Source organism: Phoenix dactylifera, chromosome 15 (assembly GCF_051530095.1).
Source record: "Phoenix dactylifera cultivar Ajwa chromosome 15, Ajwa_hap1_PhDact_Kaust_v1.1, whole genome shotgun sequence".
Lineage (NCBI taxonomy): Eukaryota > Viridiplantae > Streptophyta > Magnoliopsida > Arecales > Arecaceae > Phoenix > Phoenix dactylifera.
Genome location: NC_143204.1, coordinates 23,661,283 through 23,944,683, shown reverse-complemented (window position 1 = coordinate 23,944,683; position 283,401 = coordinate 23,661,283). Strand labels below are relative to the sequence as shown.

Below are 283,401 nucleotides of genomic sequence, written 5' to 3'. Positions count from 1 at the left end.
GTCGTTATCAGAGCCGGCCTAATCCTTAGGTGACCAAGATGGTCGCCTAAAGCTCCGGCCCAAAGAAGGCCCACCGCAGTGAAGGCCTCTTACCGAAAAAAAAATACCTTTCTAGAGAGTTCGTCTTAGTCCGGCCCACTGTAGAGAAGACTTTAAAGACAAAAGAAAAAAGAAAAAGATTTTTTTTTTAGTGAATTCGCCTTAGCCCCAAATGCTGTCAATATATAAAACTATCAAATGATTGTTTATTTATATTAGTATAAATTTTCAACGGAAGCTAGTTCTTCCGCCAAGTACATGCGTATACGCGCATGTAAGTAGGTAGGAGGAAGATTAAGTTAAAAGCTACGGGAGGAACACCGTAACATGGAATTTCGGGGTCTTAAAATAATCGGTAGTCAAATTTAGACTGCCTGAATTCAACTCTTTCTCCTCTCGCTGCCTCAGCATAGAAATTGACCAACGTCACCCTGTCTTCCCACTGGCCTCTCTCTCTCTCTCTTACGCGCGCGAGTCTGAGGGTTTTGGCACTGTGAGAAACCCCCGTCTCTTTTTCTTTCTCGATTTCTAGGGTTTCCGAGGAGAGGATTCGTGCGCCGAGAGCAAAAAGGTGCGGCTTTTGCCCTCCCCCGTCTAGCTAACTCTCCTCTGTCTCCGCCTAGCTCTAGCTCCTCCTCCCATCATTTTTGATCACAGGGTTTCTGGGATCGATCAAGATTTGTGCTGCCCCTTTTCGCTATTGGAGAGTCTTGTCCTATATCATCCCTTTCGCAGGGTTTCCCGAGGGTGTCTTCTTGAAATTTTTTGGGTTGTCTCTGTTCCTTTCTTTGGCGTTTCGGGGAAAGAAAATGCTGGTTTTTGGAAGCTCTGGATGGGGAAAATAACGGAAGTATTTTGTTGCTCTGGGTTGCTTTTGGTTAGAAGCAAATCTGTGCCTAGTAGAGCTAGAGTTGCTGACGTGGATACTAGTTGGTCTTGGATTGTTTAATTTGGTTCATATTTTTCCAAAGCTTGAATCTTTTTCTGTTTCTCTTGCTTTCCTGCAGACTTTTAGTTCCATGGTTTGATTTGAAAACGGTGGGGGGAGGGGGCATGGAAGGGGACGAGCATCTTCAGGTCGTTCTAGCATGCAGTTTCTGCGGAGCTCTTTTCTCCATCCTAAGTCCTCTCAGTGTTTGGATTCTGTGGGCTGTAAATTGGCGGCCTTGGAGGATATATAGGTATTGTCTGTATACGCCAATTGTACCTTTTGGTGCTATTTTTGTTCTACTGCTGGTGTTGTTGCGGATAGTGGTTATGGATCGGCTTCAGCTTTAGTCAAGCATTAAATGAATAACTTAACTTATAATTATGAGTAAATACCATCATGCTTGGTTACCCGAATTTATAACCCAATAGACAAACAAGACATTTCGATATTTACTTGTATAAATATTTTCATGCTGTCTCATGACTTTAGAACTGGCCGAACTTATAACCATATCCCACATTTTAGAAGTCAGCTCCATGACTTCCTCCTATTCATTACTCATATCAAGGGCCATGTCCTTATTCAATTCCAGACTCTGCAAAGATCTCCTTATATATTTTTTTTTGATTAGTTCTTGTTCTGCTTGTTCTCACAGTGTCCGTGCACACATCAACATGATGGTAGCATTGGTCCTAATTAATGATTCTCTATGCCCTCAATCTAGCCAGACGTTTTTTTCCTAGATGCTGCATATCCATTGCAGATCACTTTAGAAAGGATTCTGGCCATTGTTTTGGCATCATTATGACAATTATTTCTGGCATGTGATCAATTTAATAATGAATCATGATTGGGCGGTCAAGTTAATTGGATAATCTAGCAGAATTATTCTGTCTATTAGAGGATGACCTTTCACAGATATTATTATCCACTTTGTGACAGAATTTCAAAATCTGCAACCTTCACTTATTTATTGCATGCACGGAGATAGCGGCAAGCATTCATAATTAGAAATGCACATTATCAAACTTACCATAAAGTCAATGAAACAGCCATCTCATGGCATGTTCTGGCAGGCTTGACAATCTTATCTCGCCATTCCTCGAGAAAAGACTATATATTCTGATATAAAAAGTATGTCATTTAGTTCTCTTCATATTTAAATTCCTTTTGTATCACCCAAACACGAGAACTGAATTCAACAAAACCATCATGTATTCATGGAACCCTTGAGATATGGCCCTCTGATTTGGATGGATGAATTGATGGTCGAGGGGACTGTCTATGACCATGGGTTAATTTTTCCTGCCTAATTTACAGAATATATTTCTTTCTTCTCCCCATGTAGAATTCTTTAAGCTTTCTCTAAGGGTAAGTATGTTCTTCACATTCAGCTAGGACAATCATTTTGCTTTTCTATAACAGTCATTGACAGTGATCTCCCATCTTGAATGGAGTGTCACATTAAATCGAATGTGCTGAAGCAGCCAAACTTTAAGCTTGCATATTTTCTTTGGAAGCTAGTTTTGTTTCAAATCGCACACGATCCTGTTCAGCCGATGTCTACTCTTACAATGTCTATTCTTCTAATTCCCCTTTATGTGTTCCCTTTTGACAAGATATATTTGTTCCTGCATGTCATTGCATGAATGCTTCCTATTTCGTTTTATTATTTTCTTCCGGTTTTTCTGAGAATAAGTTTGTAGGCTTAATGGTATATAAATATAAAATAATGGATAAGATAATTGGCTAAGTTCATAGGCTTAGTAATGGATAAGATAATAATTGGCTATGGTTTAGAGTCAAAGCATGAAGTAACAAGTTTGGTGACTAAATGAGAAGTGCACATCCTCTTTAACTTTATCAGTAGAAACTTCAAAATCATTAGAATAATAAGCCTCAAAGTATGTTCTGGAAGTTGAGGAGGTGCTTGCTTCTTTTCTGGTGATATGTCGCTTGGATGAAAGCCCTTACTTGGTTTACGGATAAAATACTAAAAAACGTCAACAGTAAATGGTGCAGAAACCTAGTTGACTTGCCAATGGATAGTTTGCTCTTAATTGGAATTTCTCTTTATATAAAAAAAGAAGGTCAGTGCAAGCTCTCTTACAAGGTGCTGAGGTACATACTGTACTATGGTCCCGAATCTGTCTGATTGTTTGGAGGAGTTATTCGCCTTGTTAAGGAAGAAATGCCCTAACTACAAAGAAGATGCTCTGCCCATGCACAATGTATACAAAGTTGAAATTAGCACTTTTTTTCGAAATAAATTAGGGTGGGGCATGAAAGAAATTCTAGAGAGGGATAGAGTGAGAATTGGTTGTCCAGTTTGGGTGTGAAAAATAGCAATAGAAAACAGAGGATGAAATTTGGGAACAAAGGATTTTTGGAGTCACCTATAGGGAAATTTTGATTGCCACTCCTATCATGATAATGCACATCTTATGTGCCTGTCGCTCTATAAACAAGGGAAGACTTCATCTGAAGTTCTGAACAATGATAAAAGCAAGTATTTTACTTAAAAATATTGAGGGGCGTATGTACAAAATTTCTTTTCCCCTAAATTTCAATCTTGAAATTAATCTATGTTTCTTCTTGACAATGGGAAAACCCATATTCCATTGTTTCTTAATGCACGAAAGGGACTCCTTGTCCAATTCAAGTAAAATGGGTGTATTTTTAACCCATATGCTAGAAAACATGCTCATGTCTTTTGGACTAACTTATTTTGAAGTAGGTTTCTAGTTTTGAATCATAATTTTATGATGGTGGTGGCGGTAGTGGTGGATGGTGATGCTTTTTTTCAAAAATCTTTGGGTTGACATTAGGATGCAAAGGCTTTCAATTTGGAGTCCAATATCTTCTATTTAGGGTCCTTGTTTTTCTATCTAGATTAATTACTTTTGTGGGTAGTTGAATTATTTTTATTATTTCAATATTCTTGATCTGGAAATTGATGACTAAAGCCTATATAATTTGTTTGAATTAGTAATAAAATATCAAATAGTCAAGTTTTATTGGTTATTTTATGTGTATAATTTTACTGTCAAATATCTTTTTTATGCTCCGAAACATAATTTTATGTTTAAGACTTTAAGTTAAAATGAGATCCTCGCATTATATCAATTTTCTGGAAGTGGCTGTATTAATTGATATGACCCATCAATGTTCCTAGACTCCTTCTGTCCAAAGAGTCTCAGATGGTTGCTTCCTATCTGCAGTAGCCAAATTAGAGTAAAACCAGTCAGGTAGATTCCCTACTTGCTGACTGGTTATCCAAGTTTTTTTGAAGGCACTACTCTTGCTTATAAATACCCTGATTTAGTCACTTTTGATGAATTTGCATTGTGTTGATGCCAGGTTTAGGGGTGATTGTACAATGTACTGAAAACTTGTTGGGACATAAATAGATTCATAAAACGAATTCCAAGTTGATGCTTTAGGCTAAGTCAAATGTGCATTGTTATTGTTATCATTCTCTGTTTCTCTATGTCATGCCTGGATAGTTATATCTATTTTAAATTATTGATGTAATGTGCAAACTGATAGTTATGTTGAAGGTTATTTATCTGCATGCCTGTGAAATCTGTGGCTTTGCATTTAATTTTCGGCTCTTGCTTTTAGGCAAAATCAACTAAGATTTTAGGGTGGTTCTTATCAGTTTTCAGCCCTTGTGACATGTATTTATCTATATGATGATTTCACAGTAGACTGCCTGCAACTGTTGCTTGTCAAATTTGATTTCTGTCCACTTATATATTTTACATTCTTCAATCCTCAGTTGGATATATGCAAGAAAATGGCCAGAAATTATCCAAGGGCCCCAATTAAGTGCAGTCTGCAGTTCTCTATCTATGTTTGCATGGATGATTGTTCTTTCTCCCATTGCAGTTGTAATAGTATGGGGAAGTATACTTATTGCACTTTTGAGTCGGAATATAATTGGATTGGCTGTAATAATGGCTGGCACAGCTCTTTTGTTGGCCTTCTATTCTATAATGCTTTGGTGGAGAACACAATGGCAAAGCTCAAGTATGTAAATTTCCACTCTTTCTTTAGATTCTGCATTTTTACGTCAATAGTATTGACTATGTAGTAATTTGGATTGTTTTCATTCTCTTGCACCTGTGAAAGGTCTTAGAATTTGACATGCTATTTCAGTTCAAGCATTGTAAAATTTTCTTTTGAACAATTCGCTTCCAATTTAACTAAAAAATTATTGACGGTAAATATTCTTGCCATCTGCTTCTTTCGTCATGTGATTTCTTTTCACCCATTTGGAGTTGCATTTTTTTTTTTTTGTTTTAATTTACTGGTGCATATGCTGTTTAGCTGATTCTTTCCTATTCTCCACACTTATTTTATCCTCTCTCCCATAATGCTTCCTGTGGTTTGAAGGGAGCACTAGATTTAACCTTCTTTGGATGCCATCATAATAACTACTGGGCAAATTGAATGACTGTGAGATGGGGGTTTGTTGTTTATATAAGACAATGGCAAGACATGAATGACATGCTTAATTCGAGAGCACACACAGGTGATTGCCTTGATAACATCTACAATGTCTATAGTGCTTCATGAAATTTGAATAAGAAAAGTATAAATAGATGAAAATTCACAATATGTGGATGATATGGATTTTTAATCATAAAATCAAGACAATAATGCTTGTATGAAGTAATGCCTACAGAGTGGCATCTCTGCTGGTAATGTTCGGATTATGCCCATGGTTGTATGATCAGTTATATTTTGTGTACTACTTGTTCACTGCATATGTCCCTAAGATATACTAATGTGCAACATTAAATGCAAAATTTAATGTTCACTAGCAATCCACTGCTTTAATTCTTCTCAAATCTAATAACAGAACCTATAAGATGAATTTTTTTAAGCTTAATAGCTTGATGAATGTCCTCCACAAGGTCTTGTCTGCCATGTTCATATCTAAGATATGAGGTCTTGGATATGACCTATTTTAGAGACATTTAATAATGTATTTTTTTATAAATATATTAATTATGGCGTCAATGTTGAGCTTCTTGTTGAGTCTTGAGATCTCTTTTAGTAATGAAGATTTTCCTTTTCCTTTTCTATTAGGAACAACCTTTTGAGCTATTAGTTGATTGGCCTTATGCTGTGCATGCACATAACACTAAATTAGTTAACTTTCCACAAGTAAGTGATCATGCTATTGTTGCATTTGTTCTATCAAAAGGAATGCATTCTCATCTTTCTTTTGGTCATCATAATGCTATTACTATAACTTAAGAGATAGATATGCCATTTAATAATCAGTAAAAACAACTACACAGCATCACTAGTTATTAGTTTTCTCATTGCAGGAGCAGTTGCGTATCTTCTTCTCCTGGCTGTAGCTCTACTTTGTGCATACGAACTTTGCGCTGTTTATGTCACAGCTGGTGCAAGTGCCTCCGAGCGATATTCACCATCTGGATTCTTCTTTGGCGTGTCTGCTATAGCACTAGCAATCAACATGTTATTCATTTGCAGAATGGTTTTCAATGGTAATTACAGTTTTTCCTTATGTTTTTCTTTGAGATCCTTAAACTTTCTCTCTTTTTTTATATAGAAATACATGAGGTCTTGTGCCTAATGTTTTTATAAATACTTATGTATCAGGAGCTGGATTTGATGTGGATGATTATGTGCGAAGGTCTTACAAATTTGCATATTCTGATTGTATTGAAGTGGGTCCTGTTGCTTGCTTGCCTGACCCACCAGATCCAAATGAGTTGTACATGCGGAAATCCCGTAGGCAAGTCCAAGCTATAAGTTCTTCTACTCATTCATGATGTTTTATTTATGAAGAGATGAATATAGTATAAACCAGTGTGGAACCCTAGTTTTATCATAGAACTTTTCAATGTATTCTGCTATGTTGGCTGTTTCATAATACATGGTGGCTTACCATCTTATTCTTTTGTGTTCTAGTATATTTTTGTCCATTCTAATCTTGTTTTTTTACCATAGGGCTTTACATCTAGGACTCCTCTATGTTGGTTCACTGCTCGTACTTCTTGTGTACTCCATCTTATATGGTTTGACAGCTAAGGAAGCACATTGGTTGGGGGCCATAACTTCAGTCGCTGTTATTGTTCTGGGTAGTTTTTTTGGTCACCTGTATATGCATACATACATACATACATATACACACATAGTATTGATACCCATGAATATCTTTTTGAAGCTGCATATCTGTTTCACTTGTAACAGACTGGAATATGGGAGCATGCTTGTTTGGGTTTGAGATACTCAAAAGTCGAGTGCTGGCATTGTTTGTTGCTGGAATGTCGAGGATTTTTCTTATCTGCTTTGGAGTGCATTACTGGTAGACATTTATCTTCATGCACAGTTTTATTTAATATGTATGGTTGTAGATGACTATTTTTGGATGCTACTGTTAAATTAAATTATTTCTATCTTTAGGTACTTGGGACATTGCATAAGTTATGCTTTTGTAGCGTCGGTGTTATTGGCTGCTGCTGTTTCTCGTCGCCTATCTGTCTCAGACCCCTTGGTTGCAAGAAGAGATGCTTTAAGAAGCACTGTAATACGCCTACGAGAAGGATTCCTACGAAAAGGACAAAGTAGTTCTTCAGGTTCTTCTGAAGGTTGTGGATCCAGTGTGAAACGTAGTAGCAGTAGTGTTGAAGCAGGTCAGCATGGTAGTGCTATCAAGGCTATCTGCAGAAGTAACTCACACTTTGTTAGTGTTGGCAGCAATTGGAACAATTGGCTTCTTGGTCGCTCCCGTAGCTGCCAAGAAGGTGTCAATTGTGACAAGAACATAGACAGCGGCAGGGCAAGTTTAGCATTACGTAGCAATTCATGCCGTTGTATTGTTCAGGATTCTGAAATGGTCACAGCATCTGCTGATAGACATTTTGATCACAAGAGCTCGCTGCTTGTTTGCTCTAGCTGTGGATTGGAGAGCCAAGGCTGTGAATCAAGGAGATCAGTTGCTACTTCAACAAATCAGCAAGCATTGGATTTGAATTTAGCTCTAGTTTTCCATGACAGGCTACATGATCCAAGGATCACATCTATGTTGAAGAGAAAAGCAGGAGGAGATCATGAGTTGATGAGTCTGCTAAAAGATAAAGGTCTGGATCCAAATTTTGCTTTCATGCTGAAGGAGAAGGGTTTGGATCCTAGGATTTTAGCGTTATTGCAGAGAAGTAGTTTAGATGCAGATAGAGATCATCAAGAGGCCACAGATGTTGCTGTCACTGATTCAGATAGAGCGGATATTGTTGTCCTGAATCAAATATCTTTATCAGAAGAACTTAGGCGCCAGGGCTTGGAAAAATGGCTTTACCTTTCCAGGCTTATATTTCACCAAAGTGTTGGCACCCCAGAGCGTGCTTGGTTCCTTTTTACTTTTCTCTTCATCGTAGAAACAGTAATTGTGGCAGTTTTTCGCCCAAAGCCTGTTAAAGTTATAAATGCTACACATGAGCAGGTAAAAAGATCCTTTGATCCTTAAAACAAAAATCATGAGTTTTTATTTCAAGCTTTTGAGATTATCGCAGACTTGAATAGTTGTTAAATATTGATCATTTACTTTGATCTGCACTTCTGCAGTTTGAATTTGGTTTCTCTATTCTGCTTCTCTCCCCTGTTGTCTGTTCCATCATGGCATTTCTCTGCTCTCTTCATGCAGAAGAAATGGCCATGACTTCCAGACTCCGCAAGGTGAACTGAATAGCTTGTTATATTTTTATTTCAGATGCTATTTCATGTGGGAATTAGGCTATTTAGCTATCGGAAATGTTATTTTTCTTCTTCCCTGATAAGATGATATTTTGGAGTTAGCAGACAGATTAATCTTTTCATTCTGGCATTTGGTGTGTTTTGGTTTGTATTTTGAGCTGTATTCCTGCTGGAGTAATAATTTGTTTCTAACTGGTATTCTGCATTAGGATATAAGAAGCTAACTTTGCTGGTTGGATTGTGAATCCATATGGTCATGGAACTGAATTTCCTAATTGTTATGAGAAAAAGGAAAACAAGTATAATATAGAAAGGCTGAAGTAAGGTGCTGGACTTCCATTTGTTTAAATGATTGTGGTGCAAACATCTTGTACATCTTGATGTCTAGCATATTTATATTTTTGTAAACTAATATTTGCGATAAGGTTTCAGATTGTAATTATATTTCAATGTTTTATGGGAAATGTGATCATCCTCATTTTGTCATTGACAGTGAAGTTTATGACATTATATATGATGTAATCTCATCATTTTTTTACTTGCTTCTGTCTATATGTTTTAGTTTATATTCACTAGCCTTCTTAAGTTATGTATATTCTAAATTGACAAGCATTCATTTCCTTAATCATAAGTATTATATAAACATTCCCATTGCTTAGTATTTCTGAATGCAGCCATGGTCATTTGATAATTCTGTTTTTCTGATTAACTTCAACATGCAATTTATATCCTCATTATTTTATTTTCATAAATGTAAAGAAGTGTGTGGTTCATTTGGCTTCTAACTTCTATTTTTCAGCTATAATTTGTTTAAAAGTGTCCTGTATGTCAATATCTTTTTGCTAAATGTTATAATGACTAATGACAAAAAAGAAAAAAGCCAAAGAATTATCTTGAAATTACATATAGACTTCAGTTGCATGCTTCATTATTCTTTGAGACTGCATGTTCCTTTGCTAGAGCATAATAATTTAAAATATATGCCGGTTTTAGGTCTTAGGACTCTAATTATCAATAAAAAGGGTCTTAGGACTAACATTGGTGAGGTTGTCATTTCTTATAAAGTCGGTAATTAGTATGCATGTCGGTCGTATTGATTAATGCAAATAAGAAAATTTTATCTGTGAGAATGTATTGAATACCAAGTAAAACACCTTCTACAGGGGACTGACATTGTGATATAAATGGATTTAGAGGAAAGTCTTTCCAAGCTTGTACTGTCATCCTCCCTCCTGCCTAAGCATGGGAGTTCGCTATCTTGTTGGCCTCTTAAGCAAAATGGAGTACCTTAATTGGTGATATTCCTCACTTTGTTATAATTTATAAGAGAATAGAAGTTTTGGCAGTACACCTTCTTGCGGACCAAATATTAGCTTAACCAAAGAGTCAAAGTCAAACATATTATAAAATTTTATAGTTATGTTGGTACTGGCTAAAATATTACAGCTTGTAGATTGAAGTCAACAAGCAGCAAACTATTTGATAAGAGTATCAACTGCAATGGTCATCCTAGCTTCATTTATAGAATTCGCACTTTCTAGATTGCGTAAGAGATGATAAGGACAAATGCTGAACTAGACTTCTTAGTTGTCACAGATAGTTCAAGTGTATTATACCAAAATTACTACCAATGAACTGAATGAAATATCATACTTCCTACTTTTTCTACCAACCACATGGAATACCAACTACATATGTCCAATTTACCACCAATAATTGTGTACTCTGCCAATCCATTTATCACGGCACACATTATCATAAACAGATATGCAACTGTCTGCCACTGCTTCAAAGAGACATGGAAGCTTAATTATCTTATTTTTCCTAATATAAACCATTTTGGATAGCCCTATATTGATGAATAAATGTATTTTGCACTTCAATATATAAAAAGACATTGTGCACTCAGTATCCTCTTAATGATGCATTATTTTATTTTCTTGATGACATGCCCCACATGGAACATTTAGCTGAATCTTGCTGACGCTGTAGTTTGTTGACATAGGTAGCTGTACAGCAAGTTCATTTCATTTGTTGACATAGTCGACTTTGGAGTGTCGAGTCAACTTGCTGAACATCATGATAGCTGTTATAAGTAAAACCAGAATAATCATTAAAGTACCATAATATTGCAAGAACAACCAAATTAATTATTTTCACGGAACCGAAATAATGATTTTCTGCATGACTCTCAGTACTGATAAATCCTTTTCCAATGTTTGATGTCCTTCTTCCCTATTGAATATTTTTTTCTTCTATTCCTGCTTTGACTATGTGAATTAAATAAATGCATATTTCTACAGCTGTCTACTTCTTTATTTCATCTTGTCTACTATTTTGTCATTGTTATTTCTGACTTGGTTTTATATCTTCAGTGTGGTTTTATCGCTTGGCTTCTGAGTACTTGTGTTGGTCTTCTTCTCTCTTTCTTAAGGTATGTATATTTTCTTTCTTCTCATGGCAGACATCTATTTGTCTGCCCCCCAACCCCAAGCGTTATACTTAACCTCATTATGCATTAAATGCCCTGTTCATAAGTAAAGCGAATACATGTTCGCCATATATGGTTTGCACTGGGATCTTTCAATACTATCACATGATTGCATTACTTTTGAATAGATTCAGCATTGTTTCGATTATGCTTTTATGAGCTATGGCCTACTTTTGCTTTCAAATGATTATGATAGTCCACTTTAAAAACGAGTTTGTAAGATATGATTTTGCAAAAAAGAGGAAGAACAAAAAACCAAAATGATAAAACACAAGGAAAGATAGCCCAATTGAGTCACCCTTACAACCAAACTTAGGAACTTGTGATGTATTCCCTATCTGGAACACCACACTATTTCTTTCCCTCCAAATTTTTCACCATGTGTACTCAGCAGCTCAACTTGGGTTGTTCCAAGGTAAAAAACGAGCCTCCATATGTATAGCAAGCAGCGTTAGAATTGCTGATGCCAAAATCTCTAAATAAAATTGGTGAACTCAATTAGGAAAAGATACAAATGTCTTGGTCTCCTTTCAGAGGCAAGTCTGATTGACTTTAGTTCCCTTTTTATACGAAATGTTGGAATTACCTGGAAAGCCATTCACTTTATTGTTTGTTTCTACTGGCTCAGGAAGAGGTGAATAACAGCATAAATATGCCTACTCTAGTAAGTGGATAAATTAAGGTTGTTTATATATTTATGAATGAGAAAATGGTCCTATAATCTGAGACAAGGCTATGGTTTGAAAGGTAGGATGGAGCCTGAACTTTTAACCTGTTATTTGCCAAAACCCAAATTATTGATATAAAACTTCATCACAATATAAGATTCATTAAACTGAATTATATACCGGACTTCTGTTTTTATGCAGCTCCACCATTGTAGTGAATTGATGAAGTAAAACTTCTTTTGATCCTCAAGGGAATTGCTGGGGTATCTATAGATGTTCCATTTAACTTCTCTATGTTTACAAAAATGACCCACAAATAGTTACAGATATGCCATTATGGGAGTGATTTTAGGTTTTCTTAGTCAAATTCTTAATCCTTAGTACAAGCTTCTCAGGATAACTTCCCTCTTTTGGTCTGATAAATTCATCTGTCTTATTTGGAAAATAAAATGGTGGTCCTTAACACTACTGGACTAAGTACATAATGTAATCTTTATAATCATTGATGAGTTTGTGGTTTGCCTTGTGCTGTTGACATGACGTGTTTCTAGTCTGTTCCTGACATATCATAAGGTTGCCAAGTTTATATCCTTAGGCTGCTATGAGTGGATTGAGTAATTGTTCAGAGTGTTACCTGGACACTGCTGTCCTCCTCCTTTCTGTGATTTGGGTGAACCCCCCTCTCTCTCATGGTTGTCGATGCATGAATGAGCAAAAAGAAAGAACAAAAGAAAAAAGGAGAGGGGGGAAGGGGTGAGAGGGGATCCCTGCTTCTCTGCTCTGCATCCTCCTCAAGCTATGGCAGATGGCATGGTTTCCAAGGCTGTAAACCCTGATCGCTGCTTGAAGGCAGAGGGGATTCACTACCGATCCTTCTCTGCAATGCCCTTATACCCAAGGTTTTGGGTGAATAGGGACTCATGATAGAAAGAAAGAAAGCAAGAAAGAGGCAGTGACATTTCCCTGAGTGTATGGGCGAGGCCTAATAAAAGTAAGGTCAAAATATTCCATGTGTATTGGACCTCCTACCAGGCTTGTGGTAACATGGGATTAATGCATTACCACCCAAAATTGTTGCTGCATACAGTCTAGCTGTCGAAGCATTTTGAAGCCCATAGAAATGATTCAACAATCAAAATAATTTTAATCAAAGCTCTCTCTATGTATATATGAATCAAGTATTGCCATACCAGTTGATACCGTACCATACCGAGCGCACTGTACCAGTACCGAACGGTATGCGGTACTGTACCGTACCAACTTTCGGTGTGCCGAGCTGTATCATACTTAACCGTGTACTGACATTATATTAGGGTGGTACCGGTATGGGGTTTAGTACTGAGACGACGCACCTTGTATGAATGTATGCATATGTATATGTATATGCCTGTAAATTGTGCAGTTGTGTCCACACTATGTCAGATTCTTTGAGACACTTGGGCACTTGATAGTTGATACCCATGTCCCGTGTCTAGGGAACACTGGTTGTTCAACTCCTGAATGCTTGCTTGCATTTGATTGTGTTCATGAAGCTCATAAGTCTGACATTCTAAACCTTGTGCTGCTGTTTTACATGAAACAAAAGCCATTAATGAAATATTCTCTTATAGTTTTTCTGTTTGATGATTTCAGTTGTGCAAATTTGGCTGTCCACCATTCAGTTTGAACTGTATTTATTAGCATCATCATCTCCTTTCAGTTTGCATCATCATCAAGTAAAGAATGTGCAGAGTAGATGAATGAAGAAAAATAGGAAATTATGTACAAAAATAAAGAGCTACTTTAAAAAATAAGGAGCTACTTTACACTGTTATAAGACTGTGTATAGCATGTAATGTGAAACAAACATCATCTCTATTCATTATGATATTCATATACTACCACTTCTAATATATCCATTCCGTGTTCTATGCCAATTCATGTGGCATCGAAGTGCTGACCAACATAGACTTTAAAACTGCTGATGCAAGGTTGTGTCAATAGTTGTCTAACCTGATTATAGTTGATTCTCATGCCGATGCTATGAATACGTCTGCAGTTGGAGCTACAGTTTATTTTGGTTAATTATTTATTTATTTTTTGAGTGGGAGTGGGGGTACAATACTATATCCATTCTTTCATGTTTTATTGGGTATTTGTGCTCTTTTTCCCCCAATTCCTTTTAACTCCAGGGGTTCGTTCCATGTTTGGTAAATCATTTTGTCTTGAATGTTTACATACAAATTAGTGTTTTGAAAAAGTTACGATGATTTACTTGAGTTGGATTTATTGGCATCTCATTAATTTAGTAATAATCTGTTTGGTGTTCAATATAAAGCTTGTTTTTGTACTGAATGTTTGTTTGCATTTGATTGTGTTCATTAAGCTCATATGCCAGATTTTCTAAATCTTGTGCTGCTGTTTTACATGAAGCAAAAGCAATTACTGAAATATTCTCTTCTGTTTTTCTGTTTGGCAATTTCATTTGTGCAAATTTGTCTTTCCACCAGTCAGTTTGAATGTATGTTATTTGCGTTGGTTTTTCCATCAATTATTTTTGTTTACCTTTTAATTTCATACTAACTTCTCTTATTTCTCACTTTTGTTATGTTATTTACTTCTGCATATGACTATGCAGCAAATCATCTGTTATACTGGGCTTGGCTTTGACTGTCCCAATAATGGTGATATGCCTTTCTGTTGCGATTCCAATATGGATTCGGAATGGCTATCGTTTCTGGATTTCACGAGGGTTTGAGAGTCTCAGAAACGCTCAACAAACTCCAGGAAGGAAGGAGGTCAGAATTGTAACTTTTTCCAACTTGATATCCTACATACTACTTTTCGTTCCTCATTATTCAGTAATGGTATGCGAGCATAATTGCATTAGCCATTCATTTTTTCATTGTCACATAAAGCAGCCATCTTTCTCAAACAAAGACATGCACATGCACAAGTAAACAACGGAGTCTGGCATCAAACTGACCTACAGAATCACATGCCTGACACTACCATGGACTTATCACTCCTACTTCTGCTGTCATTTGTGGCCAAGACCTCTGTGCTATATTTGAATTGCTTTTGAGATTATTTAATTGGACCATCACATTCCTGGCGATGTAATGATAGTTGTTATTCTAACAATAATTGCATATTTTCATGCTTCAGCTGCTATCACACAGTTTGTGCATTCATTCACTTTATAGCTTTGTTTCTCATTACAAGTAAATGTTCTTTCTCTTTTCTTGGTTGTAGCTGAATCTCAGTTTTACAAAGCAAGTTAACCTGTCTGATGAATGTATTTCCTTTATGACCGTGCATGCCTTGATATTTATGTAAAATGACATTTTCAACTTAGAGTTTTTAATGTGGAATTATGGATATAAGTGAGTTTCATTCATCTTCTATCCTGTCTGTCACTAACTCTTTTTCCTTTAATTGTTAACAGTTTCTTGTGTACATAATAGTGTGCTACTTGATTCTTGGTACCATTAATTTTCTTTTGACTGCAGTTTTCATTCTCTTAAATGAAGATATTATTGAATCTTCTGTGTGTCATTCTAGATGGAAAGAAAGGGTCAGTGCCCCTTGCTGCACCTTTGTTTAAAATTACACGATACTGTGCTATTGTACGCTGCACCTTTGTTAAAAATTACACAATGCTGTGCCATGTACATAACTTATTCTCTGGCTGATATAATGTGGATAAAATAGGTCTTCAGGTGGACGTTGGTGTATTGTTTGTTATAAATCCAACCAGCAGGTCAAGTGCTTGGTGTGGTTGTAGTGTATGTAATATAAGTTGATTAGGTTCAAGAGTCCATTACAGGCTACTAGATCTTGACACATTTAATGCATATGTACAGCTGCTTTTGGAGATTTTTTGGTTTATTCTGACGTAAGAGCAGATTTTTTAAGAGGTGAAGAGAGAAATAGAGAAGCAGGATATTTGGAAGAGTTATGCAGCAACCATTTCTAGGAATATATGTTAGACTTCCGCATTGTGACTCTAAGTAAGCAAGACATTGCATATTGTCGAAATAAGAAAGAGATTATGTTAGAAGCGATCATGCTTTCTTTCTCTTGTGATTATCATGTGAGAAAACTATGGAATGTCCAACCAACTTATGGTCAACCTGTATCTTTTGCTTCCTGAAGACACATTAGGTGCTGAGTACGCAGAGCAACATAATATATGCACATAAACAATGAAAATGGATCATGAAACAAAAGTTTAATCAAGTCAATTTGAGGAGTAGAAAGTGGAGCATGAAGTTTGAGGAATGAGAAGTGGTGTTGAACCAATGTAACATCCATGCGAGACATCATGTAATTTTTGGCCTTTGTGTTGGTGCGAAAGGTTGCTTGGTTTCTTTCTCATCAAGCAATTAACAATTAAGGAACAATGGCCATCAACAGTGTTGGCTTCTCCGATGAAGGGTGCTTTTTAATAGTAGACGTCCTTGACCTATGTAGCTGTCTATCTGTGTCCCTCTTGGATAGTCCAACCCAGAATACTCAATGGAGCTACATCTGATACTTTATGCAGTGGAGATACACCGGATATTTTGTCCCACTGTTGTGAAGCATCTATTCCCCTAAATAAGGCTAGAATCTACCCTATCTCATTAAGTGGATGTTGATCTACTTGACCACCTCTGTGCTGGATATCAGTATGTTCTTCATATTGGGAGCTTATTTTGTTGGCGCCTTGCATTCCATTATGCAAATAATCTATGATTTCTTTGGTCCTTGTAAGCCCCATGACTTGTCTTTTCATCTTTTCTATTGGACTTAGTGCTTATTCAATGACAATGTAATGTTCCAATTTTGAGGTTGGATAATGATGACTTTGGCCTAACAATAGTAAATTGTTCAGCAATTTCAGAAGTGTCATCAGTAGCTTGTTCATGGTCATCTTTACCCACCTGTCCCATAGCCCAGGTCTCGACAATACCTTTGCAATATGTGGTTGGTCAGATTGTCATTAAAATTTATCACTCATTATCTAGAAGTTCTTTTGGACCCTCTGCAATGGTTCGTTGATACAACATAGGGTGCAGCCAACAGGAACTATGACCAGCTAGATCATGCCAAGCATCCGAGATTTTCGATAGATTTTCTTATAAATCTTTCATTACAAACAATATCAAATTTTAGCCAGGTTTCCATATTTGTAGTGGAATAACTCTAGCATGCTTCCTCATTGTCGAGTCTAATTTCGAGTATGATTCTGTATCGGGTTTAATGCTTGAATTAGGGTTAGGGATCATGTCCTATAAATATACATATAATATATTGTAAGGGGTAGCCTTTTGACATATTAATAAAATTTTTCAAGAGAATTTCCTCCACCAAGCAAAGGGTTCTTCAATCCAGTTTACATCTATTTGCAAGTTAATCTTCGAAGTGCAACCTCATCAATCAAATCGCCTCTTCTTTTTCTTGCTGCATCATTAGGGCACTCCTGAACATGCCATCTTGCTTCTTTCCTCATCCTTGCTTCAACTTCAAATGTTGCTTTAGTGCTAATGGGGCTGTTGTCATCATAGATCATGGTTCTTTCTCAACTTACTTTGTCTTGTTGATTTCCTCATCTTTTGGGGAGCAAGTATGTTGAGGAAACAAGGTGTTGCAAACTGTCTCATGGTCAAAAATAAGATACCATGAGAGCTTCCTGCCATTGATGAATGTTTGAGACTTTGAGTTGCCCGCCTTCGTTGCCTTCTAGGCGAAATATGACTCTTCAGCCTTCATCCTTCCATCCACCTCATTCTTCTGTGATTGCCAGAGTTCTGTTTAATGTTTCACTAGCGGACCAAGTACATTGAGATTAATCACCACTTTTCCATTATTGTTCCACTACTTGCATGTTTTACCGGCCATATCTAGGCTATGCCTTAAAGAGTGTGGCTTGAGGGAGGACTGAAAAGGAGAAGGGGGGGGGGGATACTTGTACGTGAACATGCAATTTATTTCATTTATAGTTGTTACACTGTACACATTTTTTCCATATGCGGTATTATGATCATAGACTTTGTATTCATCTGTAGGATCAGGCTACTGCTTTACCAACAGACGTGATCTTAATGTGTTGAGTAATTTTTCACAGGGGTAGCAATAGGTTGCATCATGTCTGGTTGAGACATAGGTACTAGAGAAAATGTGTCATTTTGAATCTGGCCCATTTATAAAATATGTCAGAAATCTAAAACTGAACCTGACCTGTTTATTAAACAAGTAACCTGACCTGACACAAATTGTTTACAAAGCAGGTCAGATCAGGTCAGGCCCATGATGACAGGTTAAACGGTCCTAAATGGTCTAAATAGGCCTTAAATCGATAAACATGTCTTTCTTGGTTAAACGACTACGAGATAGGTTTGATTGTAACTATGTCAATTGGTCCCAATTATTAAACAGGCTGAAACAGGTTGGATAGGTTGGGATTCCAAACCTGAACATACCCATTTAATAACCGAATCAAATCAGGGCAACCTGTTAACGACCCAAACCTCCTTATGCCAAACCCAAACCTGTTTATTTTGGGTCAATTGTAGGTCGAGTCGGTAGGTTTGGATCATAAATAGCCAACCCTAAGTTCTTTCAGTAATGATCACATGTAAGAGGAATTATGTTGTTGAAGAAAATAGTTTAGCGCTGTCTATGATTTTGAATGGTATGTAATATAGTGGGTTTATAAGCATATGATGAGTAGGGGGGAGATGAATTGATGAAGTGGGTTGCATTGTATGAAAATGGACAGAAAAGACAGGGCTGTAGGAGGTTTTAGTTGAACAGGATAAGGATCATGTGATAAACTTTGATTGAGATGGTGTGCTTATGCAACAAAGATTAGAGGTTGCAATAGATGACGGAAAACTTGATGCAGAACTAGTTGGACTGTTGGGGTTTGTGAGTCTGTAGATTCATACTTTTTTAAAAAGAAATAGAGGATCATTGAATTCCAGAAAGATGGATGATGCTTGTTGACTATGGTTATGCTATAGACTATCTCTAGCACTTCTAGGCCTAAAGTAACATCTATCATTGGTAATTTGTTGTTAAATATGTATAGATGCCATAATTATGATTTGCATTTCATATTATGAGGGGCACTTGTGTCTTTCTTCTTTTAATATTTTAAGTAGATGAGCATTTCTGGCCCATTAGTTGGTTCTGCAGATGAGTTAAATTTAAACTTTTTTCTTTTAAGTGATTTACGAAATTACTGCATTTCACCTACACATGATATCTATGTGTTGATATGTCATTGTTCATATATTTTTTTCTTTTTTCAGCGAATTCTCCTTGCTGGTAGCATGTTGATATTTGTTGGGTCGGTTTTGGCTCTTGGTGCAATAGTATCTGCAAAGCCTTTAGATGATTTAGGCTACAAGGGATGGGATGGAGATCAGAAAAGCTCCTATTCTCCTTATGCAACATCTATGTATCTTGGCTGGGCACTAGCTTCAGCAATTGCTTTACTATTTACTGCCGTGTTGCCTATTGTGGCATGGTTCGCAACATACCGATTCTCATTATCATCTGCCATGTCTGTTGGCCTTTTTGCTAGTAAGTTGCACTGGCACTAACATGGTGTTGCTGTAATGTTTATTTGTTGATGTTGGTCTTGCCCAGTTTGCATGAGGTACCTAATTTCTTCATGAAACATCATAATAACAGAACTCCCCCCCCCCCCCCCCCCCCCCACCATGCTTCTCTCTTTTGCTGCAGTTGTTCTTGTTACATTCTGTGGTGCATCATATTGGGGGGTGGTGAATTCTCGAGAGGACAGAATCCCAATGGAGGCTGATTTTCTAGCTGCTTTTCTTCCCTTGGTTTGCATTCCTGCACTTTTTTCACTCTTTACTGGTTTATATAAATGGTAAGCATAACGACAAAGTCTAGCTTGGATTAGCCTAAACTACATTTGATTTGTCTGTGGGGTATGACTGTTATCTTAATGTTATCATGAAAAAATATTTGCAGGAAAGATGATGATTGGAAACTTTCTCGTGGAGTCTATCTCTTTGTTGGCATTGGGATGTTGCTATTGCTTGGTGCAATATCGGCCATCATAGTTATGATTAGGCCTTGGACAGTGAGTGCTTGAAATTTATGCTTTAGTATAAGAATGATCTCTCTCTCTCTCTCTCTCTCTCTCTCTCTCTCTCCCTCTCCCTCTCTCTATCTATCTATCTCTCTCTCTTTACAAACATTTGCATCCAGCTCCAAAAATCCATGTCGGATATGTATTGGAGTCATTATATGTATCAAGCACCTGGATACTTATGAAGATTTTTGGTAGCCACTTTTAGAGATTGGAAGAGAGTTGAACTCTTCTAACAATGAGTTTGATCCTCTTAGGAGTGAGTATTTCTTCTCTTTAAGATTGGTCAAACATGTTGATATTGAAACAACTTTGCAAAATATTATTTTTCTTATATTTTAAAGTTAATTAGAATGTTTGAGGAACATGTATATTGAAAGATCTTAAGAAACAATACCTTTTTAATACTTTCTTTTTAATGTTTAAAGCAACAAGGGTTAATTATAATCATATTTTATCCTGCATATCCTCCTATCTCCCTTTTTCTCTCTTGCCGAGTCACACACTTGGATATGCATCCGATTTCGATTCTTGTATCCATGTCCATGCAACATTGAATTCGAGTTTTCTCAGGCTAATTCATGTGCTTATTTGTTGGAACTTGACAGGTTGGAGCTGCATTCTTGTTGGTGGTCCATCTTGTTGTACTTGCAATCGGTGCTACTCACTACTGGGCTTCAAACAATTTCTATTTGACAAGAACTCAAATGTTCTTAGTTTGCTTTCTTGCTTTTCTTCTGGCTGTGGCTGCATTTCTAGTTGGATTGTTTGAAGGTGGGTGAAAAGCTTATATCCCATGCTTATTTGTCCAACTTTTGAAATATACTTGTCTAACTTCTAATAAAAATTTAAATATTTTTTGATTGCAGAAAAACCTTTTGTTGGTGCATCAGTTGGATACTTTGCATTTCTATTTCTTCTAGCAGGAAGGGCATTGACTGTAAGCTACTCTAATTTTTAAGAAGCAATAATAAATGTCTTATGTTTTCTTTAGTACTATACTACTTACGAAATGCTTCAAGTTAGATTGTTCGGTTTGAAAATATGTTCCAAGTTATATGTTTTCAATTGCTTAGAGCTCTCCAGTTTTTTTTTCCATGACACAAAAAGTCTGCTCTTTTTCTCAGGTGCTTCTTTCACCCCCTATTGTTGTATATTCTCCAAGGGTTTTACCGGTGTACGTTTATGATGCTCATGCAGATTGTGCGAAAAATGTCAGGTAGGTCTGAAGCCTTAATTCTGTGCAGTTATTTCTGCCAGGTTTTCTTTTACATCTTCTGTTCCTTCATTATCTCTGATGCTCATCTAAATCATTCTTTGACAGTCACGCCTTTCTTGTTCTGTACGGGATTGCTTTGGCAATTGAGGGATGGGGCGTCATTGCTAGTTTGAAAATATACCCACCTTTTGCTGGTGCTGCTGTATCAGCAATTACGCTTGTTGTTGCTTTTGGTTTTGCTGTTTCTCGCCCATGTCTGACACTTAAGGTTGGTGTATACTTGTCACTAATGATATGATATGAATGAATTCGCTTAAATTTTTGTTAGTTGGCTTTTTATATATTTTGTTGTTTACTTTGTCTAAACCGGCTAATATACATATGTTTTTGCCAGATGATGGAAGATGCTGTGCATTTTCTTAGCAAGGATACAGTTGTTCAGGCAATTGCCCGATCTGCCACCAAGGTGAGTTTGTAGTCTGGAATATATTGTAGCCCAAGTCCCTGTATTTCTTTATTTTCCCATTTTTTCCAAAATAATATCTTTGGTTGGTTACACTTCTTCTTGTCCCCCAAATATTTCTTGCCAATTTAATGCTTTATTGTTATGAAATAACCGGAACATTTCACATGCTATTTTATGCATAAATTGATAGGTTGCTTTTGTTTTTTGTTTGCAATAAATCCAGCATGTGTTTTCTTGAATGATCTCATTTTCTTGACCTTTGGTTACGTGAGAGCATGATTTTGATAACTAAACAAATAAGTATATTTCACTCACCATATTACTTATCATTCTTTTGTTTCTGTCATTTTTTCTCTCGGGTTGCATATGCAGCTTAATTATCTTGTCCTTTAGTTCATAAATTAGTGTTTTTTCAACTTCTGATTGTAGAAAGATTGTTATGGATGGGTTTTGTATATAATTTTGTAAGTTTGTGATGTTAATGGTCAACCATGGTTGATAAATTCTTTCCTGTTTAATCGCGACACATCAAAATCAGATGATATTGTGATATTGGTATTTTGTATTTTATTTTATCTCTCAGTTTCTAACCTACAAGCAGTCCCTTCAAGTGTTTAAAATGTATATTTAGCATCAAGAAATTAAGACAAGAATGACGTGAAGGGGTTTGAAGAAACCCAACTCAACAAAAGGGTACCAACAATCACTGGTTCCTTCAAGAATGAGAAAGTGATCCTGCTCTGTAGCAATTTTCCACACCTTATGTAAATTATTGAAGCAAGATTTTACGATAGCCTTTCACATTTGGCCCAAGAGATTATATTATTGTACTCCTGTCAGCAATAAGTGGTCTAGATAGTCGGCACAGGCTCTCTTCAAAGTTCCCACAAGGGTTTCAGCCTCAACATAATTAGAAGTCTTGCCACCAATTGGTCCATGGATAGCCAATATAGTCACCATTTGTGGTCCCAAATGATGCTACCCCAGTCAAAGGGCTTCCCCAGGTTATAGAAAATCGACCTTAAAAAACACCGCAACTGATCCCAGAGGAGCTTGTGTGAGTCAACGGGCGAGGAAGTATTATTACCAATCTTATTCATTTCTGATATCATTTATAATAGCACACAAATGGACAAAATTGACAATCTAAAATAGAATTAGCCCAACTCACAGACACATGGGTTTGAACTACAGAAATGCGGGTTTATAAAAGGTACGAAATTGTTCTGTTTACTCAACATATTTGCATGGCTCCACTAATTCGCCAAGCCTCCCAGTGTCAATGAAAGAAAAACTATTTATGAGAAGATGTTCCCGGCATATATGCTATGTCGACCCTACAATTTAGCCTAGTACATGCACTTGATATTTAAACATGGACATTGGTGTCACACTTGGACATAGCTCTGGAAGAAGAAATGCTTAGATATTAAAAGGATCCAGAGCTTATATGCATATATGCACTTGACACATGAACAGAAGTCCATGTAATGTGGCCAGCACATGGCTCTAGTTTGATATGCATATCTAAAACGGAGATTAGAGTATGGACTATATATTAGATCCAAAATTTGATATGCCTCCCGTATATGGCTTAGCTTCTGAAATTTTTCTGTTAATGATAATGCCACTTCATTTTCTAGTATTGTACAGATTTACTTGGCTTGTATCAGTCATCTTTCATATGGATTTAATTTTATGATGGTACACTTGGACCTAGAAACGGTTACTGAATTCATTTCTTAAAGGAAATAAACAATACATAAGTGTGCCAGACCTACTTTACTGGTTAGTATAGGTCCATGTCCTAAATTACCTGCTGGAGATGCTTAAAACATGATCGAGACCATAGGCCATTTGCTGGTTTTGGTGGTAAGCCCTCTTTTTTGAGTCCCAAGCCTGTCTCAGCAGTCTGTCTCAAACTAGAAACCTTATGGATGTTCTGTTAATTAGCATTGAGTGCTACGATGTTTCCTCAACAACATCCATGGAATTGGTGTAAACCTGTGTTTTGGTGCAATATGCAGGGGTTTGGTAATCAGTCAGGCCAAAATGCTAACTTTGCCCTTGCTGGTTAACTGTGGGTTGCAGCAGTTTCGGAATGCTTTGAGGGGGGACAGCATTTCCGGTTACCATGTTTTGTCGAATCACATGTTTGTTCTAAGCACCATTCATTTCCTGCTTTATTCTTGGCTTGAGCGTGGCTTCCTGATTTTCTTTTCAGAATGCAAAGAACTATATACTTGGAGTTGTTTGCTGTTTTATTTCAAAGGCACTCTAATGTTAGGTCTCATTGTTTTTTAATTTAATGCAATGGAATAATGGGGTGAACTTGTGAGTTATCATTCCCATGTCTTAATATTGCTAGTAAGTATTTGTAAATTGTAATAGTTCTTATACATGCTTTTCACTTGTTGGACAATTCAGACTAGAAATGCCTTATCTGGAACCTACTCAGCCCCTCAAAGGTCTGCCAGTTCGGCTGCTTTGTTAATTGGAGACCCTACTATTACACGGGACAGGGCTGGAAATTTTGTACTTCCTAGAGCTGATGTCATGAAACTGAGAGATCGTTTGAGAAATGAAGAAATCGCTGCTGGTTTATTCTTTTTTAGAATAAAGACTGGCCTGACATTTCGTCATGAGTCTTCCACTGATTACAGGAGACAAATGTGTGCTCACGCACGTATTCTGGCTTTAGAAGAAGCAATTGATACTGAGTGGGTATATATGTGGGATAGATTTGGTGGTTATTTGCTTCTTTTGCTTGGTTTGACTGCTAAGGCTGAGCAAGTGCAAGTGAGTAAAAACTGTCAATCATGGATTCTTCATTCATATTTCATAATTTTCTTTATATTTCATTGCTGCATTCTAGACTATGGTTTGTGTTATGACAGGATGAAGTCCGCCTTAGACTTTTCCTTGATAATATTGGGCTGTCTGATTTAAGTGCCAAAGAAATCAAGAAATGGATGCCTGAAGACCGCAGACAATTCGAAATAATTCAAGAAAGGTGGGGTATTTATGCCATTTGGCTTTTTAGTGGGTTCATCCCAAACATTTGTTGTTCATATTGAAGGATTAAGTTTAATAATCTTATTTTATAATTGTTATGAATCTTTGTAGTTATATAAGGGAAAAAGAGATGGAAGAGGAACTCTTGATGCAAAGACGGGAAGAGGAGGGGAAGGGAAAAGAAAGAAGGAAGGCACTTCTGGAGAAAGAAGAACGTAAATGGAAGGAGATAGAAACATCTCTAATATCCTCTGTTCCAAATGCCGGGAACAGGGAGGCTGTAGCTATGGCAGCTGCTGTGCGTGCTGTTGGGGGGGATTCTGTTTTAGATGACTCGTTTGCAAGGGAACGAGTTTCTAGCATAGCTCGCCGCATTCGTGCAACACAGTTGGCTCGCCGAGCAGAGCAGGTACATTCTGTTTTTTGTATGTACATATTAAGGTTAGCTGCTTGATTATCCATAAGTACGAATCAGATATTTCTTGGTAGATAGGGAACGAACATGTGGAATGATGGGGTGGGAACCATGAAGAAAGCTATGGTAGCTATGGAGGTAGTGGTGATGGCTCCCATGCAGGGGGTTAAGATCTTTATTATTAAGAGGAAAACTGTTTCTGTTAAAAAAGCTAGTACTAATGACATGGGCATATAAAGCTATTTCTATGTATGCATATATGCATGTATGGAATTACATATGTTTGTGTCCGTGTATGTTATATATGAAGCAACAAGCTATATTTGTCTGTGCCAAAATAGTGAGTGGCATAAATAATAGACCTTTTTAACATACTGCAACCTTATGCACTGGTGTTGTAATACTCTGTATATTAATGGCACTGGTGGTGCATTGTTCCTTTTTAATGGAACTGTGTTTAAGTTTTGCTACTTTAACGTGCCTTTCATGTACAATCTTTTTAAGGTGTTAGCATGAACTCTTTCACAGACTGGCATTCCAGGCACTGTGTGCATACTTGATGATGAACCTAGGAGTGTAGGCATACATTGTGGACAGATTGATCAAAGTCTTTGTCAACTTCAGAAAGTTAGTTTCTCCATTGCAGTGATGATTCAACCAGAGTCTGGTCCAGTTTGTCTTTTAGGAACTGAATTTCAGAAGAGGGTCTGCTGGGAGATCCTTGTGGCTGGTTCAGAACAAGGCATTGAGGCTGGACAAGTTGGTCTTAGATTGGTTACAAAAGGTGACAGGTTGACAGCTGTTGCTAAAGAATGGTGTATAGGAGCTGCAAGCATTGCAGATGGAAGGTATGGCCTGTCATCAAGACTATTTTCATTACTTTTTTGCTTTGTTTCATATATTCTAGTTTATTCATCAAAGAATATGTTAAAATTAATTGATATTAATCTTAGTTCTGTTGTAGAAACATGGTTATTTTGCCCTCTTAGCTTTTCCTGCCAATTTTATAACGTGTGTTTGCTCTGATCTGCAGGTGGCATATCGTCACGGTGACCATCGATGCTGACTTAGGTGAGGCAACTTCCTACATAGATGGAGGATTTGATGGATATCAAAGTGGATTACCACTGCATGGGAGTGGTGGTGTTTGGGAACAGGAAACGGATGTTTGGGTTGGTGCTCGACCACTAACAGACTTGGATGCATTTGGAAGGTCAGATAGTGAAGGTTCTGACTCCAAGATGCAAATCATGGATGCTTTTCTGTGGGGAAGGTGCCTGACTGAAGATGAGATTGCTGTATTTCATGCTTCCATGAGTCCTGCTGATTATGACCTGATTGATCTTCCTGAAGATGGCTGGCGCTTGGGTGATTCACCTTCAAGGGTATGCCAACTCATGTCTTACATGAGCTCTCCTTATCTTACTTCTCTTCCATGTTTTCCTAATTGCTAGTGTTAAGAAGAGATAAATGCTGATTGCTAAACATTAATTGTTGTTTGTGGTGCCTAAGCCATATTCAAGCAATAGCCTCTTAGTTCACCTAAAAAAAAAAAGAAAAAAAAAGGTATAGGTTTTAGTTGTTCTTTTAAAACCAAAGTGCTGATAAATCAATCTTTATTCTTTTTCAAGCAACTAGCATGCTTTTGGGGGGTACATACCTATTGGTTTAGTGTTGGTTGGATATTATGTACTGCAAGGAGGACCTGGATATTATAGCTTGTAAGAATGTCTTTATGCCATGCATCTTCCCTCTTGAGCTTCACCCTTGTATGGCACTTGATCTCTCTTAACCCATACTGATCCAGGGTGAGGCACAAGAAATGCAATCTTAAGTAAGTTTTGCAATCAGAGCATCAGGAAATTTAGAGAAAATATTGCATCTGTCATCAGTTCCTAGATTATTATTTTTTTTAATGGATATGCCCTTGTATAATTAGGTAGATGATTGGGAAAGTGAAGAAGCAGATGTTGAGTTGTATGATAGAGAGGATGTGGACTGGGATGGGCAATACTCAAATGGGAGAAAACGAAGGTCTGGACGGGAAGGAGTAGCAATTGATATTGATTCCTTTACCGGAAGATTAAGGAGGCCTAGGTTTGAAACTCAAGAGGAAATTAATCAACGCATGTTATCAGTTGAAATGGCTGTCAAGGAAGCTCTTTTGGCAAGAGGAGAAACAAATTTTACTGATCAGGAGTTCCCTCCCAACGATCGATCCTTGTATATGGATCCAAACAATCCTCCTCCAAAATTGCAGGTGAGCCTTCTACTCATTGTTGATGCTTGTTTACCACCATAGATTTATAAGCAATTTGCAGCAAACTGCTACATTGTTTTTCGAGTCATGGTTAACATTTCTTCATAACCTCAGGTTGTTTCTGAGTGGATGAGACCAACTGATGTAGTGAAAAAGAGCTGTATAGGTTCTCGACCATGTTTATTTTCTGGTTCTGTAAATTCTTCAGATGTTTGTCAGGTACCACTTATCCTTATTATTATAATCTTGAATTTCTGATTATCATTTATTATGTATTTTTCATTTGTTTGATAAAAGATTTATCAAGTTGATATGTGGTGTCCTTATGATTATTATTACAGAGTTGCACAGTGTTTCTTATTTACAGGGTAGGTTAGGTGACTGCTGGTTTCTAAGTGCTGTTGCTGTTCTTACTGAGATGTCTCGCATATCAGAAGTTATAATCACGACCGAGTATAATGAGGAAGGGATCTATACTGTTCGTTTTTGTGTTCAGGTGTGGAATTTGTATTCTGAAACTCCAATGTGTACTTTTTTAGGATATAGGGTTGCTTTCTCTTAACCATAGGCATTTTTACATGCTTTATTCAAGATTTCTCTGTATTTTTTTAGATATCGGTATCTTTCTAATCCAGGAGATCTGGATATCTAGTGATTAGTGGGTGATAAGTGGGGAGTTAGGGCAATGAGAGTTCCATAAGTGACCTACATTTCTATGTCCTGATTATCAAGAGTACAGGCTAATAAGGTGAAGAGTGATTTTTCAGATTCATGATTATCAATTTATGCTATTAACAATATGTAATGAGTTTGATATATCATCACATGTAGAATGAAGTGATTTGAAAGAAATATTAGTTATTCATTGCTAAAGTACAAAATATCAAAAAAAAAAAAACAATATTTTCATCTGACATTTCACTTAATAGATAATAATCCATAAGATATCATGCTAAAACTCCCTGATTTTATATAGAAACTTTATTGATGTCAGACAATCAATAAAAACTATTTCTTGTTTATTTAGGTAATCAATAATTGATTTTGTCAAACAGTAGCATTTTATGCTGTATACATGCAACAATGCACGTTTGTACTGTACAATAAATATTGTAATATTTCAATAACTTGGAAAAGTGATGTGCAACAATCTAGACAATAAGTCTTCTAGTGTGGTCCACATGTATCCTTCTCTACTTTTTTCATCTGCACCCTCTTACGTTATTTGGTCCCCACCTTCCCTCTTATCTTTGCATCCCCTTCCATATAAACTCTAAAAGGAGAAAGGGAGAAGCACATTGTATTAAAAAGGACTGTACTTATCAAATTGCTCCTAACAAATTGATCATTGACATGGTGGCTGTCCCTCAAGTGCTCCTTTCACTTGGATGAAAGACATGTATTTCATTCCAATTGAAAAAAAAGACATGTATTGCATATGACAAGTACTATTGTAATATTATGTGAGTGCCTGAAAAAGTATGCTGGGTTGTTTGCTATTCTCCACCATCCTCACCACGCTGCCTAGTGAACCTAGTCCTTAAAACTCCTGGACAACTGAACTCCTAAAAAAAGTACCATTTTAATATTTAATGTCAACAGTTTAAAACAGATTTTGTTTATAACCTGCTAAACTGTTTAACTATTATGGTGTTGTAACTTGTAACAGACTATTATTTGGCAAGAACTGTTTTGAAACCTACTTTTTGAATTATTTGTTACATTTTAGCAATGCTAATAGTCAAGGTTTTAAATCTCGTAGGATAGGGGTGTCCTAGTTTCCCCATGGAATGGGATGCCCCGTTGTGCCGCCTTTCTGGCGGCGGTCCCAGTCATGCACCCTAGTAGATATCCTTCACCTCTCTCTCCTTCTTTCCTTCCTTTCTTTTTCTTCTTTCTTTCCTTCTTTTTTCTTTTTCTTCTACCTTCCTTTCCTTCCTTTTATGTTTCTTTCTTTTTCTTAGCCTTTCCTTTCTTTCTTTTTTTCCTTTTTCTTCTCTCTTTCGTTTTTTCCTTCTTTCCTTCCTTCCTTTCTTTTTCTTCTCCCATCCTTTCTTTCTTTCGTTTAACTTATTCTTCTTTCCTTCACTCTTTCCTTTTCTTCATCTTTTTTTTCTGTCTTTCCTCTTCTTCTCTCCTCACATGGATGGGTCTTGGAGTCTTGACGCCATCCCAGTCCCATTTTCTCACAAGAATGAGATAGGATGGGGGATGGCCAAGATGCCCCCCCCATCGCGCTTGGACATAAAACTTTGCTAATAATAATGCGATGGCATGTTTGTGTGGTAGGTACATGCAATATTGGTTTTAGATAAATAATGCCATATATGTCTTGATTCATTAATATAATGGATTATGGATCATAATATGTTTACAAATTAGGACGATGTCAGAATTCCCTTAATGACTAAAATTTAAGCTTCTTCAGTGTTTAGCAGGTATATATAATGGCCTTCTTTTTGTAGGCCTGTATGCTTGTTTATAATATGGCAATAGTGCATTGGTAGTGCTTGTTACTTAAAACCATGAACCATAATATGTATTGTTCAAATTATGTATTAATAAACTAAGGGTTCTATAAAATTTATATGATGTTTAGAGACTATTTTAGTTACCAATATAGTGAACTATCCAGCACTTGATACCATGGTTTACTGTACTACTTGACGTGGGGCATATCGTACTGTACCGGGAGGAAACCAATATAAAATTTTAAGTCGGTACAAATCTCAAGGCATACCGCCCTGTACCAAGGCATACCACCCCGTACTGAGGCTGTACCAGTGCGTACCGAGGCGTGTATCGAGGCATATCAATCTATATCAAAGGGTACCGAGATAAAAATTGAGAAAAATGGTTAGAGAGCTATTTTTGGTACAGGAGTATACCGTACCGAACCGATAAGATACCGGTACGGTATCTGGTACCGAGATTATAGATTTTGCTCGATACATAGTGGGCATGCTTGAACACTAGTCCAACTATTCAAACATGCTTTGAAGATTCAAGCTATCAATATGTATTTCTTCTGGCAATTTGTGCCCTCGAAACATGCGTGCGCACACGCACACACACACACACACACACGCAAACTGGAGATCCCATGGCCTCCAATCCATGATTTATGATTTTCTGAATTCTCTAGACCTACACCTATTTAATTTGTCTTTGTCCTATCCAGCCCTTTAAGTTGCCATTATATTATTTACTTACCATTTTCTGGCCTTCTTTCCTGGTGTTTGGAGCAAATTTATTTGCCTTTTGCTGTTATGGCCTTTTAGATTGGCTGAACTTGACAATTGGTTTCCTTAAATACTTTATATTTTAAACCATGGTAAACTATAATTGGATACCTCTTGTTTTTGCTTACTTATAGGTGTGTATACATTTTTTTATTGCACTAAGAGCTAGGCAGTTAATCTGCTAGCCCACATGTTCTGCCATGTAGGATTTTGGTGCTTGATGTCTTTTGACTACAAACACCTTTGTTGTGGCACTTGTGTGCACAAGTGTTTCTATGCAGTAATATGAATGGCTTCAAATCAAGTGGACCAATCGAGTAATTTGCTTTTTTCGTAAGCCTTGATAGTTAAGGTACGCGGTACCGATTGTACCGACGTACCGGTGGGCATCGGTACCGGTACGGTACCGAACCAAATCGAGCCGAACCGGTACGGTACCGATGGGGCTAAAAGAAAAAAAAAAATTTGGAGCTGGTACGGACTGGTCGGTTCGGGCCGGTACCGGTCAGTATGCGTCGGTACCGGATCGGTACGGGCCGATACGCATCGGTACGGGCCGATACGCGTCGGTACGGTTCGGTACCGAAATATGTAGCTGTACCATACCGGTAGGGTCCGGTACCGGTATGTACCAGCCGGTACCGACCCGTACCGACCGGTACGGCAGACCATGCTTGATACCTATATTTGCAAAATGCTTGCCCCTGTTTTTTCTGTGCCCTTTTCGGTATTGCAATAACCGGTGGGGAATAGGATGTCGTTATTGACGAATGTTTCTGCATTATTCTTCCTGAGCTTTAACCTCTTCCACTGCTTCATTTATGTATGCATTAATCTTACGCAATGCTTCTAATCCGAATGTTACTTGCGAAAAATCTGCATATTTCTAAAACCTGCATGATTTCATCCAAGCTGAATTGGTCATACTTATCTGGGATAAGTGTCAGTTTCTAAACCTGAGATTGCTATCCTTTTGAATGATGCATCCATGTGCTCCTCTGGTCGGAAGTCTCACTTAGTTCTTGTAGGGTGAATGGGTCCCTGTGGTGGTTGATGATTGGATTCCCTGTGAGTCACCTGGAAAACCAGCATTCGCTACTAGTAGGAAATATAATGAACTCTGGGTCTCTATCTTGGAGAAGGCTTATGCCAAGCTTCATGGTTCATATGAGGCATTAGAAGGTGGGCTTGTCCAAGATGCACTTGTGGACCTCACAGGAGGTGCAGGGGAAGAGATTGACATGAGGAGTGCTCAAGCACAAATCGATCTGGCAAGTGGAAGATTATGGTCCCAGTTGTTACATTTTAAGCGAGAAGGCTTTCTGCTTGGTGCTGGGAGTCCATCAGGCTCAGATGTACGCATTTCATCTAGTGGAATTGTTCAAGGCCATGCTTACTCAATATTGCAGGTACATTTTGATGTTGTTTGTTATATAAGATCCCCTCCAGTTATTTTCAGAAAAATAAATTATTCATGCTAAAATTTTCCCTTCTTGTTCAATTGATGATTTAGGTAAGAGAAGTATATGGCCACAAGCTTGTTCAGATTCGAAATCCGTGGGCCAATGAAGTTGAGTGGAATGGCCCTTGGTCTGACTCATCGCTTGAATGGACAGACAGAATGAAACATAAGCTCAAGCATGTTCCTCAGGTTCTTTCAACTAGTTTTTGCTTTGCAGAGATGGAATTTTATTATTGATATATTGTATTTTATCTGTAGCTTATAGTTCCATTCTTGTATTGTAAAACGTTCACTTAATGTATGCTTTAAAAGTAATGGGATTGCATTTTTTTTTTTTTTTGGCTCAAAATATTATGAATCTATGCCAACCAGTTCCTATTGCATGTTTTCTGAAAATTTTGTTGTTCATCAGTCAAAGGATGGGATATTCTGGATGTCATGGCAAGACTTTCAGATCCACTTTCGCTCTATTTATGTTTGCCGGGTCTACCCACCAGAGATGCATTATTCCGTCCATGGACAGTGGCGTGGCTATAGTGCTGGGGGCTGCCAAGATTATGACTCATGGCATCAAAATCCACAGTTTAGGCTTAGAGCAACAGGTCCTGAGGCATCATCATTCCCAATTCATGTATTTATCACCCTGACCCAGGTATGCACTGGCTTGACACATCATGCATCCATACTTTTCTGGATACCTAATCTCACTATTCTTCACATTTGTCTATTAGGGTGTGAGTTTTTCCAGAAAGACCAATGGTTTCAGGAACTATCAATCTAGTCATGATTCTTCCATGTTTTATATTGGAATGAGAATACTAAAGACATGTGGCCGTCGCGCAGCATACAATATTTACCTGCATGAGTCAGTTGGTGGGACAGATTATGTCAACTCAAGAGAAATATCTTGTGAATTGGTCTTGGAACCTTATCCAAGGGGATACACAATAGTTCCTACAACTATCCAACCTGGAGAGGAGGCACCATTTGTGTTGTCAGTTTTTACCAAAGCATCAATAACTCTAGAGGCCATATGATACAGTCCAGAATTTTGAAGTGGTTATAATTTTGTAGCTATGGGCCAAGGCTGCTTCAAGGCTCCTCTTCTTGGGGTCCCTCGTACCTGCAAGCCTCCAAGCAGGTCAAATTGTTCCAAGGAGTGGTAGAACACATGGATTTATGGTAATTTCTTCTCTCTCATTTCTTCTACTTAATAGTAATGGGGCACCCTTTTTAGGAGAATAATTTTAATCAACCGATTTGTTGTATATGTTTCTGTTTGCTGTTCATTAAATATGAGTAAAATGCTGATAGCCTTTGAAACATGGCATAACTGCCAACTAGGAATTGCTGCTTGAGATCTTTTTCAGATGCTCATTTGGACAACTGGACGATATTCTGGCATTTTCTGAAGCAAATGTGCATCTGAGCCTTATTGATAGGTCTAATTATATCTGATAATTCATCTCTTTTCTAAGTCTAAAGTAATGAAGTACCAATTACCTTTCTTGCTTCCACTGCAGCTCAATTGTTCTAGTATTTACTTGTTAGGAGGTTAACTGAGTCCTTCATGGTTCAGACTGCAGCAGCATGGAGCCATTGAATCAAGTAATGCAGCAGCTTTGCTCTTCTTCCACCATAACATCCATATCCGTGCTTGAGGGCTATACAGCAGAAACAATAAATGGCTGGATGATCTCAATGTTTCAAAGGTGCTGCATATACACCAGTACATGCAAGGGGATGTGGAGAGAAGTCAGTTGTCACAACGGCTCCATAGGCGCTTCTTGACCTGTCTTCAGGCGACGCAATTGGCCGAGCTTGTAAATAGCAGCAGGTTGAAAAAAAGGGCCGCATTCAAGTATATGTGCTGTCATTTGTCATGTATAGCCAATTGAAAAGGAATGAAAATAGGAAAATAGCAAACTAGAGATAATGTAGTGTTCCATCTCTCACTGAGCACAATAAAAGGGGCGTCGTAGCTGGAGTGTAAATGGTGTCAAGTTCCAGCTGCAGTTTTGTATCTCGCAGGCTGTCAATTAATTGTTCAAGTTTTTGTGTCTCTCTTCTTTTTGAATGCAATCTCTCTTATAATGGGTTCCAGTGGGGTTGATTTGCAGCTCATCTTTTTTTTGTTTTTGGTCCATGCTCTGTATAAATTGCCATGGATTGAGAGGGACCCTCTTCACCCTTGATTGATCATTTAAAATGCCTGATACGTGTTCCAGATATGAAGCTGGAACTCTCCAAATCTCATGGTAGCTTCTCTACTTGCAGCCCAAGACCAGTTATGTTGTTCCTTCCAGGCAGATAGTTTTATCACTTGTATTCATCAGATAGCCAACTCATTGATTCCTCTTTGAATGCCTATCGAGATGCCTTTGCAGTAAGAATTTCCATTCCATGCTTATCCTTCTGGGTTTACATCTGATAGGAGTGCGAGCAGTTTTAGTTGCCGCCAGTGGATAGAGGCAATATTGGCGTTTGGTGACTTCACCCATTATGTTGAAAATCAGTAGTTGATCATGAAACAATTGGTTTAGTCTCGTCTGAGGTTCAGGTTTGGGATACATGGCTGCTGGGATGATGCACCAGGGGCAAAGAATATGGGTAAAAACTGTGAGAAATGAGTCCCAGAGGGAAGTGATCCGCCCCCTGTTCGGGTGGAAGGCAGGAAATCCATCTCTCATCCGATAGCCTCAGCCTGTTCTTCTATGGACCGTAGTTGTACTTTGATATTGACTGTTATCAGCTCCCTCCAAGCATTTTGATCTTCCAATAGCCATAAGCTTAACCAAAAGCGTTGTTCCAATTACTGGAGGTTGGCTTTGTTGATGTTTATTTGAAAACCATTCCAAATCCAGAACAGCCCCGGTTCTTGCTGCAGTGCAGTGGTTAATAAGTGATCCAACACTAGAAGTAAAGATGCAGCAAGATTCACATACCGACCTTAGTGATCCATTAGTTAGTTTCATATCGGTAATAAAAAGACCTGACCTAACATAAAAATATTCTGTTTATTTTGCCCTTCCTTTGATGCATATTAATATCCACCTCCCTTATTTTTCAGACATAGATGTGGTTACATCCCTTAAAAGCAGCCTAAGATTATCCGACTGCTTAAAGTGTGTAGGTTGAAACCTAGAAGGAACACCAACTCTCTTGACTTGAACTCTCCAATGATTCTAATGGCAATTTTAATTGAGAATAAACAATATTTTCTTGGCCGTTAATTCCAATCCCTGGCTTTCGGATAAAAACTCCCGGGACAATTCCAATTTATGACGAACATTGTTTTCTTAGCCATTACTTACAATAGAAATTTTGGATGAGCTACAAAATTGCATCAAGAGCCGTTGACGATGTTAGCGTGGCGATGATCAAGGACACCTGAAAGATGGGCCCTACAAAGAGACCCAGCTCAGCACCGCACAAATGGGGGAACCGACAGCACGCGTGTGACGTTTACGTAATGAAGAAGGTCTCTTACGTTGGTCTCCGAAAGGATTTCCATGAGAAGGCCAGGTGTCCCAAGGCCAGTTTCGTAATTACGATGCAGATCCCCTTCGCTCTCCTCTCGTTTCCTTTCTCCCCCCTCGATTTTTGAGGGATTTTCTGCATCTAAATTCGCCTCGGATCGTTGGAATTCGCCGTCGTTTCATCGATCGGATTCTTAGATCTTGTTCTTTATCGTTTCCTTCTTCTCCCTTTCTGTTTTCCCCCAATTTGTTCGCCCCGACGGTTCTTGAATTGACCGGAGATTGTTGAGAGGCGAAGAGTTACGGGATTTTGCTCTTCTTTTGGCTTTAATTGGGACATGGAGCCGATGGACATCGTCGGGAAATCAAAGGAGGACGTCTCCCTTCCAAAAGGTGCGGTTTGTCTTCGATATGTAGATCCTATGATCTCGATTTTGTGATCTCTTTTTTGGGAATTTGACATGTACTTTTACGGTTGATTGGAATCTTTCTTACTTTTACGGTTGATTGGAATCTTTCTAATTTGGGCTCTGGATTCTGCTTTCTGTGATGATTAAAACACGGAAGACGTGCACGAATGGTTTGGTAATGTCTATAATCTCAAACATATCGTGTAAATTTTAATTTGATTTATTAAAATTTGAATCTGATGGGTTTTCTGGCCGATGCGTGTTATTATTCCACGATTGGTTTCTTACTATATTGTTTCTGGGAAACATTCAAAATATGTCACATGATGAATTGAGTTATGTTGATAGGATACTGTTACAAATTATATGAATTGGTAATTTGAATTGGATAGTTCTTGAAAATTTTTGAATATCGAAACTGGTTGAATTAGTTTACTGAAGAAAAAAAAGAGGGTTATAATTCTGAGTGAGTAGAGAGAGAGAGAGTAGGATGGGTCCTGCGAGTGGGTGCCGCCCTGCAAAGCAGCATATGAGTGTCGCCCTTGTCTATCTGCGTTTTTTCTCATTATTATTAAAGATATAAAGAAATGCAGTGTCAAGGTTGATTTGAATCCCTCATCTTGATCCGTTGATCATCTAAGCAACAAACTTTTGTAGTATCTTTTCTTGTAATTCCGGACTGTAGCAGTGAAAGGATGTTTTTAGGTGGTGGTATAAGCAATTTTGAGGTCTACAAACATGGTACAGTTATGCCATTTACACTATTTGGTTCAACATGATATGCTTATCTTTTTATCAATTTAATGTAGGAACAATCTCTTTATACATCTGTGCAATGATGTACTGCATTAAGTCAGTTTCTTCTTTTTCCTCTCATTTTTTTTTTCCCAATAACTGCTTTTTGCTAGTGAATGTTATTCAGAATTCTTATTATGTTTCAGCAACTATGTTCAAGATTATTAAGGAAATGTTGCCGCCTGATGTCCGTGTTGCTAGAGATGCTCAAGATCTTCTTGTTGAATGCTGTGTTGGTAAGAGCAAATTTAGTTCACCTATAGACTTATTGTACACTAGTAGTATGCCAAATATATAATGTTTATCTCAATGCCCTTCTTTTGGAAAATCTGATATAGCTTTTGACTTTTAGGTCTCAGAAACAAAAAGGTGAACATTTGTTTTATTTTTAAGTGATGCAGCTACTTAAAGAAGCAACTGATTAAGATTGTATTCTTTGATATTCCAAACGAACTTTGATGAGATTAGTTTATATCTGGAGATGTATCAGATCCAGAAAACCTTTTTTTTCTACTTTATAGAGAAATAATCTGTTGTTTTGTTTCAAGAGGCCTTTTCAGCCACGAAACCTTTTCTTGATAACTTGCTTTAAGTCACTCCAGGGAACACCTGAAAGGTGCACAGTTATATCTTGAGGATTATAAGCTCTAATGCTGCTAGCAAATTGCTTTCTGGAGTCATTATCATGGGTAATTGTCCTTATTTATGTTCAGGAAAATATTTTGTTCTCTTGATTATACTTTGAGTTCATGGCATGACCCAAAATTTTTGGATAATACTACGATCTACTGGACGTTATCCCTCTTGATACTGAAAGTGTTAACAATGACAGAAGAGTTTCTTGTGCCCCAGGTCCTTAGTTATGATATGTTATATTAGTTATAGGTGTAGGGACTAATTTTTCTTTGCATGCCGATGTGCTTTATCATAAGAAGCTCTAAACCTTTTCAAATACTCTTCATCTCAATTTATAGTTCATAGGACGCATATAGCAATAGGCTCAAATATTTATTAGCTTTATACCTAATGCCTTGCATTCTCTAGTAAATGGGATTTCTGAGTGATCATAGGTTAGGTTACCTTGTGATAGAATGGCACTCCACATTCATGCTGGTTGTGTGCCATATTAATGGGATCCACAGTGCTGCACTGGCTGCACGAGAAGCCAGTGTCAGAAGCCTGTTTGCTGGTGCAGATTGTGTACTGGAGTGAAGCATGATCAACCAAAGGGCAATGCTATGCCATTCTACTGTGGGGCAAGCTAATCTCATTACCTTTCTAATCATGGAAGTACGTATATTCCCAAGATTTCCACATCATGACATTAGATAATCTTCTTTATCTCCTGACAAACTAACCCTGTAGGAATTGATGATCACATGTTATATCAGTAGTCTAAATCAAAGAACGCTTAGAGTAGAGCAACCACCCAATTTACAGTACCAAGGATTAAGGACTTAGTCCGTCTTGCAGTACCATGTGGGACCTAAGAGAGAGAAATCCTAGGATGCATTCAGGACCCCGCGTCTCTCTAGATTGGGTCATCATGGTCTTCCTGGCTAGGACAGACTGGGATTGTTGTATCCCAACACTTGGGATGTCTTGGCATCCCGGTACACCAATTCTTTTGTTTATTTTTATTTTTTTATTTCTTTCTCTTCATTCTTGTTTTTAATGGTTGCTGGTACTGTACCAACCTGGCCTTATTTCGAGGCTGACCTTGGTTCTAGGATTTAAACCCTTGGTTTGCAGCTAAGTTTTTGGCTAAAAAAGGCATATATGTTGATCCCACTGCTTTGAATATGAACAAATTAACATCCTACGTATTTATAACACTAGTATAACGAAGCATTCTTCTATTTTAAGATATGCCAGCAGTCTTAGAATTTGCAAGGCAACGAACCTACTGGCCCTCATTTTTTGTATGACACATGAAAAAGGTAAAGTTTCAAGAATTCTTTCTAGTTATATGTTTACCCTTCATTTCTGCACATCTGATGCATCCAGTTGTTTTTCCACATTGATCTTGGTTGTCAATCAATTCTTTTGGATAGGGATTATCTTATGTGCTTTTGATGATGTGCTTTTAATGATGGCAGTTAGTATGACCTGTTGTTTTTCACTTCTGCCTTGATATTTTTTCTGCTAAGTTTGTTTCTTTTCTTCTCTTATTATTTGCAGAGTTCATCAACCTTGTTTCTTCAGAGTCGAATGAAGTATGTAGTCGGGAGGAAAAGAGAACAATTGCACCTGAGCATGTTCTTAAGGCTTTGGAGGTTGTTGAACTGTACACTTTTTTATGTATAATACATATTTATTTTTTCTTTCTTTGTTTTTTTTCGACGTCCATAATTAGTATCAGGCACATTTTTTGGTGGCTGATATATTAGGATATAAGGTATTTTTTTCATCAATTATCAAGGATGCTTTCAGGACAGTAGCTGCTTGGTGCAATTTTAAGAACCCATGACATGGCAGATATAACTAGAGAAATCATTTATAATTTAGATTTAGTTGAGAAAAATTAATTTATGTTAGCTAGGAAGGGGCTATAGCTTGTTATCCTTGTCATATATTGATATTTATAAAGTCATTTTGTTGCTTTTTTGTTGTCCATGGACATTGTTAAGTAGGTTTTAGACTGCTATACCATCATGTTAGATTGGACATGCACTCTTTTGTACACAAGAAATGATTACTTCAACTAAACCAGACCTGAGAAGCCATGCATTGTGTAGCTATATACGACCAATGTTTCAGCATTGGCACTGACATTGCTTATGTGCGAGGCACTAATTTGCAGAAAAGACTGTTTCCTGTTTGAAGAGAGCAGAAACGCTGTTCTTTTATTTCATTGGGAGTTTTTTGATGTACTAATAATTGGAACAGGTTCTCGGTTTTGGGGAGTACGTAGAAGAGGTTTATGCTGCGTATAAACAACATAAGCTCGATACTCTGGTGTGTGAGCATTAAAACTTCGATTAATTTATTATGTGATTGATTTTCCTTTACACGTTTTTTTCACACAACTGGAAACTTTCTTCGGTGTTTATGCTACAATAGGACTCGCCAAAAGGTGGTAAGAGCAGTTTGGAGATGACGGAGGAGGAAGCACTGGCAGAGCAGCAGAGGATGTTTGCTGAGGCCCGAGCAAGAATGAACAATGGAATGGCTCTACAGAAGCAATCAGACTCTGATCACGGTTTAAATAGCTAATGTGGAAGCCTGAGATTATATGATTGTGCAGACATTCTTGGATAGACCTTGCACTATCTTCAGGCCACGGAGTCTTGCAGAATTGTTCTGTGTATCTAGTTCGAATTATGTCAATGGTATCAATTTGTATCAGTACCTTTGGTTACAACCAAAATATAGCTAATTTCTTTTTGTTGCCAAATCATCACTCGTGCACCTTTTTTTTGTTGGGCTTGCTGACTTTGGATTCTCCCGTGTCCTTGCCGCTTGCAAAAGATTAACATTGAAGTCTTTAATAAAAAAACATGTAACGTTGAAGTCTGGAGATCGCTAAATGGTCCCAAATGAATTCACACCAGTTATCAACTTTTGTATTGAACTAACATCTACTGTTTCCATGCGGTAAACTCTGAACCCAGAAATATCCCGGTCTGTAAATGCGTCATTTTTAGGATAATAATTTTCTTAGTTAACTCAGGTTACTGAAGCTTTATATCAGGATCGTGCTCCTATTACTTGTCGATCATTGCTGGAGCTTCTGATTCCTTCAAGTTTCCATTTCATATAGGATGTGGTTTGGGGATCGTTGAATTGATTGATATGCCCTCTGTTTGAGACTCGGGTGAGAGAATAGTATTTTGATATTTTCAACCAAGGTCCCTATTTGAGCATATCCTTCAAAACACATACTCAATGCCCTTTTCCAACTTTTAGTCATACTGCTACTGACAGCAGAAAATGTGTCATGAATAACTACGGCATTGTAATTCACTTGTCTATATGGGCAATGGGAGTGGCCATGCACCCAAATAACACTATTTCTTAACAACGGAGAGGTGCTGGTCGGTGTGGAGGAACTATTCTATCCATATGATTGATAGAAAAAGTGCTCTTAATCTTAGAAATAGCATTCAGAAAAATCTCAATTGGAAATCTTTTGCTAAAAAATGCAACCATTTCACTGTTTCAAGACTAATCACACTTTTAAGTTTTTTGGCATCCACTGATAGATTGAATAGGAATCACTGGTTATGTTGCTCATGCATGATACTCCATAATGTCCTGATCCTATACACCATCTACAGAAGTAAATCTATCAGCATCAATTTATGGAAGGCTCCATAAGTACAATTCCGGATGCAATATCCAATGTTTTAACATGCTCAACATATACTGCAACAAGTATCTGAAATGCAGCAAATCTAGTAGAATTCAGCTTGACATAAAATCAGAGAGGTAGAATACCAGGCAATAGAATAAGGGTCTAGCGGCCCTTCATCCGTTCAGGAAATCCCGGATAAAGAAGGGCAATTTTTTCTGACGCCTGTACACATTTAGGTGGGAAGATTTCATGTTCAAACCAAACCTTATCAGTGGGCTGGTCAATAACTGGAAAACTATGATACTACCCCAGTTCACATTATGACATATGGGGCAATTGCCTCATACCTTGAAACTGAAGAGCTTCCATGCAACTGAATAAATCAATCAATTCATATACATCAGATATACTGCCTCTTGATTGCATTATCATCATATTTTGGTGAATGGAATCCATCATAACATCAATCCGACCTTTGGATCATTTCATAAAATATATAATTTTTGCATTGAAGTTCCTAAAGAAATTTTAGTAATTCATAGATGTATGGAGAATCCCAAATAGAAAAAGAACGGGAACAGAAAACCTCGCACTACTGTATCTTTTAACAAATCTCTGCAAGAAAATAGTCTGTGCAATACTTCGAGTGATCAATCATGTCAACCAGTGTTTCTCATCCCTGCTGCAATGCCATTGATCGTGATGAGCAACGCGTCTCTAAGTTTATTGTTATCATCATCACATCTCAATCTCCTCAAAATCTCCACCTGTAGCATGTTGATTGGATTGAGAAAAGGGAGCCTGCTCTCGATCAATCTCCTCAAACTTCGATTGTTCTCTGAAAGTTTCTCGTGACCACTGACAATCAACACGTACTTTTCTGTCTTCAGTAACTCCGTCCTCAGTTCTGCACCAAGGGCCCTTCTGCTCTCTTGTACAAGCACTTCGTCATAGTGCTTTGTTATGGGAATGTCAGCCTTTGCAAGCACCATTTCAATAAGATCTATAGTAGACTGAAAGAAAGGCCACTCCTTGTACATGGCTTGCAAGTCCTCTTGGTACCCTTTATCGCATGCATCCTTGAGGCCAGCTCCCACCCCAAGCCATGCAGGAAGCACAAAACGGGTTTGAGTCCATGCGAAGACCCATGGGATCGCACGTAAGTGCCCAATACCAGTTGAGGTCTTCCTTCTGGTAGGCCTGCTTCCAATGTTGAGGAAGCCAAGCTCAGCCTGAGGGGTGGCCTCATGGAAGTAGCCCAGAAAATCAGGATTGTCATATACAGTGCTCCGGTAGTGGTGGCAACTGGTCTTGGAGATCTCCTCCATGACACGGCGCCACTTCTCTTCTCTAGGGGGAAGTGGTGGGCGCATTGTTGCCAGAAGAACTGCCGTTGTGCAGATCTCGAGCTGCCTTACCGCTGTCTGGGGAAGACCAAACTTGGCTTGGACCATCTCGCCTTGCTCAGTTGAACGAAGAGTTCCCTGCCCGCAGAAAAAATGCATTAAACCAGAAGAAATAGATGGTTGTCCATTATTATACAAGTTACATCTAGTGCTAGCAAGGGTATGGATCATGCTGCCTAGTTTAACTGTCAACACAATGAGATGAGAGCTTATGAATTGAGTGAAAAAAGCATGCATTGAAAGCAGGAGAATGTAAAAGAAAAATCAAGATAATACCACTTAGTGATCTTCAACTAGAAGAATAGAAATTCAATGGCTATACATGTGATGAAATGTAATGCTAATCCGCAATATATGAATAAGTTAGCAATTAGATGAAGTGGCTAAACATGTGTTCATTAGCTTCTTCAACAGGCTAACACTTTTAATGAAGATTATTCCATTCGTTGGCGGGCAGTGAATCTCACTAATATATCAAATTTAGAAGAGAAGTATGCAATTAGCAAGGAAAATCATAAAATGCACGCAAGTTGCTGTGGTAAGTATAATCAGGGCTACAACAAGATTTAATTGACTTCAGCTTTAAACATAGAAAGAACAAACATTTCAAGAAATAGACCTGAAGTTGAAAATTATAGATTACCATTACAGAACCAGGAGGCTGCGATTGTATGGCGAGATATGTGGGACCACCACCACGACCAATACTACCTCCACGCCCATGGAAAAGTGTGACTTTGATACCATACTCATTGCAGGCAGAAATAACATCCTCTTGGGCTTTGTACAGTTCCCATGCTGCTGTAAAGCGCCCAGCATCTTTACCAGAATCAGAGTAACCAACCATAACCTGACCATTTTTTCTTTTAGCTTCAGAGAACAGAGAGATACAAAGAGGGTTGGACATTACAATCACTAGTACCTCTTGGTGCCCATTATGGTTCTTTATGATATGCTCCCGATACCAGTCAATTGATAACAACTTCCTTATCACTGAACCAGCTCCTCTCAGATCTTTCACGGTTTCAAACAAAGGGACGACTCTTAACCTGTTTGAAGAGAAGGCCATAGTTACTAGTGCACTCACGTAATCATGTAAATAAGTGTAGTCCTCATTTTCATCCTATCAAGTTTAAAGACTAATTTATTGAAATATATCCAAAACAGCCAAGAACCATAGCGGGCTTGAATACCTTTCAACACCCAGTAACAAGCCTCTAAGCAAACCTAGGGCTGGAGGGGCTTGATTCAAAAAAAGAAAATCCATTTGATTATCAATATGCAGCAAATTGCACAAATACATCTATGTGCATATAGACAGAACACTGCCATTGACAAGAAGCTTATAACTTTGTTATTCTCAAGTTACTTTATTGATCACATCTTAAGTCACTTATTGGTAGTCAGCTTTACTATATCTTTTCAATCACTGTTATGTTTTCACATATATCTCTGATATTATCTCATGCAATCCAAACATGCAGTTAGAATAGTTTATCTTACGTTCCACCGGGACACGGTCTTCCTAGTTCCCCGCTCACAGAAAGTCTAGCATCCTTCTGCAGCAGCTCTACAGCAAGAACATCACTTGCCTGCCATACATATAGTAGAAGATGATGATGCCATCAATGTCATATCTAAACCTTATTACAAACCAAATAGAATCAAAACTTCAAAGGCAACACAAACTTTTGCTCTGGAATATGCATGTATTTTCACTTTACATCCATAGATTTTACCAAGGTAAGACGTACATTAGAGGCCATTGAAATCACGTATGCGCCAAGCGAATCACTTCCTAGTTCAGCAGCTACCCGGAATGTGTCGAGGACCTCTTTCACATCCGCAGCTACCTGAGAAGCTCCAAGTAATATAAAACTGGTTTTAGCTGAAGAATAGTGACAGAACTATTAGCATTAACTTTTCATAGCACAAGGAATCAGGCTCAATCAGCAGTATCAATTGTGAGGACCAATTGCTTAAACAAGTAAACGAAGAATAAAAGGTTAAATTGATTATTTAGCAATTTCATTAGATTCAGCCAGTGCCAGCCTAATATTGACGTAGCTATCCTATTGATCATTGATGCCTATTAATTCCTATTTCTTAAGAAAACCTAGGAGACATCGACTGAAAATGCTACCTCAATCACTAGCAATTCCTTTTTATTTTAGTTGTATCAAGAAAGTTGCCAGAAAATTTCTTGGAGGTAAACGACACACAAGTAGTGGAGTGGCACCATACAAGACATGATCAGGGAAAAAGAGGACATGCTTCAAGTCATGCAAGAAAAAAAAATGACACTGGAATAAAAGAGGCTGAGCATGTAGCTTATGACTGTCTATTTAATAGGTTGGTTTAAGAGGACCAGACTAGCTAGCGTAGGGACAAGAAACTAGTACCGGATCAACTTAAATACATATATCATTAAGAGTAAGATGAGATTTTCTTGAAAGATGGAAACGTTAGGGAATGACAAATTTTAGTTCCATAAACTGTTGACTGAGGATGGTGATTACAGAAACAATTTAATTAGAAGACGCACGATTAAAGACTTGCCAAGTTTCCCCCTTTTTTCAATTCAAAAACAAGAACTGAGAATGTGTTAAAAAGGACGTAGAAGACAGTTAAAGTAAAGATTAACATTCATGGGAGACACTGAGTTAATTTGGTTGACTAGCTATCAATGAGATATATGAAATAAAAAAATGCCATTGATTGGATAAATATCAGGGCACCCATCTATGCAAAGAAAGTCATGTACAAAAATTGCACAACTTACATGGCTAAACTTATGAGAAAGGGTGATAAAACAGGGACTAAGAAAAATGAAGTTTATTAGAAGAACCTATATGGTTTTGCATTGAGAAAGCCAAAATAAACTGCTTTCTTGCTGAAGCAATCAATGGGACAAAGAAAAAAAATCCACATTGTTGTCTTGGAACAAGAATATCAGGAATTATTTGGAGAGGTGATAAAATGAGCATCAAGAAGCTCCATATTAACTTCAAAATGAAATTATTGAAGACTCAAATGACAGCACAGTGACAAGTGTTTGTAGTTGTGAAGTGTGTTCCTAATCATTGTGAGCTTACACCAAGGGTCAGCACCAAGCCCATATCCTGTTGCACTAGTCACTGATAACTTACTGCTAATGTTAAGGAAGATGTAACATCACAGAACTTTGAGGTTCATATTTTCTTCTTTGGTATTTGATTTCTCAGGGCCCTAAAAAGGAAAGACAGCTATGAATCTTAGTCTGAACACCCTCCAACTAGAGTTGAAATAAATAACTTGCATTGGGAAAATATATTATGGAAGAAAATAAATGACCTCTATTGTTGGGGGAACCAGAGGTCTCTTTCCTTTCAGCTCCCTAGTTAGAAATTCTAATTTTCTTTCTTCATCCCACTCACTGTATACACCCATATCTAAATATCTTGTAATGGCATCCAATGCTTCAGAATGTCGACCAGACTCCTACAAAGAGATATAAAAGAAACAGATTAATTGGTCTATCATCTCTCATATTAAAACTAACAAAGATGATGATAATGATGATGATGATACCTGACGCAGATCAAGCTTCATCAATATCATACCAAAAGTGGCAACCCTCCGTATCAGATCTGCCAACCGACCATCCGCAAGTATACCAGACCCACATGATTGCTTCAAAGTGTTCATCAAAGGTCAGCATCCGAATTATATAAAAAGATAAAGATTTTAAAATAAATATTTTAAAATAGAGAGTGATCACCTTGTATAGCACATCCATTTTATTGTTTCACAAGAAGTCCATGCAAATATATATAGAGAAGGCAAAAAATGGAGAATAAATGTGTTACCAAGGATTCATAACATAAGAGAAGTGGTTCAAGAAGTTGATCTGAAGTTTCATAATACTCCATAGGGTCATGTTCACAAGGAAGGTCCTCGAGGAGAAGCTCCAGCCGCCTCCGTGTCTTCATAAGCTGATTGAAATGTATTTCAAAAAGAGTAAAACTTGATGGCATATTTGAATTGAGACAAAGCTTAGAGTGTGCATCAGCCGCTGGTAGAGTCATTCATCCAAAAGATAAAAATTTTGAATCTATTTAAATCTGATATATTGCTTCTGTCGCTAATAAATGCTTCTGTTATAAAAATCAGAGCCAATATAAAAGAAAATGAACCTTATCCATGACATTCCCAAGAACAACCCTGTACGGAGCAATTCCAGGACGTTGATGCAAGCTGGGCTCAAGAAGCTTCCGGAAGCTTGACCTGCCTACTTGAGATTCTGCAAATAGTTTCCTCTGAGCAAGAAGTTGGGTAGAATTTGTCCTAGGTATCTTTGATGACCCTGTAATGGATGACTGACGACTGAGGCCAGGACTAGAATTGCTGTCTGAAGAGGTTTGTCTCAAAATATTTTGACCAGAATCTAGAGAACTCTGAGCATTCTGCAATCAGAAAACATGTTCGACAAAAGCACTACTTACAACGATCTAAAATCAAGTAATAAAGTGACAGTAGATGAAAAAGTCAGAAAAAAATGCTCGTTTCCAAGAAAATATAACTAAATTATTGAAGTGGACAAAATTATATAGCCATTCTTAAAAATTGTCTTACCTGACGATTTAGGTTGCATGGAAATTCTAATCTGGGGTATTGGGAATCCCCATCTTTGCATTCTACATCAGCAAAAGCTATAGTGAATGATAATCACCATGGAGTTGCTTTTATACAATTGTTTGATGTGTAATCAGGTAGTTTTCATAAAGAAAAAGATATAACAAGCAAGGTGATGACTAATTTAGAGATTGATAATTTGGCGACAACATTTAAAAAAAAAAATCTTGAAGAGATCATAAGAGAAGTTCTAATTACCTCTACACTCATTGATCGACATTGCTACCAGATTCCTATTGGTAAGCAGCAACATCGTTGTCACAGTTGCTTATGTGAGATGTTACAACTGCTACTTTATTACATTTCCACAACTTCACATTATTGAATGTTTCAGAAACCAGTGATAGGCCACAGATCTGTATAAGGTGATTTAACTGCCATCCTGTTATATATATCCTTCTGCTTCTGAGATATTTTGGCATTGAATTACGAACAAATAATAGTTAACAGAGGAAAATTAACCAATTAATAATGATAAGAATTCCTATTTAAATTGAATTGGTGAAATACTGCACGAATGAAATCAATCAGCCTTGTCTTTTTAATACATGTAGTTATGTATATCAGCATTAATGTTGTAATTGTAGAACAATTTCGAGCATTATGTGTCACACATCTATTTGTTCCATCTTAAACTCTGTCCTTTTGTTGAAAAATAAGCCTCCCTCCTAATCACCTTTCCCTATTGGCTGACTTCAAAAAGCGAAGTTGGAAGTGATCATATTCTAATTCATGTTCCCTCCTAACCTCCATCCAAAAGGCTGGGGCCATGGCATAGGTCCTGAAGGTGAAACATGGTGGACGATAGGCATTCGGGTGTAGGCTTAAGTTAAAGCTTATGGAGGGTGGTGAAAGTGATGCAATTTCTGTTCCTTCTCTTTTTCTCTTTAACATGCAAGTGCATCTCCTCATGGTGGAGCAAAGGGGTGTATATAGGTGCGAGTGGTGTGTTGTGATGTATAGGGTGAGATATCTAGTGTTTTTTCAGATTGCCTATCCATAAGATGTCTTGTCGATGAAGTATGTCAGCCATTGACCAGGAGCTCTCAGTGTAGATGATGAAGTTTGGGTGCTGAAAAGAAGCCTAAGTTGTGAAAGGAGTCTAGCTTTCTGGCTATGTGGGTGATAAGAGTAGAAAAGACAAGGGCAATGAGAGAAAATGCTAAAGCTAAATAAAAAGAACAGAAATGCTGCCTTGATTAGATACTTTCAGAGCACCCAACGTGAAACAACAATTCAGTGATGAAATGCGTAGACCTTTATTTACCTGTACAAGAAGGGAAATAAGCACCAGCAGGGAGCTGCGCGGGCAATGCTGAGGTTTGCTGACTGTTATGCTTAGAATGGTTTATGGGCTGATTCCAGCTTTGAGAGTGTCGATCCTCAGCTGCTGATTCTACAATATATATGTAAAATAAATCTATGACCCCCAAAGAATTAATTGTGCTGTTTTTCAAATGGAAAGCATAACTAAAAAATTGCTGCCAAAGTATCATTTCAGTTGGTTTGAAAGAATTTCAGATAGTAAAGCAAACAAAAGTTTTAAGAGGGGCACAACAAGAATCTAGATGTAGATATTGATAGAAGGATTATTCTACCTTGCCAATTCTTCAAAATGAACTTAAATTCCTTGAGCATTCACATATTTAAGCTCAATGACTCATCGCTTGCCATATCTTCAAAAGAGCATATTACATGCAATCCTTGGTTCCATAAACAAACTTAGGGAATATTATACTGTTCATATCTTGTTCAAACATTGACCATTGTATTTAGTAAATTCTCCCACTTCATAAGAACATCAATCATGACTGGCAGATGTTACAGTTAAACTGCCAACCTCTTGATTTGGGTTCCATAACAAAAATAATGTACATTACATGAAGTTGTAAATTTGACAACAAATAAGAAGACCACATATGTCAGCATAAAAGAAGCAGCTGACAATTTGTAATGAAAAAGAGAAGTATCAATGAACCTTCTTGTGGCAGTAGACAGATTATGCATCTTTTCTGATGTAGCTAGGATAATGTTGTAACTTTATATGTTTCTTTCATTACTTTAGAAATTTTGCAAAGGGAAAATATAAGATATCCTAAAAGGCTAAAACATTGTTCCATGACATTTATTAGTAATGGGGAAAAAAACACTACCCATGCATCCGATCTCATATGGAATGAGCATAATCATTTTAAAAAACAAGAAGAAAAAGAAAGAATGGGGATGAGAGATAAAAAAAAATTAAAAAAAGAAGAGCAAAGAAGGAAAACTAGAAGAAAAGGTGAAGAAAATGAAAGAATTGAAAAGATACATCCTTGAAAAATGAAAGAGAAGGAGAAGGTTTGGACCTTGGAATTTAGAAGTACAGAATGAGTATCAAGAAAAACACAAAAAGAAAGGGCCAAAGGGCAGCTTCTTTTTATTGAGAAAGAAAAATAGGGGAAAATAAGTGAAAGAATCCAAGATATGAGAGAGAGAGAGAGAGAGAGAGAAAGAGAGAGAACAAAGACAAATGAAGGGGAAAAAGAAAGGACAGTACTAATAAAAGGAAAAAGGAAATGAAAATAATGCAACTGAAAATTTTAAAAGAAAAGTGACTGAAGAAGAGGACCCTATGATGTATTTATGTGTGTGGGCACGTGTATATCCAAGTCAAGTGCATAATAATGATTTCATGATGTAGCAATATATAACCTAAAACATGAGATATAGCTTAATTAGTACTCAAGTTTGTCATTAGAGTACTACATCACTCAACACTAACCCATATTAGGAGGCACTTAATGCAACCTAGGATTCAGATGTCAGTGCCTAAGCAACCCATCCCACCTAAGCACAAAGGTCATCGGTGGACCAACTAGGGATCCACTCATGACAAGAGTGCCTTACCCTATAACATATGCATAATGATTTACTCCCTGCTGTCCAAATTAATATACTATATTTCCTATTCTTTTCTCATTTTGTCTCATCAACAGAATTGAAGGCGACTATAGGCATCTAACAAAGTTGCAAGAAACCTTTTTTCTTACTTCTCTTGTATAATACTTCGGTTTTCTCCCTTGTGAGCAGCTTTTTAACTCTTGGGTCTCACTAGTTTATAATTTAAGCATGTGAAGACTATCTGCAGAAAACTTGATGTGATAATGAAAAGAGTTAAAATGTGCCTTCAGTAGGAAGACTACATGTGCAAGCAGCGTTCTCGGTTACAAGGAGCATTATAGTTGCATGTTGTAAAATAAACATACAGCAGCAAGCGTCGGTAGATAATGCAATAGTCACTCAAAAATCTTAGAATGAAATCATTTTTAAACATAGGACAGGATTTTGCCTAAAGGGAGAACTTGGATGCTTAAAAATCATAAAATGTAGGATTTTGATTCTATTTAGCTTTTCTGTATTTTTAAACTAATGGCAAGATGTTATCATAGAAAATATTCTTATAGAGACATAGTTGTTTTGCATGTTTCTAATTTAGGGGCTTTAGTTTTATTCATAGAAAAGCCATTTCTGAAATATATCAGATTGCATTGAAAACCAACTCTATCATGCTTTGGATAAGCCTCAAATTCAGCAAATTTCTTGGGGGTTTAGATTCATCACTATGGTTTTTATTTCACATGCTCATACCAACTCAGCTGATTTTCCATTACCTCATTCTCCATTAAGTGCAATTGCTAGCTCCTAGTTTACCGCATCTACATACAACCACGCTTTAATGAATTAAAATATGAGCTAGCAAACCTTTGAGTAAGATCTCATGTGCTAGGCTTGCCAACTTATCACTACATCTGTTCATAGATAGTTCAAATCTGAGATTGTCAACTTCTCGAATGTAGAGCTCAGTTGCCATCCATCGTGACAACAGAGAAACATCTCTCGTGACCTGCAACAAAAACATTACAAACATGTTAATCTTCATTTTTCTATGGAAAGATTTGCATAAAATAAAAAATAAATTATAAAAGAACAAATGGACAAACTGGATACAATTCATGAAAATTCTCTCATATTTGAAGCATTGAAAAGAAAGGGCTGAACAAGGAATAATTTTCCCGAATAATTTTCCCAAATAATGTTTGTAAGTTATTCAAATCTTTTCTTTCATGATGTAAATTTATTTTTTGTGATATCTTTATGCTTCATATCTCCTTTCCTTTGTGCCTTTTACGAGATATTGCAATATCTTTATATACAAGGATGTAATTGTAGCAGCCAAAAACTATGATTTATTGGCATTTTAGTAATGTCCTCGTAGACTTTGTTCTTCCTTCCAAGCTTGTTCTTAGAAATTCCCTTATAAAGGGATGGTGGCTTCATCTGATTTTTGCAGAGAAAGGACAAATTGTCGAAAACCTGTTTCATTTAAAAGGTGCACAATAATGACATTAGCATACTGGTGCATATTACTTTAGTATTCTTCATTTTATCATATGTAACCCAACATTCTAAACTCACCTTAGAGCAATAAAACCTGTCAAATGGCTGGAAAATTTATAACAGGTGCAGTTTACACATTTGCTTGGCCGTGAGGTGATAAATAAAATGGCTTCAACTCTTCCATTCAACAATCTCTTAAGATAATAGAGATCCTGTACTAAATAAGTTATTCGCCTAGCTGTATAATTGTCTGGGAGTAATTTCCATAATATATGTTTCCACTAATGTTTGTAAATAAAAGCCAGTTTGTATCTATAATATACAATAACAAACATCCACAAACAATCAACAGTTTGACGGTAAAATTGACTGGAATCTGGACGAGTGATTTGGTATATCTTCATCATGCTTTCCAGCTCAAATACATAACATACATGGGTTAAGCTGTCGTCATTTTGTGTTCTAATTCTAAGTGTGGGTATATCTAAGTTAGTTACCCCGAGGGAAATAACAAATGTTCTTGGTAATTCAACTCTAGCATCTTTATGGAGTACCCAGACAAATGGAAACAATGTGGGGCAGCTCTTCTGTTCTTGGAAACACAAATATCTTAGCAAGCAACTTAAGATCATCAAACAGGAACAGACTTCTTTAGAGAACTCCACTGTGAAAATTGGAGATCTAATGCCAAGTTAGTGGCACAATCGGCATCAGTCTCTATAGTCCATACAAGCAACAATAGCATAATGGAAACAAAGCTTGCCTCATCACACATCACAAAAGTAGAGCTTACTTTTGCTGTAACATTTGGATTTCCATCTCGATCACCACCCATCCATGAGCCAAATTTAATCGGTGTGGAAGTTAGAGGAAGCGGCTTACCAGTGTGCTGCAATAACAGAACAATAAAATATAGAATAAGAACTTGTGTTAAAAATTTTCATAATCATTTGAAGAAAAAAAGAAGAAACGGAACCTTTTTCAGAGCAGTGCTGACACGACGTAAATAATGAGGTACAGCTTTCCAAAGTGATTGCTCCACAATGTGTAGGCCTATGGAAAGGAAACAGCAAATATTACAAAGATAACCTTCAAGGGGGGCAAATAGTATGGCGTTGCTCAAGTGGTCCTCCACCTAACAAGAAGAGGTCCCGGTTTCAAGTCTTGGGTGGTACATCCCCAACCATCAGTGGACCCTAGTAATTACACAACCAGGTCTCTCTCTCTCTCTCTCTCTCTCTCTCTCTCTCTATATATATATATATATATATATATATATATATATATATATATATATGGCTGGGGTGGGGGGTGGCTTTTGAACAAAACATAAAATTTTTACCAGCCCTAGCTTCATCAACTGGAGTAGGTTTGTGACGCCTCAGTTCATCAGTCTGCCATAATGAAGTCATCTCTCGAACCTACAAAGCAAAAAATTCATGTGACAATATGGACAAAATAAAGTCTTGATATTTAATAAACTCTGATTAAAGAGTACCAGATCCTCTATGAGCATTTCTTTATCTTCATGGCTAAGATCAGGTCGGTCATTAAACTCCAAAAGATGCTGTGATTTTGAGGTCAGTTTGTCACAAAAGAATTCTCAAAAAAAAAAAAAAAAAAAAAAAACAGAGAGTAGGAGCTAGAATTGGAATTAATAAAGCAAAATATATAGAAAATTCGACAAGAAATGACAAAGTATATATCAAACGAAGAGTGATGTCCAACCGAAGAATGAAATTTGTAAGGATATTCCTAAGATGAATAATCTTTCATGAACAAGGTGCCTTCATTGCTATATAATGCTAGACATGCATGCGCAGGTCCAAACAGCCTGCTGCATCTAGGACCAAAGCCAACTGTGATTGCGTACATGGCTATTAGTCCCTTTTTTGGATTTCACTGCATTCTTGCAATAAAATTTCTTTTTTTGGTAAAACCGGATTTATTATACCAATCTAGTAAAAATGCATCCATGTGAATCAGAAAATAAAATATGCAAAAAATAGAAGGAATATCCGATGCAGCAGTCCATAAAGTAGTTTTTCCTAATTATTGCATTCTTGCAATAACTTTGCTTATCATAATTTCAGGGTATTCGAGCTTCAGGTTGACTTTCCCAAACTGCAATGAAAACTTCAAAAATTTATTGTGTGTGATTGAAATGTCTACTGCCAACAATCTCCATGAATAAAGGTGACCATGACTTCAAGCTCTATGCACCATGACTTCTTGGCTCTTTTCTTTTGAACCCAGGCATGTGGATAGCACATGCCTAGTGCTAGTTCTTTCTAATGAAAAGTGCTACCTAGTCTTTGACTACCCTCAAGAATAACTTTTAGGGCTTCAATTCATGTTGTCAAGGACATCTTAAGGCGGCCATTTGCAGCTCGTTAACATCTCCCAAAATGCATCCAGCCAATGGATAGTGCTTGATGAACTCTGTTCCTTTTAGTCCTTCACCATGGAGGATTTGGAGGTTAATCCACTTCCAAATTATTAAGCATGGCCTCTACAACCAAAGTTTTGAATCCCATAGGACGGAGATGTGCCGGTTTTTCTATGGAATAGGATGCGCTACCGTCCCACCACATCCTGACACTTGAGACTGGGGATGTCCTAAGACGTGCCGACCGAGACGTTGGGATGATGGTGGAATGGTCTAGTCTCGACACATGGGATGGTACCCTGTCCTAGTGTCTTGCAGGACATCTCAAGACTTGAATCCTTGTCTACAACTTGGCATTATGCTTCTCCATCCTTCAAACTATAACCCGAAAAAAAAAAATCTTCCATTAAGATTCCCTATCCCTTTCAACCATCTACTCAATTTTATACTTCAGTTTCTTTTTTTCGTTGATTGCATGATATTTTGGTCTAGCGACTTTTTCCTACACCATCTCCTAGGGCTAGAAAAAGGATGTAGGTCAGGCCAGCTTCGAGTCAAGCTTTAGGCCTGAATTGAGAAGAATCAAGTTGGGTTTGGGCCTCGAATCTGGGCCAAAAAAAATTCAAATGGGCTTAGAGCCCTTCGCCTTGCTCGAAGTCTGAACCCAACAATAGGCCCAGTTCGAACCTGAAGTTGAGCACCCCGCCCCTTCTCCTCTTTCTATCTTTCTCTCAGCTCTCTCCCCTCTTCACTCTCCCTCTCAGCAGCCCCCTTTCTCTCTTCCTACTCTCCCTCCTCAAAATTTTCTTCTCACAATCTCTCGTTCACTCCTTTCTCTCGGTCTCCTCTCTCTCCCTCCCAACTTCTCTCTCTCGATCTTCTCTCCCTCCCTATCTCTTTACTCTCTCTCTCTCAATCCCAATCTCTTGATCACCTCTCCTCCTAATCTCTCTATCCTCTCTCCCTCCCGATCTGTCTATCTCTTTCCTCTTTCTTCTCCCCCTGCCCCATGCTCTCTCTCTTTCTCTCACTCTCTCTCTTGTTTTACACAAGAGAGAGAGGCTCAAGCCTAGATTCAGTTGGCCTAGTTGGGCTTCAAGCTAGGCTTGGGTTTGGGCCTCAACCTGGCTAGAAGCCTGAAATTTTTCTTGGTCGGGCTTGGGTTGCATGGAAACGACCAAGCTCAGCCCCATTGCAGCTCTACTCTCTCTCCAAATCCCCACCCCCAACTGCATGCGATTTAACTAACTAACCCAAGCCTTTCTTTTGCTCCCTATCATTTCTATCCATCCTTTTTAGTTCAGTCATCCTAGTTAGGCTGCTCATTCTCCTGTACATGGACATATGTCTAATATATCCTCATCTTTCATATTTAAGCACGTGGATGTGTGTCGATGGCCTTTTATTAGCCTTACTTTGGTGGTTTTGGCCCATCAAGTAATGCTTTTTCTGGCTCCATTTGCTTCCCCTAGGCTCTATGGCCTTCTAAATATTCCAAATCTATCATAAACTCAGTCACCCTCCAATATGTTGACTCCTTCCCACCATTATGGAACATGCAATTAAGTACTTGTGATAAATATTTTTGGCTGATTAGAGTGCAAACTATGCTTCAATAGTTCAATGTAAACCTCATCTTGCCATAGGGTTAGCCATTGCTGTAGGTATATTGAAATTCTTCATTAAGCATGTAGAGAACAATGATAAGCACTGGTAGTTACAGTAAGATGAGTAATATTCTTGATGCAACGATAAGCTCATTTCTTTGCATTTTCTCATAAATGTAATTACTTGTTTTGCAATGAAGGTGCACTGGCACATGACATTTGTGGATGCAGAGATAAAAGTAGAAAATGGAACTAAAGAATATAAGTTCTGAGGTTAATGATTTGAGAGACAATAAAAATGAAACACACGTAAAATGCAATTTAGAGAACTATAATGGAAAGGAGCCCTGGTCAATTGATAGCAAGTGATATCTATGCGTGATCATTTTTTTCTATAAGATTTAGGGGGAAAAAAGGCTGGGAGAGAGAGAAACATATCTAATTGAAACTAAACGATGGTTAAGTAGTTTGTTTGTAGCATGCCATTATGAATTAGATTCTTCTTTAAAGATAAAGAATAAGGCCCACAATTTTGTACATGCTGAAGAAGGCTGCACTAACTTGGTCAGCAGTAGAACCCATTTGGTGAAAAGTCATGGATAAAAAACTTAAATGGTGAAAATCAGAGAGATTTTTATATGGAGATTGACCAGGATTTGTGTTGTAAAGTTATGTGTGAAGGAGAAGGTTCAGAGACACAAAAACGCATATGATATTATATATATACACAAAAACGAACATATAAGAAAGAATATGGAAAAGCTAGCAGAGACTATGATGCCGCATACTTGGTAGGAAAAAATGGCAGAGGATTCATAAAGCCATATACAGTAGTAAGACTAGAAAGGAAATATCTAGTTGCTAATTATGTAACAGAATGCATCATAATGTGGAGAGGGCTTACCGCTATCCTAATGTGTTTATATTGCAAGGTACGCCTGTTTATTTGAGTAGGATGTGCTGTTAGAACAATTTCAACCTCCTGCAGATATAACCAAGTAATGCACATTAACATCTCATGCAGTTCCTTAATAAGCATGCATGCCAAACATAGAGAAGACAACAGACCTGCTTGCAAACAGTCTCATAGAGCTCTTCTGGAGGAACTCCACTATGTCTCAACTTATTGAAAATATCATCACAAGATTTTGATAAATGATCAACATTGCGCGCCTTACGAACCCTGCATGAAGAGATTAGAACAGTTTGACAAGAGAGCATAAGTATCATGATTGGATAATGATACTTACAATGCAACACTCCTTTTTTACGTTAATACCAACATGTTAGCATGGATTGCAGCGCATGTTTCTTATGTGGTGCCCTCGCAGCTAAAAATAGCATATTATTTATTATGACGAGCCAGGGTAACCACTCTTTATTGCCAAACACTATCCAAATATATCATAGAAATATCATTGATTCCCAAAAAAACTGTTGCATAATTATGACATCAACATAGTGATGTCGCACAGGAATAAATATCCCATTAGTTTGTTTATTCTAAAAAACCAAATAATTTTCTTTTCCTATCAGAGAACATATATGCCTTTGTCGTGTGCAAATAAATTAATGATCATGAATTTAACATTTAGGTGCTGGTCGACACGGCACAACACATGTATGAGGTGCCAATGTATTACAGCACAAGACAATGGTAGAGTATTGGCTCTGTGCAAGTAAAACGTGTTAGTGGGTACCGAGCATGTCAGGCACCAGCATGGCACCATTTTTTATCATGCTAGTGCCGGGTTGGCATGCCACTGACATGGGATACTTTAATCCTATTGGCGGTGTGGCACCTGAAAAGTGCTATGTTACAATCTTATAATTTCAAAAAGAATGTTATAAAAGAAAAAGTTTACAAAAGAAAAATCAAAGGATTGAAAAAGCTTTGCCTAAATTGAGGTGTGTGAATAACACTACCCTAAGAACGTGATTCGTCTCCTCATGCGGGTCTATGGCGATTACGTCTCCAAGGTGCAACAACCCGGCTCAGCTCAATCTTCCTTCAACGAGCACGATCACTTGGAAGGCTAGACTCAATCTACTCCTTCAGTTGCCCATAATAAAACATTGTGATATAAAAAGAAAAAACAAAGTGAGTGGAAGATAGTGGGAGTCTCTATCTCGAACTTATCAACACAAAGCACAGAGACGAAAGTGAATGTGATAATCTGTTGTTCTTCGAGCCCTGAACCCAAAGCCTATTTATAGACTCTGTCCTGGGAACCGAAACGACATAATGGTTCTGAAGCTTTGTAATATTTCGGAAATACCATATCTCTTCAAAAACCAATGTACACTTCCGTAGCAATGTAACACTTTGAAAGGTGGCATCTGGCGAAAAGCATACGTGTTACGCAAGGTCCGCCGTACCGGTACCGGTCGGCGTACCGGTGGCCGGCCGGACCGGTACGGTACCGGTCCGGTACGTACCGGCTGGTACCGGTCCCGTACCGGCCGGTACGCGGTGGTTTCAAAAACCACAGCGCGAGGCGCTGTGGTTCTAAAAAAAAAAAAATCGTACCGGTGCGAACCGGTACCGGCCGGTACGGGCCCGAACCGGCCGGTACGCACCCGTACCGGCCGGTTCGGATAAAAAACCCGGGAAATACCGGTTTTTTATCCGTTCCGGTACCGGTCCACGGCCGGACCGGTACGTACCGGCCGGTACGGGCCGGTACGGCATTCCATGGTGCTACGTGTTGCACCCCGCCACGCTAAATGTTAAAAGATTCAAGATTGGAAATAATTGAAGGATCTTTATTAGAATTTTTAGAAAATAAATTTAATTTGAATAAGCTTTTTTTGTGGTAAGCCGGATACATTATATACCGTTCTAGCATGACCACATCGAAGAAAATTAGAAAAAAAAAAAAAGATGATGAACAGGGGGTGGAGCGAACTCGTAGCTTCATAAAGCCAACCACCAGAGTATTGTGCAACATACGAGGCGACCTAATCAGCTGTACTGTTCACCTCTCGGTAAGCAAGGATGACCTAAGAGGCCAACCAATCCCTCAAAAGATTGCGGATGTCCTGCAACAGCGGGCGCTCATCACCAACCCTGACGTAGCCCTAGATCCACCCTATCACAGTCGTCGTCCCCTTCCAAATGGATACATTCCACCCCCAAGTTGACCCGCAGGTGGGTGATTGCTTTCCAAGCTGCTCTAAGCTTGGCTCCAGGAACAAAAATGTCATAGAAACGACTGTCCCCTGCTACAATCAGTCTGGAATTAGCATTTATGATCACAAATCCAACACCTCATCCTCCATCCTCATGCACACTACCATCGAAGTTCACATTGAGAAAGCTCGAAGATGGTGGCTCCTAGGAGAGGAAAATCGTCCGAGTCACTCCTAGAGCTGAGTGGGGGCCCCAAGATATCCCTAGCCATTCGAGATCCTCCGACAGACTGAGCCTGAGTGAACTCATCTGTATGAAGAAGCGCCCTATCAGCCACAACCCTCAGACTTTGCCTCTGTCTCTCAAAAATTCTGGTATTCCTGTCCAGCCAAATATGATAAGCAAGATAGGAAGCGCTAACTACCATAGAACTAGTGACTGGTCTGCTGATGGACCCCATCAGGTGAGCAAGAAAAGTTGCAAAATAAGCTTTTAGATACAAAGCCTTTTCTAGCAAACTCGTTATTACAAGCGATTATATGCTTTTTTTATCATAATACTATTGTATAGAAATTATATCCTAAAAATTGTTATGTTGCAATTTTATATTTTCAAAAGACATTATAAAAGAAAAAAATTACAAAAAAAATCAAAAGATTGAAAAAGCCTTGTTTGGATCAAGATGTGTGAATAACATTGCCCTAAGAACGTGATTCACCTCTTTATATAGGTTTTGGTAATTACGTTCCCAAAATGCTAGACCCAATCGACTCCTTCGGTTACCTAGAATAAAAGATTGAGATAGAAAAAGGAAAAACGGAGTAAGTGAGTGGAAAAGAGTGGAAGCCTCCGTCTTGGACTTATCAGCACAGAGCACAGAGTTATGAGTAGATGTGATGATGAAGTGATGTAGCCACCAACCCACTCGTCAAGGATAGGATTTCTATGAAAGCAAGAGAACTTGCTTTTACACGGGATTTAAAAAAAAAAGAGTTTTAAAGCTTTTGAAACAACTAAAAAGAAGGGGATAAGGTTACTTTTAAAAATTTAAATCTCTTCAAAATTTAAAAAATTCCAACAAATCCTTGGTAATGATATTGCAGCAGCAGCAATAACAACAAGAATAATAATAATAATAATAATAATCTCCGTATACCCTATACCCTATAGAAAAGGCCAGCTTTAATAGCAAAAAAAAAAAAAATCAATTCTGTTCACTATGTTCTTGAATCAAACAATGAAAAATGTATATCATGGATACTCGTTTTCGTGATCAAACATTACGAGACTAATGTTTTTGCAAAAAGAATCACTGAAGTGGGCAAAGGGAATTCATGCCATCGTAAAGAAGAAACCAAATCACGAGCAAAGATCATTGAAAAGAAAGAATCAAATGCACAAACAATTTATAGGAAAGCAAAACAGGGCAGAGAGAGAGATGGAGAGAAGGCAACAAAAAAAAAAAAGAAAAAGGAACACCTGTGATGGGTTTCTGCAATGCCCATGAGGTTGAGATAATGACTGAAAGCCCGGGCCAGCGACAAGGCTTCCTCGAGAGTCATCTTCGATATCTCTGTCACCAGCTGTTTCTCGAGAAACTCCGCCGTCTCCTCCATCCCCGCCGCTCTCATATTAACAGCACTCTACAAGTTTCAAAACGACGAACAAAACACGGAAAAATCTCAGAACTCAACAGCAAAAGACTAATTAAAATATTTAAAGGCAAAACGAAAACAAGAACCGAAGTAACAGCCAAGCATCCCACCCCCGCCAAAAAAAAAAAAAAAAAAAACTGCAATACAAAAAAAGAAGATTTATCACCGAAAAAAGAAGGAGAAAAATAAAAGAAAATGATACAAAAGATGGCAAGAAATCCAGAGAACCATAACAGGGCAAGACTTCACTCACATGAACCGGGGGAAAATACATAAAAAAACAAAAACTTAAAAAAAAAATAGATGGATAATACACAAGATGAAAAATATATATATACGTGAATAATTCAAAAAAGCAGTAGATGAAACATGTAAAAGGAGAATAAAAGTCGAGAATGGAGAAGTGTGCACCTGAGCGAGGATCCTCTTTCTTTCGACGTTCTCCATGAACTGGGAGCCTAGCTCTCGGTGGAGCACGTCGTTGAGAAGGCTTCCTAGAAGCCGGCAATCGTCCTCGAAGGACTGGAAGGAGATCTCCTCCGCAATGTCGTCCGTAGTATCCGTCATTTTCCACCACCAGATGAGAACACGCCCGATCGGCGAAGAAATCCGATGGAACAAGCAAGAAAGAAGAAAAGAAACAGAGTCGTACTCGAGAGAGAGAGAGAGAGAGAGAGAGAGAGAGAGAGGGGGGGGAGAAGAACAGAATCGGCGAGGCCAGAATCAGGGGATAAGAGAGAGAACGGAGAAATCGGGGAAAGAGGGAGGGGGGCATTAGAGGAAACTTTTTACCGTGTCATCGCCCCATCCGGGTCCGCCACGTGGCCGAGAAACCGAGGTTTCGCCTCCGAATCGGAGGACCACCGTAACGGGCGAAGGATGCGCAGTCGCCGTCCGATCGCGTGACTACTCTCGACCATCAAAACGGCCAGGGGACGAAATAACCGTGGGGCCAACGGTTTCCCCTTGATGTACGGCAATATCTCCTTCTGATATCATGGTTCAGGAGGCCGTTATTCCCACGCCACGTGGCGGAACCTGGGCTAGCCCCTGAAATACGCCTGCGATTTAGTTTCTTTCTGGCGTATAAAAGATTTGTTAATTTAGATCCGCCGCAGTCAACGGAACCTTGCTTCCCATCAACTTTCTTCTCGCATGGATGGTGACAAAAAGCTGGGTTTGCTTTTACGGACTTTATCCATATACATTCAACTTTATGGGTTTCTTTTAGAATGAAGGACCCTCTGTATCCACACCAAACCAACAAGGTCTCTGTCACATTATTGAAGGTATTTCCTTCACAGGGGCAGCTGCCTTGGACTCTCTTGGATACTGCAATCACATGCACACATGGATTCCTGTAACATTATTGATGTTGTCTTGAAACGGAACTTACGACCATCCTAAAAGTGTTGTTTTATGTAAAACATCAATGTGATGTTGTATTGGCATATTCAGTGCCATTATCTTATAGTATTAGATATGTGCATGTTGAAATTATTATCGAATTCTGTAAATGATGAGGATATTCAAAGTTAATATAGTTGTTATACTCGCCACAGAGAGTTATAGCAACATTTATTTATAGGTTGCTCTATCTTCTTATGAACAAATAAATCATAGTACCATTATCTTGTAGGCTATGTAGTTTCAAATTGATAATGGAGGGGTGTGACTATGGAGATTGTCCATTACAATTATAGGTACCATATGCATTTTTATTATTTTTGCTTAAATTCGCATATAGAAGTGCCTATTCTACTATATAACTGTTGAAAACTTTCAAAATTATATAATTATATATATATATATATATATATATATATATATATATATGTATGTATATATGTATGTATGTATGTTTTGGGTGTTGTTTTTTCTGAAGAAAAGAAGGTGAAAAGAAGTGACTCTAGAAAGGTAGTTGAAGGTGAAAAAATGTGACCCTAAAAAGATAGTTGATGATGAAAAAATGACTCTTTAAACAGATACAAATGACGGCTGTCTGAAAAGTGGTGACTATTCAAACAAGTATTGTGACTGTTTGAAGAGACACCAAGAATACTATAAAAAGGCCTCACTACTGCAGAAAAATTACTACAACACATTCATTCTTTCCCTCTCTAATTTTTTCTCTTTTTAGTTTTGCCATTATAGCCAAACTCTTAAAATTTTCTGGTTTGATATCGGTAGTGCAAAATGCTATCAACATTCTAAAATTAAAAATATACATGCTTCATGCACGCCACATTCTAATACAATAAGAAGCAAAGGTAGAAAGCTCAGATATGAACTCACCCACGATCAATTTAATAGCAAGCACATATGCATACATGTCTTTATAATGTCCTTTTATGCTCTTATAATGTGAAGTAGTGCACATTGGCATCATACACTAGTTCATGGGGCAAGCAACGAGGGTAATCATGGGTTCCCATGCAGTCGTTAGGAGTGGCTTAACTAACTCCTCTCCAATAGGGTGCAACTTTGAAGCTACATTTGGCTTGCTACCATTGGGTAGAGGAACCATGTTGTGATTATCATCCATTTACATCAACCTGGCTGGTTTTGATAGACAAAAGTTTGAGAAAATTTAAGAATAAGGGAGTCGACAAAAGTAGATAATCGTGAGAAATGGTAATGTGGATTGGTGGGGAGAGGAATAAGAATAAATTGGGGCGAATTTTTTAACTGTCATTTAAAATATTTTTTTCCTAATTTTATTCATGTATATAAACTAGATAATATAAAATGTTACAAAAAGTATTGTTCTTTTCTTTTTTTTGTGTAGGAATAGACCTAAATATTTGACAAATCCATCCAAATTCCCCAATTAAAATCTTTGTAATATAAGATAAATACGCGAACCATCTAAGTCGAGCCTATGGTCCTAATTGACAATGGCTTGGCATGCTTGCTTTTAAAGCTGAATCATATTTATCTATTTAATTATTATATATCGTTCTTGTTAAATCAATTTCAATTTACCAGTGATAGTTTATACAGCCATATCTTCAATAGTTGATGCCCGTACACAGTAAACACACACACACACACACACACACACACACATATATATATATTGAGGCTCTTTCGCATGGTTATGGAAATCCACCGGAAGCTCAGCGGGAGCTCCGACAAGGATACCAGCTTCGAATCATGGTGAATGAGGCTTGAAAGTTACAGCCTTTTGGATTTTGCCCAAGAACTGTTCAAGATCATGGTGGGTATCATTATCTTTAATCATAGATGGATATATCTTTTTATTCTTGAATTGTGTAATGGAAACGAGTTTGCAATTCTTGGATTCTCTTTCCAATTCCTTTTCTAATTGATGAGAGATAGATAAATTTAGGTTTATATTTTGCATACCATTAGGTATAAATATAATTTATATCTAATCTTAGAAGTATTTTTGTAATTTATCTTTTTTTTAAAATTCTCTTATGAGGGGTGAGGGTGTGGTTGGGGACAGGAAAAGAAAGGTCTTTTTTTTATTTGATTTTTTCTTAAAAAACAAAAGGAGAAGAGAATAAAAGAAAAGAAAGATTTTTTATTTTTAATTTATTTTATAAATTTGATTAATATAATTTTATTAGTTTTAGGTGCTTTGGTGTTAAAGAGATATGAGCAAGGTTTTAAAAACAAAATAAATCAGGCCAACTATCCGATTCTTATTGAATCAATCGATCCAAATCTGCTCAATTCGGAGATCAAAAACCACAAGCGAACTGAATGAGCTGCTTCGAAATTGTCCGAATCATCCCATACAACACCCGAATCAGGGCTAAATGTTATGGTTGATGCTGGAGTCCAATGAACCCATCTACTAGTGTGTCTCATGTGGTGGTTGTAGTGCTCTGCCAGTATCTAGTTAATTTATTTTTATTATTGTTATCAGGATAAGCTACACTTCAACAGTGTTCCATGGCATGGAAGGCAGATTCTCTATGGTAGAAGAGAACTAAATATAATTGTAGTAAGTCAAAATTTTAGAGCTAATACATGCACTGGCTGCAATTGAGATGACCCAGAGGCAGCATACCAATCATGTATGCATGGTAAAGAGTTGAGCTGACCCATTGCTGCTCACACGTCTAACCTCAGTGGTAAAATTTATGTTCTTGTAGAGATTTACAGTGCTGTAAGGACCATGAGCTGCTTTAAAATTATTACAATAAAAATTTAATTTGAATATTGTTATATAGTTTAAATTTATCTAAGATTTTTTAGTAGCAATCCTTTTTTTTCCCTAACTGATACAACTTTATGAAGCAAGCCGTTATGAGCACAAGACAAAGCATAAAGCTGTTATAAATTGTTTAATCTTCTGGACCAGCAACGTTCTCTGATAATTTAACATAACAAAAATTACTTTTCAGAAAAAAAGAGAAAAAAAATAAAAAAAGGACACTGCCAAGTAGACTTGCAAAAATTTAATGCTTCCAGGATAGATAATACGTCTAGATAATACAAAAAAAAAAAAAAAAATCTTACTTTAATACAAAATTATACTTATTTAAGTTATGAGGATGCTGGATCCCCTCTGTTCACGGCTCCTAAAGCTCCTCCCAGCGCCCCTGATTCCACGAATCCTAAAGCCGACCTCTATAAATATAACGCCGGCGCTTCCCGGGGCGTCCTACGCGAGAAGACCGGTTCGTTAAACCCTAAACCCCCACCCCTTCTCCTCCTCTAATCTCCGCGAAACTCTAATTCCGGTGTTGGGGAGAGGAATCTCGTTCTTAATTCGGTTCATGCCTACTCTTCTAAGGTATTTTGAAGATTAGCGTTCGTGGAATCATTTTTTTTTTAAATTCTTATCTGTTAAATTTCATGCTTTTGATTCTGATATTGTGCCTTGTTCGAATTCGTTATGGTTGCGGGATTTCACATTCGATTTCGCTCCAAAAACCGAACGATTCTGTTTACTTATTCAGCTGGTATGTTGTGCTTCCTATTCGTATAATCCTTAGTGGGCACTTCTGCTGAATTTTTCTGGATCTTGTAATGTGATAAAGTTTTGATTTTCTTTTTAATTTTTTACTTGTTTTCTAATTTGAACGGTTGAGATGCATATGGTAAGAGTTCTGAGTTTGGTATGATCTTGAATTTATCAAACTTGGAATGGTGGAAGAATGGGAGAGACTAAGTATCATGATATGTACCATTGGATTCTATCTGAACTTGAATCTGGAGAGTGTTGGAATAACGGGAGAGTCAAACTATAGAAAGCGTAGTTTTATTTGTTATTTTGATTATGTAAATGTATTTAGCGCTGGTTGCTAAGAAAATGGCTCAAGCCGGTTGATAACCCTAGAATCATGGTTCTACAGCCATGCATCATGATATAAGCTGTTCGATTGCTCCTGAATTTGAAATCAGAAAGCGCTGGAAAAATGGACCAATTGGAAAGTGCAGCAGTTTCACTGTTTGCATAGACACGAAATGAATACATCCTGTTTGGTTACTTTCAAGCGGAGAACCTCATTAGAGTAACTCTAGAATTTTGGATCTGATGGCAGTGTTTTGATGCCATAGTCCATTGAACACTGACTGAACTTCAGATGGGAGAGTGTTGTAAAAATAATACTGGGCGCTGTTCAAAAATTGAGAATAATGAAACCAACATGTGAATTGTCGCTTTTATAATTGTATATCATGGTGTTAGCTATTGGACTCAAATCTTCTAACCATAAAGTGTTGGAATAATGGGAGGGTCAAAATTTAATTTACTAATTGTTTTGATTTGCGATAAACATGCCACATAGATTGTTAGTAAAATAGTTAAACACAATTGGAATGACCCAAGAATTATGACTCCTATAGTCGCATCATAATGTAAGCCACTGAACGAAGCTTCAAACTGGAGAGTGTTGGAATGATGGAATAATTGAAAATTAGGTTTGCTAATATTTTCTGGTTTATAATTAATGTATCCACAATCTGTTGCATTTGAATAGTGAAGCTCAATTGGAATAACCCATTGATGATGGATTCTGTGGTGATGAGGGTAATTATTTGTAATTTGTATGAACAGTGGTTTGTTAAGTGCTCATCATCTTATAACATATTTTTGAAGAGAGAATGTGCCTCTTTATTAACAATTCCATGTGGACTGTTGATCATCACCATATCTGGTAGCGCTGCAGAAGTGTACTGCTCTGCAAGTAGGTTGATGTAACTTGTCATTATCATCAAGGATTTCCATCCCTGTCTGCTCTGGCAGTATTGTACCGGATAGAAGAGAAACCAGGTCCTAGGACACATCTGGGACCCTAGATCTATCTAGAATGGGTCAGTCCTGTACTGTGCAGGGATGGCTCCAGACAGTTGCATCCTAGAATTAGAAATGGCCTGGCTCCCAAGATTTCAATTTTTATTTTTTTATTTTTTTTGAACCGATTTGGGACTGCCCTGTTACCATTACTGGTCCAGCCTCAGACCAGGATAGACTCTGCTTATGGGACCTAAACCCTTGATTATAACATTGACTTTAGGAGTATGACCATCTTTACTAGTTTCATTAATTAAAAGAATGATCCAGATATGATACCATGAACTATGCATCTTAGGTGACAAGGCAGTTGTGATGGCTGAGATCTCGCATGGAAGGGCCTTGACACATTTTTCAGATCATCACAGTCAGAGCACGCCAGGTCCTGTCTTTCATCATAATGGCACCACGTTGCAACCTCTTCAGGTTGGAGGAGATATTCTGCATTTGCAGGATAGGAATCCTGATATGTCCACAGTACGTGCCATTATACGTGAGAAAATGTAAGTAGCCAAAACAGAATTGTCTAGTCAAGCATGAAAATGAAAAGAATTTTTTGTTTCTAAATTGTGGATAGCGGAATACTTTTTTAGTTGAAAGTTTGTACATTATGAATCTCACTACCATGCTTCAATCATTTGTTAATTGTATTTTGCAGCTTAAAATATTTAAGCCAGAAAGCAAACAGTTTTGCATGGGTGGAAAACAGAGAAAAACTTGCTCAAATTTTGGAGGAAAAACTTCTTGCAGAGGCTGATTCACAGGTTTGTCACAATTTAATCAGAATTTATACACCATGTCACACCTTTGTTTCTTTTCTTTGACTATGTCTTCATAAAATCTGCTAAACTTGACTAGCCACCCATCTGGAATCATGACACGCCCCTGTAGTATTGTTTCTGGGGTGATGGAATACTGCAACAGGGCGGGGGGAGGAGAGGCAGATCTTTGTTTCTGCATAACAGATTTTTCTTGTTTCAGGGTTTTATATGATTTTGAATATGATTAAACTGGCTAGCATCCTGAAAATGAAGCCAGAAGAAAACAGTTTTGACACACTGTAGACATAAGATGCAACTCACACAAAGCTAATTTTAGCTGATTGGAGTAAGATTTCATGGTCATGGTTATGCTTACAGCAGCGAGCAATAATCTTTGATTGCGTATTTTAGTTCATTCATTTAAAGTTTTGTAGTAATTAAGTCACTTGTTGCATCTTCTGGAATATGACAAATCAATGTTTGTTTCTATACATCCAGTTGCACCATATGAATCCGAGTATACTGGAAAATAGGCTGGATGATTTGCTCAGTGATGAAAGAAAAGATGCAGCTGGCCTTGTCTCTTCGTCATCAATAGGCTTAATGACTTGGAATACAGAAGTGCCACACAATATGGAAGCATCTTCTCCATCTCCTTTCTATAATAATTTTTTAAATACTGATTCTGGTAAAGGGGCATCTAACACAGTTCATAGTTCCTTACTGAACACCAATCTGTTTACCAGCTCAGTGCTTGACAATCGCTTATCTGCGTCTCACAGTGAGTTGAACAGAATAACAATTATTTTATTAAATTCTCAGTATTATTCTAACTTTGCAATCACAAAATTGATTTCTGCAGGATATCTACCTAATGAACACCATCGCATAGTTGCCAATGTTTCACTTGGTTGTGGCGGGAATGCTATATCGTGGCCAGAACGTATACCAGGATCTCACATTCCCCAACCAGTGTCCGTATCATCTAGACATGGTATTGGGGGTAGGCATTCCAATAATGATGCTGTGATGTCACCAGAGCAGTATACTGGAGGCCACAACAACCATCTATTAAATAGTAATGGTGATAAAACATGGTCCAGCATGTGTCAGATTCCTTCATATGGAATTGCTAATGAACTTCTCAATGCTGGACTTGCTCTTCCCATAAATGCTGTTGAAGCAAATGATGGAGCAGCAATATCTGAAGGATGCATGGAGTCCCATTTCTATGGTATGTTTCCAAGCAATCCATAGCTGGATTTCAATCAGATATGCAACAGTTAAAACCAATGAATTCTATCTGGAGTCTTCATATCTCTAATTTAATTTCTTGACTTGAGTTGCCAGGTGATATGCATGTGATGCCTGATAGGAAATCATCTTCTTCTGGAATGTCCTATATGCTTCCATCATCATTTGGTTTGAGTGGGAATTCTGAAATAATGAACCCGGCATGTATGCAATCTCAGTTGGCAGCAAACTCTGCAGGTGCGTATTCTCATTCAGATCTGCAGACTTTGCATCAGGTGCTACCAGTATCCCAAAGCCTTGTTCAATCATTTCATAGGGGTACTCAATCACATCCTTCACAACAGGGGCATCTACTTCAAAATAAGCAAGTAAATAAGGGCACCCAACAGTCCTGTCAATGGTCTCATCTGCCGCAAAAGCAATTTGATCAGCTTCAGCTTTTTCAAAAGGATCAGTATTTTCAGTCAGAAAGCTCTCTCAATGGACCAGTTCAGATGAACGGTTACATTTTACCAGGACAGTTGCCACTTCAACCTCTGATAGAACAGGATGTAACTGGGCAACAACTTCCCCAATCTTCTATCGAGAAACCTACAAGATTTCAGCTTTCTGCTTCTAATGGGGTTGCGGCTGACTGTCAATCTAAATTTGCACAAGGGGATGGGAAGTATCATAAGGTTCACAAAATTCTCCTTCTATACGAACATGTGATGACTTGTTCGGGTCAAGAAAAACAATGCAAAATTCATTCGTGCATGTTAATGAAACGGAACCTTAGCCACATTTTAAAGTGCAACGACATTCACTGTGCAATGCAATGCGTTAAATATAACAGATTGTTTGATCACTACAGAGAGTGCCGTGAAAATTCATGCCGCACTTGCAGTCCTGTTAGAATAAGATTGAAAACATTTTCACCGGATACAGTTAATGGTGCTATCACGGTGTTAAAGACTGCTTTTCCCACTGTTGGTACAATAGAGTATAAGCAACCTTCATTGAAACGGGCCAAGACAGAGGAGCCTTCTCTCTCTTATTCTAGGCAAAGTGAAACTTCTCAGTTGGTATCACCAGTCATGGGTTGCACCCAACAATCTCCCCAAGGGGTGCTTCAAGCATTCCATGATGCGAACATGTCTGTTAATAGTATCACTACAGGTACTGAGAGTGCAAGGCTGGTATCACAGACGTCGGCAACATCCTCACTGGAAAAACAGGCAAAATTTTGTGAGACCAATGTTGATGACCCTGAGGTGGCTGCTAAGGTACATTCTGGTGTTGAGCCTGTTAGTGCAGCACAGATTGTTTCTTGTTGTGAACAAGATGACATGGAGGTTCAGGTTGAGGCTGGTAAGGTTGAGCAGGAGGTGAAGAGTAAGGTTGCTACATCATCAGTTGTTGATGTGATTGGAACAAAGCTGATAAAGCCAAAGACAGAAGGTGTTTCACTACTTGATACATTCACTCCTGAACAAATTAGGGAGCATATCAGGAGTCTTGAGCAATGCATTGGTCGGGTAAGTTCTAAAATTCTGAAGCTAGATTAGTGTTCTACATGCTTGTGAGCTGGGGACTTTTTTTTTTCATTTCTAATTGTAGGTATTTTACTTAATTAGAACATCTCATGTTATAAATTTTATTTATAAGAACATCTCATGCTATAAATTTTATTTATTTGCTGCATCAGAAAGATGCATGGAAAGATTATAATCTACATTTACTTGTGATCATCAAATGACGGACAGAATTGGCTGTCAGAAGGATTTAAACAAGAGTTGACTGTTTAGGTCGAGCACGAAGGTGCATTAGTCTGTATCCAGTCAAAGACTTCTTAGATACTTGAACTTTGATTGGGATGATTTTAGTCTTATCCACAATGAGGTTGGCCTGATTAAACATTGATGGAAAATGCGTTCTTACTTTCTAACTCATTAAATCTCCATGGCAGATATAAATTATAACTCAAAAGTCTCTTGGTTTCCTTCTAGATTCCCTAGTGGTAGTAACCAAAGCGTCTTCTACCAAACAATAACAATTGCTCTTGCCAATCCACCACCATTATTTTTCTCTCATACAATAGCTAGCATTCTATGGCATCATTTTGAGCTAATTTTTTTTTGTCATTCTTGAAACCTACTTCGCATGATACATCAGGCATATTTTCAATGAGCTTAAAGACTCCAACAATTATCTGCAAGGACTTTCCATGATTGCAACTCTTAAATTTTAAGGTTTGTTTGCAATATTACATGCTAATAAAACAAAGATTTGAATATAAATAGTCTAAAATGTATGTTACACAATAGATATTTCCATAATATGTTATGGCTATAGCCTATAATGCATGTGCTCACCATGGTGCTTTTATGATTGCCATGAGTCCAGCTTGCCATCAAGAATATAAACTATAACCAAAACTAGAATATAGAGTTCCTCTCTATTGCTCAACTCCCTTCAACTTTTTCATGTTATCTAATTAATGGCTCTTGTTTTTGTTGATTTGTTGAGTGAAATACTTTCTTCATTTTTCCTGCATTTGTGCATGTAGAGTTTCCATGATGCTGTAGGCATTACTTCCATTTTGCTGGCTTTATGCTACTGTTTGTGCAATTCCTTGCATTTTTCACTATCCAGTTCATTTTCTTTCAGAGCAAAGCAAATGCAGAAAAAGTCGAAGGAGTGGAACGCCTAGCGGATCAGAACTTATGCAGCTTGTGTGGGATGGACAAGCTTCTTTTTGAACTGCCTTTTAGATATTGTGCATCATGTTCTAAGAAAATTAATCCTAAAAGAGTGTATTATTCTTTGAGAAATATCAATAACATGACATTTGGAAGTGATGTGAGGATCTCTTTTTGTAGCAAATGCTACAACAGTTCTGTTGAGAATGTTAAGGTTGGTGGAGAAGATATTCCAAAGTTTAAGCTGGAGAAGAAGTGGAATTATGCTGAAACTGAATGGGTAAGGGCCTCTCATTTTGTTATGCTAGAATTATTTGTTATTTGTATAAAATGCATCCCTAATGTTTTCTCTGTTAATGCATTCTTCAGTGGGTCCAATGTGATAAGTGCCAAGCTTGGCAACATCAAATATGTGTTCTTTTCAATGGCCAAAGGAAGGAAGCACGGCAAGCTGAGTACACTTGCCCAAATTGCTCCTTACGGGAAATAGAAAGCGGTGAACGAGAGCCCTTGCCACCAAGTGTGGTTCCTGGGGCAAAGGACTTGCCAACAACGATGCTGAGCGACCATATAGAGCAATGGCTTTGTAGGCGCCTTAAAGAAGAACGACAAGAAAGGGCAAATAATTTGGGGAAGAATTTTGATGAGGTAAGCGTTTACATCATATTGCTCCTTTATCATTTGCTATGGATCCACATTTTGCAGATACCTCCTCACATCCACTTGTTGCGACCCTTTGATGTGTTTATGGGTGAAATATGTATATGTAGGATATCAGGATGAATGTAAACAAAACTTCTAAAATTATCACAGTGGTTACTATTTGTTGCCTTTGCTACTGCAGGCTACCTTTGGATGCATATATTGATCATAACTTAGCTGCAGTTATTTTTTTTTAATTTTTTTTCGGTACTACGGCAGCTCACGTCAACCTGCCATGAGTTCTACCATCAGAGTCAAAAGGAATAAGAGTGCATAAAGGTGGGGGAGCGGAATCAGTCCCCGTAGCTGCAATTATTTAGTTCTGTATTTTTTTTGTGAAAAAAAGAGATTTGCTATTGGACATGTTTGATTGGTAGAAAATAAGGCCTTCCAATATTTGCTTTTGGTCTGGATCTTTTTGGTTGACGCCTAGAATGTTTCTACTACTTAGTCTCTCTCCCCTCTGCATGGTCATGCTAAGGATTAGGCTTAAAGAAGGTCCACCATGATATATTTGTCTAGTTGCAATGCCAGCTTGAATATTATATGGGTGACAAACAATACTGAATTACATTATAAATAAATTGCACTGTTAAAAATAATAAAATTATTGACTTACAATTAGAAGTTTTGAGATTTTAGTCAATTGAACATTCAACTGCTGCCTCATGTAGAACAGTGAACCTCACTGAAAGTGCGCAAAGAAGAACGCCCAGTAAGTAAAAACTATGCTGAGGTTTTCTATAGTCTAAGTTTCTCATCAAGATGAGCATTTCCAGGAATTTTTTCTTCCCTTTTCCTTTATGCAGTATAAACTTATGTTTTTAGGTTCTGAATGCAGTTGCAAAATAAATTGATGATCACTAATTCAGCTCTGTTTCTCAGGCTTATTGAAGTTTGTTGGGACCTCTGCTTAATATTAGTACTCTCATCTGCTCAAACTCTCAATGTTTAGTAAACTGTTATCACATAACATTCTCAAGATACGATGAAATATTATAAATAGAGCAATGGTTTCTGTTTAATAATTCAGCATTATGACTGCCATTGTCAGCTTCTGCAACCCACTGGATTTCTCACATTCTTAGATTGCATGACATGATGTGGGAACATATTTCTGAATTTGATATTATAATGCATGGACTGCACATATAAAATATCAACATGGTTCTGAAACCAAGAAATAGCGATAGTTGATTGGGGTTGATTGTAATTTATCTTATCATATCAGGTACCAGGAGCTGAGGGTCTTACTGTTAGAGTGGTGTCATCAGTTGACAAGAGATTAGAAGTGAAACGACATTTTCATGAGCTTTTTAAAGAAGAAAAGTACCCTGCAGAATTTCCTTACAAGTCGAAGGTGTAGATCCTAAAGCAGTTATCCTTGCATATGTTTTCCTTTTTGTGCAAGTTGCTATTGTTATCATGTAATTAGGATAGATTGATAGTGCTTATATAAGCCATGTGAAGCTTATTCTTTTTTTGTGTTCCTTTTCAGGCCATTCTATTGTTTCAGAAGATTGAAGGTGCAGATGTTTGTCTCTTTGGCATGTATGTTCAAGAATATGGATCTGAATGTGCATGCCCAAACCAAAGGCGTGTGTGCATTTCGTACATAGATTCTGTCAAATATTTTAGGCCTAAAATAACAGCTGTGACTGGAGAGGCACTACGAACCTTTGTTTATCATGAAATTTTGGTATGGATAGATTATACTGTGCAGCCTTGCAAATCTAGACTGTAACTCTTCTTTTATCCTTTCTATTAAAAGAGAAGCTTTTATGTGAGAAAGAAGGCTGATATGATCATATATTTCTCTTTTGTCAGATAGGGTATCTCGATTACTGCAAGAAACGAGGGTTTACTAGCTGCCATATTTGGGTTTGTCCATCTCTGAAGCGGGATGATTATATTCTTTACTGCCATCCTATGATACAGAAGATGCCTAAATCTGATAAACTTCGAGAATGGTGAGCCTTGGACATGTAAATCCTCATGCTTAGTTTTGTACTGTTCTGTTTGGCTTAATCTATTTCTGATCATCTTCAGGTACCAGACAATGATAAGGAAGGCTACAAAGCAGAATGTTGTTATGGAGCACAGCAATCTATATGACCAATTTTTTGTACCTGCCAGTGAATGTAAGGCCAAAGTTAGTGCAGTTCGTTTGCCATATTTTGATAGTGATTACTGGCCAGGAGAAGCAGACGTACTCCTCCAGAGAGAAGATGAGAGTGTTTCACAAAAGAAAGGGACTAAGGCAGCAATTGAAAGGGCGCTAAGGGCTGCCAGACGTGATTCTCCAATTGGAAATTCTAAGGATACTCTTCTAATGCACCAAGTAGTTTTTTTCCTTTAATCTTTGAGTTTCTTTTGTTATTACTTCAATTTACAGGTTCATGTCAAGTATGTTGTCTTAAATTTTGTTGGTTGTGGCTGTTGCTGAAGTCTTGTTTTTAGAGGTTTTCAACGTCAAATTTAGCTTATTCCCTCAAGGGTTGATATTGGTCTTAAATTATATAATGATTAATTTGTCTGCAAACACAAACAACGAGGCTTATCCACTTTCATTACACTAGCTTAGCAAGGGTTACATCATCTATCAGTCAAGCCTTTTCAAATCCTAACTTCTATTTAGGTCTTTCTCTGGTCTTCTCTTTCCATTTTGTGTGCACAAATCTGAGTCCACCTTTGTTGCCGTGGCTTCCTTTAGCTTCATGTTAGATTCTCATACCATTTCAGTTTGTACTCCATCACAGTATCTTTTTTCAGTGTCATTTCTTGCTAAATGTGCTTATTATTCATGACATCTGATTTTCTTTTTCTGAACTTGGAGGATATATTGCAATGGATTTCTGTTTCATATCTGTCCATATGATTTTGAGATTCTAACCAACTTCATATCTTCCTATTATTACTAATTACATACTATTACTACCTCATGTATTCATCAGCTTGGAGAAATCATCCGCCCCATGAAGGAAGACTTCATAATGGTCTATTTGCAGCATACTTGCAAGCATTGCTGTCAGCCTGTTGTGTCTGGGAAACAATGGGTTTGCACTGTTTGCAAGAACTTTCAACTTTGTGAACAGTAAGTATATTTTGTGTCCTTATGCTTTGCTCAAAAACAGAAGTTCCATGCTCTTGATTTCTTTTTAGCTATAGTGGATTTTTTTAAGGGAACTTTCACAAATGTAGGTTGTGATATTATCCATGGCTAGATATGTTTGTACAGTCTCTTGAGCCCAATCCTTTTAATTTTTGATATGATAAATGCCATTAATTTCTCTTTTGTTGCATTGGCCCACAAATGCAAGGTTTTGTTTGGATGTTTTAACGGAATTTTTGTGATCTTAAATAGTTTATTGCATGATTTAATAAAAATTCAAATTTTTGGGATGTAGTGTTCAACATTGACAATTGCATCAGCTTTCATACTTAACCCTGTGATTTGAAGGTAGACAAAAAAGATGAGAAATGGGGAGCCATGGGAAGCTGTTGGGAGTGAAAGCTAGGTCTGTGTGGAGTGGGGAGATTGTGATGGTAATTAGGTGCTTATGTGATAATCCTGCCTAGGAGTGGCTTTACTGTTAATCCTGAGCCTAGGTGTAGGGCTGGTTAATAGAGCTTAGATCATCAAGTGTAGTCATCAAACACTTGGCAATTCATCTTCTTTTTTAAGGATAAACCAAAGTCATCTACCGATTGTTTAAGAAGATGGTGTGGATCGGGATTCTTCAAGAGGGGTGTTTGAAGAGAATAGGTACACTTCGAAGCGGAAGGAGCAAACACAAGCCACAGTTAGTGCATATGCTGATACTTCTTCATTAAGATCAAGCAGAATAATGTTTTTTTAATGAACTAGAATAGGAGAAAACCTGGCCAAAATTGGGGTGAGGTTGGGGCTCAAATCTTGGTCATTGGAACCAACCTCCAGTGACTTTACCAACTGCACTAGTTGGCACCCTCATCAAGTAGAATAATGTTATGCACTACAATCAGGCCTGCCTCAAGAGTGCCTATAGTATCCTCAAGTTCAGAGACCTGTTCTATGCTTTTGTCAACATGGGATTTATTGACCTGGCTTCTTTTCATGATTATATTAATCCTTGTAGCTTTTTAATTCTGACTGGTGATCAATTTTTAAATATCTTTACTATATGCATTTTTTTTTCCTTTTCGATTTAGCTAGTGGCTGGCATGTGCTACGCACTTGGGATAAAGATGAGTAGCGATGATCCCATAGGTGAGAGAGATTTTTTCCTTTTTATATTATGTTATGACAGGGATTCTTTGGGAGATTAGGCACATTTTTGGGATTCAGAACTCTTTAAATTATTGAGTTCATTTGGACTAAGCTCCTTGCCAAGGTAGAAGCAAGAGCAAGAGAACATCTTTAGGGAGAAAAACATGGAAAAACAAAAATGGAATACCTATTGGTGGGAGGGACTTAGTTAATGGATATTGGGAGACTAGTAAAGATACGATATCATCCTTGCAAAAAGGAAAAAAAAGAATCAGCTACAAAAGGCCAGTCAAACAAAAGAAAAATCAAGTATTGAAAAGGTTCTCCCATTAAGCGGAGATGTGCCATCATAGTATAGTTTCTAATAAATTTTAGACTGGGAATAAACCACTAAAGGCAAAAAATGATTAACTTGGCAACATATCAGAGATTGACATTGAAGACTCAAAGATCAATAATAGGTTCAAAATCGTTCTTGGCATTTTGATGGAAATATTTATATAAAACAAGGGATTAATTGCAATATTTTGAGAACTCAATAGATTTTATGGATTAGCATAAAATCGTGAAACCACTTGCAAATAATTTGAGCACAACTTCTTCAATAAATCAAAGAATGTTGTTACTAGGCAATATAGTATGTTTTATTTTTGTATTTCTGTATATTGTGCGTGTCAAGTTAGGAATATCAATATTCATCTGGATGAACAAACGCGTGGCTGTGCTTGAGATGCTCAGAAACATTTCTATTGTTCATTATGAAAGTAACCCAACATTGTCTATATAAGAGAAGGATCATATTGCTAGGCATATTTCCTTATCTCTGACAAGGTTCATATCTTCTGTGCGGTTGCATGTTGGTACTTGGAAAAGTGAGGTACAGCATAGTACTTCCATTATGTAACTGATTAATTTCAAGATACATGATTAGACTTTATGTTTGGATGAGAAATTTAGAACTGTCACTGCTGAAATGCAGTTAAATTATACTGCACTAAGTTTTTATAACCTAGGGTAGAGATTGCACTCTTTCCATCTCTTTCGTCTGTATTTCAGGCTAATGTTTAACAGCTCTCATCACTGATTTTCATTTCATGCAGGTGCCACTGCATAGAGCAGAATCTTGAAAAGAAGGATAGGCACCCTGTTACTGCAAGGGAAAAGCACTCCTTTGAATTAGTGAGCACCTAAATGCTGTTGCATCTTGTAATTGCACCAGTTCTAGTTTTTCTTATTCTGTATGATTATTTCAGGTTGAGGTGGAAAAGGCTCGTCCAGATACAGATGATAAAGATGTAATAATACCGAGCGAATTTTTTGACACTAGAACTGTGTTTCTGAGTCTTTGTCAAGGCAACCAATACCAATTTGATACCCTCCGCCGGGCAAAGCATTCAACAATGATGATCCTCTATCACCTGCATACTCCTGCTGCACCTGCTCTTGCATCCTCATGCACTGTCTGTCATGGTGACATAGATACAGCTCGGAGCTGGCATTGCATGACCTGCCCTGATTATGATTTATGTGATTCTTGCTATCAGCGGGAAGGAGCTGCCTGCCATGTTCATAAATTGATAAGTCATGCCACCATGGCTGACAGTGGCAAGCTCCAGAAGAAAGGGGCTCAGAAGAAACTGGCTTTGCAGGTATTATCTTTATCTTATTATGTTGAAAACTTGAAATAAATCTGGTTTCCAAGATATAATCATAAGGCAGCCACCTGATTTGGTTTCCATGAGCAATGAACAAATTGGTTCTAAATAGGACTTTTTAATGGGCCTCTTGATCTGTTATTCTGCAACTTTCTTTTTTTAATAATTTTGATGCTTTAAACCCTTAAAGTGTTTCTTGTAGTTTTCAGATTTCAATGGTTCATCATTTGTGGAAACTAGCCCAAGTTATGCATTTTACCTAGATAAATTAGCTGATAATTGATATGCGCTTAGACCAAAATATAAGTATCCTCAATCCAAGTAAGACTGTGAGTTGAGCAAATATCGAAATACCTATATAATTCAAGCAGAGTCATTCGGATGTTTTTTTGGTATTTCCTGTTTGGAACATTTTGAAATTGGAATTCGTGAAGATTGAGTTTAGCAATAGTTTAACCAAAGGAAAATGTTTAGCTGTTGTATATTTGCATATGATGCATCTTAATACATTGTTTCTGATATACTCATGCATTTGTATGTCTTTGGTCAAACCTAAGTGTATATTGAGATATTGCTTTTGCGGATAAATAAGTGCATCCATTTCTTCTCATTCTCACCGAAGTTTTATGGAATTAAAGCCTCTGAGCTGCTGCTTTGAAACTTTGTAGATCTATTTAAAGAAACTTTGTCCAAAAAACTATTAAAGAAAATTAAAATAAAAATTGAATAATAACATAAATCTTAAAACCAATGTCTTCTAGTTTTCTAGTTTAGATGTTAAATATGTGCCCATGATATGATGTTATTGGCATGAACAGGGGGGTAGAAGCCCAATAGCGAATCAAAAGATATGCGTAACAAAAATGTACATGGACGTATTGTCACTGCTCATCCCTTCTGCTTAAAATCTACAGCCTGGGGGCCTTAGCCCCTGTTTCAAACCTTGCCTTATGCATACCTGACATGTAAAACTAATTTTCATTTAAAATCATTTTTATTTAACTAAAGAACAATTTCCCACGATCTGGGGAATGTGGTCAAGGAGAAAATCCAAAGGTGAAACTCTATTGCCCTTTCATATGCATAGAAGTGTTTGTGGTCTTGAATTTGTTGTTCAATCTCTTCAACAACCTGCTATTCCACTCTTTTTGAATGAGGTGTTAAACTTGTACTTTAGATAGATACTGGAAATTATTCTTGGAATGTCATCATATTAATACATTTGGTGTCATGGGAATTCCTCTTGTCTACTAAGACAGCTTTGTGTGGTCTCCTGACAATATACCTGTTTCTGAGCAGAATGTGCTTAATGTTTTGGTGCATGCCTCTGAATGCCCTGATCCTCATTGCTCATATCCATCTTGTTGCAAAATCAAACAACTCTTCCACCATAGTAGGGAATGCAAAACACATGCCAGTGGAGGTTGCATACCCTGCAACAAGGTTTGGTATCTTCTGCAAAAACATGCAAGTGTTTGCAAGAAGTTAGAATGCCGTGTGCCACGTTGCAAGTATGTGTGTTTTTCAGTTCCTGATTTGCTGCTTTCTCTTGAACTGTTTTCTGATGAACTGGGTGATGTTTTCCTGTAATTTTAGGCATCTGAAGGACTACATGAGGAAGAAACAACAGCAATCTGATTTTTGTCGGAGAGCCGCAAAGCAGAGAATTGGGCAGCAAGATGGTGAGACTTTTGAGAGCAGTGGTTGACCGGGTTCGCTGCTTAAAAGTTTTTGTAGCAACAAAGCTTTAAGGATCAAGGGCAGATTCCTGTAATTTTTTATTTGGCTTGAAATAGCCTAGTTTGTGTTTTCTAGATGGCTGAGGCAGGAGGGAAAGACATGCAGTAGTGACAGTCTCACCAGTCTCACCTGATGGCTGGAGTTACGGAGAGTGAGATAGCTTAAATTGAGGCTAAATTTCTGGGAGAGTGTTTAACCAGTTTTGCAGCTATCTTAATACAGCAATGAAACTTTTTCCATGGACTCAGAATCATAAGCCCCAAAGCGTGGGAATGAATGTAGAGGAAGAGACAAAAAGAAGTAGGTTTATACAGCAAATTGTACAAATTAGTTCTTATAGCACAGGTCATTGCATTATAGCATTCTTTTTGTATGACCAATAAATTGAAGGATTATTTATAGTAGTTAAATAAAAGGGGAAAAATATCATTTGCCACAGTTGGATCTTTCTCTGCCCTTTTTTGATTGTGGCCAGTCATTGTTGGACTTGGAAGTGATATTAAGAGGTAAAATTTTTCCTTTTCTGGTCGTTAAGAGTAAAGTGGATCTTTAAATTGTCAGGTTTTTTCCAGGGAAAGTTTCCGTCTTTGCAGTAGCTAGGACTCAGCCCTATTATATATATGCCTGATGAAGTTACGGTCTTGTCCTCTTGATGATTTCCATCTTCAGATGGATAAAAGGAATCTCAGATGGTATGAAGCTGACTCTTTCACCAGGGAAAAGATGATATATATATATATATATATATATATATATATTCATGTGAGAACAATGATGTGACGAGATCCCATTATGTGGTGTACACTTCGCATTTGTGGACATCATTCTTTTGGATGAAAATGTAAATTCACTGATGATGATGTTGTTCTTTATATTAAATTTTAATTGTTAATGTGGTGCATTTGCTGGCCTTAACCTAGGGTCTGGAATTTATTGTAATCAGTACTGTTTCAAGTAGTTATACATTGAACATGGTAAAAGAGAATTTGTACAAAGTAGAAATAGTGCATCTATTATTCTAAAGGCTTTCTTTCTATGAAGTTCTTTACTTGGTTCTATCTATGGAATTGATTATGTATTATAAATATATATCAATTATTCGAGGACTGACATATTTGCATTGTGTTCAGTCAATCTGGGATTATAAAGAATTATGGATTGAATCTGAATGCACTAATTATTGTGAACTATCTAACAGGAGAACTTGCTGGCCAGCAGGTTTAGAAAGTCCGCTCGAAGAAATATGCGGCATTCATTGTCATTTTGAAGATTTTAAGTTGACATCTGCAGCCTGCAGGGAAGCAAATGCTGCAGATTAACTTGCTAATTCAGGTAGAAAGTATAAGCAGAGTATGGTACCAAATGAGTTGCAGTACTTTGTAATTAGATTTGTATGGTCCATGGCGTGATGGTTATCCCAGATTTAAATAATTTTTTTATCCTTTTTGCAGCTTTCTGCCTGAATATTAAAAGAAAACTGAATAGTATATTTCTCCTTTTTTTTAACTTCCCTCTTTGTTTAATCATGCACCAGGGAATGTGGATTACGGAAGTCATGAAGTTTTTGATTAATAGGTTTTATAGAATTGTAATTAATATCTCTAATGTATTGTGTGTAACCAAACTTTCTTAATATATTAGCCAGTACAGATGTCATTGAAATATTTACTAATAAATTAAATCATTACTTGCTCCCATCCAAATAAATCAAGATCTTGATTTTTCTCATTGCGAGTCAGTGTGTGGGGATAGCTGAGATTTCATGGGAAAGTAAATAAATATAAAATAAATTCAAACCATGATCGATTAACCTGGCTTAATCTTTATAATGCGTTCCTGCTGAGGTCCAGGATCAAGAGCTCTGTGAGATCGCTTGCCCGAGAAGCTGGAATTTGACCACAGAATTTATTTCCAGCGAGCACAAGCCTCTTGAGGTGGACTAGCTTGCCGAGCTCTGGAGGCAGCTTTCCCGTTAATGAGTTCTCCACTGGAACCAGGGAGGGAGATTGGTAAGCTGGTCGAGGCTGCCTGGGATTTCTCCAATGAGGCCATGATTCGAGCAGAACTCCATGGTTTCCAAGCTCCGGGCAAGCTTCTCCCAGTTGCTGGATGGAATGATGGTGGGTTGATATGGGGAGAGAAGCATTTGAAGGAGGAGAGGCTGGCTCTTAGATGCTTGAGCTTGAAAAGTAGCGGACTGGCACTTGTGTGTTCGAGGAGCTGAGATTTGACGCCTTTTTCAACATTTCTCCTAACGTGTTTCACTGTCCTCTGAATCCAGCTCCCCTGCTGTCATCCCAGGAGTGTGAGCAAGACCTCTCCTCTGTCCCGAACTTTTTGCCACCATGTCAGCATGAGCTGAATCTCCTTGGATTTCCTCTTGGATATTTGAAGAATCCTTTGCTACACCATTTGGTGGTCATCATTCTTCTTCCTTAGCTCTCTCAAATCCTCTCTTCCCTTATGAAGCGACCATTTTGTAATCCTGCAATCCTCAAATCTCTTGCTTCGCACTTAACCAGCTTTTCCACTCTTCTTTTCTAAGTTTAAGATTCTCCTCCTCCTTGATCATCTGCTGCTTCTGCTGTAGCCTTCAAAATTCTCTAAGTTCAGTTCTAGACTTAACCAGCTCCGGCATCTCTCAGCCTAGCCGCTGCTTTTCCTCCTCCGACATCTTCTCATACATATTAGTAGATTCCCCCCACTTCTTCAAAGCCTTTGATTTTGTGTCGAGGTCTTTCTCCTTCTGCTTCAAGCTCGGCATTTTATTCTCCATAACCTGTTCTCTTTTAATAAGTTGTTCCTCTTTACAGTCAATTCCAATTTCTTCTTGCCCGCTGCTTCCAGTTTGCCTTTCATCTCTTCATCAAAAAACCTTCTCTTTTGCTCCAAGTCCAACTCGAACTCCTGTCTCTTGGAATTTAGAGTCGCATCCTGATCATCAAGGAGCTTTTGGAGTTCCACCTTCAGTGGCATAAATGAGAATGTCGAGCGGGCTTATCAAGTATAATAAATAAAGAGGAAGCTCACAACAACATACAATCTTCGCACAGTTCAGGATCAGAGACCCAAACCTGAACATCAAGGTTACGAGTAAGAAATAGATCTCATAGAATTAGACCTGACCAGATTGGATCCAAATGGACTCGATCTGACCTGAAAAAAATTAGTTCAAAGGACTAAGTGTAGCTACTTGAACTCAAACTGAATTTCTACTAGAAGGCACCGAACCCCACCAATTGCCACCAAGTAACTTGGTTAGGTTTGGATCTAAATCTCAGACTGAAGCCAATTCAGGTTGGAACTGGGTTAAGCAACTTCTTCTGTGCAAAAAAAGATATAGTGGCCACATAAGTATTCGCACATTCATTATGATCATCTATACACACATAACCACCGTTTTTTTATATTGCCGCCGACTGGAAGGCAAGCACTACATGGCTTTCATGCATGCTCCCTCCTTTAATTGTTATTTTAGTGCATTGCGTGTGATAGCTTTGGCTTGTGGAGGACAGTCAAGCTCCAACCATCATAATATGTCAAAGCTATGGCATGGTTGGGGAATCATAAATAATATCTACCAAATATAAAATAATCTGCATATTGTTTATCAAAAAAACTAAGAATAATCTTCATCTTATACCATAGAAATAGTAGAAAGTACATAAGCCGAGTATATATAACGCATGCTTGTATGCCATATTGCCCTTGAATAATCGAGAATTGTTCGATTATCCAAAAAAAAAAAAATTGTGATCTGCTCACAGATTGCTCATGATTAATTATAAAACATTTATGAACTATATAAATTAATCGCATTTGCATTACTGCTAATGGTGTTGTTTTTAATATTGTTTTGGCACTCTTGCCGCCCCCATGCTTCCATTGCAGTTCTGAAGATTGGTTGTCTATGATCTCTTTGTGTGTTCTTTTATTTATTTCAGCTGCAAATTTTTAGATGCAGGCAAGACTACTTTCTGTCTATCAAGCCATGCAAGGAGTGGCATTCGTTTAATAATTTTATGCATTCTAACTTTATGTTCTTCATGCACTTGTTTCCAGCTCCTACGATGATAAATGTAGGTCAATAAGTATGAAAGAATGATCGATCTTCTTTCACGATGCCAACCATGGGATCATACTTTACACAAATTTCAAAGTTGGCCACACTAGCTTGGCTTAACCATCCAACGACCTGGCACTCTCATCCATCTGCTGAGCCTTATAGGTTTGAAGAACCATTGCCACCACACTGTAGAATTTTCCTTTCTATTAGAATTAAACTAATCTTGACGTAGAGCAACAAGATCTGACCAGTATATGCATGCACTTAACTATTCCGACAGGATATCAATCATTGGCCATAAACAAATGTTATGGGCTAAAATCTTTCAATGCCTTTGCCTCTTTTGAGCCCCACAGAAGCGCAGCACGTCAATCCTAGCGTGATTAGAAAATTGACACCCTAGAATTCCACATTGCCCCCTGCATGCAGATGCAATAAAATAGACCAAGATGGCATAATTCAAGAGTCAAGTGATGATCATATAATGATAGCAATTTAGAGTTCCCCGATCATCATCATCTCGATTGACACTATGGAGAGACGAGCATCGATCGGGATGCTATGAGCCATTTGACCAGTTGATCGGATGGTTGGGAGCGATGGGCGAGGAGAAATGGCACCCCCTCATCAATGGCATGCTTTTGTGTTTGTGACTGCCTGACTGGGGACTAGGTTGCTGTTGGACTCTGGGTTGGGGGAGGAGAATTGACTCCCCGGGAGATGAGGGTTTAGCATGTGAGTCTCATGCAAAGCTCGACATACATATGCATGGTAGGTGTGAGTGATTCAAAGGCTTTGGCAAGACAACCTGGGCGAAGGTTCCACCAACTTTCTTCTCCTCGTAGCTTTTGATCATAGTCTTTGGGTGCTTGGCGTCCCAATTTCTCATTACCATTTCTCTGCAAGTATATTAATTCTGCAAATTTTGTCCTACGTGCGTTGGTTGACGAATTATGAAGCTCCACTATATGGACTACATGCAGTTATAGACTAATGTGATCAAACTAGTCATATATATTTGCAGTAGCATTCCACCAACCTTCCTTCTGGGGATGCTGATAAAAGTCATCGGGTGCTTGCTTCAATTTCTCATCATTTAATTTTGATGTCATACGGTGTTCATTTCGTATATTTTTATCATTATCGCTATCATTGCACGTAGTTATAGCTCTCCAGCTAAAAAAATGACTAGAAGATCTAATAACATGAATTCATATTTAAGTGGGTATTGATTGATCTATCCATCGCAATGCATGTCCCTAACTCATGAAATCTACTTTAAGCAAGTTTCTAGTTAACAGTTCAGAGTAAAGTCGAGAACTCAGATCATATAACTGAGTTGGACACCCTTGAGCGCGCACCTGGCTAATCAGTCTGTTGCTTGATTTCCTTCTCGGAAAAATATTTTTTCTCATTTTCAGAATCACCTGAGTTGGAAATGGTGAGTCAAAGTTAACATTTTATCCTGCTTACGGACAAGGATGGCAAAGAATTTGCCGTGTAGAGCATTGCCATCTGAAAAAAATCAAGCTATATGTAATTGATTGGTAGTGTAAATAAGAAACAAGACTGCAGACATGATCATTAGTCTAAATAAAAATTTCGAAAGACTGTTCTTTTTTGTTTTAACCCTTATATATACAGTTTCACTCAGCTTTCCTTGCATTTAACCCTAATCATTGGAAGTTGAGCCTCTGGTTTCCTAGTTGTTAATAGAATTCTTATACTGACACTATAAAGACCTCCGACTAGAACTAAATTCTAGGAAACAATACAAGGAATAGTAGCGTGTATCTTCATTTTTGTTTGCGTTTTATTAATTGATGGTTTTAAGTAACAGCTGCTAGCCGCATCATATAACAGTCGTAGTGGATATAGTTCGATAATCTTATAATACGAAGAACTCAATTATATCAAATCTTCATGCTAAAATTCTCAGCTGTTAGCTATTATAAGTTTGTTATACGCTGTTATAAAGGCTAATAAAGTGATCAATTGCAAATATGAATAATGTGTGAAGAATTTGAGATGCTTGAGACTTTCAGTTTATTCCCAGTGGATTTCTGGGGGCGATTGAGTTGGGAATGTTTTGGTATTGAGGCACATTGAGCTAATACGGATTAGCTCTACTACGAAGAGATTGTAAGGCTAATTAATGTACCCAATTTTCAATAGCTTCTTGTCATGGCCCTGCATCCATGTTTGTATCTATTTTAAATGGTGGTTGTATATTTTAAAACAAGCTGTCTGTCTTGCTCAACTTTCTCTCGTAACCTGCCATTGTGTTGAATACTAATCACTAGATTGGCTGTCAAATGATCTATGAAATAGGTTTATATTTAAGTACATGCAAGTGCTCTGGCATTTTTGCGAACCAAGGTTTCCTAAACAAAGCTCTATGTGATTATCAGTACACTGGATTAGCTGTAATCTCGAAAGATGGGAGTAAATGGAGTGAGTTGCTGTCTCGTGTACCATATCATTGATGCTTCAAAATATAAAACTCACCATTCAAATAATTTGAATCCGTATACCTTTAATTTCCCAAGAGATATTTATCTTCAAGAAAATTCTCAGGAGATATATATTAGATCTCAAAATATATAGAAAGTACTGCATATATTGAACAAGGGGAAAAAAATTAGGACTTTTTTTTTTTTGGTATTCCTCAGTCGCACATAACTCAAAACTAGCTCCTCTCTGAAATCGTTGAGGTTCAGTTCAAAGCAGTTCCATTACATCAAAAAAATATTACATAAACTTAAGAAAGAGGGCGCCTCAACAATGAAAGGACGTAAAAACCCTATTCTTTTTTTGTCGTCAGCACTAAGCTCCAAAGCATGCATTTATATTTTCTTGGCATGTGGAGGTTCCCTTTTTTTTTATTTCTTCTGGTGAGGTCCTCTTCTCTTGCGTCTTCTTGACTTCTTCCTGTGAACGGTCTATTACTCGGAGCTAGAGTTCCTATTTCTGTGAGAAGACAAGATGGCATCGATGGCATCCTTCACTTGAGACACATCTGGTGCTTTCCCACCTTGTGCTGGCCAGAACTCATCAGTTGCCAGCACCTATATTAAAAATCAAAGTACTTAGTCTAATGATTTCAAAAATCATACCATTCTCAACTCAGTTTTGTCGATTACCTTCACTTGCAATTGGAGGAACTTAACATAGGTAATGGCTTTCTCTAGCATAGTAACCAAATCAACCTACGGTGAAGAGGTGCTGAAATTTTATTAGTGATGAGATAGGTCATGAAGCCGATGAAATGATTGCGCAAATTGAAATTGTCAAGGAAGATGAGGAGCAAGGTGCACCTTCGAGCCATTGGGCACTAGATCTTGTAGAATCTTGAGCCGTTCGCTGATCCGCTCCCGCCGGTTCTGCACCATGAAATCATCTCTTAATGGAATTTTTCCTACAGTTTGGATGAGGTGCTACTAATTTGATTCTATCCGTATCTATAGTGGAGACATTATAACAACTCATGTATGTAGAAGCTACGGCCCAAAGACTGCATGCCATCCATTTCTGAGGTATTGCATGGTAAGATAACACACCTTCGCTGCAATACTCTGGGGATCCTTGGATGGACCAGGCTTGGCCTTTGTTTTCCTCGTGTTGCCACAGTGCTTCTTGGAGGCTTGCGAATCACCACCCTGAAACAATAACCACGACTGACTTAGAATCTAAACAATGTTTTCTCGTTCATTTGCGAAGCATTAACATGAATTGCTCTAAAATGACCATGAATTCAGTTCATGTCATCTTGCTTCACTCTTCGAATTCTCTGAAAACACTATCGAGCACGATGCAACTCTCAAAAAAAAAAAAGGATCAAAGTACCGTGTAAGGGCGCTTTTGGATGCCATTCTCTTGCTCAGCATTCTCTTGAAGACCATCGTCAGCAGCCAAACCCCGGTATAGCAGCCCGAACTGCTCCTTGCCGGGTCCTTCTTGATCAATGTTTTGGTAGTCACTGCAGAGTGCCGTATCCCCTTGCTCAAAGCTAAGCACCGAAGAGCCCGAGCATGCCCAATGGTCGGCCGCTGCCTTGAAGTTGACGACGGAACGGGCCTCTAGAAGCGAAGCGTCCACTGGCCCGAACACGAAGCTACCGCTCGAGGAGTTGCTGGGATCGGACGACATAGGAACAAGATCCCCAGAGTAGCTCCCAGGGGACTCCGAGCCTTCTCCATCTTCAAGCACCGCGCTGTTGTGGCCCTTGTAGCTGAACACCTGAAGCGAAGAAGGATCCAACCCTTGAAGGGAGGGCCCTCCTCCATGCGCTTTCCCGTAGAGTGAACGGGTTTGCGAGCCTTCTAGTGTTCGCTCCTTGGCGAGGGCCATGGAGAGAGAAAGAGGAAGAACCAACAAGCTAATAAGGATAGACCAGACGAAAGGTGGAAGAAACTAGGGGAGCAACTCCTTAGTCTTTGGGAGATGTCATGTGATTCTTAATTATGCATGGAATAGGACTCTCGCCTCATATATTGCTACTTGTGAGCTTAGATCCATATAAAGACCTTAAAGTATTTATAATACTAGCATGGCGTGAGGCACTTGGCATTTATTTTTTGTGAGGAGTTGTTAGCTGGCATGAATGAATGAAACGAAAAGAGAGGAGAGGACTGCGGAGAGAAGGAAATTAAGATGGGAAGAGAGCGGTGCAGCAGAAGGGTCGCCGGATCTCTCGCATTCCCACGTCTGAGATTCCCATATAAGCGTTCCCTCTCACTTCCTTATCCACGAGCACGTGGCCTTGGAATTCCATTTCGATTTCTTTTTTCCGGGCATCTACTAATTACCTTATGACCCGTTAGATCCTAGACAAGATATTGAAGAGCTTTGAATAAAGGAAATTTATATTTGTTTGTCGCACTAGTATAGAATAGAAATGGGAAATCAGGATGCATGCTTACTGGTCGATCCCATTTTCATTATGTCAGGCCTATGAGCTTCCAATTCATAGGTCATATCTTCCATCTAAGCTATGGCTTAAATACTTTACAGCTAAATGTAATTTCTTTACCACTGTGGTCATTCTGGAAGTTGAATTGTGATTCAGCTCATAACTTGAGCTGCTTCTTTTTTGTGACTCCTGTCATCCTAACTCCACATTTTCATCACAAATATATATGACCTAGCCTAGCTAATTGGGCACCCATGAGTTTTGCACTGATAAAGAATGCTCGGGTGAATGTATATTGATGCCATAAAAGATAGGGACAAAAATAGTACAAATAATAAAAAAAAAAGCATGGTTATAGTACTAGGGTTGCCAAAGTCGTCTAGATCTAGTAGTACAGGCATATCATACCAACTGGCTAGGAATTGGGATAGTTTGGCCTTTTGATCTAATTCTAGGACTGAACTAGGCCACATTGAGTTGAACCAACTAGTTTCACTAGTTTTGAGCAGTTTTGGAGAGTCAATGATGGAACCAGCTCCTCTCCTATAAGTTGGCTTAATTCCAACCCTAGGTGATGTCTCTCCTTACCTCTCTCTCTATCTGTCTATCTCTAGCTTACAAGTATGTAGCCTCGCTAATCCCTTCAACCTCTTTGACTGACCCTGCTAACCCTATCGAGCTCACCTGACACTTATATCATCAAATGGCCATCATTTGCCCGGGCTTCATCGACCTCGCCTTTTGATGACTTCCAGGCCCTTCATCATGCTAAGAGGATCTACAATCTGATTGTCGATTCATCCACTACCTACACATCTAGTGGATTATAGATTTAATGATTCTCCGCCAAATTCGCTTTTGAGTACAAAATTAGATTTACATTAGGGATAAAACATTATTGACTCGGACCTCATGTCTTGATAATTCAAAATGATTGGGCTTGCCAGGAGGAACCATCCTCCCTTTGGCGAGAGCCGCATCTCACATACCTCAATCAGCTAGTTTTTTATGTTGTTTTTCTACTTGTACTGCAATTCTGATCTCATGCAACTAGAATGACTAGCAACCAAGCACTCTCTGCATATATGTTTGCCATCGCACATATGATTGATTAATTGCAAAGCACTACGGCTCGAACCGTTTTTGGAACCACCTCAAATTCTTTATTAACTGCTATAGGATCCGCCCCAAAGTCTTCATTATTGTACTATTATAATAGAAACCTAATTTCCTTTCCACAGGGCACATAAACCCTATTCCATCAATACCCAAACCACTCCACACATTGGGATGTAACAATTTCTTGTAATAACGCACAGGCTGCTTGGGCAGCTGGTCCAAATTAGATCTCTTCATTCGAATTAGGCTCTCATGTATCAAGAAGTTGCATTCCTTGTTTTCTAGGCAATGCGCTCCAAGAAAGACATCTAAGCATAATCTGGATTCCGAATGCATCTCACCATATATCTATGGTAGCAGTAATCTTACCCCCTTAATTTCAACATATTTCTGCATTTGGTTGGGCCATCAAATGGTCCACTGGATGCTACGTGCGTTTCATATGGGCCAGGTCTCAAGTACAGCACAAACATGTATGAGTTCTGTGTACAAATCCGTCCTGCGCCAGATGCAGCATAGCACTGTGCATGCGAAGATGAGAGACCAGAGTGAAGGGACAAGGGCTGTATCTACGTTTCACCTTCCTTCGCAATGGCTGATTCAATGGTCGACGTCGTGAAAGAGAGGACTACCGATCATTCTTTCGCACCAAAGATACAACCCGAACCCAGCGATAAGAACATACGAAAACTGGCTTCTCCCTCCCCTGTATCAGAAATACAGGGTGATGTTTTGTGCACCAATCTACCTAACCCGGAACATCATGCGCATCTTCTTTTTTTGGTTTTCAATTTAGTCAAAGTAATTAAATCGCAAAAGTATCCTGCTATGGTGCTCAGGACATCTTGCACCACCTGGTTGGAAGCTTCGAAGCATTGCATGCTTAAACCTGGGAATCAAATTATGGCACGCTGATAGATATGATAGCTACAGGACTCGGTGCTTTCCAGGCGCGAGGGGCTGCATCGCCTGGGCGGGCATCTCACCACAATCTCACTCTGCCGCCTGTCCACCAACTTGGGACATCCAGTGGCAACCTTCAATTGGCTCCACCGAAATATTGTTGGAAAAAAGCTTGGGTTGTTGCGAGGTGAGATAGCTCACATCCGTTCTTGTTTTAAAATGCCAAAGAATGAACGGCTTTTTAGATATGGGTACAACTCTAGATTCGAGTAGATTAATTAAGACGCATGTTGTTGCCCACTATCTTCCAACTTTCCGTGTTTTGATTGATTGAAATCCTCCCGCTGGATCCGTTTCTAAACTCTAGAGCTTGGCTTAGCTAATTAAGGCAGGCAGCAGCCTAACAACTAGCGCTTAAGAAAGGATAGTGCTCAAGATACTCTAGGGATTGAACTTTAGTTACAGCTGCTTTTTTTTTTTTTTTGCTATAGTGGATGACTGATATAAATCTAGTGTAAATACCTCAAAAAAAAAAAATCAGAAAGTAACAAGTCTCAAAAGGCTCTAAACAGCAAGTTTCAACTGTTTTCACTGGTTGAAATGTGGTACTGCAATGGGCACCAATTCAGGGCACATAAAAAGTTCTTATGCTAATCTGGTAATACACCGAGATTCAAAGAGCACCATCAAACCAATTGATTTGGTTGTTCACTCACCACAATCTATCCAGTTAGGCCTTGTTAATCAATGATGGGTGACTCGTTATATGGTAATATCCATCTTCCTACTAATGACCTTATTTTGGAGTGATAGAATTTACTTGCACGGAGATTGGACAGCAAATAGGTGACTAAATAAACCATCCATTTATTACCATGGATAGACAGCTAGGGCAATGAGTCAGCAACACTATGTCTTCGGGATGCAAATCGATTCCTTGTTTTGAATTTTCATCTCCATACTGATAGTGCAAATCCACATATTGACAATTTCCGAAGAAATTGATGAAAGGAATTTATAGGTGATGAATACATTGTTGCCATGAGGACAAATGAATATGAGAAAGAATACGCAAGCAGGAAACCATGCTCAAAAGAAGTCCCAATAGATATGATGGAAAACAACATTATAGTATATATATACATATATAAATTGTTGAATAAATATTAAAATATCAAAAAAAATATATAGAGAAACTAGAGGACTTTTTATTAATTATTTTTTTATCTCTTTTACAAAATGAAAAGTTATATTCCCATGGAAAGAAGATAAGCATTGGTATAATACAATTCACGACACAAACTACTCAATCTCTTTATAGTTCTGATGAAGTTATATATCAACCAAACACTTTTTTTAAGAGTATGGTTTTAATTTCTTTTCTTTTTTCCTTTTGAATTTCTTTGTTGGCTTGTCTTTATTTTTTATTTAATCTTGGGATTTGGAGGTTATTTTCCTCTTGAATTCCTTCATTGGCATGCCTTTAATTTTTATTAATTTAATCTTGGGATTTGGAAGTTATTTTCTATTTAATCCTAGTGTTAGAGGATTTGGGGCAGGGGTAAGAGCACAGAGTTAGAATAGTTATGAGCACCATAGATAGAGTTTGAGACATACATAAAAGGAAAATAACATTAATAATAATAATAAAGCTTGTTTCCTGACAGGTTTCTCATGTAAAATCTCATTTGTTTTTAGGTCAGAATTCTCAATAACTATACTCTTTTGAATCGGGTTTGTATCTTTTTTGTAAAAGAAAGATTCACTTTCTCATACACAAATCCACTATTGGATCACTCATAGTGACCGGTGGATGATCTAATGATGAATTTACATGAAAAAGGATAAATTCTTATTTTATGTAAAAAAATTTGACAGAATGAGATGATGGATAGGATATAACATTTATGCTCTTTTTGAAAACTTGGATTAGATGTTTTACAAAACTGGCTTCACATTCATTTCCTAATTCAGTTTTTTGAATAACTCCTAATAGAGGTGGAAGCCCATTTCCTAGCATTTAAAGTCAGTACCCATAGACTGTGAAGCAAAATTGTACGAATTTGCAACAAATCAAGGAAACGAATTAATGAATAATTCTATAAGGCTCGTCCTCGTTACTTCCCAAAAAAAAAAAACTCAAGTACCACGTGTCATGTCGACACATTGATGCTTCCGACCACAACACGGAGCACACAATAAGGCAATTGTTTAGCAAGTTATCTCCTTTTATTTTGTTTAATTTTATTTTTGGGGTGCCATGATTGGGCCCTTAAGAGTTACCCAATAATTAATATCACTTTGACTTTTTGTTTGACGTTAGAGCTGAGTAATTCATGAGAATGAGGCCCCATGGGACAAGTAGCCGCTCTTCGATTGGCCAACGCCCAAAGCAAAGACTTAGAGCGCATCAGCTGCCCCACAGCGCAACATTCTCTCTTATTTCTTAACAAATACGCCTTCCCAAATGATTCACCATAAATTTCTACCAACACAATCATCATAAAAACATATTAAGAATCCAACAAAAGGCAATCTACTTATTTTATTCTTCTCATCTTTTAAAACCGCATCACCTTTATTTCCGTTCTGTCTGACTCGAGCTGCATACCAAAAAGGCTTGACCTCTTTTTGGATGTCATCGGATATATTCTAAGAGAGCTCGGAAAGGAAAAATCCCCAGCGACCCATGAAGCTAACCCCATTGCTTGCACCACTTGAGAAAGGCCATCATTTACTCCAAGACCCCGCCCCACCAACCCCAAAACCTTGCTTCTATCCCAAGGCTAGAATCTTCCTTTGCTTTCCTCCAGCAAATTAACATGAAATGCACCATAATAATCAAAAAGTATAGTCTATAGCATCATTCCACATTCAACATAAAAATAGTTTATATTGACAGTCACCAACACCATATCCTCAACATGAAAGCATATAGAGGTCTTAATTTAATGAAGGGAGTTCCACAAACTAAGAGAGAGAGCACCAAAGATTAAAGCACAGAGTACGTAATATTGTGATGAGAATGCATGGCAAGATGGATGAAATATTGGAGGGGGCATTCATCGGCGGCGGTTGGCAGGCTCCTTCTGTGCATTGAAGTAGACCGCAGCGACGGGGAGGCCAAGGTCATGCCGGGCGGCGAAGGCGCGGGTGTTGAAGTTGGCACGAGACGCCGGCAGAGACACCCCCGCCCCCATCGAGAACCGTGACTTCTGCTGGAACAGCACCAGAACATAGCGGTGGATCCCCAACGGCGGCCGTGGTCCCATGTACGCCACCGCCTCCTCCCCTGCCGCCGCCGCCACCACCAGCACCACCATCAGAAGAGGAAGAAGAAGAAGAAGACAGCAAAATTATAAGATTAGAGGGGGGGAAGAAAGAATCCGGATGGACACGTGTCATGAGGTGGCACAGCCAAATGTCGTCGTGCGTGACACGTGTCACAGATGTGGTGTTGAGTGCCGGCTGGGAACAGAAGGGTTGGGTGTGCGGCTTGAGGCGGTTGACTTTTGGAGGACATTTTGGGGAATCAAGAGGGCTCTGAGCTCATTTCATGAACCGTTCATGCGGTGGTCTGTGTGTGTCCCCTCCTACGGTCCCATTACCACATATTTTTCTGCACTTAGTCCCATTATAGACTCAACAGTGTATATAGATGCATTCTTTGCATAAAAATCTTTATTTTGAATAAAAATATAATTTGAATAAACACCGCATAAAAAAATATTAAATATACATTTGAATAAAAAATAAGTTTTCGTTGCCTTTTCCTTCCCTATAATTTTTTTTTTAATTATCGAAAGTCTCCGTTACCTGGAACACTAAGACAACCAAACACATGAACCTTTTCATAAAAATAACACATTCTAACTCTCCTAGTGCTTGCTTCTCACCTCGGGAGATATCCGTTCCACCTGGTATATTAACCACCACCCTAAATCCACAACAAAAAGCAAGCAAACAATGAGAAAAGAATAGATGGTAATAAAAGGAAGAAACTGAACAAGAAGAAGAAACCCTTACACAAGAAAAAAAGGAAAAGAAAAGACTAGAGCAAAAGAAATCATGCGCTTAAATTGGTGCCTACCAGTGGAGCCACTCCCTCATGGTGGGGTCACTAGGACTGGGTGCATCCGGATCAGTCATCACCTAAAACATATATGAGGAACGAAGAAGAAGAACTGATGTCACCATAGCGTGAGACCAAATAATGCATGCTGAAACAACTAGGGGAATATAGAGAACCATCCTAACCAGAGTATAGAGATCGGCTCGTTGGCCTGCGATTTGGGCAGTCGGAGGGTTGATAGCCATGGACGGCTTCACGTCACAGCCGTTGTTGACATGCTTCGATCCGTAGCTCACAGACATGCTCATGGTGGGAACAAAGAGGTCCACCACATCGCCTATCACCCTCCCTACCACAAGGGGATCCACATAGCTAGCCATGGCTACTTGCTAGTTTATTGAGAGAGAGAGAGAGAGAGAGAGAGAGAGAGAGGTGGGATGCTAAGGGTGGTGGGAGGGAGGGGCCCTTTTATAACAGCAAAGAAAAAAAAAAAAAATCGGGGACGTGGTAATAATTTGTTAAAAGGAGAGGGTTATTTTCGTGCATGCTCAGGGACAGCGAGGACGGGGGAGCGCGCAGCGCGGACCACGTGGAAGCAAAATGGAGGGGATGGATTTAAGGTATATTAAATAAATAAATAATGGAACAGGTCCTGCATAACATGATATCAGGTTGCCGGATTTGCATGGAGTGCATTCACACCCGCACATTGGATATGGTCACCGCATGGTAACAGTTTTATTTTTTTTTTAACCAAAAACTTATTTGACTTCCTTAAAATTGTCAGCAAGAGGTTTCACTTTATCTTCCCTCCTCCTCCTCCTCCTTTTTGATACAGCGGAACTCATACTATATGCGCATGAGTACATCCAAAAGAGTTAAAAATATATATCCGACGAAGGAGTGGGGAGCACACTCCGGACTGTTGCAGCGAAATTCTCCTGAGTGGGATGTCGCATAAAAGACAACCCAATCAGCACTGTTCATCTCCCGATAAATATGAGTAGTCCGAAAATCTACTAGCCCTCTCACATATATTTCACAAGAGCAGATGCATGTCCAGACGCTTGTGCCTATCAACATGCTTCTGAATCCAGCCGATCACTAGGGCTGCGTCACCTTCAAGATGAATACAATTCGTCCCTAAAACCAATCTGCTAAAAATAATGCCCTCCTATGCAGCTCTCAACTCCGCACCACTTACTGACTTATTGAAGGCAAGTTTGAGAGCTAGTTTGCTTATAAAAGGTATAATTATTGTTCAACATTGGTAAATCCAATATGGAATAGTAAGCTAATTAGTGGTGAATGGATCTAACACTCAGCAGTGATAAGTGTAGGCTACTCCACATGGTATACCCCCTGGAAAATATCAAACCTTGCACATCCTCAGATTTTATGGCTAGAGGCGCCAAAAGATATTTTGGAAGCAAGAGCAAAAAATGACGAGAACTCAAAAGCAAAAGTTAAAGGAGTGCAATTCATGTGTCTCAACCAAACAACTGTCTCGTGGGGGGGTTTCGGCTCTTTGCGATCAAGCACCCGGTCTTTCCTTTTACTTGTGTCTTTTTTGGATTTAGTACTAACATTGTGAGCAGTTTATGTTTGATATTGCACACAGTTGCATCTAAATTAATCCATGCATGTACAGTTCTATCAATTTTAGACAGAGCTATAGATGTGTTCGGGACTAGGGGCTAGACATAAAATGGCCATTAAAAATAAGGGAGAATAAAATGGTAATTAGTCTAAGGATGGACCTTAATAAATATGAAATATGGAGATTAATAAAGCAAATGAACATAGTTGCGAGCATAAGGTATTTAAAGAACTACAAAATCATTGTCTCTTGCTTAAAAAATCAAGTTCCAAAGGCGAGTCCTCTATATTCTCTCTTATTTTGCGCAATTATCAAGTTGCAGCTATATTTTTTCGCTTCCATTTTTTCCGAAAATAATATTTAGTAAGTATCATTAGCTAGCTTATTTGAAATATATTTTAACCAAGGTTCGATCTATTCCTTTGTTTCAAGCAATTTATACAACAGATGTTAGAGGACACAATAATGAGCTCGAGTTGGCTTTGAAGGGATTGGAGAAAAACTCAACAAGAAGTAATGGCGCTCGGCGGAGCTATCGAAATCTTAATTGAGGGATGAATGGTTACATTCAAAGACGCATCTGAGGAGTAAGCCAACTACTATGTTGGCCAATTACTCTGGTGGTGGAAGAAACAGTCCATCAAATAGCAGAAATCCCTCCTAATGCGTCATCTATATTCAATGAGCATGACAGGGTAGTTGGATGCACCAGTGCGCCTCGCAATGCTGTTCGTGGTGGGACCTGGGACATTGGATGGACGAGTGGGCCTCAAACACCACCAATGGGCTGGCCAGTTTCTCATGAAGCCTTCTTGAACATGGATTAACTAAAACAAAGAATCTGAGAGATCAAACTTTATAATAATAACACAATCCTAAGTCATAATTAATTCACCATAAACAAACATTATTTCCAAGCAAATCGAACAATATTATGGTCATTCAATGAAGGTCCCAAATTTTAAGCAACTTTTTTGTTTTTGATTAGAAGGAGAGGGTGTGTTACATATTAATCATGCCGATTAATATGCAATCACAAAATGACCGATTTCACCGCAACGAACGCATCATCGATCGTTTATACGAACGTCACGGGCTCTCGTGGAAACAAGTTCGGACTACTCCACAGCTGACATGGCATGCACTACAAGTAGGTACGTATGTGACGTGCGAAGTGCGATCGCAAAACCAACTCATACCAGCTTAGATCGTCGAGTTGGACCAGGACATCTCATGGGATCCAGTCTCAGGATACTGCCACATCACATAAAACGGCAATGCCCCCTGTAGCAGCAGCAGCAGGCACTAGAAGTGGGAGTCCTTCCTCCATGCAAACTGCACCAAGTCCACGGAACCATGAGCCCACATCCCACGTTAGCTGGCCCCAGTCACCATGCAAAGATTCTTGGCACAGGAAACCATGATAACTAGCGACCGAAAGAAAGAGACCTTAAAAGACCTACAACAGAGTAAATTACATACAATTACACTGGACGAGTCTTTGTTTCTTTTTGTTTTTCCTTTTTGGAGGTACAAAATTAGGATTAGAAGAAAGATGAGAGGAGCAAGGGAACGAGGAGAAGTAGGGGGTTTGACGTTAACGGTGACCGGAGGATGGCGCAGGAGGCAGCCCTGCCGTCGATCTGCGCGGAGTCAACGGCGAGGGGCATGGAGTCGTGGGGGAGGGAGCAGGAGGAGTGGTCCGCGGTCGCGCCGGCGGCGTCGGCGGCCATGAGGGCGCGGAGGACGGAGGTGACGGCGTTGAGGTAGTGGGTCCGGTTCTTGGACAAGAGCCAGGTCAGCCCCATGAGCTGGCACTCCCGGTCACGAGTCACGTCCTCTCCCTTGCTCGCTTTGGTCAGGTTACCGCCGCCCACCTCTTTACCCTTCATCTGTAAACCCACCACAAGGTTATTGCATGATTGATAATTAAAAGAGGAAAATTAATGGCGCCCTATACCAATCCAGACTTGTATTGTATCCATTTTTTTAAAAAAAAATCAATACAAACTTATAAGTGACGACAAATTTCAGAAGAAGAAGAAGAAGAAGAGAGAGGAGAGAAAAAGAATGAATTATTTTCTTAAATTTTATGACTTTTCTTTTTTTAAAAAAAAATTGGTTATTTGACTGTGGATAATTGTAGAATGAAGTGAGAATAAGCTACTTCGGTGACAAGAGTGAGCAGATCCTAAGCCACTGAGCGAAGTACTCATTACTCATCAACTCAATTCCTCGCACGACTAGTGATGCAGCGGCGCAGCTTCACGCGTGCTCCTCTAACGTGGTCCGGCAGCACAAAACACCAGGTAACCTTCTAGTCGAACGGACACAACAAAATGGCACCGAGCCGACCGAGTCATTAAGCGTGTTACAGAGACAACCAGGTGCACGGATAAAAGGACCCGACAGCTTCGTGTTCCCGTTACTACCGCCGTCACGTATGCACAAAAGCCAAACGGCCAACGGCATTATCGCCAACCGAAGTGCACCATCCGCCAACCGTCACTCACGCCACGCGGATCTTAATGGAACGTCATTCTATTTTTACGGACAGGCAACACTTAACGGAACCGTACCGAGTTAAGGAAAGGGAGGACGAGAAGAAGAACGAGTTAGACTCACCTGGTCGAGGGTCCGGAGGCAGCGGGAACAACCGGCGAGGCCGGGCCGGCTACAGTCGCGCTCCAGGCGGCGCCCTGCGTCCCCCAGCGGGATCCAGCGCCCCTCCGCGCCGGACGCCGCGAACGCTCCCCCGGCGCACGTCAGCCTCCGGAGGCGGATGCCGCAGCAGCAGAACGCCGCGTCGCACGTGCCGTTGACACGGGGGAGGCGGACGCCGCGGTCGCGGAGGGCGCGCTCGACGCCGCCGACGCAGGCCTCGGAGTCGTCGGGCAGGACGGGCAGGTCGAGGGTGGGAGGCGCGGGCATTGGGCGGGCTGCGAGGGCGGTGGCGGAGTAGCCGGCGTAGAGCCAGGCTGCAAGGGCCGGGCAGCAGCGGGATCGGGAGGGGAGGCGGCCGGCGGAGGATGTGGAGCAGGCGGCGGAGACGGCGGGGAGGAGGTCGTCGGGGAGGTCGAGAGGGCAGGCGGCGCTGGCGACGTCGGACTGCTCGGGGAACGCCGGGATGGTGGCGGGTGGCGAGGACGTGGGGAAGAGGAGGGAGGGCTGGACGGCGGCCGGGTAGTGGTCGGCCAGCACGGGCAGGCCGGGCAGAAGAGAGATTTGGCCAAAGAGTAGAAGGACAAGGAGAGGGATATGGGACAGCATTGATCTCATTCTTCTCTTTCTCTGTTTCCCTCGAACTCTTTCCCTCAGAAGCTGATACTTGTTGCGATGGCCGCTTTGATTTGAAGGGACTGGAGGGGAGTGATACGGCGTTATTTTTCGCTTTTGCTTTTGGGTTTCTTTAATATAACTTGAGGCTTTAGCTTTTGAGGAGCAGGGAGAAAGGAAGCTGGGGCTGATGGAGAGAGCTTGCCTCGCCGTGGGGTTGAGGGTGTATGAGGATTCGATGCTTCGGTGTATGGAGGGTGGGTTCGAGTTTGGGTGTGGTAGAGATGATGGTATTTATCATTGGAAGGTGGATCTGACCTGGCAGCTGAGCGTAAGACGAAAACATGCGTATCTGATGAAATGCGTGAAGGGGATTGAAGACATTTTAAAACACGATTTTTTTTTTTTTATTTTGTAATTTTTTTGGTACAATAATGTATATGATGCGGAATTACTGCAATAACTTGCACGTACGAGTAAAATGGAATTAAAAAAACTGTAACAATTCTACCTACGACTCAAGTGTAATACCTACTTCAATCAAAAAAAAAAAAAAAAGACTCAAGTGTAATGCATAAAAATACCTCTAATTATCTTTTGCCAATCGCTAGTGTTTTATTTTGAGTTTGATTGCAAAGAATAGATTACTTAAATATAATTTTATGTTAGATTTACAATTTCAATTAAAATTATAATGAATTTTAACCAAAAGAAGGCATGCTAGCCTTTCTATTTTAGTATCACATGGGAGAATCTTATGATCTATTTTTTCACAATCATGTTGATGTTGCATAGAATGAAGTTGTGCCATGTTAAGTGCAAGAGCCTGATGAAGTTGATTCCGTGGTTATTTTTTCGTTAAATTTTGCTTCTAAAAGGTTAATTCTATCCTATAATGTCGGATGTAAGTATATGACCGCCATCAAATATTTAGATTCTATTACTTGAAGCTTGAGTTGCATAAAAGTTGCTTCTCTAAATAGATATCTGTTTTTATGAATAATTGAACACATAATAATTCACCTCTCTAATACACTCAAAATTTTTTTTGGCATTTTGCAAGATATAATGCCATGCTTTGAAAACTTTGACACGCAATTCTTGCTTTTGTGTTACTTTTATGATGATTCATAATTTAATCATTATGATGAAAAAATTCTATGCTCAATATACTCAACACATATCAGCATATGTAATTTAATCATCATGCGAGGGAAAAGAAAATCAAATGGGCATGAAATAGAGGCATATAAAGAACAATTTTAAAAGATAATTGTTGGGGCCATGAATGAGAGCCATAAAAAGAATAATTTTAAATGCTAATTGCTAGTCAAGATTATAATGCTCTAGGCTCTATGTATGAGCGAAAATTCATGAGTGAATATGGACATAGCACGCCCGGGTGTAATACGGCTTGTTTCTAGTTTATTGGACCCCTGCCCAAAATAAAAAGGAAAAACAGAGTAATTGTGCTGTTCATATTATTTGAGCCATTTGTTCACCTCCAAGCATTGCGTAAGCGGATCTTAAGCCTGAATTAAGGCCGGTCTTTGAATTGGACACTGAGGTTCTCGCGATATGTTTCCCAAGCAGACATTTTAATTCTTAGTCAACAGCTATCACGCAAAGGTGCTCTCACCTTTTACAGCCTTTTCTTTCTTGGGAACAGTACATCATTGCTCACCATGGGAAAAAGAAACCGTTCAACTACAGTCTTCCATCATTTTCAAGATTAATTTTGGTCAAGCCTCGACTGGTGCTGCATCCAAGAATTGAAACGAAGGAAGAAAAAAAAAAGGGGAGTAGAGTAGCGCATAGAATAATTTATCAGCCTTTGAAACAACAGGCAACAGAAAGCCATGCAAATCTCAAAGCCATTCCAACCTAAAATCTCACTTCAAAAAAATTAGTTAAAAATATTAGTTAATTTTTTTGATTATTTTATATAAGTATCTAATATCTATCCGATAATATATAATTCATATGAAACTAAATATATACCCATACAGATTTTTATGTATTTTCTTCATTTAAATTCTATTATTCTTACTAAATTAAAAATTCAAATTTATTCAAATTTAATCACAGCCATTACGACCGATCCATAAGCAATCTACATAGATTATAAACTTTTGTTACAATCTAAAATCTAACATTAAAACAAAAGATATTATTTAAATTTTTTAATTTTTTGTAAATATTTAAGATCTATTTAGTACACAATAGCTATAAAATTAAATATACATCCGTATAAATTCTTACTTTTTTTGTTTTTTTTAGTGATGACTTTGACATACCAATCAAAACCGTTTCTCATGACCTTGTTTGTATGGTTCCCAATGCCCTTGTACACTCCCAGCCACGTTCTTTTTCACTGGGGCTTTCCTTTCCCTCCCTCTGAATCCAAAACAATAATAAAAGGGTCCACCGTGCATTAAAACTCCTTCGTAAAAGTAATTAATGTGCCCCAAATCCAAGGTAAGCTTCTTCGAAGAATGGAATGGACTGCACAACCAACGCACCGATTCCAAGAAAGCGGATGGAATGGGCGCGAGGTGATAAAGCTTGGGCGGAGTTTCGTTCGGGCCCGTTGGCGCCCCAGTCGTTTTAATTGCTCGCTCTTCGCGCGTGACCCCTCGTCCGGCGCCTGCACGTCACGGACCCGCGCTCCGGCGCGTGATCGGACGGGAAGCTAGCGGCAGGGGAATGGAGCTTTGGGCCCATGTCTTTGGGTCTGGCCTTGTCTGCTTGCTGACTTGGTCCTTGTCTCCGCACCTTTAGGGCATTGGATTCTCCTGGCACTTGAGATGCCATGAGATGTCCTCCAATGGAAGGTTTTAGATCTCCAATCTATGGTCCCATGATGGGAGCCTCATAAATTTTAATTGTGAGAAGGAATCAATGTTTCGGTCGTATCTTTACTCGTTTCACTCTAGTTTCTGAAAACTGTTAAAAATTTTATATTCGATATCGAAAAATAAGTATTAACCAATAAAAAACATGCGAGCTTTTGAGATCTGTTCGATCCCAAGATCACTAAATTTCTTAAGGTGTGAGTTCACCGGTGCTGTGCACGAAATGACTTTCCTGCTTCACAAGATATCTTTTATGTTATTATGTGTTTATCTTTCATGTTGGTTTCTGTTCTATGCTCTTCTGAACATGCTTTTTAGTATCCAGTCTGAAGTTCCATACTTCAGACTGCAACAATATTCTCCCTCTCTTGTCGCATGGCGAACTCGGGAACTGCATTTTCTGATATCTTTGATTTCCTTGTATATTTATTGCTCTCATTGTGTGCTAACGGTAACTTTTTTGGTCATCTACACGGTACAGACATCAGGTTTGGTTTTTGCGTAAAGATTGGTTGGCTTTTTCAGAATGCCTAATGAGAGAAGATCGCAGTTTGAAAAATCAATTCAAAACAAGTTCTGGAATGAGTACCCAAAAGAATGAGTTCCTGAATGAGTTGGTACTCAACATAACTAGATGTGATTTGGCCTGGATTATTTTGTTGTTGTTCTCTCTTTATGGTTTTAACCTTTCATACTAGCTTTAAGCTGTAATGACGAGAAGAAAAGGAAAACAGAAAAAAAGGAAAATGAAAGAAGTGCCTATCCGTTCCTTCGATATTTCAGATATCAACACCATGTATGTTCTATTAGTAATTCTAAACTTAAGAATACTAATTTGTGATGTACCTTGGTGCAAGTTTGAATAATAGGGACAGCAGATGGTGGATGTTGGTTCTTTGTCCTGCCCAATAAATTTTTCATGGAGGCCATCCTTTTCCTGTCATTATATTTTTGGACCCTGTTTCACATCTTCATGTTGTCATGCGTTCTATTTTTGTCACACATGATTAATTGTTCTTGGATTTTGCATTAATTTGAATTATCTAATGTGCCAGGATGAATCATAAAAAATAATTAAGAGATTTAATTTTAACTAGTAAATTTTACATAAAAATATACTTGAATATTGACTTTGTTAGAAAAAGATTGGATTTTATTTTATTTTTTTTTGCAGAAAAATACATTTTCATGGATCTTGGACGATATTGCACCATTGGTGATATATTTACTAAATGTCAGGTACAAATCCGCTGGATGTTCAATATTCATATCATGAGTATCCAATACCCATTTGTTTAGACTATCCACCATCATGTCTTTAGAGTTGGGGATAAAATTATCCAAGATGCCAAATTTGTAAACAAATTAGTTTAATTTTTTTTGCAGAATAGATAATCAAATAAAATTTTAACGCAAAAATCCATTTTTAACTGAGAACATTCTCAAGTATAGCATCTAAATAACTATCACTCTATTTTGGCACGAGGAATGACTTGTGTTTCTGATTGAGACAAGTGATAAAATTATGTTAATGGTTCTTGTGTTTCTTCCTTTTTCTTTTTTCTTTGAAGGAAATAGAAGGCTTACCCACCCAGATTTTAAATGGTCCTTATGTTTTAAAATTAAGTTTATCAGTATTTTATCTAAAATTATTACTACATAAACGTCGACATCATTGAAAGGGTATGTATTAGTCAAGGCTAAAGTGAAGACATCAGCATAAATTGAGCTAATGGTCTTAGCAACTAATAGAATAGGCAGCCACAATAGCCAACCAAACTGTTGACCTCGATATTTACCGAGGTGCTAGCTTGAATCGTCATGCTAATCAGAGTGAGCTAGCCCATCAGCGGCAAAAAGCCAAGCATCTCTAATTCAAACATATTTAAAGCAATTAGCTATCATTAAAGGCACGATTATGATCCTACCAATTGACGGAAGGTTATAGCTCATCCTAAATAGATCAGCAGTTTCTACATGATTAGCACAGTTAAAATTCGTCACATGCATAACATGGGGACTATTATCGAGCAGTTAAGGCCTACTTCCGTCTTAATTGGCCCTATTATATATAAGGGCCATAGGGGGGCCTCTAAATTCGTCCTTTTCTAAGTTCTCACACTCTCGCACACTGTGATTCTCAAATTTTTTCCTATTCTACTAGAATCTGGTTAAACTCTAGCAAGCGGACTTTCTTTTTTTTAGTTTTAGATCTGATGCAGAATACCAAAAGAGCTCCTCCAGCCAAATTCTCCAGCTTGAAGCCGATCTTACTGCTTCATCTCCTTTATCCAACCTCAGTAGTTGAGCTCGGATTTTGGCAGCAACAACCATGATAGCATATGATGACGTTTAGACATTAATTAATTCCATGTCCATCAAATAGTTTGCATACAATATTTATGGCTGATATAGGCTTTTTTTCCATGCATGCCACCTGTAAAACATGTAGGAATCATATGGGAAACAATTTGTGTACCGGTGAAAAGTGGGAGGCACAATGCTATTACTTTGATATCAAAACAACAGGCATATGGAAATGTTTTGTTTCGTATTGACCAAGATGATGAGCTAAAATTATCAATTATATTGTATTGGTTGGTGCCTGATATCAGTATAAATTGTATTATATTGTAATTTTGGATGTCTGATACGACCAAAACTAAAAACTTGAACGTCATATATTTTAGGCTGCATCTAAAAGTGGAGCAAGCATCATCTATTCCAAAATTTATTGCACAAGAAAGAAAGAAAAAAAAAATCATGAAAGAAGTGTTTTCCCGTGATGGTGGGTGACACATGATATTGTAGTTTCAAGTACGGCAGGCGCGTATTGGCTGTGGCACTTCAACAATAATGAGACTTCTGTGCTTCAGTTGTTGTCAGGCACAGTTGATGAATAAATGAGTATCATAACTCTCCATTTATGGTGCTCTGCTGTGCTGCTCACTAATATTTTTTAATCACGGCTCTGGCAGTTCCTATCATTTGCATTCTTAGGAAGGAAGTATCTCCTATGTGTTAAATGCAAATTATTATGGGTGACACTCGTGGACTTGCTGGCTAGGTGAAATGCGAGGTTAAGGTTTTGTGCTGAGTTTGTGGCCAGGAAACCAGGATTAGGATGGAAGGGTCATCCTCCATTGTGCAGCAGGAGTGGCAATTTACTCTATCCTATCGAAAATATGATCCAATTCGATCCTAATGAGATAGGTTTTATCCAACCTACTGCAGGTCCAAAACGGATACGGATCATGGTAAAACTTGCTCCGAACCCAATCTAAATATTTATAACACTTCACAAATCCTCTTCCCAAGATAAAAAAGATGATTCGATCCTATCCCATTTAACTCTCCTTAACCTACTCTCTTGCTCGAGACTCTACCTGTTCAGTTTTGTCCCGGAGCAGGAGCCGAATAATGGCTTACTCGACCCCTTGCTATTCCTGCAGTGTAGCCCGTTTATCGAAGAGACTATCTACCTATCTTTTTAAATGCAAATGAAGTTGGAACCGATGGGCTTTGTTGTGTAAAACGTGTGCATAACTGCCAGGCCCATACGTAAGAAGAATCTTTTTTCCCTGCAGATGTGCATTGGATTCTTGCAGGCAACAACAGTTGGGCCCGTAAGTTATTTTGAGCGAGGTCACCTCTCAATTTGGATATAATTGCTGCGGACAAATTTAATCTAATACAACCATGACCCAGCGTATAGTTTGGTTCTTATCAGACCAATATTTGCATCTAAACCTGGTGCAAGTCTAGGTTGGACGAATATCAAACTAAATTCAGATAGGTCGAAGTTCAACTACCTGATTCTTTCACATATTCCCAATTATATCATCGCTATACTAGGACGTGTAATGGATCAATTACCTATCAAATAAAAACTGATCCTATTAAACCTCGCCTATAATTGTATCCCAATGAACTACAGAGCAGAGCAGATTGTTGCTTGCTGCCATCCAAAACCTAAGCTAAAGAAGCTGGTGTTACCACCGAGATAGTAGCACGGTGGAAACAGGGCTTTGATTCTACCGGAGTAGTCCAGATTCGAAATGCACGAACATCGATTAAATGTGGAGATCGGATGCTCCCACTTGGTTTGTCCTGTGGAGTCGCTATCTGATCTGCCTGTTGCTCTGATAGTGCTGGTGTGACGTAATTTGGAGACGCAATTTATGATTCTGATGGGCCTCGAATGTGGGCCACATCATAGCTCATCAAAATAAGAGATGCAATTTGAATCAGCTTTGGCCAACCTACGAACTTAACTAGAATTGTATTTGGAGTTTGATTCCATCGTATCCATGAAGCTCTCACTGGAGCATTTCGAAGTAGCACGGAAGACTTGCAAAAATATGTCACAGCATGCCATTTTTCACTTATTTTACTAATGAATTAGGTTTATCTTGTCATTGGTGATGAGCATAGGGATGGTGCTTGTGGGTCCACATTAGTTGAAATACATGAGCAAGTGCAAAAAAAAAAAAAAAAAACATGAGGAACAGACATCATATGTACAGGTCTCGCGATCACCATCCGTGCGATGGCGCTCCTAACCGGTGGTGTCAAGAGATCGCGCCCTTTACCAACTTTATAAGATCCAAAAATTGGTGTCGCTGTATAACTGTTTTTATTTTCTTGTTATTCTCGATTTCCGTACCAGAATAGTATAGATCATGGTCCAATCATTGGTCGACACAGCAGCATAGCTGCCTGGCTAAAGCGTGAGATTCTCCCACGGCCAGCCCAGACCAACTTGTTGAACCCAAGAATTTTGAATTTTAAATCCATAGAATATAATATGATAAAATAGAGAAGAGGAGCACGTGATGGAGACAGCTCACGTGGGGCACACCTACAGGCCACAGGATCTGTTTACTGGTGCCGATTTATATTAAATAGATTAAATTTAAATCTGAACTATTTATTAAATAAATAATTCAATTTTACCCACATAAATTATTTATTAAATAAATTAAATTTAATTAAATAATTTTTTGATACATCAAATAGATCGAATTAAATAGGTAAAAAATAGATTAAGTAAATTTTAAATAAATTAAACAGATTTTAAATAAATTAAATAGTATGATTCGATCTAATTATTTAATAAATCAAAATGAAGTAAATAGATCGAAGGCGTAAATATGAATTTATTTTATTTAATAAATAAAATTAAATGGGTTGATTTATTTATGATTTAAATTTATTTATGTCAAATCTCAATTTATTTTAAAATGAATCATTCACCGAACGGATCAGATTGATGTAGGGGAGGGGCCCATGCCCTCCCTCCGCCGCTCGTAATTAAATCCGTCTCAATCCCGTCTCTCGGTTCCGCCGAAGACCGAGACTCTTTTTTTGACGAGAAGACCGAGACTCTCCCGGTTAGCGTTCTTACTCGCCACCTTCTCGAATTCGCTTGGTGCAGATCGGGAACCGATCCGGGCCGTTCTCCCCGACGACGACGCGATCAGGTGCGTCCTTTCTGGCGGACGCGGTTCCCCACTTGCACCAAGTGAATTGGAGAAGCTGTGGCGAAAGGAAGCCCCTTGGCCTCCTCCCGATCGATCTCTCTGAACCACGCTTCAGCGGAGTGGATGGCCGTGCAGATGAGGAAGGTGGCGACAGCAGTGATGGTGGGAATGCTTGGGACAACCTCGACACAGCCCTTGCTTGGCCCAGCCCATTCACCTTCTCTCCCTCGCACGCTTATGCGCATACAAAGCGCTTCGGGAGGTAGCTGATATCGTTCATAATGTTTTTGGCCTTCCAAACACACACACACACACACACAGAGTTTGTCTCCAGTAGTTTTGTTCCAGGCTCTGCCGCCTAATGTATACCCCCCCAAAAAAACCAGAGACAGAGAGAGAGAGAGAGAGAGAGAGAGTTTGAGTCAGATATATATATATATATATATAATATCACAATTATTATATGCAACTCGAGTTGCATTCTAGTTTGAGCTAGTGTAGAAGGGGGAAGGAGTAGAAAGGGTCTGTTTTCTGGGAAGAGATATTCCATCCTTTTCCTGGAATAATTGTTCTAAGAATAAGCACTGTTGATCGGAATGACTGCCAAGCCTTCTTTCTTGACTCCAGATCAAAACACAGCCTTGAGGATGATAAGTCGGGTAAACGACACATTCTGATACTTCTTTAGGTAGTTTTATATTTGACTGGAACTTCTGAGCTTCAAAGCGACGGAAAGAAGGGGAACAAAAAAAAGGAAAAAAATTCCAACGTGTTTAGAGAGCCTGCCGAGTCTTGCAATCTCTCAATTTTCCGGATAATAGATTTCTCCTTTGGAAGCATCTGCCATGCAGAACCATCTTCTCAGTCAGATTGGGTGCTTAAAGGTAGCTAGGCATCCTTTGAGCCTCTCCTTACTTTAAAAAGCAGGGCGGGTTCTGGAGGCGGACTGCATCCTTTTTGAAAGTAACTTGGCCACGGTGGTTGAGTGGATCTAGAGCTAGAGTCATGATGCCGGCTTCAGACCACTGCTATGCAACATTCGTAGGCTCTTAGCCAAGTATGGTTGGAGCCACATATATCTATAGGGAGGTGAACAGTGCGGCTGATTGGATGGCTTCATTTGCCGCCCACCATGCTGGAGGCTTTATTTGGGATGTTCATGTAATGGTGCCTCACGCTTTGGGTTATCTTTTTTTTTTTCTGACTTAGCTGGTTGCTCCCTTGCCCGACATGGGTGAGCTGTCGTTGTACTAAAAAATAAAAATAAAAAAAATCTCTTACGAAGTGATTTTAGTTATTAAAAAAAAAAATTAAGGGACTTGAGAATAATTTTCTAATATGGAGAAAACACTTTTTAACCTCATAACTATTAATCATTAAAAAAAAAATCTTTTGTACAACTTATGACTGCATTCAAGCAGCTCCTAAGTATATGTACAACCATTTAGCTACTTCTTACAAATTTGAAGGTGACAGAGGCCATATATAATTACAGTATGGTCTCGCCTCTCTCTCTCTCTCAACAAGGCCACTGGGAGCATTATGTGGATGGGCTAAGTCATGGCTCTTGGGAAAGTTTGGGTGGTTGATCAGTTGATCTTGGAAATTGGAATACAAATACTCAACACAGAAGAAAAAAAAAAAAATTGATCGTTCATACGATAATGCCAAGAGGGAGTCCAATACTGAAAACGCACGATCTCATAATTTATCCATGCTAACTTAAGAAACGCAAACATGAGCGTTATTATAGCGTTCTTAAGATAAGGCCAAGAGAGAGTCCAATACTGAAAACGCACGATCTCTTAATTTATCCATGCTAACTTAAGAAAGGCAAACATGAGCATTATTATAACGTTCTTGGCCGTCTCTAAGGACGCACCCACGCACTTAGTCAACTCATGTTGACAGACGCAATGATATAAAGCTATATTCTCTTTTTTGACATTTCATCTCTCTTTTTTGACATTTCATATACATTTCAATCATTTAACTGAAAAGAGTTTTAAAATTAAAAAAAAAATCACTTTTCTTACGTTCAGTTTTTTGTTTTTTTGTTTTTTTTGGGGTGGGTGGGGGGTTGTTGGTATATTATACTGAAACATGCATGGATGCGTACATACCAAGCCATTATGCTGGTATGGGTGTTGCATTCTTATTTAACAAATGCATTAAGAAAAGAGTAGCAAAATATCCTTCAACCCAACTATAATTATATTATATTTTCCTGATGCGAAGAGGTCTACCGAATAATAATCATAACGGAATAGTTTTAATGTTTGTAATAAAATTATAATACACAAAAGTAAAAAATAAAATTTTAACGCAACAGCAAACTGAAAATGAGACTGCGATGATGTTTAAGCCATCAGACATATCGGCATGGTTTAAAACACTTGCATGCAAAAAAATTTCTATTCTGAAAAACCCCTTGCTAAAACGTCGTATAAGAAGATCAAAATACCATTCTGTATCATTGATGCGGTTAACTTGGGATGATTTAATTACTTAGGTACTACTATTTTTTTTAAAAAAAACTATTACTCTTTTATGTATTTTTAAAAAAAGATAAATAGTTTTTGTAAATGCTTTTTTTTAATAAAAGTCGGGTGGCTTTGCCTCCTTCTTCATTAAAAAAAAAGAAAATTATTTAATGCTTTGATGAAGAGTCTACAAAACATTTTTTTTTCATTTATAAGTAATCCATATGATGCATAACATATCCGTGATGTTCATTTTCACCCAGTAGCCTTCATATTTAAATCTAATAGTGCATGATCTTGACTTCTACTTTTCCGCTTGCATTATTAGTTTTTAACTCTACTTTTTTTTTCTCTTTTGAAAAAAAATGATGCAAACCACTGTGGTGGTAGCTCAATGGGAGCGTGATCTTATTTCCAACCAAGTTGTTCTGAGTTCGAAACGCACGGACGTCGATTAAATTGTGGAGACCAGATGCTTCCTGCTCGGACATAAGATCTGGAAGGACGTATCACTCTGCTAATTTTGGATCCTAATTTTGGATTCAGATCCGATCCGATTGAAGATCGGGTCGGGTCGGGTCCAGGTTTGAGTCGGATCGGGTTCGGGTCCGAATCAGATTCATTTTTTGTGCTTTTGGAAAAAAATTTGAAAAAATCTAATTTGGTCATATCATAATTATGAGGTGCTGGGTGACTCATGACTCGAAAGACTCACCAAGTCATGGGTGACCTTGAGTCAGAACAGATGACCCATGACTAACAAAGTCGGTCTACAAGCTAAATGTCATACCACGCTATTTTTTATCTATATGGCTGATTGGACAGAACTTGGTGTCTCCCAGCTCCCCTCTCACCAGGACAAAAAAAATCCCATACCTTCTTTCAAAATCCAATTCCATTGCAGAAAACTGGCACATGACCCATATTCAGTTCAGTGTTCCCTCACTTTATTTTTTTTTTTTTGCTAAAACAGTGTTCCCTCACTTTCGCCCTTCAAAAGTTAAAAGAAACAAAAACCCAAAAATAGAAGGAAAAAAAAAAGAAAGCCAGCTACCGAGAAACCAGAGGTATCAACAGTGTAATAGATCGAGAGAGAATCCTGACGGGAGAGGTTCTCTTGATTCTGTGAAGTGTGAACCTATGCTTATTGCTATCCTTCCACACTTGAACCCTACTCCCCTTAGGCCTTTGGGCTTTTTCTTCTTCTTTTTTTTTCTTCTCTCTCTTTATCTTTGGGTCCATTTGGATCGGATCGGATCGGATCTGTTCGATAGACCCAGACGTGACTCAGAAAATGATTCGAGTTCAATTTTAGAACCCGACTCGGATCCGCATATCTTAAAATTCGGATTTGGTCGGATCTATGCGGGTCGGGTCACGGATCGATCCGACCCATTTGCAGCCTTAACGGACGAAGAAGGTATGAGTAAAACCGGCTGGAGTGCCTAATCCACCGCCATTTCTACCTGCTGGAATCAAAAAACAAAACATAAAACTGGTTCGCCGACGGAAACCAAAACGAAGTATAAACGAAAAGAGAAACCGTCACGGCGCCTAAACGTAGAAATGAGGAGCCACAAGCTTTGTTTTACTCGCTTGGAAGCGATGATGATTAGATCTCCGTACGGGCGCGGCTGATGGGACGTAGAATAGCTTTTCTTCTTCCCTTAGGCAAGAGGGAGGAGACAGGGCACGCCGTGGCTTAGGCCCGCCCGAAGGCCGTCAATTAAGGCGACTCTAAGCCACCATGGCCGGATTTTTCTAAGAGAGTAGTGGGTAGGATGGATACATCCACCGTGACAAGGACCAGCATGATGGAAGAAATCTCAAGCCAAGGACTTCTGCAAAAAAATGGGGAGGGCATCGTTCACAGGATTGGTGGATTATTAATTAAACTCCTGGAAACACCAAAGCAGGGACCCATCCTTGGCGTATTACCTTGTTTTGGAGCACAGAAATACAACTGAATAGGATCCTGAAAAGGACATTATCTCATGGAGTTGCCACTCATATAGATAAGTGAGATGATGACATCGACACATAGGCGAGCATAAGTGTAAAGAACGTATAAGTGTGTGTTTAGTCCCACATCAGTTATATGTTGAGTAAATCCTGAGTACCTATACAGAATCAAGTAATCTAAATAATACCTTTCGATTAGCATTTTTGGGTGAGATTTTGTATTATTACAAATGGTATCAGAGTGGATCCAGCCTATAACCTATGTGGACTAAGAAATACTGCAATACAAGTTCATGAAAGTTGAGCACAGGCTGATCGTGGTGCTTGTGATTGATTTGACTGAATTTGAATCCCTAGCCTGACGAAGACGTCAGAGCTTAAACAGAGAAAGTATGTGAGGATTCATGCAGGCGTGTATTTAGTTCCATATCGATTATTCGCTGGGTAGATGCTGGGTACTTATACATGATCAAGAAATCTAAATAATACTTTCCGACTAATCTTTTTAGATTAGATTCTGGGTTGTTACAATAAGTGAGCAATCTTGTATGAGAGGGTTCGACATGACATGGCGAATTTGTTTATATATACCAAAAAATTATATAATAAAGATGAAGACTAATTGATCTCATTGCAATAACTCAAAGATATTTTACCATGCTTTTGGTGGTTATTTTCCAAATGCGACTTATCGGATTTGCTTGCCGGCTAAAGCTAATTTTGACATGATCATCAGTGGCATGCCGACTTGTATTTGACCGGTGTCTTTTGTTGTTCTTAATAGGTTTTTTTTTTTTTGACTTACCAAAGTCGCCTTAGATATTGGTAGATATCTACTTATGCAAGGATGTTAAACATGTTTGATTGAGCCTATGAAAAAAAAAAATTGCATTTCTACTATAACTTAGTTTATTCTACAAGCCTTATCCCATTTATAAGGACTATATTCATGGATAAAGAATGATCTATTGAAGTTTGAGAACATCTAACGATCAGCTTCAACCTGCGGTCAAGTTGTGAATTCTTAGGCAACTTTGGTAAGAGTGGTCTTAAGAAATGGTTAACTTCCTCTCCTCATTGGCGACGCCTAGAGCAAAAACAAAGGACCTATGTTCAAATGTTTGGAGACCTCATAAAAGCCTGCAACAAAAGGAAAGATCGAAAGGTGCACTTTTTGTCCATCTCTGAAACGCAGATAATTAGAAACAAATCCATTGAGTGCCTTCTGTGTCTACGAAATCTACCCCAGGCTTTTCCTTCTGGGTGCTTTGTCTTTGTTTCATGTAGTTGATCCAAAGCTTCCTCATTTGCCGGCATCACCACATTTAAATCTTACAATAGTCCTTTACAGGATTCGCAACTTCTTTCTCCAGGATTCAAGGTGAATTAGAGTGAGATACTAAGGATTTAATTAGAAGCTTCTGCAAGCTAAGACATCTGCCTGTTGCGCTCCAAATCTTACCTGCCCAAAAAACAAGAAGACATAGGTTGCAGTGGTACATCCTTATTTCGAAAAACTTTGCCTTTTACTTCCTTTTGTAACACAAAAATTACATTCACACTCTCAAGCAACTTCCAACACTCAAAAACTTATCAAACAAGGTTTGCTGCATGCATGGATGCACTATCGCGGTTCGACAAGAGTAATTGTGACTTCATTTACAGTTTGAGTTCCAGTCGAAGTAGAAAACATAATTGGGGACATCTGCAGTTCCGGTGTTTTCGATCGTGCATAGGATGGAGGCTCTGATGGTGGAGACAATGGCGTTTGATCGCTTCTCAACATGAGAACAGCTGATGACATGGTGGGCCTGTCCTCTGGATTCTCCTGAACACAGAGCAAACCAACATGGATGCATCGGCAAGCTTCGTTCTTTGGATATGAGTCCCCAAGCAATGGATCCATGAATTCAGTTGATCTGTCTCTAGTCCAAAGTTGCCATGCCTAACATAATTCAATTCAGAGAACTTAGCCCTTTAACACTATATATATATATATATATATATATATATATGAAATGTTAAATGAGAAGAAAGAGACAGGAAGGAATTCAATGGAGTAACAAAGAGATATTTACATGTTTTACAAGAGTGTGGCCGTGTTGGTGGAGATAAGATCCTCCATTCCTTTCCCCACTCAAAATCTCAAGCAGAAGAACTCCAAAGCTGAACACATCTGACTTCACAGAGAAAATACCCTGGATGGCATACTCTGGAGCCATGTATCCACTGTTTCACAAATCATAGCAAAGGCAGCAAAATGAGCGCATAGGCACGGCATTTAAAGCTATCTATATATGCATGCCAAGGGGTTTCCCCCTTATTTAGAAGATCTAACAACAGAATTGGATAAATTCCAAATATCCGCAAGTTTATTTGCACGCTTCAGACGAAATTTAGCGAACCTAGGCAATATGCAGTAAAAAAGAAAATCACCAAAGAATTCGATCTTGTTATGTATTCAACTTTAGGGATGAGCTTGTTCTTAGAACCAGCACACCAAAAAAGAAGAAAAAAAAAAAGAAATAGAAAACTTACAGCGTCCCGACGACTTTGCCAGTGGTAACTTCATTTTCTTCTCCTTCGAAAATCTTCGCCATGCCGAAGTCCGATATTTTTGGGTTCATTTTATTGTCCAGCAACACATTACTGGCTTTGAGATCCCTGTGAATGACTTTGAGCAGCGAGTCCTCATGAAGGTATAGAAGACCCCGTGCAATTCCTGCTATAATTTGGTGGCGTTTCTTCCAATCCAGCTGACACCTCTTGCTTGGATCTGGTGGATAAAATTGAACCACACATATCAATACAAGTCTCAGAAGACTGATCTAGGAATCAAATCTACAAGATCTCACAGAGGATTGTTCATCTATTAGGTTGCAAATATTGGTGTGTTCTGATGTAGAACTGAACTGAGAGCAACTGCTACTGACCAAACAGATAGGAGTCAAGGCTTCTGTTGGGCAGGTATTCATAGATGAGCAGCTTCTCATCTTTCCCGGCGCAGAAGCCCAGCAACCTCACAAGATTCCTGTGCTGAAGCTTTGCAATCAGCTCCACCTCATTCCTAAACTCCACGGCACCCTGCCTGGATTTGGCTGAAAGCCTCTTTATCGCAACCTCGTTGCCACCGCAGAGCACGCCCTGAGAGAATTTTAATGAACTACATGTCAGAAGAGAATTTTAATGAACTACATGTCAGTCCCTGAGAAGTATGGACTGAATGATCCCTGAGGAACTAGAGGTGTCATTACTCTGTAGACGGGGCCAAATCCACCTTCCCCAAGTTTATTTTCTTCGGAGAAGTTATTGGTGGCTGCTTGTATTGTAGACAGATCCATCAGAGGCAAGTCGGAGCTTGGTAGAGGTCTGAGATTCTCGATTTGAGCTCTTCTGATGGCTGTGGAAAAAAAAATAAAAATAAAGGCAAGAGTTTTGATGGATAGCCTTATGACTAAAAAACCATACTTCTGAGATAATAGAATCATCGACCGGTATCTACCGTTGCGTTTCCTCCATCTCCAGCAGTAGATGCAGTAGAGAGAAGTGCCAGCAAGAACCACTGCCAGAATTGAAATCATGATAGGCATTGCACCAGAACTTGATTTCTTTCCATCCCCTGCTGTTCAGATCAAATACTTAACATGACTCTTCACCCAAAAAGAAGAAAAATCATGACTCGATCAAAGTGAGTATGATTTCCAAAGTCAGAATCAAAATACAATTCGATTTTTCAACTTTGGCAATCCACATCATCTTGCATATACTCCTAGAAGAATACTTTTAAAATTGAATTGCAGAGAAGATATTAGTGCGAAGAATATTTTTGAGATATCCACTGATTCGAGTATATAACTCAAAAAGAGGAAGTGAATCTGAAACAAAATTCTAAGAAAGTTAGAGAACAACCTCCATCACTAGCAGCTGTTGGTTGCGGCGCGTCCATGAGGCGACGCAGATAATTGACTGCTTTCGTGGGTTTCGACACCTGCTCTATTGGTTTCATTGAATTGGTTTCCTCATGGAGGCTGGCTAAGTTGAATCCATTAATACCCGCGACTCCGTGGATATTGCGATCCGAGTAGTGTAATTGGCAGCAGTTTATCCAAATAGCACCACGGCGTGAGGAGGCGGAGGAGGAGGAGGAGGAGCAACTTTGAAGGAGATTGGCGGCTGCCATATGGATGCAAGTCCGACAGTCTTCATAAGAGAGATCACTTTGGCAGAGGAAGGAGCCATAGATGGCGCCAGAACCGCTTCCAATTGCCCCGCTGCCGGAATTGGAACGCAAAGCCTTGGATCTCAGGGAGGAGAAGAGGGCCTCAAGACTAGTCCGAGTTGTGTCATCTTGGATGAACGAATCATCTGAGCAATCAAGTTTGATGGGTTTGAAGGTGGGAGTACTCTTAGTAGCACCAAACGAAGAATGGAAGAGAACATGAGAAGTAGCAAGGAAGAGGAGGAAACTGAAGGCCTCTCTTTGGTTGCACAAGATAAGCATCCACCTGCTGGTTTGATTCATTCCTCTGGTATAGTTGGTGGACAAAAAGAGTGGGGGCTAAGAGGAAATAGAAGATGATAGTTGTTGATAGGATTCTCTCCCTCTCTCTCTCTCTCCTTCTTTGTTTTTTTTCCTCCAACCTTCTGTCTCCTGGGTGGCAATGTGAACTAATAAATGTGTAACAGAGGAGAGACGGGAGAGGAAAGTGAGGGGTCGGTGACTCCTTTTGACCAAGAGGTCGAAGGAAAACAGCCAGGGGTAAGGAGGAGCACGAGACGCATAAGCCGCCGAGAAACGGATCTGCTATAAAGTTGGCGGAAATAAATGGATCACCAACTCACTTCTAGAAACTGTTCTTCTCTGGTGGGCTTGCCTCAAGTAAAGTGTGTCTGGTTTTGATAGGTTGATGAAGATGTTTGCTGTTGATAGTGTTGTAGCATGAGACTCCCAGTGAGGCCTCAAAGTCTTATTTCATGCGGAACGCTTGGACCACAACCGCGGTAAGGAAGCTGCCGAGACGAAGCAAATTTTTTCTGGCACGCGATCAACATGCAAGGATGGAAAAGATTAAAAAATGAGGTGAGAAAATTTCCTAGAAGCGAAGTGGGATCTTTGATGATTTCAGGAACAACTTAAACTCCCTCACTTGTTTCACTTAGGTACACTTGTTTCAGGTGAAAAGAGACTAGAATAATTTGATCTAGAAATAATAAGATTCTCTCAAAGTTAAAGACTTGTGAAGTAGAATTCTCTGAGTAGGAGTTTTACTGGTGGTCAAACAAGTGAGGCGAGCACTCGTAAATTCCAATCAAAAGGGCATGAAGTTTCATTTGTCAAACAGGTGATGATATAATATGAGCTTTACTAAAACAAATATTTGCAAAATATGATTATATATTAACAAAAACAAAAATATAAAATTCATTTCTTTATGATTTATGACTTGCCAATGAAAGATTTATAGGGAATCTTTCCATACATCTCTCCAATCATTACTGTATAACATCAGAATTGTTCGGATAATTTATAGTGTATCATATGATTGGGTATTACCTCATATGCTACATAGAATATAAAGTAAATTATAAAAAGCTTTTTGAAATTAGAAATAAATTACATTTGCATCTAATAGTTTAAAAAATCAATAACTTAACAAAACATTAGTTAAATTATTAACTTTTAATGGGACCCAAATACCATAATAGAAAAAATTTGAAAAAGGATCAAAATAATATTAACTGATATAACAGCTGCTCGAGGATATAAGAAATAGCATGCATCCTCCTTTCCACTCAAGAGTGACTTCAACTTTTCATATGGGGTAAATAGTTTTCTTAATACCATTAGTTTAACTAGACGTAAGTGTAGATTTTACAGATTATTAGATGTAAATGTTATAAATATAAACTCTAAGAATTTTTTTGTAATTTATTCTAGAATATATATTTATATGCATACTATAAAATATAGGCTGGATTGCGCCGACTCGCCGGCTAACAAACCATGTGCCAAGATCAGCCCAACTCAAAAGTGGGGTCAAATTTTGTGACATAAATATCGGCCCAACCTACTTAAAACATGGGTTGAGTTGAACGGGCACCTAATGTGAACAACTGCAGATCTGTCTTCCATTTTCACATGAATAGCTTGCCGAAATGTTCAGCTCCAGAAAATGCTGAAGTAATTAGAATAACAAGGTGCTGATGGAAGACAAGCCAAAGAAAAGAAATCAGAATGCTCCTACTGCGGACCATCTCTTCCTTTGCTGCATCCCTGTTTGAGACCATGCGGAGGCACTCGGTCATTGCCAACGTTCACCAGAATCATCAGGGATAACAGGATCATCGAATTCTCAGAGCAAGATAAAAAACTGTGGGAATTCTCAGAGCAAAAGGTAATACAGAACTTGGAATCATCGAATTCACCAGTAAACACCTCTAAAGCTTAAAAAATTTGATGCCATTTATCTGAAGCCGATTAATTAGCAGCCGTTTAACAAACCTTAAGTAGGCATTCCAGATCAGGTGTTCCAACAAAAGAGCATGGCAGCTTCAGTGGACCGTTGCCCCCATCAGCAAGCGTGCTTTAGATATCCATGAGGTTCCGCAGGCTCCATCTATGGAATTCTATGAGGCACATTAAAACCACATACATTTGTGTTTTTTGAGGTGAAATGTGTTTATACTTTTTAACGCATCACGGAAGCTTTTATATAGCCTGAGCAAAAACATGCAGCTTTCCACCTCTTAAAATTACATCTCATTTGAACCATATCATCACAACTCATTGGAGCAAGAACAGGCAGCCTTTTATGCCTGCAGCGAGCATGAGTGGCTACCATGCAAATGTGTTTTCACTCTTCTACGTCCATAAATCCAAAGCTGGCAGAAAAAGGATCATGGGGAAATTCTCTTCTATAGTATTGGCACATATCAAAAATTATGCCAGGTAAGTTTGGAAAATTATAACCATATCTAAACAAGTCAGCGTATAGACATGGTACTGAGTTCCAATTGTGAGCATTTTTAACAGCCAGCAGCATCTCAGGCATCAATAAGAAACTATAGCCTTCCCTTTTAAATAGAAGGGTCATGATACAATGCCTATATGAATCGAAATGTTCAAGCTAAACTGCCTCGAATGATAGAATTGTTTCAACCAAAACACGAATATTTCAAAAAAATAGCACTTTTATGACCTTAAGCTAAACTAGCAAGGTCAAATGGACCTTTGGATATGTCATATGTTCAAGCATTTCATTTTGGCCAATTACTAGCCAGAGAAGCATGTGGATCTTTTTAAAGATGTATGTGGCCCTGGATAGAGTTTGGAGAGAATCGACATTGGCACTACCTTTAGGAGAGAACAGGTCACTTCCTTGTTAGGACATTTCGTGTGGCTTGACTCTTTAGCCGCTGTGGTTCTTGCCGCTCATGCGGGAGTTTGTCGTCTCAGTGGTAGTCCACGATCACATCCATCTAGCTAGGTTTGAGCTTATCTTGCCTCACTCATCTTCTTAAAGACACGAGTCGAGAGTGCGACCAAATGTGGAAACTTCACAAGGCTTCCCAATGTATGGATGTATTTATAATATATATATATATATATATATATATACACACACACACTAATTTTCAAATAAAAAGCACAATCATGCAAGCTCTACTAATTTTCAAATAAAAAAGCACAATCATGCAAGCTTAGATCAGCTTGATGTTTTCCCTGTTGCACTCTTCATTTATCTCAAAGAATATGAATTGTAAGAGTTGCATTCTATTTGGAAGGTTCTACCAATTATTTGGCAGAAATAAATTATTCGTTTATTTATCATAAAAAAAAGAAACTTTACAATAACAGATTGCTCTAGTAGACTAAACATTCCCCCCTCAAACATTATCAAACATTTCAAGTAACTTCTGTTAGATCAAAAACAAGTTGCAGTTATGTGATACGTACAGCATAAGTTGCAAATACGTGATACAAACAAGACTGATTTGCAAGACGAGAAGTAGATAGCTTACTGGTTGTCAGTTCAAGTTTTCTTCAATTGAGATTTTCCTTTCTTATTTCTCAGTCTCTCTTTGCTGCCTGTAGGAACCATAGCTTGCGAATAATTTAAAAGTGTATCTGCACATCCACTAGAATCTCAATCTTGAATGCAGTGTGCCAGCTTAGAATCAGCCAAAAGAGAACTAGAAATATTACTTGTTGAGCCAATTTGTCGAACTGTCTCAGAAACTACGGGGTTAGGTGACTTATCATATGTCAGGCCAGGTTGCATCTTATTACAGGGCTTCTTCTCTATGTGCTGTTCCTTTCTAAAGTCACTGCCTTTACAGATCACATCATATAATCTGAGCATCTGAGATCGGAGTTTATAATTTCAATCATTAGAGTCCTTGTATCTGAGTTTCCTGAAACATAAGCATGAAGCATCGATGAGACTCTTCAAATATCATGACTTATGATTGCATAATTGACCCTCCAGATTAAAAAGTCTATATTGTTTAGCAAAAAGAAGGGCCTGTATCAACTAAGCACAAGGAAGCAAACCTAAAAATGACTCAATAACAGTACGAGCTCCCAGTTGTTCTGCCTCCTTTTTTTCCTTGCCAACAACAGCAGTATAAGATCTTCCATCAAAAGTAACAGAAGAGATAAAAAGTGGCAGCAAACCTTGTGCTTGAGAAGTTTTGTATGTTGGCATTTCTATATCATCTTGGTTGCATACTCATGCCGGATAGATTTGCAAAACACTGTATCTTAGTTGCATTTCTAAGATATAGTGCTTTGCAAATCTATCCTGCATGAGTATGCAGCCAAGATGAACATAGAAATGCCAACATACATAACTTCTCAAGCACAAGGTTTGCTTCCGTTTGTATAGCACATCCCGAGTGCTAGTGTTTTTCAGGGAACAACAGGTCTAACAGATGCACAATGTTTTCGAGAAGCCAATGAACGGGGACAGGGAGTATTCCATTTCAAAAATAATAGCATTATTTCTGAAATAGAAAAAAGAAAAGTAAATCACCCTTTCCAATCAAACTTACAGGGAAGTCATTTTACAGAATAACCAGGCATAGACTATCTAAGTTGCAAGTATCAGCGGATAAAGAAATTCCAAAGATAATAATAACCTGTCAAAATATTTGTAATACCTTCAGATTTACCAAGTAGACTATAATAGCCTCACCATATTCCGTGAAGAACTCCTTGTCAAGGATGCTCTAAATGATTCGAAATGAACATGAGAAAGTGAGGGACCACACACATTGCACATCAATGAGATCAAACGCAACAAGTAGAAATAAAACAAAGATGTTCAAACTAGCAATAAAAGCAAGAAGAGTAAAGTGGAGACTCCTTTTGATCGGTGCTGCAAGAGGTTTATAATAATTCCCAACGCAGAGGACTTCTTTAAGATGGTAATAGCAAATGAAAGATGAAAACTGGATCTTTGGATAGGGCTGACGATAACAACTCTCTGGATTAAACCCAAAAAGGAATCCCCGACTTTGATTCCAATATGAGAGAGAGAGAGAGAGAGAGAGAGAGAGAGAGAGAGAGGACCGAAAAGAAAAGAAAATCTCCAAGTGCAAGAAGTAATGGAATCTAAAGCTATTAACCAAAGATCAGAAGAAGGAGGTGGTGCTCTCTTCTTAAATAAACCTAAAGAACAAGAAGAGCTCCAATTGCGAGAGCCCCGCCCCCTTCTTCTTGGGATCCCCCATTTAGATTCCAATATAAAAAGAAAGCCCAACTGATCGATTCACTCCCTTCCGAAAGGAACGGGAGATAAGGAGGAAACCCTAACCTCCTCCTCATTTAAAACGAGAGAGAGGATTTTAGGCAAAAAAAAAAAAAAAAACCACCTTTGCATTTGAAAACAAGAGATTTGGAAGGCGTCAACACTGTCATCTACCAAAGAAACAAAATTTATGACGTAAGGAGGGAGCAGAGCACAAGAACAGCAACGCCCTCCAGAAATGGTCAGAAATTTGGCACAAAGAGACAGAAACAAAGGGAAAGGTCAGAGCTTTAGAGGCCAAGGAGACATTCTTATGGGAGCCCATCCCAGCCGTTCTGGATCGTTTGGGGACTCGGATGAGCGGTAGTCCGACGACATCCAAGTCCTCGACGACGAGGAGCGGTCCTCTTGCTCCCTCTCCGCCGCCTCCTCCTGATATGGATCAGAGAAGAAGGAAAAGAAAGAGTTCCTTGGGTGTCTTCGCCGCGCAAAACGAAAATCCGTCCAAACAATCCGTAGCCCAATAAGAAAATCAAAATGTCAAATAGCTGCCAGCTGCCACCATCCTAAAGTCTCCGTCATGATGCCAAAACTTGCTTTTTTTTTTTCTTCTGCCCTCTGTCCAAAACAGGCCCACGACAGCAGCAACTCACACCACACGACAAAAGAAGCTAACGAGTGGGGGAGGAACGGCCTCGATGCAATCCCACATAAAACCTCCCGATGCGCAGCGAAGGAGGCGAGACTTCCGCCGGAAGAAAGAAACAAAAAGGGAAGGGGGAAAGAAACGCACCATCCTAAAATGCGCGGATCTGGTGGGAGTCCTTGCTGTCAGATCCGTAACAGCAATTTCTTGCATCTGACAAATCATACTTATCCACATGCCCTGTTCTCAAAGTCGGAGGAGAGCATCAAAATAAGGGCAGCTTATCATCACCTTATCCGTGTTCTGGCGAGAGAAAGTCGGGAAACCACTAATGGGAAGACCTTTTCTCTTGTTTGTATTGAAATATTTATCCATGGCCCTTATGGGTTATTGCAGTGGAAGGAATGGGCATGTTGCGTTTCCATCTATACATCCATCTAATTCTAGCTACAAGCATTCTTCAACTGCAGCCAAAGTTTCAAAGAATTTATATGAGACGATGGTAGCCCAACTGAAGGAAGCAGCTTAATGATCTAATTCTACGAGTGGTATATGCAGCCTTGGGGCTACGTGCCTACGTAGCATCATGCAGAGCCATGCGTTCTCAGGTGTTCCACGTAGCCGTCAGCTTAACCGTCTAATTCGGTCTTTATAGCACCCCAACTGATCAAGTTTTCTAAGGAGATAACTGATGAACAGTAGGGTCGTGACAGAGGCACAAAAAGGTCACCTCTTCCCTAAAATATACAATTGCATCTTTCCTCCGAGGAAAATTAAAAGGGATAGACCATGCTTTTTTAATTAATTTTCATTTATAAAAAGACTAGTTTTCTCGTAAGGGGCTTCGGGAGGTCATCATGGGGGAGGGCGAGAGGCGCCCATTTCTCCCTACTAAAGAGCCGAGAGGACGACGAGGGTTACATGGAGGAGCAGGGGTTTTGGAGTCGGCAATATTGCACGCAAGCATAAAATCTATAAGAATTCGTCTGAGCATGTATTTAGTCCCATATCGATTATTCGTCGGAGAAATTTTGGATACTTATATGGGACTAAGAAACCCAAAAAATATCTTCCGATTAGCTTTTTCAGGTGAGATCATGTATTATTACAAATGGTATCAAAACAGATTCGGCCTATAGTCTATGTGGACTAGGAGACACTGTAGCATGCTTTCATGAAAATTGACCACAGACTGATCATGGTGCTTGTGATTAGATTTAAATGGATATGGATCATTAGTCTAAGAAGGACGTCAAGACCTAAACGGAAGAGTATCTTGTATTTCTATTAAAACACCTGGACATGATTAGTTGGTTAATAACTAGAACAATTTGGCTGAACTTTGATATTCGGAGGATATTGTCGAGCCATGTGAGTTGGGAATAGATGATTACCTTCATTCAAAGGCAGAGCCCACAATTGTAAGTTTACAAGAGAACCATGTCCCTAGCGTGCTCTATACCACCCAATCTAATGCCAAGCATTGATTAGTTTGACCATGTTGTTGTTTCAGCTACTAACTATTTTTTATGACAAGCATAACTTTGAACTAAACGGTTTTGTACTGATTGCAGATCTCAGATCACCAAGGCTGGTCTTACTCGAAAGGAGTCTGAAGATACGGCCATTACAGAAGAAATGTTTTGCTGCTTATAGTCGATTATTGGGAAACTTTATACCATGAACATGTGTTGCTATATCTTTGAATAATCTATTCATGCTCTATTGGAGCTATTTAAACCCATGGGCTTCTGTTAACTGAGTTGGAAGAGTTTGCTCATGCCAGCTGCACGATGATTCCTCGAAAAGTTAATATGCAAGCGATCCATTCGAATCATTTGAAAGAGTTCTCCTAATTGAAGCTCCTCTAAGCCGAAGATATAGCATGGCTGCAGAGATGAAATCATGTTCATTTACTGTTTGCTAAGTTCTCCAACGATTACTGTGATCGTCCCTACGAGTGTTCAGGATAGCAGCATATTCCATGCTGAAACACTAATGAAAGGTCCCACTACCGACAATGATAAAATCTAACGAAAGTACGGCCTTAACTGTCTGCCGCGACAAGATCTAGAGTCGAATCAGCCCACTCGTCATTGCATTCGTAAGTCCGAGCAATCCGGCTGATTTCCTTCCCAATAATTCCGTCATCCTGAAAAATCCTGAAGGTTCTTACTTTTGTCAGGCGTCGTTCAGCAATCGTCTCAAGAACAATGTTCCATTAACCCATATCACGGACATGGAATCTCCCACCCAAATTTCCAAAGCATGGAGTAGAAAGCAGTCGATCCCTTCCCATGCTTCCCTAAGTCGTAATTCCGTGCTGAACTTTTTTCAGAATGAGTACGTTTGCACTTAGTAAGCTTAATCTAAATTCACACCTTCTAAAGTTTATAATGCTACCATCAGTAAAAAAAATTTGTGGGCTGTTAAAGTAGCAGCAATATCCAATTTCGGGCCACTTAGTTTACGCTGATAATTTTGTTTTAGGGCAACCGAGCAAGTTGTAATGAATCCTCTAAATGTAAACTGTCGTGTCAAATTTGTATGCTTAAGAAACCTAGAATGCTGCATTTAATATTTCTAGTTGAAGTCACGGTCATTGCTTTTTCAACTGTGACCTAATCAAGCGTCTGGCAGACAGCTCACTCCTACTTGTGAAACCGTGTTGAGCCAGGCAGAGGCATAGATCCAAAGAAACAGATATACTGAAGGCCGAGAAAATGAAAGAGAGGTATAGTCTGAAGTTCTAACCTCCTATTACACATTTACATGCTTTCCCTGCTTAATCCACACATCAGAAAATAGGAAAAGCACCATTTTTTGATACCTGAAATGCCTCCCCCCCCCCTTCTCTATCTCTCTGTTTCCTGATACCAAGTGACAATATTTATAGTATCCCTCAAAAGGGATTTACATATTCATATGATAACAAAAGACTGCATCTCGAAGGTGTCCTTGCAAAATTTAGGGCACTAGAGTTTGAGGTATGGTACAAAATGAGATGCAGAATGTGCCCTTTAACCACAGCAAATCCAAAATTGACCAAGACTGGCATGTCTCCTTTGATATTCATGCCATCACCGTCTGAATTTATTTAACACATGATGAGATTGCTTGATAGAGGTTCCATGTGATTTCTCAAAGATCGGATGCTCCATGATTTCCTTCGCAGAAGGACGTCTTAAAGGGTCAGGGTCCATCATAGCCTGAAAACATATCATCAAAAAGATGAAATGTGAGCTTGAAAGAAAGAGTAGGCCCTGAGGTATGATTGCATTACCATAAACTGGACCAAAAATTGTTACTACAGAGTAATCTCAGCTATGATAATGAAGTTTCAGTTGTTACACACATACAAATTAAGCATGCTAACAGAACATGATCTCAGAATTATCATCAAAGGAATATTCTGGAAATTTTTCTATGATTCAGGTTTTAAGGCCTAATTGAAAAACACTAAAAGAAAATTTCAAGGTATATAAATGAAAGAAACAGAAAAAGTTGATCAGTAATATATATAAGGTGATAATTATTATGTTATAACTATTGGAGAGAGAAAAATTGTGCTCTTGCTAATAACGAAATTATATGAAAATACCTACAAGCATATGCACATGTCTTGAGTTTTAATTGTGATAAAAAAAATCAAAAAGATATCTTTTGAATAATTGAGGGGGGGAAGGAGAGGGTTGTTTCTTAAAGATCACAGAGGATGCCTAGATTTTCCTTTTAGATATATGGCCATTGAATTGAGCTATGGTCTTCACCCTATAAATTTCACTTTGATCAGTTGCAGACATTGAAGAAAGGTGTTGCAATTCCAAATTTCAACTCATGCATGTATACATTTTTAGGAATATGAAAAGCACTTTCTGATGAGGTTATACCTTAAGTAAGCTCTGAAATTGCATAGTGTATCCAGGAAGCAGTGGGATTTTGCCCTCTCTGAGGTTTGAGAACTGGAGACCAGAGTCAGGGAGGGGGGAACCCTTGACGAGCTCATAGGTGGCTGCTCCTAAAGAAAAAATGTCGACCTTTTCAAGATGCTCGTATTTATCATTTAAGATTTCCTGGGGCATGTAACGTGAATCGCCTTCTTCAATACGTAAACTCCTATCAACGAGCGTTGCACAACCAAAATCTCCAAGTTTATAAACACCATTTTTAACATACATATTCTCGGGCTTAACATCTAAGTGGGCTATACCACGCTCATGCATAAACTGCAATGCTTTAGCTATCTGCAACAAATATAAAAATAATTAAATTTCACATTATTATTATTTAAAAAATACACATAATTATGAATTCTTGAAATGGATGGCCATATACAAGTTGTTCGCAACCTACATTAAAATAGATAAACAAAACAAAGACAGAAAGAATAAACTTAAATTAGTTGCAAAATTAACAAAATAGATAACGATTGAAGCAAATTGACAATCACCAAGAAATTGATGCAATATAATGAAAAAAGATTCAAGGAAGGCTCTAGAACCTGATACAAAATTTCAAGGATTTCTCCGCCCTTAGGTATATGACCTTTGATGATTGAAAGGCTCCTGTCACAAAGTTCCATCTGAATATATAGTTGCTCATTTTCAAACCAAGAAGTGTAGTAGCCAACTATGTTTTCATGATATCCTAAATGAAAAGAACAAACTCAAGTTATTAAATGAGCATGTAAAAGAGATTAAAAGAGCTGAAGACAAGAAGACAACTTGAAGTAATATACCTAAGGCTGCTAGGGCTTGAACTTCCATCAATGCACGCCTCCTGCAGATTAGAAGGCAAGTCAGAAAACTACAAATCCTGAATGAATGACATGCAAGTAAGCCAACTACCTTTCCATGTCATGATGCAGTTGCTTTATGCTATGTTTCACTGCATACATACAGCCATCTATTCTTTTCAGAACTTTGAATACATGGCTGAAATTCCCACATCCAATTTGCTGCAAAAGGAAACATTTTGCTATAAAGGATATAGTAACTAAAAATATTTAACAATGGAAAAAAAAATCACATCCATGATTCAAGACTAGGAAGAGCCTATAAAATGACAGGAGCCTAAAGCAGACCTCAATTTCATGAAAATCGGTGCGGTAGCGTGAAAGGCCATCCCCACCAACTGATGGAGAAAAACCTGCACACGTGAATGCTATATTATATTACATTAAATATGGAATATCACTGATCAAGAAAAAAGCATAATCAACTCTCCCATACTAGGGCAGCTGATTAAAAAATTACTACAGTCTATAAAACTTTTAAAATACATCTACATATTAAACTTTTCCAAACAGATGGTTCTGACAGAAGACTCAACATCAATTCTATCATTTAGCCCAAGTAACACACCAACTATTCTGGTGGCATCCAAACTTTGATAAACTAAGAAGTGTTTGTTTAATTCGAACACTACCAAAGGTGACAAATATAGTTGTAATATCAAAGCATTTTGATTAACTTGTGCTACATTTACCCACTTTTGTCCATATCAGAGGCCAAATTCAGTAGGTAAATGCTCAAGAAACACTCTAATGCTTTATGAAACCATCTAACTAGAGGCAACCAGGAAATGCCCCAAGTGCATCTTAAATTTTCGGATTTGGGATAAAAAGCTAAACTTAGAAACAATGAGAAGATATTTGAAGGGGCAAAATACAGTAATAAAAGGAGACATTGTCATATCATGACTTGAAAATGAAAGAGAGAAGAAAATTTTCACCTGTAGATTTCAATCTTCTGTCACCAAAAATATCAACATCGGTTGATGACACTGTGCTTAAATATGGATTCTTGATGCAAGGAGGAGGCATAACCCGACAACGTAAAGCTACTGCAGATTGAGAAACATAGTTTCTTTTCTTCTGTGACCTAGTTTGTATTGACTTGCCTTCCCCAAGTTCATCTGGGCCAAGAGCATCCAGCTGGACTTCAGCACCCTGCTCAGCACATTGAAGATTGGTGGATAGTGAATTACATGGGGAGCCATCTGCAAGAAAGAACATGATTGAATGTTACAAGGACAGTGAAATTATTACTAAACAAAGTCCTATTACTGATAACAGAACAAAAAACACCAGCAGTAACAGCATATAAATGGAGTAAGGGACTCAAGATGATGTTTCAAGGTGCATATCTAGCTTTAGATTGCTGGAGAATTCTAAAATGGAAATCATCTCCAAAAGCCTAGCAGTTTCAATTTCCAACTTTAGGTGCTTTGCGCTTGATTAGCTAATTCTTTGGAGGAAAATGTAGGTCAAGAAAAAACAGCAGTCATCATAAGGTACAGAATTGCAGTTAGCATATTCAACTGATTAAAGAAGGTAGATGGATAGGATCCATAAGCTGTAAAAAGGCCTGCTCATCAAGGGTTTTAGGAGTTTTCAATCTTGGACTTAAGCCTGTTCTTTTGTATAGTTATATCTAAGAACTGTAACTCCCACGTCATCAACGAAATTGACCAAAGTCATGTAGCAACAAAACATAAGATTTTGCTGCAGCTATGTGCTGATTTGAGTGGCATCTTTCGGAGTAAGAAATGTTCGGAAATACCTGAGAGAATGAAGAATAGCAAACACTGCAAACACTTAGAACTGCAATGAAATATTTCCAGAAACATTTCATTAAAAGAGAGAAAAATACTCTATAGTTTAGATTTGTACGATTCTTATCAATTTATATCACGTATTTTCCACGCTTCCAACTGACACATGGAGCACCGACATCGAACTGATATAATCTGGAACTTAAAGACAACTCAACGTCTAAAGCTAAAGGCCCAGTCTTTCTCAATAGTCAATCAGCAGCCAACAACTAAATCGAGCCCATACTCACTTCAGCAAATATAGAAGCTAAAATCATAAAACCCGCAAACTAGTGCGTGGTTCTTCTTTAAAAAAAAAGAAGAAGAAAAGAAAAAAAGAAAGAAGGAAAGAAGGGAAAAACGAGGGTAGAATCAAAACCATAGATACAGTCAAGTTTACCGTGATTGTTTCTTTTCTTCCTGCCATTGATCGATTTCTCCGGTGATTTGGGACAAGGTATATTCTCCTGAAAAGAGAAAGACCCGAGAAAAATTACAAATCAGTGCTTGGGGAAAATCCTAGATCAAAAAAAAATCCAAAGTTCACCTTATTGAACTCGAAATTGTTGATGATTTGCGGGCCTTCTGGTGTAAGGTAATCCGGAGTGCTGTAAAGAATAATCAAACGACTTCAAAACCATTTTTTTCAAGAAATTTGAAGGAAAATGGAATTAGTAGAGAAACGAGAGGAGAACTCCATTGATCTGGGGGGACTACCAGAAGAAATCTTGGCTAAGGATGCCGTCCTTGTCGTCCGCTCCTCCGTCATCGAGTTCGAGGGTGGGCTCGCGGCCATCCTCGGCTTCAAGGAGCTTCTGGATGCGGGAGGGGGAATCGGAGGACATGGAGTGGAGGGGAAGGAAGGAGACATGGTCGAGCTGGACGGTGAGATCGCCGGCGGGAAAAGTCGCCTCCATTGCTGCTGCCCCCGCCGCCGCCGCCGCGGAGGAGGAGGATCTCGGCCTTCCTCGCCCTCGCCCTCGCCCTCGCCCTCGCCCTTTTGGGTTTGCTGGGGTTTTAGCCTTCATCTGCTCCTCGGAAGCGGCGCTTCCTCTAGTGGTATTTGGAAATTGGTCCAATTGGGAGGACGAACTATGGTATGAAGGGGGATTCTAAAGGGAATTTTAAGTCGAAAGATTCGCTGTTGTTTTGGCGGTAAAAAGATGAGGACTTAAACAGCCCTTCTGATCGGCATAAATTACCGTCTGGGTGCAATTCATGCGGGGAGATGCACCATGGTCCATTGGTCTGTTTCGAAAATATTATAATTTTCTGTGCCAGATAAAAGTACTAGAGTTATAAGTGTGTAAACAAATAATAATTTTTGGTAATATGTGTGAGCCATTCGGTTCATCCTTTTATGCGGCGTATCTACATATTTATGTGAAAAATCTGACGATGCCTTACATAGTGATATAATCACAATGGCTTGGGTGGCATCTACTTGCTTTTGCTGGGCAATTTTCTGGTCAGACAGGAACTATTATCTGGCTTTATGGAGTATAGCAAAAAGGCCTCCCGGTTAAACGTGAAAGGATCCAAAAATGCACCTTTTTTTTTTTTCCTGAAGCTAAAGAGAAGGGAGGGGGGAGGAAGAGACAAGCCCACCCCCGCGTAGCAGCCCTCACTGGGCCCCCGTCCTGGCAAGAGAGTGTTCGATGCGGGTAGAAATGACCGTGTGTTGGGTGCCTTACATAGTGATATAATCACAATGGCTTGGGTGGCATCTACTTGCTTTTGCTCGGCAATTTTCTGGTCAAACAGGAACTATTATCTGGCTTTATGGAGTATAGCAAAAAGGCCTCTCGGTTAAACGTGAAGGGATCCAAAAATGCACCTTTTTTTTTTTCCTGAAGCTAAAGAGAAGGGAGGGGGGAGGAAGAGACAAGCCCACCCCCGCGTAGCAGCCCTCACTGGGCCCCCGCCCTGGCAAGAGAGTGTTCGATGCGGGTAGAAATGGCTGCAGAGATGGGTGCCTTACATAGTGATATAATCACAATGGCTTGGGTGGCATCTACTTGCTTTTGCTGGGCAATTTTCTGGTCAGGCAGGAAGTATTATCTGGCTTTATGGAGTATAGCAAAAAGGCCTCTCGGTTAAACGTGAAAGGATCCAAAAATGCACCTTTTTTTTTTCTCTCCTGAAGCTAAAGAGAAGGGAGGGGGGAAGGAAGGGACAAGCCCACCCCCGCGTAGCAGCCCTCACTGGGCTCCCGCCCTGGCAAGAGAGTGTTCGATGCAGGTAGAAATGACTGTGTGTTGGGTACCCTGATCGGTTTTACTCATACCCTCCCCATCTGTAGGCCCGGCTCGACTCTCCCTCTGGGCTTCGGCTCAAATTTTCCGTATGAGCACGTCACACGTGGCACCACCAAAGCTACTAGAGGTCCAATAAGCACTCCTAGGCCTCATGTTCTAGCAGTGGCCGAAACCACATTTTAATCGACGCCGCAACGATTCGAACTTAGAACCATGAGGATAGAAGACTACGTCCAGTACCACTAGACTACCATCTTGGTGGCTCCAAAAATGCACTTTCACCGGAAAGTTATGTACTTTTAAACAACATGCCTGACTTGATCCAAATGTCTGATCAAGCTTGTTATAGCTACAATTTTGGTCTGTTATATGACATATTTACATAAAGTTATGAAAACTTTTGGTATCACCTGTTCTGAGGGCCAAGAAATTAGTTTTTGTGATTCAACGGCTGCTTCTCTCTCTCTCTCTCTCTCTCTCTCTCTCTCTCTCTCATGTGCGTGCGCACACCGAAATGCAAGTGCGTGCTCACTACCTATTAGGAAAATTTAGGAGCAAGAGTGTATATTTTCTTGTTAATCTCTTGAGAGAGACTCAGCTATAGTGGTCGACTGGATTCGGAGTGGGCGTGTCAGGTCAGATCTGCATCCTCTTGTTTATGATATCTGCCATCTAATACAGGAGCTGGACTCCTTCCGAATCATGCATGTTTTTCGAAAGGCAAATAGTGCGGCAGCCGTCCTATTGGAGGGTTTGAAGTATGTGCTGGTGCCACTAGAGCGTATTTTGTTTTGTGATTATTCTGGACGTACTCACGATTGATGTAGTGAGACACCGATAAAGATAAAATTATATATATATATATATATATATATATATATATATATATATAGCAAAGGCTCTACAGCAGGCCACACAAAGATGGGCAATACAAGGACGAATTTGAGCCTCCCCAGTCAACCTGATCCGACAGCAATGATTCTCAAATACTGCAAGAATCTACAGGAAAAGAGTCATAGTTGTTTAACGTACTTTATTCTTTGCTTCTGTAGTTCTTTTAGATTAGGCTTTGGTTGCCATTTTTGCTGTCAATAAAAGGAGAGTTGAGGAACTACAGTTCCACCTTTTGATAACATAAAGTTTTGTTTGAGCAAATGAAGCATCAGGCTGGTTTAGAGCTCCTGAGGATGCCAGATCAACATGTTATTGCACCTGATTTTTCCTTTTTTTCCCCCAATATGGATGCTAGGGGGACAGCAAGCTCCATAACATTTTGATGAGAAGTATCAATTGTCTACCACTTATTAAATTTCCTTTCATGTCGGGACGGTTGGAAAGGCACCATTTGCTGTGGCCAGTGTTTTTTCTGTTGGAGCTGGTTGATTTGTGATGACGACCAGATTATAACAAATGACATTGTAATGTTTTATGGTCAATTTCAATGGTGATCGAACTCAGCAGTGAATATTGGGCCGGTAGAACAAGCGAAACCTCAATGCCAAATATATAACACAAACTCGGTCAGGTTTCTTCACCAGCATCACTCCCCATTCTTTTCTCCCTTCTCGTTCGCATGCATTGCACAGACTCTGTATACAAAGCCCTTTACAGCACAATATCTATCAATAAGATTGACCCAACAAAACATCATTCCTACCGCTAGTTTTCTGTCAGTTTGTGCCATGAATATCACTGGTGACTCTGATTTCAGTCTTTAAATGATCGTGCTACTCTGGACAAAATGTTACAAACAGAATAATGTCAACAGATTGGATTCCATGCCTGTCGAGGAATACATTGCTTCTCATGCCTACCACGAAAAAAATCGTGTGCATAAATTGCAGAAGGCATTGATGGAAAACATTACATTGTATCCCTTTCCGGTTGAATACCATAATCTGTATTCAAATCTTTATTCCATGCATAAGTTATCGCAGCACGACCAAAAGGTTTCTGTCAATGAATTTGGCACCTCCTACCTTCCCATGCATACCTCGAGGCAACTGTATTATGCGTCTCTGATCCCCTGCTTCCACCAGCAGCTCTGATCCCCCCCTATACTGCATTTATCAAGTAATGAATTTGTTCAGCACAAACATAGGATGACATAAATGTTCAACAAAAAGAATGCTTCAGGTCTGGAAACAGGCTAATAGCTAATGCTGAAGAATTTCCTAAATAAACCATGATAATGGTTCATCCTTCTGGCTTCAATAGAGGGACACAATCTACATACAGCAAGAAAGTATCAAAGACGAGGAGTACAATTCACAAGTAAATGCATACAGAGACATGGATTTATTCCTCTTCATGTGCTAGTCTATATGTAATATTATTTGAAAGGAAGGTAATTCCATCTCTGATTACATTACTCTGAAGGGTCATGGTTGTGTCGCAGTGAACTGCAAAACAAACTTCACAAAAAGGTAGGCCGAACTGAACCGCCTGATTCGCCCCGTATCGAGTCAACCAAATGGAGAATCAGGTCGGTTCATCTATTAAATTCGGTTCCGGCCCCGAACCAGCCGGAACGGGTTCCGAACCGATCGAAATCGACAAGAACCGTTCAAAACCGACCGGCTCCATTCGAACTTGGTGTGAACTGGACAGTTTGCACTAAGTCGACCTGGTTCGGAACCAAGCCCCCTCTCCATTTCCATCTTTTGTTAAAAAAAAGTGTTGGAAAGGCTAAAGGGTAAGCAGACAGAGAATAGCATGAAGGATAAGCAGTCAACTGCTTAGCACACCAAAAAAAAAAGAAAAAAAAGCACTTACAGCTCCAATAGAAAGTGTGAAGGAGGAGCCAGTTCACTCAGATTTAGAGACCATGAGCAGCAGTTCTGGTGGTCATAGATCTGGTGCCCAGAGGGAGTGGAGGACATGAGACCATCGTTTATGAGACAGCCGTAGAGTGGTCTTCAATTCACTGGTGAGTCTCAGTTTACGCATGCTACACAGGATAAGGACCACGATGCACAATCTGGTGGAGTCTGCGAGGATGCGATTGCATACAGAAGACGAACTCTTCGAGATCATTGAGAAGAACAGGATGCATCTACAGATGACCTCGCACGTGGAGTAGGATCTATAAACGTATCAAGTTTCGAGTTGTTTATTGGATCATATTACTCGCAACCATAGGCAGTCTATGACTCATATAGATACGAATATAGACATGGTGCGTTTGAGTCATCTTTCCGTGGCTACTATCTTACGCAACCCGAAGTATCTTACGGGTCGAATTTTGCTGTTGGCTTATTCGGATGAGGCCCGTCACAGCTGTTATCAGCCAGAGGACACCTCTCAGAGCTAAAGCTTCAGCGAGAGATCGGAGAGTGCTTATATCAGAGCGCGTTTCTTATAGGATAAATATACAAGACTACAACGCCGCTTGATTAGAAGAGTGAGCCGATCTGCTTCCTAACTATACCAATGATCTGGATATCTACGTGAGACATCGTCACTCGACAAAATTTTAGTATCGATATGTATGTTATACTTTAAATATATGTAATTGAATGTATTATTTTATATTTTTTACCTCACTACTTGATTTGAGAATATTTCATATTGCTTCTTGTAGCATACAATATTTTACTAATCATTTTATATTTTGTATCATTTTAAAAAAACAAAATGCATCATTTAGGTTAAATCGGAATCATAAAAATATCAAAAAACATCAAATTAGGCTTAAAATTATTAAAAAAAAAAGGAAAAAGATTGATTACCAATTAATTGAACTTAAAAAACTAAAAAAAATGGCGTGCAAGTTCGGCGAACCAAACCGGTACCGTATCGACCCATCCGCCGACTGGTACGGGTCTCGTTACCGGATCGGCGGACCTTGCTTCATAGCTTTCTGGTATCAAATGGAGCATGAGATACACTACACGGCTGAGATTATGAAGATGCCACATATAGCATGGATGAATAATTAATATGGAATCCATTTTTGTGTTAAAACAAGGTAAACATAATAATCATCAAATGTTAAACGGGCATCAAAATACTGTTTAAATTAATCTTCAAATACCTATTTAGCAGATTTTGGCAAAATTTGAGATCTATTTACATAACTAACATTGCACAGGAATCAAAATGCCATTTGTGATAACTAACATTGTGGCTTTAGGAAGATGTATAATCATCACAAACACAACACAGAATACAAGGAGGATCTAGAATAATCTTTAACTGACAAAAGAAGAAGATTCAGCATATTAGACTCAAGCTAATGCACAATAAAACAATTATATATGGTAGAATCCTACTGCAATAATATTTTGCTGGCGTAGTCTACTGATCTATTAGTATCTCCTTCAGAGAGAAACTCTAATAAAGGAACATTAAAGCGGAAAAGTTCAGGGTCATCGATGCAGTATAGGAAGCAACGGTAACTCATTGAAGTTTGAACAGTCAAAAATATATGTAGTATTTGATCAAGTGTAAATGAAATTAAATGGAAGCCAAGAACATACCTGGTATAGCTTGATCTCGGACTTATCAAAACCTGGCATAAAAAGTGTCACGGACTTCTGGATGGGGTCAAATCTAACAGATGACTGAAGACTTTCATTTGTAGCACCAAGGAGATCTTTTGTTTTCTTGCCTAGAGAGTTGAGGGTCGCATCCCAATCCACAGAGGAATCTGTGGAAAGATATGGCACAGGTGCAAAAGATAAGGGAGAGAACTTATCAGCAACTTCCGCCACCATAGAAGATTGTGGAGCAAACCCAAGTGCTCCTGTTATTTGTGTTCCAACTTGAATTGCACAACCCCAATAACGTAATGCAGACCTGACAGATGCCGATCTACTTGGATCCATCACTAGGTAGCATCTGAACTTTGAAGGGTCACTAAAAGAACAGGTGACTTTCTGCAATATATAAATGTTAAGGATAGACTTAGTATCAACACAAGGAGAGTTAATATCACCAAGAAATGGACAACAAGTGCACACAACTATATAGAGAAGACACCTCTAGAGTTTGCTCAATATTATTCCAAATTTCTATGCTTGACTTCCCCTCACTGGATCCACCATTTAACCTGATGGATTCATATGCTAGTTTCAAGAATGAAGGAGCTGTCAGTCTTCCAATATCTGTCTTCTCAGCCATGTTCCTGATATACTTCAAATACCATCTGTCTTTCAAGAGAACTAGTCATTGTCTCTTGCAGTTCATAGGTAAATAGGTATTTAAGGTCAAGATAGAAAACCCTTACCTTGCTCTCTCAGCAGCACCAATCAACCTCAACGTATCTTCACTGCCAATGCCATCATATACAATCATATCAAACTCCGTCCGTGCAAGACGTCTTTCAGTTGGAAGAAAATTCACCAGTTTTTGTAGTGCTAAGGCAGAGAAGAATGAATCCATCCCAGGTAAAACCCCCAGTTCTTCTCCTACAACCTATTCTATTGAGAATAGCAACAATACTTAGTACTTCTCCATATTTGAGATGACTAAAAATACAATATTTTTTCCTCAGCGAATAGAAGTCCAATAATCACATACCCACCCCTTCAAGAACGCCTTGGGTCAAGTTCAGACGGGCATCAGCTTTCTTCATTCGATCAAGAGGTTCAAGAAGCATCTATGCTTTTTCACAAAACAGTTTCAACAATGTCAAGATGAATCTATATTGCAGTTCAAGCGATTCGAACCCTAAATAAAGATGAAGGAATAGAGAAGAAGTTGATTACTTTGCTGGTTTCCAATCTAACAGCAGAAAGGTTGTTATTGCACAAAGTTGGAGAAGTTCCAATCTTACAACCCATTAGCTGTTCTGCAGTAGGGTCTTGAGATTGTATCACCAAGCATGTATGCAACCCTTCCTTCGCATAATACTGATAAATCAAAAGGTAAAGAAAGAAATTGACACTACTCAATTACTGAATGATAAAAGTGATAAGAAAGGACCTGAATTTAATCAGTATAAATTAGTTCTGCTGCATTCAAGAACAAATCGATTTGATATTCAGCTCAAAACTAGCATTTCGCAAGCTTACTAATTGGAAAATTAGAGACGTTATTAAAATGGCGTTACCATCAATGCCTTTTCTACGGATCAAAAAAAATGAATAACCAATTTTTGACATATTTTCTTGGAGAAAATTTATAATTGTCCAGATTTCCACGGAACACTACCAATCTCTCTCCTGACAACAACAGCAAGACTAATCAACTGCTGAATAATGCTGAAAATAATACAAGAAAGCCCTTACGGCGGAAAGCAAGATCAGACCCTTTTCCGGTAACATAGAAAAACACCAAACAAATATCTTAAAGCTGGCATGTAACAAGGCCGTTCCGGTTGAAAAAAACTGCAACTTTCGAAGGACAGCCTCCAAAAGGAAATCTTTTTACCAAGAATCTGCAAATTATGTTATAAGGATTTGAATTTCTACGGAAATATAGATAAAATAGGGCCCAGAACCAGGAAATTGATCGTGTGTGTCTTCAACTGCGACTAAAATGGGTCAAACTGAGAAATATGTCGAAAAAAAAGAGGTCGATAGTAATGTTCAATTGGAACGCGAGGAGGAAGAGAAGAAAACCCTGGAAGAGAGTACCTGGGAGGCGAGTACTGCAGCGGTGGTCTTTCCGGAACCTCCTTTGCCCAAGAAAGTGACCAGTTTCGTAGGCTCTCGGGAAGGATCGAGCGAACTCGCCATCACCGGGGCTCGATTTCTACTTGGAGATCTTCTGCGGTTCGGAATCAGGGGATTAGGGTTAGGGTTTCGGGGAAAGAGCGAGGGGTTGGAGGAGAAATGGAAGACAACTGGGAGACCCATGGCGGTCGCTCCGCCACGACGGAGTGCAGCGTCCACCGCTCTCGATGTGAGGAAGGGGACCGGCGTCCAAGACCCGCGGGCAATCTTACCACCATTTCTTTGTCCTAATGTCGTGCGGGTACGCGCATAGAAGATTTTATGCGAGGAGTCGTTCCATGCATTTGCATAAATGCATCAAGAAGGTAAACAAAAAAACAAAAAAAAAGACTTCTAGCGAGGCTTGACTTCTTACAGCTTGATGGATCCCCGGCGGATAATGTTGGCTATGAATGCCCATTTAAGATTAGTAGTGCACATGTTGAATCTTGAGCATCCCATGTGTTGTGGTTCAAATTTGGCCCGAGGGTGACCACTCCGAAGGAGTCAAGGGAGCTGCCGGAAGGTTGAGAAAGAGGGTGAACTACCTCCCGCACGATGGTGTACCTGCACAAAGCCTCACCGATGGTTCCGGTGAAGGCCCTCCGATACTCAAGTTAAAATGGATCTCAGATGGATCAAAAGTCCTTTAGGCATCACCTGATGGGACTATTTATGGTCCTTGTAGAGATACCCAGGTAGCGGAGATATGGCCCATTCTCATCATGAGTGGAGATGGCTTCAAGCCAGGTGTCGCATAATTGGAGCATGCTTGGGGCGCACGGCACAGTCCATTCTTGTAAACGATAAGGCGTTGATAATTGTAGCAGGGTATGGCTAGAGCAGCATGATATTGTCCTTGACTGTCGTTGGCCAGCAAGTAAAGCATGGTGCGTAGACGTTGCAATGTACGGCCACGTAGGCGGCCGTAGGCGAGACCGAGCTCGTTGAAAGGTTGCATCATATGTTTGGCGAGGTTGGCTTACCAGGTGCTGAGGTCGGCCTAGCATCTCGGACTCTGAGGTGCGTTCGGTAGAGCATCCCGAGCCCGAGAGATAGGGCGCATTATTGGATAAGGCGCCCCGCGCTTGGTCAAGGCATGTCGGCAAATATAAGGGCGCCCCGAGCTTAGCCAGGCCGTGTCGACGAAGGTAAAAGGCGCCTCGGGCTTGGCCAAGGGGTGTCGGCGAAGATAAAGAGGGGACGCCCCGAGCTTGGTTGAGGCGCATCGGCGAAGGTAAAGGGGGTGCCTCAAGCTTGACGAAGATAAAGGGGGGCGCCCCGAGCTTGGTTGGGGCGCGTCGGCGAATGTACCCATGATCGGAGCCCTTGGGCTCGTAATCGATCGGTTGGGCGCCCCAAGCTCAGGCTAGGGTCGTTGCTATGAGCATCAGAAATAGGCTGACGCAAACCGTAGCAGCGGGGAGACCCATCTGAGGTCGGCTGAGCTCTCGACGAAATCTGAGCTCGGATTGGCTCTTAGTGGGCCCAAGACCCGGCTCAATCAAGGCTGGGTGTTTACTTGGCCAAAATTGGATGGCCCTATTGTAGTGAGCAAGACGATCCATTTTGCCCCCCATCACTATAAATCATGGTAAATTATCTTATTGTTGTTGCTACTGTTATCTTTGTTATTGTTCAATAGGTGGTATCATAGATGTTGTCCTGGTTTTTGGATGACGCGAGAAGAAGGTGGAGGTCCCAATTGCATGAAAACTCCATCAAGAAGACCATGCAGCCAATATTATCTTTTGTCAAACAGTTTAAAGGATATCCTTTTTAAAAAAAAACTCGAGAAGAGATGTATAAATTGATGAATGCAAGTCTCGTCAGCCTATTCAAAAGCTAATTATATCGGGAGGGAATCAAGCAAGCAAAGTTCATTGCGCAGGTCATCCACATTTTTTTAGTAGGTGACTCCTCAAAATGATAGGGTGGACCTTGAGACTGCCTTAGTCGGCATCTATTACTTTTGGATATACGGAGAATAAGTGGGAGCTGTCCCATTCCAAGTCAGATCATGCGTAATAAGAGATGAATAGAATTGCAGACTAAATAATTTCTTACGTTGTTGATCATTCTAGAGATACATTATAAAAGAATTCCAGCATATATTTTGTTTTTGTTATTTTTCTAAAAATAACACTTTATATCAATCACATGTTTTCATAATGCACCTTCTTAATCCTTCTCCATGTGCAAGCATGTCACATTTTATTTATTTTTTTTATAAAAAAGGCATTTCATATAGCTCTGGAACATTTTTTTTTGTTTTCTTTGATGGAAATTAGGGGCTATCCCCTATTTATTAATAAGACGAAAGTTACAAATGTTTACAGGTTGGTCGAATGCATGCTATGGGAAGAGGAGCATGTCACATTCATTTTTGAAATTCTTGCAAGTTCCAAATTTAGTTTAAGCACTTCATTAATTATTCATTACTCTTCATAAAATATCAACATTTGTTAAATACGACCACGTGCGATGCACGTGATCATTCAGCTGGAGCTTGCAGAAGGAATGGAATTGGAGAGAGCCGCGGCACTCATTTCTCTCTCTCTCTCTCTCCCTCCCTCCATTTTTTCTCTTCGCCCATCACACTTTCTTCGCCCTTCTATCGCTGCGCTCGTCTGCTGATCTCTGGGCTTCGTAGACTCGAAAGGCCGCGCGTTGGGGAACGCTTTCTTCGTCGTGAGCTCAATCCATGGCCGCCTCAGATGGAGAGCCCCAACCGGCCACGAAGGAAGCTGAGAAACCGAAGATTGACCCTCCGAAGGAGATCGTGACCAGGGCATCTGGAACAGACAGGATAGGCGCCCTGCCTATCCTGTCTTTCCTCTGGGGAATGGATTGAGTCTTCTGGGAACTAACTGTGCCGTCCGGAGCGCCATTGGTGGAATCATGCATGGGTACTCTTCTGCTCTCTCAAATCCCACATGGAAACCCTGTCGGGGCAAAAAGGTGAGATCTTTATTCATGGTGTTCTCTCTGTAACTCTGTTTTATGTCTTCTCACCTTTGCTGTTCCGAAGGAGCAATGGGTACTCTCCTACAGTCCTACTATCATTAAACTCGTAAAAGAGGCCTGCAGTGGCAAAAAGTTGAGATCTTTATTCGAGTTTTCTTTCTTTCTTTCTATGATTCCTTTTCCACCTATTTTGCTGTTTGGAATAGTTGGTTCCTTTTGGTTTTTATGCTGCCTTTAAGAGGTTCGATTGAACCTTTATGCTTTGAAGATGTTCAAACTTCGGTTTCTGTTTGAGATTTTCTTTCTTTCTGCCATATTCTTTATCTTTTTTTAATAAAAAAAATCCTTTTTAAGATAGTGTGCTTTATTGGGTTCCTATGCTGGCTTTAGATGATTCTCCAAGAGCTTGGATTGAATTTTTACGCTTATAAGCTGTTTCTGATTTTTTTTATTAAAAAACGCAAGGGTGAAACCATCTTTTATAATGATTAGAAAATAACCATGCTAAAACTTGCGAAAGGGCAGATGGTTAGAGGGCCAATAGGCCAAACCTACGGCACAAACATTTAAGAGTGTTATACTCGTTGCACGCATTTTCTCTTCAGCAACTAGAGGTAAGAAGAGAAAATTCTACCAGTGATCTTGACACAAATTAGCCCTATAAGTAAGAAATACATTTGGCTTGTTAGTATGATCTAGCTAAAATTAGCCCTCTTGTCTCCCTCATTGCTGCCGCATCCTACCCCACCTACTTTGTCTCCCTTCTACCCTCCATTTAGCAGCCTCCTCTTCCTCTTCCATGTGATGTAGCCCAATCTCCATCATTAATCTGGTGAGACCGATCCAACTCGATTAACTCATTGTTTTTTTTTATAGCGGAAACGAAAATTCATATAGCTCTAACGTGAGTACATCCTGCCAACTCACCTTCGTGTAAGCACTAATCCTGCATAGCTTAATCACAAAATTAGTTTTGCACCATGGTCTAATTTGAAAGTCTAGATCGAAATTCTTAGCCCAAAATTTAAACATGCTGAGACGGAGTCATGCCTTATGTAATTAGTCCTAACCTGACCTATTTGCATACCAACACCTACAATGTTAAGCTAAAGAGGGATGCTAAACAGATGGAACGAGCAATGTAGTGGCATGACTGTCGACGCTTTTCCTCTGCAGGCCAAATCCTGCTGCATGATATCCTTGGATTACATGTATGATGTTTCATAGGAATATCACAAAAATTGTCTAGGCCATATAAAATAGAAATATTAGCTTGACCATGATATATGATGCATTTATGCAAACTTTTGTGTCACCTCTTTGCATCTCATGGTATGGATGGACTCCCACATGATGGGCCTTCTTCAATTGTAAGTTGAAAAATATTAATGGCAATCCTAGATACACATCCATAGTAGTTCTGAATCTAAACCTACATCATCAGTTGGATCAAGTACTCTCTTGGGTGATGAGAAAAGTTAAGCATGTTCGGTATAGCCCACAAAATCAAAACGTAGCCAGTAAAGTTAAGCCAAGATAATGAGCATGGAATTGAAAGGGCCAACTAGTTTGCCAGTAAAGTTTCACTACTAATTGCACAAGAGACTTAGATTCGGGAAAAAGAAAACAAGGACTTTAATTTACATCATTAATGCAAACCAATTCAAGATGAAACCTTAGCCTGAGCCCAGCAATTTGCATACGCAAGTCTGGTTAATAATTAGCATGCCGAGGAGGAAAATGAAATGGGAATCACACGCAGACATACTTTAAGAGAAGAATATTTGTGATTTTTGCTGTTCAGGAGACTGCTTCCGCGTGTATACATCCGTCCTGGTGTACGAGATGCAGGCCCAAGCTACAAAACCTACAAAAATCTCTCACGTAACTTCTTCCTACAACTAGGATCATATATAGAAAGATTGAAACACCAAATCTCTTGCAAGTTCCACATACAAAAACCAAAGATTAAAACTGCTGTTAGATTCGGACGGAGAGAAGCTCTCGATGGCTCATCTAAACTCTCCTCCATCCATCCTATGATACGAAGACCAAAGATCACACATACCAAACTTATCTCAAGCCTTCCCCACATGATCCATTCCACGACCATCACCTCCTTGCGCAGCCCCCGGGGGCAACTCTGGCAGCTGATTCCCCTCTGAATCGTACAAAATCTGGCCGGAGTAGTCCAGCGGCCGGCACTTCTCTCCCATCATGATGGACTTCTTCCACACGGCCTCCTCGTCGACTTCGTCCGCCTTCTTCCAGGATATCATCTTGGCCACTTCCATGGCCTTGCTGCCGATGTTGCTCAGGTTGGAGAGGAGCTTTCGGTCCTCCCTAGGGAGAGGTTCCGGGGCCCTGTTCTTCTGCTCCTTTGACATCTTGAAGTGCTTGTGGGTGGTGCAAAGGGAGATGACCATGGACGCGATGGCGGCGACGGAGGCCAGGAGGAGGAGGAGGGTTGTGGTGTTGGAGATGGATGTGAGGGTTGGGATGGGGAGTTGGGCTTGAAGAAGCCTAGCCATGGATAGAGCAAGAGAGACAGAGACAGAGACAGAGAGAGAGGGAGGCGGCTCTGTTTGTTTTTGTGGAAAGTTCGTTGCGCCAGCCTCTGGCTTTAAGGAAGGGGAGGATATTTTGGAGGGTAGAAGTGGGAAAAGCCTGCGTCCGTATATTACAAATATGGCACTGGGGACAACCCGTTGGATATTTTTGAATGCATTGTTGTGTAATTTGCATACTTAAACAAGATTTTTTTTGTTAAGAAATTTTAACCATGAACTGCATGTGTCTCGTTCATGGCACTACAAAAGTAAATGCATCAGATAGTATGTTCTTTTCTTTCCATTAACACTATGGATAAATGAACTGGATGTGATTTGAGAGGATATATAATATTACATGATACATCACTTGTAACCAAAATACAAGTGAAGATCAAATCATCTATATACATGATTAATGTGAAGATACCTTTCATCGCTCATCATTTTAATAATCTAAATACATTATTAACATTATTCATCAAATATTTAAATTTAATATATCAGTTCCTTATCATGTTCGATCACAATCTATAGTTTTTTTTTTTTTTAATTAGTCATGAAATTCAACTTTTCCAAGATTAACACCACACCAGATCTGAAGTATTCGGCTTCGATAAAAATTTGTTTATCAAGCAAAATCAGCTGCCATGGCAATGCTTTAAATAGAAGAACCATGGTGGGCAATGTTGTGGAGGGGCCTAACCGTGTTAACCGGGTCAAGTCGACGGGCTCGAGCCGTTGCTGACGTAAGTCCACTCACGAGTCAAGCAAGTCCACTGTCAATTTACCGGCAAACGCCGGTGACATACCTTCCATTCGCGGAACTCCGGAAGGTTCCGGTCTTAGAGCGACCAGTTACCGGTCGGTGCCGGTCGAAGCCAGGAAGCAGCCGGAACATGGAATGGAGAAGTATGAAGCGTGGGATGGGGCTAAAACCAGCCAACGACCACCACACACTCATCAAAGGGGTGGATCGTGGGGCCGTCACAAACTCAGCGGAGACTCAGTCAGGGCCCTTTGATTGGAATCCAATGGTCCATGATGCAGATTCCCCTAATTCAAGCGGTGGCGTGGGAACAATTTTGGGGATTTTATAATAGGGATGGTTCAGGGGTCTTCTGGGTGCGGTAGGAGCATTGCTTTGGTTTGGGTGAGAAGGCAAGGACGCTTCTAAGCCAAGAACGTTAGCGGTGGCGTCGGACAAATTTAGTCGAGACAGGAACGCTGACATGACCAAACTTTCTGAAAATTGAGACACGAACTCCTAATATTTGCTTAATGTACTTATTTTTTTATTTTTTTTTTGATGAGATGGTCATTTCGTGCAAGTCTAGTATAAATATATTCAATAAAATTAGAAAATATAATATCATGAACTACGATCGAAACAACTAACAAGTCGGTCCATAGCACTCTTTCAGAATGCTCCGCCACAATAGAAGCAACCCCGATCATTATCGCTTCGTGGTAGGTTTGCCTAGTCACTCAAGAAACACTCTCTCTCAAGATATCAACAAGGAGCGGATGAACAACACCGCTTCTTGTATTTTGTTTAGTTTTCACGAGAAAAATACACGAGAAACCCCCACCTTTAGTAGCTCTCAAGCTAACACCTTTTCATGGAAGAGTGTGGTATTCATGTTTTGGGAAGTAGGTGCGTCGAGTGTTTTCTTCCTAAGGTTGTGAGGAATCACAAAGGATTGATTCAAAGCTAAGCCAAATCAGCTCGAGCATTAGCATGTCTTTCGCATTCATTCTCAACTGGTGCAAACTTGGGTCCAACAATAAATAAAATTGAAGAAAGTAGACTAAACTAAATCTTGCGTAGAGACATGAAAGAAGATGTCAAAGGGTGACAATGAACAGAGCTGGGTCCAAGTCAAATTCAATTTGGGGTGAATGGTTGAATAACAGGGGAAGATCGATAAGCCTCTAGCCCAGGCTGAAATGGGCCCAAGGGGGAATGGTTCAGCCTGGTTCTTACTGTAGGTGAAATTTTTGTGCTGTTATTGCATTCCACTGGTCCTGAAAAAAATGATATTGTAAATTACCCAAACAAAATGATATTGTAGGCTCTACTGCATGGTATACGTGTCCGTTTGTGATCTTTTCATACTAGAATTTGGGAATATGAAATTTTCTAGGAACATGAATGTTAAGCTGAACCCATGTTCTTTGCGATTTGTTTTAGGACTAAGTTACTGGTAAGAAGGCTGAGCAACACTATTATTGTGATTCTCTATTTCTTTTTAGTGAAAATTAAGCTCAATTGTTTGGTGAGACTGTAAAATTTTTATAAAATAGGTATTTCTATTAATCAAAATAATAAGAAAACTATAAAAGAATTGTTCTTACAATATGAAAAAACAAAATTCAGAAAATAGCAAAAATATATAATTCATGTATATGCATGTAGTTGTACCAAAGGTTACCTAATTCAATCAAATGAAAAAAAAAATCTAAACTATTTCATGAACCATGCAAATAGAGACTGGTTGCTTAGTAAACACCATTTATATTCACTTAAACATGTCAACACTATCTACACATTAGAAGATTACGAACAAATCAACCCGATCACCATTGCACTTCCCAAATTCTTTGGACATCATCTTGCCAAGAGGATAGCAACCCACCTTTCTCTCTCTCTCTCTCTCTCTCTCTCTCTCTCTCCACAAAACCCTTAAGGGCTTACATCCTTCTACTTATTCACATGTAGTGTAATTTGGAGGAGGGAATATCTTGAAAACTGATGGGCCCATTGTTTCAAAAAGTAATGCATATGAAAAGAAATATTTAGCTACGACTTCCATCTTTTTTTTTTATAAAAAAAATATTACTTATATAAATTTCAAATATTTTGTAATAAACACTACAAATTTGGGCTGTACAAATATGTCTATCTTAGAGCTCATTTGGTTCGCGGAAAAAGAAGAGGGAAAAGTATGGTCAACGAAAAAGTAAAGAGATACCTCTTGTTTGGTTGGAGTTTTCAAATAAGAGAGATGGAAAAGTTGTATTTTCGTGAAAATATGATTTTCATGTTTCATAAAAAAAAAAATTTTATGATAAACATGAAAAGTTACTTTTCTATGAGCCAACAATCGAAATATTTTTATTTTTCTCCAAAAAGGATCTTCAGCTATCCTTATTTGATCTAAAGTATTAAAAACCTATTTTTTTTTTAAAGATGTAATAGGAATTACATATAACTTTCTCAGAAAAGTGAATGGTCAACCAAACATAAACACTCTGAAAATCTGTCACTTTTTCATGGTCAACCAAATATGTCAAAAGTACTTTTCTATATATTTTTTTTATAGAAATCTGCTTTTTAAAAATTATATTTTTATGGAAAAAAAAAAAAAGCTTCCGCTAACCAAACGAGCCCGTAAAGGGAATTAAAAAAGTAAACCAATTCGATTATGTTATGAAAATGAGGTAGTGGGTGGGAAAGATATAAGCTTAGGTGCAAACTTGGTGCTCGAGTTTCTAAGGCATCTAGTTGAAATTCATATATTCGATAGGGAGTTAAAAGTAAGATTTATAAAGCTGTTATATGCGACACTACAAAGGGTTTTCATTTAATAGCTCTTTATACGAACTTTGAATCTGATAGAACTAACAAGAGATTTAAACCTAAAACTTGTTTTGTTGCTTGTAACTGGATATCCGAATTTAGTTTACCCCAGCAGAGCTTATTTTGGTCATTTAATCGGTCCGAAATGAAGTTGAAGTGAGTTCCCAAGACAGCACAATTTAAGGAAGAAATGGTTTTAGCTTAATTTTTTCTCAGTTAGTCAAAAAAATTCTAAAATCTTTGTGCATCATCAGTTTCCATGGGGGTCCATGTCTATGATCGCACGAGGCATGAAGTGATCTCGGCAAAGAGTTCAAAATTCTTGTACCAAAAGGAAACTTTCAAAACTCTCTAGGAAGGCATTACTGCATAAAACCCCTTGCAACATATTAATATTGCCATGGACTCTCCAAATATCTTATGACGCGGAAAGCCCGATTCTACTTCCGTACGGCTCACCTTGCACGCGAACCCCTCTCTCTCTCTTGGCTCCGCTTACCGGTGGAAGGAAAAGAGGAGAAGGGGGGCTTTCTTCTCGGATTCAAGGCGTTCGATCGAGGCCGGCGGCGCAATCATTACAATCGCTAGGTCAAGAAGACCGGCAAGTTCATGGTTTTCATTTGCTTTTTCTTTTTTTATTTCACGAAAAAATGCCTGGCTTTGGTAGATTCGGTAATGTCTTTTTACGAGGATTTAGATTTGGAAATGTCATGTGCAAAAATTCACCCCCAACCCAAAAAAATTAAGATAAAAATAAAAACAAGTAAAACATTTATATTTCTGTTTTTTACGCAGACTTTTAAGGCGTGATCTTATTTTCTACTCTTTTCGTAGATAATATTGCCTTCATATCCTTACATCTTGTGACACTTATGGCCCTTTCTCTGGCATTGTGCAATACTGCAATGTTAAGAATATCTTGTTCTGTAAAAATTAAAAAATATATATATCTTCTTGGAATTTGTGAGCATATGGAAGAGGCTTGCCAAGACCAATGTTAAAGCCCCCTCTTTAGTAAAGATGATGTTTATATTTTTTAAAAACAATTATATTTGTTATTAGCCTTGATGGTTATAGTGATGGTTAAGCTGTTTTCGTTGAGACATGGTTAAAGAAACCAAATGCTCTGAAAATGTGTAATAGGCATTTTAGCAAGACATACCATCAGGCCCATATTGCACCTGTTTGGTAAAAGGCCATTAATGTTGTTCTTTTTTAGATAATGTCATTTGTGACTTTTCTTTCTTGCATTTTTACTTTCTCGATACAATGTTTGGTGATGCTAATGCAACTCATTAATGTATGATGATATCAAGTAGGAATTCTTCCATATATAATATTTCTATATATTTTATCATATACCCTTACTCTAGTTTGTGTACAATAACTATTGACTTAAATTAATTTACTAAAGGAAAATTCTTGTATTCAGTTTTTAAATGAAGAATTGAGTTGAATGAGTTGTAGCAGGAGTTTTTTTGATTGCGGTTAGAATGGAGGATAGTAGAATTGTTTTTGGGGTGTACTCGTTGTGAGGTTAAGAGGCTTCCAATTAAATCTAGGCTTGCCTTTGGGTTGAGGAAATAGGAAAACACCATCTGAACCCACTAATTGAGAGGATCGATCGGTGTCTAATTAGTTACCATTATATTTTCCCCCTTTTTTGTGGTTGGATTACACTTGATATAAGGCAGATTTGTCCAATACAATCATGCAGCATTCACCAGTTCTTATTGTGCTTAAACTGGGAATAACTGTATATCTGGAGTGACAAACATGATCATTTTTGACATGGTATACAAAGCTAAAATAGGGAGCTTTAGGAATTAGAAGTTTTATACATGAGTGGGTACTGGATATATTGCAAAGAGAAGTAAGTCAGCTACTGCGAGATTGATTGTGTTCTCTTGGAAAGATATTGTCTTGATGATAGAACATTTTAATGTCTAATGTTGGTTTTAAGGTTAAAAATGGGTCAAATGGCATTTGAGATTGGTCCATGGTCTGGGGAGAGGAAGTTTTCAGGTAAGCTTCCTGATCTTTGTCCATTACATATGACTAGGATGCTGTTGCTAGAGATTATTGGACAAACGCTAATGGTAAGAATATGTGCTTAACCATAGGAGCCTTACTGATGAATAGATTGTTGAGGTAGGAAGACTTTTCTTGTTAAGCTTGGGTAGGAGCTGAATTTTGAAAGAGAAAACATCAAAAATTGGAAGGGACAAGCGAGTGCCGCTATTAGACTTTAGCATAAACTTATGGTGGACCAAGGTCCTTTTTCCTTGAGAAAAGATCCACAATTGGAAAGCTCCATCAAAAGTCCAAGCATTTCCATGGCTTTCTTGACTAGCGATGGCTCTTAAATGCTGTATCTGTAAGTAAGAAAAAATAAGGCTGTAACTGCTTCTTTCCTATACCACAATTTGGACAAGGGATTTGTCATATTTTTTATTGATCTTTTATTTGATCACTTTAAGCTATATTACCTTCACTACAACCATCAAATCCTTCACCAACAATGTGGTATTGGCGTGGCTTTATCAATGCTTATTCGTGAAACTTTTCTACCATGGGCTACCTTTGGTATTACTGTAAGATTTCTTTTAAATCCTTGCTCCCAACTATAATTCAAGTTAGATTAGATCTTTTACTCCTCTTTTCTTATATCTATCGCAGATTCAAACACCTCGCCTTGCCAAAGCTGTCTTAATCTTTTCTGCATGTGTCATTGTCATCTACTTCGGTTTTTCATTACTTTGTCCTCATTGGTGCAACTGCAATGCTGTGGTAGATTACCTTTGAGATTTTCCTTGTAAAGGTGGGAGAGTAGCTCATTACTTGTAGGACTGCAAGTTGCGCGATCTGATAATGCAGGTCAGGGATGAGTCTTTCACTTGTTATTTGTGATATGTTTCGAAGGGTAAAAATAACATATTTTATTATATTTTATATTGTGTGTGGATTGGATTTTGTCCTATCTTGGCTGATGTTTGTTGCTGGTTAGATGACTTAGATATGCTATGTATATCTTCTTGCAGGATTAGTTGGAATGGCTGTATTAGATGATTCTATTCTTTTTTTTCAGATTTTTCTTCGAACTATCTTTTGTTGTTGTCAGCTTATCTACTTTTTTTGGAATTCATCTTTGATTTTGTTGTACTTGTATTTATTTCCTTGGTAGTACTTATACATGCATACACCTTGAACAACAAAATTCAGGTCAATCTTAAATTTCTTCAATTCTGATATTTTCTGAGCTATATCAGAAAGTTCTTAATGTTTAACTAGATTAATTAGAGCTCAAGGAGGAGGTTGTGTTACTTGATGACTCGAGCAATGTCTCTACTAAAACTTGTTTGTGGTGTGGGTAATGTTGCACCATTTCTAAATTCTATAGTTCTAGAGTTGTTGCTTATGATGACTTTGCCTGAGCATTTGGATTTTCTTGGAAGTGTTATTTCTATATGCAAGTTGATTCATGGATAAAGAAGTCAATACTTTTAATGAAACTGGCACGATTTAAAAAAAAGGGCAGTATTCTAGAAAATAAGTGTGATGTCAAAATGGTGGCTAGGCTTTTCTTTGGCTTTTATCTTACTGTTTGGTAACAAAAAATTCTATAAAGCTGGTCCATTTAGTTGTATAGTGACTCTCCATTTTCTCATTAGTTGGTTCAGTTGACTACTTAATGAGGGACGTTTACTTCCAATACCCTCTATGGATGTGTTCAGTCCATATTATTAGCTTGCTACTCTGAGATAAGCAAGATGAGGCCCAAAAACAAAGTCCTAACATGACGACAGCCATAGCAACAACACGAGCTAAAATCATGATGTCAAACAAGAAAGAAATCCATATAATCACTCCATTAGTGAGGACCCATACAGGCGTGTGTTTAGTCTCACATCAGTTATACACTAGGTAGATTTTGGGTACTTATATAAAGCTAACAAACTCAAATAATACCTTTCAGCTAGTCTTTTTGGGTGAGATTGTTATAAATGATATCAGAATAGTCGTGGCCCATGGCCTATATGGAGTAGAAAACACTGCAACACAGACCCATTAGGGCTGACCACGAACTTATCATGGTGCTTGTGATTTTTATATAAATGGATTTGGATCCTTAGCTTAGCTAGGATGCCAGGGCTTGAATGGGGGGAGCATGTGAGGATTCGTGCGAGCATGTGTTTAGTCCCATATCGATTTTGTACTGAATGGATCTTGGGTACTTATACAGAGCCAAAAAACCTAAATAATATCTTCCGGCTAGTCTTATTGGGTGAGGTCCTAGGTTGTTACACCATCATTCTCCAAAATAAAACCAGCAAACCAGTCAGCAACACTATTTGCTTGTTACGTTGATATAGTTCTCTTTTAGTTTGTTTGAATGTAATTCCATCAGCACATGTACAAAAACGTCCTGTTACCTATATCTTCCATGAAAAAGATTCATTTTATTTACCATGCTCTTTGGCTTTTCCTTTGGTATTCTATATAAACAATTTCCAGCTCTTCTTTCTTTCATTTTTTCCTTTCATGGCATGTACAACCTCCGATGCATGAAAAAATTTGATCTTCCATAATTTTATTGTTACAAAAATGTACATATGAGATATCTCCTCCACTTTTCTTGGTGTTGAGCAGAGCATTATTGGTTCATTTATTGAAAAATGAGCGTATATAGCAAAACCAGTTGAAATAGATCAATCCCACTACAGCAATTACTCCACCAAAACAAACTATGCTTGAGAATTAAACTTTCCCTGAAACAGTCCTGAGGTGTGGGATATTAGAGGGGCTAACCAATACCTTTTTGAACTATTCCAAACAACTGCCTGGTGCCAACTCAAGCAAAGAAAGACACCTTGATTTTGTTTAAAGGCCTCTTCATCGAAGACTCGCTAAAAAGTTCAATGGAGGGCTTCTTTTCCGGTCACTTGAGCAAAGACACCTTGCAGAAGGCTCACTTGGCCAATCAATGGAGGGCTTCTCTCAACAACTTAATTCGAGGGCCTCTTTCGAGGTTAAATTGAGCAACAACTCCTAAATCTGTTCCATTCCATATTTGCACATTCAAATGGCAACGGTCAACATATTATTAGAAATGATAGTAGCTAATGTCTTTTGGCCACTCAATGCCTTTTCTATCTAGTGCCACGAATTTATCCTCTGAGCTTCCATTACTTCGCCATGGACCACAACAAACACTAGTATTTGACTGCTTAGCAATGAAGACCTTTATGCTCATCTTCATCTAAACCTTAATGTCTACAATTATATTTTCACATGTACACCTTATCAATCACATGTAGTTATATAGAAGTATGCATTATAATGTATAAAATAGCAGTCGCCTATTAATACTATTCTTAGGGATCCACAAAAGATTTTTAGTTAGTAGATATTAGATGATATTACTCATCAATAGTGCTTTGGCCCTCCATTACACTTAAAACAAGAAGTTATTAGTCATTAATGGTGCTTCACCAGGAAGGTACAGGATATCTAAGATTATCAAGTCTCATGCAGTTCTACTGAAGTTAAACCCTATTGCTTTTGCAGTCAAGTAACGAACATCCCAAGCAACATGGACCATCTCAGAGCAATATTCCAAGAAGTCCATAAATTCTTGGAATTATAAAAGAAAAATTCACTTGTAAGAGGAAGAAAGGGTGATCCTCTATTTTGTTTAGCTTACATATTAATCTTCTCACTGCCGAGGTGTATCTTCTGATGATTCTTTATGTTTTTTTCTGGTTTGTATAAAAGATCACCAAAATTATTACATTGATGATATGCCCCGTATAGCTTTGTAATATTCTACATTTATGTTTGATTTTTACATGTCTCATTCAAGATTAAATATAGCTTCCATTTATATGTGCCTTATTGCTGCTATATTATCCCTTGCTTTTTCAATTATGAGATTCACCATGAATATTTTATTAACATTTATAACAGTATCTTATGTATGTAATGAAGCATTTACCATTGCCCTCTCATTTATCAATTTAGTTTTCGATATCAAGGCTCTAAACTCCATGTAGGATGTGCAATGCCTAGCTTTCTTTCAATAGGATATGTATTTTAGGCAAATTTTATGTAGAATTAGTAGAAAATGTTGAGATTCCACACTAATTCTCATGGGTAAGTGCCTTCAGTAGCTTAGAGCCAAAAGGATTATAAATGAGCATTGGAACTTTCATAAACACTTTCTGTTATCAATAACTTAGGCCCAAAGTCTATTTGCACAAAATGTTAAATAGTGCTCCACTGCTCTAGATATGTTGTTATCCATCTTTATTGCTTGATTTCTTTAAAGGAAGTTGGTGTTGCCATAGAAGAAACTTTGGCCACTGCCATTCAATTACTGAAGTGTTTTGTTATTTATCTTTGTTTACTTCAAATATCTGGAAGTCTAACAAAAAAAATTGGAGGCCCGACTATATATTTTTATTTAAACTATAAGTATGTTGTATAACCTTCTCCAACATGTGTAAGACTCCCACAGAATATTTTTTATATATTTTGTATGAAGCCGGTGACCTCTGTTATATTACAGCATCTGTGCCTTTCACCATGACAAGCTATCTGAGCCTGAATCATGCCTGAAGTCTCCTGCAGATTCATCACTCTGCAATTCCACGTTGCTCCACATCTTCAGCAAAAGAGGTCCTTCTGCTATCTTGATTTTACAGATTGAGGTTCACTTCATTTTAATTGAATTCTGCCTCTGTTTCTGATTGTTAATGATATTCGTCATTAAAGGCCACTTAGCTGTAACTCTCTTTGCTTGTTTTAGATCCAGTTGATGCTATATTGCATCCAAGCTATCATTCTTTTTGGTTGTTAATTAATATGTTGCATCCAGTTTTGACCTTGACCTTGTTCAGTTTGGTGCAGGATACCTCGGTATCATAGCAACTGCTGCGAGCCTTCAAGCCTCAAAAAGTTAATTTTGTGCAATTTGTTCACGTGACTCTTCTGGTTGTTTTTACCTCTGTGCACACCAATATTTTTGTTGTTTTTCCTTTAAAAACTAAAGTGGAGTAGATAGCAAAATTTTGCATGTTGTTTCACTGGGGTGAAATGTCAGGAACTACAATCAACGAGTATCCTAAGCCTTGCTTGGTTGATTCATCTTCTCTGGGATTCTCAGGATTGCACAATGGCCTATGTCTTCCACAGTCTTTAGATGAGGGATAAACAGTATCTAGCAATAGGTTACTAATAATTGTGAGGTTTCCAATAATTCAGCTTAACTAGTGTAAATCTGCATCAAATTACAATGTTCTGTAGGTCTAATGCTGCCAAGACATAACAGTTGGGACATGACACTAGGATGACACTGCAGGATTCTATTTCTTATTCAGACCTATAATAGGCAGATTAAATTTGGGAAATTTTGAATCTTATGCCTTGAGAACTCTATGGAAATGAATAGGCTGCCCACTTTCATCTCGCGTACAACAAGATTTCTTTGTTTCAATTCTTTATGGATCTTCATCCAGGTACAGCAGCAGTTACTAAGTGTTAGATTATGAACCAGGAGATGTTGAGCAATTAGTTTGATAGTTCAGGTTGAAAGAAATTGAAATTGCAGTGAATAGAGAAGATTTCTGTTAATAAATGTGTTTGATTGATGGTGTTTGATGATCCTATTTTTGTTTGTTAGCAGTTTAACATCAAGAGTTCCACAGCTAAAGATGGGAGGACCAGGGACAAATTTTCACCTGTTAGGTCTGACGAGCAATAATTAAATTGCTTGCTTAATGTCAAGGATCATCTATATCAATACAGCATAAGGTCGGATGAAGGTTTATGTTGTAAGTTGTCAACCAATTAGTTAGAAGGTTGGTGTTGGTGTTATTATCAAATTTCTAATGATGGTAGAAGTGCCTATTGCTTGGAATTAAAGTTTTATTGCCTTTGTTCCTACAAATAACAACTGTACTACTTTGCAGGAGTATAGGCCTACAAAAATTATACAATCGCATATGAAACAGTAGCTAGATAAGGCACTAGGCTGATAAGGTCCTCCATCTAATCATTTCTCTATCACTTTTGCCTTCGACCGAGTAGCTGTTATTTATGATGACATTATTAGGATTCAAGAATGTTTTCACTTTTTAGAGAGGGCTAGAGGGAGATGAAGATGTATTGGTGGTGCTGGTTGTTGATATAGATCAATCGGAGGGTGGTCTGGTGGAAGGATAATGAGGCAACCACACTTCCATTTAGAGAGTAAGAGGTGGACCATGCCTTATGTTATGATGATCTCTTCTTTTTTCATCAATCTCTGATTCAGAAGAATAAATAGCCATCGAGTGTGGGCGACATCTGATCTTTATCTGTATCTGTTACATGTTCAGGTGCTGTAGGGGTGATTCAGACTTCAAGGTTTATCTGAAGGGTGATTAGAATTGGTGACAAATACATGACTGTGGTGCAACTTATATTACTTATTAAGCTTTATTAGTAGAACGTAGGACAAAGAACTAACCCCAAAAATCTATTCATTGATTCACCTATTATGCATCCTAGAATTGAAAAGTTTTGTTTAAATTCACATGTTATATTTCTATGTGGCATACTCAAAGTTTAACATGGTCCAGTAAGTCATGTTTACTTGCAGATTCAACAAACAATTAATGCTATGAAAGTAATAACACCTCCGCACATTTCAAGACGCAATCTGTAAGTATAGCTAACATTTCACCATAAAAAATTTGCATTGGTAACCAATTGAAGATTTCCAAATTGGCATTGAAACATTACCTTTAGAGAAAGAAAGCTAAGATGAGGACTGAAAGTTCACAGATCATGAGTAAACAGTTGTGTAGAAAATTGTGCACACCCATGTTCATTTTTTCAAAGTCTGTAGAAGATAAGGGAAGACTAAAGATGCTTTTGAGTGGAAAAGGTTGGTGGCGGGCTTCCTTTCTCCATCAATAATCAAATGCCTGTTTGGATTCCAATTTCCAATTGCCCCTTTCCTTCAACCCCACCCTTCCTGTCTTTTCTTAATCCTCTCTACCCTAATAGCAGCAGGCTGGTGGGGTGTCTCTATCATATCCTTTTCTTTTGTTCCATTCTCTTATAGGATCCAATCATTCAACCCATGTCTTCAAAACCCTAGTGCTGGCCACTGAAGCATGTTTAATTAGTACATGATTGTTTGCCCTCTACTTCATTTCTCACACAAATACCCTTCGTGCCGAATGGTCGAGGGTTCAAGCCAGGGCTGCTGAGAGGTCAAGTCGATCCATAACCTTTTTTCCACCTAAATCACCACTAAGGGGAATCATTTATTAAAGAACAGGCCAGCAAAAAATATATGGCATAGCAGAAAATCCAGATGCCTGATGGACTGATTTTTCACTTAGGTCTCGGCAGTCTTAGAGGCTTCAATCAATTTTTCATCTGTCATGTACAAAAATTTGTGAATAAATATACATTATGTTTAAGTTAAAATTTAAGAATAATAACAATACTGGATCATGTTTATGTAAATATGAAATGCATGTACTTGTGAAATTCGGAACAGTCACTCAAGATGGCTTTATAAATCATGACAAAACAAGCTGCAAGTCTCAAGTCAGCTCTTGGCAAGTCTAGCTTAAGTCGATCAGGATCTAACTGAGTTGAGTCAAATTGGTTAATTTTCAAAGTTGCTTAGATTTGACTAAACAAACTCAAAATTTTCGAGATCAATTCAGCCTTTCGCCTTCAATTGGTTAGTCATACCGGTGAGACACTAATTGCCTAATGGAGACACCACAACAAAGATTTCAGTGTTACTTCTGAAGAAATCAACGATGAAACATTTTCACTTGTTATGTTTCTGTTTCGGTCGAAATATAAGTTTTTTTGACTTGTTGTGGACCTAATCGTTTTCTAGTTAGTCCTTTTCATGCTCAAAACCTATGAGATCAATTCGGTCCATGCTTGTTGGGCAACTGAATTGTACAAAAGGCAGATGTTCCTTTGCTTGAGTTACAAACACAAGTGTTTTGAGCTGACATGTTGATCGGTATGCATGCCATGCATTCATAATGCTAATTTTAACAGTTTCAAGGTACTTTCTTTATATTGCATGCATATAATAAAATGGTCTAAATATAACAAGTGTTGCATATTTATTAGGAGTATATAAGAATTTTATATAACAATCATGACAGTTGTTACTTGGTTTCTGTGATAATTACAAACATTTTTATTAGTTTTATATATGTTCAAAACATATTTGTATCCATTATTGTTCTTATTTTGCTGCAGAGATGTTAACCATCAAATTCGTTAAGATCATTAATTTAAATTATTTAAAACACAACTTTTATTATTAATAGTTGTTGTCAAACCAAGTAATGGCTTTTTGTTATGTGCCATCATTAAAGCTAATTACAACTGTTGTAACAGAGCAAAGATAGGATTGAGAACACAATATTTTGAAAATATTTTAGCTTTACTAGGATGGAAAAATGGTCTACAGTATGATCTGATATGATGGCCCTTATATAATTACCATAACGGCAGTATAAATTTGAAGGACCTAGAGATATCATTGTGAGGTCAATTTAGTCATCTTAAAAGGAGAATTGAACTATTGAAGTCATCGGGTCAATCCAATTCCATTGTCCTTTTTGTGTTTTTTTTTTTTTTTGGTTTGTTGGTAGGCGCACCATCCAATCACCATGGCCGACACCACCGACAACCTTCCGATCTGTATCAAATGGTCAATAGTCTGCACCATGTCTGTTATGGTTTCCACACATTGAAAAAGTGGGGAATGCTGGGATGAGCCGAAGCCCATTGGGCTAAAAAGCAGTGCAGCCCACGTGAGGATCGCTTTCAAAGGCAGGCAAGGCCATTTGAAGGAGGACATAGCTTCACGTCACCTTACCCTTTCCTTCTCTTAAGAAGTCCATGCACCAAACTGAAGAAGACTAGGAGAACTAGGAGAACTAGGAGAAGAGCAAGCAGGGGAGTTTGAGGTTAGAATTATAATTATCCACGCTGGAGAAATGGTGCATCCATGCTGGAAACTGCTGCTGCCGATAACTTTGATTGTCGTGGGAACTTCAGGTTTGATCGAAGATGGTGGTGCGGCGTCTGTTCGAGGTCGAGAATTGGAGGTGAAGTGCACTTGTGACTCGCCGTGCGGAAATCCTTGCAGTAGTCCGAGCCTGCCGCCGCCATCACTCCCACCGCCGCCGCCACCAGCTGAGCCTGTGAATCCTCCACCACCACCATTCTGTCCGCCGCCACCGGCGCAACCATATATCCCTGCTCCACCGTATTGGTTCGGCCCACCGGGACATTTATATCCGGTGGACGGTGGGTACCATTTTGGAGGGGCTAGCTTGAGTTCTTCTACATGGTGGTTGCCGTTGCTGGCGGGCTGTGGGTTGTTGGCCTTGTGGTTCTGAGGACGCTGTGGGAGCTAAAAATCTGTGATATTGCAGTAGTTTAATATAGGTTCGTGTTCTACTCTTTTATTCTCCTAATTCCCGCATAGTGTATGCAATAATTTGAGGGACTCTTGATTCCGAGATGGTTTCATTTAGAATAAAGTTCTTTAGTTGTTCCATTTCTATTAAGCTGAAATGGTGAACACTGAACAATGCTCTCTCTCTCTCTCTCTCTCTCTCTCTCTCTCTCTGTGAGTGTGATGTAAGTAGCAAGAAAATTCCAATATGATAGCCATGGTCTTCTCATGGGTTGTGATGAACTAGCTCCTATCTTTTCCTAGTGAACATGCATCTATTGATAGTTTAAGATCTTTCCATAGTTTAATTGTCACGCTATTGAATGGGTAACCATTCAAATCATTTGAGTTTAGGTCCGTGGAACAAAGGCGTGGTAGTGGAATGAGAGAGAGCATGATATCTTTTTAAAATATAAACCTATGTCCAACATGTAGGCCACCATCCATGCTCTGCAAGGAACGGAGAAAGTCTCATATCACATTTATTTGAAAGGCTGAGGGTAAGAAGAAATGGAGTACAGAGAGGGGCAGCTGCACTGCATCATTTATTATAATAACATAAATTTTGTGAAGGGAGAACTTAGTGCAAGAAGCTTGTTGGATGGGGATGGCCCTGAATAGCGAAAGGCCTGTCAAGGTCCCAGTGATGCCAGTTTCAAATTTATGTTCCAAAGCTTTAATTAAAGTTGGCACATGTATTGAAATATGGAGCAAAGTTGGTGATCTCTATGAGGCCTGGCAAGATTACATTAGGACAAGTTCAAACCATGCTTTCTGCAAAGCTATATTGAAATCACTAACATCATGCTCAAAATTAAGGCTGGCTCTAATTGTTCATTCTAATTAAAACATCGAGTTAGCCTCATCCATGAGGCAATGAGTGTCATCTAGTTAGGAAACGAATATAAGTTTAGAGATCCCTACACAAAAGTTTTTCTTTAATTCGGGCATGCTAGCTAGTAGCATAGTAAGGTAGGACAAGGTACAGCTCAAGGCTTTGTTCTCTTCCTCAAGTAGCGTGAGGAATCTTCCGTTCTTGCTTTCAATGATTGTTTAGGTGGGAAGGAGAAAGGAGCACCAAACTCGACAAGAGTTTAGATCGAACTAAAGGATTGGGTCGAAAGTTGGTTCATGTTTTGAATCGATGGGAGTGGTGTATGTATACAAATTGTTGTATATAAAATATTATTGGGAAATGAATGTAAGATGGTTTTCTGAAAAAAAAAAAAGAATAATTGTTGATTTGGAGAGTTTATTATTTATTATTTTAGTTTTAATACTGTACGGAATCTCGGCATCTTAAATGAGCGATGGACTGGCCTACTTAAGCTTAAGACAATGGATTTATTGACTCGTTAAGGTTGCAAAGCAAGTTGGATTATTATTTTTTATTTTTTTTACATAAAAGGAGGCAAAAGAGCTATCCAGCTTTTATTAAAGATTAATCATATTTACAACAGAAATAACGAGCAGAAATAAGTTACATTGTCAAGGAAGGAGAGAAATATATGCGAGAAAAAGAAGCTAAATGGCTCCAAACCAAGTGTCTGATAATCAGGACAGAAAATATTAATGTTCGTAAGAAGAAGCAGTGGAGAAAAGAACTTCATCCAGACTAACAAGTTAAAGCATTTATTGCCTGAAAGTTTCAAGCAATTTTATGGAGATTTCCGGACTAACACTTTTCTGCCATACCAGCCTCTTTTGAACATGAAGAGTTTTGTTTTACTGATCTCAGAAGACCAAGCTGTACGTTGTACCCCTTTCCACATCCGAATGAGACTTAAAAAAAAACAAAATTTAGAATGACTGCAAGCTCCAAATTTCACAGAAGAGTCTAATTTTAGAGAATTTTTGAAACAGAAAACCGCCAATGTACGCAACTAATTTCATACCACGTCCGATATCTTTTTTGATACTTAATATAATCTGCTAAAAGGCATAAGAAGACGAACAAAAACTATGGTTTAAGAAAAACAAAATTGCAATACTTCAAACATTTGAAGAAGCTAATTATAGCTTAGGTACAGATTAAAAGTCGGCTGATCTATTTTGCAGTATTTTTTTTTGGTGGGTCGGCTGCTTAAAATATTTTTATTTGAGCACAGTCAGTTGCATCACTATCAAAGAGACTACAGAAAGCAATAGAAACTAAGAACTGCTGGTGATAGAAACTCCCGGGATTGCATTTTGCGGTTTTCTTTGGAAAACATAACAAACAGCGTATGGTCCCGTGAACGACACTGGCGCCGGGCATCGCTGTATCTCCCGACCCCATCAATCAATTCTTTATAAAAAGTTTGCACCCTGACCCAGACCCCCACGTAGACGTTACGTTATATTATTAGCATGCAATTACTACCGTTAAAAATAAACTCGAAAGCACTCAAAATCCACACTCAATTGTGGGACACACTTTCTCACATACACAGCAAACAACCCCACCTCTTCACCAACCTGTGGGACCATGACTCCATTAGCTTATAAAGAGTCTTATTCTTTGGTTCCCGTACGTAACACCAATTTAATGATAAGAGAATTAACAATAAAAACTATTTATTTCATATTATAAGACACAAAACGCTCCTCCCCGCTCCACCTGCACCTCCAAATGTACTCTCCCCTACGTTTCACCTCCTCTTTCACCATTCCTACTGTCACCTTCCCTTTTCTCAACCTCCTCCTCCTCTCTCCTCCTAACACCTAAACCATGCCATCCAAATTCTTCCATTCCACCTCCATCCTCCTCCTCCTCCTCTTAATTCTCCTGTCGAGACCTCCGACGTCGGTCTCGGAGGACAACTCCCCTCCTGTATGCCCGTATCCATGCCTCCCTCCTCCGCCGTCGGTCACCAACTGCCCGCCGCCGCCTCCGTCAGCCCCGAACCCACCGACATCGGGCTATCCACCTCCTGCACCAAGCGCGCCGGAGTACTGGAGTTATCCTCCACCGCCATCCGGATATATTCCATACAATCCACCACCATACGTCAATTTTCCTGCACCTCCTCCTCCTAACCCAATATTGCCTTATTTCCCTTGGTACTACAAGACACCCCCATCGGCTTCCAAGGCCCCTCCTCTGCCGAACAATGTTCTTGGTGCTTTGATCGTGGCTTTGCTCATAATGGCCTTGGGGTTGATTCCTTTTTGATGGACATTGTCTTTGTTATTGGATTTATTCACCCTTGTTTTGCTAGTGAATTTGTATTTGTCATGGAAAATATGTTGGAACTCACTCTCTCTGTCTACATGCACTTTTTTAGATATACATTTTTTTCCCTGTAGATTCTTATGATAGCAAATGAATGGAGAAGAAGGTAGTTGGTGTGGAAAGAGTCTTGGCGATCAAGAGGTGAAGGGAGGAGAAGGTGGGTGCTTTTCTTTGTTTCTTTTTCTTTTTTTGCCTTTAGTCATCATAAAGGTCGACCCTTGGTAAAAGTTCTGAAGGCAAAGTGCTCGATCGAGTAGGTTAGCTAAAGTTGGGCTAATGACAAATAAAATAGGTGATGAATGCTTACTCTTAGGAGACTCATCATATTAAAATTGACAAGGGAATTGTCAGAGAATATGAATTAAGCTTCTCTTATGTACTACTTTAACAGAAGGGTGCAATGCTTTCGATAGGAAATGCGTCTTTCCTTCTTATCTTTGCATGTACTTGGGACCATAGTTGTTCCTTGAGGCACAAGGGTGATGGATTCATGCGAATGGTATGGTCGGTCTAATCATTCGACCCGTCCAACAAAAGAATCATGAAATATGGCCTTGTTCCGTAATATGGTCCGTCCATGAAGTTATGAAAATAATAATAATAATAATTCGATGGGCTTAGAATCTTAGACCAGTATCAGCAAAATGTGAACGTGAACACGAATGTTCTTCTGGAAATCCCTTATAGAAGAGCATTCTTTTCTTCTTTTCTTCAGTTTTAGAAACATCATGATCATGTCAATCCTTATATTAATTGTTTGGGGGTTTCCACGAGCTACGTTAAGTTCAGGTCTTGCATCGGTCTCCACCGGCTTGAACCCACAAACATAAGTTGTTTCATCCAATCTAACAAGGGACAGGCTTTGGATTCTGATTTCAGGTCTCTTTCTCAGTCAAATTGGTTAGGTTCCAGGTAGACCCTTCATGTAGTTCCTATCACTGCGAAGAAAAATAGACACCTAATAGATATTTAGAAGATGAAAAAGTAGATAGTTCAAAGTTAGTTTTGGTGGGTGTGAAGTCACACCAATGGCCACCAAGATCGAGCAACTCCCGAGTTTGGGCCTATCACAATGCTAAATCCTTGGGACATACCTTTATTAGTTGGAGATAATTAAGGCACTCCTGATTGAGACTTGACACGCTATTTCAACAACTAGTTCTGAAGTTCACATGATGATAAGAAATTACTATCTACTATTCGCAAGAGGAAAGAAGAAAAAAAAGAGAAATTGTGCAATGCAGTTCGAGATTTTAGAAGTGATCACAAGTTCCCCAGTCTCCTACCCATCTCTACATACTATTTGTACATGCCGAGTTTATGTAGATTTCTACCCTGCTTCCCCTCTGCCGCTGCTTGAGAGCAGCCAATGCTTCATTGATGGTCTTGTAGTTACCTGAACCATCTTTAGCCACAGCCATGTCTGTGGTTTTCCCGACCGTGTCCCGCGATTTGAGTAGTCCGGCATCGAGGTCTGCCCAATTCCAATGAGACCGATGATTGAATTGTTCAAATGCAATCGCAAAAAATCAGAACACATTGTAAAATGATATTTGGTGTTATCCTATGCTCAACATGGCATGTCTCATAATGCAAATTATAATGCAGGGCTATAACAGTCCTGGGCCAGTCCACTTTTGATTGGTCATGAACAAGTGATCTTTTGGCATGTCAAGACATTTCTCTCATTAGTCCAGCAACAAAATAAAGAAAGAAAGAAAGAAGGAAATTAAAACCAAGCAACATTTTGCTTCACAAAAACAGAGTGCCTCCATATTTAGTACAGAATGGGGAAGAAAACGTAGTGATTAGTGAACATATACACACAGATAAAGCCAAATCTTTGGTCTTCAAACACAGGACATACATACCTTTTGACCAACTACATACATCTTAACCATCCCTTACTTCCTAGTCATGCTCCCGAGAAATGAAGAGCTCTTTGTTATCTCTCGCAGCGGTTTATCTGTGAATCTAATTAGATTATAAGTAAAACCTCCAGCTAAAGTCCCCAGTATGGGTCCAAGAATATAGACCCAAATTGCCTTGTAGTTATTCATGATTATGGCTGGTCCTAGGGTCCTTGCAGGGTTCATTGATGCTCCTGATATTGGCCTGACATGTAAAAAAAAAATAATATTATCATACTGACCAAAAAAGTAAAGTTTAATGAACTGAATTTGATGGGCGTTGCACATCTTTCATCTACAAAATAACCATGGCTAATTTAATGTCTAAAAGGACAACGAGGTAGAGTAGAAGAAAAGCTCTCTTTTTTTTGTTTGTTGGTGGAACAGATTATAATTGAGAGATGATTAGAAATTACCCTGCAATGAAGACATTTATAACTATAGTGGATCCAACAGCAATTCCTGCTAACTCCCCTATCTGCAATGCACGCAAGTAAATATGGACATTTAGAGGAAATATTCTAATCACTTAAGCTTTTTTCCCAATCGTATCCATGCTCATTAAGAATCTGAAAAAGAAAATAAAGAGAATACTGACTGCTCTAGTGTCTGTTGCGACGCCTGATATGACAAACATCAAGCTAAAAGATATAATAATCTCAAAGGCAAAAGATTGAATTGGTGATCCAACTGGAGTTGTTCCATAGAAGTGTTCAGCCTCTGGACTCAGTAGCAGATATAATGCTCCACTTCCAAGGATGGACCCAATTACTTGTGCAAGGATATAAAAAGGCACCTGCATGTGCATTTACAATACAACAATCGCTAAACTTTACACTGCATACTTCTGTAATTTAATGTCTCTTGTATTCTTACAAGAGATACGAACTTGATCTCACCTTAAATTTGTTTCTTGGCCGGGCTTCCACTTGTTCTCAGTTGCTATATAACTTTTGATGAGCAATGTATGGGTAGAAAAATAAGAACCTCATTTTGAGGGTGAGGAACTTGAGATGCATTTAAAGTATGTGGCCTTCTTTCCCTCTCTTTTTATTGTTATATACTGTAACTAGAACTTTTCAGAATTAAAATGGCAAGACTAAAAACTAGCTTAGTTATCATGCTGGGGTCCAAGTAGGCAAGTTATCCCCATTAGACCTTGATGGACTATAAGTATTAATTTGATCTAACCATTTTTTAATTGCTTGATACAAGTGAATTATTGAGTATAGCAAGATTACTAAGTATAACATAATTTGAACTAACAAGGACAAGGCATCATATAAATCCTCTATCCAAAATAATTTCTTAAGTCTGTAATTGAAGGAAGGAGGGTAGGATATCTCATTTCATTTATCAAATTATATTTAGATGTATCGATCATTATATTAATCCAGCATCATGATATCTCAGTTCTTTTTAAATTTTTGCGACAATAAAAACCAATATCGTAGTCACCAAGATTCCAGAGATTGACAGAGATATTGGCCATTTAGACTCTTGCCTCGGCAACAACCATCAATCAAAACAAACAAAGAAAGAAGTAAATTTCTTTATCAACTAACCTGTTTCAAAGGGAATCGCCTAAAAACTGCGAAGGTAATGGTGACAGCAGGATTAAAATGAGCTCCAGAAATGTGACCAACCGAGTATACCATCACCATAACAATTGAACCCCATGTAATGCAAATCCCTGGAAATGTCACTTCACCATACATCTTGTTCACAATCACCGATCCACACCCGGCAAAGACCACGAAAAACGTTCCAATGGCCTCCGCAATCAACTGTGCATGTCATTGTACAGAAGTAAGTGAAACATGAACCATAGATCATCAGTTGTAACATGTCGCATTCGCATGCCAAAAATATACCTTTTGTGTGACATTCACCATTGCGGCAGAACAAAATCCTGAATCCCAGTCGCGGCTGCCATTTTCCACCTTGGTGATCTCTTCCATGTTGCTATTGGATGACGAAGTCATAGCCGAAGAGCTCAAAATTCTCCTTGAAAGAAGAAGATTGGTGCAATGAGAGAAGGTTTATGAAAATAAGATGCCAGGATGAGGAGAATTTTTATACGAGTTTTCTTTTTTCCCTTTTTTTTGGTTGGTGGTAGAAATTTCATAGCAGATTTAACAGGGCGAGAGGATAAAATTATGGATATAAACTATTAGTTAGTTATCTATTTATGGAGTCCTCAGTTAATGGTTCAGAGGATTATGTGGAGATCGAATGGGATCTGAGGACAGATGGAAGAGCCATATTATCTAAATGCATATTTTAAGGGGGATGCCACAGTAAACATATGAAATTGTGATTTACAAGCATTTTAGTGACAAAAATGCTCCATGCTGCCATTTATATGCATAACTTCAAAACAAGATTAATGGCATTTACTATAGATATGGAAGCTTCCTACCAGCATTTGATCTTCCGTGACGATAAAAGAAAGAGGTGATAAATTTTACATCATTATTAGAAGCAAGAACAGAGCATTGACTTGGTTCAACTATTCATAAATGTTTGAAATGAATCTTGTGGTATTACAATGTTTAAAACACAAGAAACAACCCGGCGAAACAGGCATATTCTATTGCACAAAGAAGCTGAGTGTTTATTATTCTGTCAACACTTCATCCACGACACCACACAAACGTAAAAAAACAACATAGGACCCACTAAATATCAACAATTCCACCAGTCACCTGATACCATCATGGCCTGGACTGGCATCATCCTACTATCTTATTTCCTCTATTTTTGGAATCTGTTTCTTATAAAAAGATAACAGACAGTAAACCAAAATGAAGCGATCGATCATTTTGATGGGACTTCAGAAGGGCAGTTGCCAAGAGACAGCCCGGTTGGAGCGCGCATGGAGGCCCTTCGCTGCAAATGCCTCCAGCTCTGCTCCCTACTTACCTGCACCATCTCAGCCAGCATCTTCTTCGCCTTACCTGTGCAATCGTCGCCGTCTATCTCAGAGGCAATGTTACTCACTATGTTCTCGAGAGTGTCTGCCTGCAATTCCGACCTCGAATATGGGGAGTTCCTCAGTAACTGTAGGAGTGCACGAGCTTTTGATTGAGACTTGGGTGTCCCCTGAACAGAGAGCTCGAGAAGACCAGGAATCACACCTTCTCCAAGAATTACTTCTCTATATCGACAGCGATCACTTTCACACATTTTCAGGAGGGCTCCTACCGCATGCTCCCTACTTTGGGGAGAGCCTTCCTCGAGAACTTCAACTAACGTGAGAACTCCACCTTCCTCAGCTGTCAAAGCAGTCCTCCCCTCATCGAAGGTCACCAATGATTCCAAAAGGGCACTGCATTTTTCAGCTGTTTTAGAGGATTTCTTGCAGCTCTTCAACAAGTTGATCAGAGAGGCAATAGATCGGACTGAGAGGAGGGTGCCGAGATTAACTGGAATTGTGGAGAGATTGCAGAGAGCCATAACAGCATCAATCTTGGCTTGTGGGTTTCCATCTCTAAGGATTTTGACAAGGAGGGGAATGGCACCAGCAGCACTAATAGTGGGTTTGTTTAAGGAAGAAGCAGAGAGGGTAAGGACAGCAGCAGTGGCATACTCCTGTAAGCTTAGATTTGTTGACTGCAGGAATCCAATGAGTGGCTCAAGTGCACCAGCATCCACTATCTTTATCTTGTTCCTGCAAATGTAAAGTTCACATTGAATTCAGTAAAGATTTTATACGAATGTGATCGGTGTTACATTAGAAATCATTTAGAAAGTTAAAGACAGTGCAGAAGTCTATAAAAATTCTAATGACAACTCCATCATTATTACAAACTCATGGATATAATTGCTATGAAACTCAGTAGATATCAGATTATTGTGGTCCTAAGACTGAACCCAGCATAATTATCATCACAGCTATTAATTATTGCAACTCACCAACATGTACAAATGCAGAGCATAGAGAATAGTTGAGTACCAAGAAGTGTGAGAATTTAAACAATTTGGGAATGTGCCAATTATAAGAGTTATATCAGTAAAAGAAGAAGTTAAGTCCGATGATATCAGTAAAATCATGCTAACAATTTTATCACCTTAGCCTTTGTGTTCTTTCAACTACACATAAGAGTTATATGTGATGTTACCAAAGTTTGTCAAGAAAACCATCTTTTGAAGGGAGAAAGTTTGCAGTGACACATTCTGGTTTTGAATGCCTGGCACTAGTCAGCAATAATTGCACAGGTCAATGAATCAGCATACTATGACTTGCCAACGACAAGGAATATATGACAAATGACTATTGACAGTATAGTAAAAAAATCCAACCCCCCCCCCCCCCCCCCTCTCTCTTCTTTCTCGGACACAGTCCAAAACCAGGCTAAAGGGCGTAAATGGAAGGATGATAGTAGAATTGCATAGACATGATATTTCAATGACTTGTTTTTACTTCACCACCAATAACATGCCATATGACATCCATTAGCCTAAATGATTGAGGTATGATCCAAGAAAGCTTGCTTTGATACGTTATAAGAATACGTGTTGAAATTCAAGTGAAGGGAAATATGGGAAGACGAGGACCAGCAGCAAAAATTAGAAGACCAGCCAGCAGGTATGAAGATCTACCTTGGTTGTGCAACTTTCGTACATGCATCACTGTAGCAAGAAATAAACATAGAAATAATTTCCAGACAAAGAGGTAATAATGCAGTCTATGATAAAGAGTACAAACTATAGGCTGAAGAGCTGAATTGAAAATTGAACACAATTCACATCAATAGATAACTCTGAGCTTCTGTAAAGTACAAACTGCCCCATGAGTTAAAAGTCACTTTCTATATCACAGTTCGAGTGGCTGTTAATAAATTCATCAACAAGACCCACACATAAAGTGCATACTTTATGTAACTAGAAGATTATTGGTGGAACAAGAGAATATCTTTTCTAAATTATAAACAGCATGATAAGGTGTATGGGAACATCTCTCCAATTATAAAATCAGGAAACATGATGATCCCGGATTCATGATGCTGAACAAACAGAGAGAGAGAGAGAGAGAGAGAGAGAGAGAGAGAGAGAGAGAGAGCGAGCAAATCATATGGATGTAACGTGGGCATACTAGATGGAGATGTACTGGAATGCCATGTGACTCAACAAGCCTGTATGCCTACAAGATTTGTGGTTGCATCCTGATGTCATGGCAAGAGTGGTCTCCTATAAAATCAAGAAAGTCGGTGACAAAGAACCAGCCAAATTAGTCACATAGAGTGACCTCATAATTTTTATAGATATCTAAATGCCAAAACAACTTGTTTAAATGGAGAAGAAGTTGACTCTTTCTTTCCACTCTCTCTCCTCTTTGTTATGCCGAATGCTTTCAGATTGTAATGATACCAAAAGATGATTGTTTTTTCTTCCTCCAGAAATCATCAGCATCTTGTCTTTTCCTCTTTCCTTTGCTAGTCTTCTTCTGTGCCACCCACCTGCTCACGTCACCAGGGAGATCTTTGGAACATATAAGTCCGACATCTCTCTCTCTCTCTCTTGCATGCACATACGCATACACAAAGATACGACTTTTTAATCACTCTACTCATAATTAGTCATTTTTGAACATCATCACACCTGTTCTCTAATAAACCAAAGGAGACAACCCTCTAAGTTTCCAAAAACTTGGCAGCAGTCTAGACTGTAGAAGAAGTGGAAGCATATATATCTAAGACAGAAAACTATAAGCCACGGGGGAAACTAAGACTCAATACCTTCTTTGTAATTAATCAAAAAATGAATGCTGCTAAAAGAAAGTCCTGCAAGACATGTTGATAAAGGGGAAAAGAATCTATTTGCTTGTCTGGAAATAGAACAAATGACCGAAAAGAAGTCCATTTTAAGCATGATCACTTGTTTTAAAATATGTCACTTCAATACATGATAGACGAAGAATCTCTACCATAGATTCACCTCATATCACTTCCTAGAAATAATTAAGCCATGCCTAAGTACTTAGTAGAAGCTCATGGCAAATCATCATCATTCAAAGACAAGTGCATCTAGAAGAATCCTCTGAATTTCTCGACACAAAAATACCACAACTAATATATATATATATAAATTAAAGGCATCATGATGACAGCGTAACCCATGTGAGAGATATTAGCTCCCATCGAATTTTTTGGCATATAAATAAACTGATTAGGGCCTGCACGCTGTGTAAGGATTAATAGCATGTTTTTATAAGATGTCTTCACCAAATAATCCTCAATGAAATAAATAAAGCCATCCCATTACATGATCGCTTGTGTTGCTTGCAAGCATCCTTCCACAGACTTAAGTGAGTAATGAACTGCAAAATTTTACAACTGCTTTAACAAACAGGACTGCAACAATAGCCATAGAAAATTAGAAACTCTTCGAATTATCTCACTTATGCCGACTTCCCAAAAAGAAGGAAAGTACCAAAGGCTAGAGAGAATAAGAGAGACAGAAGAACAACGCAAAGCTCTATTCCCCCTCGACTAAAACAAAAAGAGTAAACATAAGATAAAGTTCAAATATAAGTGATTATAAAACAAAATATGAAAAGAGATTTTTTTTTTTTTTTTTACAATGAAGAACACCAAAGCTCGCACCTTTCGTCCTTGACGGCAAGATTCAGAAGGGCAAGTATGGCGGTCTCGCCGGACTCCGGGTCCCCAGACATGAGCATCGATATGAGGGGCTCTACGGCACCGGAGAGCTGCCGCCGGTGCTTCGACGACGTCTTCGTCAGCCGCCGGATCTCCCTCGCCGCCTGGATCCGGCACTCCACGTCCTCCGATCGGATCCGCTCCATGATCCCCTGCGCCGCCGCCGCCGCCGCCTCCCCCCTCTCCACGCCCACATCGACGGAACCCTCGCCGGAGACCCGAGCCTCCGACGACGCCATACCGCTCCCCGGATTCGTCTCCTCTCTCTCTCTCTCTCTCTCTCTCTCTCTGCCCCTGGAGCGGTGAGCGGAGCCAGGGGAGGGAAGAAAGAGCCTGGGGGAGCATTTATACGAAGTAACGGTCGAACATAACGGCGCCGACGATTCGTCATCGTTCCGTTAGTTATCCGGACGTGGCTCGTCTCGACTAGCTTGACCGAAGTTCTCCTATTGTCTGTGTTCGGCAGTTATGGACCCTACAATGAGCATCACACGTCTGGGAGTTATTGAGGGACTCCTGATCTGGTGGTTCCTCGGGATTTCCATTAACGGGGTTAAGGTGAGCGCCAGCATGAGGACGGTCGAACGATGCATTGCTGTGGACCGTCCGTTTGTGGTGGGTAGTCCCCGTGATCCCCTTTTGTGGAGCTCGACGGCCGACGCGTCATCAGGTGTACCTCACGGCGGTCCAGCGAGGCTCGCAGCGACTCCCTTCGGTGTGACATCTTGATCATGATCGGACCGCTGCAGATTTCGTAAACTTTGTGTTTCTTTTTTCGGAATGCAGAGAAAGAGAGGGAGGATCTGGATATTTTAGGGAACATCCTTTGATTCGATAGCACGAATATCGATGAGCCCCCAGAAAACATTGCCGCCGTGGGAAGAGCAATCAGTCTCTATTTTACCGCGGTAAAGATTCTTTCTTCTATTTTGGGCTCCTCACTTTTAGACCGCTAAGTTTTTTATATCCCAATCTACAATTGGACACATAAATTCCCTTTAGACTATCAAATTTAACCCAAGAAATAAGGATAAGAGCATCTCCTCTCCTCGAACTAAAAGCATATTCATCAAATTATATAATTTAATTATGTGAAAGATCATATCTAGCTGTGTATCTACGCAGTTCTTTTTGTGGAAGAAAAAGTGGAGAGTTTTAAATAAAGCTCATAAATAATTTCATCCAGCTTTAAAACTTATCACATAAATATAATCTTAAAAATTAGCGGTAAGAAGTCATATGGCAAAAAATTTTATCATATCATGCTGATGTATAGGTATTTTATAAAATTAGTTACTATATGGTCATATTTTGCAAGAAAGAAAAGATTATTCTTCCAAATTTTGAACCAAAATATCTGTTGCTATGTTATCTCATGATACAAGCAGAAGATAGAGACGGTGGAGATCGTAAGAGATAGTGGGTTGTCGGAATATTAAAAGAGGTGGTGAGCGATGGTAGGTAGTGATGGCTATATAGTGGATGATAGTGAAAATTATTAACAATAATGGTAAAAATTAACGAGGGTGATGTATAGTTGTGGTGTAAAGATTATGAATAATGATGGATAGTGATGGAGATTATTGGAGATGGTAAATGGTACTGAATGATAGTGGCGACCATCAGCTACTAAAACCAATAGTAGATCTAAGAAGATGTTGAACAATAGTGGAGATCAATGACAATTGTGGTGAACATTAATAAAAATCACTAATTGAAAGATAATGAATAATGGCGGGCTATAATGAAGATTGTTGGAGATAGTGGATGATAGTGCATGGCAGTGGAGATTCTCAATGATGAAAGCTAATGGTTGAGATCATAGATCATGTTGAATAGTGCTGGAGATTAATGACAATGGTAGTGGATGGCAATGTAGATCGCCAGGTGGAAGATGGTTGATGATGGTCGGCGATGGTGGATAGTGAGAGAGGAGGATTATTGGAAATTTTTTCTTTTCTTATGCTATCAATTTTTTTATATTATTTTATACAAGCTAAAAAATTATCATCTCATTCCTTATCTTTTCTACCCACATCTAGAGATGATATGAAGAGAGACATTTTGATCTAAAAATATAGAATAATTATTTCTACAAAAACCAAAAAATGGCTATTCTTCCACAAAAAAAAATGACCATTCTTTCAAAAAAAAAAAGAGAGACTATTTTGGCAAAATGCCCTTTATATGTTGATTAGTAATTAAAAGAACCAATCAACAACTTTGTTGTCTTCTCTATTTATATGATAGATTTTGAAGTGCTCAATTTTTCCCTTATATTCCATTTGCTTTGCGATAAATAAAGACTTTTCATTTTTTCCCCTAAATATTAAAAATTCTACTATAAGCACAATTATCCATGTAGGCATTTAGGCGTGCGACCCCTCTTTGGAATGGATAATATATTTTTCTAACTCCGAGATCTTATTATTGGAAAGACCCAATAATTTAGAGCATGCACAGCGTCCACTTGTCTTAAAAAGAAAGATTTATCGGTTATTAAGAGTTCTCCAACAATGCCTAAGCAGTGAACATTTTTCAAAGAAACATCAGTAAACAATATGGAACAAATACGAACACATGATATTGATGCCAAATTTATGTACTGAATAAGAACCATTTAATAATGTCTAACTTAAATTTTCAATGTTGTAGGAGTTCTATTTCTTGATTAGTATAAGTAATGCGACCACTTTCAGCAAATTCCAAGTATGTACCAAAAGAAAAACAAAAAAAAAAAAAACAAATTCAGAACCACGCCGACAGAATAAATGCTTTGTTAGTTTAGAGAGGGTGGATATGTAAACCATTCAAATAATTGCCAGGTCAAATGTAAATGCACAACAGTAAAGAGCTTATCTGCAAATACAGTTTGTGTCAAGGATCCATCCGCAAAACCTCCCAATAATTCTGTGGACCTCCATGACGGCAGCCTAACGGAAGCCAAACAAGCCAAGGGCTATTTAATTATTAGCCAAGGGACGGTTATGGTTGTTTAGCCAAAAAAAAAAAAAAAGGGACGGTTATGGTCGAGGCCGGGAGCTCGCTTGGTTGTTAAGCAAACGGACGTTAAAAAGCATCCGATCCTTTTTCTTTTCCTTTCCTTTTTCCTTTTCCTTTATGCCTACGCCCATGCAAAATAAAATAACATTGAAATAAATCTTTAAAAAAAAGGGCAGGAGAAGGTGTTACGTCCAGCGAACGTAATTATCGTGTAATACTTTGCTTATGTGAAACCTGGATCTCCCCCGCGATGCACGTGGTCGGTCATGTGGGACCCAGGACCTAGGATCTAGCTGTGGGACCCACACATTTATACTCAACTTCATTTGATGGGCGGCAGGGATGAGTGATGGGAGACACAGGTGGACCAAGCCAAGGATGGGGGCCACATGATGGACTTGATTTAGACTCCACTCCTTCCCTCGTTTCCGGGCGTTGGAACTGAAGCATCATGGTGGTGTGAATTTTTTTTTTTTTTTTTTTTTTTTTTGCTAGAAGATGGTGGTGTGAATTCGCCTGCCTTCTCAATAGGGAAAGAAGTGCACCTTAAGTTACTGTATTATAACCAAAATCACCCAGCTTTGTCCCAACTACTGATGTCTTAAATCATTTAAGTAACAGCCCAGAACTTATTTAAAATAGCTAACTGAAAGATATTTTTTGAATTTTTGATCCTATATAAATATCCAAAATCTTCTCGATGAATAACCAATGTAGGACTAAACATACGTCCGCACGAGTTTTGACATACTTTCTCCGTTCAAGTTCTGACGTTTTTATCAGGCTAAGAGTTTAAATCCATTTAAATCTAATCACAAATATCATGATAGACCTGTGATCAACCTCCATGAATCCGACTACAGTATCTCCTAGTCCACATAGGCTATGTGCCAAATTCGCTCTGATATCATTTGCAACAATGCAAGACCTCACCTAAAATGGTTAGGGTTCTTGATCTTGTATAAGTACCCATAATTTTCTCGACAAATAACCGATATGGAATTAAACATACGTCCGCACGGATTCTGACAATTTGTTCAAGCATTTTTATTCACATGCTATGGTAGGAGTTTCCTTGACATTATATTTCTTTGGGCAGCCATCTCTCAATAAAATCTGCAAGTAGAAAATTTAGTTTTCTTTTATAGTTTGAAATATTTCTTGCAATCAATTAATCAACATCAGCAATGCTGGTTATCCCAATGCTGTTATGCCATAAACTATCAAACCAAATCCTAGCACTCATTTCATCACCCATAACCATCGCAGAGTCATTAAATAACTACTAGCCCAACCTATTGTGCCATTTGGCATGTGTCGGCTTGGATATAGAGGGTTATGCATCACAGGGAAAATTGGGTATTCATTGGCTTCCGCTTTGAGACCGGTAGGTTGCCTCATTTAAATAGGGGTTGCAAGCGTTGGTCCCAACTAACATGATTTAAAGGTCCTGCAGGTGTCGACCCTTTGAAGTTTTAATGTACTGGCTCTCAAAAGATGAACCCCTTTTATGATTGGAGACAGCTGAGCTGCTTCCTTAACTAGTTGAGTGTTTAAATCATGTCTTTATATAGAATGATGATGATTCATTTCCAAATTTTGTGATAAATTAATTATTTACAAAATCATAGATCCAAATATTAGGGGATAAGCTTGTATCCCTTGTACAATCACACATCTTTTTATAATCATCTAGGGTTAATTATCGCCCAACCATTCAATCATGTTGATACAAGTCTAATTCATTCATCGGTCTCTTCTTTGAGATGGTAGATCGCTTACAACCAATTTCATCTGTGAGTCTAAGTCAATATTCATTAAGATTGAACGAAGTTGATACGAGTTTTTTCGTTCTTTCATCTACTTTTCTTTTTCCTTTTGAGATTGTCGTTATTTTTTAAAATTTATTTTAATTGATAGAAAGTGAGGGATATATAGCTTTGCTAGCATACAAGCACCGTCAGATAGTTAATTTGTTCCTAACTTACTCTAGATATTTTTGTTTTTTTTAGTTTTGAAATAGAAGATGATGTCTTACCTGTTTCAATTAATGAAAGATGAATGCAAGGAAGCCACTCGGTACATGATATATCCTTTTCAATAATAATTGGACTCTCCAATTATTAACCTACCACCGCCCTTATAGTTGGCCCCTATTAATCCATGATGCATGATAGACATAGATCATGAGTCCACCTTTAGCATGTCTAAAATATATCTTAATTTGAAGACTTGAAGAGCAATGGGGAAAAAAGAAAATAAATAGACCAACCAATTTTTACAAAGATTGGATAAAACTCAATCTAAATCAGCTTGGACATAAATCCTGCATGCCAGAATAGGTTATATACTCCAAGGCTAACAAATTAAGAAGTTTATCCACCCATGTAGCATCACAAGATGCAACTTTATGAGGCCCAAACCACATCTTCATTGGACATCTGAACTTAGGCTCCTATCTTTGTTCCACTGGTAACATTTTTTGGGGGCATTATGTTGCAGTGAATTTCAACTGCAGCCTAATTTTTAAACTACAACTCATCATCTATAGTATAACTGCTAAACTCAGAAAATGAGAAATTGACAAATTATCTATCTCGAATCATAAAGTTGAAATGGGATCATCTAATATATATATATATATATATATATATATATATATATATATATATATATATATATGTAACAACATCCATTTTAAGTCACCTTTCCCCTGTCCATGCTTTTATTTTGTCACCTTTCCATTTTAAATATGAGGAAGGACAAATTAGCAAGCGCAAGCATAGAACAGGGGGTTTAGAACGAGTGGATATCCCAATGGGAGCTGGTGTGTTTCCCAAAACGAAATTTGCGTCACATAGCATGATGGGGTTGTTTCGAGTTGAACAGCACACTGGCCCACTGCTGATACCCCTTCCCTCAGCTCATGCGTAGAGAGGTTCCAGATTTTTACTACCAAGGTGGTATTTCTACTTTATTGCTTGCATGTCTATTTCTACTTTTTTATTTATTATTTGGTTTGCTTGTATATAGTTAATGATTATCTAAAGTTGAAGGATTTGTTTAACAATATGGAAAATATCGATGTCATGATCATCCTATCCATGAATTACTGGAGCAGGCCAGGAAATATCATGAAGCTTAGGTTCTTCAATTTGCAACGCTCATCTACTTGTGTGGTTCTCAAAAAGCTAAGATTTTAAAAGACTTAACAATTATTAGTAGTTATAATAGCCAATTATTCATCTCAACAAGCAAATCTTCAAATTTTTAGTACTAAAATAATTACCAAAATAATAGTTGATAACATTGAAAAAAATAACAGTATCATCTTCCTCACTTTTTATTATACAAAATAATATTATTTTTGAGCCATGCAATCACTTCCAAAAAAAATTGTGATTAAAAATTTAAATTTAACATAACATTAAAATAAGTGAAAATAATAGCTATTGATTATGTTATTATGGTCCATTATAATAACAAAACAGTAAAAAAATAATTAAAAATATTAGTTATTATATTTTTTTATTATTTATCTTGATAAAATAGTGGCTCCCTATAATGGCCATGGTACCGGTTATGACACCGTTATTCAAAACCATGCAAAAAGCTGACGCTCCTTCTACAATGGAAAGTCAAAGTATACGTCATCTGAGAAGCATACGGTGCCACTTGACGCACAGACGTTGTATTATTATGCTTGTCATTTACGAGAAACAGTTTCAGAAATCTGAGACCTCTGAAAGAAGCCAAAAGTGCTGAGCTCCAGGAAGGCTGGCTCTGATCCCCACAATTGCAGCTTTGACTTCCTTGGCTATAATTGCCTCATCCTGCTTCTATTTATAGTAAAGGAGATAATCTGACAAAAAAAATTAATTTTATACTAATTATTATATTTGATATGAAAAATAGGTGAGAAATGGTAAAATCTAATAAATAAATAACATATTAGTATTGTTATTAATAATTCATTGATAAATATTTATTAATTATCAATAAATCTAACATAGGATTTATTAAAAATTAATATATTTATTTATATACCAAAACATACTAAAGTTTATTTATAATCAAAAATATATTTTATACTATACATAATTAATTTAAAAATATTTATTAACTTATGTAAATATATTTTAATATTCAAAATAGCCCATATTGACCGTGTTTATATGGGTAGGGCATAAATGGCTAACAAATAGACTGAAAAAAATATTATTACTGAAATTGTTTACTTAAGAGTATAGTTGAAAATTTGACAATATTTCAATATAAGATTACTTCTAATCAAATACAGTATTGTTAGAAATTTGACAATATTTCCATATAAGATAAATGATTTCTCAAGAATGGCCAGATTGTTAGACCCTAACAATGTAGCAAATTAAGCAATTATTGTTCAATGTAATTACGAAGGATGCAGTGAAAACTAAAGAAAAGATATTTGATTTAAACAATATTTACTCGCTCAGGTTCATAAAATGGACTTACAATGACTTGGGCTGACACTGTGGGGTATGATAGAATATATGCATTTAACCAGATACCTTATCTGGAGCCAATTAAATTAGTTTTGGACTTGTGTGAGCCCAATTTGGCTTTTATGCTTGGAAAATTGTGTTTGGACTCATTTATTCTATTTGTTTGTGTTCCTCGAGGTCCAGTATTATTTATTTTTTTTTAGGTTGCTGGCATTGAACCTACTTTGTTCTATCCGAACTCACACGTGGTTTTCTTCATTACCAGCTGTAAACATGAAGATAAATAGTTTCTTTATGAACCTGACGCATCCACCTATACTTAACTTCTCTTGTTACCAAAAATACAGCTTTCACGACAGTAGAAGTTTTTTAAAATACAACAATTACTCATCATTGCTCAAATTTGAACTTGCAGCCAACAAGAAAGTTTTGTTTTATGGAAGGCAACAGTAGGAGTTCTAGAAGAAAAAAAATAATGTTTGTTAAAAAAAAAGAAACAGTTATATTATTATCAGATTCTTGTTTATTTAATAACAATTTATTCTTCACATAAGACAAATAGAGATAAATTGATGTAATATTTAGATTTTGAAAAATATGTATTAAAAACATTGTTTATCATTTTGAGTACGCATATATATATTTTCATATCCATAGACTAATCAAAAATAATTATATTATTTATTTATTTTTAAAAATAATTATATTATTGTAGAGTAAATTCGACATAAAAGGCGGAGGGGGCAGAGCATCCGCTTCTCAGCAACATTTAGCAGCTGATGAGAAAGTATGATATCTTCTAGGCTGTCGAATAATACTACTGACTGGGTTACCATCTATACTGTCCAGCATATCAGAAAGATTTTCTGGGCAGGAAAGTGGGATGTTCCTCAATTATTGAGTAAGTTTTTTTTTTTAAGTTGTGCTCCAATACGCATCCCAGTATCAGTAGTGAGTGTACCAAAAAAAATATTATATTTATTATTTTTGTTTTTTTTTTAATTTTCTTCTGCTCCTACTAAAGTTTAGAGCGAACAACCGAGCCATCCATAGTTGACGAGGGAATATGTGCAAAGCGGGTGGGCGCTGCCCGAAGGGGCAAAAAACCAAACAGCTGGCAGCTGCGAAGAGTTGTTTCAGATAAAACCAGGGGCGCTCAAGCGGTTTTACAACACCAGTTTTCCTTTTTCTGATGCAAATAAGAGCACGTCCGTCGGCATCTCCCTACCCTCGCCGAGCGATGGAGCGAGGAGAGAGAGAGAGAGAGAGAGAGAGAGTAGGAGGGAAGGGATGGTGGAATTTCTAGGAGTTGTTGGAATGGGATTGGATCGGGAAATCATCTCCTACGATCTGATCTCCCGATACCTCCCATGCCAATGATTTCTAATTACTCCTCCCTTTCCCTTCTGCTCTCAAAACGTATACTGCCTTTAAATCAGTGCCATGGAGAGAGAGAGAGAGAGAGAGAGACTCTGTTTTAGTGGGAGAGGGAAGAGGAAGAACGAGCTTTTAAGAGCAGTGGGAATGGGATCATTGAGGAAGTTCTCTTCCTACTTCTTCCAAAGTTTGGAAGATGGGCATGTCGGGTATTTCCCGATGCCTCCCATTCCTATTGTTTTTAGGCGCTCCTTCCTCTTCCTCATAACTCCCATAATACCCTTCAGGATTTCTTTCTTTATTTCTGCTGTTGATGTCTCGAATGATTCCCTTGTTTTTAATTTAAGAGCATGGTTTCCACTTCTTTGCAAGCTTGGATGAAAATTCTAATGTCTATTTGCTTCTTTTTTTTTGTGTGTGTCTTTGTGTGCTGGCTTTAAAAGTTTTCTTCTGCCCAAGTCTTGTGCTTGTGTTTGATCAGCTAACTTGTTGATGCTTCATTGGTTTGTTTTTATTTTCTCAGTAACATAAAGAGAGGTATTATTAGATGGCGGCAGAAGTCCCACAGAAGCAGCCTGGCGTCCGGTTAGTGCAGCACGCGAGTATTAAAGCGTTGCATGGTGTAAAAGTTTGCTTTTGGGCTTTGCTATCCGTCGATTTTGATGAAGTTTTTAGTTATGTTTTCATTTGGATCGGAATATTAGACCGGGTTTGAGATTTAGTCTATTGATCCATTGGATATTTTGAGACGAATCAGAACAAGAGTAAGCTGAATTCAAACTTGTGTAAATCAGGTGATCATGTTATAAAATTGGTCTCTGCAGGCCAGATAATATTGAAAACATGTATAAAATTCAAACAAGAATAAGCAATCCAAGCCAATATGTGGAGTTTTTAGCATCATTTCCTCTTGAGCAGTTGCAAATGGAATTGCTTAGATAAGTGGTCGTGCTTGAGTTCTCCTGCCGTTTTGAGCTAACGTTTCCATGTCCGAGACATGACTTCCGATATGAATGCTAACTGTATGCAGTCTAAAGGGAAGTCACCCTGGCAAAATAGGATCGAAACTGCGTCTGTACGAATTAATAATCGCGACCGAACCAGAGTTATTGATGGATGTGAATAAAAAAAAGACTTTACAATAAGTCAAAGCAGCCTCTACCAACCGGAAAGGAAAAAAAGAGAAATCAAGTATTAATAATGCATTTAAAAAAAGACTTGTGCGCATGATGCTTCACAGTCTCTGATATAGAACTATACTATTAAACAGGGTTACTCTACCTACCTTGGAGCTGGAGGCCAGCAAAAAAAAAAAAAAGGAAACTAATTTGCTACTCTACCTACCCAACATCTCTTGCAGCCCAAGTTTTCTAACTTGATTGGTTATCCAACCGTTGCCACCTTTCTACCGACTCTAGTTTTCTCCTCTCTTTTTCATTCCTTTGAAGCATCAAGTTCAAGACTATTAAAATTATTCTTAATCTATTAAATGAAATGACAAATAGGATGATGGTGTCGAAAAGTGATCAGAAATCACACCTCCGGGTTTAAAGGAGGAGAGAGGATGAGAGAATAAATTGATCAGAAATTACACTTCTTCCCATGCAGGAGTTAGATGGGCTCAGCGGGCGGTGGTAATAGGGCTGATCATGGGCCAGAACTTGGCCTTTGATCCGAGCCTATTTGAAATTTGATATTTTGTGGGTCTAAGTTCCGCCCATGGGCTTAAACTTTAAGACAGAGAAGGATGTGGCAATGGAACATCCCAAAAACGGCCCATTTGATTGTTTTAATTTCACTCCTGACTTTTTCTCACGCACCAAGCTAGGTAGAACCATCCTATCAAACAATCTCTCTCTCTCTCTCTCTCTCTCTCTCTGTGTGTGTGTGTGCGCGCGCGCGCGCGCGCGTGTGGTTCCCAGTGGATTCGAACTACAATCCTCTCAAGCAAATGAAATTTGAAAGTACAATTCCTGAATTCACTATCTTAACAAAAACGGATTCCCTTGCGCAGGGTCATGGTTTGATCAATTCATTTGGGCTAAAAATAAGTCAACAGAAATTTGGATTAAGCAGTTGATTGTTGGTAGGTATAAAGATTATGCCTTCTTAAAAGATATAATGGCTTGGAAATACGCAAGACAGGCGCTCATAGTTTCACACGCATTTCGTGAAACTAAACGGCCGATAGATTTCATTGCCGTTTTAGCCCTTGATGCTGATGTATTGTTCCAGTTAGGAGATGTTATCTCAGCTGACCTAAATTTGCTGTTCCGAGCTGATGGTTTGGGCGCTATATTCATCTGTTAGAGCTAAGCCACCCAGCTGTAGTCATGCTGTTTTCGATGGCCGCCTTACGTTAATGGGTTCTGATGTTGCTCCTTGCTGTTCTAACAGCTGTCATGTTCTTTCTTTTGCATTTGCTCAGCTCTGCACCAAAATAAAATAAAATAAAATAAAATAAAATAAAATAAAATAAAATAAAAAAATACCCATGCGTGAAATAGTTTTAGGCGGTACTATTTTTTGCTGATTTTTTTTAAATAAAAATATAAAATTTGATGGAAAAAATTATTTTTAGTTATTATTGCTATTTTTATTTTTTAAAACAACTTTCATATTTTTTGAAAAAGTAAAAATAAATGTTTTTCCACAAAAAAAAAAATGGTTTTCAGTTCTTTCCACAAGATTCTTTTTCTTCTGCCCAATCTCTCCTCAGCTCGTTGCCCCGCCCAACAACGCTAAGTTTGCTGGCCTTGTGGACTATTTTGCATCCAATGCTAAGCTATTCTTTGTCTCCGGCTATGTCGCTAGCTCCATATCCGCTCCATTCTCTTCTACTGATGCTTCGGCTACTCTCTCAACTCGACATTGAGCTCTTTCTCGTCTCCAGTTCTAGCCTCTCTTCTCCTCTCGTTATCAACCATATTGGAGCTTATTGTTAATAATAATAATAATAATAATAATAATGTATGTTTTCTATTGTTAAGAATTTACAAAAAAAATAAAATTATTGTTTTATTTTTGTAAAAAAATGGCAGGCATGCCAAATGCAGCTTTAGTATTCGTCTGTATTTCTTTACGTACATAGTATTCATATGTATTCACTATGAAATCTATAAGGATACCTTGCCTTCAAATCGAGCCACCTTCTTGTTTATTCAAAGGGGCAGCTCATGTTCGAACCGCCTGGGGAAGTATTTTGGCAGAAAATGTCTCCTTGATGTAACCCACCAAAAAAAATGCTCACCGATTCCGCCCGATCATCAGCTTCCTGAAAACGGCCCCCATTCCCATCCGACGGCCCCGAACACCCCATCACACCTATCTTGTCGTGTTCCCCCTCCTCCAGACCCTTCAAACGAATCATGACGCGACAACCCTCCACCCTCAGGTCCCCCTTTCCCCTTATCGACACGTCTCCCGAATATCCGCTTCCAGATTCGTGCCCATCGCGACCGAGAAGGCCTCTAACGATACGATATAGCTTCTCCTCGCCGCCCACGAACGGAAAGGACAAAAACGGCTGATGGCTGATGAGATCCAACGACGAGGGATGGTACACGTGTCGAGATGTTGGTGATGGTGCTACCTTGGTGCGACACGTGCTAGGAGGCGTCGTCTCATGGGAGTGCTTTGAAAGTTTTCAATTTGGATTATTCTGTTTTTCTTTAGCCTTTTCCTTTTCGTCCAATTTTTTTAATATTTCCTTCTTCCACGGCAAGCTGCCAAAGTGCCCCAAAGCCTTCCGCCACTAGTCCACATCATGACATGGCCCAATGCTTTTTAACGGACCATGGGTGGAGGCAAAGAGGGCACAGAGGATTCCGGATGGAGATATCAACGAAGCCGCAATTCCTCGGACCTTTCACACGAAGTCGTGATGGTTTGCCTTCTTAAAATAAATCATTTTTTCGAAGTGGGTTTGACGTCGGTAAACTATGACGGATTTTTGTTTTACAACATCTGAAGACTTACAGAGTGATGTAGCTTCTCACAGATCATTCATATTTATCGAGAAGCAAATAGTACAGTTGATTGGGCAGCTTTCTTTGCAATGCATCACTATAGTGAATTCTTCTGGAAGAATCAAGCGAATGTTTCTTGTTCTTTTTGTCAGCTTTTTTTTTTCAACTTTCTTGATCGTAATCACGTATGTGGGCATCGGTGTACCAAAAAAAAATAATAATAAATTATTTTCTAATGGCATAAAAAGTGTTTTTTTTAAAAAAAATTATAGCATAGATCTTAATCCATATATATATTGCAAAAGGCTTTTTATTTCTAGTGCCAACAAATCCGTTATGGTTTTTTGATGACACGGGAGGCTGTACCACCCTTCATTCATTTATATGCGAACGAACAGAATTTGTACACAGAAACTGACAACATTGGCAGTGGTCTCATGGCATATGTTGTTGAATGCATACTTTGGCTCAAACAAAATTAGTGTAAATGCTTTTGCGTTATTTAATTTTATAATTTGTAAATTGTTTCAGCCCTTACCTTTTTCATTTTTGAACACCAAACTTTTACCTCTACCCTTGTGATTGCTGAACACCAGATTGGTGATTAGGAACAATTAATGCCACTGTTGCCGCTATGCACCTCAAGAGTATCCAAAACTAAAGCCTTCTCCAAGTGGAATAGTTGCCAATAGTCATCGGATGTATCACAAGAGAGTATGAAAAGGACAAACATCAAGCTGTTCAAGATAAGTGAAATCCATCTACACTTTTCTAATTAGAATAAAAAAAAGGAGGGTCATCCCACTTGATCAAAAAAAGAGTCAGTTGCACATGTATATAGACCAATTAGAAAGGTTTAAGCCGACTCGTCCTCAATCCTTTTTATTGTTGAACTTTAGAATTTTCCTTTTCCATTGGTCCTCGGATATATAGGGGGCAAGGGAGGAGTCCATTGTCAAACACCTTAATTTCACATATATCCCTCACCAAGGCCATGTCCCCCTGGAGCTATCCCCATGCTTATCTATCTTTATGGCTCCCTTTACACTATTTCGTCTACTTCTCCACCCCCTTTTCTATCACTAAATGCTATCAGAAGGATGCAAGAGAGGCGTGTAGTGATGCTGTTGACAGAAGATAGAGAGCACGGATGATGAGATGCATGGCGCTCTGCATCGCATTCCTTTGTGCTCTCTATGCTTCTGCCATCACCTCCGGCCTCTTTGTTCATTTAAGCTGTCACTTTGGAAGCTAACTCGGTTCTCTTTGTTCGATATTTTGGCAGATGACAGCAGGAGATCGAGCTTGCAATCCGAGGGTGGCGGAGGGCCTGCTTTGGACACCGGGGCCTGGTTGCACCCGACTGGTTTCTTCCTTGTTAACAAGGTTTCAATTGCGTGACGCTGAAGTGATTGCTATCTTTGGCTGTTCATTTGTTTGGCATTTTGGGGGGGATGGTTTTATCTCTTATCAATGAGATAACGTTTTTTGTTTTTTTTTTTTGGAGAAAAAGGTGAAAAGAAATATGAACTGTTTGGTTTTGTAGCAAACCTTTTCCCTTATTCTCTCTCATTTTTTGATGATTTTTTCAACAAACAGTCTCGTTTGCTTGGAGTCTACCGATCTTCCTAAATCAACATTTAAGATTATAAACTTTTCATTTTTTTTTGATTTTTTTTATACACCTAAACCTCACTAGTATACCTTGCTAGTATGCATTCTTTACGAAATCTAGATTAACATTCACTCATAAACATTACTGGTTATGATTTGCGGTGCAAACGCTATTTGATAAGTTGTTTGATAACTATTATCTCTCAATTTGGTTGTTAAAAAATATGAGGAAATGAAGCCATGGAATCGAGTTATCAAAAGAAACCAGCTGTTCAAGAAGACAAACGTATCAAGTCTGACTTCCCTTAATCTTCCACTAATATTTGTGTTAGAAGGCTGAGCCGAACAAGAATTCACCTCCCTCTCCCTCCACAATCTTCATTCAGAAATACACATATATACGGGCACCCTGCACCACCTTCCTTCTTCGATCCTTGTGCGCCGCCGCCGGGCCTTCTCCGCCACCACCGCCACCTTTATTGATGAAAAAAGCAGTCCCCTATACTGCTAAACAAAGCAGTTCCACTCTAAGGAAGAACAAACGAGAAAGGAAGTCGGTGTGCTTCTTTAGGAGGGAATGATCAAAATTAAGATGCATTTATTGTGAATAAATGAGGAGGTTGCATATGAGTGCATTAGTAAGGAGCTTGAATAGTCCTTGCCCCGTGTTGTTTTGGTTATTCGCCTGCTATTCGCGTGATTTATAGGAGTGCCCGAGCAGTTTCCTTCGAGTGTGGGAAGAAGATGGAATTTTGGAGCTCTGCGTGGTTCTTGTCTTCATGGGTTCCTGTTCTTAATGACAAGCTTAACAAGGTTGCTCATCAGGGTGCTTCACATCATGCAGCTCTTCCATCTCCTCCTGTCTCTGCCCTCCCCGGTTCCCCTGTTTGCCGCATGGTTTCCAAGCTCTCATCAAACCAAGAAAACGGGGACTGAGTTGTTAAATCTATGTTCAGTTTGATGTCACTAATTTTCTTTGGATTGTTATCTTGCCTTCCTCGACAAACTTTAGAGGCGTACTTGTTGTAAATGGGATGCATGCACAAAAAATAAAGTCAGGGACATGACGAGAAGTCCATGTCCATCGTGAGGCAGAGATCGAACAAATGGGGAGTGGAAACCGAGATGTAATAAAGTGAACACGCAGAGACCCCAGCCTCGGGAATTCGCTCTATGCCGGTCGAGATTCATTGCTTATATAAATATAGGATCTAAGGTATGCTCTTTGAGGATTTTTCTTTTTTGAGGAAAATACGAACAAAGCGTAGTATCATGGAACAAACTGCAAGCTGGAAGACAAGGTGTTTTGGCAGATGAACAAGATGCATCAAGTTGAAGATCATTAATTATTCAAAACAAAACCAAGCACCAAGCATCACCATTGATCAACGATCATTCATTCACCACATACTAATTCATGGCCTCTTATTAACAACACCAACAATTCTAGATATCATCATTAGGCAAGGAGCTTGGAAAAACTCCAGTGCCCATATTTACCAGGCCATAAAATTCATATATTCGTGCACAATACTTTGCTTACAAGATTCCTGCAAGACCGCGACTACGTTATTGGAGAAATGGCCGAAGGACCAACCTCCATGACGCTAGTAGGATGACTGGATAGTAGTAGCGAAGGAGCGGATGCTTCGATCATGGCGGAGGTGGACCGGGCGGCCCATGGTGATGATGTGGATGATGCGGTGGACCGGGAGGGCCGGGTGGAGGACCCGGTGGACCGGGAGGATCGACTGGACCAGGAGGAGGAGGAGGGGAAGGACCAGGCGGTCCCGGCGGCGGTGGACCGGCCGGTCCCGGCGGCGGCGGACCGGCCGGTCCGGTTGGTGGTGGCCCTGGCGGTGGCGGGTGAGCCATGGTGATGGATGTTCGGTTTTGGAACGAGCTCCCTTTTATAGAGTGACGGGCAGGTGAAAGATTTGGGAAGACTCGTAGTTGATTTGACTTGCAGGTTGCAGAAGCGTGATCATCTTTTGCTTTGCCTTCTTGTGGCATCTGAAACTTTTGACCGTTGGTTTGCTGGTTTGCTTCTTAGTTAAGCATCAGCAGTCGGAATTATATTTTGGTATTTTGTCTTTATATATTGGATGGAGTTGGATATAGTTTAGCATTAGGATTTAAGTTTAAAAAGTCGGCCAATGACAATAGAATATAGCACTGTGGCCACCAAAACTTTCAAAGTTTGCTCCTGCTGAAAGGAACCATGCTCCTACTTGAAAGTTTTAGCCAAGACATGATTGGAAGCATTACGAAAGCTAAGAGGTCTATATCTCAGAAGCTTCCACTATGTACTGTTTTGGTGGTGGAGGGTTCGTCATGGTGATGGAGAGATGAAATGCAATTAGGGTGATAGGTTCTTGGCTCAACAGTAAGCTAGCTCCTTTTTTTCCTTTATTAAAACTGATGAGGAGATGGAGGGTTTGCAAAGGCTTTTAGTTGGTTGACATGCAGGTCTAGATGTGAGATTATCGTATACTTTGCCTCATTGTGATGCCGATCTTTTTGACTTCTAATTGGCTGATTTCTTACAGCGAATGCGTCTTAGATAAGAATTAGCAGCCGGTATGGTATCGATAAATTTATATTATTGAGAAAAAAAAAGAATTAATAATTATCTTTCAGCTCCATAACTAATGTATGAAATGCACATATTATTTTATTTTTAATAAATGGTGGAAGGAGGTGGTGAACCTTTGATCTTGTAGCTAGCAGATATAAGGAGGAAGGGAAAAATGCATGGACTGAAAATGGGATGAGGAAGGGCGAGGTGAGGAAATGGACGGTTAGGAGAGTTTAGATATGTAAAAGTAGCAAAGTTTAGATATGTATATTTTGTTATTCTCTTTCTTTTTTTTTAGTTTTGGACCTAATTACCAGGTGCAGGTTTCCTTTATCCTAATCTGATATAATCTATCAGTCAAAAAATATTATGAATGCTGAGTTCTTTTTTTTTTCTTGAAATGCTTGAACCACATTGTTTTGAGTCTAGGTCCATTTATATTCAGTTATATCCAATTGGGTCTACCCTCTTCAATGGGTTTCACTTCCATTCAAGTTTTGTTGGACTTGGCTATGAATCTATTCACTATTTGGATTCAGACATAGCCCATGTCACCATGTCCATTTATCCATAAACCTACTTCGGTTGGATTACTACGACTTGAATCCTTATGATAACAGTATGGATCTCTTTCCACTATAACTGGGCTGAACTCATTGGGCTTAGTCTTCAGCCTGTTGCACCTTCTGCTAAAACTAGTTGGAAACTTATTAAATACTGAATCATACTTGAGTTCAACTAAACCAGTTGAGAAATGAGAGAGAAATCCACCTTAATTCATTGAGGTAATGTTCCTCACAATATAGTTTTTTTTGAACAAAACGGTAAAATCTCACCACAACATTTCATTCTCAAAATAATTTATTAAAAATAATGAAAATTGTGAAAGAGAGAACAAAAAAAAAAGGAAAAAGGAAGCAATGGAGAAGAGAACTAAAATCAGTAGAGAGAAAAACCAAAAAACAAAAAGTGTCTTTGGATGCTCAACCACCCCAATCTCCACCTACGTACAGATTCTACTTCAAATTAAGTTGTCTGGATTCTTCTCAGGAGAAAAAAAAAAAAGAGGAGGAAATAATCTATGATCCTCTGATGTGGATTTTACTGAAGAGGTGTAATGCATCCTCGAGAAGAGGAGAATAATCTTGTCACACGATTGAATATTACCTAGGTTTTTTTCGCATCCATACAGCATAACACGAATTAAGCCATCAAGCCAAATTTTACGTGCTTGGAAGCAACAGAGTGCAATGAAAGGATTACCCTCAAAGACTGGATGGATCGGCTGCACTGATTTTATATCCAGTTCGGATTGAGTTTGGATAGAAATTTGTGGGTCTAGAATAGCTCTTAAATTCAGAATGGAAACCATGGATTGATGGATGAATTGTACTCCGCCTGAAAACTCATTCCTCTTTTACAATTATTTATTATGCTTATTCAAAATTTATTCATGTTACCAAATAGCATGATTTTGATATATTTTATGTTATTTTATATTTTAATATTTAATTGTTTTAATAAAAAATCTTATTTCCTTTAATATATATAAAAAATATAATTAATTTTATTCTTTGTGATATTTTAAGAAAAATTGTTTGAATTATTTAAAAATATTAATAACTTCTATTTATCCTAAAATTTACATAATTTTCTTACAAGCTTTCTTAGAAATAGATGATTTATGATTATTTTTTATTTGTGTTTCAAAAAAATGGAATTTAATATACAAAATTTATTAATTTTTATACCTCCCGGTCTGAATCCATTTGAGCATGACCGATTTCAACTCAATACCTCCCGGTCTGAATCCAGTGTGGAGAAGAAAAGGCCTTCATGATTCTCTTTTTCTTCCTCCAAACCAATAGGCCAAAGACTGAAATTTAAGCTAGGACAGCACTTAGAAGATACGGGCTGAGTGGAATAATAGGTCCAATTTCTACAAGAATATTCCTACCAGATATTTCTGAAGAAATATCCAAACATACACTTAGTGTCTATTTGTATTTTTCTACAGGATTGGACTAAAAATTCTGTATAGAACCGGTCGTCCAGCCAAGCATGGCTCTATCAGCCAAATACCTTTTAGCCTAGATCTTTTGGCAAAAAAAATCCAAAGATTGAGATTTGAGATAAGGTCTTAAAAAATGTGAAATAGATGGGCCAACAGACTCCGTCCTTGTAAAATTTTCAGCCCAACCTCGTATGAATATTTAAAACAGGCTCTTATTGGTCAAAGTTAATCAGACCCAACCCAATATAATTTACAAATTGGTTGATTCCTGGTCCAAGCTTGGACCCAAGTTTAAGAATCAACTTCTAATCCCACTGAGTGTGACGTTGGACGCAACTCAAACCTTGCAGCTGGCATGGAACTTGTGACTTCAACTTTTCGTCAATGTAGTTGAGTATGCTAAAGGCTATTGGTTTGATGTTCTTGACCATTTTGGTCCACATATGCTGTTCAGTCCTTTTCGCTTCAAAAAAAAAAAAAGAAGGAAAAACCAAAGAAACGTTTCCAACCGTACAAATACACTGGGTTTTGAGAGCGAAAGATAGAGAGAGATCAGGCATGCTCTTCTTACGGTCACGGCAGCCTCAAGTCCAGGGAAGCAAGTGGATGGCTTCTTTTCGCTTTCGCATCATTATCTGCAACTGTGGGGTTGTCATCAGGGCATTGAAGGTTAAAACTAGCTTTCCGTCTTCAGGAAAAGCAGAGATCATAAATGCTCAAGCGAGTACAAAGCCAATCGCAGTGTCATATAATTATAAAGCTTCTGTTGGCGTAATATTTATGGCGTCTGAAATTCATACTGCAAATTTCTTATTTTAGAGCTAGCAAATTGTATTTGCATTGCTTTCATTCTCTTAATGCAGGTGACTAGGCTCCACCTAAATGTTCTCAAAAGAAAGAAAGAAAGCAAAAAAAAGCTCTCAAATGAAAGTCCATTCAGATGCATCACTCAACTATAGTCCTTTGGAACATCATATGACCCTTTGCTGGAAAATTATCTAATCAAATAGCATCTTATTTCAAATATATACCACTACCAAGATAGGTATTAAATTTTACATGCAATTTTCCTTGGAAAAACAGGAACGCACAGTGGTATGAGATCCCTCTCTGAATAGTCAACTAGTTTTATTACAGGGAATGAGCAGAGAGAATCTAATAAACATGCGTCTCTCCTCACTTTTATTGAAACTTTGGTAGCTATGCAAAGCAAAGGAACTCCTATAAGGGATTAATTGGCTTCCGATGATTGAAGATGAGTCATCAAAGAGGATGAGGATATATGACAATGATTTCAGATATAAACTAAGAGAGCCTACAATCAGAATTAGCTGACATAAGGACCTGGTTAGCTTGGCTTAATTTGACTTGACTTGTACTTTTGGAAAGAATAATTTTTGATTTAGCAACAAAAAGTTCCTACTTAAAATTATTATTTTAAAGTTTAAAATTTAAAAACAACAAATATATATTATATGAGAAGTAAAACTATCCAGACCCTATCTAGATGAAATCAAAATAACTACAACGTTCCATTTCCCTTCTGATTATTAACTAAAAAGTGTGCGTGCATGCGCATGCAAGGAAAAAATGTCAATAGATAAGGGGTTATAATAGCTAAAATTGGAAACAGGAAATTCTTTTCAAGCCTCACAAGGCGTTTCCCACATATTTCTTCCATTACTTTTGTGTCATAACTGGTAATACTTTTATAATTATTTATTTGGTCACTGATTTGCCATTCTATCCAAAACCTAACATCCACAAAATTCCTCAAAGAGTTCGAGCCAACTCACATTATAAAATAGAAAACATTAATGAGGTTGCTCTTTCTCATCACCTTCTTGAATAAGAAATTAATAAATAACATAGCGTGACATACATGGATCGTAAAAATATTAAAGCAAACTAAGAAGAGTATTTAAGTAAGCAACTTTTAGATCGCTGCTCAGTTCACCAAGCTGATATAGCAATTGGAGATTAGTGTAGTACAAGGATGGACCCAACCAGCTCACTTAGAGACTTCATCTAAGCAGCAAGCTAACACGGGCTCTTTGGCATTTCCAGCTAATTATTCTTTCTCTCATCATCATCATAGTCATAGTAATCGACATAAAACATAACAAAGCAACTAAATCCAAAAAGAGGGAAAACTATAAACCCAATATGATCTAGAAAAAGTTGGAACAAATGATCCAAAACGACAATCAAACCAAGCAACAACATAAATCACATCATTATCAATGCCAGCCATTCAATCCTAGGAACCAAGATTTACAGCATAAATATCTTTGTTAGATGATAAAATTACACACACATACGCACACAAAAAGAGTAGAAGAAGAGTCCAAGAACTCTTCCCAAAAAAAGAGGGGAGGAAGAAAGGCCGAGCGGCTCAAGCACCGCCTACCCTTTAAAAAAAAGGTAAAGCTTAAAAAAAAATTATATATAATAATTATAAGGAGGAGGTAGCATAAGCACCGTCCGATCGGGGGGATGGTCGGATCAACAGGGGGAGAGCCAGGCGACGAGCTCCGCCCCGATCCGGCGGTCGGCGTCGGCCCGACGCTCCTCCGCCGCCAGCGGCGACCGGCAGAGAGGACAATTGAGATTCATCTGGTCGAACCACCCGTCGAGGCACTCGCTGTGGAACACATGGCAGCACGCCAGCCGGCGAACCCGGTCGCCGTCGGCGAGCTCGCAGAGGCACACCACGCAGGCCGGGTCCTCTCGCTCCCCCTCCGCGGCCGCCGACCGCAAGGCCTCGTAGGCGAAGGGGCGTCCGGAGGAGGCCACGACGACGAGTCCGGCGAGGCCGGAGCCGGCAGCGGAGAAGAGGGGATCGTCGGCCGCGGCGGAGGAGGGATGGAGGCGTAGGAGGCCGAGGGAGTGGAGGAGGCAGAGGAGGAGGGAGCGGAAGTAGGAGACCCACCCGGCGGCCGCCACGACGAGGAGGATCGGGATGGAGTCGCTGGAGGCGTCGTGGAGTCGGTTCGGGAGCCCCATTTCTTTCCCCCCCTTCTCCCTTCCTTCTTTTTATTTAATTTCTTTCTTAATTTGATAATTATTACAGAGTGAAGGATCGGGAGAAAGAAAGAGGGATTTATAAAAGCGGTGGGGAAAAGGAGTGAAATTTATTAGAGGAAGAGACGAGAGAGAAGAGAGGGGTTACGTGGGGTTTGGGGAAGGGGCATGGGAGCGATTGGGATTTGGGAGTTTGAGGGGCGAGTCTTGGAGTGTTATGGAGAGGGAGGGAGCGATGGTATGGAGGGTAGGTGGTTCACGCGATGGTGGTGGGGACCCACCATTCTCCCACTTGAGAAGCACATCTCCCATTCTTGATCCGGTTTCCGGGGAAGCCATTTCCGCTAAGGTTTCTTTTTCTTTTTTTTTTTTCTTTTTCCTTGTTGAGAACTATAATTAGAAAACAAAAACCAACAAAATATTACTAGCATGATTAGTTATATAGACGGTCACCCAATTCACAGCCCTGTTAGCTTATCTAAATACATGCTTAGTCTAGACAGATCCTCTATTCCTCATCACCATCGAGATGTTTCGAAGCAGTGGATGGTTGCAGTTGGCAGTCCTCGGACTTCCTGGATCCAAGTGATGATCGTAGCCGAGTCACCCTTTAGGATGACTAAACTAGCTAGTAGCATTCGCCAAGCATGTCGAAGACCCTTCTAGACAGCTCTCAGCTTCGTACTGAAGATCGTGATGTCGAATAACTGACAGCTATCCGCTACCACTATCCTAGAGCTCAGGTCCTTGATACGAAACTTGGGCCTCCCCTCGTACTTTCATTCAGCACAGATCCATCAAAGTTAACTTTGAGGAAGAGAGTATAGAAAGAAGCCACGACATTAGAATTGATTCTATTGAAACTTGTTTAATTAATTCCGGATATTCTATAAGAACAGAGTCTGATCTGCAAAATTGGACATCGGAGGATAAAAAGAAACTACACGTAGCGGAGCGCTACATAAGAGGTCTTAAACACTAATTAATGCACCCGCAAGCCTTCGTTTACCCTCGAACAGGCAAAAGGAAAGAAAGAAAGAAGAAAGAGTTGGTCCAAGTCTGGATCCAATGTATCTCACCCATGTCCTATTGACATGATAAAATACAAATGGAGACCGATAAGAATGATCCCCGAGGGGAGGAACAAGAGTAGGCCCCTTGCAGCATAATATAACCATATGTTCTGGTTGATTAATCATATGGTTGAGATGATGAGGCATATATGAATGGCGATAGGCCCGAGATTTTCGGACCTAAAGGTGGTGTCTTTGATGTTGGTTGCTGTGTTTAGGGGGAGCATGAAGCATGCTTCTAAGATCTTCGAATCCGCCGACCCCACTATAATATGCTCATTCTACTTCTTTAGACACCTTCTCACTACCTGCCTGCCCTATTTGGCAACTTGGTCTATATTCCCACTAGCGCTTTTTCCAAAAACTTTATTATTGTATACATAAGAGACATTATTAGATGGATCTAGTCCACTGTGAATCTTGTCATTTTATCTTAGGTTAACATTATTAGATGGATTCATTTCACTCTGAATCATCTTACAAAGATTCATTCCAAGTGAAATTATCATGCAGTCATTTTGTCTTCGGTTTACGGTGAATTTGACCCGTCTAATAATTTCTCTATACATGGTTTTTGGCTTCCCTCTTTCCTCCATCTCTTAAAATTATTTTGCCCTCTCCAAATCATATGATGGTCTCTTTTCCATCGATCATCGATATTTAAGACGTGAGCTTGTTAGGACACTATGAATTCAAGTGGCGTCCCTCTTGTCTCTCTAGAAAATATTCATTAATCATAATGCCAGTATGATTACAATGACAGCCTCAATGGCTTAATTATAACCGTTGCACTCATTTTGGTGTATAGTCAAGCATATTATATAGATTTAAAATCAATATTTTGCATTTAGATTTTAACGTTTTCTTGGAAAACAGTAACGCAGCATGGCTGATACGATTGTTGTGAACTCAAAAATCGCAGTCACGAGTTATTTGTAGGTTGTTATGCATAGTTCAATAGAGTTGTGTCCAAATCACTATGACTTTTATTATTTAACTATGCTTAAATATCGAACTATCTTCTCTTAATCATAAATGATCAAAGGGAATTTGCTACAGGTAAGTATCTAGCTTTACTCAGATGTTCAGGTGGTGAATGTAGATACTTTAGGAAACATTGCTGCCACTTGGATAGAAAATTGAGAAGAAAGAAAGGAATGGCATGGTGGTCATTGTTGAGGGTAGTGCGTTGAGTTTTTATTGTCCAAAGGGGGCTCGGCCAAGTTGCATTGGGTTCACATTGCCCTGGATTCTCTCCGGTCAATCATGGAGTAAAGTTGCCTCGGATCCAAATGTCAAGCCGGCCATCCAATCAGGCTCGGCAACTTGGAGGGGTGAAACATAGGATTTGAGATCGATTCAGTGGAAATGTGACAATATAACTGGCTGAATTATTCTTCTGATAGAATAGACCATGAGCATCTTCCCTTCATTTTCTGAAGTGATGGAGCTGGACTCACTCCCTTATCTGAAAATAAGCACAAACTTCTCTAAAGATCATAGCTTTTGAAGAGACCTTGTCATTCACACTTTGCCCTTTTACTTTCTCAAACTGAGACAAAGAGGCACGCAAAAACTTCTTAGAAAAAAGTTTCCCGTTTCTCATCTTCTTCTCCAATGCCATATGCATTAATATATGACGAGAAAGAGGGAGAGGGAGAGACGGAGACAGAGACAGAAAGAAAGAGAGAGGGAGAGAGAGAAGTCAAGAGTTGAGTTGGGGATTGCAGGTGCGGTGGAGGGTTTGTATGAGGCGGACTTTAATGAAATATTGCTGTAATCAACGGACTTATTTGCAATTGCCACTCTAATCATCTTCGGGCTTCCCTCCCGGGACTAGTTCAATTTCAGTAGAGGAGACAGAGAAGGCAATTTAGCCAACATTATAGGATTTACATGAAATACTTTGTTCATAAAGTGACTTGTCTGGTCATGACTTTTGAAGTAATCATGTCGTGCAATGTACCGGGACAAGTGGAGGTGGTCAAAAGTTAGAGAACGTAAATAAAATACTAAGTTAGATAGGGGCTTCTATGTAACTATCACTTGCATTGAGCTTGAAATAGTCCCCAGCTACCGAGACTAGTTTCTTAAATTGAGTTCAAACTAGTCTCATCATGCAGCATGCCTCGCCTAGCTTGAACTTATTATTAAAAATATGCTTCCAAATAAAACCCTATCAATATCGTATTCCTCTACTTGATTGGTCGAAATTTGTTATTCCTGGCCGTAATTACTCTACTCTTCGGGTACTTGTATTCTTTTTTTTCAAAAAGGGGCATGGACGAAATAGGCTTCTTTCTAGGAACATAGTCATTCCAGCCATCTTCAAATAGTTATTCTTAAAACAAGCAGATTTCTCTCCTAAAAAAATATAAAGAATAAAAATAATAGCGAAGCAGATTTGCCTGGAAAACTTTTTCTTTCTCGTTCCACAGAAGTTCTAAACCCATTTGGCATGAGCGAGGCTTATTCTAAGCTTTATTTTTTCTTTATTTTTGAACAGTTGTAAATTTGTTTAAACAGATGATAGGAGTACGAAAACTATCAACATTTCATCAAGATAATGAGGAGAAAACCATGTCACTTGGAGGTTTCTTCTAAATATTTTTCTTTAAAACTAGTTTCTTCTATTCATAAGGAAATCTCCAATCTAGTTTGACCATATATTGCATCTTGATGCAATGGAAACCCTTCTTTCTCACCTTTATATTAATATTTTATCTTCCACTTGGCAATGCATCTACCATCCTCATTCAACGCACGTATATGTCTGCATTTATCTATATGTGCACAAGAACATTTTGATAAATTTTTTAATATTTTTCAAGTTATGCAAGGGCAATCAATATTGCATTGGTCATATAAATTTGGTACTAGAGCCGAGAAAAAAATCAGCACATATACTGATACGAAGCACATTGCCCCGAAAGATCTAAAACTTTATGTATCCTGAAAAATTAAAATTATTCTATCCTTTATGCTTCCGAGTTTCTCTATTATCATCAAAACATTATAGTGGAATATTATTTGACTTAAACTTATATGTTGCATTATCATATTTATTTTGATTGAGTTGCTATAGCAGAAGATACAAAAAATAACGGCAAGAATAAAGAACATTTTAAAGATACTTAATCAAATATACTAACATTATACTCAACGAGTAGTCGTTACATGGTTAAAAATTAAATAACATGTACTATGGCTATCCTATAATGATATCAACATGGCCACCATATATAATATATCGGAAATCACCTCTAGCTATGCAACATATTTTATGTGCATCTCATGCATCATGGATTTCATGAATCGTGATGATAGCCACGTACGCAATGCACGCCAGGATCGATCTTACCATGATTATATGGTACATTTAAAGCCATTGTGTACCTTACAACGCAAAATATTGTTTCACGGGTCCCAGACCTGGATTACTGGGTCCGGGTAGGGATCCTTTGCCCGTAGGCCGTTTTGGTCCGGTGTTCGGCCCATTAGACTAATCCGAGATTACTAAGAAACCGCGGCATTTCCCACCGCCATCGTGGGTTCCGCTGCTTCGCTCTCCGGCTTCCGTCGCTCGTCCGCATCTTCTTGCGTTCCGCTCCAAAACCCTAATCTGGATGAAACCTTACCTATCCCCATCTCCGTCCTCCTGAAGTCCTAGGTCTCTCTCCCCTCATCGGCCTCTTCTCCCTCCACCCTCCGATGTCGGTCCAATCCCCTGAATTCAAGTACATCGCCGAGGGATGCCTCCAGGAATGGAAGGCCTCGAACGCCGCCTTCAAGCTCCCCGATCCGGTCCCCATGACCCGGTTCCTCTACGAGCTCTGTTGGGCCATGGTGGGTTCGTCTTCTAGGGGTTTGAGATGTGTTTCCGAGCGTTCTTGATGGTAAAGGCGGGTTCATGATGGGGTTTGGTCGCAGGTTCGCGGGGATTTGCCGTTCCAGAAGTGCGGCGTGGCGCTGGACTCGGTGGTGTTCGTTGAGGAGCAGCAAGGGGAGGAGATGGCGTCCATCATCGCTGATATCATCGCCCACATGGGGCAAGATGTGAGTTTTGGTTCTTTATGTATCCTTATACTGTGAAATTTTAATGGAGTAGTTGATAGCTGTTGATTTGGATTCTTGCATGCACGGTGAGAATTCTTTCAAAGTTTACTTGATCTTGAAATCCTGGGTACTTCTTGGAGAGTGCATAAATGTGGCTGCATTTTGGATTTGGACATCAACATTATCCCTGAAAGGGGTCAACTAGGGCGGGCTAGATATTGGCTAATTATCAACAATCTCGTTTGCAAATTGTTCTGAATGTGGGACTATTCCTGAACCCCAAATATTTGATCATAGTCGAGTTTGGGACACGTTTAGCTATGAGACCGACGTGAATGCCTCTTGGAATATATACTACCATTGGAATAGGATAATTAGTTTCATAGAAGCGGATTTGCAAATTATATACTGATTAAGGTTCTTTGTGTAAATCAAAAATTTGTTAAAGCTCTGAGTATTAATTTTTTCTTTGGATCGTTATGCAGAGAGCTGTCAAACATAAAAGATTATCTATTTTAAAACTTCTCGAAATCCATAGGGTAATCCTTCCCAAGGAGGTTGCATTAATGTTTTTTGCTGGACATAACTGGACTGCTGGAGGCTCAATTACTGCAACTACGTCTTTGTAATGCTTGCAACTTCAACTCAAAGAAGGGGCCTAATATGAAAACCAGAAGGCTAGTTGATGGGTGGGGCACTTGCTTTAACCCTTGCACTTGTATATGAAAACTAGAAGGATAGTTGATGGGGGTGGCCGGGTGGGGCACTTACTTTAACCCTTGAACTGCCCAAAAGAGTAAAAACAAAGAGGGAGGAACCCATGGGTAGTTATAGGTTACCATTTTCATCTTTGAGGCACAATTTATAAACCAAGAACTCACTCAGAAACATCTTCGTGGCCCACTAATAAACCTTGTATTCTAACCTAGTAGCTGACTAGTCTCAGTAATCTTGAAGATAACCTAGTCTATTATGCCTATAAACTAAGAACTCACGTAGGGACATCTTTGGACATTTTCTCCTTCTTATTGCCAAAGGTTCCAAACTTAGAGGTTATCCGGTCACTGCCTTAACCAACAACCTCTTTGATCGATGAGGTTTCTTGTAGCTTGGATCTGCCTTGGTGGACCTGGAACTAGCACCCACCAGGTAATGTGAGGGCCAAATTGAGCCTTATGCCGGGCAATCTCCTCCCTCTGCTATTGGGCATTTAAGCTCTCCCGTTGCCTCCATGTCCTCCGAATCCAATGCATCATAGTTCTCTAGATTCTTCGAGTGGTATGAAAATGACTTAGTTGCCCGGCCCTCAATCTTCTTTTCTCAGCACTTATTTGCTTGCTCATCTTGAAATAGGCTAAGTACTTTTTCATTAATAGGTGAATCTCCTACACATATTTCTTACAAACTGATACATTAGAGTAATCATGGGCTAGATGCTGCTTCAACTTGGCCATTTCTCCCCCTTAAGCACGATATCGCACCACTTGTATCTCCAGTGGTGCTGACCCCATAGCACAACACCATGATCATAATCTATGCCACACTCCAGCTCATTCTCTTTCTTGGATCAATTTTTGCAAGTTTAACAAACACATATCCGGTGTTTTTATAGACATTCGTAATTACTTAACTCATTTTTTAAAATTTTACACTACAATACGAAAATCATTGAATTATTTTAGAAAAAACTTTTACATTATTCATACATAATAGTAATTTTTTATTTTTTCTGTTTTTTAAATATTTTAAATTAATTTAAAATATAAATGTATATAATTTAAATATCTTAAAATTAATTTTAATTTGGATTAGTGTAGTACCCTGCCAGGGGTGCTACGTATATTTTTTAGTCAATGGGTATACACCAATCACCACTTATTTTTTAGTTTTTTAAAATTTGAGGTTAGGTTTTTGTAGTCTATATTTGAATAAATTGCTACCAAATTGGGATAGCAAGTCACATGCATACTTTCAAACATGCTACTGATTTTATAGATTTTTTTGATTATTATTTTATTTTTTATTTATAATCTGAAAATATATTTTTAATATAAAAATTATACAATTAATGAAAGATCATGATTTCTTCAATATTGCATAGACCATCCTTAGATCTACAACATATCATGTCATGCCAAAAGATAAAAAAGGGCATATTCTCTCGTCATTTTTTCCATTCTGACCTATTTTAGGCCTTCAAACAAAAAAAAAAAGAGGGAAGGAGAGAGGAAAAGGGAAGGAGAGAGGGTTTTTACCTCGATTTTAGCTTGAATCCAGCAAACATTTGTTGTTTTTTTGACTTTTCTTGTGGACTTTTAGAAGAAAATAGAGAGGAAGAGGCAAAGAAGGCATAGGGGGCTTTATCCGCCCTCCTTCTCTATTGGGGTGAAACGGATGCTTGAATTGCCCAAACTGTCTCAAACTGAGCTGAGCTGGGCGCGTTAGCTTTGGTCGGGTCAGTTTAAGCCAGCTTGGGCGCTGAATTGAGCTGAAGGCTCATTTCGTGTCGGTTCTGATCTTGTACAAGTCGGTACGTCTTGAATTGGGCTGTTCAAGGTGGTGCGATAGGTGTTGTTATACTTCACTTTATTTGGTTTCCTAACTTTAGTGTGTTTATGTTAGGGTCTTGGATGGTAAGTCACAAGTGGCATTGGTCAGATTTTCTTTTTCCGGGTTTGGAAAGTTTTGAACTTATTGGTATTGGTGTCAATTTTATGAGGCAAGGGAGAATTTAAAGAACTGTAATCTTAACAGTGATTTGTGAATCAAAAAAATCCTTGTGGTGAGTATACTTTTTTCTTTTTCTGGTTCTTAATTTTTGTTCTTTAATTGGTGATTCTGCGTCCCTCTCTTCTTTCTTTCTCTTTGTTTCCTCTGCCTACTATCTCTTTTTCTGTCTCATCAATTCAGAATCCTGTAATACAACCCTTGGTCTTACATCATTTTTTGTTTGGTATGTTGTTGCAAATTAGATACCTAGAAAGCCTTTTTCTTATTATAATTTATGCTTTGCAACACGGATGAAGAGATGATATATAACTGTTAGAGTTTTTATTGTTGGGCTGTTATATCCCCTTTTGTGATTATATATTTGCTATGTTGTATAGGTGAGGAGATGACTATATAACTGTAGCACTTCACAAGTCAATTGTTATAGTTTCTCCATTCTTGGAAGCCGACCTTTTGAATCTTGTCTGAATGTTGCCTCTGTGTGCTTTGAAAATTTGACTTATTATTTTTTAAGGATTATGATATCCGCTTATACTATTAGATTTATTAAGGATTCACTGAAATGTATGCATTTTGAAATCTCACAAAAGATGCTAGTTTGATATTATTCCTCGATGACTTTTTTTTAAAAAAAACCACCGGGAGGGTCCTTGGAATTCTTTTAATGGATCAATTTTATTTTATCTGGCCATTGTCTATTAAGCATCACGCTGCTGATGCAAGTTTTGTATTTGATGCTGATTGCTGCCATTTTATTCTTTACTTATCGGGTATTAACAAGATCTGTAAACTATTCAAGCAATGCTTAATATGTTGCTTTTTTTTTTTTAAAATATTGTTTTCTTCTGCTGTATGCTATTTGCAATCTTTTACTTGGCCACTTTTTTTTTGTAATGTAAGATGTTCTCTTCTGTATAACAGATCTTACATGATAAATTATGTGTGACAAACTAGCTTAATTTTCTGATCTTGCAGCTTACGATGCCTGGAGACTGTCGTGCTCGTCTCATCAAAATGGTAAGCAATTTACTCTCTAATTATTTGGTCTCATACATTATTTGATTTTAAAACCTATAATTTTCTTGCTTAAACATGATACACTTGATTAATTCTTTTGCTTTTATTCATGGTAACAATGTTGAGATATGAGAAACCCTGATCATGTATCAATTTCTCTTCATATTAATGGATTTCTATCGAATTTTTTCTGTTAAGCATAAACTATTGGGGATCAAGTTATAATTATTTAATCTGTGCATTTGCACTGTATATTGCATTTTTTTTTCAATTCCTAGATGTTATTTTGAATGGGTTTTAGTTTTATCTTTCATCGTGTCATCAGTCTCTTTTAGTCATTTTGACCAGTACCAGTAATATATATTGTTTACAAAATGGGAGATCTTAAGATCTTGCAGTATGGTTCATTGTTTACGCACACCTGGTTATATATTAATTCTGCCACTTCTAAGCAGTTGAACTTTAATATGAAAAAATACCTCCCATTTTTCTTTTCGAATGATGCCAAATTATTAGTTCGAGCAGAAGTATATATCAGCATGCTTGTCAAAAATAAGATTGCTCACACGCTGTCCATTGTTGGATGCCATTTGTGTAAGCAAATTGATTGATCCAAACCATAAGTTTTTTCTAGGCTTTTGAGACTGGCAGATTCTGGTTGCCCGTTGTTTGTCTAAATCCTTAAATTCAGTGGATCTGATCTATCATTGTGAATTAATAGTGCCGAACCTTGGCTATGTATAGGTAGAATATGGTTTTTTGGCTACACCATTATCAAGAGTGGCTTTGAAAGCAGTTTCTTGTTATAGCACATTACAAATTATTCCATCCTGATAGAAAGGTGAAATATATGTTATAAATTTTCTCCTGATTGATTCATCACCTGCTAGAATTGGAGACTGCTATTAAAATCATGTCTGAGCAATGCTATCCAGAAAGTTCATTTTTTGGTCTTTTTCCTTTTTCCTATGGAATTATAGAGGCTGATGCTTTGACACACACAAGATGGCGCAACATGACACCTTGTGGCACTTAGAAAATGGAGTTTGTTGCTTACATCAGCTAAAAGTGTGGAAACTTAGCACTGGTTTTGAGAGTCTGCTGTCAAAAGAAGTCCCTTTAAGTCGATGACACTTGGTTTTTCATCTAGTTTTCCTATTAAAGAATATTAATATCAAGTCCCCAGGCTCATTTTTTTGGTCTAACACCAATTTCTTCCTTCTTTCTTTTCATGTTATTATGGCATGGCAAGAATGTAGGTTTTCTTTCAGAAAAAAATGCACTGACTAGTTACTTAGTCTAGCTGTTGAAATTATATGGCTGGCACACTTATCCATATGTAAGCATGCATACCTTACATGTTGCTCTTTGTATGAAATTGTCCTTTTGTTGGGCTTTTCAAAGGTTGAAGTGCCATATACTTAGGGAAATCTGGACACCTGGCACCTTTGCTAGGTGTTTAGATAACATTGTGTTGCAGAGGCCTCCTTGTGTTCCTTTCAATGTGCATTTAAACAGGCAACTTTTCCTGAGGGCATGACATTCTCCTATAATTTGCATGGTTAATCTGTATGAGTTAATTCCTGTGGGTTGAAACAGCACCTAGGTTGAAATAGCATGAGATTTCAAGGGCCATCATGTGTATGCGCAGCTTGTAATATTCATTTTTATTTTGGCACACCATGGTATATCCGCCAGCAAGGCACAACATCGCACAGCTGTCAGCACCATAAGTGGAAAATATGGTTCCAAGAACTCTTAGAGAAGATTGTGCCTTAACTAATCTACTCAAGTTGTTGTCCAAGGCCAAAACTTCCTTACTAATGATGACCCAATGCTACTTTCATTGATCTGTTGGTCTGTATTTTGTTAAAATCAAATTTCTGGTCGACTTGTTGCTAGTAACAATATTGGCCAAAAGAAGTGTCTACAGTAATTGTGGCTTCCTTAATAATATCTGAATTTTAGTCATCTATATATTGTCTCTGAATGCTTTGAAATTTTTATCTGTCATTTGTGTTTTGAAGAATTGATGACATCTTCTCTTATGTAGGCAAAATGCCTTGTCGAGTCTTCGTTGGTTCCATCTAGGCTTTTGCAAGAGCGTTGTGAGGTGAGACCTGCTATTTACTTCAATTGTTAATTTTTTTGCACTGATGCGTTTTTCTTTTCATGTCTGAAGTGGTACTCTTCTGCTTCTTATTTTCAGGAAGAATTTCTGTGGGAGTCTGAGTTGACTAAAGCCAAGGCTCAAGATTTGAAGGCCAAAGAGGTATAAACTTTTAAAATTGAGTTGGATAGCATTATCCAGTTTTATTATCATTTTTTGTGCATATCTCCATCCTCTGTCTTTTCATCAATAAGAAGTCTGTAAAGAGGAAACATGCCGCCTACATTAGCAATAGTTTCCATATGTGGCTGCTTGAGACTGTGCAGTGCTACTGTCAATCCATGAGGGTTTGTGATAGACTTTTTTTAAAACCTTCATGTACAATTATCATTTTGTTGATGCTTCCTGTTTATGAAATTTTAACTTGCTGCATGACATTATACACTTGCTATTGGCAGAGGGTTTCATTAAAAAAATGCTTTTGTTTGGTTTAAGGATATAGGATGGTCCATATTGTTTTGTAGTAGTTGGTTTTTGTCGTACTGACGTGAATAAGACACCCAGCATTCCTGGGCACTGGTTCCTAAGCACTCCAAACTGGTGTTTTTGTGCTGCCCATGGGGGTAAGGCTGCATACGTTTGACGCTCTCCCCGCCCTGCAATGGCGGGAGCCACATGCTCTAGGCTGCCTTTTTAAAGATTATTAGTAGCTTATATGTCTAGCCAATAGAGTATAAGGAGGTGAATAAATGATTAGATGGTATGGCCTTTTGAATTGAAGATAGTGTGGCTATTTTGTTTGATGACTATATGGACAGGTAATTACCACAACAGCGTTACTGATTAATTGAGAGCATGTGTTACATGTGGTCTGCTGCAAGCAAATATGCTCATATGTAATCTTATCGTATAAATGGCACCAACATAACCTGTACATCAAAGTTGTATCTCTGCACTCTGGGCTAAGATTAATATACCTTACTGCATCAAACTAATGGATGTATCAGTTGCCTCTTGATTAATTATGTATGCATATCTGATAGGTAGATAATCTATAATTATTTATGTTTTTTATCTATCTTTCAATAGCGAACATTTGATTGGAGCTTCTTTTCCCCTTGCCACCCCTCTCCTCCCTTTTCCAAATCTGGATGCTTGATCTTTTTCTCTTGTCTATAATTATGTCTGCAGGTTAGAGTAAACACCCGCCTTCTTTATCAGCAAACAAAATTCAATCTTCTACGAGAGGAGAGCGAGGGCTATGCCAAACTGGTGGGTTATTGGATCTTCTTCCATTTTCTTTTTATTAATTGAGTCTTTATGATGAGAGGAACTAAGCATGATAAATATCCTTCACTTGCTGCAATGGGCTTGCACTACGAGTGAGGTTAGGATATTTTCAACATCATGTTCTTTTCAAGTTTATACTTAATAATGTCAATCATGGTGTGTTTTTCATCATATAACCAAGTTCCTTGTATTGATATGAAGAACCCACAAGTACAAAACAATGTTGGCGAAGTAGTCCACTAGATGGTTGTGCATTTAGGATGGCAAAGTGATTCTATTTTTTAGGAAAAAAACATTTCAATGTGGTAAATGTTACCTTGATTGTGTGGTTGTTTGAAGTGTAATGGTTCTTTTGTAATTTTGTGGGGTTGCTTTGATGATATCATACATTAATGTTGCGAAGGCAAATTGCACTTTGTTCTCTCTCTTTTTTTTTTGGTACATCGGCGGCTCACACCTGACGAGTGTGAAAATAGCCAACATAATTAAAAAACAAAATACCGCGCAAAGGTATAGGCATAGCCCCGTGGTCTAGCCAGAAAAAATCTTCTGAGTGATGAGCCGCGAAGGAAGCAACCTAGTTTGCAGCACCGTTCGCCTCCCGATATACGTGCGTAGCCTGGTAGGAGTCAGGCTCCCCAAGTTTTCTGCGAATATCGTGGAGCAGCGGCTGGTCCTCGACTGAGCACCCCCATCCCTAGATCCACTCAATCATCGTGGTCGAATCCTCCTCGAGGAGGATGCGACCTGCACCTAGTATTCGCCTCGCATAGGAGACACCCTCCTAGGCTGCCCGAAGCTCAGCGGTCACTACTGACGAGTCAAAAATCCTTATGCCCACCTGCCGCCACGAGTCTGGCGTCGTGATCTTTGATGACAAATCCCACACCTCCGCAGCTTCCGTCCTCTATTACGCTCCCATCGAAGTTCACCGTGAGAAAGCTAGGGGGTGGGGGCACCTAGGATACCAATATCGTCCGGGACGCTGAAAGAGCAAAATGAGGACCCCAGATGTCCCCGACCAACCCAGTAGATGAAGCCTCATTGGTGCCGGTGATCTCCGCCGCATGCCATAGAGCTCGGTCCGCCACCACCCTCTGGTGGGTGCTTTCGCTGTCGAAAACTCGTGTATTCCTATCCAGCCAGCAATGTTCTCTTTAAATGCATAGCATTGTGAAAGTTGATGTTGTTTATATTCCTTCTTGTTCAAGTCATAATCTTGGTTTTTGTATGAGTTTTACTTGAGGCTATAAGAAACATTTTTGTCAGTTTTGATTCTAGTTTTCATGGTTCCAGTCTTGAAAAAAAAGATAACCAAAACATAAAAGGCAAGATAAGGTTTAGGAACATTCAATAAAGTAATTGGGTACATAATAACCATGCAATAAAAATATTGTAATTTATACCATTTTTTTTGGAGGTAAAGAGAATTATACAAGAGTTTAGCATATTGTATGGGCATGTAGTTTCATTGATTTTGATGCATTCTTTTTAAAATGTTGGATCAAATAGCAGAAAACTGCAAGTAGATGTAAACTACTACATACTGTTAGGGTTATAGTTTCATAAGGTTTTATAGGATTTCCCCTTAAGTTGCCAAGCCATCTGCTGGCAACATGATAGTGTGGAAGCGCTGCTCCACTTCACCCATTTAACTCTAATTTCAATATGTATCTCTTCATTTGTCTCTCAATTTGTTTGTCTAACACATTGTTGACAATGATAACCTTGAAAAATATAAAACAATAGTAGTATAAAGGTTAAAAATTTTACTAGATACCTTTTGGACGTATACTGTAATATTCTATGGGAATCATGGTCTTAAAAACTGCTAAAATGGGACGATATGACCAGTGCCATACTGTTCTGGTCAGAAACCAGCACGAGTACAGGTGCTGGGATGCTGAAACCGCTGTCAGTACCGTACTGGCAGTACTGGACTGGTCGTATTGATAGCTTTTTTAAACTTTTGGAATTTGGACCATTGGTATTGGTGTTACATCGATACCATACTGTTTCAATGGGAAGATGGGTACAGGTTGGGTATTTGCATTTAAAACCTTGATGGGAATATTATATGCCAAATATTATCTTTGTGTTAATAGACCTATATTATTCTTGGCAAAGACAAATTCTGTGAGAATCTTATGCATGACATATGTGTATACATTTTAAAAATTTAAATCCGTAATTTTGCCCATATGTTCTTGTAAGCTGTTTTTACATGTGTAGCACATGTGCTCGTCTCAATAGGCATTTGTACGATAATTCACATGTCTCTATGAGTCCAATTTTTATAAAAACAAATCAACTAATATAGTAAATAGGCTCTTCCCATAATATGAGTGTAATGATAATGCACATGTCTTCTTACAAGTTCAGTCTGTATTAAGATATAAAAACAAGTTATCTCTGCATAGCTAAACCCATTGCACTTTCAATTTTTTTGTTTGCTATTTGATTTGTATTCTTTATTTGGTTCATTGCAAGGCGCTAACCAACGTCTTCTCCTTATTTCTGGGCTTTGTAGGTGACACTTCTTTGTCAGGGTGGTTTAGATTCGACAAATGAGAGTGCATCAACGGTGACAATTAGCATAATTAAGGTTAGTCCTTTTCCCTGCATGTAATAATGTCTTCATGTGAATATCCTTCTTTATCTTAATGGTCTTTAATTTGTGATCTTTTGCAGTCATTAATTGGGCACTTTGATCTGGACCCAAATCGCGTTTTTGATATTGTAAGTTGTTTCGCACTTATGTCACTACATGTTCCTCATGTGCATGGTCTGCTGAACCGACCGGTACCGGTCGGTTCAGCCCGTACCGGACCGGTGCCGACTGGCACCGGTCCGGTACAGGGGTATAAAACGGTTCCGACCCAAACTGGGTCGGAATCGATTGGTTCTGTACCTAGACCGGTGCGAACCGGCCTGGTTCGCGCCGGTACAAGCCGGTCCAAGCCACCCTTTCCCCGCGCGGGGGTGCGCGGGGAAGAGCGCCCACGCGGCTGGAGCCCGCGTGGGCCTCTTAATGCCACAGAGTGGCATTTAAAGCCACTCTGTGGCATTTGTTTTTTTTTTTTTTGAAAAACGCGCGCGGACGCGCGAGCGGAGAACGCGCGCGGCGGTTCCCCACGCGGGGCACTGTGCCCACGCGGGCTGGCAGCCCGCGTGGGGGCATTAAATGACGCGTCCGCGCGCGTCTGCGGACCTGCGCGGACGCATTTTTTTTTTAAATGGGAAACGCGCGCGGACGCGCGAGCGGCGCGTGCGACCGCGCGTGTTTCCCCGCGTAGGAAACGCGCCCGCGCGCGATTCCCAGCAAGGAATCGCGCCCGAGCGCGGTTCCCCGCGCGGGGCACCGTGCCCACGCGGGCTGGCAGCCCGCGTGGGGGCATTAAATGCCACAGAGTGGCATTAAATGCCACTCTGTGGCATTTGAAGCGTCCGCGCGCGTCCCAGACGCGCGCGGACGCGTTTTGTTTTTTTGTTTTTTTTTAATTTCCGCGCGCGCGGCCACCGGTTCGGTACCGGTTCCAAGCCGGTACCGAACCGGAACCGTACCGGTGCCGGTGCTCACCGGTATGCCGGTACAATCGGTCCTGCGAACCTTGCTCTTGTGTTTCATACCTTTGGCTTTTCTTTTGCAAAGCTAGTCATTACAATTTCCTTATCTGTTTCGCACCTTTAGTTTTTCTTTTAAAAGGCTAATTTATTTTAAAGCAAACCCATGTTTGCTAGCATGTGCTGCTCACAATCATTTCTAGAAGAAAGAGTTATTACTGGATTTGTTATTGTGCTACAACTGACAAGAGATGCTTGCCTGTACGTGAGTTTTCAGGTGTTGGAGTGTTTTGAACTTTATCCTGAAAATACTACTTGTTACAATCTCATTCCTATATTTCCAAAGGTATACTCTTCACTGAGATATTTTTTACACTCAAGTCTCAAGTATTGCTTGATTTTGTTATATCGTGCTTGTTTGTTTTTGGCAGTCACATGCTGCTCAGATTTTGGGATTTAAGTTCCAGTATTATCAACGTATGGACGTGAACACCCCTGTTCCTTCCAGTCTTTATCGGCTTACAGCTTTGCTGGTGAAAGCAAACTTTATTGATCTTGATAATATGTAAGTTATGTTCACTTATCTTACTCAGTAATTTCAATTTCTTCAGAATTTTCTGACTTGGTACTTGTGCCTCGCTTCGTTTTACTCATAGCTTACTGTATTTTGCATTAAGTAAATTTTGCTTGTTAAGACTGCATTTCAGTATCTTAATACTTGAACAAAAATGTATTTGGCACTTCCAATGACTACTATTAAATCGAGAAGGATAAATTCTGTATTTAATCTCATATTACCTTGTTGAAAGACTGGAAGCATGTTCTATGAAAAAAATTAAAGGCTGAATCTGTCTTTCTTTCCTCCTTTGTTTTTTTATGTTTCTTTTTCTTTTTTCAAATCTAACAGTGTCTTTTGTTTTGCATCACACATGGTGCTCATAAATTTGAATAATCCTGCTACAAGTGGGGTTCATTGAGTCTTGAGGATGTCCTTATCTGCTGCATCCTTATCTGGAGTAGGCTTGTTGATGTGGTATTTGCTGGGGGTTCTCTTGCTTGAGATTAGAAAGCTTTGAAGATTTGTTCATCGAGGCAGGGTATTGGATCAAAAACTTATCTGATATATATAAGTTTGGTTTCTCAGACAGTGAGCCTATTGATGGAATTATGGCAGTTAACTTTATAAAGCTGGGTTGCTTTGGAATGTTGATGTCTGTTTGAATCTTTCCGAAGGTATCCACTTTGATGTTCCATTTGAAAGAGTTTAGGCAGATACTTTCATCGGTTTCACGTTATGGTTCCAGTGCCGCATCTTAATGTCTTTCCTTCATGGTAGTTTGTGGTGGAATTTGATGGATATGTTGACTGATGAGTGTTTTGGTTACAACAATTACGTTGGTGTTATGCTTACGGTGGTGCATATTGACATCTTTCCTCCATGTACTTTTTGTGGTGGAATTTGAAGGTTATATTGACTGACAAGAGATATTCTCATTGCAATGCTTTTATTAATTTTTTCTGTAGACTTTTTCTTGTCGCAACATGCAAAGAGAATCAATGGCTGCTGCTCAGAGTGCAGATAGATGTGAACATAAAAGCACACTCAGAGGTGAATAAGTTCACGCCTGTCAGGTTCCAACTTGGACAGTTTTAGATTGATGGTAATTGGAGATGTGTTTGTTGGTTGATGATGGTTGCTTCTCTTACCATTCAAAATGATATATACATTGCTAACTAAATATTACAATTACTTGCAATATAGGAGGGGCAATCATGGACTGCAAATAGCTGGTACAGGCAGATTATGTTTACTAGTTATATGAAGCCCTTCTCATACACTAATTATTCTATAAACTTGTTGATTCCTGAAGATGACAACTCTATGTGCATGGAAGACTTTGGATCTTGAGCTTTATGAGAAAGATGTATCATTTCACGAGAAGCTTAGGTGAAGACCATTTGTGAGATGTGCTTTTGTTTGAGATGGGAACACAAAAACCATCAAGCTGATATGGGTAGGAAGTAACTGGTGATACTCTGGAACCCATTGTCCTTCCCATTCCTAAGTTGCTGTTGCAGTTAATGACATCGTCTCTTGAGAAGAAAATGGCGAATTGCCAGACAAGCATCCAATCAACTCATTAGTGATGGAACCTGAGTGGCAAACATCTTCACGAATCTACTGTTCTCACTGTTGTTTTATGTACCTTGCACCGTTGAAGAAGCAGCCATGGGGAACTTTTTCTTGATTAAATTTGCACTTGGTGATGAATAATGCGTTTATTGCATCAAAGGCGAGTTTCGTGCACGCTAGTGTCATTTTTTGGATCGATTTCATATCGATTGGTTTTGGTGCTATGTGAGGTGAATCGTTTTTATTGTTTTATTATTTTTTTTGTGAAGTTTGTGCTGGATGAAGAAGGGTAGGTCAAGTCATTACTAAATACTTTGTGGTCTCAGCTGGTTTTTATATTTTTTTTCAGTCTGAATCAGAACTCTGTTATTGAACCTTAACAGATGAAGAAAGAGTATGTGTAGCTACATCATTAGAGTTGGGTTAACAACTTTAGTACTTCACTGTAGGCACATGATGGCAATGAGGAGTTCGCCTGTGCTCTTTATATTAGATGTCTGCAGTTGCTACTGTATGAGCATCTAAATGATAACCAGCAAACGTTTTTGCTGTTTTTTCAAAATTTTAGGAGATCCTAATTAATAATTTTAGTATCATATGAAAGAGGTGTATTTTTATCGATTATTTTATTAGTTCTTTTTTAATGGTTGGATCAAAATTTCAGGTCACAAGACATAATCACTTGTTATTCTGCATATTATGCATTTGACTATTTAAGGTGTTACTCAACTGTTTATTTTGCTCTTTTGGAGTATGATACACTATCCAGGTTCACCGAATGATGAATTATAAGTGACATGTGCTTGTTTAATTTGTACTTTCGTGTTATATTTATAGTATAGATGTTGCAATATTATTGATTTTAGTTAATCGAATCATTTAGCCAAGAAAAAGAGAAGGCTTATTGCATGCATCCTTGCATCGGACCTTTATGCTTTGGAGCCCTGGTTGGTCTTCTGTTTAACTTGAACAAATTCTCACTTTGACTCAAGTGGCCATTCTATTTTGGAGTACAAAGTAAGCAACCATCAAATGATTATCGGTCTTCTTAACCTTGGTCTGTCATTTCTAAGAATCAAATCATTATCATTAAGATTGCTTTCTATGATGTTTGAGGATGTATTCTGCTCATGAAAGTTGCATACTTGCATTTTCCTCTAGGTCCCATATTCTGCTCATCGGTTCGAACCGGTATGGGCAAGGAACCGTTCGGTTTCGAATACTATGGTTGTACCGTACCGGTGAAGGCTGGTATTGGTATGGTACAAGCTGAACTGGTCGGTTCAGCAGACCTTGATCAGCATAGTCAGGAGGCACATCACCCACCTCTCTAGCCAAGCGGCATTGTAGTCTTGTATGTTCATCCCATAAGCAACGCGCTCCGGGTTATAAGTACTCTTGAATTTCTCGCTGAAGCTCTAGCTCTGAGAGGTATCCTCTAGCTGATAAACTGGCTGATAAAATGGTTGTGAATGGGCTTATCCAAATAAGCCGGCAGCAAAATTCAACCCGTAAGATGCTCCGAGCCACATAGGGTAGTAGCCGCCGGAAAATGCCTCAAACACATCATATACATATTCGTATGGGTCATAGGCTGCCTGTTGCTGCGGATAATAGGATCCAGTATGCGACTCGAAACCTGATACGTCTGTAAATTCTACTGTACGTGCGAGGTCATCTGTAGCTGCATCGTGTCCTCCTGAATGACCTCGAGGAGCCTATCTTCTATATATAATCGGATTCTGGCGGGCTCCACCAGATTGTGCATCGTGGTCTCTATTTTGTGTAGCATGCGTAAACTAGGACTCGCCGATGAATCGAAGACCATCCTACGACTGTCTCATTAACGGTGGTCTCCTATCCTTTACTCTTTTTCTGGCCAGTAGATCCATGACCACTAGAATTGCTGCTCCTGGTCTCTGGATTTGAGTGAATTGACTCCTCGACGCTCTTCATTGGGCTGCAAGTGCCTTTTTGTTTTTTTTTGGTGTGCTGGGCAGCTGCCTTTTTATCCTTTGTACCACTCGTTGCCTGCTTACCCTTTATGCCTGGCTATGTTGGGAGGATATATGTCGTCCTCCTGACTGAGTCGACTGGGTAGCGTAGTGGCCTCGTCTAAGCATCTCTCAATCATATGTCTGAGGATATCTCGGACAAGGAGTTAGTGACTGGCTATCTTATGGATGTGGCTGATATACTGGTAGGATGCGTGGAATATTGCTCTTTGCCCATTGTCTAGCATCGACCCTAGCCTCGTTGGCTAAGAAATTGGCCGGTCGTGGAGGCGATCCAAGCTCATCAAGCTCCAGCTTTTGCTCCTGCCCACAAGCCATCCGATCATAGGATAATCCTCATCATCAACGAAAGCATTACGGATTGGATCTGTGTACTTTAGCTATACTTTCTTCCGAATGCACTTCAGCATTAATCTCAGATTGTAGCGAGCATATGTAAGGTTGTTGAGGCGCTTCTATGTCAAACGATTTCTCTGTTTGCTGTGGATGAGGGCGAAGGTGGACTAGTTGCGCTTTTAGCCATTCGAGGAGACCGTCTAGAAGAGGATCCGGATAACTATCCGTTTAAGATTTTTTGCGGATAACCCAAAATGAATCCACTGTTCACCTTCAAAAATATTGAAGAAAATTACATATAAGATAGTGCCATATTAGTAACCATCTAACATCAGGTAAATGTCTTCCTGATGCGTAACGTACCTGAATTCATATTTTTCTTACGACAGCTCTCTAAATATTTTAGTCTGTGAAAAAATCTTGTACCATATTAATAATTGAAGATACCGGTTAAGTTACACATGTCATTTAAGTTAATTTATCTCTTCTAGATATAGGGTCACAACTTCTGAATCAGGCTCTATCTTGTAAATCACATTACGCAGAGCAGTCAAAAGTTCGTCATTCATATCGATTCCAGCTATGGTGTACTAAAACCAAGGGTTCAGGTAGTATGCTTCCGATAGGGTTTGTTATTTTTTAGTAAAATTGTACAAATATAGGAGCAGTCTAATTTTCAGTGCTCTTGCTTATCTGCAAGATGCAAGTCTCTACCCATCTGGTAGTCCCACCGCCGCTCAATGATGTCGATATATTCCATGATCTGAATCTATGCCCGCGAGTACATCAAACATTATTGAGCGGCGGTGGGATTACCGGATGAGTAGAGACTTGCATCTTGCAGGTAAGCAAGAATATTGAAAACTAGATTGCTCTATTACTTGTACAATTTTACAATAACGAACTCTATTTACACTTCTGCAACATACTACTTGAACCCTCGTTTCAGTACACTATAGCTGGAATCGATATGGATGACGAATTTCTAGCCACTCTGCGTAATGTGATTTACAAGATGGAGCCTGATCTAGAAGTCGCGGCCCTTTGTCTAGAAAATGGTAAGTTAACTTAAGTGATGTGTAAGTTAACTGGTATCTTCGATGATTAATATAGTACAACATAATTTTTTTATCACAGACCAAAATATTTAGAGTGGACACCGACAGCTTTGGAGTCTCGACAGCTGTCGAGTATGAATTTAGGTATGTTACACAACAAGAGGACCTTTACGTGGCGTTAGATGGTTACTCATATGATACTATCTTATATATAATTTTTTTAATATTTTTGTAGCTGAATGGTGGATTCATTTTGGGTTGTCTGCGAAAAATCTTAAGCAGCTAGCTATCCGGATACTCTTCTAGACGGTCTTTTCAAGTGGCTGTGAGCGCAATTGGTCCATCTTCGCCCTCATCTATAGCAAACAGAGGAACTGTTTGAGACAGAAGCGCCTCAACAACTTTGTACATGTTCGCTACAATTTGAGGTCGAGGCTGAAGCGCATTCAGGAGGAAGTGGAGCTAAAGTACACAGATCCGATCCATAGTGCTTTCATTGATGATGAGGATGATCCTATGATCGAATGGCTTGTGGGCCAGCAGCAGAAATCAGAGCTTGATGAGCTAGGAACATCTCCACGATCGACCAGTTTTGTAGCCAGCGAGGCTAGGGACGATGCAGGGCAATGGTCGGAGAGCAATATTTCATGCATCCTTCTAACTGATTAGCCATAACCATAGGGTAGCCAGCCACCACATGACTCCTTGTTTAAGACATTCTCTCAAAAATATGATCGAGAGATGCTTAGACGAGGCTACTACATTACCCGGTCGATTGGTCAGGAGGGCGACATACATCCTTTCAACATAGCCAGGCAGAGAGAGGGTAAGCAGGCAACGAGTGGCACGTAGGATAAGAAGGCAGTTGCCCAGCACACCAAAAAAGAAAAATAAAAGGCACCTGCATCCCAATGAAGAGTGTCGAGAAGTCAATTCACTCATATTTGGAGACTAGGAGCAACAGTTCTGGTGGTCATGGATCTGCTGGCCAGGGAAGGAGTGGACAAAAGACCACTGTTTATGAGACAACCGCAGGGTGGTCTTCGATTCACCGGTGAGTCCCAGTTTATGAATGCTACACAGAATAGGAACCACAGTGCACGATCTGGTGGAGCTCGCCAGGATCCGATTGCATATAGGACACAGGCTCGTCAAGGTCATTCAGGAGGACACGATGCAGCTACAGATGACCTCGCACGTGCAATAGGATCCATAGACGTATCAGGTTCTGAGTCGTATACTGGATCCTATTACCCGCAGCTACAGACAGCCTATGACCCATACAACTATGGATATAAAGCTTTATTAGCATTGAGGGCCAGGGTTAGATTTTAAGTTTTATTAGCTTTTGCCACTATTTGGCACATTTGGTGCACATGATTCGGTCAAGTGAAGGGTTGATATGATGGATGGCCATGATCCCATGTTCCCAGTAGTTAAGATTGGATGAGCACACGCCTGATAGTCGCCTCAGAGGTTGCATTTTATCTTATTTAGTTGTAAGGTTTGGGTCAGGTCATAACTGTACAACCCAAGCCTGTTTCAACCTGCTTGAACTACATACAGGTTAGGTATATGAGACTCAGACCCAGCCGGACGAGTTTATTGGGTTGGCCAGTTTAGTGGGGTCAGGTCCAAATTTCCCTCTCTAACTTTACATGGTTTTGTTATTTTGATTGTTATACTGTGGTTCTGTTCAGTTGCCTTCTCTTTGCACTTGTTTTTTCTATCATTTTGGAGGTGTTCCCAGTTTTATTTTTTTATTTTTAAGCTTTTCAATTTGTGTTCCACCATAGTTTCTTTCTAATTTGAATGTAGACTTGTCAATATGTTTGTTTAATAGCTTCTGCTTATTTATTTGCAGATATGCACACTTACTTCCAAAGGATGATGAGGCATTTGAGCACTATGATGCATTTATTGCAAAACGATTTGATGAGGTCTGAATCTTTGATATGTAGTATGGATGCTTTGCTCAATTGGTACCATATAAAAAGACTTATCATGAGATATATAAGTCATTTTGTTTTTCTTTTTTTTATGACATCTTGTTTATGCTAATTTTTAAAATAAAGTAATCAACATGTGTTCTGTGTTAAAATCACAAGTTCTTGCCTTTTGAGGTTCAGCATGCCGTTTTAACATTTATATGGTGTGAAAAATTATCACTAGTTGTCCCACTGGTATTTTTTGAAGCATTTGTTGTGATCCTAAAAGAAGTATTTGATATCAGGTCAACAAAATTGGCAAAATTAATCTTGCTGCTACAGGAAAAGACCTTATGGATGATGAGAAACAAGATGTGACTATCGATCTGTTTTCTGCTTTGGACATGGAAAATGATGCGATTACAGAACGAGCACCTGAGGTTGAAAATAATCAGAAACTTGGTTTGCTTATTGGTTTCCTTTCTGTTGATGACTGGTAAGTTGGTTTCTATGGCACAATCTGTGACGATTGGCTAAGCTAAAGTGCATGTTCATTATGACTTTCATATTTTGTCTTTTGCATTTTAAGTGTTACATACAATTACAGGAGTTTTGGACATTTTGTTACTTGTTATACGGATGTCTTCTGGTGTAAGCTATGTAATACATATGCACATATACACATGCATGGACTTACATACATACATATACATTTTTGTGAATACACATATATGATATATAGAGAGAATTAAGGTAGAATGCACGAGTGTATGTAGCTCTAAATTCTTCCTAATGAAAATCAATGTTATGCTTCTCGAAATAAAAATCTTCACAGTTGGTGATGATCTATAGTGTGTATAAAATGTCCAGAGACTAAAAATCGGTTATTTTAGAGATTTCTTATCGATGCATCAAGCAAGCACAAAGTGAATAATGGCACTATATCTAGTGAGCGGAAGTATATCATAGACTATATAGTTTGTAGATCTTAACCATTGATCTTGTTCTAAATATCATATACATATTAAATTTCAGCTGATTTTGATACATCTAGACTAGATATCTAACCAAAGCACTAATATCATATTTTAAAATCGTCCATTTTTGTCGTTTTGATGCATGGTAGGACATAAAAAATGTCTCATTTTCTTGTTTCTACCTAATTTAGAAATCACAAATCGTAATCGGTGGTGTAGATTTTCATTGAGAAGTCCATTGATTTTCATTGGGAAGCATTTGGGACCACATCCACTGGTGTGCATTCTAGTCTCGCTCTCTCTCTCTACACACAGACAGACACATACACTACATTGTTTGTGTGATAGGGTAAGAATGCTCCCACTCCTACTAGCACTTGACAGATTTACCCTCCATGCGTTGCATTAGATACCTTAGCTCTACATTCATGTGGGGACTCTCAACATTTGGTCCATGCCATCAATGCACTGAAAGGTGAAGCAATCATCATTGTGGCAATAATTGCATGAAAAGGATGCATCAGTTGTGTCAAGTCCGGTGTGTTCTGCAGGCCAACGTAGTCCTGCTCGAGGGTGACTCGGCTACGGTGATTGGCTGGATCCAAAGGTGCATCGGCGACATGGGTGGCTGCCACTCATTACTCCGGGATATTCGGGCCATGGTAGGTGGAGATGTTGCCTTCCAGACCAAGCATGTCTATAAAGAGGCCAATGAAGTTGCGGATTGGATGGCCTCGTATGTGGCTGACAACTCTCCACCTACCATGGCCGGAAACTCTCTGAGTTGGTGAGAGGGAGCTGCCTAGAGCGCTCCGAGACTTGTTATCTTTTGACTTTTTTGGATGTATTCACACTAGAAGTGTATGAGTTATCCGTTGTAGCAAAAAAAAAAGATGCATTAGTGGCATAGGCCAAATGCTAAATGTAACCCCATGCATATGTCTTTCTAGTGCAACTGACTGAATATACAATATACATAAATTTTTAAGATCCTTCCTCACAACCTACGTTTCTGTCTTGTGCTCAACATGAAATTTAAGATGGGCAATTCATGTTGTCACATGCCATTCATAAGCTGGAATTCTATGCCCTGCTCCCTCCTCTGCACTCCTCTCCTAAAGATTGCATTGATCATGTTGATTTTGTTATTGTTCTGTGTATTTCTAGAGGGGAATGGCGTGGGACTGTCAGGAGTGCTCTGGTGTAGTAACCTGGTCTGTACATTGTGTTTTTCACTCTTTTCTGCCCTGGCGTTGGTTGCATTGACCATTGGAATTTAACTATTCACATTGCTATCTGGATTTATAAAAAGATCCTTAATTCAGTGAATATCCTATCTGGATGCTCACAAAGAAATTTTGATACAATTTTGCATACTCCCAAATCTGCAGTAATTTCACCAGTTCAATATGCACAACTTCCCACCTCCTCTTCTTAAGGGGAGATCAAAAAAGGGTATACAGAAGGCTGGTCTATATTTATTTTAGTAAACTTCAAATTTCAGAGAAATTTCTCTGCAGTGATACAGGAATATTACTCCGAAGGAGTCTATAAGAACCTTTTCATGATTGTCTTTTTTGATTTTCATATTTCTGTGAACCCAGCGATCTGGTTAAATTGTAGCACACTTTTATGCTTGGTAATTTTAGCTTTAGGAAATCTTGTTTCTTGCTTCCTCTATGATGGCATCAATTTCTTATGGCTTCCTAGAACAAAAAAACTGATTAAATGATCCAGATCTATTGCGTTTGACTTGATGACCTGAAAATTTTTTCATTTTTAAATCCTTAATTCATTGAACCAAAGGACATGCAACAATTCACTGGAAACTTTAGGCTTATTAGGAAATTCCAAAAAAAGTAATGTGTTAATTCTCTATATTTTATTGTTTTTTTTTGATAATATCAGCCAATTTACTAGCTTTCTATGTAAATGTATTTTAGTTTTGAGTGTTAACAATAATTTCTAATTTATTTTTTACTAATCTATAAAACAATGATATGCTATACCATACTGAACCGGACGGTATGGACATACCGTACTGTATTGGTACACAATGGGGGGTGGTACCGATATTCAGTGCGCTGAACTGGCCCCTGTACCAGACATATTTTTTTGGGGGGGGGGGGGAGTACCGACGCTCAGTACGTCGGATCAGCCCCTGTACCAGATGTATCGACATAGTGACAGGGTAACACCGGTACAAGGCCTGGTACCGAGACGGCGTACCTTGTATAGAACACATGTAGATATTATTATGAAAACTAAAGCAAGTCACCTTCTCTTCTTGTAGACATGATTTTCCTTGATGCTTGTTATTTTTAATGAATTTTAGTTGCTTTATTATGTAAATGAAGCATCATAACAAAATGTAATTAATTAATAATGATTTAACCTGGTTACTTGAATGATAATGAGTTTCATATTGCTTTTCCATATGTTTTTCTTAAGCTTGTGTAATAACAAATTTGTGAGTATACTACTATTCTTTTTAGGCATTAATGTAAGCCACCGAAGAACGAACTGTATAGATATCTTTCAGTATGCTCTTTGTGGTTGCTTCTTGCTCGTTGTTCTATTATTACTACAGCTCTATGTTTGGCACAATCTCCAGGTTTCCCTCATTTAATAGTTGTATTGAAAATTACAATATCTTCAATGATTGTTCATAACAATATACTATGATTTCCAGGTACCATGCTCAGATACTCTTTTATCGTCTGTCCCATCTAAATCCTGTTCAGCATATCCGAATTTGCGAAGGGTTATTTAGGTTGGTCTAATTTTCTTATTCACTTTTTGGACTGGATGTTCAAATTCATTATCTATCTATTGATTTGAGCTTTATACACTTGAAATAAAAAAAAGATTTCGCTTGTTAAATACTTGAGTCTATGTGCTTGTTCAATAAATGTGACTGTTAATCTTTATTGCTGCATTGATTATAAAACTTGTTTCTTTGTTGATTCATGCAAGTTGGTCCATATGCTGGACGACTTTGATTTTGTTGATGTTCCTGAGGGACTTATGGAAACTTTATCATGGTAGACATTGTAAATTTGAGAACTCAAGCTATAATTGGTCATGAATTTTAGGAAGCCCATGTTGACTTGTAGTTACTATTACTCATATGTATCAATCTTATAGTTTGTGTGAAGTCAGGAATATCAGTTTTTCAGATAGGATGCATATTTATAATTATTTATTGGTAATGATATTTGGAAGAAATACCGTGTTAAATCATACCTCTTTCTTTGCTAATAGGGTCATTGAGAAGACTATGTCTGCGGCCTATGCTATTGTTTATCAAACGCATCGTCAAAGTTGCGCTGGTTCCGATGTTGTGGAATCAACAGCTGGATCTTCTATCCAGAATTCTTCTGTTGATCTCCCTCAGGAATTTTTCCAGATGCTTGCTGCTGCAGGACCATATCTTCATCGGGATGCTGTACTTCTTCAGAAGGTGTCATAAGTTCCTTTTGACAACTTTATAGTATTCTGTACATTGGAAACAATTCTGCAACATTATTAACTTGCCTCATAACATATCATGAAAAGGCTTTATTGCATTAGCCAATGATATTGATAAGCCACTTTCTGGACTGGCCATGTCTGTAGAATGCACTTTGTTTTTACAAGTTTCTAACCTGTAACATACACTTAAATGTTCACCGTATATGTTAGACCAATATTTTGAAGATGTTTGCCATTGTTGTTCTTGAAACATTTGATTGGTGTGGCTTTGCTGCCATCACTTCTCCAAGTGACATTTAAATATGCAGGTGTGCAGAGTGTTGAGAGCATACTACCTTTGTGCTGAAGAATTAGCTGGCCTACGAGCTAAACAAGCTAAGCTTAGGGTTGAAGAAGCACTTGGAAAATGCGTGCTTCCATCATTGCAATTAATACCTGCAAATCCTGCAGTTGGGCAAGTGATATGGGAAGTCCTTTCTCTGCTCCCCTATGAGGTTTGTTACATCACTTCTCTTCATTCTCTGTGCTTAAGTTTCATTTAATATGGGATTCAAGCGATGGAATAATCTCATATAGGATCGGTACCGCCTGTATGGTGAGTGGGAGAAGGATGATGAAAGAATCCCCATGATTCTGGCTGCAAGGCAGATTGCAAAGGTTCCTCTATCATTCCTTGTGTAATATTAAATATATCTCACGCGTTGCTGCTTAGACACTTGGATTCTCATATTCAGTTGGACACTAGAAGAATATTGAAAAGGCTTGCGAAGGAAAATTTGAAGCAGCTGGGTCGCATGGTGGCCAAACTTGCTCATTCTAACCCTATGACTGTGCTTCGCACAATTGTTCACCAGGTTTTGCGGTTTCCAAGTCATAATTATATTCGCAAAATTGGCTTTTTGTACTATTACTTTGTGGGACTTGAATGCATTTGATGCCTACCATTGATTTGCAGATTGAGGCATACAGGGATATGATAACACCGGTCGTAGATGCTTTCAAGTACTTGAGACAGGTGAGTTTTTCTTCTGTACTCGTTCTTTTCTAATGTCTTGTTAAGGTTAGTTTCTAATGCTTAAAGCAACTTATGCTAGTTCTCTTGGGGAGAGAGAACTTCAAACTTATTGTGTATGGATGTGCTACCTTAGAGAAATAAGAGACAATTTGCTATCAATACCTGCTCGTGATTTATGAGTTTTCTTTCTTATTTTTGCCAATCCGTGATTTATGAGTTTATTGATGCATTCAGTTCACATTTTTGCCCTCGACCTTTTGTTTTTCTGATGTATCTGGTAAGAGAAATAGACTACAGGTATAAACAATTTAGTTATGCCTGATTGCCAATTATCTATGATTCTCAAGGAGCAAAACATCTTAATGATATTCCATTTGTGTATTAGGAATACTATTTCACATTCTTGTTGGCATGTGTTGTTGAATATTATTGTCCGAGAAAAGTATGCAATTTAATTGTTATTTAGGAATACTATTTCAAAAAATGTAAGCAATTTTATAGTTGTAGTGTGCCACAACAACTACAACGATGCTAGGTTATGGGGAAAATAGTACCCTTGCGGAAGGAGCTAGTTTAGAACCCTCTTTATGCCTGTCATGGTGGTTGGTGAAAGTTGTTGAAGAATTAAAAAGTTTCCAAGGTTTCAACTGTAATGAAATGATTTCTTTAGTAGTTAGAATCAAGCTGGTGACTCTAAATGCTTTAGATTTTTTGAGCTTGACCTTTGGGTTCATTAGTGCTGGTGTTGTTTTATTCTTATTTAAATAGGACTAGCCTCTGCATATTGATTTATAAAAACTCCTGCAGAAATCTATGCTGAAAGCATGGAATTAGGGAAAAGTTTTTAAAGCTGTTACCCTTGATTTATGCTTGTGGTTGTTGGACTTTTACTATTTATATTTCTGGGCTGGGTTAGTTGGAGGTGATTTTCTTCAAGTAGATGCTATGGTGACAGTTGTTGGATAAACGGTCACTGGTCACATGGCTTCTTGGTCGGCATTTGCAGGATCTTTGGTTAACATTTTATTTAGAATTGCCTTAAACAAATATTTGCCTGGAGTTCATGAGGAAGGAGATGATTACAAATAAGGGCATGTCTCTTTTGCATTCTAGGTAGGGATTGTATTGGCTTCTTTTTTGTGCTTGTTTGTTTGAGAGCTTAGCATCTTATCCTAGGATTTACGGTGCACTTTCTGATTGTCATCACAAAAATTGAACTATATGGCTCTTTCAACAAGTGTGACTTTGGCCTTAAATTTTATTTTCTTAGATCAGTCATCTTGCTAGTTGGGGTCCTTAATTTTCTGGAGAGTCAAAAATCCATTTTAATGGTGGCTCAGTTTAGCCGTTGCTTCCTCTCTCTTGAGGATGCAAGTTCTGGGATGAATATGTGGGTGTGTTTTGGGGGTTTTGTGTTTTAGATGAGCATGCTGGGTGTTGGTTTGGAGGTGGGGGCAGTATTGCAGGATTACAAGCAACCTGCATGGCATGCATGGGATCGACTACAGTTACATTTGCAAGTGATGCGATGTGCCTTTTTGATGTTAGTTATTGCAAAACTCATGATTTTATGCTATGGAGTCAAAGGCTAACCCTAGCTGTTGTTGAAGGCTCATGAAGTTCACTGACATCTGTTCAGAAATCAAATTTTGTCCCAACTATTTTGGGTTGGTTTTGTGAGCCCTCATTCATCAAGCATTCCTACATTGGACTGCTTTTGATGTTATTTCATGCTTGTCCATATGTTTTGGAAGGGGAATAATATGGTCAAGAAAACTATAAGCCAGAGAACAAGAAGAGAGAAGAAACCTTCGAAGAGGTTGGTAAGGAAGGGGGAAAGAGTAGGCAAAACTGAAGAAATAAGGGCAGCCAACAATACAAATAGAACATGCAGAATTCTTGGTTTATGTTAGCGTGTCCATCTTATCCCTTTCCTTGCTGGGCTCAAGCTGCTCACATAAAACCTGACTAAATGTTCTTCATTGTTTACCAGATCCTTGTCCTCGATCGCTATTTTTTTTTTTACTACCTCTGTGTTCTCACCCAAACAAGTGATCAAATAGTTTGCCTTGGTTTGTCGTTTTATCGTGTGACACAGGATGGCAGGGATCTTGAAGGTCATTTTTTCATGGAATCCAAACTTCAAAGAGGATATGTGATGACCATTCATGATCTGGTGTTGTACAATATACGTATTTCTTTTATTGAACACATTGATTGCTGTACTTAGCCCAATCGATGGTTGAATTTTGAGATATAAGTTTGTGCTGTTGATGCAATGATTTTAAGGTTGAATAGAAGAAACTCTAATGTTGGTCTCATGATCTGATTCTAAAGATTTAGCTGCAAGATGGAATATGGTGAATATCAAGATCTTGGGGCAAGATAAATGAAGAACACTAGGTGAAAGTTCAATTGTAAATTTTCCAATTGAGAAGTGGCTTTTCTTCTTTGGTTTCATTTTCTTTGATTCTTATAGGAGTGTTTGGTGCCGAGCAAGAGACTACTTGTGGATGTATCAAGTTCTTCTTCTTCTTCTTTCTTTCTTTCTTTCTTTTTATTTCCAGATTTCTTAAGGCTATTTAGGTTGGTTTTAGCATTGATTAGGTTTTTCTCAGGCATGTTCCTGCTCTGCCTACTGCTCCTGATACACAATCCATCACTTGCCCGTAGGATGTCATTCCTTCTCTCAGTTTCTGTTTCCTCTCCAAGTTCCTAAGATTCTGCATGGCTAAGGTTGCAGAGTACAAGGGTTTCTTCTGTTATGGTAAGGCAGAAATCTAGCAAGCTTGGTATGATAAAGTACACTTTCAAATGGTGGTTGAACTGAATAGAGTGATTATATGTTGTAGTGCTTCAATTATACTATGATGTTTTGTTTTGCCTTTACGTACTGAGATTAATTAGTACTGTGTTACGCTTGCATCTGCAACTTGTTTTAGTAAAATTTTTGTTGGAAAGTAATTCATTCTGTTGTTATTTGTAATGTTTGGATTCTTTGGAATGTTCTTAGTATGATTTTTGCTGTTTTCTGGAAATCTTTTCTTTCTCTAAATTTTAAAAGTTTGACTTCTTGTCCATAGTATTTCTAATATGATTGTTTGTGTTACAGCTGGAATATGATGTGTTAGAATATGTTGTAATTGAACGTCTAGCACAAGGTGGACGTGAGAAGCTTAAAGATGATGGCCTGAATTTGTCAGATTGGCTTCAGTCTCTTGCATCCTTTTGGGGCCATCTGTATGTATATTTGACTTCAAAGCTTGTAATCGTTTTTGTATGTTTTATTCAGTATTTCTTCATTGAATGATGTCTTATTCACTCAAACCATCTGATACTTATGATTTTGATAGTTGAATCTTTTCTTTTCACTACTAAACTAACCATTTGGGTGCAGCTATGAACTATATATGTAGTTATCGTATGCTCTGATTTTTCTTAAACTGCTTTTAGTATATGTAAAATTGCAGCGTAATCCTAATTTTTGAATATTACTAAAATATGATTTCAGTTTGTTCATTTTTATTGGGAATCATTATGATTTCGGTGGTTGATTCTTGTGAAATAAACATGAAAAATACCTTTGGGATTCTTGTAGGTACTTGATGGTCATTGCTTTTTGCAGGTGTAAGAAATACCCTTCAATGGAGTTGAGAGGCCTTTTTCAGTATCTTGTTAATCAATTGAAGAAGGGCTCAGGAATTGAGCTTGTTCTGTTGCAGGTATATTCTTAAGGTTTCAGTATTTCGGTGTCTTTTGCAAATTATGTATTGGAACATTACGAAGTCTAAGTAGTTGAGTGATGCAGGAGCTTATTCAGCAGATGGCAAATGTTCAGTACACTGAGAACATGACCGAGGAGCAACTTGATGCTATGGCAGGAGGTGAAACATTGAGATATCAAGCTACTCTCTTTGGAATGACTAGAAACAATAAGGTATAATCAGGGGAAGCCTCTTTGGTTGTTTTTTTTTTAATCTTGTTGGTAATGATAGTCAAATGATGATTATTACCTTTAAGATCCAAAATCACAATGTGAAATATAACTTTTTCCTATGTAACTTTTCAGCAATTGTTCTCCTCTCTGAATTGTGATAATTGGGATCTGGTGTCTATCTCTGATAAGCACACGTGTCTGGCGTCCTTGTTTTTTGTATTTGTTTTGACATGCTTAATCTGCAATAAATATTTTTTTCCTACACTAAATATGTAGTGATTGTTTCTTTAAATGACAAGTTTGAATTTGTTGAATTATAATTGTCTCATGCGCAGAGTTTCAACTAGAACTGAATGTATGTTGCAATTACTTTTCATGGCATCACATAAGGAGGTTTTGTCACAATCTCATATCTGGGGCATGAAGTTGTCCTGAGGGTTGGCCTCTTTGCCCTTGTTGAAATTTGATATGATCCTACTATCAAAGTGATATTGGTAGTGCGACTGGTCTGCCCCATATTAATTTATTTCAGCTGATGATTTTTGTCAGGAAACTCGAATATAATCATGGTTAGTGATTGAGTCGCAGTAATTGTGATATTTGGAAGCTTGATTATAATTTATGCATGCTTTTTTAGCGCCATGACTCATTTTCTATATTTTAATTTGAAGAAATTAATGATTTTTGTTCTACTTCGTAATTGCTGAACGGTGATGGCATTAATACGGACATGTTATCTCCATTTGAATTTACTTAGTGATGGATGGAGTAAGCTATTGTCTACTTATTTGCACAATATAAATCTTGTAAGTATGACTTATTCGTTTACGTTTGCAGGCATTGACTAAATCTACCAACAGACTTAGGGACTCCTTACTTCCGAAGGAAGAGCCTAAGCTTGCTATTCCTCTTTTGTTACTTATAGCTCAACATCGCTCCATGTAAGATGTCAAAAAGCAGTGCTTGTCAACAAATTTTGGATATAATTGCTCTTTTCCTCTCAAATAGGGTCTTGCAATCTCTCTCTTACTCTCTCTCCACCCCCTTCTTTTCCCTCTCCCCCCATCATGTGTGTGTGTGTTTTGATTTTGCTTTTCGGGTTAGGAGGGTGTTGCCGTTAGTGCATTAGTTGATGGAATGAGTTAAATGTAATTATGTGATGCTGTCAGGGTCATCATAAATGCTGATGCACCATACATCAAAATGGTTAGCGAGCAGTTTGACAGGTGCCATGGCACACTTCTTCAATATGTTGAGTTTCTCTTGAGTGCCGTAACTCCATCTATGACCTACGCTCAGCTGTGTCCTCCTCTAGATGATCTTGTTCACAAGTACCATCTTGATGCAGAGGTAATATGTTAAGCACATCAAAACTGCTTTCACTTGTTCACTTCCTTCCGAGCAATTTAATTTCTAAAGAATTGCATATTTAAATATTTAATGGTTTGTGAGAACTATTTTTATCAGCAAATTTGACTAACGTAAACTTTTGACATAACTGGCTTGTGTTTTCCAAATTGTGAAGCAAACTCAACTGTATGTTACAGATACAGATGGAATAGTTTTGTCCTCTTCATAATATCATGCCTCTGCTTTTTGCACCTAAACTTTGATTAGATCTAACTGTAATGCAGGTAGCATTTCTGGTATATCGCCCTGTGATGAGGCTCTTCAAAAGCATAAGTGGGGCTGAAATATGCTGGCCTCTTGACATAACTGAAGAGCCCCATGCTCCAAGTACAAATAATGAAGCAGAGCCCTCAAATTTATCTAGTGATGTTGTTTTGGATCTTGGTTCACCCTGGAAGCCTGTCAAGTAAGCTTTAGTATGTTGCAAATTTAATATCTTTATTTTCTTACTTTGTTTTCCATTAAATTGTATACCACATGTATTGCATCTTTTCCTGTTACAGAGAAAAGCCACATGAATGTCAATTTCTTCTCTTCACGATTGTTCTTCTCTGTTTCTCTTGTTATCTGTGACTGGCTACGGTCTGCTTGACATTTGCTCCTATTTGTTTAAAATAATCAGATTGCTATGTCTTTTCATCTGTATTTCTTCTTATACAGTTGGTCAGACCTCCTTGACACAGTCCGGTCAATGCTGCCTCTGAAAGCTTGGAATAGCCTGTCTCCTGATCTGTATGCTACATTTTGGGGGCTTACCCTCTATGATCTTTATGTTCCTCGACAACGTTATGAATCAGAGATTATGAAGCAGCATGCTGCTATTAAAGCCTTAGAAGAACTTTCTGACACTTCCAATATAGCTATCACAAAGCGGAAAAAAGACAAGGAAAGGATCCAAGAGTTACTTGACAGATTGACTTGTGAATTTCAAAAGCACGAACAACATGTTGCATCTGTGCATCAAAGGCTTAGTCGTGAGAAGGACAAGTGGCTGAGTTCCTGCCCGGATACCCTAAAGATAAACATGGAGTTTCTTCAACGGTGTATCTTCCCACGCTGCATCTTCAGCATGCCAGATGCTGTGTATTGTGCTATGTTTGTGCATATGCTACATTCACTTGGCACACCATTTTTTAACACGGTCAACCATATCGATGTTCTTATATGTAAAACCCTACAGCCGATGATCTGTTGCTGCACCGAATTTGAAGCTGGCAGACTTGGAAGGTTTTTATATGAGACACTAAAGATGGCTTACCATTGGAAGGTATTATAAGAGAGAGTGATTTTGCCCATCATTTACATTTATCTGCTGTTTGCTTGCAGATAATGATAGAAATATACTTAAGCAGATATTTATATGAGCAGTTATTTGTTTTAGAGGTTCTGAGGTTCTTCAAAATGTTACCTTTTACAGAGTGATGAGTCCATATATGAACGCGAATGTGGAAACATGCCAGGGTTTGCTGTCTATTACAGATTCCCGAACAGTCAGCGTGTAACTTATAGCCAATTTATTAGAGTATGCTCTTTTGCCATGATGACTGTTTTATGTTTTCTTTGGAGAACACTGCTTATCTAGTTTTCCGTCAGTATATTGTCATTGACAATTTCAACTTTTATCTCTCTTTTTTGGTAGCTAGAATCACTACTACTTACAGATCTTTTCTTATTTTTTGGTTGAAGAGCTACTTTTTTTTCTCTAAATTCTAGTTTTCAATATATGATGACTTGAGTAGGAAATACATGTAGGATCATGTTCAATAATCCATTAATCTGGATGTGAAGTTTGAGAGTAAGGGATGCACTAATTCTAGCCAAGTGTAACAGACTGCAAAGACACGATAGGTTTTTCTTAGTTTGCTTGTCAATGCAATGTATTTTATTTATGATGATGAAATTAGGTGTTAATTTTACAGTTTTTCTACAAGTTCCCTTTTACTTGTAACTTAGCTTCATGATTGTTTTGAACCATTAATTGTCATATTTAATTTGAATGCCCTTTCCTTCTCCTGGTGAACAACAAATACTACTGACTGCATGAGATGCTTCTTGTGCATGATCTCCACGTAAGAGAGCATCTTCGAATCTAATTGATAAAGCAGCCAGTTTATGTTAGCCTTATTTTGGATGATGGTTGATCAAACTTTAGTAGAGAGGGTTTCAAAAGCATCCACCTTGTAAGCTTATGCCTAATTTCCCTCTACTGTTGTGATCATCCTATTCATAGATCCATCTAGTTGATGTTTGGTCCTGCCAACTAGAGATCCTCAGAGGCTGACGGAGGAGGAGGCCATCTCAGTGTTGATTTGATCTCCTTCTCTGACCTATGCCTGGAAGCACTGATGTCATCATCTTACCTTGGGATATCATCTTGCACCCAGCGCTCACTTCCCGTGCATCCGAAGATTCTTACTCCCTAGTGTCATTGTGATTGAGGATTTCAGCTGCCGATATGTGACAGAACTTCCTATATGGACTTGAAATTAGACATTGTATATGAAGCCTGAGTAAATTTAGTGTAGTTTAACAGTTCATGACATAAAACAAGTTACAATATAGGATGTTATGTACCATGTTGTGAAACGAACCTAAACATCTGTAGGTGTGTTTAATATGCATCTTGCTCTTTTTTCCCCAAAAGGCGATATAGTCTTTTGTTTTCAAAATGTTAGTTGCATTTAGCCTAAACTTTTTCTGTCAAAAATCTGAACACTGGTTTTAGCATGCCTGTTATCGTAAATTATGTATCAGCTGAATTTTGGCTGACATTTTAATTTTCGTGGACCCTCATATGTTTTCTAAAGGTACACTGGAAATGGAGCGGAAGAATAACTAGATTGCTTGTACAGTGCTTGGAATCTACCGAGTACATGGAAATACGAAATGCTCTTATTGTGTTGACAAAGATATCTAGTGTTTTCCCTGTTACTCGAAAGAGTGGTATTAATCTTGAAAAGCGGGTAAAGGAAATCTACTTTGTTTCAAACTCATTGATGCTGTCATCCTTTGTAGGTTATATTCTATTGTTTTCTTTTTCTTTTTGTAGGTAGCTAAAATTAAAGGGGATGAGAGAGAAGATTTGAAAGTTTTGGCTACTGGTGTAGCTGCCGCTTTGGCTGCTCGCAAGGTTAGTTTCATGCTGAAGAAATCAATTTAACATGTCATGACATGTATAATATTTTATCTAAGTTTTTAAATATCGGTATCGAACCCTATAATATTTTTTCTATTGAGATGTTACAGTATTGATACCATGGTATGCGGTACCGTACCATACCGGACGGTACCGGACGTAATATACCGTACCGGTCCGGTATAGGTACTAGTGGCGTATCGACACTCAGTACGCCAGGCATACTGCGTACCATACCGTACCGACATTATGATAGTGTGGCACCAGTATGGGGTCCGGTATTGGTACGACGAACTTTAATTGATACTAACGGCACACTCGGAAACCAATAACTTCAGAAAAATGAAAATTGTCAGTATGCATTGGTGTGGTACCATTGATACACAATGGTATGGGCTGGTATAGCTGGTACATTACCGATATATAAGGTTTGGGCATCCTGGAACCCATATCAGTGCCGATTTCGTATCGAAATGGTACTATACTGCTTGTGCCATCCCATTCCAGCAGTTTTTTGAATCCGTGGTTTTATCTGTAGCCTTGATTGCTGCAAGGTTTTAACAATTTTTTTTTATCATACAATGTTCTCTACCTAAAACATGCAGAGCTCATGGGTTTCTGAGGAAGAATTTGGTATGGGTCATATTGATCTAAAGCATGCAGCATCACCGGCAAAATCACTTGCTGGTAACCTGGGCAATGCGTCAAATGGTTCTGCCCTTGGTATATCTCAGAATGAGATGTCTGGGACAAGGAATGCCACTACAGGGAATCAGGTAGCGGATCTGTTGAATATAGTTAGAGACCAGATGACACGTGCAAAATCTACAGATGGCAGGTCCGATCGATCAGAAGGTGGAATGCTTTTGAAATCTGATTCAGCACAACAAAAATCAAGGAGTAGCTCTTCCACGAATGGGCCTGATAGTCAAACACACACTTCTTCTTTGCCACCTAAACCTTCTGGGATCATGAAAAATCCAGATGAACTTCCAAAAGTTTCAGCAGAGGAAACAGTTACAAAAGTTGCTTCAAAGGGCGCTGTGGAATCTGAGGTATCTAAGTATTATGTTCAAACTGAAGATAAAAATTTTCTGTGTTTTGACTACATAGGTACCTTGTTGACTAAAGAATTGTCAAGTTGCACGTATCTGCTTCTAATTGTCTCCTGAAATAGTGAGCTTTATGCTGGGATCTTGTTTGTTTTTTTAATATAATTTTAGGGATTTTCTAAAGGCATATTTTCATAAGCTTGCTTTAGAGAGAATCAAGTTGGATACCTTCACTTCGATTATAAGGAAATATTTTTAACTTATCCCCTTTTTTATCTCCTCTCTAGTCAGGGTTTGTTGACTGAAGGCATGGTTTTTAAGTGTGTTTTATGTTTTTGCCGTGGTTTAGGGGTTCTTAATGCTTATCCTGCATCAACACTTTTGGTGGTGCTTGGTGGGTAAATATGAAGTGGCAAAACACAATTTTGAGCCTCAGGGAAAAAAAATTAATTATCATATTTATAGAGGGTACGATCGGAGCAGGGATCTGAAGGTCTTACCATGTTTCTAGGATCAATGTGCTGTCGAGATGCATGAAGCATTCTTTTTTCCATTGATGCCTTGCATTCTTTTAAAGGTGGCCCTAAAGGTGCTAGCGTGTTCTTTAAGGTGCTCCACTCATTTTTCCTGTTGTGTTTCAATTCTATGTAGTAAGAGAGGATTAATGTGATTCACATGGCTTAGTGGCTTTTCCCATGTTAAATGTCCTATTTTGCCCCGGCCATTGTTAGTGCCTTGTTGAATTAAAAAAAAGGGGATCCTGGTGCGCCAGGCTTCTGCCGTTATGAGGTCTGGGGAGGGTCAGTTGTACACATCTTTATCCCTGTGTGTGGAGAGGTTGTTTCCATGTTTCAAATTCATGACACCTCTGTCACATTGTAGTGGTCTTCACGATGTACCAAGGCCTGCCCTCTTGCTCCCGTGTTATTTAGAATACTTTTATCAATTTGTGTCTTTCAAAATAGTCAAGAGTTCCATGTTGCACCATGTTCCAGGAGTTAGACTTTCCCCTCTTCTTTCTATAGGGATGATAAGAAGGTTTACGTTTGGATCTTTTATGGTGAATACTGAATTGGGTTTCCTATTCTGTCTATAGTAACACTTCATCTTTTAAATGGTCATGTGCTTCTAGGAGATGGAATTTTTATTTCAACACATAAGCAATATTCTTTTATTTTCTTTGATTGTTCATCATTGACAGGATATATTTATTACATGGTTGTGGTTCCTTAATCCTTTGAACATAGAGATTGTTGGTCAATTTTTTAACAAATAGTTCCTTTTCCTAGGAGGTTCCTGGATGTTGTTTCAACTTTTCAAGATGGAAGTTTATTTTAGTATTGCTGGTTCCTTTTACTATTAAGTTGTTTCTTATTATTTGGGATGTCTTGAAAATAACACCCATTGTTTGTAGGCAAGTGGATGACAAGCTTGTCGATTCTTTAGAAGGCTAAATAATTGTTAATCAGTTAGTTTTCAGAAGATGGTGAAACCTTTTGATTTGCTGTTGCATAAGTCATGGTGCTAACTGCTAAGTCTGATATTCTGCAATGTGGTTTCTTTTTAAGGATTCTCCCTGATGCAATGGATGGACTGGTTTCATAAGGAGGGGCCATTTCTGTTGGTTGCTGCATTGGGTTTGTCTGTTTTGGGGATGATCATTGGATAGCCTAGGCAACCTAGGAGCTGGCTTTGTGCCCATGCTACTCCCTGTGTGCCCTGTGATTGGTCAGGCAATTGAAATAAGAAATTCAATTATCCGTTTCTAATTCTGTAATTTGTTTTAGGTCTAGCATTTCCACACGCATCAATGTCAAGTGACAACGAGTGTAGAGATAATCTGTAACAATTAAACACACTTTCAACCTTTAAGGTATGATTCAATTTGTGAAATATATGCTAGCATGAAACATAATAGAGATAATAAAACATAAAGTTGTTTTATCTGGGATGGTAGTGTTTGCGGAGCTTCTTTGGTCATTTAACTTACTAGAGCCTAGAGCAGTGCATCAAGGATTCGGTTGAAAAGACTTTATAGGGTCATTTGATTTTTTTTAGTAGTTTTTCTCTTAATATGGTGAAGATTTTTAGAGAAAATCCACTTTATTTTCATTTTCGAAAAAAATGGGTCACTTGTCCCACTCCCCCCATTTATTTTGCAAAATGTCCTGTTTGAACTTTACTGGACCGTTCCTACCCTCAAATGAATGCAGACATTTAGCTTATAAATACATACATATTGATGGTGAATGCACTCGTAATACTTATTGATGAATATGCAGAAATAACACTCATCAGGGGTGCAGTATAATGGTCCTGCAAAGTCTCACATGAACCGTCTGCAGAAAGTATAGGTGACCTTTTTGTGCAGATGTGCAAATAAAGTAGCTTTTTCTTTTAAACTTACCTTTTAACATATCTCATTTCACTGTAGCATCATTCTGTCATAGATATGCAAGCATTTTCCCGCTGTTTGGACCCTAAAGAAACCGCTTTCCGTTTCCTGTATATTTTGAACGTGTACATGATCATGCATGTGTGCATGGATATATGTACTTACATCTCGGTGTATAAATGACTGCCTGGTGAAAATGTAATATAGATCATGCATGACACCACCCCCCCCCCCCCCCCCCCCCCCCCCCACCACCAATTGTCCAGGTGCCCAGGCAGTTGACCATAGAAAAAATAGTTAAAAGGAGATCGACAAATCCAAATATTAACTTTTTCTCAAGATTTTTCTGATTTATGTCTGTACTGATGGTTAATTACATAGATTCTTGAATTGCCATTTTGACTTCAAGAATTATTTTAATTTGGCTAGTTTAACTGTGCTTGAATTTCTAGATATGCATTAAATGGTAATTGAAGAAAGATATATTTTGTTGAGCTATTTTGCAGAAAGTGTGAAGTGACTGAAACCTGATCATCTACCTTTATTCTATTAGAGTTTTACATGTTGTCTGTTGCAGCATGCGTAACATCAGGCTCTAGTCTCACTTCACCATGATTTTTGCTCTTGACAGACCAGACCCCAGCAAAAACGTTCAGCACAGAATTCTCTTGGTAGGCTACCAAAACAGGAGTTGGTCAAAGAAGATACTAAATCTGGAAAATCAATCAGCAGAACTGCCTATCAGCAATCTTCTGCAACAGCTGACAGGGATCTTTCAGCTCATCAATCAGAAAGTAGGCAAGGTGGTACTGCTACTAATTCTTCGTCCACTTCCAATGGTAACTTAAGTTCAACATCAGGAAAAGTAGCAAGTTCCTCCTCAAAAATGAATGATGTGCATGTTAGTCTATCCAAGATGGAAAGTGGACCTATCAAACCCTTGGATGACAATGTAGAAGCACCTGATGCTTTCCCTAAACAGCAAAAGAGATCTGTTCCAGCTGAAGAACAAGATAGATTGAACAAACGAAGGAAAGGAGACACTGATGGAAAGGATGGTGAGGCTATGGAAGTGCGATTATCTGATAAGGAAAAAACTTTTGACCCCAGATCAATGGAAAAATCTCACTTTCCAGATCATGAGAGGCCTACAATTGAAGAACAAAGCCCAATTAGGCCTGTGGATAAGCATTCTGATAAATCTAAAGACAAAACTATTGAAAGATATGACAAAGACCGCAGGGAAAAATTGGATCGGCCTGATAAGAGCCGTGGTGGGGACATTCTTGAGAAATCAAGAGATAGGTCAATTGAAAGACATGGAAGAGAACGTTCTGTCGAAAGAGTGCAGGAGAGAGCAGTAGATAGGAATATAGATAGGTCTGTTGATAAATCTAGAGATGACAGAAGCAAAGATGACAGGAATAAACTACGACACAATGAGGCTCCCATGGATAAGGTGCATTCCGATGAGCGTTTTCATGGACAAGGTTTGCCGCCGCCACCTCCGCTACCTCCAAGTTTCGTTCCCCAATCTGTTGGTGGTAGTCGAAGAGATGAAGAGCCTGAAAGAAGGGTCAGTAACACTAGACACACACAGCGGCTGTCGCCTAGGCATGATGAAAAAGAACGTATGCGCTCAGAGGAGAATGTTTTAGCATCACATGATGATGCAAAACGTAGGAGAGATGATGAGTTTCGAGAAAAAAAGTGGGAGGAACGAGGAGATGCGCCAAATAAGGTACATCTGTAACTTCATCCTTTTGAAGTTGTTTTTATATCATTGTTCTTTATTCATTTATACGCAAGCAATTGCATGTATGAGAGGTCAGTGTATGTGGCTTTCTGGAATTCTGATAGCAGAATGTCTTTAATATTATGTCTCATATCTGTTGACATAATGTGCAAACCTGTGTCAGTCTAGGACTTTAATATGAGTTTTTACTGGGAACATCAACGTGCACCCAGTGGCAATTATAATTAGTCCTATTATAATTGAGTATTGGTCCTTTTTTTTTTAATTTATTTTTTATAGTCAATTGTGCTCTACCAGTCTACCAATGTGACCAATAGTTATCATTGGTCTCCTGATTTTCTAAATTTATGCCCATAAGAGTTGTGGAATTTTTTGAAACCTTGAAAAACTTATCTTTATTTTTCAATAAAATGTCTTGTGGTCCTTGAAAAAACCAATATATATATGTTCAGTTCATCAGTTGGCAAAAGTTTACTATATTATTGATTTATTGCTTTTTGGATGATATAGACAGGGCTCACCTTCATGGATACATGTTATATCTCTTTGCCAGTTGAGTAATATGCACTGTAATGTGAATTCACTAACTACATATCCGACAAGAGAAAAGGAAGTTCAGTAAAAATAGTTTTATGAACTAATTTTAAATAATATTTAATATACTTTAGATAAAATTTACATATGTTGGATAGTATGTCTTCTTACATTCTAGAAGTACAAGTTTGCGTGTGTGATGTGGTTCATTTTTGGCCCTAGGAAGGCTGCGGAATGCCTTCTTTAGTTGTAGGAGGGTGGCCTGATATACATTAATGTGCAAGGAATGTGGTACTTACTAATATGCTCTTTTTGTAAGAGTAAGGTTTAGAGTGATATGTGGACGCTTATCCTTAGTTTTTCTGAGATCTTCAAGTGAGGATATCAGGTCTTTTTGGTGTTGGAGAATGATGTGGGTTGTGTAAATTGAGTGTAGTACAAAGGAGTATTTTTCTTTTCTATATGATAGATTTAGAGATGCTGGAAGATCATTTCTAGCAAGAAAATGGATAATTCAATTGTCTTAAAACAAATTTATAAGCAGATATAGGCAATGGTGAGTTTTCATGGTAACAAAGTTATAACTATTTTTTATTTGTGTTCAGTTTTTCGCTCTTACGATGTTGAAAGCTCAATTTTTTGAAGGATTTGATAATTTTCAGAATTAGGTCCAAACATAGTTACTTATTGGGAGGGATGCAGAAGCAGATTCAGATGCAGGAGTGGTGAAGTGATGCTTTTGAATAATTTTGAATTTAGTGTCTAAGAAGTAAATGCGGGTGTGAGATTTTGGAGATATTCTAAAGCGAGTGTGGCTAAAAGATTCCAGATATTGTTTGCTAAAGTTTTAATATGGAGGTAAATGTCTTAAAACACATTGTTTTTTGAAGTACAAGAGGATTAGATTGATTAGTTTGTCTCTGAGATGCAAAAGAATGTGAAGTTTCTCGTATCTATTTAAATAAAGGTTACACAATTCATTAAATCTTTTTCTAAACATAAAATGTTGTCAAAATTATGAGATCCAATTCTAGTTATAAGGGTAATGCATATTCTATAGATAAATAAGGATCTAAGAATGAAATATAGATAATTTTTTGATACCTGTGTGCAACTCTAATTATATTAGGGAGAGCCGGGTCCAATTTAACCTTGAATGTGTTGTATCTTGATTGAACTATATTTACTTTGATGAACACAAGTGAGAGTTCATGCAAAATTTATGCTGTTTAGTATTTTATTGAAATTGATTTATTAAAGTGAATTGAAGACAGACTTTTAAAACATGGTGAAAATATTAGGGCCCGTTTGGTTATTGCTTTTGTTTTCTGTCTTGGCTTTCAAAAATCCAAGAAGAAAGTTGAACTCGACTAAACAAATATGAATGATGAAACCCTTTTTTTATAAAATTGTTGGTAAAAACTTTTGACAGCAAATATTTATTGCTTTCAAAAAAAGTATAGATAAGGAATGACAAAAGTTCTATGCAAATGCTGCCTCCAACATCAATCTCCATGAAGTATATTGCTTATTTGTAGGAAAACAAAAGCATAAAAACAGCAACAATACCAAACAGAGCCTAAATCTCCCCACTTTTCTAGTGGGTTGATAGATAATTTCTTTAGTAGTGTAATTGGGAATATTTATTGCTGATAGGATAATATATTGAAAGATAATATTCTCTTTTAAACTTGCGACAGCACTGACCCCACAGATTTTCAGGAGTCTGGCATTATGAGTATTGTAATTTCTCTCCATGTTGCGATGTTTAGATTATGTAGGTGTAGATGATCATTCTTATACTAGAAAACCATGAAGGATGTAGTGCTTTATTAGACGTGCATTGTTTGAATGTGATTATGTTGACGTTATGCTTATGATGTGATGGATTTTTATGTTTTTCTCTACATCTTTCTGGATGCAGCTTCATGAAGTATTATGTTGTTCAAGGAGTTGGAATTAGGTTCAGTTTGGGTGCCAAGCACATGAAATAAAAGAAAAGTAAATCGCCGGAAAAATATATAAATAAATTTAGAATCTTGTGTTTGATTGAACTGAAAAATTGCTGAGAAAGTTATCAGGGTATGGTGGAGTTATCCTGGTCTATGTGGCTTTTGTTATTCTCTCTCTCTCTCTCTCTCTCTTGATAGTAATATTTATTCTCTCATTCGAGCATAACTTTTCGGCCTCTTATGAAAATTTTGGCTCTCTATTTCTTGTTTCTCTTGCCAAATAATATGAAAGATGATTCTGATCTGCCTTTCTTTTCTCTCACCTTCTTCTCAACCAAACATAGCCGTAAGATTGTAGGCATACAATTGCTTCCTTATGACCCTTTCTGCTGTGGTATCTAGTCCCTAGAAATATGCCATCACCTGTGGTATCTAGACCCTTATTTTTTTTCTTCCTCTTACTAGCCTCATAACCCTGCATCTTTTTTTTTTTTTTTGTGGGGGGGGGGGGGGGGGGGGGGGGGGGGGGGGGGTGGGGGGGGCGACAAAGTTGTGCGGACCTAAGTTTCAAACAGTCATACAGTTACCAGTTGATTATGTACTAACTGTTTATTTCTACGTTTAACAGGAGAAAAAAAGTTGTTTCTCTATCCAAAGATGTTTCAACATTTTTAATGCTTCTGTAGGTAGAAGAGAGGGACAGAGATAAGGGGAATGTACCGAAGGATGATATGGATCCTACTGCAGCCCCCAAGCGGCGAAAGCTTAAAAGGGACCATACATCCTCTTCTGAAGCTGGAGGGGAGTATTCACCGGTTGTTCCGCCACCTCCACCACCTCTAGCATTGGGGATATCTCAATCGTTTGATGCAAGAGAAAGGGGAGATAGAAAAGGGATTATGGTGCAGCATCGAGCTGTTTATGTGGATGAAGTTCCGAGGATGCATGGCAAAGAAGCTGCAAGCAAGATCAATCGTCGGGAGACTGATCAGTATCCTTTACTGAATTACCACTTTTATCTTTTACAGTCTTTTTTTGAACCACCATTTTTAGTGTGTCAGCCTTGTGTTGTCAGGTGATTGAAATGACTTCTCTCTTGCATTTTTCATTGAAACTTTTCAATATTTTGCATGATTTTGCAGAAAAATGTTTTGGTTGTAGAATAATGAGGTAAGTTTTCATCTGTATCATAATGAAAGATCATGTTATCACCATGCACTCCTTTTTTCAGTGACAGAAGCAAAACCAATACTCACCACTTTTTAAGTCAACGTGTGTTATATGAAGGTTGAGTGTCATGATATCTGTGTACTCTTGTAATCTTTTAATTCACTCATCGACTTTCTTCACCTTTTTCTTTCATGCTTTCATTTGGTAATGCTTATAAATTTCTTCTAAATGAAAGTACAATTTCTTTTGAGATTTTTTACTTGATTGGAATCAAAGAATTGAGATTTTCCAACGTGTAGCTGATGTCCATTATATACACTATACACGAGCATGCATGTGCCTTCTGTTTTGTATTTTGCAGCATGCATGAGTGCACATTTATTGTAGTCTGAGTGCTACCATGAATTTGGTTTTCCTTGACCACCATTCTGGCCATAACCTGTAATCTTTTTTTTACACAAAAAACGCGAAACATTATGAATTTCATCCTTTGTATGTGACTTCCGTAAAGATACAATAATCGTTGCGTGGATTGAACGAGTTTGACTTGATTGAAGTTCGAGTCAATTGACCCTAGTCCAAGTTGAGAGTTTAGGACAAAGACTCAATAAATCCTAAGTAATTTAGTCGACCTCGAAAAATCTTGGGTTAACATGCAAAAAATTATAAAAAATCTTGGGTTGACACAACAGAGTTTACTGTCACGTGATATTTATGCTTCAGTTTTATCAAGTTATACTTCTATTTTATACATATTTTTGGTTGTTCTTTTGAGATTTTTGAGACATCTGAGCAACTTCATTTTGACTGTATGTGCACATAGACATCTTTCTGGATTGCATGTCCTTAACCTGTCAAACTTCAGGATATATGAAAGAGAGTGGGAGGAAGAGAAGCAAAGGACTGAAGCTAAGAGGAAGCATCGCAAGTAGACAGCAGTATGGAGAGGATCGCAAGAGATTTTTTATTGCTTGGCCAGATTTATTGAGCACCTATACTGGCTGCAACTATGACTAGCTTGGGAAGGGAAGTGCAGCTGTCATTTAGCCACTACGATTTTTGGCACTAGTGTTCAGACTGAAGCATCTAATGTAGATGCATGATGTTAGCTTGGGTAGGCAAAGTTGGTCCATTTCAGTGGTCTTTATTGATCATGGATACTGGAAAAGCCTGGTGTATTATGTCCTAATATATAATTAGAGGTCTTCAGATTCAGTGTAGCAGATCTTAAAAATATAATGTGCATACGTGGCTTTGCAAATCAGATCCTGCAGAAGATTGGGACTCGCAAATTCTTGTGGCAGTCAGCATGCACTCCAATGTGATAAAGATTTTGAGATACAGAAGGAAACCTTATTGGACATTAATGCAATTGTAATTTGCCTTCCTTGCATAATATAACATTTTATCTTCCAGTGTTCATGCAGTCATTCACAGCTCTTGTGAAGTTTGTGTTTACCTTCTTTTATTGTGTCAAATATGATATATTTGGGGTTGTAGTTATACCACCCGTAGGCTGTTCTAAAGCAAAATCTGTAAGCTTTCAAAATGATTAAATCTGGGGGAACTGGGTATTTTCTGTTGTAAAGTTGGGTTCATTAACTCTCGTTTGCTTGTTAGTTGCTAACTTGTTTCCTTGTGAACTGTATATTGATTTTGCAGATGTGAAGATCCGACAGAGAACAAAAGCATTTGATAGCAGGTCCCCTGTGGGCATGGATGTTAAACAACAGTACTTGCAGCTTCATAGCTGGACAATGGGGTGGTCTTACTGCTGATTATTGATAGGGAACCAGTTGGAGGAATTATAGTATGGACTGAAAATGTAGTTACTATGTCCAAAACATGGTGCAATCTTTACAGCGTTGTAGTTGCAGTCAATTGTGCATGGATCATATTGCATATGACACTTGATCGTGGCATGTGCAATGCATGTGAATTGGAATATATATAGCCTTGATTCATCCATTGGACTAGTAGATATCCATCTCTATATCGCAACTGTTTGGCACTCGGGGAGCAGGCCTGCCCGTCCATGTCCATAGCAAAAGCTAAATTTTGGATCCTTACCTGTAATTTTTAATGATTAAGGTGTACTAATTGGTTTTGTGATTATCATTTGCGATACTCGAGTGGGCAAAAACGGCTTTGGAGGAATGCAATATCGAACCTATGTTATGATGCCGACGTACAGGCAAAATCCAACCATCTTATATTGTCTGTTGTCTTTACAGAAAAGGGTAGCAGCCACGAGTTTTCGATGGAGTTGCTTATAGGGTTAGGCCTTAACAACAATATATTTTATATTGTTGTCTAAAGTAGGATAATATGCGTTAAAAAAAAGAGGTATTTTAGAATACCTCTTCCTTACAGAAAATGGTAGCCAAATCTTTCAGTTTTCGTTGGAGTTGCTTATACAGTTAGACCTTGAACAACAATATATTTTATACTGCTGTCTAAAGAAGTAGGATAATATGCGACTAAAAAATTGAGGTATTTTAGATAATATGCGTTTAAAAAATAAGGTATTTTTAGATAATATGCGTCAGAAAAATGAGGTATTTTAGAATACCTCTTTCTTCTCTCTCCTTCTCCCCTTTCTTACCGAGGCTCGAACCCTCAACCTCGTTAACGCATGCCAACTCACATACCATCAAGGTGGGGGAGCCTTGGTCACATCGTCTTTCGTGAAACCATTTTATTGGTACTTTCTTAGCGCAAAGCGGTAATCCTACAAGCGGTCCGTTGAAGCCCATCGACCCCGCCTTTATCGTCCCTTTTTTTATGTCCTTCTTCCTTCGCATGGAAGAAAGGAAGAACGAACTTCACAATAAAGCGGTGCGTCTCGTATCATAGAGAAAGAGAGAGAGAGAGAGAGTGTGTTAGAATTAATCAATCGAGGAAGAATGGCGCTGCAGTGGATGGTCCTGGCGTGGGTGGTAGCGGTGGAGGCGGCGGTGGCGGCGTTGGTGACCCTCCCGGCCCCGAGGCTCGTCAAGTCTCGGATCGTCGCCCTCGTCTCCCTTCTCCTCCAGCCCCTCACCGCTGTCCTCCCTTTCGCCGCCTTCCAGCTCTTGGGTCCGTCGCTGCCCCATTTTCTCTCTTTTCTTTTCCGAATCCGATGAACGATCTTCTCATCTCTCTCTCAGATGGGATGAGAACTTCGTTATGTTGGCTGTTCTGATCCATCTCTCTTTCTTTCTGTTTTTCTAGATATACACTGGAAGAACGAGCACCGGCTGATTTGCGCCGGCGACGTCTGCACCACGGACGAGAGGATCCGATACGAGAAATCTGTAAGCCAGCCCCTCTCTCGATTCTTGATTTATTTCTCTCTTTCTTTATTTTATTCAATTAATTCTGAGATGCGGTTTACGTTTGGTTGCCCTCTGGCTGTTCAAGATTTCAAATTGGGGAACTATGCAGATACCTAGTTCGAGATTTAATGATAGACATCAAAAACTGGTGCCTTCATTTAGCAATTTCAGCCAATCTAAACGTCGGATGTCGTCTTTGTAGGGTTGGATGGTGAATCACACCGTAGAACTACCCCGCCTCCAACGCTCTATATTATAATTATTTATTTGAATGGGTGATCTTCCTGGTTTCACCAATTATTAACCCCTAGTACAGAAAATTTACTAGGAGAAATTTATATGCATGAGTGATTGAAATAATAAACGGAAATTACTTAACAATGGAAGCAGAAACACCGATGCCATAAGTGAATTCGCCACATTAATATGCTGCAAATCATGATATATAACCAAATAACCTGCCAAATTTGTTGTTATGCTACATATCATAAAACATGCTACAGTACGACTTAGTACTTTAATATTTGTGCTTTCTGTCCAGGCTCACTATGGTTTGGGGCATGTAAAGAACTTAAGATACCTTGGATGGAAGCTTGAGAAGGGATTTAAAATCCCTTACTCTTGAAGAGGAGGTATCTCTTTGTAAAGAATTAGTAACATTAAAAAATGTTAAGAAACAAAACTATTAGGATAAGCATTTTTAACTGAATTTAGCTGTATTTGGTGCACAATGTTTTTTTTATTGTTTCAAAACAAAAAATCAAAATAAAAAGGGGCAAGCCGGAGCAACTAAGTACTGGCGCTCAAAAATGCACTATCTCTTTATGATTTTGAGTTGACCTAGTGGCATTTTCTGATTCAAATTCTCACATGTTGTTGCATTAGTGCAATTCGGGCGACTCCTAAAAATAGAACCCAAGAAAATACCGTTTCATTCTCCTCTTGTCCCAAGCCAAAGGGAAAAGGATTGAGATCACCTAGCAGTTTCTCCTTGAACTCCCTACACAAGCATGCCCAACATTGAAGAAGGAATCTATGGGGGACTAAACGGCCCTCGTTTAGTTATAGACACCACCAAGAACAAGGAGATGCTTCTCTCCTAGGCACTAAGTACTGCTAGTCTGTCCTCCGGGGGACTCCATCAAGAAGAGGTTCTTTCTCGCATGTAATTTTGCCCGCCCATTCCACTTCCATGCCAGAGAAAATGGGATTCGAATCCATGATACAATCTTCTTGTGTGTCAACTTAGCAAACCCATGATACAATCTTATTCTCTTGTGAAAGCTCAATCACTATCACTCACTAGAAGCATCTCTCCTTTTAAAAAGGGGGGACAGACTCAACCAAGGAGGGAAAAAAGATGGATCAGAAGCTTACAAGATTTAGTTGGAGTGGGAAAAAAAGCTAGTTAACGGGGATGATCTTGCTTGAAAACAAAATGCGGGTTTATAGTTTTAGCATGGTTAGAGTTCTCCTCAGTAGCGCAAATTATGACTCAAATGTACATGAATAGTCGATTTTCCATGTATCAGCACACTTGAGCCTGTAGGTATTGGCTGCTGTCTACTGTCACTCCCTTGAATCTTGCTGTGGTCGAGGAAAAGATTGATTTCCTGTTTCATCAGTCAATAGTAACCGGTCTGTTTTTTTGGGCATAAGACGAGCACTTGCCTTTGGAGGGACGGGCTAGCAGAGTTGTTATATTTCAAATTTTTGAAGTTTTATGGTGTTATATTACTAATATGATATCATGCTATGCAGATCTTCAAAGCTCAAAGGAATGTTATTCTGTGTGTATTGGCATGTCTCCTTTATTGGTATTGTATCATGCCAGCTTTCTCTGTTCAGCATGCAAACATTTTGTTGGTTTTATCTCAAAAATTATTATTTTTTCAATTGAGTGAACAGGTGTATATACCGTTTTTGCAAATATAATAAGGAGATAAAGGAATTGGAAGAAGTTGAGAACCGTCTCAAAGAGCAGTAGCTTTTATAATCCAGATCAATAATGGCCAAGCTATGTAGAGGTAAGTACAGTCCTTTTTTCAGTGTTCTTGTGTATTTGGGCAAGCACATCGGGCAAACTTAGGATGCAGGTGTACTGTGTGCTTTACATCAGTGTATTTACCCTAGAAAAACAAGATACATAGGTGAGTTTCATGTGATGCATAATGATTGTCATACTATGATGTTTTTGTCTATGCAGGTATTTTTACTATTTACTAGTTTCATCTTTATTTAGTTCTGTCAAACTTCTAAACGCCTTATTTCTTTTTGAATTTTCGGTGAATGAAAACTCTTTATTGTTACCTGTATCTAAATATGTTCTGAATGCCAAACATGGGACTGCTTGTACAATTTACAGGCTTCATAAATTATTTCCTCAATGTTAAAGATATAGTCTTCTATAGAAAAACATATGCATCGAGAATTTTTGTTTATGTAAAACTTATTTTTCTTGCCATGTGACTGCCTGTCCAGTTTACGAACTTCATAAATTCTTCCCTAGCATGTTAACGGTATAGTTCTATAAAGAGAAATATGTGCATTGGGAATTTTTATTTTTATGAACTTCCTTGGTCTGTTTCTGATTTGAAAGCAGACATTTTGTGCCCTGGTTTCTATAACAAATGTAATGTCTATAGATAATATTGTGAATTTTTTATGCTAAAATTGAATTTATATGTTGCAGCATTTGTTTTTGGTTCAACATACTTGCCTGGCCTTTTTTTGGTGGAGGCAAAGTGCTGATTCTTGTATCCTTCTCTCTCTCTCTCTTTTTTTTTTTTTTTTTTTTTTTACGCAGGTGAAACTGGCAGTGCACTCTTTGAGATTCTGTTAACGATCATACCTCTGATAGATTTGGACTCCGTCCATCAGTCTGAAGATCTTGAGGATCACGACTAAATGAATTTTCATGATAGTAGGGTTAATGAAGATATGGACGCTTGCTATTTTCTGCAGCCAGTGGTTAGTCTTTCTCAGAAAACAGTCCCTCCCTTCTTGTCTGCATTACTTCCTAAATAGATTATACAAGATCTGAGGATCCGAACTTTGAAAAGAGAATCTTGTTTCATCATTCCTGGACCAGCTGACATAGGTGACATCATTTCTGTGCTTGGAGTCTTTCAAACTTATTTCTTCTCAGAATAGTATAAGCTATAGTTTGTGGTCGATGTTGTCCTCCTTGATATGTGCTTACCTTGTACAACATATCATATGTCCCATTACTTTCTATTGCCAAGTGAGCATGTTATTACCCACATCACTGGATAGTCCATCAAATGAGGTCTCCTGAAGAAGCATCTAGAAGCCAACCTTGGCCGCTCCTGCGTTGCTGATCATGTTTGTTTGCTTGAAGAATAGAAGTCTAAATCAATTCTTTTGTTGGTTGTTGCTGAGGGTTTGATTGGACATCGAAATTGCCCAAAATAGAAAACATGGGAAAGAAAAGAAGAAATAACCAACCTCTCCATGGAGAAGTGCAACTTGGGTTGGACTCAAAGCAAATCTTGCTCGTGTCTAGTTGAATCATGCGGTCTAGAGCTTAAGCTGACTCAAGTTGGTTTATTCGCAGTTCGAGCCGAACTTCCAAAGTCGAGAACAGTTGTATTAGTTTTTGGGCTGAAATCGATCTAACTAGGGCGGCCACTGTTTAAGACCAACCAATCTCTCTAATACACTGATTCGAATGTCATTGGTCAATAAACTTTGGCTGTTAAATTATGGTGCCGAGGAAAAGATCGGCCATGTAATTGTTTTTGCCTCCAGGCTGCGACTTTGGAAGAGACGGAGGGTCAGAGAGAGAGTGGGGGCCATGGATTGGATGTTTTGGAGAAGGGATGAGGGAGGACAAAGGAAGGAAGGATAGGGATGCACAAAAAAATTCTCTCTTGACGCCCCGTGATCACGTGGAAACCGGCTCTAGCCGAGCTGGTAGCGCGTGAAATGGGCTTTTGTTGCCTAGAGCGCTTCAGGCGCATCAAGCAAGCTCCAAACTAGCATAGCATGCATGTTTAGGGCTCCTGTAGGCTGTAGCAGGTTGACCTCCCATGGAATGAAAATTAAATCCTCAGATAAGATGCAGCCAGCCATTGAAAGCCTTTTGGTTGCGGCCAGCCATTATTATCTATCCGTAATCAGAGCCAAGCACAGATGCAGATATAGCCTGGTGCAACAAATTCAGAACCGCTGGCAATAGAGACTTGGCCATAAAACATCATCAACAAAGAGAGAATGTATAACCAGAAAAGCAAAAAAAAAAAAAAAAAGGATCATGTCTCTGTCACCAATTTTATGGCAACAAGTTTCTCGCCTTGCCTTGCTTTCATGTATATGGCGGCCTATGGCCAACAATGATGCAAGGAGTTGAAGGTTGTCCAAGATCAAAGCCCCTAACAGACAAACAAGGCGGGAGTCTAATTTTTCACCAAATGTCAACCGGAAGATATTCCATCCGTGCGATCATCAGCCAACTATTTCATGCACCAAGGTGATAATGATACAACAATATTACAACTCACTGCAATACAACATCGGTCGGTGTTCACAAAATTCTAGAGAAAAACAATGGGAAGAAGGAAAACCGACGTGTTTAAGCTTTAAATTGGTTCCAGTAAGAGAAGCAAAACAGCCCCAAAACAGAAGAAGCAAAGACTAAGAAACAAAGGGAATGAACAAACCTCGCTTGAGTCTCCATATTTCTTTTTCCCCCTAGTCGTCGCCTATCTTCCATCAGCCGAGGTGAAGGAATCGGCAAAGCCTGGCGGCCTTGTGGGTATGCTGGTCTGGGTATTGTCCAGGCTTGCGATATATGATGATGCAGCACCATTGAAATGGCCACTGTCCTCAAAGGCCTGCCATTTCTTGAGTGCCTGTGGCAAAGTCAGGTCGAGGTCAATCCCATAACTGTCCTCCGAGTCGGGATCGGAGGGCTTCCACAGCTCCGCCAGTGAGGACAGGACGTTGACGGCGTGCCCCATTTCAGGCCTCTGGTAAGGCTCCCTTGCACAGCAGTGGCCAGCGAGTTCTGTGACGGTGCTGATGCTCCCAAAGTCCTCATCAAGGTCTATCGCGGGGTCGATGGCCTTTCGGAAGGTGTCCTTGTTGAGCTGCATCCTTCGGAACCATGTCACCAAGTGCACACTCTCTTCTGGTTGGCGCTCATCCAGCGCCTTCCGACCGGTGATCAGCTCCATTAATATCACACCAAAGCTAAAGACATCGGCTTTTGTAGTCACACGACCGGTCACTGCAAAGATCTTCAAACAGTGTTAATAAACATCTCAAGATCAGATTTCAACTCCACTAACTCCATAGCTATAACAGTCCAGCAACCGATGGTCTATGCTATATGCAATTTGCAAAAAAGAATCAGTCAAGCACTGCCATACTTAATGGACATTGATGTAGTTAGGGCTAAAGATCATCCACTCAGATAGACACCATTTAGGGTGTGAGGAAATAAGGATTAATTAAGAATCTATTCATGAGGATAGCATCCCATATATTTGTTTCCTTAGACCGATCTATAAGGGTTTGGAGAGTCCTCAATAGTCTAACTAAAACGAAATGTAATAGCTAGCCCCGTGGTTCGAAAAAAAGGAATGCGGACTGATAATTTAGCCGATGCACGAGGAGCACAATGTAAGATTTCAAGTTAAACATACTCTTTTGTTTAATCACTAAATTAGATATAAGTATAATCTCTACATCAAAGGTGAAGCTAACTGAGTATGATATGGCATTTCTATATTTTCATAATTCTTTTCTTCTACAATAAATGTGAGAGCAGTAAAAGTTAGATACGGCTGTAGTTATAATTTTAGGCATTCGCTCAGACCGATGCTCGATTTCAACATTTTCTTGTAGTATGGAACGACCTCTTTTCAAGCAGAATATAGACAAGGTTTAGAGACCATCACCGCACACCCCGTATTGCAGTTTGAGATCTGTGGCAATTAACTATTTTTCCTAGTATATGATAGCAAGCCATTTCTTTCCCTACTTGTGTATTCAAGATATAACCATTTCAGACTAGTGAGACGTGCCCTTCAATCAAGACTTCATCGATTTTTTCGGTACCAACATTGATGCGGATCCATCAAAGCCCAGCATGATGTATAGAAGATAGATTTAGAAAACCACAAGTTAAATAGCAAAAAAAAAAAAAAAAGGATAAATCTGACACAGAAAGATACACATAGACATGTAAATCGTCTATTGCTTTTCAACCTGGCAGCCTGTACGATCTTTTTGTGTGCATTTCTCCTAACAAAAACCCTAAAACTTCACTAAATTAATATCCGGTGCATATAAAGCATCAACAACTAACCCAGCAATCATCCTAACGAGATACCTAAATTTGTGATTCTGAAAACTTCGAGATGTATTGCAAGAAATCAAATCCAAAATCTAGATAAATAAAAATGGTCAGGCCATGGAAATTGAGGATTACCTGCATATTCTGGTGCGAGATACCCGAAAGTTCCTGCAAGCTTGGTTTCAACGGAGCCACCTTTTCCATCCGCAAGCCGAACAAGTCCGAAGTCTGCAACCTTAGCCTTCATATCGTCACCAAGCAAAATGTTAGAGGGTTTGAGATCCCTGTGTATGAAACTTTGATGCGCCAAACCGTGCAAATATTCCACACCCCTGGCCACATCCAATGCAATGCTCAGCCTCTTCTTCCATTCCAAAGGCTTCAACCCTCCTTCCCTCCACTCAAAAAGGTGGCGACTCAGCGTCCCCTGGGGCATGTACTCGTACACCAAGAGCCTCTCACTTCCCTCCAAGCAATAACCAAGGAGCGAGACCAAATGCCGGTGCCTGACTTTAGAAAGCACAGCGATCTCCGACTTGAACTCGTTCAACCCCTTCGTCCCCATCACCCCGGCTTCCATCCTCTTCACTGCAATCTTGGTGCCATCATGGAGCTCGCCCTTGTAGACCACCCCGAACCCACCCTCGCCGAGGATATTCTCCTCGCCGAAATTATTGGTGACATTCCTGAGGACTTGAATCGATATCACCATGCTTCCGGCATCGACTACATGCACATCGCTCGGGCTGCTGCTTGTCCGGCTGTACGCGTCGCTTGCGGTCCCGCCATTCGAACTCGAGCCAGCAACTGTGGTTTTCACCATATCCGGGTCCGATACTGAGTGCTGGGGGTGCGTCGCCATAGTATTTGGACTCTGAACTCTCCCAAAAGCTTGCTTCTTTTTCTTGTAATAACAAAAACCGAGCAGTCCGACAATATTCATACCCAACACCGCAGCAACCATCGATCCGACAATGACGCCCAACGGAACAGACGAAGAAGACTTGCCGCTGCTGCTGCTCTGCCTCGCATCGGCCGAAGTTGATTTGCCGCTGGCGGTCGAAGCAGCGCCCGGAGCTGGAGCAGTACTGGCATTCTTCCCAAAATTTGGGTTCCCGGCTGTGTTCACCAAGACATCCGTGCTCAAGGTCGGAACTTGACCCCGGAGAAAGTTGTTCGACACGTCCAATTCCTTCAAAGATGGCAACTTGGCGAGCGTCAATGGGATCGTGCCGGTGAGGTTATTGTTCGACAGCAGCAGCTTCTGCAACGACGTGATCGAGCCCAAGTCCGGCGAGATCGTCCCGTTCAGTCCCATCTTCTGGAAGTTGATAACAGTGATATTGCCCGCGCCGTCGCAGCTGATCCCCAGCCACCTGCCGCCGCACGGGTCGTTCCCCCTCCAATTCTCAGCGAGTCTGTCCGGATAGCCGAAAGATTTCGCAATGGAGAGCAAGACGGTGACTCTGGGATCGCAGTCCCCTGCTTTTGCGAGGCAAAAGCGTTCAGTTTCCAGGTCGAGGTCCAGCGTTTTCACTGAATCCGGGAAGGCCGGCGCCGGCCCCTGGAGGAGATTGTTGGTGAGGGTGACTCGCTTCAAAGACTTGAGAGCGGTGAGCGACGCCGGGATGGGCCCGGTGAGGCGGTTGTCCCGGAGCTGGAGGTTGGCGAGGTGCTGGAGGCCGGAGAAGTCCGGGAGCGGGCCAGTGAAGTCGTTGGACTGAAGCCAGAGCTCTTCGAGGCTGGTCATGTTGGCGACGAAGGCGACGCCGCCGGAGAGGCGGGAGCTGCCGAGCTGGTTGTTGAGCCAGAGGGAGCGGAGCGGGGCAGAGGCGAAGGCGGCAGGGACGGCGCCGGAGAGGAGGTTGAAGGCGAGGGCGAGGTGGTCGAGGGAGGCGAAGGCGGTGGCGAGGAAACCCGGGAGCTCGCCGGAGACGTTGGCAGAGTTGGCCGAGAAGTTGACGAGGGCGGTGGCATCCTTGAGGTTGGCCGGGATGGACCAGGGGTCGAAGGGGTTGCCGTCGAGGTAGACTGACTGGAGGGAGGAGAGACCAGCGAAGAAGTCCGGCGGGAGGGCGCCGGAGAAGCGGTTGCCGTGGAGGAGGAGGGTCTGGAGGGAGGAGAGCCCAGCGAGGGAGGGGAGGTGGCCGGAGAGCTGGTTCTCTTGGAGCTCCAGCCGGAGGAGGGAGGTGAGGTTCCGGACCTCAGCCGGTAAGGTTCCGACGAGGCTCCGGTTGCCGATCTGGATGGCGGCGACCCGGGCGTCGGTGCACGTGACCCCGGTCCAGGTGCAGGGGTCGGCCGTGCCGGTCCAGCCCAAGGCCCGATCCGCCCCCAGGCCCTTCGCCAGGGACCGCATTGCCGCCGCGTCGCCCGCGTCGGTCTCCGCCGCCCCCAGGTGAACGTCACCGACGACGAGGAAGGTCAGTAGAACCAGCAGAAGATGGCTGTGAAACTGGCTGTGAGAGGAAACCATGGCGAGAGCATACAGGCGGTGACGGGATTCCGGCAAGAAGGTGGCGGCTAGGGTCAGGGAAGGAGCATTTCGGGAAGAGAGGAATTCCCAGCTTCACAAAGAGGGAGCACATGGGAGGTGGGCCGGGGCCTGGGCCAGAGGGCCAGCTTGTCGGATACTTTTGCTGCCAGTGGATGGAGGCTTGCGTAGTTCCCGGAATGCCCCCGCTTTATTGGTGTTATTTGGAAAATTAGAGTGGGAATGGTTTTAAGTTTGACCGGTGCTTTTGTCCAGGATAAAGTGGATCTTTTCTCAATGTCAGCCTTTTAATAAACCTGGCAGATTACATCGTAAGTGAGCGTAGCGTGAGCCAACAGGAGATGGACAGGCGTGTCTTTTGATGGCGACTGATGTAGGACCGCTCCTGCACGAGACAGAGATTATTGGTTGGACTGGCTTCACTGGTCCAGACCGGTCAAACTACGAACCTACGCGCATATAACTCCATATAAAATTATTTTTTCAAAATTAATATTTTTTTAGACATCAAATTTTGCATGTATATTTTTTTTAAAATTAATATTTATATTTATGTTTTCATAAAATATTTATTTTATTATTTTATTTATAAATATATTTGTAAAAAATAATATTTTATAAGAATAAAAAATAAATATAAATTTTAAAAAAGTATATACATAAATTTAAATTTTTTATAAAATAATTTGTAAAAAAAATAATACAGATGTATTGGTTTATGGTTGGACCGATGTGATTTAACCAAAAATTCCATCAAAATCATGCTCTCTATGAGACACTTGGAGGTTGCTTCTACTTATTTCTTTCGCATTTCCTTCGCTTCTTCCCCGAGCTTACCCATGTTTTTAAAATCATATATTGCTGATCCAATGGCTTAAAATAATGAAGATAGTAAATTTTTGATACTTACAAAATGACTGAAATATAAATCACAACGTTTGAACCAAGTATACGTGTAATAAAAGTAGCCATTTCTCGTCGAGGTCGAGGTAGGAATTTGGATTAGGCCATTCGGAAAGGATGTAGATAGAAAACCTGGTCGGGTGATGGAATGTGAGACGTTTGATCTGGAAAATCACTCTAGTTTTTAAATGTGATCTGCTATTTCTATACCATTTACATAGCAAAGATTTCGTGCTATTTAAACTATTCAATATCTGACTAGAGTTTTCCAAACGATGCAATTTTAGTGTACAAATAATTTAGAAGTAGTAGATCACATCAAATGGCTCAAATCATTGATGTGAGATCCTATTGTTCAATTCAAAAAAAAAAGAGAAAAAAGTATTCTATATAAGTTACACCAGATGTAACTTGAACCTATCTTAGATTTTTAACGGTAATAGCTCTAATTTAGGAAACTCAAGGCACTGTTTGTATGCTGGCCAGGGATTTGTTAGATCGTGACTACTCATTTAACTAGTTGGACAAGTGCAAAGAATGATGTGTTAGCTTTACTTGGTGAGGTAGATTTAACCATGGAAGCTCTCTTCGTTCTCTCTTTACTCTTTTTCACTTTCTTTCACAACTTTATCCCACTAATCCTGGAATTCTACCAACGAACAATTCTAGCACATTGTTATTTAATTAAGGGATTGGCTCCAAATGGTTAAAGGTATCTATCCTTGATTAGCTATTAGGTAGCTAAGTAGGCAAAGGAGATTAAGTTAAACCACTGATTTTGTCCTAGTTAACAAATTCGCCCTCAAATTTGGACCAGTGAGCATGGAAGCCAAATCAGGTCCACTGTATATTGATGGCCTGGACTGGGGCACAATGTCAGGTCCAGGTCACACATTATGGGTTTAGCTAAAGATTGCAGGCAAACCCGGGATATCCGAATATAATCCTAGCCAATGTGCCATGGGTCCGATTTGAGCCAAACATGGACTGACCCGAATATATCTAAAGCAATTTGAGACTTTTGAGTGCATCATTGGGCCAATTGCTTCGCTTTTAGGACTCGCTAAGTTGGTGGGTTGGGGAGGAGGGAAAGTGTGGTAAATGAAAAAATACCTTGGACTTGTTTGGTTTGTCCGAGAAAATAAAAAAGTGCCTCATATTTTAATGGAGTTTTCAAAAAAAAAAAAAAAGATAGGAAAGTAGCTTCTCAATATGAATAAGTTTTTCATATTTTATGGAAAAGAAAAATCCATATGGAATTCGAAAAACCACTTTTCCACCGACTGAAAATTATGGTATTTTTTTACGAATATTTAGAAGTTTTCTATATGGGATCTTCTTAATAACTATTTTTAATAGTTAATCTTAAAATATTAAAAATATACTATTAAAAATTACCACAATGTAAAGAAGTTCCAGTAATTTTAACATAAAAATATATTAATAACTATTAAAAATTACTATAATATAAAGAAGTCGTCTAAGTATTAAAAATTGTTAGGATCCTAAAAACTCAACCTAATATATATTTTAATACCTATTTAAATATAAAAAAATAGTTTTAAAAATAGCTATTAAAAAATATGCATGTAATATTTTATAGATATTTTACACAACTTTATTAAGAGCACAATAAGTATATTACAAAATTTTTTCTGAAAGGTAGATGCTACATAACTCACTCTGAAAAGTATGTTTTCCATATTATTTTTTCATGATAATCAAACATACGAAAACTATTTTCCCCGTGTCACATAACTCCATATTAGTTTTAGAGGAAAAACAAACTAGTCCTTGGGGGAAACCCCTTTCCCATTATGTGAGCTATAGCCGGCACCAAATCCTTCTTCCAGGATAAGGATAAGCATATGGGGATGCAAGGATCCACCTCAGACATTGATGAAGCCATTTCATCTGTGACAGTCCATTCTAACATTCTGTACCAGCTAATCATTGTTTAAAATCATACTACTTTGGCATATTTATACATGCTTTCTTTTTCCGACATAGGCTGTTGATACCTTGCTTAGGTGCCAACCTCTCCAACCATGATAAAGGACTCAATATACCAAACCCAATTCACAAAGTCTCTTAGCCATTGCAGCAGATTCCCCGTCTCTTTTTAGCTGTACATTAGGAGATGGACCAAGTCCTTAAACATAAAACCACAGGTCCATGAGATATCCTTAACCGATCTATCTTCTTCGGAGCACCATGGCGAGGCCTGAATTCCTCGTTGCAGCCTCTCGTGCTGGAATGGCAGCCCACGTCCTCGCCTTGACTGCAGCCATTCTTGTGCTTGTGTGGGTGCTCCACTTCGGAGGTGGTGCCCACCTGCATTCAGAGAACAAAAAACTCATCTTCAATGTACATGGTTTCCTCCCAATAACTCTCTAGTTTCTGGAGCTGGATGTGTTCTTTTTGTACATGCTATTCTGCATCCATATGGACAAAGTTTAGTTTGCTAACAAATTGTTATGAAGTTCCAATGACCACTGCATGGCTTATGTAATTTGCATGTTTTCATGCATCCAAGCTGTGGTGATTAGAAGTTCTAGCAGGCTGTGTGAGGGTGCCTCTGTCTCACCTCTTTGTTGATGATTCTGCTCTGTTTCTTGTAAAATTTTTTCTCTCATGTTGTTATTGCTTAATTACGTCGATCACATATGTCCTCATTTACCAACTCTAGCAGGTATCTTCAAGATGCATAGAACATTAATATGGGTGAAGCATGTTATTTGAGAATTTGACCGTTCTTACTGCAGGTGCATCCGCTTGTGATGACTCTGGGTTTCATTCTTGTTATTGGAGAAGGTATAACAACAGTGTGTATCAAATCCCAAACTGTCTTGTTGCATAACTCATTGGATGAAATTTTAGTGTAAGTTTCTTACAATGGTAACTGCTTTGATATATCAAAAGCTTCACTGATGGCATTGCGTGGGTGTGGTAATCAGGTATTATGGCTTATAAGACAGTCCGGGCGGTGAGGCCAGTGCAAAAATGCGTGCATTTGCTGCTTCATCTAGTGGCTCTTACTCTTGGGATCTTTGGGGTCTATGTTGCCTTCAAATATCACAGGGAGAGCCTTATACCTGACATGTATACCTTGCATTCATGGTTGGGCATGTGTACTATCTGCTTATTCGGTTTGCAGGTTTGTCCCTTGCACTCAGAAAACAAACAACCTCACAATAACAAGTGTTTCAATAGCATGTTGATGTTACACCAATTTTATTATGGGCCTATGTAGGTGTAAAAGTCTACAAGTTATGAAGCTGGCCGTCACTAGCTAGTAGGATAAGTTCCATGTTAGACCAAATCCGATTTTTGCCATCTTTCCTCCTCCATTCCTTCTTCTCGTCCTCCTCTCCCTTCCTCCTCCATCACTCCTCCTTATCTTTCACTCCAAACATGGAAGATTGAGCTCTTATAGCTCAACTTCTTGCAACTTGAGTTGCACTGCATTGCAACTTGAAACTCCAGTGCAAGTCCAACTACATGACTAACTAGTAAGCTACTTCAACTTATTCGGAATGAATAAGTCTGGAATGATCAAGTTGAGCTCTCCCTAATTTCCAAAAAAAAGTTGCTTTTAGAAGGGTACTTGACAAGAATAGTTGAGATAAGCAGGTTAACGACATCCTGCACTGTCTTAGCCAGTTAGCCCAACACTATCATCTAACCATGGCAAAAGCATGATGCCACCTTCCTTGCTTGTTTTTTTTTTTTTTTTCGGTCAAATCGGTATTTCATTTCATGTAACTCTAACGTGAGTATAATCTGTCAGATCAAATGAAAGTAAACAGTACAATGGGTGCGGAATCCTTGCTTGGTTCAATAAAGAGCAGTTTTAGATATTTCAACACTATAATTGCAAGAGACCTTTTAACTCAATCAATGCTAAAGCATGCTTTGTTGGCAACTATTGTAGGGAATACGTAATCGCATTGCTACCGAAGCATCACCTAAACCTCGTTCTCTACAGGATTTTTACTGAAACCGAAGCAAATTTCCAAACTAAACAACAACTCATTTCATTGCCTAAGCTCCTGAAAGTATACTCCCTTTTTTATTTTCTTGCATATTGTTTGTGAGCAAGCATTAGTTTTGATCTCTCAGCTACTTCGCCACAATTTTTTCTTTGCAGTGGTTGTTTGGATTTTTATTTTTTTGGTACCCGCAAGCATCATTGCGCACGAGGGAGATGGTAGTCCCAATTCATGTTTCTGCTGGTCTGGCTATCTTCTTCATGACCATTTGCACGGCGGAGACAGGGTTTGTACAGAGGGGAACAGAGCCAGGCCCTGAGACCCGTTTGATTAACTTCACTGGACTAATAATTCTCTTATTTGGACTGGCCGTGAGCATCTCCGTTGTCCTCCCTAGGGTGATGTGAACAAATTCATGTACTTTTGGCTTTCTTACCTTGGTAGGATTTCTTGCTTGTTTATGTCTGAGAGGAATGTTGTGCATTGCTATCAAGATGGATTAACTTCACTGGATTTCCTACTACCCTAATTTGAGTCATTAAATATGTATACATGATTGTTGTTTAACCATGAGCTTTTCCAATCATGTCATCATGCCTGTAATTTGCCAAGTAAAGTTAAGGGTACTTTGAAGGCCATTTTTAATTTGCTTGGTTAGAAAACAGGGCATACAAGGTCTTGGTGAGAGCAACAACCCTATTATTGGGTCACTGGTATGTTAAAAAGATCGACCTCAGTAATTAGTGTTAAAAAGAATTCAATTGAGGAACTTTTAGAACAGAATCATTCTGAAGATCATAAAGAATTTCATGAGCACATAAGACACGACTACAAGTAAATGTATAGAAACGACACAACAATGTTTGAACAGCACAAATAGGGCTACAACCTCTTGTTTGCACCCTAACTTTTGGGAGGAGGTTCCATGTTGCGATCATAAAAGGTGTTTATGGATATATCCAATAGGAGAAATATTTTCATCATTCTTGATCTTTAAATTCTTGAACTATATAGCTAGTTTAATTTTTCTTTTTCAATTCTAAAAATAATCATAATCAGATTCATTAAAGGTTTGAAATATTTCTATCACAATTCTAATAATTTTTTCTTAAGGTTTAAAATATGTTACATTTCTAAAAAAGATGTTGGGACTTTGAGAATAAGAAAAGAAGCAAAGACAGAGGTAAATCATCTAAAAAAAGAAAAGATAAAAAATATATAAATCATCAGAATCCGGACCTCCACAAGATTGCATCAAATTAAATTTAATAAATCTCATAGGATATTAAAAAACAAAAAATCCTATATGAAGAACCAAAAGAATTTCTTAAGTAAAATCTCAAGAAATTAAGAAAAACGAAAAGTAATAGGGATTTGGAAAACAAGGTCAAGTTGGGAATTGCAAAACAAACCTTAGACCGGACCATTAGTTGGAGGACAAACTGAGCAGAAGTGGCCGTAGACTCATAGCGGAAGAGTGGGAGAGAGAGAAGAAAGAGATGGTTTTGTTTTCTTTTTGGACCCTTTTTCAGCTCCTTTCCCCTACCAGAGATGGAAAAAGAAATAAAAATAAATAAAGGGCTTTTTCTTGTGCCTCCAAAACTCACATTTTTATCCTTAATCATTCCTTACATCCCATAAACTAATACACCTATAAATAGGTTACAGTTGAACGAACCTCTCTCCGAGAGAAAGCTCCCCCCCAAATCCCTTTTCCTCTTTCTCTCTCTCTCTCGCTCCCCCCTTCCTCCCTTCCTCTCCCCTGGGTTTAGGGTTTTGGGTGTTCTTCTTGGCAGGAAAAGGTCACAGGCAGGCCTTAAAGTTGGTATCTTTTTCATTTGACTATGGTTTCTGCTGTTAATTTGACGTCGTTTCCATGTTGAGTTCCCCATTTCTTGGCTTTTTGTATAATGGATGTCGGAAAAGATTGAATCTTTATGACTGTTTTGTGTGATTGCCTGTTTGCTGGGCTGGTTTTCTGATCTTTAACTGGGTGAGTATGACCTGGGTTGCAAATTTTATGGGGGAATTATTAGTGTTTAAATTATTATTTATGGGTATTTTTTGATATCCATATAGTTTTACGGATTTTTTGGTGGAAAATTTTGGAACTTTCCCCTTCCACTTTCATTGCCCTCCCCGGTTTTGAGTTTTTTTGGTATTCATATAGCTATTTAAGCACCATGCTATCCTGTCTTGTTCTTTCTCCTGGCACTATGTTTCCCCCTTCCCCCACTGTATATAGATAGATTCCTAAGCATCTTTAATATTGTATCTTGATGTTATATCGTGAGATGTCTTGTGTTTGATAGCTAAACTCATGGACTTTTGAAAGTTCAATTTGTAGAGCTCAATCTTCTTTTGCTATGGAATGTATTTTATGCATACAACGTCGATAAGATCCCAGAAACGAAGTTGATAAGTTAATTTTGTACAATAAAAAATGAAAGTGACCACTGTGACATGATGAGGGTTTATTGAGAGCATGGACGTCCAGAATTGGGATGGCTGACCAGAGGCATGCATTATCCCTCTCCCCATAGTTGGAGCATGAAGGTCCATAGTGTTGAAGTAGCAGATGTTAACTCTAATCTTTTCTGAGAGTTTCGGTGAAAATGTTCCTGCAAATTGATGAGTCATTTAAACAATGGTTCTGCAGATGATACCTGACTAGATTTTTTTTCCTTGAATGAAATGACAACCTGTTTCAATATGCTTTATTTTTTTTTCTTTTTTTGAAAAACATTGAATTTGGATCTATATGTAGGGTAGCTCGATAATCACAATAAAATATCATTGGGTACTCTTGAGATACACAAAGCTAAAAATAGTCTTAACCATTCAAACTCACATATGCAGTAAGCTCAGCTTGATGTTTAGCTTCTCTCGAGGAGTGAGATATTGTTTGATTTTCAGATCACTATGTAAGACAGCTATTCCTTAGCATAGGAAATTAACCAGTTATTAATTTACATGTCTTGGAATAAGCAGCCCATCTAAGTTATAATAAGCAGTTAACTGTGTTGATCTTGTATGAGTTTGAAATCCTTTCTTAAGAGATCTCTTCTGATATCAAAGGATTTGTGGGGTAGCATCATAATCAGGTTCTCATGATGCGTGAACTGCTCAATATGACCAGAATAAAGACATGGGCTACATTGGGCAGACTCGTAGTCCGATAGATCAAAGCATCAAGTACAATGAGTCTTCTATAGGACGATGCATCTTCAGGGACATCATTGAAGTTATTTATATGCTTAGGGTTCTCTCCAGAAGGGAAGGATCTTAATTTGGCTCCATGCAGACCACTCTTAGCCAATATTTCTAGTGTAAACTTGTGTTGACCAAATAACATGATTTTTGGAGATCTCACAACTACCGAGAGAATATTTGAGAATTCCAAGAACTTTGTCCTTGAAACATGATTGAAGGAAATCTTTGAGACATTCGATGAACTGTGAGTCCTTGCTAGTGATATCAGCAAAATAAAAAAAAAAGTAAGCACAAAAGTGTAACTAGGGCTCTTAACTCATGAACAAGAAGTCCAATCTGGTTTGACTAGCATTCTTGATTATAGATGTCAAAGTTGCATGCCAAATGCGAGAAGTCTGTAAAAGACTCTGCATAGGCAGCAAATATGTTGATCCTTTTTTTTCGACCAAAACTAGGAGGAACATGCATATGAACTATTTTATGTGTGGATGCTACAAAAATGGATTATAGAGGTTGAGTTGATATTAGAGGCCACTTCGAACAGAAGCAGTGGATAAACAGCATCAGATAAAGACTCAATTTGTGATAGGGGCAAAGATTTTAGCATATTCAAGCCCTTCTTGTTGGATACCTTTAGCCATGAGATAGGCTTTTTGCCACTAGATGGATCGTCACCTGAATATTTTATTTGGAGACCATTTCTAGCCAATAACTTCTTTGCCAGGTGCCAGAGGCTGTAAGGATCAAGTGTGATTGTTGTCCAAAGAAATTTTATTTAAAATAGAAGAAACCCATCAGCTTATTTGGTCGATCTCCAGGTTGTTTGATGTTAAAAACCCATTTGTTGTTAAAACCCTTTTCCTTAATTTCAATTCTTCATCAAGTTTGCTAGGGTTCTTTTAGATTGCTTAATATTACAAAAGCACATTAGTTATGTTTCACTCTGTTTTTACTGTTAGCTACCATTCAGTGACCAAGTTATTAATATATCCAGGAAATTAGAGGAGGTTCAAAGACACGTGTTTTTAATGGGCAACGGGGAGATGACTACACCAACTGAAACTCAGATGTCAACTTCAACACAGGTCTACATGATCAAGAATCCAATCTGATGCAGCCTCTTAGTGATTCCTCAGGGCATAACTTTTTTATTTGTATATATATTTATCTTGTCATATTGTTTTGTTTTCTGCAGGGACAGCCTCCTAGCAGTCCTGCTATGGTTTATCCTGATTGGGCTTCATTTCAGGTGCTAGGATCTTCCTTTGTGTGCTTATTGTTTGAGTCTCCAGCAACCTGGTAACATAGTTTCTGCTCCCTTATAGGCATATTATAATTCTGCCGGGACAAGTCCTATACCCCCTCCTGGGTTTCTCCATTCTCCTTTGGCATTGAGTCCACAAGGGCATCCATATTTGTGGGGTCCACAGGTATTTGCTATTTGCAACCTTTTACCATATTTTTTATAATAAATATTTTAGTTTGAGGTGCATGCCGAATGATGCATTCTCATCTTACGAAGGGTTTTGCTCCAAAAGAAAAAAAGACAGGGTTTGGTTGTACCCCAGTTCAAATTAACTTTGTTATTAAGCTGAAGATTATGCTGAATTCTAGGATTGGATGCATATCTAATGTTTTGCTTTGGCAGCAGATGCTTCCTCCATATGGCACTCCACCACCATATGTTGCTATGTATCCACATGGGGGTCTCTATCCTCATCCATCCATTCCCATGGTATTGTCTTTACTGTTCATTGGGTCTTCTAAGCATTTAAGAGCTATTGTTTGGATTATAAAAGTTTTCATTGCAAACCTATGTTTATATTTATTTATTTATTTTTAAATCAGGGATCTTATCCATACAGCCCTTTTGCAACGCCATCAGCAAATGGGACCGCAGAGGCTTCTGTGAGTATTGTATTTTTATATATCTTTCCCCTTCCCTTCCCTGCTAGCGTGTGGAAAGTTTGATAACACCATAATGAACTTTGTCAATCATTCAACTTAAGATCATACAAAAAGGAATGAGACTTGTGGCCTTAGCTCCTCCATCCAGAGGATGCTCCGACTGAGGATCTCAAAGGCGCACATCAGTAACAGGAAGGATGCATGAAACCTAGGAGTGAGAGATAGAAACCAGGCCAACACACCAATAGAAACTTAAAATTCTACCAATATAATTTTTGGCTTCCTTGCATTGCATGGTAGGAACCAGTGCAGGTTGGGGCCTAAGGGGCTGTCTTAAACTCACTGGCTAAAATTTTTGCCTGTCCTCATATGGGATATATAACATCTAATGGCTGCAGCTAAATTTCCAGCGCAGTGTGACCGAAGTGTTTTTGTTCATCATTACTCATCCTGGCAAGCTCCAGAAGTTGTCAAATTCCAATCATATGTCTCTAAAAGGGCTAAACATAAAGGATGCACTTATTGCATCGCTTAGACCATTCCCCTACTTGGTTACTTTGATTCATTTGCATAATCAACCAGACATTATCATAAATCAGAGATAGGGAGTATGATACCTGCCTGAAAGTGCAGTGCCTTTAGAAGCAGGTCTAGCCTTATAAATCTTTTCTCACCTTTCATTCTCATCATCTACTGTTTGCTGGACATTACGAACTCTTTCTCATCTCTTCCACAGGAAATGAAATTATGTAATTTTTTGGCTATGTTTCTCTTCTTTTCAGACCTGTCAAATAAAATAGCAGTCCATCTTCTTGGTAAGCTGTGTTTGACATTTAGTGCAACAAATAACACATTCTCTATTTGTTTTTTAGTCCCACTCATCTATTTCCTTCCCGAGCTTCTTATCGTCCTAGTTTCCTCCCATATGTATTTTGTTAACTCATTTCTACTAAGCTTATTGTATACTTATGTACCTCAATACTTATAACTGCAGAACTTGAATTTTCTGCACAATTGTCATTTCTGTTCCCCTCATCCTTTTATTTTAAATCTATAATAACGAAAAAAAAATTGAAGCCAGGGTTTTTCTTCCTCATTAATTGACCGAAAAACCTCAGCTTTTGAATTTTATAAATTTGATTTCCAAAGATTCTGCAATTTTTTTTAGCATTCCAGCCTTCACTGTGGTCTCACAAGTGAATGCTTCATCTGGACATAATAAAAATGGCCTGAAAAATAATGAATGCAGCTTACTAATAATGTGAAATTGCACCATGGCTGTGTATAGCAATAAAATATTCTACTGGTCAGTATTATGGAAAGATTATCCATTCATGAAGTGGTAAAGGCTAATGTTTCACAACCTCGGCAGGTATATTTGTTACTTTGTTGCAGAGAGCAGTTTAACCAAAAGTGTTGTATTTATGGGTTAGCCATATTTTTTCAGGTTGCTGGAGCTAGTGGTGCAGAAACAGATGGTAAGTTGCATCAAGGTAAACAAAGGAGTGCTTTAAAGAAGTCCAGAGGAAGCATAGGAAGTCTGGATATGCTTACAGGCAAGGTTAACGATACCAGAAATGCATCCGGTGCATCTGCAAATGGTGCCTTTTCACAAAGGTGCACTACTTGATTCTTTTTTTTCAAGTTTTTGCTTCACTTAAGACGTGTTTTCAGACAAATAAAATCATATCTGCAGTGATGAGAGTGGAAGTGAAGTTTCAAGTGAAGGAAGTGATGCAGATTTTCAAAATGTATGTGAAGTTCAGATTATTTCCTGTTGCTCCTAATTTGCATGATTTCTCTTCTCTTCCCTTCCTTGATGATCTATAAACATCATGATAATGGTGTTTTCAGATGCTGAAACTGTTTAGCCATGATGGTACCGGGGACAAATTTCTAATTGTAAATTAGCATCTTGTACATCAGACATCTACTAGCACGTGTCTGCCTAACATGATGAAAAAACTGAATTTGTATTTACTGTTTGTGCTGTGTTGTATTTTGGAGGTGATAAATTTAACCTTCTCCTGTTCACAAAATAATCCATTTTTTTTAAAAAAAAAGAAATACGACTTGCACCCATAATCTGTTTATTTTGATGTTTTTACTTATCTTTTTAGTTAATAAACCACAACCACAATCACACCCAAAAGCTTATCTCTACTGCATGGTGTCATATTTTTAAATCCTTCTTTGTTATTTGATCTATTTAAAGACCACACCATTTTTGCACCAAAAAAGGATCAGTCTGATAGTTTAACTTCTAAATCCTTTATGACAGCTTTTATGTCTTTTCGTCTTTTTGACCCTTCCGAATGTATCTAGGGTGCTTTCCTTGGTCATGCTTCCGTACATATTTGTTTGACATGCCAATACCCATTGTATCAATATCATTATAATCTTTAACATTCCAATGTAAACTCTTAGGGTGGGGCCCATGCATTCTCCATCGCTACTTTTTCATCTCCAGCCCCCCTATATTTGAACTATATGGGACTTCCAAGTGGACTTCCCTCTTGCTTTCCTGATTTTGTATGTTCACCCATTTTATAATCAATACATCTCTTACATTTCCATTCATTCTAAGGAGATGAGTATATGAGAGTAAAGAGGGAGTATACTTATTAAATCAAAATCCAAAAAAAATTGTTAGGTGGGATCACCGCCATCCATCAAGTGCTCCTTTCTCTTGAATAAATCATTTGCATCCCATGTGCTGAAGTTCCAGTTATAATGTCCATGCCCTAAAGCAATATAGCTCATTACAACATTTGTGTTAGACTATTACGAAGCAAGAAAAAAGTATCTTCAATTTTAAAATGTTGTGTTGTTACAGAAGCCTTCCTAAACTGATATGACAACATGATATCACTTTTTATAGTGAAATTATGTTAAAAGATAGCTGCCTAGGCTTAATCATTCTCTGCTTACAAAGGGTGCATGATCTCTTAATTGCATGTTATTCAATTATAAGCGGCTATATTGCGCTATGCAAACTGCTTTAAAAGTTATTGCAGAAAGTTACATGTGCATGGCCAATAGTCATATTTCATATTCTGACCATGTAATTTATTAGAAAAGACTGTTAAACACCATTCCTTTTATCTTCATTCTCCTCTAGTTAGTATATAAGTTCCAAGTATCCTTTGCCATCTCTGGGTAAATTTCAACTAATCTGCTAGGTCTTGTAGAGCTAGTAGGCATTATGCTCTTTGTGCCCTTGACCCGTGGTTGTTTGTTTTTTATTTTTGTTCTCTTATTTTATTTTTGATGTACTCAGTTCAAAGTGAAAGCGGCTTAGAGCTTAAGCAACTTAGTGCTCGAGCTTGTAATTCTGCCATTTAAATCTGTGTTCTCAACATAGTCTCCTTGCATTCCCCATAATTTCAGCAAGATAGCATTATCTTATACCCTTTTTGCCCCAAATTAATGAAGAACACTTACAATTTAGATATTTTCTTGAAGGGTTCACAGCAAAGGCATGGTTCTGAACATGGTTCAGGCAATGGTATGGTTGGAGCATAAAGAGTTCCTTTTTGTAACACAAATTCCATCATGGCCATAAAGTATTATCGGTACATCATCTGTGGCTGCAGATGGAGCCAACAAAGCCAGTAGTGCTCGAACCACATCAAATGAAGTCACACAAACACTACCTACGCCAATTGTATTGAACCCAACTGTGCCATTTGTGGCGATCCCACCAGGTGGCCTTGCTGGTCCAGCCACCACCCTGAATATTGGGATGGACTATTCGGGAGGGCTTGCTCCAATTTCTGCAGTCCGAGGCAAAGTCCCTGCTGCCCCATCCACAGCACCCTTGATTCCATCTAGTCATGAAGGTTCACGTGACAGAGTTCCACCTGATCCTTCAATACGGGTAGCAAGCTCCGACACAGCATCACCTTCCTCTCTTTCATGTTTTGTTAGTTTCAGTTTTTCCTAGACTCATTCCCCCTTTTTTCCCAATTTCAATCTAAAGGATGAAAGAGAACTTAGGAGGCAAAAACGAAAACAATCTAACAGGGAATCTGCACGCCGCTCGCGATTACGTAAGCAGGTATCTACCAGCGACTTAGTTTAACCAATGTTGGCAAAGCTCCCATGTCTTTCATGTAATTGCACTTTTTTGTGCAATTGAAGTTTTGAAACTATTAGTTAAATAGACATAATCATGCCGGGTCTCATCTTAACTTTAACTACATCCAGGTTGCTTGTTTTAGCTGATCTGTCTTTGAGTAAAATTTATGTATAAACTAATATTTGGCATGTGCAATGCCCGAGTTGGAGCAATGAATGGCTACCATGCGAGCATTCTTTATCTGGAATTATAAATGCATTCTCATTTGTGGTGGATGTACTTTTGCTTCTCTCTGTGAAGCAGTACGTGTTGTAAGAGAGTGGGTGTAAAGAGTGCCCTATATACCAATAAATTGTATTAATGAAGGCTACACCAGCACTAGTTGGCTTTCCTATGATCATCATAATGTCCTCTTTTGAACCTATATTATTTGTTTTGTTCATATCGGAAACATTAAACGTTCAGTAATAACCATGTCTTTTACTAGTGCAAAGCTTGCAGCTATGCTGAAAGTAAACTGGGAAGCATGACTGCAAGAGATACCACATATCCAAGTTCCATGCGGCAGCAAGGATTGAATTCAGTTGACTGGCAACTTGTGAAAATTATATTAACAACTAATAGTTTCTTCTACTGTTGTTAATATGTATTGTTTTCTGACTGTTTCACTAACATAAAATGATCTCATCCAGGCTGAAGTTGAAGAACTGGCCAATCGTGCAGAAACTTTGAAAGCGGAAAATAATTCGCTAAAAGAAGAATTGGAGCATCTGCAGGGGGACTGTGGTAAATTGACATCAGAAAATGCCACTCTTGCCGTAAGTTTTGGCCTGTGGTTCCTACCTGTTTCATCTTTGGTTAGGAAATTTGTGTTTTATATGCCTTCTTTTCATGGCTCATAAAGATTTCTATTTTAAGGTCTTGTACCTTCTCTTTTGAGCAACTATTTCAAGGCTCTCTACCATGCATGCAGGAGAAACTTAAAAAACATTTCAGCGAGGAATCTAGAGCAGATGAACAAGTTGATCCGGTTAATGGAGATGGCTGAAAGCTCGTAATTTAATTCAATCCACAATGTAAGTAGGTTTATCTACATCTAGCATCCGCCTTATATTAATTCATGCGTCTTCAGTCACCTTTATCATTTGCTTCGCTTTTTTTCAGTGTGTGCAATGCGGCTTAATAGGGTCATTGTATTGGGGAACATAGGTGATTGCTGACAGGTTTCTAACGGAAGGTGCTAATAATTGTGTCATCTGATTGATGTGGAAGGTTAGGCAGGATATTGGTCCATCCACTGTAATTCTTTTTATGTTAATCTCAAGCTTATTGTAACAAATATATAATCTTGTTGGAGCTGGCCAACTTTTCATGGCACTAGATCTTCATCATTAACCTTGGTGAAAAATGGACTATGATAAATCATCAGAGGTATCTAACATGCAGCGATGCATCAAAATTTTCATGATGTGTCCAAGCTAGAAGAAATGCTAATATGTACATCAGAACTAAATTGTTGTGCAATTTTAACTGTATGACAATCAGTTGTCTTTGCTTCGAGGCTAATTGATTAGGTTCTGATAACATGCATTGTCTGTGCAAGCAATGCTCATTATTGGTTCTCTTGCAATCTACTTATTGTTTAACTTGAAGATGTCTATAGCCATAGTTGAATTTTTTTTGAGGAGAGTGGTTTGTAAAGTTTGTCAAATCTGCCATAGCATGATCCCAGTAGTTGGCGCAGGTAGAATCAAACACACATTATGACTACTTATTAGTTGGTAAGCACTCAATCTCAAAAGATTGGTCCATTTTGGCACTCAATTCAGGTTCCATGGGTTGGGGAAGATAATCTTGTTGCCGGTTGATCGGCTAGCTATATTTTATCACTCTTTGCTTATATATACTCCTTTAAATTAGTGACAACTCCATTTGCTTTAGCGGTAATTTTCTTTTGATGAATTAAATTTTCCTTGGTCGTAAGTTTCCACAGGCAAAAGTGTGAGGATTCATGTGGGTATGTATTTAATGTGACATCGGTTATTCACTGGGTAGATTTTGGGTACTTATGCAGAATCAAGGAACCCAAATAATACTTTCCATCTAATTTTTTTTGGAAGAAATTCTGGATTGTTACAAATGGTATTAGAGCGGATCCGGCTTTTACCACTGTCTTGTAGCATCAGTTTTTAAGGGAGCATTGATAAAGATACATGGTCTGGTGGATTTGGCTTGCCGGTACTGGCGTTATCATATGTTCCTCAATTCATACTATGTTTGATTCACTGGAACGAGCATTGGAATGAAATGGGAATTTCAACTTTTCTCTCATTCCAAATATTTGATATGACTATAAAGGATAGAATTATAATTTCCTTGGATCCAGGATTCCTTCATTTGAAGGAACGGCTATAATACTCATACGTGGAATGAATGGTCATTCCCATGTAAATAAGAATGTATGATATCTTTGGTAATGAACTAATTAAAAATATTTGTGGTATAAAATAGTAATATTTGTTTTGAAGGTTGTTTACAAGTACTTAACGTGTCCCATATTTGGCCTAAATGGCATTAATCTCAGAATATGAATATCTTCTATGTTTAAACTCTAAAACGAGAAAGTTGGACCATTTATTCCTTTTTAATAAAAAAAAGAAATGACGTCTAGTTTCCATTTGTTATCTTTAACATGCATCCCGCCATTACATTGGATAAAACAAATGAGATGGCATAGCCCCTTTGTTTTACCACAAAAAAAAAAAAAAAAACAAATGAGAAAAGAAAGGGATCACATGATGCCATGGATCTCTTTTACCTCCAAGGTGGAGTTTTCTTTATTTCTCTTAATCTTTTAGGTAAAAATAAGAAAGCAGTTTTCTTACTTTCATCTCCACTAAGAATGGGGAATAACCTCTGTGGTCGCTTAAAATAAATAATCCAAAGAATAGATGATGGACCATTTCACTAAAGTAGAAATTTCTACGCCTTTCATATTTGTCGCAGATAGCAACTAATATTTACCACAAAGTAAATAAAGATGCATACTGGATTGTATGTTATGTACATGCTGGTGAAGCATTATTGATGAATTTTATTTTTGTTATTTTTTCTCGATGTTATATTTTATTTTTTAATTTTATTGGATGTACCCGTATAAAAACTCTATGAATTTTCCATTACATAAAAAAAAAAAAACTAATTTTTTTTATGGTTAAAAATTTTGATTTACGGAAAAAAAAAATTCAGAATTGAAGTTGGTTTATTCATCTTGATGGCTAGCTACATGATTTATTCCAATGGGATCGAGTTTTATCAACACGTTGCGATTTAAAGATGTTATGAGAGATCCAAGAGTGGAGAGAGCCATCTGATGGAAGGACCAGATGTATCAGTGGGCGCACCACGGCAAAGGCTGCCGTCCTCACGCGGCCCTTTCCGCTGCGATGGGCGCGTGCTCCTGTGTAACGTTGCGCTCAGGACCACCAGATCTGGTCCGACAGCGCGATCTGGCTGGGTTCCACCGCTGCGCGGGTGCCAAAACGTCGCCTTCTTTTGAAATAAAGGCACCCACACATGTACGTACGTACATGCGTATATTAAGAAATTATTTATAAATATAATAATTTCCAATTGGTCCCCTGCATAGCTGCATGGTAATATGTACAACATAAAATGGAAGAGCAATATACAAGCAAAATAGAAAAAAAAGAAAAAAAAAATAGAAATACAAAACTACCATACACATAAACAAGATATGCAATACTGTATTGAATTGAATGGTATGGAGTATATTTTATCGTAGTTTGGTACCGATATGCGGTATAAAAGGCGTATCGGCATCTAGTGCCGGACGTTCTGATATAATAATAAAGTGGCGCGGGTATGGAACCTTGTGCCCAGAGGCATTATACTTTGTATATAAGTAAAATATTTTCTAGGAAATATCTGGGCATTGCTCTCATTTATAAAAACCAGCTTCAAGGCCCCCCAAGTGTACAATGTAAGTGACTTGCATGCAAATAATTTCATGCCTAGTTCCCCATAAATTATTCCAGCCAAACTAGCTAGCTTGATGCATATGGGATAGCTATAAAATAGGGACAAATAGAATTGGAAATACGCAAAAAGCCTGGACTTATCTCTTTAGGATAAGACTTCCCACACATCAAGCTTTGCAGCGATGGAGAAAGCTGGATTTGTCCGCCGGATATTACGGGATAGGCTTGGCCTTTTGTTAGAGGGCAATGAAATAGATTCCAACAGCAGAAGGACCACTGTTCAAACGGGATGGGGCCATGGTCTCAGTTAACTAAATAATCCCTGCGGTTTTGGACTGTGAGGAAGGGGTTCACAGAGAGGGACTTGTCAATCCAGCAGCCCGAGAGCTAAAAAATTCACCCAATCATGAGTAATTCAGGGCTATGGTCCCTGCGGTTTTCAAAACAATTAATTTTTTTCTTTGTTAGAGAGTTGTTTCTTTGAAGTTTTGATCATTTGATTTATGTAAAGAAGAGTCATTTTATTTCCTCTTCTTATCCATCAAGAAAAAGTCTGAATTTTTTTTAATGAAAAGTCATGATTTTTTATTTTCTATATAATACCCATAACTTTCCCTTCATTCTTACAACCATACTCTATCTCTTACAAATTAATAAGTGCGTAGGTATTGATGTGCTATACTTAGGAAGTGTGGGCTTGTATCCCAAGGACAATATTTCTACAAAACCTTCTGCACAGTAGGAAAATAATTGTCTTCAAGCAAGTATCTTAAATGGCACACCTAAGCCAAATTAATTTCTAATTTTGTAGGTTTTCTTAAGCTTGATGCTCGATGTCAAAGTTTGTTAAGGGCGGCCTTGGGCGCTTCAGTAAAGCCTTCGCTACTCTTTGAGACGGTGGCTCAAGGCTTTCACGACGCTGTTGCTTAGAATCGGTAATGGATGTAACGCAATATATCGTAATATGGATTGCCACGATGTTTATGACCTTGGGAAATGATAATTGATGGGGGAAAAAAACGGATCGCCTCGAAACACATGGGCGCATTGCCGGCACGTGATGACAGGCGCTCCGACAACAACCCTCCGAGGCGCCCGACCTCCAGGCGCCCGATCCCGAGGCGCCCGATCTCGGCATCCCCAACTTCAGAAGGTCGAATCCAGCTCAGCAGGCCAAGCCGACCTTAGAAGGCTGACTTTGTCGTCCACCTGCTGCGGCTATGCTCTGCAGCAGCCTCACCGCACCATGCTTCGCTCGCTAGCTCAACCAGGGACCATGCTTTATTACAACCGTCGGCAATTAATGCGCATGGTCTCCACAGATTTCTGGCTTACTCAACAATTAATGCGTATGGTCTCCACAAATCTCCTGCTTACTCAAAACCTCAGGCCATCCACGGCAACTAGCTGACTCACTCAACCTCGTCCATTCACCTACGGCAATTCATTAATTCACACGACCACGCCCAATCATGACGGCGATTCATTAATTCGCCCAATCATTTCACAGGTAACCCTGTATCCTTCCTATAAAAGGGGAACCTCTTTCTCTAGATCGGAGACTTCTGACTCTGAAGCTCTGCCTGTAGTCTCTCTCTCTTTTTCCACAAAAGCCCCCTCTGACTTAATCATCGGAGGGCCGGCGCCGGAAACCCCGGCTACTGGCTTCTTGCAGGTCCTACGGAAGATGCAGCCCGCCGACGTACCGCCCGCACCGGAGCTCTTCCTTCTCAGCCAAGTGGCCACCACCGGATCCAATTTCCAGCAACAGACTAAGTCACCACTTTGGCTCAGCCAAAGCAATTAGCATCTATTCTATTTTTATGGATTATGATTTGAAACCTTATTAAGATGCTCCAAGATTTTTGAATTTTTGCAAACATGGTGATGTTGCATGCATTGATGAACAGAATGAAAGAACATGCGTCTACTCCGGCTGGAGCAACTGCTTTTGGATTGTAGACTTGGGTGCAAAGACTAGGGGTGAGGTTTTTAGTCATACCTATTGATAAGTTATAACCGATGTGGCAGATCGACCAATTAGAGCTCGCTAGGATACCTCTAATCAACCAGTCAAAGCCTACCACATGATCAGCTTAGAGACATGCGGCGGAAAGTTTTTTAAATTTCAAAATCTTTCTCCAGCTGGTGTTACCTCAGTTACAATGGCGAATATTTTTCTTAATTGCACGGGCAAGAGGCGTAAGCGAAATAGCCGCACATGACCTTCGGAATATACGATGGGTTACCAAAGATGGTTAATCCACATGCATGTTCGAATTTTTCGATAACGGATATTGATCCTCACCTATACAAACCAATCTCGGAGGACACTTCATGCAAGAGCTCTCAATCACTCGTACGCTTTTGTGTCGACGCTTTGCTGCTCTTGCAACACCTCCATTGCTTCTTAAGAGTCTATCTGATTTAGGTATCACAGAGTTCTTCGTCGGACATTCTCTAGAAAAGGATTGCTTCGTTTTTACCACTTTAGGACAGATTCGACATCAAAGCGAATGTCTGCGCACGATCTTCTCCTCTAAGTACCATATTTGGAACAATCGATATTAGAACCATCGCTACTCGAGCACATCATCGCCACCTTGAAGGTACATCATGACCTTCTGTCGGCCTCAATGATCTGACTAGTCAATCGCGGAGCCTTTAGTGACTTAGCTAGCTCGGCACCCCGGTCAAGTTGATTCCTAGCACTTACCATATTACCTTTCCGGCAAAGGATAGATAAGCATTTGGCTTCATAAAATTCTATGCTTTTTTTTTTGTGTGTTTTTTCAAGGAACATAAAGCACTAATTTAACAGCTTAACTTGGTATTAGTTTGAGATAAAAATGTGACAGGACATGCATCCAATGCTGTTAAAACCCCGGTGGCCTTAGAATGGGGTGAAAGGGTCACCTTGGTGTGCATTAATGGTGATGCAAGATATATCGAACTTATCGGGTTAAACAATTATAAATATCATATCCCTAATCATGTATATACGTATGCGTTTATGTATGTATGTGTCACGTGTGTATATATAAATATATAGCTAAAAATATACCACTATATTTTCATAATTTAAGCTGCTTTTTAACTACTTTTATAATGGTCATCGCTTAAAGTCATGTACATTACATATTCACTAAAAGCACGTCCTGAATGTGCTTGTCTTGGTTTGCTGATTGAAGTATGTTTAGCATATAATACAAAGATCGTTTTGCTCAAGAACAAACAAACAAATGGGGTTACTTGTAAAGTAAATTGGAAAACTATTTGTCTTCAAAAAAAAAAAAAAAAAATGATGGAGGACTTAGTGTTAAGGGCCTTGGACACAACCTTTCCCTCCTTACTAAATAGTGTTAAAATCACCACTTATTTCAAAAGCTTAAGATTATAGGATGAGAAAGATTTATTTATATATTTTATATTTTCTTACAAATAGGGCTGCAGATTCCTTTCAACTGACTTAGGCTTATGAAGAAAGCAGATACAATTTGCATATTATAAAAAGGTTTAGACTTTTTATGTGTGGGAAGCCTATTAAAATGTACTTTAGCCCTTGGCGTGACATTGGAAACTATCTTCCTCTTGTTGTACCAATACAATTATAGGAAAAATGGCACGGTTGTAGGTACCATCAATTCAAGATCAAGGGCCTAGAGGATCAGGTTACCAACCTGCCTCACATTTGAGATTTTGAGGTGCAAACATAATTTTGTCAACAATCAATTGGTGTGGACGATGAATAACAAGGGAGTCTTCTCCGCTACTTCTTTTTATCAATTTTTTAATGCCAGTTTTGCTTCATCTACAGCTGCCTCTCAAAATTGATTGTTTTCTAATGGCTTATACAAGAGGTTTGCTTGGGAGGAAGCTAGAAAAAAATCTTGGGGGATGTGTACTCTGTCACCATGCATCTAAATCTGTGGATGATCTATGTCATTTGCTTCCTGTGCTGCATCCACAATCCTTCTTTGAAAATCTTTGCCTTAATTGGAGGTAAAAAAAAAAAAAATCTCCAAATATGTTCGACTCATTATTCTCGTGGGTCCGTGTTTGTTGAAAAGAACAAAAACGAGAACTTTTCTAAATAAGAAATCTTCATTGATCCGTGTAGCTTCATTTGGCCTGCAATGTTTCAATGACTGGTCAACTCTTTGTAATCCTAATCAAATCTCCGGGTTTGGGGAAGTTTGGTCAAAAATCAAAAACTTGCCAAGTATGCTATTATTAGTAAGATGATTACCTACCTACTGCATACTTTGTTTTGGCAGAACACCAGGTGAATGTCCTCCTTGTTGCGGCCATGGTTCTTCTTCACACTCCTCTGATTCAGAAGCAGCCATTATCTTCCCTTTTTTTTTTTCCTGCCTCCCTTTCAATCAAAAGAAAAAGAAAAAGAAAAAGAAAAGAGAAGATCTAGCCTTATCTCGTACATATGATTCTCAAATTAACTGAGTAAAATGGACATAGAATTCAGTCCAGATAAGAATTGTTCAAATGTATTTCTAAATAACACTACTCAAATGTGACCTAACATTGAATCCAAAAACCTCTAGACACTCTAAATTCCAGGCATAGCTCTAGTTCACATCCTAATCTAGTTGCGACCATGCAGTACCAGGACAGATTTGTTATGGATGCAGGTATGAATGACAATCTGACATGTCATAATGTCCTTCCAAAAACCAAAGGACAACCTGCCATGTCATAATATGAATAAGGTTAGTTTATGCCTGGGCTGCACTAAAGAAGAAATGCTGTGTCTGCATGGACATGCAAGTGAGGACTTTGGCAAAGCTTATATATATATACATATATATATATATATATATATATGGTCCCAACTTGACATGTCATGTGACTTGCTGGCACCTAACAGGAGCTTCACATAAACACCAATTAAGTACACATTGGCACACCCAGCATGCATGGTCCACGACAGCAATATGTACGCAGAACATGCTTCAAGTTGCAGGCATCCTTTTCAACACATTGAGGGTTTCAGAACCTTTTCTGTAATTTCCACCCTGTGGTTATCCAAAACCCAACCAAACCGTCCGAACCGACTCAACGGATGTCACAGCTCAGGATCTTGCACAAAAAATAGGTTCGCATTTATTTAAGCTCCGGCATCTTCGTCAAGCTGGAAATTCATATCTATTCAAATCCAATCATAAATACCACGATCAGCTTATGACTAGTCCAAATAAGCTTGTGCAGCAATGTTTCTTAGTTTATACAGCTATAGGCAAAATCTGCTCTGATACTATTTGTCACAACTCAGTACATAGCCAATGTGGGACTAAATATGCTCGCACAGATCCTTATAAAATGAGCAGCGAAACAGGTTCGCACCGGACTTGTGCTTTATATGCACTAAATAGTTGGGAAAAAAAAGTTCGCTACTTTACAGCCAGTGTCATGGCCCTTTTCGCACGACATGAGCTCTATTCCTTCGTAGCACCTACCCCTGTAAGGTGGAGTGTCCAAGAGAAGGCTTGATTGGAAACTCCCCCGGACCGAGACCCGTCCGGTGTAAGTTAAACTTCATGGATGGCGGATCACTCATTTAAGCCATTAATTATAGGACAGTCCAATAGTTAGAATAGCTGGCCTAAAAAACACTAGTAGCTCACAGTCTCATGGGTCGGCAAGTGTCAAATAGCTATCATAAACTTTCCAAACTTAGTTGGACGCAAATCATAGTGGGGTGAGTATAGTTCATATTCTCCTTGAGTGCAATTAATAAAATATAGTTTCATATGCCTACTCTTTTAATCTGCTCTCTTTCACCTGCTAATTAATATCTAGTCTTCTCCTTTTTGCAACATAATAGACCAATTTTGACACAACATGAGTTCATCTTTAGCGGCCCCTTGAGAGGAGAACTTGTAGCTCTCTCAAAATTGTCCCTTGAGGAGAAATAAAAAAAAAGGAGGAGAAAAAGAGTTCACAAGAAGTTAATTTATAATATTTGAAAAGAAATATTTGTGTTTGTAGGGATGTCTACCTCTTTTCATAGAGCCATCAGAATTGTTCCTAAGCTTTCTTATAGGTCAATTAACTCAAACAACAAAAGCAATCTACAGACTTTTGATTTGGAATGTGCAACCAATTATTGAACTTCTTATAAAAAAAAACAAGCATGAGAGCCCAAAACTTCTAAGATAACAGAGTTTTGTGACTTGCACCTACCCAACATGGCTGACTGGTAGCCCAAGATGGAGACTTGGTAAATATTAGAGCTCCTAGTTTTAAGGGCATCTTCTCTTCTTCCTAATCTCATTCAAGATATTTTTGGATGCAAACAAATATTCTCTGACTCCAAAGCTCAGAAAATAGAAATTTATAGGATAAGACAACAGTAAAAGATCTAATTTACATGGCGTATGCTTGTGAAGTTTCTTTCCTTCTTATTTTTATGAGACGCTTAATTCATGTGATCCATTTATCTCTTACGTTACTGTCTCGTCTGCAGTAAAATGAAATTTGCTCCACAATACATTATTGCATCACATGAAGATCGTTCTTGCATTATCATAAAGAAGTCCTGCCTTTCATCAGCTGTGAATGCGAACTCGTAAAGAGCGTTACTATGTTGAGGTGGAGCTTCTCAAGTGCAACTATGAAATATCAACTTCGATCCCCATAAGAATTAAAAATAGGCAATAGTATAGATATGGGACTCATATCATATAATCCTTAATTTTTGAGCTAGAGAGAGAGAAAGAGAGAGAGAGAGAGAGAGAGATTATAACATCCAAGGGAAATTCTTCATCATTAAAACATCACTGAAATCTCATCATACATCCAAGGATTGGGACTTTCGGTGAGAGAAATCTGTTTTATTTGGTGCTTAAAGAAGTCTCGCTATCAATATGGACCAGTGCAGTGAAAAAGGAAGGGTTAACTTCATTCGTCCGATGCTTTTACATGTAAAGCACCAACATAGTTCCTAAAGTAGGCTTGTTATTTCCTAATCAACTTGCACAAAGCAAGAGAATCAAAGGTGTTTTAATTATTGTATCTAAAGACCAATAAAACCTACATAAGCTAAAACATAATAATAGTAGACTAAACTAGGTAAGAATCCCTTTGTCATTAGAAAAAAAAAAGGAAGAATCCCTTTATTAGCTAGTGCTAGGTATATAAAACCTTCTCCTCCACTTTCTTTTAAATTTTTAATGGTGAGTGGAGCATAAGCCTTGATTTTATTTACCAGCTATTCTTAAGAATATATCTGCAATTTTTATTTTAGTAGTGGGTTTAATTTTAATAGAAAATTTTCCCTGTATATAAGTTATACTAGTTGAGGACCATACAAGGAGCACAATCCTTTCAAAATCCTGTTGTTCTGACCATCTTATGGCCATAATACAACTTCCATTGATTTTTCAAAATAATCCTATTGCATATATATATATATCTCAAAATTTAATCGATTGTATTTCATATCAGATATGTCACCAAACTGCTTATATGCAAAACAGCCATATAATTTGGAGATTTTTAAACTATGCATCAAGTGGTCAAAAACTATCGTATAATTTAAATTGTTAATTTTGACCACTCGATACATAAACTACGGAACTTCAAATGATATGATTATATTTAATATTTCAGATTATTAGTTATCATGTTAGGATTGACCAAATTTGACATGAATTTTTTTGGGACAACGTTTCGGTATAAAATTCTATAGATTTATCTTGGAAGTTTATTTTAAACAGAGATATTATTAAAAATATGAATTGGCTGAATTGGCTGTCTATCCATCTATGCACACTTCATTGGAAATGAGAACTGCATGGTAGCTATGCAAAGGACAAAGATAAGTAAATGCAAACATGCAAGATGAGTGACTCGCTCTGACTCCTCTGATCTCAAATGGCCTCCAAAACTAAATCATTCAGTGGTCCCCTGTCCTTCCATGGATGCTGTGTGAGTACAGGGACTCTAATGCCCTTCCCTTATTTTTCAGATAGTAGGATACATTTGCCCATAAAGTCATACCGGAAAGTGCAGAGCCATTCCTTTACTGTAAGAAAAAAAGGAAGAACAAAGCAAAAAAAAATTCCTTAGCTGCTGGTGGTGATAGTAGAAAGAGTATCTTAGTTATTAAAGGGACTGCCCACTTTTCCCCACCCAGAATTCCACAAAAGAAGAACATGGTGTCCTACCTTTTCTTAATTTTCTAACCCCCTGCCCTTTTCTCTGCCACCTTTGTCCTCCCCCACCAGCAGTCTCCCAACCTCTGTCTTTCCATAATTAAACATCACTACATGCCACTATGCGTACCCACCCAACATCACTTCGCTCCCCTCCTTTCTCTCTTCCTCCTGTACTAGAATCAAAGCAACACCCGTGAGTCCAGTTTCCCACAGAGCAATGGGGAGGACGCATGCAGCTCCCTAGTTGGTATGTGATTCAGATCTCAGGCCAATTCTCTTCCATATGGTGATACTTTTATTGAAATTCCAATTGCCTCTGAAGCTTTTGTTGCTTGTTTTTTTCCGGAATTCTTGTTGTTTGGGGGCTTAAATGATGGCTTGTAAAATTCTGTTCAGCTCTGTCCTGTTGTAGATCTGTTGCTTGACATGGTGGTGGGTGTCACGGTTAGTTGTCAGCGCATGGCTTTTGAATCTTCTTCTCCATGTTTTTCCAATGGTTGAAGTGTTCTTTGTGAATTCTGATATGGGTGTTCTTTCAGATCAGTTTCTTGACTCTGGATGACTTTGATTTCCATCTTTTGATGATGCTTTTGTTGGGAATGGTTGGCTCTCTGATTTTGCAATTTTAAGGGTACCCGGTTCTCTGATTTCCATCTTTTTTTTTTTACCTAAAGTAAAATAAAAACCTGATGAAGGATAAAGTACCACAATGCAATTAGCATTGTCATTTTCCAAGTGCTGTCGAGCAATGTAGCATCTTGGCGTATTAGGTTTTCAATGCAATATTTTAGAGTGTAGACTACTTCTAAACCTTTAATTTTGTTTCATTATGCTTTATTTGTCTGCTCTGATGCTAACCTGCTCATCTTTTGGCATCGAATTCTATTAATTTCCTAGTTCTTCTACAAGATGCTTGGAAAACGAAATTACCTAGTACTTGAGTATTCAAGGGACTGCATACAATTGATAACTAACAAGGCTTTCAAGTGCATAAACTGATCAGGTTGTATTCCCCCCGCATTCTAAAGTCATATTCCAGCTACATTTATAGAATAGAACCTGTACTCAGTCTGTCCTTGAATGCCCTCACCCATGTTCTCATGAACCCTTATTTCTCTAGTTGTTCATAGAATCCTATTACTCTTTTGAGTTTTGATTCGAAGTTTCTAATCGATAAACAGAGCTCTATATTATTGCCAATGAGATTTGGCTTATTGGGTTATTCATGATACAAGAATTGCATTTGATTAGCGATTATATAATTATGTTGTTCGACTACTTTTCAGCTACCTGTTTGCCCCCTTCTACATTTGATGTTTGACTTTGACAGATTGTGTTCCTATTGCCCGTTTAAAGACATCACTCTGAATTGTGTAACCTAGTTCCTTTGGAATATAAATATTGATGATGTTCTGATTTGCTTTTGTTATATCTCCAGTTTTTTTCCAATTTGGTTTATCTTGGATTTGGCTTCTTCAACGTCAAGAGTGAACATACACGATCTCCAGTCCTGGAAAATTTTATATTCAGATTAATGACCTCTAATAATATTAGAAAAGATAAAATTACTGCAAGAAATCTTTTTTTAACTTTTTAATTACTATTACAATGCAGTTGTATCTGTTGGAAAAATTTTCATCGTCATTGTTACTTATTTGAAGCAGTTTTGGAAGTCTCTTTGGATACTGGAATTATTTCTATTAATTGGATGTTTCAGTCGGCATGCATAGGCAAGGCATACTGTGTCATATCTCATGTTGGTGCAACTAATTTCGGAAAACTTCAGTATGTTTCTGCTGTATCAAACTGAAATCTAGCCTGCATTACTATTGAAATGCGAAAGATTGTGAAAAAAACTATATAAATGTCCGTAGTGTCATATATTTCCGATGCACAGAATTAAGTCACACAGTACATATTACGTCACAATCTTGCCAGAATTATATAAGGCTTAATATATGCAAGGTGAGTTATTTAATTACATCAGGGCATTATGCAATTAGGTAATTACTGTCTGTAGCAAATCAGTATTTAACATTTAGATCAATATGTATTCACCTTAATAGAACCCCTCATTTCTTTTATGCTAATTACAACTTGACTTTCCATGATTTGAACAGAAATCATTTTAATTGAGGATCAAACATAAAAAGTTTGAAGATGCGTAGTTCATATTTTCTTGTTGTACTTGGGCAATTATTTCTCAACTCAAACCAAAAAAAAATAAAAATAAAAATAAAAATCAGGTTTGTTTTGTTAGACAACCGAAATTGTTCAAATCATGAAACTCTTTTCCCCCAACCTTCATGCCCATTACCCAAATCAATTGAAACTTGAGTGCTTATAAGATTTCTCGATGTTTCGTGCGTCCTGTGATTTTGGTGAAGTTCTGTCTATTTTTTAGGTACTTCCATGTTGCTTGGAAACAAAATCCATATGTCTTTTATATACATTTCCTCTTTTTGGAGCCATATTTGTGTTTAGATATTTAGATGAAACACCTTAAGCATGCACACCATGTGACTTAGCATTCTAAGGCGACAGGCCATGGCTTTGGTTGTGGCCTTCTGAGTATGCAAGCGCATGTATGTTTCTGCCTTTGCAAAACATCTAAAGCCTATTCATTTTTTATAATTTCCCTTTTCTAACATGTTTCTTAGCAAAATTTTTCCTTTTAATATTTTTTTTTACATCTCCTTAAGCATTCTCATTTATTCAATGTTCGACCACTGACAATTCTAACTTTATCCGACAAGCCTTGTCTTCTCTGGGTGGTATCCCTAAATTCCAAAACCATCAAAACTTAGTGAGTTCAATGACCAGCTAGCATCAACCTTCTCGGTTCGTATCAACTATCAACACTAGCTTTCAACAAGAGAGTGGCCCCCATGAAACCTGAAGAACCAGTTAATAAACAGGGAAGTTTACCTTCATAGTCTCAGAATTTATACTCATGCAACTTGTGAGTCGAGAGCAATGCTCCAGAGATCACCAACACAGAAGAAGTCTAGTATGTATCAATCTTTTCAAATATTTCATGCTCTTTTATGAATGCTCTTCTAAGTAGTTTCCCCATAGGCGGACTTCAAGATGGATGAGGACTCTAGTTTTCCATTCCTCATGATATCTAAAGTGTTTTTAATCTTCTATCCTTCTCATAAAATCTTCTAAGTAGGCACTCTGAAACTTAAGCTCTTTAACCAGGGCTAATATAAACATGTTAGAAATCATGTGCAAGACCATAACGATACAACTATCACCACAAATCCAAATGTCTTCTTAATATACCCAGTCCCCTTCAAATGAGGCACCATTTTTATTTCTCAAAATGTTAGACCTTGCCACTTGCTTTAAAGCACCATGACCACTTTAACATGGGATGCAACAGTAAATCATGTCCAAACCACTCATATCTTTTGGAAGGCAGACCTAACACCACAAAATCAGCTGCTTCTTTTAATCATTGATTCAAGTGTCCTGCTTTGCCAAGCCATGCAATAGTGTACATATCATGCCGTCCCGGTATGGTCATGGTACAGACATGCACGCCGAAAGGGGTGGGATAGGGGGTGGGGGGGAGAAGAATTATTTCATCTTTTCCAATTGCTAATAGAAAATGATAAGCCATGATTGCAACTGATATCCTTCCCCTTCACAACCTTCATATGCAAACCATAATGAAGTCTTCACTAATTGATTTTTTGGGTCTTTCTCTTTTTCGCTGATGGAATGGGGTACAAAATATTTTTAGACCAGAAGGAAATAAGTCTAGCATGTCCCTCCACCAGCACATTGTTAGCAGAGGATATTTATTAACAATTTGCAAACAAAAATTTGGGTATTCGATGACGATGATTGATACTTACCTTTTATTTGTTTTCCAAGAAGAATAGCTTCCCTCTGTTTTGCCGGATGTTTTTGGGCTTCGAAGTCTTGTTAAAAATCCTTGGAGACAGAACAGGCTGTTAGCATGATATATTTTATACTAGCTTAAATTATATGTTATGGGTTCTACCATCTTTTTCTTTTCAAATGTCAATGAATGAGTTTTACCAGCTAAATTGCATCTCTAGATCTTAGAATTAGATCTTCCATGATAACTGCAAAAGCCCTGTGGAAAACTGAAACTGTGCTCATAGTAGATTGTTGAAGAAATAGTCCATCTTCCTTCCTTAGCCACTTCTGATTTTTTTCCCCCATCACATGTGGTAACGTAACTCAAATCATTTGTTCTGAATTTATGAATTGTCACTTTGCATTCTATAATTTCATCTAAGAAACCGTATGATCTTTTTTTAGGGCCGTATGTAGTTCCATTTTGCAATCATCTCTTCTACATAGCTTCTAGCATGAAAACTTGTGGGACAAAAGTGGAGATCTAATTTTAGACAACCTGAAACATCTTATCACTGAAACATCTTATCTCCTCATGTATGATATCTGTTCTAGTTCTTATACATGCATGGGTTGATTCTTGTCACCATTTTTTTTTAGTTCGAGCCGCTGAGATAGATTGAGTTTACAGCATACAAAAACCGAGTTCTCCTTCATAGTCACTGAGCATGCTTGTGAATGCAGCTGAAGGAGACACATATCCAACCTTCCAGATAAGCATTTCCCTTGGGCTTCAACATGAACACATCCAACCATGAAGCATCCGAAGATGTGTCTGAAGTCAGCAGTCAAGTGGCTTCCAACATCTCTGTCCAAAAGCCCTTCCCATGCCACAAGGAGGAGGATCTATCCTTCTCTCTGCAACCTATATCACTCGACCTTTCGCTCACTGTCAAGGCAGACTTATCATCACCAGCTGTTATCTCCTTGTCAAGCACGAGCGAGAGCAGCAGCGAAACACATGGTTGCAATGCTCCCAACCCCCGAAGAGTCTTCTCCTGCAACTACTGCCAGCGTAAATTCTTCAGCTCCCAGGCCTTGGGTGGCCACCAAAACGCTCATAAGAGAGAACGGACTCTGGCGAAGAGGGCCCTTAGAATGGATGCACTCCCATACACTTATGCGAGTATTGCATCGCTGCCCCTCAATGGTTCAGCATTCCACTCGCTGGGAATCAAGGCTCATTCTTCAGTGCATCCAGGCATGGTTGAGAGGCAGGAAAGCCGGAGCAGTCCAAGGTTTGCCCGGGGCTTTCTCGGGCCAATGCCGGACTTTGTGGAGGATGATGATGCGATTCTCTACTGGCCTGGGAGCTTCCGGCCATCGGCAAACTCAGGTTTTGAACTGATGGGGAATTCAAATTTGAATCGTTCAACCGGTGATCCCCTGCCAGCTGAGGAGCTTGATCTTACTCTCAGACTTTGACTGGTTGATCTTTGTTGTTTCTTCTCTAGTATTTGCCTTTTATCTTGATATTTTTATTTTTGTGGACAAGTGTTTCTTCCAATGTACAGTAAGGTATGTGATGGAACATAGGTCTTTGCCGTAAGTTTTCACCCTTTCTCTAGGCTAAGCTTTGTTTCCATGTTTAAATCATATTCAGTGATTGGTATGTGATTTTTCCCTTTTTTGAACAAAAAATATTTTGTGCTTGATAATGGTATTCGATGTTGTATGTATATTTGGTTATATTCAAACCTAATGGTTATTGTTTCTTTCTATTCATGTGACTTTTGTATGCCACAGATGGTTTTGCTGTTCAAGGTATGAAATGAAAGTGTTTTTTTTTTTGTTTTTGCACCAACTATGATGCCGTATGAAAGTTATAGTACGAATTACCCGTCATCCAATTTAGAGCTTACTGAATTGGAGTGGAGATCCACTGGACTCAACCAAGTCTCTCTCTCTCTCTCTCTCTCTCTCTCTCTCTCTCTCTCTCTCTTATATTTGCACAATATATATAAAAACTTTAGAAATAATTTTAAAATCAACAGTAGCTTATTCAAATTGAAGATCTAAACTATTGAATATAATCTATGCTATAAAAAGTTTTAGAAACCAAAATTTGTACATTTCAATAGTCTCTAACGTATATCAAAGTCGGAATAAAAATAAATAGTATCAATTGCACTAGTCTAGTAACATAACATATATGATAGAAGACAAAAATTAAAACTTATTTTATAGATCATGATTTATATATCTTAAAATATAGATAGATTTATATTCACTAGATTTTGATAATTAGATCATAGAAAAAAGTAGTATTTTTTATGCTAATTTGATTATTAGGTTAAGAGCATCAAAATATATGATTTTTT

The 283,401-nt window shown here is 38.7% G+C and overlaps 19 protein-coding genes, 3 long non-coding RNA genes and 1 pseudogene across 59 annotated transcripts; 11 read left to right on the top strand and 12 right to left on the bottom strand.

Moving 5' to 3' along the window:
- The first annotated feature begins 368 nt into the window (after positions 1-368).
- LOC103705835 (calpain-type cysteine protease ADL1-like) lies at positions 369-34,137 on the top strand. Of its 4 annotated transcripts, none has more exons than XM_088711529.1 (32): positions 369-610; positions 1,047-1,220; positions 4,752-5,002; positions 6,313-6,495; positions 6,611-6,746; positions 6,962-7,092; positions 7,205-7,319; positions 7,418-8,453; positions 8,576-8,686; positions 11,080-11,138; positions 14,481-14,640; positions 19,144-19,417; positions 19,580-19,730; positions 19,835-19,946; positions 20,564-20,729; positions 20,825-20,895; positions 21,083-21,174; positions 21,280-21,442; positions 21,569-21,640; positions 24,068-24,439; positions 24,538-24,653; positions 24,767-25,064; positions 25,599-25,918; positions 26,104-26,455; positions 27,010-27,330; positions 27,445-27,549; positions 27,682-27,826; positions 31,601-31,981; positions 32,086-32,223; positions 32,447-32,686; positions 32,766-33,216; positions 33,614-34,137. In XM_088711529.1, exons 2-27 carry the CDS (start codon positions 1,093-1,095, stop codon positions 27,700-27,702), a joined length of 5,316 nt encoding a protein of 1,771 aa, XP_088567655.1. In that variant the 5' UTR covers positions 369-610; positions 1,047-1,092; the 3' UTR covers positions 27,703-27,826; positions 31,601-31,981; positions 32,086-32,223; positions 32,447-32,686; positions 32,766-33,216; positions 33,614-34,137. The 4 variants fall into 4 exon arrangements, with proteins under 4 accessions (XP_088567655.1, XP_038990324.1, XP_008787933.1 ...); XM_039134396.2 differs by lacking the exon at positions 33,614-34,137 and adding an exon at positions 33,379-33,476 and having other exon boundaries at positions 27,698-27,826; XM_008789711.4 differs by having other exon boundaries at positions 412-610; positions 27,698-27,826.
- A 1,357-nt stretch (positions 34,138-35,494) lies between these two features.
- On the top strand, positions 35,495-40,115 carry LOC103705834 (protein Dr1 homolog). 2 transcript variants are annotated; one of them, XM_008789710.4, is made up of 5 exons: positions 35,495-35,906; positions 36,865-36,954; positions 38,900-38,994; positions 39,608-39,676; positions 39,782-40,115. In XM_008789710.4, exons 1-5 carry the CDS (start codon positions 35,852-35,854, stop codon positions 39,932-39,934), a joined length of 462 nt encoding a protein of 153 aa, XP_008787932.1. In that variant the 5' UTR covers positions 35,495-35,851; the 3' UTR covers positions 39,935-40,115. The 2 variants fall into 2 exon arrangements, with proteins under 2 accessions (XP_008787932.1, XP_088567657.1); XM_088711531.1 differs by lacking the exon at positions 36,865-36,954 and having other exon boundaries at positions 35,539-35,906.
- A 1,358-nt stretch (positions 40,116-41,473) lies between these two features.
- Positions 41,474-61,225, bottom strand: PPC4 (phosphoenolpyruvate carboxylase 4). Of its 2 annotated transcripts, XM_008789709.4 has the most exons (20): positions 60,671-61,225; positions 60,084-60,247; positions 56,540-56,654; positions 56,376-56,453; positions 52,974-53,042; positions 52,818-52,896; positions 52,452-52,528; positions 52,269-52,364; positions 50,840-50,981; positions 48,363-48,491; positions 47,036-47,097; positions 46,597-46,866; positions 46,270-46,395; positions 45,992-46,093; positions 45,755-45,901; positions 44,176-44,274; positions 43,925-44,013; positions 43,344-43,470; positions 43,065-43,271; positions 41,474-42,499 (listed from the first exon to the last, which is right to left on the bottom strand). In XM_008789709.4, exons 1-20 carry the CDS (start codon positions 60,824-60,826, stop codon positions 41,675-41,677), a joined length of 3,159 nt encoding a protein of 1,052 aa, XP_008787931.2. In that variant the 5' UTR covers positions 60,827-61,225; the 3' UTR covers positions 41,474-41,674. The 2 variants fall into 2 exon arrangements, with proteins under 2 accessions (XP_008787931.2, XP_088567656.1); XM_088711530.1 differs by lacking the exon at positions 47,036-47,097 and having other exon boundaries at positions 46,597-46,766; positions 60,671-61,003.
- A 3,579-nt stretch (positions 61,226-64,804) lies between these two features.
- LOC103705832 (histone acetyltransferase HAC1-like) lies at positions 64,805-80,013 on the top strand. 4 transcript variants are annotated; one of them, XM_008789707.4, is made up of 17 exons: positions 64,805-65,030; positions 66,832-67,036; positions 67,192-67,297; positions 67,793-68,075; positions 68,157-68,528; positions 68,645-70,065; positions 71,198-71,509; positions 71,599-71,877; positions 73,163-73,291; positions 73,430-73,630; positions 73,759-73,901; positions 73,981-74,272; positions 74,886-75,025; positions 77,281-77,359; positions 77,434-77,829; positions 79,135-79,346; positions 79,432-80,013. In XM_008789707.4, exons 2-17 carry the CDS (start codon positions 66,849-66,851, stop codon positions 79,541-79,543), a joined length of 4,665 nt encoding a protein of 1,554 aa, XP_008787929.2. In that variant the 5' UTR covers positions 64,805-65,030; positions 66,832-66,848; the 3' UTR covers positions 79,544-80,013. The 4 variants fall into 4 exon arrangements, with proteins under 4 accessions (XP_008787929.2, XP_088567511.1, XP_088567510.1 ...); XM_088711385.1 differs by having other exon boundaries at positions 64,901-65,030; positions 67,515-68,075; XM_088711383.1 differs by lacking the exon at positions 64,805-65,030 and adding an exon at positions 65,060-65,199.
- A 6,250-nt stretch (positions 80,014-86,263) lies between these two features.
- Positions 86,264-88,302, bottom strand: LOC103705872 (uncharacterized). Of its 2 annotated transcripts, none has more exons than XM_039134394.2 (5): positions 87,488-88,298; positions 87,202-87,300; positions 86,959-87,024; positions 86,785-86,850; positions 86,264-86,709 (listed from the first exon to the last, which is right to left on the bottom strand). In XM_039134394.2, the coding sequence occupies exons 1-5, from the start codon at positions 87,989-87,991 to the stop codon at positions 86,587-86,589; spliced, it is 858 nt and encodes a 285-aa protein (XP_038990322.1). In that variant the 5' UTR covers positions 87,992-88,298; the 3' UTR covers positions 86,264-86,586. The 2 variants fall into 2 exon arrangements, 1 of the variants encoding a protein (XP_038990322.1); XR_005515228.3 differs by having other exon boundaries at positions 86,628-86,709; positions 86,785-86,866; positions 87,488-88,302.
- Positions 88,303-93,448: 5,146 nt separating this feature from the next.
- Positions 93,449-95,083, bottom strand: LOC103705831 (protein MOTHER of FT and TFL1 homolog 1-like). Its single transcript, XM_008789706.4, has 4 exons — positions 94,833-95,083; positions 94,666-94,727; positions 94,472-94,512; positions 93,449-93,867 (listed from the first exon to the last, which is right to left on the bottom strand). The coding sequence occupies exons 1-4, from the start codon at positions 95,025-95,027 to the stop codon at positions 93,638-93,640; spliced, it is 528 nt and encodes a 175-aa protein (XP_008787928.1). The 5' UTR covers positions 95,028-95,083; the 3' UTR covers positions 93,449-93,637.
- A 2,592-nt stretch (positions 95,084-97,675) lies between these two features.
- Positions 97,676-99,918, bottom strand: LOC103705830 (putative GPI-anchored protein At4g28100). Its single transcript, XM_008789705.5, has 2 exons — positions 98,873-99,918; positions 97,676-98,139 (listed from the first exon to the last, which is right to left on the bottom strand). The coding sequence occupies exons 1-2, from the start codon at positions 99,524-99,526 to the stop codon at positions 97,792-97,794; spliced, it is 1,002 nt and encodes a 333-aa protein (XP_008787927.3). The 5' UTR covers positions 99,527-99,918; the 3' UTR covers positions 97,676-97,791.
- A 13,895-nt stretch (positions 99,919-113,813) lies between these two features.
- On the bottom strand, positions 113,814-120,654 carry LOC103705829 (cysteine-rich receptor-like protein kinase 11). Of its 2 annotated transcripts, XM_088711889.1 has the most exons (10): positions 120,513-120,654; positions 120,329-120,434; positions 118,408-118,580; positions 116,216-117,340; positions 115,809-115,925; positions 115,561-115,706; positions 115,240-115,450; positions 114,845-115,082; positions 114,385-114,535; positions 113,814-114,251 (listed from the first exon to the last, which is right to left on the bottom strand). In XM_088711889.1, exons 4-10 carry the CDS (start codon positions 116,826-116,828, stop codon positions 113,931-113,933), a joined length of 1,797 nt encoding a protein of 598 aa, XP_088568015.1. In that variant the 5' UTR covers positions 116,829-117,340; positions 118,408-118,580; positions 120,329-120,434; positions 120,513-120,654; the 3' UTR covers positions 113,814-113,930. The 2 variants fall into 2 exon arrangements, with proteins under 2 accessions (XP_088568015.1, XP_088568014.1); XM_088711888.2 differs by lacking the exons at positions 118,408-118,580; positions 120,329-120,434; positions 120,513-120,654 and having other exon boundaries at positions 115,809-115,928; positions 116,216-117,097.
- Positions 120,655-125,390: 4,736 nt separating this feature from the next.
- On the bottom strand, positions 125,391-130,430 carry WEE1 (WEE1-like kinase). The gene is made up of 10 exons (XM_008789700.4): positions 130,016-130,430; positions 129,846-129,906; positions 129,699-129,765; positions 128,438-128,704; positions 127,788-127,852; positions 127,552-127,661; positions 127,443-127,483; positions 127,206-127,351; positions 126,595-126,948; positions 125,391-125,913 (listed from the first exon to the last, which is right to left on the bottom strand). The coding sequence occupies exons 1-10, from the start codon at positions 130,324-130,326 to the stop codon at positions 125,785-125,787; spliced, it is 1,551 nt and encodes a 516-aa protein (XP_008787922.2). The 5' UTR covers positions 130,327-130,430; the 3' UTR covers positions 125,391-125,784.
- A 2,800-nt stretch (positions 130,431-133,230) lies between these two features.
- On the bottom strand, positions 133,231-138,463 carry LOC103705827 (P-loop containing nucleoside triphosphate hydrolases superfamily protein). 6 transcript variants are annotated; one of them, XM_008789698.5, is made up of 7 exons: positions 138,138-138,463; positions 137,268-137,411; positions 137,084-137,158; positions 136,787-136,974; positions 136,540-136,705; positions 136,038-136,436; positions 133,231-133,616 (listed from the first exon to the last, which is right to left on the bottom strand). In XM_008789698.5, the coding sequence occupies exons 1-7, from the start codon at positions 138,357-138,359 to the stop codon at positions 133,485-133,487; spliced, it is 1,326 nt and encodes a 441-aa protein (XP_008787920.2). In that variant the 5' UTR covers positions 138,360-138,463; the 3' UTR covers positions 133,231-133,484. The 6 variants fall into 6 exon arrangements, with proteins under 6 accessions (XP_008787920.2, XP_088568016.1, XP_088568017.1 ...); XM_088711890.1 differs by having other exon boundaries at positions 137,084-137,163; positions 138,138-138,440; XM_088711891.1 differs by having other exon boundaries at positions 137,080-137,158; positions 138,138-138,440.
- Positions 138,464-142,733: 4,270 nt separating this feature from the next.
- LOC148699951 (uncharacterized) lies at positions 142,734-143,794 on the bottom strand. Its single transcript, XM_088711811.1, has one exon. It carries the CDS (start codon positions 143,711-143,713, stop codon positions 143,261-143,263), a length of 453 nt encoding a protein of 150 aa, XP_088567937.1. The 5' UTR covers positions 143,714-143,794; the 3' UTR covers positions 142,734-143,260.
- A 3,919-nt stretch (positions 143,795-147,713) lies between these two features.
- Positions 147,714-158,914, top strand: LOC103705823 (uncharacterized). 7 transcript variants are annotated; one of them, XR_015973739.2, is made up of 3 exons: positions 147,714-147,902; positions 149,994-153,992; positions 154,214-158,914. It is a non-coding gene; the product is annotated as an uncharacterized LOC103705823 (long non-coding RNA). The 7 variants fall into 7 exon arrangements; XR_015973737.2 differs by having other exon boundaries at positions 147,714-147,915; XR_015973738.2 differs by having other exon boundaries at positions 147,714-147,926.
- A 2,476-nt stretch (positions 158,915-161,390) lies between these two features.
- Positions 161,391-166,292, bottom strand: LOC103705871 (putative aquaporin NIP-type). 2 transcript variants are annotated; one of them, XM_008789755.5, is made up of 5 exons: positions 165,807-166,292; positions 165,498-165,719; positions 164,531-164,728; positions 164,349-164,410; positions 161,391-164,137 (listed from the first exon to the last, which is right to left on the bottom strand). In XM_008789755.5, exons 1-5 carry the CDS (start codon positions 165,915-165,917, stop codon positions 163,927-163,929), a joined length of 804 nt encoding a protein of 267 aa, XP_008787977.3. In that variant the 5' UTR covers positions 165,918-166,292; the 3' UTR covers positions 161,391-163,926. The 2 variants fall into 2 exon arrangements, with proteins under 2 accessions (XP_008787977.3, XP_088568064.1); XM_088711938.2 differs by lacking the exon at positions 164,531-164,728.
- A 138-nt stretch (positions 166,293-166,430) lies between these two features.
- Positions 166,431-170,927, bottom strand: LOC103705825 (uncharacterized). The gene is made up of 2 exons (XM_039134387.2): positions 170,541-170,927; positions 166,431-167,605 (listed from the first exon to the last, which is right to left on the bottom strand). Exons 1-2 carry the CDS (start codon positions 170,834-170,836, stop codon positions 166,753-166,755), a joined length of 1,149 nt encoding a protein of 382 aa, XP_038990315.2. The 5' UTR covers positions 170,837-170,927; the 3' UTR covers positions 166,431-166,752.
- A 7,812-nt stretch (positions 170,928-178,739) lies between these two features.
- LOC148699950 (uncharacterized) lies at positions 178,740-180,364 on the top strand. The gene is made up of 2 exons (XR_015973537.1): positions 178,740-178,985; positions 179,109-180,364. It is a non-coding gene; the product is annotated as an uncharacterized LOC148699950 (long non-coding RNA).
- An 11,505-nt stretch (positions 180,365-191,869) lies between these two features.
- On the bottom strand, positions 191,870-192,877 carry LOC103705822 (E3 ubiquitin-protein ligase RHA2A pseudogene; annotated as a pseudogene). Its single transcript, XR_015973660.1, has one exon. The product of XR_015973660.1 is annotated as an E3 ubiquitin-protein ligase RHA2A pseudogene (transcript).
- Positions 192,878-197,179: 4,302 nt separating this feature from the next.
- Positions 197,180-240,893, top strand: LOC103705821 (THO complex subunit 2-like). Of its 7 annotated transcripts, XR_003385421.3 has the most exons (33): positions 197,180-197,578; positions 197,663-197,788; positions 201,494-201,535; positions 203,589-203,648; positions 203,745-203,807; positions 204,837-204,917; positions 207,466-207,540; positions 207,627-207,674; positions 208,777-208,845; positions 208,931-209,064; positions 215,907-215,982; positions 216,276-216,466; positions 219,640-219,720; positions 220,212-220,410; positions 220,730-220,915; positions 220,998-221,078; positions 221,156-221,275; positions 221,377-221,436; positions 224,549-224,676; positions 225,062-225,158; positions 225,245-225,373; positions 226,211-226,314; positions 226,543-226,723; positions 227,008-227,189; positions 227,444-228,050; positions 228,201-228,305; positions 229,591-229,746; positions 229,833-229,913; positions 230,525-230,974; positions 233,998-235,107; positions 238,295-238,599; positions 239,644-240,152; positions 240,441-240,893. XR_003385421.3 is itself a non-coding variant. In XM_008789690.5 (32 exons), the coding sequence occupies exons 1-32, from the start codon at positions 197,444-197,446 to the stop codon at positions 239,708-239,710; spliced, it is 5,529 nt and encodes a 1,842-aa protein (XP_008787912.3). In that variant the 5' UTR covers positions 197,180-197,443; the 3' UTR covers positions 239,711-240,310. The 7 variants fall into 7 exon arrangements, 5 of the variants coding, with proteins under 5 accessions (XP_008787912.3, XP_088567518.1, XP_088567519.1 ...); XR_015973493.1 differs by lacking the exon at positions 228,201-228,305; XM_008789690.5 differs by lacking the exon at positions 240,441-240,893 and having other exon boundaries at positions 239,644-240,310.
- On the top strand, positions 209,739-210,385 carry LOC148699949 (uncharacterized). The gene is made up of 3 exons (XR_015973495.1): positions 209,739-210,108; positions 210,262-210,290; positions 210,371-210,385. It is a non-coding gene; the product is annotated as an uncharacterized LOC148699949 (long non-coding RNA).
- A 432-nt stretch (positions 240,894-241,325) lies between the features above and the next one.
- Positions 241,326-245,360, top strand: LOC103705820 (uncharacterized). Its single transcript, XM_008789689.6, has 5 exons — positions 241,326-241,856; positions 241,992-242,074; positions 243,857-243,912; positions 244,004-244,122; positions 244,902-245,360. Exons 1-4 carry the CDS (start codon positions 241,685-241,687, stop codon positions 244,080-244,082), a joined length of 390 nt encoding a protein of 129 aa, XP_008787911.3. The 5' UTR covers positions 241,326-241,684; the 3' UTR covers positions 244,083-244,122; positions 244,902-245,360.
- Positions 245,361-246,517: 1,157 nt separating this feature from the next.
- LOC103705819 (receptor protein kinase TMK1-like) lies at positions 246,518-251,214 on the bottom strand. Of its 2 annotated transcripts, none has more exons than XM_008789688.5 (2): positions 248,553-251,214; positions 246,518-247,346 (listed from the first exon to the last, which is right to left on the bottom strand). In XM_008789688.5, exons 1-2 carry the CDS (start codon positions 250,891-250,893, stop codon positions 246,820-246,822), a joined length of 2,868 nt encoding a protein of 955 aa, XP_008787910.3. In that variant the 5' UTR covers positions 250,894-251,214; the 3' UTR covers positions 246,518-246,819. The 2 variants fall into 2 exon arrangements, with proteins under 2 accessions (XP_008787910.3, XP_088567521.1); XM_088711395.1 differs by having other exon boundaries at positions 247,166-247,356.
- A 2,393-nt stretch (positions 251,215-253,607) lies between these two features.
- Positions 253,608-256,314, top strand: LOC103705870 (putative ascorbate-specific transmembrane electron transporter 1). 2 transcript variants are annotated; one of them, XM_089927497.1, is made up of 5 exons: positions 253,608-254,181; positions 254,580-254,628; positions 254,772-254,971; positions 255,749-255,872; positions 255,965-256,088. In XM_089927497.1, the coding sequence occupies exons 1-4, from the start codon at positions 254,029-254,031 to the stop codon at positions 255,812-255,814; spliced, it is 468 nt and encodes a 155-aa protein (XP_089783623.1). In that variant the 5' UTR covers positions 253,608-254,028; the 3' UTR covers positions 255,815-255,872; positions 255,965-256,088. The 2 variants fall into 2 exon arrangements, with proteins under 2 accessions (XP_089783623.1, XP_008787976.1); XM_008789754.6 differs by lacking the exon at positions 255,749-255,872 and having other exon boundaries at positions 253,621-254,181; positions 255,965-256,314.
- A 957-nt stretch (positions 256,315-257,271) lies between these two features.
- Positions 257,272-266,630, top strand: LOC103705818 (bZIP transcription factor 1-B-like). 5 transcript variants are annotated; one of them, XM_008789686.5, is made up of 14 exons: positions 257,272-257,627; positions 260,014-260,104; positions 260,215-260,268; positions 260,345-260,449; positions 260,671-260,754; positions 260,868-260,927; positions 262,375-262,544; positions 262,624-262,678; positions 264,393-264,435; positions 264,524-264,807; positions 264,910-264,987; positions 265,701-265,826; positions 265,982-266,084; positions 266,173-266,630. In XM_008789686.5, the coding sequence occupies exons 2-13, from the start codon at positions 260,048-260,050 to the stop codon at positions 266,054-266,056; spliced, it is 1,191 nt and encodes a 396-aa protein (XP_008787908.3). In that variant the 5' UTR covers positions 257,272-257,627; positions 260,014-260,047; the 3' UTR covers positions 266,057-266,084; positions 266,173-266,630. The 5 variants fall into 5 exon arrangements, with proteins under 5 accessions (XP_008787908.3, XP_038990312.2, XP_088567642.1 ...); XM_039134384.3 differs by having other exon boundaries at positions 257,280-257,799; XM_088711516.2 differs by having other exon boundaries at positions 257,281-257,627; positions 264,402-264,435.
- A 10,438-nt stretch (positions 266,631-277,068) lies between these two features.
- Positions 277,069-282,801, top strand: LOC103705817 (zinc finger protein 4-like). Of its 3 annotated transcripts, XM_088711733.2 has the most exons (3): positions 277,069-277,433; positions 277,583-277,630; positions 281,765-282,801. In XM_088711733.2, the coding sequence occupies exon 3, from the start codon at positions 281,819-281,821 to the stop codon at positions 282,503-282,505; it is 687 nt and encodes a 228-aa protein (XP_088567859.1). In that variant the 5' UTR covers positions 277,069-277,433; positions 277,583-277,630; positions 281,765-281,818; the 3' UTR covers positions 282,506-282,801. The 3 variants fall into 3 exon arrangements, with proteins under 3 accessions (XP_088567859.1, XP_088567860.1, XP_008787905.2); XM_088711734.2 differs by lacking the exon at positions 277,583-277,630 and having other exon boundaries at positions 281,681-282,801; XM_008789683.6 differs by lacking the exon at positions 277,583-277,630 and having other exon boundaries at positions 277,081-277,433.
- Positions 282,802-283,401: the final 600 nt, after the last annotated feature.

Coding starts and splice junctions, on each gene's coding strand:
- LOC103705835 (XM_008789711.4), top strand. CDS start 1,093: ATGGAAGGGGACGAGCATCTTCAGGTCGTTCTAGCATGCAGTTTCTGC. Junction 24,654..24,766: donor TTCGAAATAATTCAAGAAAG/GTGGGGTATTTA, acceptor GAATCTTTGTAG/TTATATAAGGGAAAAAGAGA. Junction 25,919..26,103: donor GCAAGCATTGCAGATGGAAG/GTATGGCCTGTC, acceptor TCTGATCTGCAG/GTGGCATATCGTCACGGTGA.
- LOC103705834 (XM_008789710.4), top strand. CDS start 35,852: ATGGAGCCGATGGACATCGTCGGGAAATCAAAGGAGGACGTCTCCCTT. Junction 36,955..38,899: donor TCTTGTTGAATGCTGTGTTG/GTAAGAGCAAAT, acceptor TATTATTTGCAG/AGTTCATCAACCTTGTTTCT. Junction 38,995..39,607: donor ATGTTCTTAAGGCTTTGGAG/GTTGTTGAACTG, acceptor TAATTGGAACAG/GTTCTCGGTTTTGGGGAGTA.
- PPC4 (XM_008789709.4), bottom strand. CDS start 60,826: ATGACGGATACTACGGACGACATTGCGGAGGAGATCTCCTTCCAGTCC. Junction 53,043..56,375: donor ATAAACACATTAGGATAGCG/GTAAGCCCTCTC, acceptor TCAAAATCACAG/CATCTTTTGGAGTTTAATGA. Junction 52,365..52,451: donor TCAGCACTGCTCTGAAAAAG/GTTCCGTTTCTT, acceptor CTGTTATTGCAG/CACACTGGTAAGCCGCTTCC.
- LOC103705832 (XM_088711383.1), top strand. CDS start 65,133: ATGGTTGCGGGATTTCACATTCGATTTCGCTCCAAAAACCGAACGATT. Junction 68,529..68,644: donor CATGGAGTCCCATTTCTATG/GTATGTTTCCAA, acceptor TTGAGTTGCCAG/GTGATATGCATGTGATGCCT. Junction 73,902..73,980: donor TCTGATAAACTTCGAGAATG/GTGAGCCTTGGA, acceptor GATCATCTTCAG/GTACCAGACAATGATAAGGA.
- LOC103705872 (XM_039134394.2), bottom strand. CDS start 87,991: ATGGCCCTCGCCAAGGAGCGAACACTAGAAGGCTCGCAAACCCGTTCA. Junction 87,025..87,201: donor CCCAGAGTATTGCAGCGAAG/GTGTGTTATCTT, acceptor TTCATGGTGCAG/AACCGGCGGGAGCGGATCAG. Junction 86,851..86,958: donor TAGTGCCCAATGGCTCGAAG/GTGCACCTTGCT, acceptor TCTTCACCGTAG/GTTGATTTGGTTACTATGCT.
- LOC103705831 (XM_008789706.4), bottom strand. CDS start 95,027: ATGGCTAGCTATGTGGATCCCCTTGTGGTAGGGAGGGTGATAGGCGAT. Junction 94,728..94,832: donor GAGCCGATCTCTATACTCTG/GTTAGGATGGTT, acceptor TATATGTTTTAG/GTGATGACTGATCCGGATGC. Junction 93,868..94,471: donor TGGAACGGATATCTCCCGAG/GTGAGAAGCAAG, acceptor CGGCGGCGGCAG/GGGAGGAGGCGGTGGCGTAC.
- LOC103705830 (XM_008789705.5), bottom strand. CDS start 99,526: ATGAGATCAATGCTGTCCCATATCCCTCTCCTTGTCCTTCTACTCTTT. Junction 98,140..98,872: donor GCCTCCGGACCCTCGACCAG/GTGAGTCTAACT, acceptor GTGGGTTTACAG/ATGAAGGGTAAAGAGGTGGG.
- LOC103705829 (XM_088711888.2), bottom strand. CDS start 116,828: ATGAATCAAACCAGCAGGTGGATGCTTATCTTGTGCAACCAAAGAGAG. Junction 115,707..115,808: donor GAGATGGAGGAAACGCAACG/GTAGATACCGGT, acceptor TTTTTTCCACAG/CCATCAGAAGAGCTCAAATC. Junction 115,083..115,239: donor CCTTGACTCCTATCTGTTTG/GTCAGTAGCAGT, acceptor TTTATCCACCAG/ATCCAAGCAAGAGGTGTCAG.
- WEE1 (XM_008789700.4), bottom strand. CDS start 130,326: ATGAAGGCTAAAACCCCAGCAAACCCAAAAGGGCGAGGGCGAGGGCGA. Junction 127,853..128,437: donor CAGAAGATTGAAATCTACAG/GTGAAAATTTTC, acceptor TCACGTGTGCAG/GTTTTTCTCCATCAGTTGGT. Junction 125,914..126,594: donor AATTTCAGAGCTTACTTAAG/GTATAACCTCAT, acceptor ATATGTTTTCAG/GCTATGATGGACCCTGACCC.
- LOC103705827 (XM_008789698.5), bottom strand. CDS start 138,359: ATGGGTCTCCCAGTTGTCTTCCATTTCTCCTCCAACCCCTCGCTCTTT. Junction 137,159..137,267: donor TTAGATTGGAAACCAGCAAA/GTAATCAACTTC, acceptor GAAAAAGCATAG/ATGCTTCTTGAACCTCTTGA. Junction 133,617..136,037: donor CCGAGATCAAGCTATACCAG/GTATGTTCTTGG, acceptor TGATAAATGCAG/TATAGGGGGGGATCAGAGCT.
- LOC148699951 (XM_088711811.1), bottom strand. CDS start 143,713: ATGGCTAGGCTTCTTCAAGCCCAACTCCCCATCCCAACCCTCACATCC.
- LOC103705871 (XM_008789755.5), bottom strand. CDS start 165,917: ATGACTTCGTCATCCAATAGCAACATGGAAGAGATCACCAAGGTGGAA. Junction 164,729..165,497: donor GGCGATTCCCTTTGAAACAG/GTTAGTTGATAA, acceptor ATGCACATGCAG/GTGCCTTTTTATATCCTTGC. Junction 164,138..164,348: donor ATAAATGTCTTCATTGCAGG/GTAATTTCTAAT, acceptor TTTACATGTCAG/GCCAATATCAGGAGCATCAA.
- LOC103705825 (XM_039134387.2), bottom strand. CDS start 170,836: ATGGCGTCGTCGGAGGCTCGGGTCTCCGGCGAGGGTTCCGTCGATGTG. Junction 167,606..170,540: donor CTTGCCGTCAAGGACGAAAG/GTGCGAGCTTTG, acceptor TTACATTTGCAG/GAACAAGATAAAGATAGTGG.
- LOC103705821 (XM_008789690.5), top strand. CDS start 197,444: ATGTCGGTCCAATCCCCTGAATTCAAGTACATCGCCGAGGGATGCCTC. Junction 201,536..203,588: donor GTGCTCGTCTCATCAAAATG/GTAAGCAATTTA, acceptor TCTCTTATGTAG/GCAAAATGCCTTGTCGAGTC. Junction 229,914..230,524: donor CCGCTTTGGCTGCTCGCAAG/GTTAGTTTCATG, acceptor TAAAACATGCAG/AGCTCATGGGTTTCTGAGGA.
- LOC103705820 (XM_008789689.6), top strand. CDS start 241,685: ATGGCGCTGCAGTGGATGGTCCTGGCGTGGGTGGTAGCGGTGGAGGCG. Junction 241,857..241,991: donor CGCCGCCTTCCAGCTCTTGG/GTCCGTCGCTGC, acceptor CTGTTTTTCTAG/ATATACACTGGAAGAACGAG. Junction 242,075..243,856: donor GGATCCGATACGAGAAATCT/GTAAGCCAGCCC, acceptor CATGCTATGCAG/ATCTTCAAAGCTCAAAGGAA.
- LOC103705819 (XM_008789688.5), bottom strand. CDS start 250,893: ATGGTTTCCTCTCACAGCCAGTTTCACAGCCATCTTCTGCTGGTTCTA. Junction 247,347..248,552: donor TCTCGCACCAGAATATGCAG/GTAATCCTCAAT, acceptor AGATCTTTGCAG/TGACCGGTCGTGTGACTACA.
- LOC103705870 (XM_008789754.6), top strand. CDS start 254,029: ATGGCGAGGCCTGAATTCCTCGTTGCAGCCTCTCGTGCTGGAATGGCA. Junction 254,182..254,579: donor ACAAAAAACTCATCTTCAAT/GTACATGGTTTC, acceptor TTCTTACTGCAG/GTGCATCCGCTTGTGATGAC. Junction 254,629..254,771: donor CATTCTTGTTATTGGAGAAG/GTATAACAACAG, acceptor TGTGGTAATCAG/GTATTATGGCTTATAAGACA.
- LOC103705818 (XM_008789686.5), top strand. CDS start 260,048: ATGGGCAACGGGGAGATGACTACACCAACTGAAACTCAGATGTCAACT. Junction 260,105..260,214: donor AGATGTCAACTTCAACACAG/GTCTACATGATC, acceptor TGTTTTCTGCAG/GGACAGCCTCCTAGCAGTCC. Junction 260,450..260,670: donor CATATTTGTGGGGTCCACAG/GTATTTGCTATT, acceptor CTTTGGCAGCAG/ATGCTTCCTCCATATGGCAC.
- LOC103705817 (XM_088711734.2), top strand. CDS start 281,819: ATGAACACATCCAACCATGAAGCATCCGAAGATGTGTCTGAAGTCAGC.